The sequence below is a fragment of the Idiotropiscis lumnitzeri genome, chromosome 13 (assembly GCF_059441095.1).
Source record: "Idiotropiscis lumnitzeri isolate Australia: NSW breed Sydney's pygmy pipehorse chromosome 13, RoL_Ilum_1.0, whole genome shotgun sequence".
Taxonomy (NCBI): Eukaryota; Metazoa; Chordata; class Actinopteri; order Syngnathiformes; family Syngnathidae; genus Idiotropiscis; species Idiotropiscis lumnitzeri.
The window spans coordinates 4,952,763-5,164,288 of NC_142403.1; the positions used below are offsets into that span (position 1 = coordinate 4,952,763).

The following is a 211,526-nucleotide window of genomic DNA, read 5'->3' on the forward strand; positions in this document are numbered from 1 at the left end:
AAGGCTTACCTTAACTCGAATCAGGTATCACATTGTGGCCAAAGTTACACTTGTGCCTGCTTGTAATATGAGTATGTTGGGCAAGGTTCTTTAGATGTGTGCATTTTATTTCCCAAATGCCTGGCTGTGGAAGATATGATTAAAAAAAAAACACCTTCTCACATACAACAGCGGTTATGGGCACACAAATGTACACTCATTCATTGTGTTTTGCCACCAAGGCAACCCAGCTGAAAGATTTCTGCCTCCGCCCCGGACCACTTGGTCTATTTTGTAGACTTTTTATTACTGGACTATTTTTTTCCAAATGGTATGATAGCATGAGCACCGTAAGTGGGTCTGCTGATAACAATCGTGCTGAAATGTCATACAGACTATCACATTGCACCATCAATCGCACTGTAATGACCTGCCTGATGGACTGTCAACATTGACTTTTTCCCCTCATATGGTCCAAAATGTTGTAAAGCAGAGGCCATCCCATCTTTCTAAGCATGTAAACGCGCCAAACATCTGCTTGAGTGTGGGAGGGGGTCACTTTGCATCACCAAATTAGCCTTGCACCAAAGTAAAGGTCAGTGCTATCACAGTGTAATCACCTGCAACAGAAAGGGTTACCCTCATTTAATTTGATTGCCATTTGGAGGTGATATACTCTCTCAGAATGGCCAAAGTGGCAAGAAAGCGGAAACTGTGGGTGGCCATGTAAACATGTATGTGTGTGACTGGGATGGGCTAAGAAGCGGTCAGTGGGAGGTGCAGGGATACTCAGCGTTCTGCAACAGAAAAGGTGATGGGTATATAGTGAGGAGGACGGACAGAGCCGCATCCATAAGAGCGTAGATCCACACTCAGTTAACATCTCATTAAGAGCAACAGCAGTAGGTTTGAAAAACAAAAGTCAATTTAGGTAACCAGGATGCGTGCTCTTGTGGTCTTCCCTCTGCTGCTTTGTGTCATGGCGTGTGTGGGCAGGGCAAGAGCGGAGGTCAAAGCGGTGAAACTGTGCGGCCGTGAGTTCCTGAGAGCTGTCGTGTACACCTGCGGAGGATCCCGCTGGAGGAGGGCCCTGGCTGATTCAGATATGGATGGTGAGACAACTATTTATTTATTTGTTAGTTATTTGATCTGTACTAAAGTGTATTTTTTTTTTATTTTAGCTCAGCTCTTTTGAAGTCTGTCATTAATGAGTCCTGTTCATTGTATGTTTTTGCTGCATGTGTTTTGTCAGACAGTAAAGCAGTGTGCTCATACATATATACATATATATATATACATGTATATATATATATATATATATATATATATATATATATATATACACATATATATGTACATAATAATTTGCAGGGCAAATTGTTTAAGTGTTGAAATATGTTTATCTGATTTTCACAACAGCCGTCTGATGGAAACCCAACTGCAATGGGGCATGTGACAAAAATGAGTTTTACTGTACCACAGTGGTCGTTTGAAAATCCTTTTAAAATGTTAAAAATGCATTGACAAGATGCTTCATTTAAAAAAAAAAAAAAAAAAAAAAGGGGCCCTGATAATAACGGTAATGCTTTGTTCGAATGGACACGGCCCCTTTGTTGTAGAAATGCACTGAATCACCAAGAAAAACACTTAGGAATATTTTGCCTTGTAACAGTAAGTTAACCAAAATATTAAATTCCGCTCTCACTATGCAGTGCACTTCAACACAATTGCAAACATAACACAATAAAACAAAACATGGTTTACTTATTGACTGTACCCTTGCCCCATATTCCACCAATGCAGAATTTTCCATTCATGTGTGGGCAGACCAAGACATGATGTCTACATCATTAGGCCACAGGAGCACACATATCAAGATTACAAGCTCTCTCAGTGTGTTACACAAACACAAACTCAGTTAGTCTTATCAACTGGAATGATCATGAAGAGGAAAGGGAGACTGCACAAGACAAATTACGTCGCGGAAATAAGCATTGTCATTGGGGTCCTTTTTCATGGGAACATCAACGCAATTGAACAACCTGTTACATGCATGTATGTTAGGTAAAAAAAAAAAAGAGGGAAAAAAAAGACAAAATGCCACACAATGTACGTGCTAATTGTGATGCCAGAGAGATTCTTTCATTATCCTCGTGTATTGTCGATGCAGGTGTGTCCACAGGGGAGGAGAACAGTTTGCCAAGCATCAGAAATCGCCCAGGCTCAGACTTGATCAGGCGGGACATAAACAATATCCTGACTACGGTCTGCTGCCAGGTTGGCTGCAGGAAGAGCGACCTCACTTTCCTCTGCTGAGCACGGCCGTGTCTGGCGTCATCGTCGTCATCTCTTCTCCAAGTGACCATGAAATAATCATTCTTGCCTTAATAGAATTGAAATGTAAATTACAAAGCTTAAAGACAACGTGATTATCGTATGAATTACAATTGTCATTTCCCTCAAATCATTTTATAATTTATTTTCTCACGAGTTAAGTTTTATTTTTTTTAATTGCTATCACTTTGTTGGTCATATTTCTGAACACCTGAAATAAAATATTGGTGCACTCATACCAATATTTTAAATATACCCAACTCCTGATTGAGCTTAGTGAAGGTGAAGTGTTGCATGCCATAACACTGCGAAATCATACGGATGAGAAGCATCTATTTCGTCTCGTAAAAAGCACCCAATGACATGCAGGTTTGTAAATTATAATTAATTGGAGAGACTATGCTTTCATTTCCCTTTTGTGTCAAATAAATGTCCTTGCACAAGATTCATATTCTTTGATAAGTTAACATTTGCAAAAAAATAGTAAACAGTCAATGTGATAAGAGACCATTCAAAGTGTAAGCCGTCATTTGTCTTTATTTTATCTTTCATTTATTGTTCTGAGATTGAACAAGAATTCCTGAATAGTTTAAGGCTGGCATGATTATAAGTGCAAGAGAATAAAAGTCCATCGCTTAAAAGAACATGTATGGATTTGATTTAAGACCTCAAATACCTCAAAGGTATACAAATCTGAGCTATCAAGAAGAAGGCATCCAATGCAGAGTGACGTTAATGAAGAAAGATTGCAAGAATAAAACTCCCACATATAATAAAGAAAAACCTGAAGAATTTTAATGGGGTTAAAACTTTTATTGGTTTCGGAAGGAAGCAAACTAAGTTTCCATTTTAGCATTGAGCTTGCACGTGGTTTGATGTTAAAAGCATTCTTACTCACAGCACAAAAAACTGCTCTTGTCGACAGTAATACAGGTGAGTGAGTACACAGCACAAAACATCATTTTAGAATTAGCTGAAGGAAAGGTGGCCCTGCTGTTTCTGCATGCTTGACAAGCAATGATAAATTACTCAGGTCACATTCACGTCAGGTGAGCATTTGCACTGGGAAAAAAAAGGAAGATTGGATCATTGGATGAACTTTTAAACATTTAGGTAAACTGTGACATCTAGTATTTTTTAGCATTGTTTGATGTAATGAATTGATCTAGCGCAAAACTTTTATTATATATACTATTTCTCAAGGTGAACCAAAGCACTTATTTCAAGTGGACGCACAACCTACCAAATTTTGGGCAGAGGTGCTAACAAGTCAGCCACAGTCAAAACATGGCATTTTGAGATATTTTTAAAAAATATTATGTTAGTTGAATAAGACTTAAGCAGCAAAATCCACCCATTTTTAGCCATGTCAGTCGGCGGCCATTTTGTCACTTTTGTGGACTGAAAATGACATCGCCGTTGCTCAGGGCTCAGATAACAACCAATCATGGCTCAGCTTCAATAACCAGGTGAGCTGTGATTGGTTGTTACTAAAATACAAATTTTGACCCGCAAACTATGATTGCAAATCTGTTTAAACTTGCAACTTTATTATTATTATTATCTAAGGCAATTTAAAAAAAAGAAATATTCCAAGAATCAAAATAGTTTACATGAAGCTCCAGATTAAACTAAAAGGATTATTTGGGTTAAGCGAACAAGCCAATTCAACTATTTAAATTTTGGGACCCAAATGAAATAGCCTATTTATTTTTTTTTTGCTTCACCTTAAGAAATTAAATTAAAAAAAATAGTTTGCACTGAACCAATTAATTACAGTCAAAGATGAATTATTAGATGTGGCATATTACATTTATTTCAAGTCCATCCAATGATTTTTTTGTTTCAGCGTGGAGAAGATTGGTCCATGTTTATATTTAAATATTGGGGTCAGTGATAGTTGACTGGCAACTTGAGTCAATTTGAAACCAATGCATGATTTTACATTAAGGGCCATTGTAAATGTCGATGAGTCTGTTTTGATATTCACCAAAAACATTACAACTTTGTCAGCTCTACGCAAGACAGGAAATTAACTGTTTGTTTGTTCCCTGGCAATAAAAAAGACAAAAACAACAACAACAACAACATGGGAACACTGAAGTCAGGATAATTGCTTTGTTGCTCTAAACCCAGTTTATGATGGTTCTACAACATTTTACAAGACCATGTTTGGGAGTATTTAGCACAATATTGAAATACAAGACAGTATTGTGGGCTTTGGGCGACACCTCACACACACACTTCATGTTCAGAAAGCATTCGGGAAGATAGACATTATCGGCACAGTGCTTTCCCCCCGCAATAAACAATAAAATATTTTTCTGTTTTTAATCCGCATTAAAAATATTCCCCTTATTCTCATTCACAGAGGGTTGAAGGACAGAGTACACACACGCACACGCACACACACATACACAAAGCATTTTGGTCAACTTAACCTCCGTCTACAACCTCGTCATGTCATCTCACAGAGACCATTACAATTATGTAAAATAAAGCTATGGATTCAAGCGGGGCGTGAGGACCAGGCTGGTGCCTGAAATGCAATTCGGGAAGTCACATTTGAAGAGAGAGGTACAGTAAGAAGCATAGAGAAAGCTGTAGTGTTAAACAAGGGTCAAACTACAGGAAAAGTGAGAATGCAGATGAATGAACTTCCCTTTATTTGTGTACCGTACTTCGCTTTTTGACCAATAATATGTCTAACTCGATCGGATTTAAGTCATCAATATCTAATTGGAGAGGATCAGCTGGTGCAGACATAATGGATGCCATGGATCCATCATCCTCATCTAACCTTCAGCAGTAACGTGAATTTGCATTTCAATGAGAACCTTTCTTAAGTCTACATTAACACTGCTTTCACAAAGCAAAACACAGCATCCTGGATGATATTTATCGTTTTAAGTTACCTGACCCCACCCACCCATATATACATACAGTATACATATATAGCTCAAAATTTCTGTTGCACTTGAATTACAAAATTATATCTGAAACAAATTAAAAAATTATACGTTATACTGTACACGTTACTCAACTACACAGATAACAAAAAGAGTTGAAATATTTATACCTTTAAGGGTACTGAATTAGGTAATACCGTTCAAAATCTATTCATATACAGGATCACATTTTCTACAACAAATCATGTCATTAATGAAAAAAAAAAAGGATGCTGTCATGTAATTTAGAGTTAACATTGTTGTCCTGGGAACAACAGAAAGGCTATGTAACCATACAAGGAAAACACCAAACGCCCTTTAAGATATATTTTAAATAACACTTTGTACATTTAGTTCTTATGGAAAAACGCTTTTTTTTTAACGTCATGACCAGCAGGTTATCATTGCAGCTGCCTCCCAGCTGAAACATCTACACGATCGCAAATAAATAGAATAGGAGTTCGACTGATGGCTCGGTGCATCATTGTGATCCACAAGACGAGGACCAATGAATCGTAGTGGTGCTCCGATCATTCGGCTGATTTCTGTGAAATACTACATGATCGGCATGTTCATCAATGACTTTCAATGCCGATCACAAAAAACAATCACCCGCAGCTGCTACTTCGCAGACTGTAGCCAACTACAGACCAGCCTATATGCAGTGGAGCATCCCCTCCCCTATTCTTAACACTGCACATGTTATAGACCAAACCAATTACGGAAATCTAATTTATGCTTGTCAATTTGAATAACTACCCATTTTTTTTGTATAGTAAAGAGATGGAAATTTGGCTAGATTTTTTTAAATCTGATTCATCAATTCATCAAAGAGATAACTGATGAATCAATTATTAAAATCATTGCTAGTGAACAGCTCTAAAATTTAAAAATGTGCAGCAGATCTATGTCATCAGAATCGGCTGATTTCACTCATGGATGATTGGTTTATATAATCGGCATCATAAATTCCTGATTGAATATAGCTAATGAATATCCATCAAGTTTAAACTTCTACATGGTTTGTGTGGACAGAGATTCCCACACTGAAATTCATTTCATCATACCAAAAAGGTATAACATTGTTCTGTGCAAATAAATTACGGAGTCTTGTCCTTGATTTGAGTTAAAACCATTCAACCATGATTAAGACCACTTAAGAAGTTTTACTGTGACGTCATCTGGAGTCGAACCTGGCTGGTCAGGCAGCTGCAGTGAAACGTCACCACACTTTGACCAGAGGCACAGACTTCAAAAAGAAGGAAAGAGTCCAGGAGCGTAACATCAGCAATTCTTATGTAATGTAATAAATAAATAATAACACCATTATTACAAATGTCATTATTATGTGACCTAAAATGGTTCCACGATGCTAGATGTTTTACAATACTGCTGGGTAGGCTGTTGTCCTGGGCGGGTGATTGACAAATGTGGGTCTGTCCTCTGTGTCATCCTCCATCCGCTGGAGGTCATTTGTTCATCAGTGCAGATCTTGAGTTAATTGTCCGCCAGGTATTTTCCTAAAGGACAAAATAGTTTGACTAAGTCTGTGGTTTATAACGGCGGTCTCAAGTGGGTAAAAAGACACAAGTGGTATGCGCGGCTGTGTGAAGAAGCAAATGAGAGTCAAAGTAAGTATCTTAAGTTGAATTTAATTGGAGCAAAGTGCAATAAACACAGCCATCACAACAGTGCAACCCTGGTCTGAGCTCATATGTTGAATTGCCTAATGTGACAATAAGAGTCTGAGAAAGGTTCTGGACGTAGTAACTATAGCATTTGCTGTTGTTTGGGGGGTAAAAAGCATCTCCTGGCGTTTATGAAATAGATTATACCCCATTTAATAACATGAAGACCCGTGGCTATTTGTCCAAAGCGGCAAGTACAAATATGTTTTTATGGCTAAATGTATTGTGCCTTTTAATCAGGCGTGTTTTGCTGTCCGGAAATGGCGGTGAGTGGATGTGAATAGCAAATTAGCCGGCTAATGAGATTTAAATTATTTTGATGAATTCTGAAACTTCTGCTGTTTGCCTCTCATCATGCATGGACACTACATTTTATTGATTTTTTTCGATGGACTGTGGAAATGCAAGGACGGAAGTGCTTTAAAAGAATGCAGGATGGACGGGGACGCAGAACGATATTTTTATGAATAAGGACAGAGCAATGACAACGGAAGGGTGCCCAGTTTGTAGACGGAGGACGGATCGGCAAAATAGAGTAAAGTGCCCACCCCTGCTTTTCATAATGAAACAAGCAGTTTTTAACTCATTGTAATAGTTCTAATCATACAACAAGTTATTTTCTTTGCCTGATGAAGGCTAATATTGAGCCTTCTGAAACAGTATCGAATAATTCAGTACAGTTTGGGTTAAATATAAGACAGTGCAGCAGCTATAACTTTCTTTCCTAATTGAAACCGAGCAGAATGTCCAAAACAAGAATAATTATGACTAATTATTACGTGCAAAAGCCTGACAATTTCAAACTCACCAGCAGCGAACCGCTTTTTGATGAGTGAGAAGCGATACCCAGGCCCAGCCAGTTCAATATCACAACCTGACAGTGTACTGCCCTCACTGGTGAACTGCACAGCAAGTGGAGCTGGTTTACTTGGGCCTTCCGTGAGCTGGAAGCGGGCTAACAAAGATCCCACTCCTACAGAAAAAGCAGATGGACAGATGGCGGTCAAACATGATGGAAAATAATTGAGAATAAGGAGATGACTTCAGATGCTTTCGATATTCTTCCCTTATGAGTAGACTTCATCTTAAGGCAATTTAAAAATTAGTTTTTTCTCATTTCTTTTTATCACAGCAAAATTACCAGTACATCCGAGCAAAATTGCAATTGATAAAAGAGGAAAGTGTAAAAATGACATAAGGAGATATTTCCTGCAAATACTGTGCTCCAACCTCGTACAAAATGGGATTTATTTATCATGGCTTTCGATGTATTACAGTGCCAATTCCTCTGTCTGATTTTAGAAGCCCTCTGTATATACTAAAATAGCATTTGGCAAATCCCAAGTCCACCCATCCATTATCTGTTCCACTTCTCACAAGTGAGTCCTTCAATATATTAAAAGTCAGACATTTATCAATAATATTTAAAAATACAGACCTCCATTTTCTGATTTTTGTGAGATATCTGGAATCTTCCATAGAATTCTGTGCTGCTCTGCATTCCTGTAAAGGATAAGGTTGCATTAGTCCAGTAAAACACAACCCAAGGGTTTTTAGCATATGAAACGTTTATCAGTCTGTTCATTTCTTTGGTGCTGCATTGAGTTCAAAGCAATAACAAATAAAGTAATGATATCGTTACCATGCAGCTGGTGGTAACACAGCTTGCAGTTTGGAAACGCCTCCATCAACCGGGACTAGAAACTGGACATTGTTAAGTGCCATTGGCGTTGACATGGCCTCGCCGTTATATTTGTAGTCTATCCTCAGGTCTGTACTGGTTGGTTCACATCGCCAGCTAACGGCCAGGTTCATGGGAGTGGACACAGGACCCTTCACTGATACCTGGAAAAGGGAAATAAAATGTATACTTGGTTATTATTTTTCATTTTTATTCACACAACATCAAAACAAGCATTGCTTTTCATGTTGGTTTCGTGTCTTTTGTATTTTGCCAGCTCACCTGATATTTCAGCATGTCCACATTATAGTATGTTGCCTGTGGCTTCTGCTCAGATACCTTCTTTAGATGAGCTATCAGGTTTGGCATGTTCACCCAGAAGTCCTTGGCATCAGCCTTGCCTTGCGTGGCAGTGTCACTAGTGAAGAGGCACGTAGGAAAACAAAACACAACAAAATTCTCAAACTAATATCGAAAACAAGTTGCTCTGGCACTAGATTGAGTTAAAAAATGTACATGCAGAAAAGTAACCTATTAGGTTTCACATAATTATACATAATTTCTAAAAAGGGGAAAATATTTTATGCTGTTACAGGCCACATAGCAAGACTGATAAGACGGTGAAAAGAAATAATGTAAAGGAAATATTTTCAAGTGCATTGTGTTTTTGAAAAATAAATAGCTCAAAAATCAATCTCTGGCATTACATAAAATAACAAGCACAACAGAGACTTTTTGATTATAAAAGGCAAAACATGTCATGCTTTTTTTAATCTGCATGCTCATTAAGAAAATATATGTAATAGAAATTGTGAGGTACAACCACAAAACAAATGAATTAGGTATATTGTCAAGTTCACTGAGAGTTTAACACCAAGTAAGGCGATTAAGCGCCTATCTGCTGAGACTTTGCATTCAGAGAAGAAATTTAATTCCGGGGTGTACAAGAGGGTCATTACCAGCAGAGCAGCTGGGGGTTAGGCAGCACATGCTCCAGTCGATTGTAGTTGGTTATGCTGAAGGTTAGCACAGCGGGCGACGGGTTATTGGCAAAGTGCCGTGTGATTCCCGCTGGAAACGACAAAACCATCTCACCTATGATCTTCACAACACATCTGAGGGAGAGAGGAGGGAGAGTGAAAGTGAAACAGTGCACCAGAAAGTGACAGACAATGTAAAACTGGATTTAACTGTATGAGTTCAAATGCACCGCAAAAACTAGGCTTGGGAATCGCTGACATGAGGCTGAGTTGATACATATCTCGAGACACTGATTGCAATTCAATTAAAAAAACTGTATTTTTAAGAGTGGAATATTTCAATAAAATTTGGTTCAGTTTTGGAGTGATAAAAATTTGATACAGCATTGAAACTATCCGATAGTTCAAACAACTCATTCAGTGCCAGTGACAGCACCAGATGCCAAATATGTATTGAGAGCGGGAGGGTTGGCAGTGAAAGGGCATTTGTCAGGCACATTCGCAAACATTGTGGGGGGGGGGATTGCAGTACTCAAGCTAAAAAACGGCACCCATAGTCATCATTATTCATACTATTAAGAAAGAAAATAGTAGCATATTTAATATCTATTTTATTTCTGTTAACAACCAGCACAGTCAATAAATGGGTTGTAGATTTAAAATGGCAGATTTTTGTGGTGTAAAAAAAAATCTAGACTATTATAAACCATTCCAAAAAAAATTTCCCCCAACCTGTACAACTCAATTGAACAAAATGCGAGTGCAACTCAATACAAATTAATGAGATAACACAGCCCTTATTAATGGCGCAGTGGTTGGGCATCACATTCAAACGCAACATGCTAAGTGGGGGTCTGTAAGTGACTGTGATTAACCCCAAACAAATTAAGGCTGGAGCAAACATTCACATAAATGCTCCTCAAATACCAAAACACTTAAGGAGGTATTCATGACAGAGGGCCATTTTTTTTTAAAACAATAATTAAAAATAAAGGCGGCAGAAAATTTGCACAAAAGGCAGGTGCGTGAGTGCTGCTTGGGGTCGATGTGTAACCATAAAGAACCCAATTCTATAAAATGGCATTCTGAGGCTATTCTCAAACATTGCACACGCACTGCTAGCTGAGTGCTGACGGGCTGACCTGCGATGACTCGCTTAGCTGGCAATTGTGCAAGTTTCAGGACATACCTTTGTGTCCTTTTCATGGATGCCTTGAATGCTCGTTGAAGTTTCTTTTTTGGGGTCGCACAGTATCAACACCGCAATGTTTAAGTGGACTGTGAGGACTCAGTAGCCCGTGGGAATAGCAGAGATGTAAGATCGTCATGCCATTGTTTCCAGTTGCATGTTTAGACTCTGCTGCACACCTTTCACCGGAATAGTGGGCACGTAACGTGACATCGCATTTAATGTTTACAAATTCCTGAGGAAATGTAGCGTCTGTGAAGTTTACCCAACAAAGGGTTCAGACTATTTCCCTGAAATGATTTTCTTGGACTTTTTCCGCTGGTACAGTACAGTCACGTTATCACAACATACAATAATAAATTCCACACCCAAGCTTTGGAGAATTGTTATTTGTTACAATTGTCGCCTGCATTTTGTACATTTATACAGATTGTGTAACAGTGTAACCAAATATTGGAGCTTGCCACTTGACCCTTTTTTGCCAGTCAGTCCCCTGCCCCGTGGCCGCGAACTCAGTACCGTTCTGGCCTCAACCCTCCAACTTTATTCATAAAAATTGTCGGCCCCTGACTACCTGTCACTTGTCGCTATCTAGTTGCCTCATACTCTATATACAGCGCTACAGCAACACTCTTGAACTGAAAGTCGCTAGTTTTGGCGCTTCTTTAGAGAGATTAAATCCCTTCTTGGGTCTGAAGCGTCAGTAAATCGAGCAACATAGCCATAAGGAAACACTGGTCAGCATAAATGTTGGAAAGGAATATGCAGATTGGTTTGTTAGTAGAGTCACACGGGGCGCTGTGCTGCCTAGAAGCAGAGGTGACGCAGAAAGGCGCTACAGCCCAATGTTGCTCATTGAAGGCACCTGATAAAAGACAATCAAAACAATAATTTTCCAGGTTTTCTAGGATGCGGGGTCATTCTACCAACACTGCCGTTTTGGTTGTAAGCGCTTACACACGGAGCACAGCACAGGAGTGCTCACCCTTGTTTTAAGAATTGAAACTGTACAGCCTCACACACCCGATTCCTAGCCTCACGATAGCTGGTCCAAAATGACAATCAATGTATTTAAGATTCAATTACGGAGAACAAAACAGAACGATTATGTGGTTTGTATCAGCATACAATTCCCAACCCAAGAAACAATGCATCTTTTTCTTGGTTATACTTTTATAGCTGTATGTTGTGATCTCGTTTTAAATTGATACTAACGAGTCATTGCTAAAGCACATAAAGTAAAAAGCATTTGGTTGACCTACTTGCCGGGGTCGGCCCCTTTAAAGAAGGCATTGACTGTCTCGGTGAATGCAGCAGCCACAGGGAGCGTATCCTGAGCCCCCATGGTGAGAGGACTCGGCCCTCTGGAGCAGCCTAATATAATACACACACAAATGTATTAACACACAAAAAGATTTGTAATATTATTTAATTATCCATAGTGTAAATGCTACACATAAGCTTTGGAGGCAAATGAAAATTAATATACATTTACAAAAATGTTTTTTAAATCAAGCTTAAAAAAAACACAAAATGTGTGTAGAAAATAACGAACATAAGATGAAAGTGCAACTAAGGACAAAACATTAAAACAATATACAGTCGTGTGTAGCGTATGCACGGCATATTGACCAATTTCTCTCTGCCCTTTGACTGTGAGTGAAAGCATTTTAAACATTTTCGCATGTTGATGTTAAAAAAAGGAGGCTGTCTTAAATATGTGCAAGCTTTTTTTTTTTGGTTAAAGTTTGAAGTGTTCTAAGACAATCCAAAGACCAATAAGTGCAAAGATGACCCCAAAGACACACACAGCGAAAGGAAATGGTGGAAGACATTAGGTATAATGCACAGTGACTGATGATCGTTTGGAGAAAAAGGAAACAAAATGAGGATGAGAAATGACAGGAAGGCAAAATGGGAAATACGAGATCGCAGCATTAGTTGCTGCTCATGATGTGGCTCAGCCAAATGTTAGTTTCGTGCCAGCGGGAATGAGAGATGCAAGTACTTTTATTTAAGGAAGAGGAAAAGTAGAGGAGCAGGGAGTAGAGTAGGGGCAGGCCAGGAATCAAGCTTGCACAAATGAGCCTCAAAGAGTGTGTGTGAACACTACAATTAGCCCTGTTGCAGATAAAACTTACCTTCAAAGGTTAAATAAAACTTCCCTCTGTCAAACCATACAAGGGATGGCTGGTCATTCTCTGTGTGAGGTCAAAGGGTCGGGGGTTGAAGGACAGAAGTGGGGATGGGACGTTGGGTGGCAGAGGAGGGAGATGAACAGGAAGGAAGGAATTGAAGGAAGTGGGTGAGAGGGGAAGGAGAGAAGGAGAGTAGCGTGAGTCTCACATGGCAGGTCTGTCACGTCACGGTGAGGTGAAACATATAGGTGGAAGCCGGGTGTGGATGGGGGCGAGACATTAACGGCAAACCCAGACAGTCGTGATGGAACACAATGGGACAATGTGAGCAATGTTTTTTGCGGCGAATTTGCCCACTTGAGTGCTACCAGTAAAATACAGTGTCAAAACATCTATATTGCTACATTTAATAATCTCACCATTAATTTCTAATCGGAACAATTAGTATTAATATTAAGCATTACACTAATCAGGCAATAGTTTCCATTGTAAACAGAGTTGATCCACTCAAATGGATGGCATGCAATGTTCACATACGCCCTGCCGGAGGCAGCCATGAAACCTACATTGCATTGTGCAGGAAAAGCAGGGAATGGCGGGAGACAAATTTTGGAATCTTGACCAGAAAGCAAACTATTATGTAATGTGTTTACAAACGAGAGGGATAACACAAGGTGGACATGCTCATTTCACATTCAAATTGTGCAAGTTATCCTTACAATGGATATCTGGCACAAAACATGATAAACAATTCCCTGATTTTTTGTGATTATGATGCACACTGTTAAGTGATGACTGAAAATGAGAGCTGGACAGCAGGACCTCATGAAGATAGCAAAATGGCACGTGTTCAGATGGTGAGGGAGGGGAAATGGGGCCGTATTTTTCTGGAGTGACACGTTTGAAAGAAACGGGGGTCAGGGTTCAAGTGTAGGAGGAGAAGGCTGGCAATAAAACCAGTCCGGATTGGTTGATTTTGTCACGCTCCAAAAGTGATTCGGAGAGGATGGCATGAATACCAAACAGCGGCGGCCTTTCAAATTTGGTCTAATTCTCATGTGAGTGAATGAGTGAGCGAGTGAGTGAATGTTGGAGAGCAGCAAAAGCAAAAATAATGGATCTTAAAAGGCCCAACGATAAGGAGTTGTTCAGACAGTGGAACACAGGCAGCACACGTATGCACACACACACACACACAGTGGTGCAGACTCAGCAAAGGTGTCCTTGAGTGCCGGCACAGGACTAGGCGAACACAAAATACAATTGTGTTGGTGGAAAAAGAGACAGAAGGTTTCCATGGTGACATGGTGAGACAGCCAATAGTGCACAGTCATAAACCAGAGAGAAAAGTCTCAGAGGCAAGTGGATAAGGAAGCCACCCGAACTTGGGTGGATGGTATGCAAAATTGAAGATCAATGCACCATCATGCAGATGAAAAATGGTACATGTGGGCAAAAATGATTTCAATAGCATGTGACAATGATGGCAAAAGAATGCAGAATTGGTGAAGAAAAAGGGAGTGTGAAAATCAGAGGCTATCACAAAGACTAAGTGATCTGATTGAACTGTGGTGACAACAACATAACGATGAAGAACAATTATGTAAATGTAGGATGTTAGAAAAGCAGAAAATGTGCATCGTATTCCTGACACTTTTTAGCAAAACTGTAGGAAGTCTAGTCAAATATGAAGGCAATGATATTTAAGTTGATTTAAGTGAATTAAAATGTCTTTCAGGAGAAAAGAAGCACAAAAAAGAATGTGTAAAGATGTGGATAACAAAAAAAAACTGGTTGATATATACTGGGTCATCTACATTGGACTCAATTCGATATACTGCAAGTTTGTGTCACTTTCGGCTTCAACTAGGTGAATGCTGAGAGGCAGACAGCGCAACACAAATGGCTTAAAATCACATTCCACATTTTTTAAATCATGCTATTTGTTTGCCCTATGCAAGCGTAGCGTACTACTGCATCGGCTACATTATGGGTTTTAAAATTTTGAGATCAAATTACTCAAAAACTGATGCACACAGTGGACACATTTTATTGTGAAAGTTGATGAAACAGTGACATTATGTGTTATGTGTATATATGTAAATGTCTACAAATACGTTTAACTCTTATTTGCTAGTTATAACAATATTTGGGAAAGCCACACAAGTTGCAGCTCATTTAAATATAAGAAAATATTGCCGTTAGCAATGTGGGCATGGCCCTCAACAACTATTTCAGTTTCTCACGTGACCACTTTATAAAATGGATCTATTTATGAGGATACACGTACCGTAATTTCCGGACTACAAAACATATCTGATCAAAAGCTGCAAAAGTTAAATGTAGCTGTAAAAACAAATGTGTACATGTAATGACCACTTCATGTTATAACATCTGTCTTTCGTTGTCAGACGAAGCAAATCCGGTGACAAACAGTTCACCACGCAGCAGTGCAGCCTTTGGATAACAGTTTGTTACATGTTGGGGTCAACAGAGAGACGGATGTATTTATGGCACTCGTTCCCGATTCTCATTAAACTCAACCCAAGATTCTCCTTAAATAGCCGCGCACTGCTACGCGCGCGGACTTCCACGTCTCTCTCTTCAGGCAGCCCGTCCTACCCAAATGGCTGATAAATATTCAGAATGAGGGCAGACTCGGACAGTTTCATTGGTCCACTGTGACGTGTTGGCTAATTTCATTGGTCAGATGTGACAAGACAAGGGGTAATTCTATTGACAGCTTTAAGGTCGTCAGTAAAAATTCACAACTAAACCGTGTCACATTAAAAGCTGCAGCGTTCAAAATGCGGGGAAAAAGTAGCGGCTTATGGTCCGGAAATTACAATATATCTTGCCGTTTAAGCTTAGCAACAGCAACTCTGCACGGACATATACAAAATTTAAATTTGTAGTCACGTTAATGCATCGCTGATTACCAATAGGTCGTTTCAATTTCACAACCATTGAAAGAAAGTGCCAAGAATCTATGTCACTGTGTCATTACCTTCATATATTTGACTGACATTTAGAGACAAAGTAACCAACTGAATTGACTTGATCATGAACACTGTAGTGAAGAATATCAAACAAAGCGACCCACCCCCCTTACTCCCTGAGGATGTCTCTACTATACCTGCAAATGAATCAAAATGTCTCTCAAATGAAGGCAGCTTGTCTACATAAGCATCGTCTTCTGACAAGCCAAAGGACAAATAAAAACATGAGCAGCACAAAAGAGAGCAAATCAAACCAATGTGGCAACACACATGAAAAAACACTTAAAATGATAAATACAGAACGTAAAAATGGTAAAACACAAGAATACAAATCAAGTATTTTGACATTACTGGCTCGGTTTCATATTGTCTGGCCCACTGACATTTCAAATAAAATTGAAACTATATTTTAAAAGCCTCACTACTTTCCACTCTTGAGCTGAACTACGCTAATAACACTTGCATCTTTAATTCAAGTAATTACACACTTCAAATCAACAACTTTAACCCGCTTGTGTGTGTTCATATTAGGGATGTCCTGATCCAATCACGTGATCGGGAATTGGTGCAGATCAGGTGGCTTTCAGGTGATTGGTGATCTGATTGAGGATCGGGTCAAAAAGTTTCTTTTTTTCATATTCTGGAATTTTATACATCATAAAGAGACCAAATGATCCAAAGATATAAATATCTATAAAATATAACAGTAATAGCTTAATTTTATATGACTCAATGTTACATTTTGTTTTTTGGGGCAGGCAGCGGTCAGACTGGCAGTAATATCCACAAACACACATGCATGAAGGCATGCCTGTCTGTGAGCAGTGCTGTCCCTCCGTTCTGCAGGACAACGTAAATTGTTTGGCACAACAAGGAGACACAAATGATGTGGAAACAGGGGAAGCCCAAAGATGCTCCTAAACAAGCCAAAGTCTGCCTTGTCAGATATAAAGCCGCCTCACTAAACGGCATAAGAATTGAGTGAGTGACAGACAGGTGAGCAACTTGAAACACGAGTTTAACAAGTGTAAATTATTTGGTGACAAGCAAGCTTGCTCCCTACTGGTTGCATTTAATGAGGACATAAATCAATAGATTTGTTTTTAGATGAGATGTCACAGATACATACCGACTACATCAGTGTGTGGACTTGGATTTTAGTCCGCACACGCCAATAATTAACAATGTAAATGTATTTTTTGACCTTAGCTAATCAAATGCAATCAAAGAGAGCAATCCTCCATTCTATGTTCATGCTCATGCTGTCCCCAGGAAATAAAATGTAAAAATTTACTATACTAGTAGATGAGAACATTTTTTTTTATAATGCGTCCTGCACATTGATATGTATTGTGCTTAATGTTAGTATTCAATTAGTATAAATGTCATGACTATACTTCATGTATTTGCTAATTTGAATGTTAAACACCAATGATGAGTTTCAGTACAAAAATCAATGATGTCAAATAAAACATGTCTGAAATTGACCAAAACACATTTTGAGTTGTTCAATGTGTGTCATAAAATTTAAAAAAAGGAAAAGAAGAAAGAAATTGAGGTCATTTTGAGAGTGAAAGCAATTGGCACTGATTTTGTGGATTGGCCGATAAAATATAAATATGAACATAATGATTCAGAAAGAATAAAGCAAAATCATCACACAATATTTCAAAAACATATAAATAACATATAAACTCATTTTTGTACTGGCTACTTCATTAATTTAAAGTTATCTTTCTTTTTTTTTTTTTTAAATGTATTGCCAAGTTATTGGATTGGGACTCTGTATCATCAGATCCTTAAAACCAAAGACTTGGACTTGGACATCCCTGGTTTATATTAATAGTGGGTTAAACAGCAGTGATCAGGACACTTCTGATTTGAGTATTTCAATGATGTAATACAATGTCTAATTTACAACAAGGAAAAAAAAGCCAAGTTTTGATTTTTAAATATATAATACGTTCAGCTCTTAAATTTCAGGAACATGCGATGGTGTACAAACCTGACACAGAGAGGTCTTTACTGACTGTGGGAGTGGTGGCAGCACTCAAGGAGTTGGTAGAGGAGATGGAAGAGGTGCTCTCTGCCCGGGCCAAAGGAGCAATTGGAGGGGGGCTGGATGCATGAACTGGTGGACTAAATGGACGATTCTGAAACAATTGAAGAAAAAAAAAAGGTTGTTGAACAGTAAACCAAGGTGAGTTGATATGTCCGGAAAAGCCTTACTCAAAGGATTTCTACAGCTGTACTTATCCGAAAATATAGCAGTGAACTAGTGTATTTTTCAGATTATAAATCAGACTTTTTTCCCATAGTTTGGCAGGTCCTACGACTTATTATACACAGGTGCGACTAGTATACAGTGTAAAATTAGCGTGATACTCTAATAGCACTCTGAGAGTGTGTGTGTTTATAGAGGCAGAGCGTGCTCCCCAGGGGTGTAGCTAGGGTGACCCGACAGCTCACTGAAGGGTGGCTACGTACGCAAGCACAACATGAAGAATGACTTCCCCGCAATGCTGCTTGCTTATGGTGTGAAAGTAATGATTTTTGTGAACATTGACTAGTCCAGCATGCCCACGACCCTCGTGAGGAGAAGTGGTTGGATAATGAATGAATAGATTGACTTTAGAGTCTTTTAAAGTTTGCATTCAAATCAATAATATGTTTATTCTTTAAATATGCAACTCTAAATAAATGGTGTCAGTACAAAGAATACTGTATCCATGAGAAAATTGCAGATATGTCACATACGGTATCAAAATCTTCCCCTAGATGTGCAGCTCCGCCTCTGGTGCTCCCCTCCCATTAATTTCTGAGCGCAAGTTGTCTTATAAAGCAATTTGTGGCTTGTGCTTCAACTATTTCGCACAGGGCTCAAGCACTCCCCTTATTGGGCACTCTGAATAAACAAATGACACATTTGAACACCGCTCTAAGTTTACGAACGGCCGAAGTGAAGCAGTGCATGCTTGGAGTGCATTTCTGAATGCACCCATGATTAGGCAACAGGGACTTGGACTTCCGTTGCAGAGGGACTCATACGTGTCTTTTACTTTATCATAATGCATTTTTGACTGTTTGACTTAGAGTAAAAAAAAACAAACACCATATAAGGTAGTGGCACAAAAACACACATCACATTTTCTTGCAGATGATCGATGCCTAAATTTGCTCATAAAACTGCTTTCACCAAATTGACGTGGTAACATTCGTCGTGGTCTAAAACAACATTGAAATTTCCTTACGGTATCTCCTACACTTGGTTTTCCAGGTGGAAGTTTGGGTCGTGAAGGAGGGCGGGGTGGAGGTGGTGGAGCGGGGTTGACGGTTGAAGGAGTGGCTGGCCGTACTGGAGAGGAGGAACCTATAAAGGGTTTTGTGTTTGATGTAGGTTATAGACAACATTATTTTCAATTTACAGAGTCTAAGAAACATTGTAGCTACATTTTCTAATCCTGCTGCCTAGCAAACAGAATCTTCAATGCAAATTGTAGGGCGTAATCTTAGTCAACTCACCACTTTTCATACCAGCCGCCCCTGATGTTGGACCTGGTGATGATACTACTGTCCGATACGTTGGGGGAGGGGGTGGTGGAGGTGTAGTTCGGTTCGCCTGGCTTGAGTCTTTGGGTGAAGTGGCAATTTCACCTTCAACCTCTTTGAGTCGTGTTTCATCTGTATTCTCTGTTTGGATTGGTGGAATGGAGCTTGTTGCCGCTTGCTTTTCCGGTAAAGTCACTGATGGAGGCGTGCTTGCTGAAGGAGCTGTTGGGGTGCTGGCTGGTGAATCAACAGGTTGATGAGTTGAAGTCGGAATAGAGGCAAGCTCCTTGGGTGAAGGGAGTGACGAAGTAGTGGGCAAGAGCTGATTTCGGTCCTCGGGTGTAGAAGGCCCAGAGGGGACAGAGGGTGCAGAAGGCTCCTCTGATGGCGGTGGGGATCTTGCTGGAGGGGAAATCTGAACTTCTTTTGGAGAAGGAGGTTTAGGGACATGAGATGCTGTGTCTTCAACAGGAGGTGGTGATCCAGGTAAAGGTGGGGCTGGAGATTCTGGAGGAGGTGGGGAGGCTGGTAATGGAGGTTCTGCTTCCTCTGGAGGAGGTGGGGACAATGGAAGTGGAGGTGTGGGCTCCTTTGGTAGAGGTGGCCGGTCAGGAGCCTGCTCACTGAAACATACCCATGAGTCACCTGCATCCTCATTTGCAGGAGGAGCCTGCTCAGGGCCAAATAGGTTATCCAAGTCAGCTATGGACGTCTTTCTTGTTGAGTTCTCATCTTCTGTCGATAAACCTGAGACAGACCACCACTAATTAATTGATTACAGACTGTTTGGAGGGGTATTTTGTGTTTTGACACAGAAAACATAATCCTTGATTCACATGAAAGCAAGATGATAATGGAAAAAGATACACAGCACCCTCCATAATTACTGGCACTTCTGGTTAAGATGTTTTGTTAACTTCTGATAACTTCAGTTTTCAAATATAAGATGAAAAAATAAAATCGAATAAAATAAAAAGGAAATATTTATTCTGTCATTTCTTTTTTCATCAAATCATTTGCGCTCCAATTATTATTACATGCCACCAACGCATAGGCTAACTTCAAAATAAAAGCTCCTCAAATACTACAGGACACCAATACATTGCCTTAGTGAGCTTTTATTTTGAAGCTGACGCGGTGAGGTGAATGTGACGGCAAGCTTGACTTACCATGATGCAATACCAACATCAACAGAACGGCATCCTGAAATCATTTTCAATCGAAAACTTAGGAAGCAAGTTAATTTTGCCGTCATTTAATGATACGACACAAATATTCGGCTCGCGGATAGCAGCGAATGGGAGTGTAAACATTGACGTCTTGCGATGCACATGAGACGTGAGGTGCATTCAAATGCAGTCGGACATTTCAAAGTCTACAGAAATAATGTAAAAAAAAAAAAAAAAAAAAAAAAATTCATTATCATCCATTATCTGAGCCGTATGTCCTCACAAGGGTCGTATATTTCTGTATATTTCTTTAATTAATTCACTTAATGATTTGCTGTTACCTACCACCTAATTCACCTGGCAGCAGTCAAATAAGGAGAACACCAACATTTATTATTCCCACTTAACGCACCGAGTATGAGAATGCTTCTGCAAATGTAATACATTTTAAGGCTTTTAACACATCGCAACCTGGTGTCCCAATAATTAAGGAAGTCACTGTAACGTGGTAAATATAATTTATTCGATGACCACCAAATGTTTAAGGTTTCGGTCACAGCAGCCCTAAAATAACAGTGTTGGTAATCAAACCCCAAAATGTTTTTATTTTTCCATAATAGTTTGACCAATAGTACCCAGAAGGTCGTTAACTGAAATGACATATTTAATATTAAAGAGCAATTGCTACTGTTATCCAAGAATTTATTTAAAACATTATTTCTTTGATTAAAAAGTAAAATCACAAGTATCGATTTGCGCATGGAAATTTAGTTTTAGTTGTTAAATGTTATGATTAATATTTTCTGACTTCTCAAATTAGCCAGATTTGATATCAATTTAGGCAAATACAGGTGAATTCAGTTCAAATTTCACCGTTCCTGTTTTAAAAGTAAAACCTTAAGACTTCACTGAACAAATCAAAACAATCCGCATTCATCCACTCCCTGATATGCTTCCTGGGTAAGTTCTCCTTTTAATGGCATGATAAATACATTATTTAAACACTGTACACAGAGAATAATACAAGAGAGAAAAAAAATAATTTCTTGAAGTACTAGTGCAAATTAAACACTAAAATGTCTTACCAGTGTCATCCCTAGTGGGAGGGTCAGTTGTGAGAGGAGACGTTGGGACATTCTTGGGTGGAAGTGGTGGTGGAGCTGCAGATATTACCAGTTAAACAATTAGCACAAACGCCTAATGTCGAATCGAAAACGGTAATGTGATGATAATATATTTAAGTTTGAATGATGAGAAGATGTGATCTTAAAGATACCACGAAAAATAAAGAGTAAACGACACCCACAATGAATTAAGTAATGTCCTCTATATATATATATATATATACATATATATATATATATATATATATATTTTTTTTTTTTTTTTAAATGAATTCACCATTGCTGCATAAGTGCTTTTTCTGGAAATTACTTTTCTTCAGGCATTCATTGACTATTTGTAGGCTTCAGCTGGAATTGTAGCATTAGCATGCACTTGCTCGCCTCTGAATGAATTTTAATTTAAAAATGAAAATGAAATCAACATTTTTAATTAATACTACCCTTATACGTGTGGACATAACTTAAAGAACAAAGAAATGTACCAAGAAACATAACCCATGCAACATAGCACAGCCATTACCACACTAAATCAAAAGAAAGATGGGTCCTCAAACTTTCCATTGCACTGTATATGAAAGAAGAAACCCTCCACCAACAAACAATGAGTCTTTTTATAATCAAATGGAAAGGTTTACATCTAATGAGTGTTATAGCTATATACATTGTATTCTTGTTTTAGTAGATGAGGAGGGGGATTGTGAGATGACTTGACGGACATGTGTACAGTGACCAGGGAAATGAAGAGGCATGGCAAATTAGCAAGAAATTCTAAACTTACTTCCTGTGGGGAAGGGTCTTGTCAAAGAGGACTCAGGCTCTGACACAGGAGCCCCCCACACATCAGACTCAGACAAAACCACTTGGTTCAGGAGGAGACAGAAGACCAAATCATGAGAGTTAAAGACTCTCAGATAAAATATAAATTCATTTTGTGGACAAACAGTAGTAGAATTTTTTTAATTCTTTCACTTGTCAATGCAAAATAGTTCATCCATTGCACTGCTATAAATCATTCTTAATCCTCACTCAGAGATGGAACTGAATGAAGAAAGACATTACGCATCAGACGTGAGTAGCTGACACTGGCAGAGCATTGCCCCACACATAAGTCCAATTTATTTCCTGTATAAATAAATGAAATGTGGCAGTTATGCAACAGCAAAGCGCTCCCTTGCAGTCTGCATCAATAAATCCAACAGGATTGAATAGGAGCAGCTGAAAACAGACTCTGCATATAAACAAGCTACACAGTGCAAATAACAAGGCCCCTGAGTGCCACTTTGAATTGTGACCACAGCAAAGACACAGTGACCTAGGGTAGAAGGACGAATGACTATCAGTGTGAGTAAGGAGTCTCGCAGAGAGTTTAAGAGAACAGGATTTGGATGAGCGATACAAAATACTGCATGTAGTTTACACATGCACACACCTACTACCGGGATCAGTAAAAATTACATTGCTACACAAAAGTTAAAAAAAAGGAAAACAAGATGAAATTACCTTCTATTTTCTGTTCTCCAAATGCTGTTTCCAAAGGAGGCCCAAACAAATCTGGAGTTACTTCAGAGGCTGGTGTCTTCTGGCTGCTGCAGGGACAAAAAAGATACGACCATACACAATTTGTGTCATGATTCAGGACAGTATATTGGAATTGAAAATGATTTTGCTGTGCTTGCAGTATCAGCTGTGCTAGAATTAACATTGCATATTGTAAGAAAGTCCCTGCAAAATATCTTTCAAAGCTCGAACACAGTCGTGGTAACGGATAATATTTGCCTGTATTGCACAGAATAAAATATTGTATACAAGGCAGGGGGAGATGGGCCCTTGGGGAAAACGGGGGTTTTCCCGGTGGGCCGAGGCCGGTTCGGTGGTTCGATGGGCCAGCTGGGGCCACAGACCTCAAGACAAAAAAATAGAAGCATCAGAAAAAAATGAGAAAGTATAAACTCTGTTGGCCACTAAGAAGAGGAATAGGACACATTCTCCTCAGATCTATGAAGACCACTATCCGTACCCTCAATTTTAGCTACATAAAAGGACAAAAATCTCCAGTAAAACAGAGGACATTAAGTCTACAACTAGCGTGTTAGGTACACAAGACTGTTGGAATTTGTTCCCCGACAGAATTTTAACCACAGCTCTTCCTGAAGTCCTCCAATTCAATGAAGCAGACTAATCTTACAAACCCAACATAACTTGCATGTTTTATTAAACTTTTGTTAGGCGTGGAAGCCCTGGGAGCATGTAACTCCGGCTTTATGATGTCGTTAGTTCTCAATTCCGACTCTCAGTGGAATTTGAACACACTTTCACGGGAGGTACGAATCTCTCCACATGGCAAAAAAATTAGGCGTTTGTTCAACAAGAAAGAACAAATTTCTGTTCGTAAATTTTGTTTGTATTCAACCACACATTACTTTTTTACAGCGTGAGGCTTTCTCGGGGGAGCTCCTAAGGTACTGGTGTCCTTGCAATGCCAGTTTGTGTTCAGAAATAAGAAAAAAATAAATGCTGTCAAGTGATTACATTTTTTTAACTAATTAACCCCAAAGAAAATTCCATGATTAATTGCGATTAATCATATTTTTCAACTCGAACTTTTTTGTGAAGCTTGTAACAGATATTTAATTGAATATCTCGGAAGTAAGGCAAAATCACCAAATATGAATTAGATTTAATTCAAAGACTGTTCTTATAGCATTCTTTGATTCTTGAATCGATCTACAGAGTCATCTTTGCAGACATTTTTCTTTCTAACTTTGGATTTTTAGTTTGTAAGGCCCAGGGTGTTTTGTTCTGAGTTGATGTTCTAATGATGTACAGCTAATTTGGTACAATATTATGCACGTTATCTTTTAAGTAAATCAAACACTGAGTTAAAAAAAAAATATTTTATATATATATATATATAATATATATATATATATTATATATATAATATATATATATATATATATTATATATATAGTATATATATATATATATATATATATATATATATATATATATATATATATATATATATATATATATATAATATATAACAAACTGTGACATAGAATGTTCTGACACAGACATGACAGCAGCGTTGAACGTACTGAAGGAAACAAATTCATTAAACTGAACAAATAAATCTAAAAAGCTTTTCAAGAAAGTCTGTGGTGCAAACATGGTTGAGGGCAGCCACAGTCATGAACCCCTTGTGCGTGAACCAAGATGTGCATACCTGGGAGTTTGTGATGCAAGAACAGGTGCGGGGGCCACACTGGGAACAACACGTCTTGGTCTGACAATCTCTTCACCTTGGCATAACATTTGTACAATATGTATGTTAGTCTTACATAGCATTCTACAAGCATAAGCTAAACAGGTGGTTAAAAGAATCTGATACTTACTGGAGGTGTTCCTTTTCAACCCCTAAAACAACAAAAAATTTAAGTTTAAAAACCCAAATGCACAAAACCCTAAAATGTCATCAAATACATCAAAATAAAATGACTGAGTCGCTGAAATCTTCAAAGACTACTACTTTTGGATCATAAATATTAATTTATGCAAATGTCAATACAAAAATCCCAAATCAGACATCACTGCGTATAAAATATGAGTGTTAAAATTAAGTACTATACTATTTGCCTAAGCTATACAGATCCCTTAACCAATTATAGCACACAACCAGACAGTGTTAAGTAATACCACTTGCACATTGGACGGCTGAGAAGACAAGGTTTCAAATGACGGAAAAAGAAAAAGGAAATCTTCTGTTGGAGCGGCAACAGAGGAATATTATTGCAGCTGTGCTCTTAAACAGTCATGTCTTCATGTGCATGCATGTATGAAGTCCCCATGGGCAGACCAAGGGGGCAGAGAGGGCACACGAGGAGAAAGAGTGATATGGGAAAGCCTGGGAGCAGAGCAGAGGATGTGAGAACACACGATGGGCAGTGACTGAGGTAAAACATTAAAGAGTCCAGTTGTAGAAATGTAATTGTTTTTTTCCCAGTACTGGGAGCAAGCATGAAACTGTTCGTAATGAAAAACAAGAACACAAAAGTGACCTTGAGAATGTAAAAAAAATAATGAATCATTGTATAACTTATATCCATATGCATCACTTCAGCCACTCATCCCATCTATGAATATTCTCTCGTATTTAGGCAAGAGGAGTCATGTGACGTACTGTGCATATAGCTTGACCAAGGAGAGATGGAGGCAAAGGACACTTACCGGGCTACGTCTCTGTGACCAGCAAAAAGGAAGAGAGAAGAGATACCTGGTCAGAGAGTAACAAATCAGTAACACAGACATCACGTGAATCAGAGGAAGACAGCTGCAGAAATTTGGTGAGGCGGGTCAACGGGGGAATGAGGTTGACAGTGCAAGAAACAAGATCATAGCCGCAACTCTCCAAGATTTTTATTTTTTTTTTGCAAGGTCAGTGCAGCATTATGCGATCAGTCTAAAAAGGTTTGAGCTTCACTAATGGATGGATGCATAAAACACCTCAGTCAGTTCAAATAAATATATAAGTAGCTGAGTGTTGTTTTATCCACACGTTCTTAGATTTTGGAGTGCAATTATGGCCAACAAAACTCGAGAACCAGTAAAAATGGATGTTGGCGAAGTGAGAAATTAGTGACAGTCATTTACAAAGCTTTCTCCTCTGTATATTTGAACGTTCTTATCAAATAACTCGTTTTAAAGTCAACAGTATTCAAGCCATCTATTTTTTTCTTGAATTGCCTTCTTCAACTCCAATTTACATTGAAATTTCGCCCATCATCCTGCGTCACGCCATGCTCGCATTAACCATTTTTCCCTCCCGTCACCTCTCCCTCTTGTGTTTGTTCCACTTGTGCAGTGAGCCATGAGCGATTAGAGTGATGCAACAGGGGGCGGGGCATGATGGAAATGATTCATGCCATTGGATGCTGTGGAACTGGATACAGCCCAACTCTAATTCTCACAACCAATCATTGTCATTCTCACAATGAAAACAGGAAATGATGAAATGAACCTTTTCGCTTCTCTCACTGTCAGTAATCATTAGAAGTGTACAGCCCAGAAAATGTCACCGAAGTGTTTGTTTCAGTTGGCATCGAGAAATAATGTGTGATGTAATAGTAGAACTTGTGTCATTGAAGTGTCATTTAAAATGACACCAATGGCATGTTAGTTGTGTGTTAGTTTCATAAAATAAAAATCAAATATTAAAAATGTTCTAGAAAGGTGAGGGACTCATGCAGCATTTCATAATTCTGACATTGTTTATGTATAAAACTATAATGCAACAAATAATTTAATACATAAATATAAAAAAAAAAGTCTATACAGTATATATTAAGGATTGGTTCATTTCGAACGGGGTTTTCAAACTTATTTTTAATCCATAGCATTCGTACTCTGTGCACTGTTTGCAGCTTTGTTTTCTTTAAGGAATGGCACTGAGATCAAGAATTCAAATGCCATCATCCACTCCGTGAGCCGTCAACTTATCGTAGTTGTGAGGTATGAGTTTCCCAATGTTCCTAGGAGTTTAGTTGGCCCCTGGAAGGGTCACCCATGGCAAACAGGTGCTAGGTGAGGAATCAGACATAACATGCCTCAAAAGTGCCCTAGTCTGGAGATGGCGTGTGACCCCGTTACCATGGGACCATAGGGGTCAGTTGCAATACTTGGGGGTTCAATCCCTACCTCCAGATGCTGTTTCTAGGGACGTAAAACATCACCTCTTTGGCGGTGAAGGAGCCCGAGCTGGAGTGTGCTGTCATCCACTCTGGATTTGCCCATGCAGAGATGTGCTGAGCAGGTGTGGGCATACTTTGCCCCCGGCCTGTACATTGGGTTTTACCCCAGCGGACGGGAGGGTAGCCTCTATCCATCTTGCAGTTTAGAGTACCCAACTTTTTTGGAGTCCTTGGAATGAGTGTTGGAGAGAGCGCTACTGCTGGGAACGCCATCGTTTTGCAGAGGAACTTCGCTGCCCATGTGCGCAATGACAGTGAGAGTGAGTGTGATTGGTAGGAATGGCCCCCTGATCAGAACTCGAGAGGTGTTATGTTGTTGGACTTCTGTGCTCATCGCGGACTGTCCATAATGAACTGCCAGGCGGGAGGAGCTCTGGTTTTAGAAGAGTCAGAAGAGGTGGCTCTGGCATGCCTGCTGGACCCCTCCCTGAGGTGTTGTGGGCACATCCTGCTGGGAAGATGGCGCAGGAATGACTTACTGTAGGACACACTGAAGAGACTTTGTCTCCCGGTTAGCCTGGGAACACCTTTGGTGCGGAGAGGGAAGTCTGGGCTTCCCTGCTAAAGGTGCTGCCTCTCCAACTGACCGTAGATAAGTGGAAGAAAATGGACGGATGGCTGGGAATATTTCATGATGGCAAAATAATTAATGAAGAAGTGAAACACACAGCATGCAAGCTAAAGGCTTACCGGACTCTTCTATAAAGGATATTAGAGGCAACAAAAGAAGGGGAGACAGAAGAGAAATTAGGAAGCAAATGGAATTGTAAAGCATGAATTCCAGTATTCAGTATTAATATAGTCATAGTGTTTGTACACAAAAAAGACACTGCATAAAATATTGGCAATAACAAAAAAAAAGTGTAATACTGAACATGTTACTCATATATTATAAAAAATAATGCATACACAGCATTATGTATGGAAGTACATCTGAACGGCTGTTTGGTGCATAGGCACAAACATGGGGACCTGTCCCGCCCCATCCTAAGGCGGAGAGAGACTACCCTCTCGTCCACTGTGATAAGCCCCAACATATAATCTTGGCAATAATTTTGCTGCCACCAGCCTGGCGCTTCTCAACATGAAATAACTGTGAAAACTGAGGAATGGAGTCCCTCACAATGCTTCTTGAGAGGCTTTATACCAGGCATCACCAAATGGCGGACCGCGGTCCGCATCCGGACCGCGTGATGGTCCGGACCGGACCCATGACCAATCTATGATGATTTTTTTTCAGGGGGCATTCGCAAACGTTGGCGCTGCAATTCTAGTTAATACGGAAAAGGCGTCACTGATTTGAGCCAATCAAATCTTTTGTTTACGATCCACTGCCAATTGCGCAGCAGACTTGAAGAGAGTGCTGCTGACAGTATGCCTTGCTAAAAAGTTAGCAAGGTCGGTGCGTCTTGTTTTAAATGAACGGACGGAGAAATTTAGTTTCGTTCTGGCTGCTGCCGATTCAAAACCAATGTGCATCATATGCTCAGAAACCGTCGCAACATTGCGAAGCGCCACTACAAAACAAAGCACCGCCCTTTTTTGCAAAATTATCCGCTGAAGTTTGAGCTGAGCGCACGCAAAAACATCGAACTTCAAGTGCAGTATAACAGATTTTTACATTTTCGTTTACATCCCAGCGGCATGCAAAGAATGTTCACTAAAAGTATCATGGATTTTGGGGAAACATAAAAAAACCTTCAAGTGATGGGGAAGTTGTGAAGGAGTGCTTAAATGTGGTTGCACAAACATTATTTAAAGGAAAACACAAAGCCCAGACCTACCAAATCCCAATGGCCCTGACTTCGTTCCAACACAGATTTAAGTCACTGGCAGGGCAGTCACGAACTCATTTTTCTCATTAAGAGAAGTTCAAAAAATATTCAAAAGAAAAAGTGGTGTCAAAGCTCATTTTGAATTAGTTTTTCATGAGGACAGCCATTTTTATTGATTGTGTACTGAACATGTTGACCTGTTTTACTTGAATAATTAGGCTTTCCGGTTTTTTTAGGCTGATAACTCTTTCATTTAAAAAAAAAAAAGGTAAAAGATGTTAACTCAATGCTTAGCACTTGATATATTTCTGCAGGAGATATTTTACTGTTTTTTTTTCTGGAAGTGGCACCCTTAAGTTCCTGGAGCCACATTTTCTTGAATGTGAAATAAACGCCTTATATTTGTTTAACTGGCAAAGGTGTTCAATGGGAACATTGCTAAATATTTAGTATATGAGTGCGCTCTGTTGAAAATGACTAAATATTGAAACTATATAAAAATGTGAACATAGGCTAGACATTTCGGGAAGTTGGACTTTGGTTCGGACCTTTTAATTGGAAGAAATTTTAGTCGTGGACCTCTGTGACTTTTAATTGAATACCTCTGCTATATATCCAAGGCCCAATCTGTGTGTACAAGTGAGTCTGACTAGATTTAGTTAGAGCTTCTCAACCTCGCACACCAGCTCGGCTCCTTTCTGCTCAAGAAGTGACATTCAACATCCTTAGAGACAGCTTCAACGGCCGGCATTAAGTCGCTAACGCTCCCCTCTTCTGCCACCACTTAGCTGTCTGCACCCCGACCCCCTTAGCCATTCCCACAGGTGGTGAGCCCATGAGAAGGGGGAACCCTGTTGTCTCTTTGAGCTGTGCCCGACCAGGCCCAATAGGTGCAGGCCTGGTCACCAGGTACAGCCCCAATCCCATTTCTCCAGAGGGGGCCCCTGTGACCCGCGTCTGGGCGAAGGGATACAGTGTCCAATTATTTTTCTCATCATAAGAGGTCTTTGAGTGTTGCTTTGTCTGGTCCCTCACCTAGGATCTGTTTGCCAATGGTAACCCTGCCAGAGGCATAGATCCTCAGTCAACTGAGCTCCTACCATCATTGGGACACACAAAGCCCTTGACGGTCCTCCACAATAAGGTGGCGTCTCAGGGAGGGGCAGCCCCAACATTGAGCTTCAAATTCAACTGAGACATGTCTGGGTCACCAGGCCTGCCAGTTGAAATTCAAGCTGAATTTTTAATTTAATTTTGAATTTGTAGCCAAATGTTCAATTGGATGGTTTCATGGAATCAAATTTTGTGTTACGAATTGTGTCATGGTTGGCACAGTGGATGGCTGGTGACCACATCCACCTCACAGTTCAGAGGTGCAGGGTTTAATTCCGGCTCCGACCTTCCTGTGTGGAGCGTGCATGTTCTCCCCGTGGATGCGTGGGTTTCCTCCGGGTACTCCCGTTTACGCTCAAATTCCAAAAACATGCATAGTAGGTTGTTTGAACGCTCCAAATTGTCCCTAGGTGTGAGTTTGAGCGCTGATGGTTGTTTGTCTATGTGTGCCCTGCGATTGGCTAGCAACCAGTAGGCAATAAAAAAAAAGAACTTTTTTGGACATGAGAGTGATGAGTGTGCAAACTGTTGCAAGCACTAACACAAAATATTTCATAATAAAAATACACGCACATGCACAAAAGCTTATCACGGTCATCTTACGCGCGATCCGTGGTCAACCACTTGGCCACGATTGACGAGTTGGGCTCTCCTTCTCTATGTGCTTTGTGCATATTAATATGCTGCTTTAAAAGAAACATGTTGCAAAACCCGAGCCAAATGTACAGTACAACTCTCATATATCATAAGAGCAATAAATCATCTTATACATAAGTGTCTCCTGCACAATTGCGCACAACGACTGTGAGCATAATAAGTCTGTCACAAATGATCAGCTCAACATAGCTACAGTGACACTGGCTGAACCCAGAGGCCCACATTAATTATTGAGACTCTCAGAGCTCATGTGACTATTGGCAACACATAACAGCTGAATGACACACAGGTTCTGTGTGTCCACTTTCCAAACTGAATTATTCAGGATGGTTACCCAAGCTATCTGCCTTTACTGCTGAATAGTAGATATGACACTTGCGTCACAATTCGTACTCCTAATTTTGGTCCTCATTGACTAACCATTTTGCTCTGCGTTGTTTTGGCAGCGCGTCATCTCCAGATGGGTGTTGTTGTTGTTGTCCTAGATGCTACATAAATGGGAGAATGCTGAGATCACTGGGAACTCTACCAAACTTGTCCGAATGTCTAAACTAAATTAAGACCACAATATTTAGTTGGAAGGAAGTATTATTAAGTTATTTCACGGCTCAGGAGTTGCATTTTCATCTATAATTCAAACTATTAGTTCTTCATGCAGCGAGGCAAGAAAAGCAATACAGCATCTATTCACATTTCTGTTACAATTGTATTTCTAATCATAAGCAGGTTATACTTAAGCATAACTACGACATAACAAATTCATGTACCATTTACTGCATGCGGTACAGTATATACACACTTCCAAAGATGCCACCCAAATCAGAATAAAGGGCATTCTGATTCTGATTTTGATTCAAATGTTTTTTTAATGAACAGGGTTGTCTAAAAGTGACCCACTTGGCCAATATTATTTGCCTTTGTTAGTATTTACAAGTTCCATGGTTCATAAGTGGGTGTCTCTTATTTCCATGCTGAGTGGTTAATTGTGTGACTAAAGACATTTTTTCCCTTTTGGACTTAATATTTAATATTTTTAAGTGGCTGTCTTCCATTGTTTTTCTTGTGTGTGTGTTTTGATCATTTTAAGTGCAGAGAAATTTATTTCACCAGATGCACTACAAATTGGAGTACCTAAGCAGGAAAATCCAATCAAAGGAGGGTTTCCTGTCACATAAAGTTCATTTATGCTCATTTCATTATCTTTGCTACCAAATATTGGTTATATCAACATTCTGTCAGCAAATTTCAAATGCAACGGTGCTAGCTCAACTCAGAGAAATAATGTCTTGTCATTGGGTAATTTGCTCTCACTTACAGGAGTGCTTGCTGTGAGGGCGGAATGACCGCAGAAACAGTTTTGCGTTCATGTGTGGAAAGGGAGCTGCAATTTCATATTTCCAGCATGCATGAGCACCTGCGCACCACTTATGTGCACCTTAACTTATAATTTTCTATAAACATCCAGATTTATTTTGACCATTTCCTTTCAGTTTATGTTAGAGATGCCAACTTTAACATTGCACACACGTACGCAAACAGACAACGCTACCGTGTCCGATCAAACGGTTGACCTACTGATGCTACTCCCCAGCTTGCTCACCAGCTTGTCCATCTTTTCACCCACTTTCCACGATTCGATTATTACTGTTTGTAACTTGAATGGTTACAAGTTAGACCTGATTCACATGCTATTTCTCGACCAGCGTGCCACATTGAAAAAGTGTTTCCCCATGCCTAGCACAACAGAGCTGGAGTAAAGAGGATGAAACGGTGACAAAACCAAGAGTAACTTGCACATGTTCATTAAAAATGCATCATACTGTTTATGGTAATGAAAAATGTCAGGCAAGTTACTTACCATCGGCGAGGGGGATAGAGCAATGTTGCCTATGGAGGCTTTGAGCTCTTCAACTGAGGGCACTGCCACAACTTGATCAGCTGGGAGGGGCTTAATTTTAATTTTGAACTTTTTCCTGTGGTCTTCCTCTTCTTCCGACTCATCAGAAGAGAAGAAATGGGACTTGGGGCAATGTGGTGCACAGGTGTCAAGGAAAAGTGTTCAAATCTTCAAATACTTTAATTGTTCAATTTACAAAAACAGAAAATAAGTCATGTCTTTTTAAGTCAATGTATTTTTGGATGAAAAGTAAAGCAGTGTTATTAGTAGAAAACTGATCTATTTTTGGGCATACTTGACAATAAACACAATGAGTAAAATTATGTCAGTGCAGCATGCTCTCACCCTTGAAAAAAAGCAACAGACTCAATTGTTTTTGGAGAGAAATGCTAAATTTGGACGTGCATGAAACTCGTACAGGTATGGTGATGCTCAAGTGTGTAGAAAACATTACACTTTACTTTTGAATCATGTTAAGCCTTGAAAAACGAGTGACTACATCAAAGGAATCTTATAAAACAGGGTTCTTCAATCCTGTTCCTCGAGGGCCGGTGTCCTGCCCATTTTCCACCTCTCCCTGGTGCAACACACCTGAGCGATCGTTATCTAGCTTCTGCAGACCTTGCTGATTATCTGATCATTTGAATCAGCTGTGTTGCAGCAGAGAGAGATGGAAAACCTGCAGGACACCGGCCCTCGAGGAACAGGGTTGAGGACCCCTGTTATAAAACATGGTTGCATTTAAGTCAGTAAGGTGTTAAAGACAACTGCAAACTGTATGAACAAAATAGGACGATTACTATTGTTCATCCACAGTCAAATAAAATTCATCAAGCAATGTTTGAGGATATTAGCCTGTTCTGCCTCATCTTCAGGTCTGATGCTATAACCCTCTTCATCCACCTCTGGAGAATTCTGAAACGCAATGAATCAATGAAAAGCTCCATTCATGGGAGACATAAATTGTATGATTGACACTGAGCACTTTAAGTTAATCTGTCTATACATTAGGTGTGAAAATTGCTAAGTGGGTTCTTACATATCGTTCCCAGTCAATTTCTCCATAGAATCCATTTGGGGCTCCATTGGTCTTCCTCTGAGACTGAGAAGAGAAGATTGTGAATCACAGGCCTCATCCGGCAATGAAGTTACAAGCATGTAATCATTTCTCGCTGGTGATAATATTTGAGTGCTTACATTGCCCCAAGAATATTTGCTTATTTTGCATTGCTCGCATGACAATAAAACCAATGTGATTTGTCATTTTTGACTAACACCAACATCAGCAATAATAACAATGTGTATCATTTGCAGAGTCTTCTAATAAAGATGATACTGAAAAAACTAGAACCCGTATCTCACTAATCGGCAAAGATTTGAGAGTATTTTAACACATAGCGGATTTTGTTTTATTTCGTCAAGGTTCGCTCAAGGTTGCAAAGATGTTCGCCAGATATTCAAAACAGGTTTAACAGTCTTTGCAACCTTGAACCAAACCTAATGAAAAAACAACTTAGTATGTGCGCAAGCCTTCACTGCTCAGTGAGTTCCCACCTAAAAGAGCCATACAATACAGTACACTGCTCTACTCTACGGGCTAATCTACTTTGAGGACTAGAACGTCAGAGTATTCAGTACCGATTCAACCTCTTGGGGATCCTGGCAAGTAAAAAGGACAAAGAAAATTAAGTATATGTATTTTTAGTACAACAAGTAATTACTATATACCAACACTAAAATTCAGAAAGTTCGGCAAAACAAAACAAAAAAAGGTATAATTTTCCTAAATCAACCTTGATCCACAATTTCTAAATGAAATAATTCATAGATGTACTTTAATGTACTTACACTGCCCTCTCTGTCTGGGGACCCCCTGTATGAAATGAAAGATGAAAGGAGAAAGAAAAACTTAGCTCACATCAGTCCCAACCACTTCAAATGACAGGATCACACAAGTATAATCATGGAGCCTATTAAGAGAGACTTTTTCCTTTGAAATTTGAAAAAAAAAAAGCAAATCTATTTTGTAAGAACACAAACTGACATTGTAATTGGCCCGTCGTCTTTTTTGGACTAACCACAGTCAAACAAGATAGATACTGTAATATGGTCAGGAATCGTAAAGTACAAGCTGGAATGAAGAAGACAACTTACGTTGAGTCATTGTCTTTCTCTTTCTTCCGTATCCCAAAGGCCTTCCTGGTACGTTTTTTCAATCCTGAGAAGGAAGAAGAGGCATCAGTGAGATAATGAACTTGGATTATTAATAGATGAAAACACTGTAGAGGGCAAAGAGTGGCAATGTCTAGCAACTATCAAATATCCGATGTATGCTATGAATTTATGCACAGTGAGACTGACGTTTCATTATTGGTCTTATCGATAGTTTGCACTCCAGTGAAGGCAAACGTTTTCACAGAACTATTTATAGTGTGTGTTCATGGTCGATAAACCGAGCCTTGTGATGCTCAAGGTTGTTGTAATTAAAAAATCAATTAGTATGAGACGAATCTGTCGCGGTTCTACGAACCGTGTGGGAAGGAAGGAGGACCCGGAAGCGACAGGTGAGTGGGAAACAGGGTTTATTGAGGGCTGGAGTGGGGATGCGAGCTGGAGAGAGTTCACCACAAGGCAGGCGTCGTCCAGGACAACGTCGAAGGAAGCCGACGGGCAAGTGCCGGGTGGCGCGGACGAGGGTGCGGTCGAGCGAGACGCGTCGGGAGGCGAAGTCGGGCTGGCGTGGTAGCGCGAAGCACGGCGGAGCGGAGAGCGCTGGCGGGATGTTTGCCGGGCGGGATCTCGGAGGCGCTGGCGTGCGGAGCGGGACCAGACGGGTTCAGGTCGGCTAGAGGGGGGAGACGGCAGAGCAGGGGTCAAGCAAGCACGAGAGCAAGGCGAGTCAGGCGAACGGGAAACAAGACGAGACATGAGCCAGTACCACGTGAGGTGACAAGATAATCCGGCGTCGGACTCCTGGCGTGGCTGGTTCTTAAGCCGGCGCTGATTGCCGGCAACGAGCTGCAGGTGCGCCGGAGCCGACGCCCACTTTCTCCGGAGGAGAGCCTGGCTGGGTGGATCGTGAACCTGTAACAAACAGAACTGCCACGCCCTCCTCCCCGGCCCGAACCGTCACAGTACCCCCCCCCTAACGGACGCCTCCTGGCGTCCTACCCGGCTTGTCCGGGTGAAGTGCGTAAAACTCCCTGATGGGGGCGTCGGTCAAAAACAGTTTTCGGGAGATCCAGGAGCGCTCCTCCGGACCGTAACCCTCCCAGTCCACCAGGTACTGGTAGCCCCGGCCCCGGCGCCGAACGTCCAGGACTTTTGCCACCGTGTAAGCCGGGTGGTCGTCTATTATCATGGGGGGTGGGGGGGGTGCCGCCGGAGGGCTCAGAGGGCTGGAGGATACCGGTTTGAGGAGGGAGACATGGAATGTGGGGTGAATCTTCAGGGAGTCGGGAAGTTTGAGTCGAACAGAGCATGGGTTGATGATTCTTTCGACGGGAAAGGGACCGATAAAGCGAGGAGCCAGCTTACGAGACTCGACTTGTAGGGGAAGATCGCGTGAGGAGAGCCACACCATTTGGCCAGGCACGTAGTCCGGGGCTGGGGACCGACGGCGATCAGCCAGTCGCTTGGTCCTCTGGGCTGTTCGAATGAGGGCGGCCCTCGCTTCGGCCCACACCCCCCGGATCCGGCGGAGATGCTCCTCCACGGAAGGAATGGCCACGGTATGCTCCTGGTCCTTGAAGAGAGGTGGTTGGTAACCGAAACAGACCATGAAGGGAGACATACCTGTGGCCGTGGTGGAGAGGGAGTTATGGGCGTACTCGACCCAGGGTAGTGCGTCGCTCCAGGAGTCCGGGTTGCGGGCCACCACGCATCGGAGGGCGGCTTCCAGGTCCTGGTTGGCCCGCTCCGTCTGGCCGTTGGATTGGGGGTGGTAGCCCGAGGAGAGACTGGCGGTGGCCCCGACTGCCTTGCAGAATTCCTGCCAAACTTGTGAAGCGAACTGGGGGCCCCGGTCGGACACGATGTCCTCCGGGATGCCGTGGGGTCGGAAAACGTGTTGGGTGACGAGTTTGGCGGTCTCAAGCGCGGTGGGCAGCTTGGGCAGGGGGACGTAGTGGACGCTTTTGGAAAACCTGTCGACCAGGGTGAGGATGACTGTGTGTCCGTTGGACGGAGGGAGACCGGTAACAAAGTCCAGGGCGATGTGCGACCATGGACGGCTTGGAATCGGCAGGGGCTGGAGGAGGCCGGCGGGGACCGCGTGGGAGGCCTTTCCGCGGGCGCAGACGGAGCAGGCTCGCACGAATTCCCGGGTATCCTTAGCCATCCGGGGCCACCAGAAACGCTGCTGGAGGAAGCGGAGAGTGCGTGCCACCCCCGGGTGGCAGGTGAGTGTGGATGAGTGCCCCCATTGCAGTACCTGTGACCGCACGGTGTCGGGAACGAACAAGCGGTCGGAAGGGACTGGGCGCGGGTCTGGTTGCTGCTCCTGAGCGTTGCGGACGACCTGCTCGATGTCCCAGGTGGCCGCCCCCAGTAGACAGGCCGCGGGAAGAATGGGCTCCGGAGCGTCAGGGCTGGCAGGGGGCGAGAACTGACGTGAGAGGGCGTCCGCCTTCCCATTGTTCGAGCCGGGGCGGAAGGAGAGGGTAAAATTGAAACGGCTCAAGAACAAGTTCCAGCGTGCCTGGCGGGGGTTGAGTCTCTTGGCGGACTGCAGGTATGCCAGGTTTTTGTGGTCGGTCCAGACCAAAAAAGGGGTCGAGGTGCCCTCGAGCCAGTGCCGCCACTCCTGGAGAGCCCATACCACCGCGAGGAGTTCTCGATTGCCCACGTCGTAGTTTCGCTCGGCGGGGGATAGGCGCCTGGAAAAGAAGGCACACGGATGGACTACCTGGGTGCCGGGATCCCGCTGGGAGAGGACGGCCCCCGCCCCGGTGTCGGAGGCGTCCACCTCCACGATGAACTGGAGAGCGGGGTCTGGGTGCCGGAGTACGGGGGCGCTGGTGAAGGCCTTCTTCAGGTGGGTGAAGGCCTGGGCGGCCGCCGGGGTCCACTGGAATGTGGTGGCTGTGGACGTAAGCGCGGTGAGTGGACTGGCGACCTTACTGTAGTCCCGGATGAAACGGCGGTAGAAATTTGCGAATCCGAGAAAACGTTGCAGCTCCTTCCGGGTGGTGGGCTGGGGCCACTCCGCCACGGCCTGGATCTTGGCCGGGTCGGGGCGAAGTTGCCCCCTGGCGATGATGTAGCCAAGGAAGGGCACCGAAGGGACGTGGAACTCGCATTTCTCGGGCTTCACGTAGAGGCGGTTCTCCAGGAGGCGCTGGAGGACCAGTCGGACATGCCGGCGGTGATCTGCGAGAGAGCGGGAGAATATGAGGATGTCGTCGAGGTATATGAATACGAACCGGTTGAGCATGTCGCGGAAAACGTCCGTCATGAGGGTCTGGAAGACGGCGGGGGCGTTGGTAAGTCCGAAAGGCATCACCAGATACTCAAAGTGCCCCAATGGTGTGTTGAATGCCGTCTTCCACTCGTCCCCCTCCCTGATGCGGACCAGGTGGTACGCATTTCGTAAGTCCAACTTTGAGAAAATCTGGGCCTCACATAGGGGTTCGAACGACGGGTCGATGAGGGGGAGCGAAGACTTGTTTTTGACCGTTATTTGGTTTAATGGTTTGAAGTCAATGCAGGGGCGGAGCGAGGCGTCCTTCTTTTTTACGAAAAAGAAGCCCGCGCCCAGAGGAGAAGACGAGGGACGGATGAGACCGGTCGCAAGTGACTCCCGGATGTACGTCTCCATGGCCTCCTTCTCTGGCCTGGAGATGTTGTATAGCCGGGTGTTGGGCAGGGGGGCCCCCGGGAGGAGGTCGATGGCGCAGTCGTACGGACGATGGGGGGGGAGGGTACGGGCAAGGTCCTTGTTGAAGACCTGCGCCAGGTCGTGGTAGTCCGGGGGAACGGAGGAGACGTCAGGGGGAGGGGGGGGGGGGAAGCGTAGAGGAAGGGGGCGGATCCGCTGAACGCAGGCAGTGGGAGTGGCAGAACTCACTCCATCCTGTCAGCACGCACCTCCTCCAATCGATGGTGGGATTGTGGGTCTGGAGCCAGGGGAACCCTAAGACCAGGGGGACCTGGGGAGAGTGAATCAGAAAAAATCTGATGGACTCCCGGTGATTTCCAGAGACGATGAGGGTCAGGGGAGCGGTCTGTTGGGAGACCCGGGCGATGAGATGTCCGTCCAGCGCGACCACTCTTCGGGGAGACAGAATGGGTTCCATGGTGATGCCGAGCTGGCGGGCAAGGGTCAGGTCCAAGAAGCTGCCGTCGGCCCCCGAGTCGACCAGCGCGGTGACCGAGCGGGGGGTGTGTGGACCCAGCAGCCGGGCGGAGATGGACATCCGGGAAGAAGAGCCAGAAGCGGAGACCAGCAGGCTCGGCGTTGGGCTCTCCCTCAGCGACGAGCCTGCTCTTTTGGGTTACTGGGACAGTGGATCAAGAAGTGGCCGGAGAGGCCGCAATACAGGCAGAGCTGATGGGACCGACGGCGCTGGCGCTCCAGAGGGTCCAGAGTAGTTCTTCCTACCTGCATCGGTTCCTCCGCGCCGGTGGATAGCTGAACCGGCGATGGCGAGCGAACCTCGGGTCGGGGAATGGCTGCCCGGGCGGCGACTCTGGCGGGGCGTCGGAAACGATCAGCCTGCCGGTCCCGCAACCGATGGTCCACCTTGATGGCCAGGGCGATTAGTTCTTCGAGCGTCGTGGTTTCGTCTCGGATCGCCAGCTCGTCCTTGAGGGCGTCGGTCAACCCGTTGAGAAACGCCTCGCGGAGAGCCGGCTCGTTCCAACGGCTCTCGTGGGCCAGGATGCGGAATTCCACCGAGAAATCGGCCGCGGAGCGGGAACCCTGTCGGAGGGAGAGGAGCCGGCGGGACGCCTCGCGCCCCTGCACCGGGTGGTCGAAGACACGGCGTAACTCCTGGCTGAAATCCGCGTAAGTAGACATCGCAGGAGACGCCGCCTCCCACAATGCGGTTGCCCACTTGGCGGCGCGGCCGCGAAGCAAGTTGATGGTATAGGCGATCCTGGCCCGCTCGGTAGCGTAACTGTGGGGCTGGAGGTCGAAAACCAGGGAAGTGCTGAGTAAGAATTGGCTACACGAGCCCAAGTCCCCGGAGTAGGGTTCGGGAGTAGGAACGTGGGGCTCTCGACCGCCCGCATAATGCAATGCGGCGGCCGGGGGGGCCAGGGTCGCGTCCCTGGGGAGGTTGGAGGGGGGAGCGAGTGAACCCACCTGGTTAGAGAGGTGCGAGAGCTGGTGTTGGATGGCCTGGAGGGAGCCCGGAACTTCCTGCAGCATTCGATCATGGCGCTCGAGCACGCTGCCCTGGTGGGCAAGCGCTTCGCCCAGGGGGTCCGTGGTCGCGGGGTCCATTAACTTGGCCGGATTATTCTGTCGCGGTTCTACGAACCGTGTGGGAAGGAAGGAGGACCCGGAAGCGACAGGTGAGTGGGAAACAGGGTTTATTGAGGGCTGGAGTGGGGATGCGAGCTGGAGAGAGTTCACCACAAGGCAGGCGTCGTCCAGGACAACGTCGAAGGAAGCCGACGGGCAAGTGCCGGGTGGCGCGGACGAGGGTGCGGTCGAGCGAGACGCGTCGGGAGGCGAAGTCGGGCTGGCGTGGTAGCGCGAAGCACGGCGGAGCGGAGAGCGCTGGCGGGATGTTTGCCGGGCGGGATCTCGGAGGCGCTGGCGTGCGGAGCGGGACCAGACGGGTTCAGGTCGGCTAGAGGGGGGAGACGGCAGAGCAGGGGTCAAGCAAGCACGAGAGCAAGGCGAGTCAGGCGAACGGGAAACAAGACGAGACATGAGCCAGTACCACGTGAGGTGACAAGATAATCCGGCGTCGGACTCCTGGCGTGGCTGGTTCTTAAGCCGGCGCTGATTGCCGGCAACGAGCTGCAGGTGCGCCGGAGCCGACGCCCACTTTCTCCGGAGGAGAGCCTGGCTGGGTGGATCGTGAACCTGTAACAAACAGAACTGCCACGCCCTCCTCCCCGGCCCGAACCGTCACAGAATCAATGTAAACAGAGTTTTAGATGGCTGAATAACTCCAATTGGGCATTAAGGAATCTGAAAAAAATGTGAATACAATTACACAAAACCTCACTCTTTAAAAACATTTGTAAAGAGCGGGCTTCGTATTTTTACTCATTTTGCTAGCTTGCGAGTTTAATATTAGCGTAATGCGAGAGAGAATTAGCATCTTGACATGAGTCAAGAATCCATCATAGACGCATGTAACAGCGATAAGCACTTTTCAAAATAAAATATTTGTCAGTCTCGAATAATAAATAAACCGTAACTACAGCAATTTTGTAATTGTGGAGTGTATTAATTGTAATCGAATTTAAATTAATTCCAGAGCCCTATAATATCACCAATAAGATATGTTTATAACGATATATTTTGAGGGCTAAGAATTTGAACCACCTCTCCATTACATGGTTTAATACATTAAAAAAACACATTTTAAGCTGACAAAAACAACACACATATTGAAAGACTGAGGCTATTTAAAGAAGCTATCACAATTCACAAACACAATCCTACTTTAAAAGTGTTATTTCATCACATTATTTTTATGAATTTTCCTCCGTCCCATTTGATTCCCTCAAAATGAGTTGAATATAAAATAACAGTCACCTTTTTGAAACTTAAATTCCAATATATTTTGAGTTCATCCCCATTATCTTTAAGATGAATTGGCATCAATACCCAAGAGCCACTCTTACCCCAGATGAAAGCCCAATTGTCACCCTCCATCTCTTCTTTGCTACTATAACTGTCATTCTTCGTCGTCCTCAACTGACAATGACCGAACGCCGTCTAAGCAACCTATCCCATCTCATGCACTCTCTCAACTCCACGCTTGCACATACACCGTGAACTGCATGCAAGGAACCGATGCTACCTTATACCAATCAAGTACTGTAACACACACCCATACCCGCACACACACACACACACACACGCACTCACACAAGTAACACAATGCCAAAGTTAACCCGTGTATGTAACAAAGACTTGTCACATACTAGTAAAAATGCAATTTCCCATATTTGGACACATTTTTAATATAGCACACATAACTTTACAGCCCAGAGGGCTATATATATATATATATATATATATATATATATATATATATATATATATATATATATATATATATACATATATATATATATATATATAGCGTTTAACTAAAAAGTATCGGAGAGTAACAAAATCAATCAAACAATACTTTGCTTTTCATGAACAACAACTTAATCCAAACAGTAAGCATCATTAAGCATCTTAAATTCTCATCAAACAGAAATATTTAATATCTAATATAGCAGAATGAATGTAATTGTAAATTGTAAAACAGCTAAATCTCACTGCATAGAAGTTGATTTGAAATAACGTTTTGAATCATTGCGGCACAATATAAGAAAGAGATATGATGACGTAATTACTTCCGCTCAGAAGGATGCAGGCAAAAGTGCTAATGCAATTTAGCAGTTTCCTATTGAGAAGCAGTAATTTGATTGTCTAAAAAAAGATAAATTAAGGTAGACATTGAACCATACTTACAACCTTATATAGACATGTTATGATGTTACACTTAGGTAATCCCATCCTTTACATATTTTAGAGTACAAATTGACGCAAAAAGAGAAAAGAAGCCATAGAATTGACCCAACATAGAGACCAGTAGAATGTGATCATTAAAGCGATAATTGGCCAATACTTTAACCTACAGGAAGGGCTTGGCACACTTGTAAATAAAAAGAGCCGCCTTAAAACACTAAATGAACCTCATTCCCACAATTAAATTGGATACAGAGGCAAAAGGACAATGCAAATATCCACTCTAATTTTAAAGCACTTGGCTGTTGACAAAAAAAAAAATCACAAATTTAACAGCTATTCAAAAGTGCATGAGGTTTCACTTACAAAAAAAATACATATCCAATTTCAAGATAGCGAGACCCTGCCGGCCGCCACGTTATATTACAAATACAGTTTATACAGTATCCATATAGAGTGTTTTACAACAATACTTAACGAGCTATGATGTCATAAGTACCTGCGGGTGAAACAGTGCAGCATGCACACACTGTCACCAAAATGCACGCAAGCAATGGATTGTAATATCTGTTCATTGTTTGGTGTATGTGAGGGCCGCATCAGTTGAGTCGTGGGTGACGCCATTGAGAGGGGTCGAGCCAGGTTAAGGAAGATTGGCTCGGGAATTGAGTCTGAATGTGGAGAGTGTGGGCGTGAGTTGTGGCCTTCAGCAGCTCCTGTATAAAAGTGTTTTATTCGTTATTGTTTTTGGTTATTAAAACAGATTCCATCACCGACAAAGAGCATCCTTGACCACTGGGACGGCCATTACAGTACTTAACGTAGCGCGCCGGATACTGTCAGTGAATGGCGGCAAGACAGCCTCTTAAAATACTCACATCACTCTCCTTTTTTTTTCTTACTAGTTAAGTTAGATGGCTGCAAATGTGGCAAAGCACAGATCCAGATGTAGAATCAGCTATTTATTTTTTTGGGGGCTTTCTATTTTGTTCAAGCCATTCCTTGGACTAAGGCTTGCTGACCTGAAATGCATAAAACATGTACACACTGCAGTAAAATGGCTTGATTATTTGAAGAGGATAAAATGAAAAATATTTCCTAATAAAGGGAATAAAGGGAATATTAAAAGGCAGAACTTTTATTTCATTGTACTGATTGATGAAATGAAATGGAAACCCGACACAGTGCCCAGCTCTGATCACAACGCGTGGGTCCAAAGGAGGCAGAGCCTGCCCAACAAGACGCTCGAGGCATAGACTTCTAAAACAATACTTTTTATCACTGTGGTGCTCACGACTCAGTGTGGGACAACCACACTTGAAATTTTTGTGAGCAGAAAATCACGTAGGGCTGGGCAATATAACCTAAAATCAATATCGCGGTAAATCTGGCAATTTTACCTCGATAACGATAAATGCACGATAAATTCCCCCTGAGGACCAAAATCAAAATAAATGCAGGAAATGCATATTAACTGCTTTTTTTTATTGACCAACTGGTACACATTACTTTCAGTGAAAAATAAAAGTACAAAAAACATTTGTATAAACATTCCAAATAGCTTGCTTTGCATGATTTGAACAATGTCACAAGAACAGGAGAAAAAGGGTACCTCTCACAAAATCTTTTTCTGCAAATAGATTGCGCCGAGATGCTGTAATGCCATTTGCAAAAGCCTAGATTTGTGTAAAGGTATCTTGTAAACAATATAAATAATGCCATGTGCAAGGGAGCTAGTCACCTGTAAGCAAAATGCTAAATAGAATGAAAAAAATGTCAATGGAATGCCAGTGCCAAATAAACAAGTGTGCATGATCAGGAAAATGTGCCGTCTCGAGTACTCCGGTGCGCGGTCGCCACTTGTCGTCTATGTACTGCACATTCAGGCTCAAACAGGGATCCATGCTGCGACTCGACCACAAGTCGGATGTGGATGCAAAATGCTTGACATGTGGATGCAAAATGCTTGACGTGTCTCCGCTACCGTCCCGATCTCGTCCATATCGGGAAGTGCTGCTTGCGGCAAATATTTTCGTACCTCTTGTCGGCTTCTTTCATGAGGCGTTTAAATCCTGTGCGTTCCACTGTAACTAGAGGAGCTCTATCTTTAGAGCTATGTGCTAGGCTATCGCGTCCACCACTGAGACGTTCTCTCGTATGGTGTCGCCTCCGTAATGGGCTGTTGTCACTTGTCCAAACTTGCTCCTCACTTTGAACTTTTAGCACAAGATCCAAGTCAACAGCATGGTTGTGTTGTGGGTGGTGAAAAAGAAAAGGTTGGACGCGCTGTTTTGGTGCTTACGATGCACTTTGTAGTTCGTGTTCTTTCGCTTAAACATCGTCTTTATGGAACCCAAAACATTTCCAAACTACAGATGTCGAATTTCTTTTCGGGACAAGCGCGACAAGAACAATTGCAACTAATGTTACTTCGTCTTCAGCCGTGTCAGCCGCTTCTGAATTTGAATCGCCAGCCACGAACTCGACTTGTTTACATTCTTGTTCAGAAAGGTGGAGTCACGTGACGACACGCGCTGTCGCCGTCTTAAAGGGGCATGAACATCGCCGCAGACAGAAAAGATTTCTTTTTCTTTTTTTTTTTTAGACACCGAATTTACCGACATGGTCAAAATGATGTCGGTCATTGTTATACATTTCGGTCACGGTAAATTTTCGGTTTATCGCCCAGCCCTAAAATCACGCTTACTCTCACACAATAACAGGATGCATTTCGTTAGTCCTAACGTCATGTACAATCACCGTGTCACATGTCATCATCCACACTGCTTGTCCTGTGCAGGGTCGCGGGGGGGGGGGGTGCTGGAGCCTATCCCAGCTGACTACAGGCGAAAGGCGCACTACACCCTGAACAGGTCGCCGTCAGTCACAGGGCAGACATAGACACAGTCACCGAGTGGGAACCGAACCCACGCTGCCCACACACAAGTCATGCGGGTGTATTACGACACCATTAGTGACTCCTCACGGTCTCACATCAAAATAAAAAAGAAAAAAGCAGAACGCTTCTATACTTTTATAGGTTGAAGTGGACCAGAGTAGTAATGTGCATTTGCATTTGGTGGCGATCGGTCGCCATTTTAGACAACAAAACTGACAAACCACACGCTTTACCCAATCACAATGCAGATGGGCTGTTAGGAAAAATCCAGACATTTTCACAAAATTCCCGATGGCCACCAAGTCCCTGGTGCTTGGCAGTACAAATCCAATTTTTTTATTTTTAATTGATTGCACGACATAAAAATCTTGACATTTCGTCTTTGGCATCTTTCCAATACGAATAAGTCATGCTGCCAACGCAACCTAGCTTTTCAGGTGTTTTCAAAATTTATTTTTTTCTTTGGGTCCACGTAAAACGGACCGAGCTTCATTTCCCACCCTGGTCCGGACCGTTTATACAGATATGGATACACAAAAATGAATCCTGGTGTGGCTCCACCAACTGGACCAAGATTCACTTTTTACGGTGGACTCGTGGCGGTTCCAGGCCTACTCGGTCCGGTTCACTTCAGGAATGAATACAAATCACTGCCCATCCGCACTAACTACATGCGCCTTTTTGGTCTTGGCAAGCTACCGTGGCCAGACAGCATGGGAGGGAAAAAATAACCTGTCGTGAATGCTGTACCGAAGTCTATCCTTGATCCTCCATCTTCTGTTTAGCTACGCTGACGCCAGCGTGTTGTGGGTCAGGGAATGCAGAGCACACCTTCTCCTTCCGGGCTGTACGCATTCGCCTCTGTTCCAAAATTAGAAACAATGCGTCGCAAAACCTGCATTCAATAAGATGCTCTTGATGCTCACAATTATTTTGCAGCTCTAATAATAGCACACATATGCGGAGCAGGAATGCATTGCTCTGGACCGGACAAGTGCGCTAAAAGACTTTTCTGATGAGACACCATTTGACGGCATGCAGCACCTTTAAGTTTTGTATTTGAGTCCCCCTGCCTTTAAATTTTTGTGAGCAGAAAATCACGCTTACTCTCACACAATAACAGGATGCATTTCATTAGTCCTAATGTCATGTAACGTCATGAAGTGTACCGTCATGTTCTTGGCTTGGCTGGAAGAAACCAAGAATTTTTTTTTTTTCCAACACATTAAAGGGACACTTTAATGAGCGTAAGATTGGCACTTAAATAATAGGTTTGCATGTAAAAATGGCATCAGTACTAAAATGCCCCAAAAGACTCTGCAGTGATTTAATTTTTTTTTCTTTTTTTTGTGATGAGATTTATGACAAATTGGCACGCCCCCTTTTGGAGATTGGCTGGTTATTTTTTTCCAGTCTCAGCGTCTACGTCACAGCAGTGAGGCAAGCGTTGTAATATTGCTCGGTTTGTCAGTTCTGTTGTCTGAAGCGGCGACCAATCGACACCAAAATGCAAACTTACTTTACTACCGGTGTCCACATAAACCTTTGAAAGTAAAAAGCATTCTGCACTATCGGTTGGATTTATTGACATCAAACTTGAGCTCATGTGATCACATACACAAAATCAAAAATACCGTGGCGGTCGCTTCTCCACTTACACAAGCTGAAGCGGACAAGAGCAAGAATGTGCACACGAACGCCGACTGCTAATCTTTCGTTAAGTGTCAGGAGGCAACCGGCAGCCAGGCAAGGATGTGCACGAATACTAATTCCTACTTCAGTCTCTGTAAATATCCTGACTGGTGCTTTTATGCCATGCATCTGCACCGTGATAAGCAAAGAAGCAGTGTGCTAGTATGCGTGTCGTGCCAACCTACATATAAAGTATGGAGCGCTCCCGGTGAATCTGCTCACTTTCACATTTCCTCATTCTCATCTAAATCAGCCACGGAGAGGTTAATCCTTTTAAAATGTTGAAGGTGTCCACGTGAATTTTGGTGCCAATTTTTTGGGACATTATAAGTAAAGAAAGTGCAATGATTTTCAATGGAGAGTTTTAATTGGTACCTTCCGTGACTCCCAATAAAACATGGAGAGAGTGGAGGGGGGGCCTGGCCATAATCCTCATTAAAAGTAGGTGTTTTTCAAGTTGTCACTTATTTCCTAATGAATGGATAAAAAAAGAAAATGATAATTAATTTCAGTTTCCTGATCAAAAACTATATAAACTGAGCTTGTTGGTAAAAAAGGGTCCATCTTGGCTGGATAATTCCTTAAAGGCCCCTGCACAAGATACTAACCAGACAGCAACACGTTTGCCTCTATCAACTTGCAGTGTAAGAAGTGATGTCTGTGGTGAAGCAAAGACTAAGAAACTGTCCATTTGTGCTTTTTCCTGTGGATGCTAAAAATAGGACCTGAATGTACGAACCAGGTGGCTACACTGCAAGCTATCAACTTACAAGAACAATGCAGTTAGAGCAGACACAAAGAGGATGTAAAAATAAATAAATAAATAAAAGAAAGGTTCGCTTTAGAAGCCAGTTTGGTTGCAGATCTTGTTTTTTGGGGGGAAATAGAGCTGTTTCATTGCACATCATCATCCACTGTTACGGAAAGTAGGTCAGTGCCAGAAACCATATAACAGCATCACAACTGTTTTTGTGCAGATGATCAAGAAATATTTGGAAATGCCGCAACCTCATGATGCATCCATTCATGTGCACATGCTCTGTTTTACTGTGATACTTTTGTGAAACTGAACTAAAGAATGAAATCGTTTTTTGAAAATATGAAAGAATTATCAAGATGTACATATTATTTTATCGTTTTGTCTGAGGAAAATGATCAAGATATTTAGTATGTTGACTGAATGAGCCCAGTTATTCATCATTTAGGTTGTCATGTGGAGTGTGAAAAATGAAAATCATGCAAGCAGTTCTCCAACTTGTGAAGAAAAAGCAAGGAAGAAAAATGCTGGTCCAGCATATTTGCTGTTTTGTTTGTGCAACTGCATTGTGGCCAGTGACAATTTGTGCAATCAGCTGTAGATGACATCGAATTGGCTCGCTACTGCCAACAGTTAAGCCCGGATCGAACAAAAACACAAACCTAGCTCAATAATGTGTGGGGCACGAGGGACAACACAGATAACATGACTGTCGCAATTTCAATAAAGAAATCAAAAGACAAATAAAAATATACTTCCTAGAAACTAATCTGTACACACATCTCCAATTAAATGTAGTGGAATCCAATTCTAAGTGTACTTATTAACCAAAACAGAACTGTCTTGCATCCCGATATCGTTTGATTTCACGTGAATTGGTGCTCGGCAAAAAATACCCTCTTCATCTCCGGTAGTGGGCGTGGTATTTGTATAGCCATCGCCTCTGCTTTGGTGTTCTCAGCGACCCACCTGATCTATCGGATTTTCTTTGTGTTTTAATTTGTGTTCTAATAACCTGCTAATTTCAGGGCATATGGGAACCTCTTTAGGAGCAAATATGCTATTTGCATTAAATATGTATAGCATTTCTCACTGGAGTGATCTATTCAATGATTTATACTTTGGTCTCAAACAGTGGAGGTGTACAATGCAGTGTGATTCACAGCTGCAAGGGTGGCTAATACGCCTCAAAACTAAGATCTGTGTCATATCTTTTGTGCAGTGTTTGAAGAGGAGAAAAAAAAGGGTAGGTGGTGGTTGTATGATCTGTTGAGAAGATCCATCCATCCATCCATCCATCCATCATCTGTACCGCTTCTCCTCACTAGGGTCGCGGGGGGTGCTGGAGCCTATCCCAGCTATCTTCGGGCAGTAGGCGGTGTTGAGAAGAATATAGTCTAAATGCGATGGCAATCAAAAACAAATCAACCACAATTCGGAATACACTAAACTACAGAGTGGATTTCTATAGTAAATTTAAATGTAGGGCATCAACAATTAATCGGCAGACCGATTAATCGGTCGATTATGGTCCTTCATTGGCCAATATCATCAACCAAATGGCCGATGTTAGAAGATTGTTTTTACCTTTATTTACAGGCGGCGTTGTAGACTAGTAACACAGGTAAATAATAATTAAAATTACAATGACGTTCCATTCCTTTCCACAAGGATGCAGTGCCAGCCCTCTATTATATTGTTCAGAATGCTCTGTTTTTGTTGTATTGTATGTATTACACAAACAGTAAATCTATCCAATAACCATCCATCCATCTATTTACAACAATGCTTATGCTGTTCAAGGTTGCGGGCTGCTTGAGCCGAATGGCGGACTTCCCCCTGAACTGGTTGCCAGTTAGTTGCAGGCCACATACAATAAAACTTTATCCTTAAATATCTATGATGCAATTTGTTGATAAGGTAATTCATCCTATGGACCTGTCAGTCATCACAGTTTAAAAAGAAAAGAAAAAACACAGCGCAACAAAAATAAAACTAATGTGTTAAATATGACACATATTCAAGTACTGGCAACACATGCAAAGCCAAGCCTAGGATTAATGTTCTTTAAGTAAATGCACACAATGAATTCTGGGAACCAAAAAGGCCATTTTTTTAACATTAAATTTACAGTTGACCCCTATTTGTGGCGAATAGAGACCAGGCCAGCCCGCGAATACCAAAATTTGCATAGAATTGACACACATTAGTAGTACGCAATCCATTGAAATGAATTAGTAAGCAATTCATGGAAATGTAATTGTGATTTTTTTTTTTAATCTAATTTATATATTTATCTGAATTATTGTTGTATTGCACTGGAGAGGGGAGCTCTCTTAATCTCGTTGCACACTTGAGTACAATGACAATAAAGGGATTTCTGATTCTGATTCTGATTCTGATTTGGAGTTTGGCTTCTCACGATCATGAAAACATTATAGGGTGGTTCTAAGAATGGATGATCCAGCAAGACGGTCAAACTCTAACCCTCGTTTTGTCAACATTTTCTTTCCTTTATGATTAATCACAATATTTCATTGCTTACAACTTTGCAGACATACTGCAGAGGTAAAATAAACAATTTGATTGAGAGTTTACGTGTGTATGTATTTTGAGTGGTGAAAAATAGCCACCGCGGCCACTTTCTCTTTGTGACATGCAAACACATCCTTGTAATTAAATACCCTTAAAATGAACAGCATGTCAATCCAACGAAATACAATTTAACCGAGTCACTCGCTGTCCATAATTTCATCACGTCGCCAGAGAAAAATTACATTAGGTTTGTTTCCTCCTGTGTCCACAAGCTAACTCCGAAAATTTACTACTCTAATCACTGTATACATTCCACCAGCATGACGTTAGTAAGTGGAACCAAAATTTGAACAAGCTCCTAGTAAAAAACAATGCTAACATTTTTCAAAACCATTTTTTTTTCTATGATTACCAAGTAAGCTATGTGTCCAGTTTTATTGGTCACGCGCTTGAAATAAAATAAATCGATAAACAAATCCACGCTAATTGCACACATATTTCTTTAGAGTATTCTTGCGGGTGAGTCAACAGATGCTCCATTTTGCGAAGTGAACGGTGATCATTTGATGGTGTCCACCGTGCCACGAAATCTAGTACATTTTCTACACACAATTGGTTATATGTACCACTTTTCAATTTAATGTAGTTGTAAAAAGGTAGCGAAGCCATTCAACTGTAAAATATTCAAATTAATTTATTTTGTTTCGTTTTTTTTTTTTTTTTTGAGTGTGTGTGGTGCGTGAACTATCTTTATTTAATCAGAGCACACTGCACGGAGGTTTTGATTTAAAGCATATTTCATTTTAACCTGGTTTTGAACAAGTTGTACAAGTATAATTGTGCTCTCGTGTCACACTCCTGAGAACCGCCCTATAATCAAAGTGAAACGATTCATGTGCCTAACAGTGCAATGTGTGTTTGCGTTGTGGACACTTCTGGGATTCTCTGTGTCGCTTCCAGCTATCGTGTGACATGCATGTTATTCTGTAGTGATTACTAATTTTTCCATCATTGCCCAGCCTTTATGTATCCTGCACTTCTATGCCTCAACACATATCGCAGACATCCCATTAACAAGAACATTTTTAAGAATCACAAATTTGGACATACGAGCTTTTCCAAGGACAGCGACGATATGTAACCGGTCATAGCAAAAAGAGTCGGAACTCACTCAGGTAGATTCCGAGATAGGAGCAAAAAATGGTTCAGGGGGTCAAACTTTTACCTCATTCATAGATAAAAGTTTTATTTTCAAGAAATAAACCGTCTTTACATGGAGACTTTTTTTGTCATTTTGATTGAAACCATTCCAAATGAAGATCTCTCTCTCTCTCACCGGTTTACATGTGACGTGATCTTTTACGATCCGCCGTTTACATGCTCCACCCTGATCAGTTGTGTGATACGCAGAGATCGACGAGTTCGCAGTCGAATGTGAAGCGGTTGACATGAAAATAAACACCTCAGAGTCTGAGCCCATGGTCCTCAGTCAGAAGAGGATGGAGTGGCTTCTACAGGTAAAGGAAGAGATGCTGCACCAAAAGGAGGAGTTCAAGTACCTTGGGGTCATTTGCACAAGTGAGGGGAGGATGGAGTGGGAGATTGACAGATTGACAGTGTTTTGGATTCTGTATCTGGGTTTCTATGTTCCTCGATGCCTCCGCCAAACAACCTCATCAGAAACAGTGTTTTTCTCAGAAATTCCAGTTTTAGTTTTACCGTATTCAGGGTTCCACGAAACAGTACAATTTGGTTTGGTGCAGTGTGCAGCTGATGTCGGATATCAGCATAACAGCACCATTCACATGTTCTCAGTAAAGAAGAGTGGCACCATTGCAAGGGGACAACGTGGAAATCACCAGTGAATTCAAACCAAAAATCGTGTCTAAATGCTAAAATGAATAATGATGCTTGCATCGTCACCAAAAAACGAAATCAACTAATTACTTTTAGACAGTTCACAATGGACCATCTGTCCCTCTCGTTGAGAGTGAGCGTGCTGACAGCACTACAACTATGCAAATATGACAAGCGGCTGCATTTAAAGTACACTTGACAAAATAACCATCATAAAACTCCCAGTAGAAGCAAACCATGCTTTTTAGCCGGGTTCAATTTATACGTTTCCTCATCACCAATTTGCTGACATCCTGCCATAAAAATGGGTGCAAGGCAATGCAAAAGTAGATTCGTTGACAAGATTTATTTTTTTCCCAAATACACACAAAAGCATGTCGTTTCTGTCGCTCATTGAGCTTTTAGAGTGGGAATGGGGATTGTAGGAATGCGGCATGAGATTTGGTACCGTTTATACTTGATTTAACTCCCAAGTTTCCTTTTTTTTCTCCATTTCCTCACTGCTGATAAAATACATGGTTGCTGTTCCGCGGAGAAGCTGCTGTGTACAAATGACTTCAGATGAGTCAGTGAGTCACCCATTTGAGAGCTGTTGGGAGAATGAAACAGAAGACAGACCATCTCCCCTACAGACCAGTATGGACGATGATAGGTTATTTGCCATCAAAAAACATTTTAGCATTGGTTCATGCTTAATAGAGGTCATAATTACTTTGATATGGTTGAAGTTTGACATCTATGTGGTTTGTAGTTCACAAACAATAGGCATGAAAAACAAGTTGATTAGGGTGCAACGATTAATCGTCAACAAGTAAATGATTATAAAATTTGATTGAAATTAATCAATAATTATTTTTGTTCATTGGTGAATCATTTAAATACCTATTTTAAATTAAATGTGTCCAAATGCTAAGATTTTAGCTTCTCAACAATAAATTATAAAAAAAAAATATAAAAAAAAAAAGGAAAACAATGATCAACATTTTTGCTAATTTTCTGGCAAATTATAGACAAAACCACAAACTGAATCATAATTGATGTATTTTCCGAGCATTTTCCACACTGTTGATTTGAGATGCCATGAATAAAGTGATGGAAATGGCAAAGGTTCTCAACCACTGGTCTGCGACCCAGTAATGGTCCGCGGGGCACTTGATAGCACAGACACAAAAATATTTATTTAATTATGTCCTTCTCACATAGATGGGACTACCCGACTTGTATCAACTAAATACATATAATCTCTTCCTGTGGCTGTGTTTTTTCCAACACTGTGCCGGTGTATACTGTGCTGATTGAAACTGACATCTGTTTGCATTGGACCATCCTCTAAAGCCATACACTGTGAATACATAGCGTGGCTGGTCAAGCTCATCCCTTACAAGATGACAATGGAAAAGGACAGACGCAAGACATTTGGTACTATATTAGAGCAATATATATTAGTGTTGGCAGTCAGTGTCCCAATCTGATATTGATCTTGACCTGATATCTTATATCAGCCCCCCTTACCAAAAAACAAAACAAAACAAAAAAAAAACGTATCGGATTATATCGGTCTGCATCCCATATCTCTGACATTACTACTCATATAAAAGCAGGACATTACAGACTCAGGTCAGACCATATACTGAATGTAAAAAAATGCGGCCAACACATTTGTGACAAGGTAGAGAATAAATTGTCTTTAAGTGCAAAACACATCTGCCCAACATGATCACACAAATATCACCTCATTAAAAGTGGTGAAAACGAGTCAGTTGGGACTTCCTTACTTCTACGACTGCCTGCTAAACATGCTGCAGTTTAGCTCCTAACTCAGTAGTCAGATCCTCCATCATCGTCTCCATGGCACTTCTTCCAAGTTACAGGAGTCATGCAAATTGCTAAACTAACGTGCTGTTGTTGTGAAAGATCGGAATTAAATGTATATGGGTGACTGAGTACACTTCACAGCGGTCTTGCTGGAACCACGTCAAAGTGACGCATAACCAACTTTGTTCAAAATAGCAGGCAATTAAATGGCTGGAGATAAAACGAATAGGAAATAATGCTGCAAACATAGCTGAACAGGAAATGTTAAGGCTGTAAGGAGGAGTGGCCAAGAAGATTAAAAGTATATTAATATTGAGGATAAGCAAATCAGAAAATGTACGGCTATAATATCATGAATGCATATAATATTACAAATGTGATTTGTTTTTACAATACAATCTTCCATTTTGATTTTGACTTTTGAAATCTGCACAATAAAATAGAATTATTTATTTATTTTTTAATCAACTTCTGTCGGAAGAATTATTTTTCTATGCCTCTTATTTAGAAATGTACTTTTGTACAAAAATATGAAGGCTACTTTGCTGCTGTTTACGTTTGATAATATTATATAACAGCACGACTAGATGCTTTGATCATTTGATGCAGGTCTGATTAATGTCCGTTCAACTTAAAGTGAGAAAAAGTAAACAGCCATAGTGTGTTTATAGAATAACTGAAAATATCTTGGCCTATATCCTAAAATAATTTTTTTCTATATTGCCCAGCACTATTACCTACTTTTTGTCTTCGTTTGAATAGTATCACTTGATCAAGTCTCTTCTATTATCTCATACAAAAAAGCCCTTGCCTCAGGCGCCTGGAAAAAATGCACCTCAAAATTAGAAAGTTGCTCCTTCAATTACGTCACTGAGCAGCAAAACTGACACCCAAAAAAAGTAACTTCGAGCCATGCATTCTCTTGCCAAAATATTTTTAGCTACCAAATTCTGAATGCTTTCAAGTGGAAGTCAACCCACAAAAAATCTTTGTGATATATTCTATGCGTCTTCACTAGTTTAAACATTCTGACGAATACTGCGTTTGTGGAATACATGATAAGCAGCAAAATCCACCTGTTTTTAGCCATCTCAGGGGGCGGCCATTTTGTCACTTTCTGTCGACTGAAAATGACATCACAGTTGCTCAGGGCTCACGTAAAGACCAATCACGGCTCACCTATTTTCTGAGACTGGCAGCAATTGGCAAAATGGCCACCACTGATGTTCAAATGTACAAAAACGGGTGGCTTTTTACTGCTAAACTCAATATTCCACAAACGCAATATTAACGAGAATGCCGTGTTTTGACTAGTGGGGCTTCATCAAACATATTCTGGTAAGTCAATTCTTTGGGTTGACTTCCACTTTAAACTCTTACTCTTTGTGGATATGTCACCGAGGGAAGTAGTTTGATGTGGCATGAGAACAAACCTGCCACAGAATTACACAAGCATGTATGTTTATCTGGGCCTGAATCTTGCGCGTGATTATGTAAGTGTGTCAGTGAGACTGGGTGTGCCTGTTTTAAAAACAAAATGTCATTCAGGAAGCATGTACATGCCACTGAATAAATTCACAAAGAAGCACTAACAAAGTGCAAACCACAACTCTTTGGCATATTTCCACTTTGTTGTATACCTTCTTGCGCTCGTGTCCCTTCCTATTTTTTGTTTGCAGAAAGGTCATCAAGGGACCTCTGTCGACTTATTGTTAACCACAAAAACCTCAGTAGACTGTTGCAATTCCAACAATGGGCTTTCCTCATGTTCAATGACAGAAAAGGCCAATGATAACAATACTTGTTAGTTTTTCCAACAGTGGAACTGAGCAGACCTTTTGCATGTTTTGCTTTGACGTGACATGATGAGGAGAGTTTACGCAAGGGATAGAACTTGTTTGACCTGAGCCACCAGATTGGACAAGAAATGGTTAAATATTTTGATCCAGTGGAAACAAAGTTAGTATCAGCCTCTTGAAAGCTGACATGCTATCTCCTGAATGTTGATTCTGATGCACCGTCTCCGGTGAGTTACTGTTCAAAGTTCCTAATTTTCTTCTATGTGACCAAATGCAGGAAGTAGTTCAACAAAATTTTAAATAAAAACAAAAAAATAAGGCATACACAGTATGAACAACTAGCATTATGTACTCTACATCTCTGTTTCTTCTCAAACCCATTACCAAAACATTCATGAGTCAGCAACATGGCCGTTGCCAAGGAAACCAGATGATAGCTGCAGAGATGCTCTGAATTACTAAGGGTCAACTGAACATAGTAGACAAGAAACATTTAAAAAACTTGATTTTTTTTGGGACAGTGTGCAAATATAATAATGTAACAACACATTTGAAACCGACAGATATGAAATCTGAACATATTGATGTTAGTTTGAAGTAAAGACAGGTTAACCAGAATCAGCACTATTAAGTTGAGGCACTCATAATATACAGGATGACCGTCTTGAACTCTCTTCTGCAACAGTATTACGGGTTGATTCAAATTCACTGTAAAAAAATGAGGAGTGATATTTACTTGAAAAATCCTAGTAAAGTTTTTTTCACTCAGAAATTCTAAGAACACTCCACAGCTCCTTCAGTTATAGACTGTTACACCCTCGCTGTACCAAAGAGAGATTTCGCCGCTCCTTCCTGCCGACTGCTGTCAGACTTTTTAACAAGAACATTGGGTCAGGCCTACAAACGGGAGGGCATTAGTGCAATTGTGCAGTCCTTGGATGCAATATACACTACTACTGTACTTTCAGCCAATGGTGTACTTAAATATTGACCAATGATGTATTTTGTTTACCATTACAGTATTCTTATAACAGTACTTCTATCACTGCAGTATTTCTACCATTGCAGGACGTTCACTATTACAGTACTTTTATCATTGCAGTACTTTTATCATTGCAGTATATTTTATCATTGCAGTACTTTTACTATTACAGTACTTTTACCATTGCAGTATATTTTATCATTGCAGTACTTTTCTATCATTTCAGTACTCTTACCTTTACAGTACTTTTATCATTGCAATATTTTTATGATTGCAGTATTTTCAATCATTCAGTAGTTTTTATCATTACAGCGTTTGCCACTCTGTATAATGGACAGGCATTAGGAGTGTTTCCTTACACTTAGATAAGTTTATACTGTGTATATTTGCATGCTTTTTATGAATGTCTGCTGCTAATGTTATACATTAACGGCTACATTATGCCGCCGACTCTGTGTGATCTATATCTTTGCTGCTGTAACACCTCAAATTTCCCCATTGTGGGACTAATAAAGGACATCTTTATCTTTATCTTTAAACAAGAGGCGTTCTCGAGTACATTTTACAACTTCATTAAAAAGTCCCTCCAAGGTTGAACCCACTTTATGATTTTGTACACACATTTCACACAAAAAGGAGCTCAAAGTTAGAGGATCAAACTCATAACCTCAAACGGCCACTCTACACCTGAGCCATGCCACAGCCACGGCCCGTTAGTATATTATTGGTGTCAGGTGCAAACCTCGGAATCCTACCTCCAAAGCTACGTGGATTATTTTTTTTGGCCTCCTTTTCGTGATACCAGCAATATACTCACCCCAGAGCCATAACGCAGGTGTAGAGCAGCCATCTCCAAATCTGGAGGTTGACAGTTCAATCCTCAATCACATTGAATAACCTTGCGTATGAAATGTACTAGGTGAAAAAGTAAAAGCTAACTTCCCATGAGTGGCTGTTTTTAATTCAATAAACTAGTGAAATTTATTCAAAAACTCTTGTGTAAAATTTACTTAGAATGTCTGACTGAAAAAAAATTACTAGATTTTTTTTTTTTCAACTAAATATCACTCTCCATTTTTTTACAGCATTTAATGTTCAGTTGGACAAGTCGGTAGTGACAAGTATTGCAGCGGACCCGGCCCACAATTTTGCAATGTACATGAAAAATTAACATTATTGTGGACTATTCGTCACTGGTAGAAATGTTGATTCGGAAGGCATTTAAAACAACGCCCCTGTATTTACCAAATATTTTGTTGAGAACTTTCAGGCAACTTTCAACATCTATTGAATACTTGCCTCAGTGCCTTAAAACCAACATAAAGTCATCATTAAATGTCTTCAACCTCAAGTATTACCTATACAAGCCATGGCATGAAGCTTTAAAAAGCAAAGCTAACAGGGATTAGCTTCCAATTTTAACACTTGACTATAATCCTGCAATCACACAGGCCATGCTAAGCCTGAGCTAGCCATGCAAACGGAAGAAGCCTGGAGACTGTTTTTCTCTCCAAATGTCTCTGCCCAACACTTGGGAAATATTTCCTCAAAAATAGGAAAGGAGCAGGAGATGGGGAACACATTGCCTTATCAGACTTTGAATTTATGTCCATTGTGTTGTTATATTATTATCTATTGGAAAATATAATTTGATTGAAGTGCATGACAGTAGCAGCATGGAAAAATTGATTAGCACGTCTGCCTCAGAATTCTGAGGTTGTGGGTTTGAATCTTGTCTGCTGTCTTCCTAAATGGAGTTTCCAGGTTACCCTCACACTTGTGTGGGTTTTCTAGTTTTGGGTCATCTCGAGACCCGCCCAGTGGGTACTCCGTGCTCAAAAATGGATGGATGGATGGTGGACATGTTATAATGTAAAGGTTTCTGAGCCATCACATTCAAGTCTGAACAAATCAGCATGTCTGTCTGATTGTGTATTTTACAGATGGACTTTGTGGTTTCTGGGTCTCACTCTGACTCCCAGACAAGTGTGCTATCTGCTATGGGCAATGTGGAATGTCGACAAGGTGTGTCATTTATCACCCAGTGAAGTGGCTCTTCATTATGTTGAAAGTTGGTTGAATACAATGAGTACATGTGGCAACATAACACTTGGGAATGTCTGTGTGTAAGTGCATGTGTTGAGTCAGGATTTATAGTTTTCTTACAAAACACTCACTGGAATAGTCCATTTTTGTCAACAATTCATACTTCCTTTCCACTTTAGTAAAATGTGGTTTTAGTAAGCAAACAAAAACAATAATCTTCACAGAAACATGCAACATGCGTCAACCTAACAGACTCAGCACTAAGGAAGAGAAATTGTGGCTAGAAAATTAAACAGACGAAAAAAGGAATCAGTTCATAAAATACTGTGCGCAGTGCAAACACCAATATGATGGAAAGACGCACAACTAATATAGCTTCATAATCGCCACAGCCACGTTTTAATGAAATGTCTAATAGCTAAAACTGATACCAAAACGAACACATTCAACATCCACCCATCTTTGACGTCGCTTATCCTGTCTAGGGTCACGGAAGTACGGGAGTCTATCCCGTCTGACTTAAGGCGAGAGGCGATCGGGGCCTGTACTGGTCGACAGCCGACAGCCAATCACAGGGACATTAAATCAATGTTAATTATTCCAACTAAAACACAAAGAATAACTAATGTAACTGGAACAGATAACAAATGCAGGTACTTGAGTGCCTACTGCGGCCTTCCACCTAATGATGTCATCCAGGAATCATAAAGCTATCGTTATTTTCTTTTTGTTTTAATTGTCATCACTGTGCTTGAAATGACAACTATAGCTCGATCCAAACATGGACGGGAGCAAAGACATTAAGACTAAATACAGACAGAGATTTTAAACAAGAGAGCCAGCTGGGCACATAAGCCCCCCTGCACAATACCTCCAAATAAATCCTTTACGAAGTGGGAAAGGGGGCAGGGGGGCTGTTGTGTACAACAAAACAAAAGGTATATACGGTCCAATTAGTGACAATTCTGTGTTAGTGTCAATTCTACCTATTTGATGAAGAATCTGAGGCTTTTTTCCCGTTGGGAACAGCATTGAAGTAATTGGAATGTATGCACTTAAAATAGCATGACAGCTTATGACATTTGAACCTCCTCAACATTCACTTGCCAGCAGAAGCCGTGTAGTTACAAGGACATAAAGGGGGGATTACCCCGAATCGCATCAGGAACGAGCGCAGCATGTTAATAAAAAAATATTTAGACTTACCTTCCATCATGGTTGCAGATTTGCATTCCTCTACCTCCAAGGAGTCTGAATCGAAAGCGGGAGATGTGGGGAAGAGAAGAAGAAACCCCAGTTACTGGAAAGCTTCGTTCGTCCGAATTGATGGACAGCAGTGCGGCCGTGTGTGTGTGGCTAACGTAACGCCCTGGCTAACAGTGAGCCTATAACACCCGCCTGTCAACTAACCAGGGAGGGAGAGATACAAAGAGAGCGAAGAGGTGGGGGCCTGGTCGGGTTGGACTCGCTGCAGATAAGAGCAAGTGGATTTAATCCATGGATGCTGCTGCGGCGGCAATGGTGCGATGGTGGCGCCTGTCTTTGCTGCTACCTTGGCGCTAACCAACACATTCAGCAGAGGATGCTTAGAGGAGGGCAAAAACAGAGGAGGGCAAAAGCAGAGAAGAGAGGAAACGAGCGAGGGAGGAGAGGGTTTGTGTGTGCAATGTGCATGCCTGTTTGGAAGGGGAGGGGGCAGAGTTAGCTTGATGACGTCATATAGACGCAGCCAATCTCTGCGGCCCGGTGAAGAGTCACATGGCCCGCAGCCTGACTCATTAGAAAAGCTCTCTTCCTTGACGAATGCCGATTGACAAAAAAAAATACGAAATGCGGTGCAAGGCTAGCACGCGTAATGTAGCAAGAAAAGTGCATACACAAATGAAGGAATTGTGTACAAAGTAAACGCATGCATAAACCCCTTGCTGCATGCACGCCAGCCTACCTTGTTTTGTCAGTGTAGTGCGCTGTGCCTGCCCAGCGGAGAATGTCAATTATTTGCTCACAGACTGCTATTGGGATCTCAGTAACCACCCACATTTGGAGCGCGTGCGCACACACATGGCTGAGAAAACACAAGTGAACAAAATTGCTGTGTGCTCAAAATGCATGATGTCTTCTGTGTGCTTCTGTGCCCGCCCAGCTCGGAATATCATTGTTGTTTCATTGCCTTTATCTGTTCGTCATTTAATTCCCACGTAACTCTTTTGCTATCTATTCCTGTCTTTGTGTTTGACTCCTGCACCTGGATAAAGATTGATTGGCGTGAGCGTGACGTCATGGCATTCCAAGCAGCGCGTCTGCACTCCTGTGCATGTTTAGTGTGGCCGATTGTAATCTGACAAGAGAGTGCGAGGCTTAAATTAAGAAAATCATATTTTCGATCTCGTGATAGGTATTTGTTGGCCATAGGCGGTGACCCTGTCACAGCTCTATTGTCCTTCCATACATATATACATATATATATATTATAGATTTTAGTTATTACTCGTACATATGAATGCATAGGTTATTTATAACTATGCATCAACTTTTCGAAAAGCTTCTCTTTGAATAGTTCGAGTGACAAAATACTGATTTTTCTTCTAATTTCTCATGTTCATCCATTTCCATTGACGTCTAGGCACATATGCATTGTAACTGGGTGGGCTGGTCGTGAAAACGTATTCAATCAGATTGTGGCGGACATTAGGACCATGCCTCTCACCCAGCAGACATCCCGTTTGGGGGCGTATTCATGTGAATGTTTGTTGGCGCGAATTTGTGATTGTGCTTTATTCTGTTGTTGGCAGTCTTGGAATAAAGACGTGTTCACAGTCAGTCGTGTGTGCTCATTTCAACTGCCACATGATGTCACTATATTGCGATTCTTAAGTATAATAATGCCGGGAAAGTTTTATGCACAGAATTACACCTTGTGAGAAATATAAATATATTTGTGATATTTCAAGCGAGTTACTTGCTAGCTATATTTCCATGTCAACGAAAACATGATGTTCAAATACATATTTTTTGTAATGCGAAAGCGTTTATTTCAAGGCCTTGGATTCACACAATTTCACCCACGCTATAGCTAGCCAGGCGGCACATGACAGCCGAGCATCGCACATTAGCCAATATCCCCAGCAGGAAAAGCAAGAAGCATGGGTGTTCAACAAGGACACGCCATTAAAAGCCTGACTCACACCAGGGCTGGTTAAACCCGGTGCTGTCAGCACCACTCCACAGTCAAATGTGCTTGAAGCCATTTTTACACTTAGGCAGATGCGATGACATCATCAACAAGCATTATACCGATTGTTCATGCCAGTCCAAATTTATATCTTCGGCCAAATTCATACAGTCTGCCGAAAATACTCACATACTGCACATCCCTAAAAGAATATGTTGATTTGATTGGATTTATTTCTTTAATTTGTACTTGTCTGTTCAAGCCAGGGATTCTTGGGCATGTGGTGGCCTGCCACCGTGTGAAGTTGGCCCAATGTCGCACCTTCCTGTGTAACCCTGGTTATGTAAAGGTTTTCATTGAGAACCCTAATCAGTTCATATCCAACACGTCCCGATCTTAGTGCTAAGTTGAGGGCTAAAACCAACAAGTGTTCAGTCTTCTCGCCAGGATTAAAAATTGGTGCATATCAACGCTGAAATGAGACTTTGTCCCTTTCACCTGTATTACAACCAAACGCTACACATTAATTAACCATTTTTTTTCAGGTTGGCAATATTTTTTTTCCAATCACACACTCATTAAAGCCGAGAACGAAACAATGTATTGACTTCCGACATAGCGACCGTGGACATGTTCAGAGGTGTGTAATGTCATGGGAAACCTATTGGCCTTTTCATAAGATTTATAAACAATAAAGGCAAGGGTACATTTGGGTGACAGATCACAATTGGGGTTAAGTAGAGAGATATGCCACAAAAGATTAGTTTTTGGAGGGAGGGGATGACCGGAGGGGGTCTTAAATAAAACAAACTACATTTAAAAAAAAGAATCCAGCAGGACCTGTGAGTGAGAAGGACAAATCATGAATGTTGTAAATAGTTGAATGGATAAGACTGCTGCTTCATAGTAGTCACTTCTTAAGGAAATGGCTGGGAACCAAACTTCCAGTTTTGGGTATGTGGAAAGAGGTGCCTGACACAATAAATATTTTGTTTAGAGTCATTCAGCAAAGTATGGCTAGCCTACTCACTAACATCAGCTCTACAAGACAGCATCCATTTATTTCACCACAAAAAGAGAATGTCCAACATTAATCCCAGCAACGAGGGAAATTAATTATTTCATCAATAATCAGACAAACTATGTCTTTATTTCCATGTTATCTATTCTTAAATCAACTTGGAATATTTTGTCTCAAGATTAGGAAAGCATTTTGAAAATGTAAATGAAGGCTGTATTCACGTATAGAGCAAATGCATGTCCATTGTTGTCTTTAGGTCATTTAAATGAATATGATATTTTTTGCTTGTTCTATCAAGTAAACTTTATGCAGATAAATTCTTGAATTGCTTTTGTCCAAATATAATCTCCCTTACTGCCATTTTATGGTCAATATGGATAAATAGAACTGCGTAGATTAAATCACCAAGCCAATTTGATGAATGATTTTGGCGCCATCTCCTGATGGCTGTTGATACTACAAGACTAGTCGCTTTAAACCCAAAAATAAAAAAATAACCCTCTTCATATAGCTCTTAAATGGTATTAGATGAAAAATATATATATATAACCTTGTGTATGCTGTGTAACACGACACTTGGTTGCCATTCACCCAAAAACATATTTACAATGTATTCCCGCCTTTTATCTCTGGGTGGCAGTCAAGACCTTCCATCATCAGCAAAGCCATCAAGCAGCCGCATGGTGGTAGTGGCATTTCACAGTTTGCTTCTACGGTATGTCAGAAATGAGTTCATCACAGAGCACTGAAACATATAAAGTGGTCAGATTGTATCACGGTCTAACTTTACTGGTCCCTCAACATACAACCATGATAGTTCATACCACTATAAACAAAAGTGATTACACCCAGGGCTGCCTTTACTTACTCATAGGCCCATCAAATATAGGCCTCCACCCTAATCCTAATTTAGATGCTCAACTCATTTTCAATATTGACAATCAGATCAGTGTGCATATTGATGCTTTGCGTCAATTTAAACAAATAGAACAGCCAACAAACCAAAAGCTTCACACACTCTACAACATTTTATTAATTTATAAGTGTTGCACTGACATAACAAACAACACTTAACCAAATTAGCACATGTAGTGCACTCTTGAACCTAAAATACTTACCCAGATCCAAATAGTGCTTAAAAAGTCATAAATACAGTACAAGAATGTACAAAACACCAGAGAGGGGCTGGATTAAGCTAAACCGGAGTTGAATTTTAGTCCGGCCCCCGTGCTTGTAATGTGGTCACGTTTCTCAGCCCGAGCTTGTAAGCTTCCAAGCATTTATGCGATTGCAAGGACTCGCCAGTGTGGTGATCCGCATCTTTTGTACCATGATAGTTTTAAGACCTCTGAGACACACCAATCGACCGTCGAGGCCAACTGTCGCGTGCGCCAAGAAGTCGGCAGGTCGGACCGGAAAATGAGGGAAGTACATACTGCAAAACCCGACGGAGACACCAATGACCACGGACCTTCTGCGTAGGTGGGAAAAGTACAATACAATGCAATTTTATTTTTAGAACGCATTTCACAACAGGTGGAGCTGTAACAAAGTGCTTTCCATATGGAGTAATATAAATTGGCAGGTAATAAGAACACAAATGAAAACACATAAACACATTTACAATAGATACCAGAAGAACAGCAGAACAGTGACAGTCTCATGTTGAGTCGAAAGCGAGAGAATAAAAATGTGTCTTCAAACGGGTTTTAAAAGTGGACAGAGAGGGGTCTTGCCTAAAATTTAATGGAAGCTCATTCCATAGGTAAGGCGCAATCCCCCATAAGGCTCCGCTTAGTCCTCGGCACCTCCAGCAGCATTTGCTCCAAAGACCTGAGGTAGCGGGCAGGTGCGTAGGGGTGGAGGAGCTCAGAGAGATACGCTGGGGCGAGGCCATTTAAAGATTTGAAGACGAACAGAAGTATCTTAAAGAGAACTCTAAAGTGCACCGGGAGCCAGTGAAGAGAGGTTCAGATTGGGGTGATGTGATCCGTTTTCTGAGCCCCAGTTAAAAGGCGAGCGGCAGAATTTTGGACCAGTTGGAGGCGATTGAGTGTGGACTGGCTGACTCCAAAGTAAAGTGCATTATATTTATCTAGAATAGATGTAACGAATGCATGGATTACTGTTTCTAAGTGCTGTTGGGAAACAAAGGGCTTTACTTTTGCCAGCTGCCTAAAATGAAATAAAATGGATTAAACGACAGCACTGATCTGCTGATCTAATTCAAAATCACTGTCCAGTTTAAAACCCAAGTTTGAGATGGTTGGCTTTAGATAAGATGTCAGGGGGCCGAGATCAACAGGATTGAGAGTAGAAGGGCCACTGGGACCGAACACCATAACTTCTTTCTTCTTTTCATTGAAATTCAGGAAGTTAAGTGACATCCAGATTTTGATATCCTCTAAACAGGACAAAAGTGGTCTCAAGGAGAAAGTGTCTTTTTTGCTCAGCGGGAAATAGATCTGACTGTCATCTGCATAGCAATGGAAGTACCCCTCCATGCCATCGACAGCGGCATCGATACATTGACATTGTTTAAGATGTCTTTGTCATCTTAAACAATGTCAAAGTGACATAACTTACCAAATGACTCTTAAAGACATCTGTCATAAGGATTCATTCATGTTCATGACAGAAGTCATGTCATGATTATGACAGTTTTATGACTGTCTAATGAACCCACATTCAAATAAAGAGTTACCCATGGTTCTTTATGAACTTGAACAAAGGGACTGATGGAAAGTCCAACAAGTGACTGAATAATATGAAACTATCACGACTTTTAAGACACGATACCTCACTATGGAGGCGTCCAGTTGGATCAAAACAAGGCGCCTCATCTGGCTCCTCTCAAAGCTGGGGAGCAGCGGCTCGACTCTGAGCCCCTCCCGGATGACCGAGCTTCTCACCTTATCTTGAAGGGGGAACCCGGACACCCTGCGGAAGAAATGTTACTGGCCGCTCCACTGGCTGCTCCAACCGCCAGTTTAAATTATAGTTGTGTCAGTCATGCGTTTGATCCCAGCCAGATAGGAGCTACGCCCTTGATTTGCCCTCACTCGCAGCAGACCGCCCCGCCCCCTGATCGCTGTTGCGGGCTCCCATCGTGTGCACGTGCCAGTGCGGGCTCGTGACCGATTCTTCCACTCAAACATGATTAAAGAGAAAATATGAAGACTACTCCGTAAATAATTCAACATGCTTCAGGAAAGAAGAGGCGGAAGGCTGCATCATAACGTATGCTTTTTACATGCTAAAAAGTGCTGTGCTGATGTCATTTTCATTCATTATCTTCTCCTTACAAAAATCGCAAGCGATGCCAGGGGTCTTCAGGTAGTGTTGTGACTCGTCCACGGCAGGACTGTAGCTAACCTAACAAACATGCTAACCAGACGACTACCGTGCCTCCACATTTTCCGACTATGAAGAGAAAGTCCACAGACAGTCGCGGTTCGACCAACTGGTGAAATGATGCCAGCGTGGCCTTAAGCCAAAGTATTTAAACACACTTTTTATTTTGTCTTTACATGTTTCATTTGTCACGTCTTCTTTCTCAAGGACTTGTGCCATTTCCAAGAAAACCTCCAACCTGCTCCTCAACGCCCACCACCCCTTCCATTACATGCACTGATAAGGGATGATGATTGGGCAGTACCCACCCTCCGATTAGGCTGCAGTGAGTGCAGTCAAAGCAAAACAAAATTCCACTCAACAGCAGGGAAAGACATGTTGGGTGATAAGACAAGAGGATGGAAGCATGCCATTTCCAGTGCCTACGTGCCAACCAGCCACTCTCGATGCACCGTTCGTGCTGGCAGCCAGTCACACTAGTCTATCATCACCCCACTTATTGCCACTTATACATACACACCACAACAAACCCACCCACTAACTAATTATTTGATGATGCTGAGGAAGCTGATGCCTGATGCCTGATGCCACTGAAACTATTTTAGTTTCTCAAGTATTTGGACTGTAATTCTTTTTTTTTTTTTTTACGATTGAGCATCTACATGCCACAACCATGGATTTGAAATGAAACAAATAACATGTGACTGAAGTGTGGATTTGTTTTTTCGAAGAGACAAGGGACTTGGAGGAGAAGCATACAAATATTGCAAGACCCTGCAAAATAATGTGATAATTTAGATACTTTTTCAAACACACCACCACACATTTGGTAATTTATTGTTAATATCAAGAGAGATTGCCTATGACTTGAAGCAATGGGGAATGACGCAGTCAGTGTTGGTAAAATTCATTTTCTAGGCAAACTAGATCAAAGTTCAGGTCACCAATTTTAAAATGAACTAGTTCAGTTTGTATTTTCGAATGGAACATTTTTCATCAAGTTTGTCGTTCCAAAAATAAACTAATCAATAGTTCTTTTACTTTACATCCTGTAGTACAGGGTTTAAAGACCTGCGACGCCACAATGGAATTCTGTCATTATGAAAAATTAAGAAAAAAAAAATCCCCACATTCCATTGGAGCCTCGGGGCAGATCATCTTTCTCTGGTGTGCGCGCACATTTGGGCTGAAACGAAACCTCAAGTAACAGGTACCTCGATTACAAAAAATACTGGAGACACTTTTTTTTCTTCGGGGTCACGCTTATTTACTGTACATGTACACTGCCAAGAAGAAGACAAGCTATCCACAGTGACAATTGTAAATGGCATGTATGACAGTAACGCACCGTCAATGTGGTATGAAGGCCAACTTCAAAATACAGAGAGATATAAGAATATTTTCTATTTAAATCACAGATTATTGGATATTAACTTTCACAATCTTGGGCTTTGGTTTACCAAATAGATGACAAATGGTCATCAGTCCAACATACCATTTAACTCAAATCATACTTCACATTGAGCAGTACATATAAGAAACGGTGCATCCTACAAGGAACCACAGCAAGTTGGCTCTCCTTGGAACATGGCTGTGATGACAGAATGGAGCCAGGTGAGCTCAGAGGGATTTGTAAAATGAAGATTTTCCATGACATGAAACCTCCACCATCATCTAGGCTTTCCAACACCCACGAGTGCTGCTATAATACAGGTTACGTGTGAGTGTACATGCACTCCAGTAGGAGCCTGGCCGGGCCTCCCAGTGACGCATTTAATTCTGTGCCCATAATTCATGAAGCATCTTAAAATAGGAGTGTGGATTTTTTAGGATTTGCAGTAGGCTATCTGACGACACCTCAGAGTGCTTCACAGTGTGGCTGCGTACATGCAGTAGAGCAGGAAAGCAGATACAGAGGAATTATGGGGAAAACAAAGCTGTTTATTTCAATTGCAATTTTTAACAATTATCATAAATGATGTCAAATAAATGTCATATGGCCATGTTTGGTACAAGCCCCTCCAAAATGGAAGGGGAAGCGACAACTCAGTTGCTGTTTGTCTTTATGTGCCCTGTGATTCACTGGCATCCATTCCAGGTTGGACCCCTTCCAAAGTAACAGAGAAAGGACAAGCAGCAGAAAATTGCTGATTTATTCATTAATCTATTCATTGAACCTTAAAGACACTTGATGACGAAGCAGCTGCCGGCTGAAGAAACTTATTTTGGCCACTTGCATCTTGTTCTTTTGGTCTGTGCCAACATCTTGTGTCCAGAGGGCATGCTGGTAACATGGATTAATGACTAAATTGCCCTTTCAGATCGACTTCATTTTCACCACAACAAACGAGTCCGCATCAGTGCAGACCTGAGCTGGGCTTTGTCTGGTCCCTCACCTAGGACCCGTTTGTGTGCGTGTCATGAGCCAGCATTAGGATTCCGAAGGTCCTGCACAGATTACTTTGACATGGCCACTCAAAACCTGGAATCTGATTGGACAAAGATTCACAGTAAATTCATTCGACGGGCAGCAATGAAATGAATATAATAGACTGTTGAGAATGAACTAAAACAATTTCATCGAGGTTTTAAATGAAGGCTATTGTTTCTGATCGTGAATGGGACAGCAGATAAAGCCTTAAAGCCCTGATTGGTGTATACCAGCATTCAGTGACAAGGCCACTCTTAATCAGCACCACTGGCTATAAGTGATGGATGTGATTGGACAAACACAAAACACAGGTGCTGGTTCATGTGAATCATCACCTGGATTGACACCTGCTCCGTTTCAATGACAAGAATTTCTAAACAAGACCAAAAGCGATTGGTTGCCTGTGCAGGCTGGTACCTGATAGTCTTATTCAACCATCCCCAGGCATGCTGTTACGAAACACAATCAGCATAATTTATCAAACAGATGAATAATTTCTCAAGCAGGTGGTAATTATTTATTGATCTTGACTAATCAACTTGAATGAATACATAGTACACACCACGCCACAACAATTATACTTAGTTGTTTCAGGTGTTCGGACCTGTGTGGTTCTTTGTATCAGTATTTACACATGATTATTAATTTACTACACAAATTGGTTATTATTAACCCAACTTGTCACCCTGTCAGGCCCATGCAAGGGATTCATAGATTTGAAAATAAATCAATTTATTTATGGGAAGAGTCGGGCACATGAAGATTATAACACAGTAATAATAAGCAAATAAAGCAAGGAATATTTTTTACAATAGTCTTGTTGTGCCAGTGCAGATTCTGTTGATTATTCTGGCCTGGTTGTGTTGGTACTGTATCTGCTATTAGTCGATTTCTTCTATCATTCTGTTAATGAAAACCTGTGGAATGTTACCTCTGTAATCTATGAATGTGACTAGAAGTATATGTAAAAAATAAATAAATAAATAAATGATTGGCATGAGGTCTTTTTTCATTTGAAATTCAAAGTGCTTTTATTGGTGGAAATGTTTCTGCCGTTGATATGTTAAAGGGAGCAAAAATGCCTCCATGCTGTAGAAATGTTGCTTGCAAATGACGACGGTGATGTTATCCTACAGGGAAATGTCTGGAGAATGTGTCTCGGTATTCAACTTCGCCACAGTTGCTATGGCAACCTGACGGAGAGGACTTGGTCGTCCCTGTCAGTGTGTGAGAGAGGCCCTGCATAAATCCAACATGTATTACTTACCTGCATATGGGATTTCCAAAAAATACTTATCCTTGGATTTTTTTTTTTGTAATCAAAACAATGCTGTTGCTAGAATGCTCATTGGATGTATTCTGATTTGACACCCAGAGTAACCTGCTCTGTTTCAAAAGCCTTAAGTAAAAATAGCCTCAACTTGCAACATTTCCTCCTCAATTTTTATTCACTTTTTTGATAAAATAAGCCTCATTGCTTAGTTTTTCTGCCAGCATTTTTGTGCTTAGGGTCACCCAGTCTCAATGTTACAGCTACCATAAACACAAGTGTATTTTCAGACTCGAGATAACTTTGATTTTACTCCATACTTTTGTTCACAAACTTCACACTCAGTCTGTGTCTTGATGGGGTTTCTCCTTTTTCACACAGAACAAACAAGAAGCCAAAATTTCCAACTTATTTATAATAGGTCCATTTTGTAATCACTTTTTCTAAAATTGAAGTGGCACCTTGTATGTATGTGTCAACTTTATATTCAAGAAATGTTATGAATTTACAGTGACACGTTTGCAGCCCATAGACAGGATTTTTTACTGTCAAAAGAAAATAAAATGCTGTAGGAACAGTGCTAGTTAATTGCTGCTCCGAGCATCAACCACATTAGTTGACAATATAGTTCATGTGATTAATAAGATGCAAGTGATCTTCCCAAGTTGTAACGGTCAAACATCATTGTAAAAAAAGCTCTTACATGGAGGATACCGATTCCAATGAACCCTTACAGGTACAACAATGTTACTCAATATACTGCCAAATAATTATAAATAAATATAACGGGTATATTTTCTTGAATATATAGTCTCATTAATGTGGCAAACACGTACCGACTGTCTGCGGTCCTGTACAGTACACAGCCCATCAATGATGTTGCTCTGCATTCTCGGCCACTTCATCATCGCTCCCCTAATTGGCTCAGAGGGTATAAATAGCCACATCCATCACAAGTCTGATTTACTTGCTTCACTCACAAGGTTAATGCAGCTCCGAGGGACCCAAAGCGGGCCATTGGGTTATCTTTTGCTTTGAAGAGACACTGGTCAAACAGATACAGGAAGGAAAAGTGATTTTTGCTTTGAGCATAACATAAGCATTATTGTCATATTTCATAGATAGTTTGTCAGTAATACAAGCGGCAATAGTTAGTAATAACACATTTAACAATGCTCCTTGACGCAGGTTTTAATAATAAAAAAGTGTTCATACAGTTTGTCATAAATGTCTAGCTTATCTAAAGATAGTACGTGCTGTATTTGCGCCAACGCGCCCAGCAGGTAGCCACGCTGACGCAAAAACAAGGTTCACATAATTTAATCAAGAGCTTATTTTTAACCCTAGTAACTAATAGGTCAAAGGTTAGATAAGGTCAAATACACTAGTGATGAAATGATGTGTCTCCAAGTCGTTCCTTTATTGGAGTGCAATTGTGAAAGCGGGTTAAACACAACAGCATTACATCAACTCTTTTTCCTCTTTTTTTTCTTACTGTAGGGACTTTTCAGTCCTCAAATGTGATCACCATTTCCCAAGTTAACCATGACCTCAGACACAAAAGAATGGTGGGAAATTTTTAACTTGCTGTCCCTTCAGACGTCACTGTCTTTATAAAGAGTAACCGGGGAGGCTCCCTGTCCCATTTGTCCCGTCTTTCTTTATTCCTCATCGTCATACGCACGCAAAAGTGGTGCCATCGAATTATGTCAGAGCCAAGATGACTAGAGACCCGTATTATGGAAAATTGTGGGGAGCACAACACTATGGATCCTGATGATATAATTGGCCCGTGATTTGGAGTGCATACAAGGGCAGGCCACATCAGAGCTCTTAACGTGGATCACAAGGAAATTAGATAAGTGGCTTGGCTTGTTTTTTAATTTTTTTTTCAATGTATTGATTGCTTTGATTTATTCATATATGCAATGCTCCCCTCCCTGCACTGTGTGAACACTTTAGGGAAGAGGGCCGTTTTCTGTTCCAGCGTGACTGCATCCCAATTCACCAACCGCAGTCCGTAAAGCCATGCTTTGAGGAATCTGGAGTGGAAGAACTTGAGAGCTCTGACCTTAAACCACATCAAACACTGTTGTGATGAACTAGAAGAGCGCTTGTGAAAAAGGCTCTCTCTTAATTTTGGTGACCTATGACCTCACAAATATTCCCTAAGATGAATGGACAAACATTCAAACATCTTGGCGAAAGTCTCACAAGAGTGTAAACTGTAGCTGCACTTCAATGTAGTAATAGCGTACAAGTTGCGCGTATGAAATCCCGATGAGAAGGAGGGGGGAAAAAAACAAGAAGCAGATGAAATATAGTCATGCTTTACTTTTAATTGCTTCTTAGAAAAAGTATTTCAGATTTTTTGTTTAACACAATATACAATATAATGCCATACATTGTGTGAAACATTTATTAAACCCACCTGCAACAACCGGTGGACTTAAATGTATTATTAACAATAACAAAAATCACCTCTCATGCAGATAGTGCTAAACCAGGCTAACCATTTGCACAACTAGGACCAAAAAGCTTGAACATAGACAAATAATGTTAATACTGAACAAAATTGTTTTTCTCAAAACTGCTAACAAGTTTGGTCAGGAACAGTTTACACAGTTAGCACAGTTATATACTGTAAGAGCATTTTGCTGTTAACGCAGATCAACGGAGTGCCGTGCGTATTGTAGCATGCCACCAATAGTGTTGCAGTGACGTCTACTTTTACATGATGTGCAATAAGTGTAACAGGAGATCATTTATGGTCTGGTTTCTCAAACTTGTATCTTATAAATCAATCGTTGCCATTTAAAAATGTGAATTATAAGATTCAGTTTTAACAAGACGCTGAGATTAAAAAAAAAAAAAAAAGGCAATTTGTATATTTGGATAAGAAACGATGATCACGTGTCTGTTCTGCTTAGCTATGCATGTGTCCTATTTGCAAGCAAATGCAATTAACATGTCCTCTATGTTGCATCTGGGTCACCAAACCGCTGTCAGATGACAACCTTGTACCTTCAAAAATTATGGTCCTGGTTTCATTCAAGAAAAAGATGTGAAAATTAACAAGCAACTTAAAGATTACAAACTTTACAAAAAACCCCCCCAAAAAACCTGAAGTATTCTTTAAAAGAAATAAAGACGGACATTACAGCTCGGAAATCACTTCAGTTTGAAGTTAAAGCAGGGAAGTTTAATTTTTTGGTTTAAAAGAGTTAAATTCTAAAAAAATATGGAAAACTTTGGTAACTTAGTAATTTTGGAGTTACAAGGTTCTCATATGACAACATTCTTTTAGCTCCTGCTCTGATGAGCACTCGAAACAATGTGCAGTTATATACACAATGTTAAATTGTGTTGCGTGTAAATATATTCATATAACAATATAGAAAACAAAACAAGACTCTAATGCAGAGTCCTCTACACATTAGACACCACCACTTCCAGGTAATGCAAGTGCATATAAATTAGAAAATTGACTTTACACTCAACCAGTAATTCTTATTTACATGCTTAACGTATCGAATAAATATACACTGTTATAAACAGCCAAAAGACCAACTTGAGCTTCTAGCGACAAACAGTTATAGACAAAGGTGAGGCGTGACGGGGAGAAGTATAAGGCCAATGGCAAAGTCAACATATCTAATCGCACCACACACACGCGCGGACACATACAAAACCACACGTAACGCACATGCATACATCACACACGATTGCCAGTTAACTATCCTGGAGTGAAATCTGATGAAGTACCATTTTAATACATCAGTAAACCAGTACCCATACAAATGAGATCAGCAACGACTTTTGCTAAAAGATATGATGTGTGGTCGACAAACCCTTTTCAAACCATTATTCTAAAACAATGATCAGATTTTTTTTTCAGTTTGCTGTCAAAATAGAGTACCTAATTTATTTTATTTCCCCAAAGTATAGCTATCATTTATTTTGTATGAGTGTCAATTTGTAATAACCAAGCTGCCCTAGAAACGTGATTTTCATCGCACGGAAGAAATAGCTGGCCTGATTGTTCTGGGTTGTGTCCATGGTGCTGAGAGGGGTTTGTCAAGCATGTGAACAGTGGCACTGATGAGGCTCTGAGAGCGCCTTTCACTCTGGCAGCTGGAAGAGCACCTTAAATCATGTGGTCTGCAGGGCCTGATTGCATAGGGGCAGAAGGGCGTTGCATCAGATGGGCCTGGGGTCAGGAGTCAGGAGTCGTTCCAACTAACAGGATTATTAAGACTGCAGCATACCTGCCAGTTAAAAATAGAATCACTGCTGATGTGCATTTTGTCCTTGTCGGACTTCATCTTTGATTTGATTATGTGAAGTGTACTCTGAAGAGCAGAGCTCCACAATGGCAAATGTGAGTAAAATGCCGTTTGTCTCATTATGTGAGATTGGTCTGTCAGCAATATGCTACAGATTCTTCCATGACCCATGAGGTTCGCCCTCCAGTAAGTTAGGTGAAAGTGGCCCTGTAGGTTGCTTTCATGGCGTCGAACGAATGATGGTAAAAATATGAATTGCTCTGCAGAGGTACTTAGATATTATTATTAGTTTGTATTCTGTTTTTATTTTGTTGGCAGGACCGGTTTATTATGGTTAAAAAAAATCTAATTTGAAAGTCACACTCATATGGAGGATGATGAAAAAGGCAAAACAAAAGTTAATTACTCCAATTTTCCCTCCATCAGGAATACATTTTGCATGAAAATTTCAGTTTTGGTCAGAAAAGTTAGGAAGCCCACAATTTTCTCTCACGACTTAAAGACAAATGATGATGTATTAAAACACGTATGGGTTGCAGCCATACAACATGTAACAATGTCATCATAAAACATGAACCACAAACGTAGCTATGTTCAAACTATGTTGTGCTCAGACTAAGAAAGAATTCTCACCAAATGTGCGCATTCATATTTCCCTACTAAGATGATTTCATTTAAGGGTTGTTTGTCGACGTTATATTTCTCTATTGCCCAATACATGGAAGACTGTTCTCATTTCAACATACAAATATGATCTTACTCTCTCAGATAAGAAAAACATTTCACAGACATACTGTACTAGAGTGTTCAATAAATAATAATAATAATAATAATAAAAAAAAAACAATATAAAGACATTAGTAAAAAAGGCACACAAAAGTTCTTTGACAAATGGTACAGGAAAAAGTAAACACTTTCTCTTGCTATACAAATAGGTCTCCATCAGTAGATCTTATTCTATGCTACTTCTATATCATATCTGTAAAAAAAAGTCTTAAGTTACAAAATTTCTCTCAGTAGTGTCAATGTTCATTTGCTGTCAGTCCAGAAAAGAAAAGAATTTCCCAAACTGGCCTACATCCATCAATTTCTACTGTCATTCTTGCGTGACCATCAAGACTAGAATGTTTGCAGTAAATATTTCCTGAGAACTCTGAAGTCGCTTCTCCGAAACCTTCTGTCTGTGCCTGGCTTCAAACACCCAAGTGCAAGACGGCCTGAGCGGGCCAAAACTAAGCCTTCGCTTCTGCGGGCTTGTTAAAAAGCACAGCTGCACGAGGATCGCCCCTCTTTTTCCAAAACTCTTTCAAATCAGCACATGAGCCTGATGACGGAAGCCCTTATGTGTCTGTGGGTGAGGCCTCGTGCGTCACGATCTCGATCGTCGACGTGGGCTCCATCATTTCACCCTCGTCGTGCTCCTGATAGTCCAAAGGAGAACGACAATCTCCTAGGCTGTCCTCCTCGTCCTCGATTGCCTCCTCATCTTCTTCCTCCTCCTCCACCTCACCATCTTTCTCCATCCCGTCCAAGTCCTCCTCCTCCAGGGTCAGCTCAAACTGAAACTTGTCCCCGCCTCCCTGCCCTCCCGTTCCTCCCCCATGTCCATGAGAACCCTGATCATAGAAAGGTGGGGAGGGGCTCTGGGGGATCATGCTCTGGTACCAGTTCCTGTTGTCTTCCAGTGTGTCCAGAATATCCTGCGCATCGGGATGGACCAGATCGGCCCAAGTTTCCCACAGAGGGTGGACGATGTAGTCAATGAAACCCACCTAGAAGAAAAGAACACGTGCGGATTAGGTGTGCCCTTTCTTTTTTTAATTATTCAACAACGCTGCACGCATTTGATTTTTTTCCCACCTGGCTCTTTTCCACTGAAGCTGTATGTTTATCGCACATCGGACTGATCTCCATTCCTCGTTCCCTCTCTCGGTCTCCCTGGTGGAAGAATTCCTCCATGATCCGATCAGTCCACTGACGATAGAGCTCGAGGGACTTTGTGGGGTTACTCAGGTCTGCGCAGTGCACCATGTTTCGCAGCACCTTGGGAAAAGAAATACTTTCAATTTGACATGACAACTATATTACATGTTTCTGAAAATCTAAACGCAAAGACGGTGGACGACTTGTTTTATCCTTACCTGTATTCTGTCGGTGTAATTATCCAGCAGCAGCACTCCAGAGCTCGTCACCTTCTTGGTTTCCACCATGGTCTTCAGATCGGCCAAGAGACTCATATGTTTGGACATGTCAGTAGCTAAAACCTGGGCGACAGAAAAAAATGTTCCTAAGCATCAGGCAAATTTTTGACAGAGCCCATCAGAAAGGATGTCGACCAGGGATTGGGCAACATGTGGCTGGTGGGACTCATGTGGCCCAAGCCCACATTTTGAATGGACCATGATTATTTAGAAAAAAAATTAAATTAAAAATTAAACAATGTTTCCTCTACTCTAGTGGACCCCAGCAAACTTTTGATCCAGCTATTGTCAGATTTCTTTCTCTATTTGTGGGCCATTTTGTCCATATTTAAAACATTTTTGCTTTACATCTGTTTAGAGTGTGTGGTCCAATGTGGTCCCCCTCCCCCTCCCCAGTAGCGCTGATGAAAAATTGCTGCCCTCGCAATCATTTAAGTTGTCCATCACTGATTTAGCCGAACATTAACCAAGGTGTCGTACCATGTCAATGATCATCTTGCGTAGGGACTGTCGCTGCTTTTTGGTGAGGTTCTGGAAGATGTCACAGCCTTCTTCCTGCAGGAGTTTGAATCCCACAGCCAAGTGATGATTCTCCAGCACAGACTCATCGTTGTACATCAGCGCCAGCTCGGAGTCTGCTCACAGGTGAAAAAGAAAATGAGCGGCTCTCACCACCAGCGGCTACAAAACTTTCAAAGATATTTACTTAAAAAGCCTGTTCTAACAATTCACAAGACGTACTGGTATTGATGAGGAATTGGTTTGATACTCCAGGATGGTCAACATCATGGATGGCAGCGGCAAAGATGGCAGCGAGGATTTCAAGGTCAGTGAAGACAGCCTGGAGAAAACAAAAGCCAAGGTCAAAAAATTAAATCTGAAAGCACACAACACTATTGAAGGAGGGTGTCCCTTTATTTCGAAAGTCTCCTTTCCTGATCAGACTGTTTTTAGAAATGTCACACAAAGAAGTGGTGACAGTTCAGACAAAGGCAAAACTGTCAGCAAGGTAATTGATTTCTCTTTAATGGGAAAAATTAAGCATTTGTCTGAACAAAGGAAACCTAACACCCAAGAACAAATGATGTCCATTCATCTTTTGGCTGTGCAATACTAACTTACATCAAGGGCTGGAGTCGAGAGGAGGATGTGCGTGGACTGGGCGACGTCAGCTGCATGCAGGCTGTTGTGGTAGGCCACATCGGAATGGTAGTGATCTTCCAGTGTCATCATGTAGGCCACAAAAGTGTCCACTGGGATCTTAAATGTTTTTAATAGATCTCGCTCCTACGAAAAACAAGATTGTGATACACATAGTTAGAGGTGACTCACTTCAGCGGCGTCACACGCGGACGTTCCAAGGAAAGAAAAATCACACGGAGAGAAGCTGTAAACGCCCTACCTGAAAGATGGCGTACATGATGCAAGTAAGAGGTCGGCTGTTGGAGTACTCGGAAACTGTGAAGATATTCAGGCCCCATTTGTTCAGGTCCTCCAGTTCCTTGGACAGCAACTCCTCTTTATCCGTTTTGACACCGAAACGAGAGATGCTGCTGCTCGAAAGCGAAGATCCATGCGAGATCTTTTTGACACCGCTGATCTGAGTCATCAGCTGCTGCTTGTGCTGCTTCTTTTTCTCCCGTGTCTTGGGTGTCGGTGACGGTATCTCCACCTCATTCTGTTTGTCTGCAGAAAAGCAAAATAAAAACGGGGGGGTTGGTGCTCTAATTAGATGATAAAAAAGAATAGTGTGTGTATGAAGAAGAGGTCGATGAAGGGGGCACTGAACCTTCCATAGAAGGCCTTTGTTTCCTCACAATTGTTACCTGAGAACCAAGCTACTCGATAGAAACACCTGCAACCTAACAGCCGATCCCCGTGCATGACATCGTTCATTCATTGCCGGCGCTGAATCTATCTCACGCTGCCCACCTGCTGTCTCCCTCAACTCCTACTGTTCATTTATTTTCCTATTCATCATTCCTGAGAAGCCAGCCATCGGACCGCCTGCTAGCCCGCTCATTTCCGTGTGGATTCACAACACACGTAGTCCAGCCTGTGTTTTACACCTACACAGACAATTGAATACATACAGGAACGGATTTGAATGACGGGTGAAGGTTGAACAGGGTGTCTTTTCAGCACATTCAGCAGACACGCACCACAGCATCCGACAGCTGGGAGGGGGTCGACATTTTCTTTTCACGGTTTTGAAGACTCATTTTATCTACTTGGCAATTTTTGTATTCATTCAAATTTAGCAGACACAATTCTCTGGTGTGTAAAATGTATATATATTTTCACTTTAGAAGCACTTTAAGGGTTACCTTGTGCAAGTGATCGTGATTCGAATGTGATTATAAAGGCTACAGAAGCAACTTTAATGTGTGTTCAGGGTTTACATAATGGGGTACTTAGCTAATTTGAGCTCAATTACATTTTTTTAATCATGGCCTCCCAAAGATAAAAAAAGGAAGCAGAAAACACAACACCCATGCCACATGTTAGGGAATGCGACACAAAACATGACGCCCAATCCGTCATTTGTATTTATATCACTTGCGAGAATAGGCGAATGAAATCCTGCATTCAACGACTGCTGTCTTCTCTGTCGAGCTCCAACTCAGCTCACCGTCTTATCTGCCTATGGCGGGTTATTCAATTACCAGCTGTAATTCAAATAATTGCTCTCAGTCTCATGTCCCGCCGCCTTTCTCTTGCACCCTCCCTCCTTGTTTTATGTCTGTCTTCTTTTCTCCCCAGAGCTCCAGTCAGTTCACTCTAAGAAGAGCCAATTAAGCCCTCTTGGACACATGCAGTCTGCAAAACACGAAAAAGTGCAACATATAATGCTTGATCATCTCTACAAGTTTGACACAATTGCAACCCAGGAAAAACAATACAACAATGCAAAACCAGAGTCCACACCTTCCAAGACTCACAAAACACACACACACTGTCTCTTTCTCCTCAATCTCAAAGACCGCACTGATGAACTCATCCAGCTTAAGTCCTTTTCATTCACCCTCCTCCTCAGTTACTTCAGGTGTGCCCCAGGGCTCTGTCATGGGCCTGCTGCTTTTCATTATCTACCTCTTCCTCCTTGGAACCATTTTCCACAAAGTGAATATCATCTTTCATTCCATTGTGAATGCCACGCAGCTCCACCTCTGCTGCAAACCCAGCATTGCACATCCAAACTCATCCCGCTCCTCTTCTTGATAAGAAATCAACACCTGCTTCGCTTTGAACTTCATGAAGCTAAACTGTGACAAAACAGAGGTTCTTCTCGTTGGTACGAATGATAGATTACCCAAAGGTGGGATGGCATTGAGCTCTGCTCCCCAGCTCTGGAACTCCTCACCACCTGACCTCTTCAACTACATCACTCTTACCACTTTCAAATGTGAACTCAAAAAACACTTTCATTTAAGATCACCTACTCATTGTCAATCCACAGCATTACATTATTATTACTAATTGTTTTATTTTTTTCAGTTTTTAAGTGTTGTTTTGTTTTGTGCAGTGTCCTTAAGAAAGGCGTTTACCAATAAAATACTTTTTAATTCCACTTGAAATACAAATTTAAGTTCAACTTGCCAATTTCTCATCTTGTCCAAAGTTGCTCAAGTCCTTAAATGACGTGCATCGGCTCTTAAGAGTCCCAGTTAAAACCACATCACAATATTGCCAGTTCTGCTCTGTGATTGCGCGATGTTACCGCGAGTCATTCAGTTAATTCTTTTTTAAAATATGTTATATTTCATATAATTAAAATCTTGAAATCCTAGTTATCAAGTGTTAAAAAAATCAAGACCTTAGAAAGATTGATTTAAGACAGTTTAATTCAGTTTAAGGCCTCGTCTTTATAGTCATGGATTCAATCCCTTCGAAAAAAAAATATTTTTAAGGATCTGCAGGAACCTTGTATATGGATGGAAGATATTGGGCAGCTTTTTTCATTCTGTTTTTTATTATAGATATGTTCCAATGTGAATAAAGGAAATTATGATGTAATACTGAAAACATCGATCGTGACTGGCACACATTACTGCATGCTGTCTCTCAGGCTCGATGAAGACAGCGTCCAATATTTTCATTTATTCAGGCAATTATCCATATTCCATCACCAATGTTGTCCTGTTTTATTAAAAAATTAAAATATTGTGGTCTGGAAATAACCGTGCACCTCCACAAATCAGCATGAGTTTTCTGATAAATGACGCAAGGGATACTGAAATACGTCATCACTATGTTCTAGTAACATCGGCTAAAGTCATTTTCTTTCCTTTCGCCAGTGAATGAAGTTATTTAGTCATATTCTTTTAGGATGGGAGGAAGCTAGGGAGGGAAGGCGCCCCTGCTATGAAAATGCACTAAGCTCGAGATGACTCACCCAGTCTGGTAACTGCCAGCAAAGGGGGTTCCTCTGTACCTCTTGTTTTCTCCTTCACTGCAGTCACTTCCCTCCCACCCTCGCTGTCTCTACTCTCCTCCCACCATCGGTGATCCAGCAGTAGGGATATGCCATTTACACTTCACGGATCAGGATGCTGATCAATTGGAGGCACACAGTCTACAAATAGTCCCAACCACCTCGATTTGGAGTGGGATTACATTCTATCTTCATTATAGTACATTCTCTTTTTTAAATTCACGTGGTTGTGACTCAGATATCCTTGATCCTTTTATCGAAGCATGTTGATTGTCTACTGTTAAAATGAATTAATCGTGTTTGTTTGACTATGGAATTTAAATATATACATTATATTACATATTTGTGTATTTTCTGTTGAATGTCTAACCCATATTGGCTCTAATAACTGGTCTTTTAAACTTAATGTCTTTTTTTTCTCTTTTTTCAAAATTTACATTGTCTCACAAAAGCATTTTGAGGCTGGTGCAATAAACCTCGACATGAAGCTCAGTGGCGCAGTGTTTTATGGTACGCCCCCACAAAAGAGCATGCGTAGCAACTCATACAGCTTTGCTTCATAGTAAAAAAATAAACATTAATGAATAAACTTACATGATTTGGCTTTATTGGGTGTAAGTAATTATTCGTCTTAATTTTTAGATGCAAATTACTCTCTTGGTAAATTTGGATCATGAAAATCCAAATTTCTGATCGTGCTTTTGTGTGCACATGTATTTAGAGAACATATGTATGTATGCATGTATATGTTGTACTGTTAATTACCAAGGAAAGTGTTGGAGATGAATTCGGACACCTGATTGCCAGACCGACTCATCTCAGATAGGTGTGTCAACTCCCGATTCAACATTCTCTTAAACTGCAAGAGAGAAAGGGGAGGGGGAGAAACAATGGTGTCAGTTTCCAGGGAAAACCTAGCAGAAAATGGCGACTCCACGGATTCTATGGAAAATTCAGCAGTTTTATTCCACCAGATATTTCTATTGTGTAACAAGTGGAGGAATACCACCCCACCTGCACGTTCCCTTAAATAGTCATACGTGCGAAGGAAAATCTTTTAAAATCTCTAAATTCACCTCCAACAGTTTGATCACATTAACTCACATTGTTGACGCTCATTTGCCAGTTTTACATGCGTCAGTTTTTTTTTTTTTGTGCGCAAGAATTTCAAAATGTAAAGCAGACCATCTACACTTGCACTTTTAATCAATACATTTGGTCAATTTTCACCCGGTTTTCCAAATTCAAATTGAATCATTGAATGCACTAGAGAGTACAATGAGATCCAGTGCACTGCAGTAGCAGCTGTTGACAGACTGATGCATTCACGCGCACACCCACCGCACACATCAAACACATAGCTCTGCAGAGGGCTCAAGATGGAGGCTGAGCTACAAAACATCACACTGGCACATAAGGAATATCCTTTAAATGGTATCAAAGCTCCGAAATAACTATTAGATTTACAAAATATAGACGTCTAATTGGATACTTTGGCTTCACAACACAGCATGGTGAAGGAGTGCGTTATCCCGAAAAGCAACGTCGTTAAGAATCACACACCTTAATGTAACCCCAAGACACCGACAGCAGGTAATTGGCTTCAGGCATTTTGGATCCTGTTTTCTCGTCCCTAATCAAAGCCAGAACTGTAATCCAACAAGGAAAATATGAAGGTAGTCGAACAGGATTCTCTCAGCACCCCCTCCTCAAAAAAATCCCTTCTCTCCTTGGGTTCCTTTTTAACAGCTTAAAGAGCAGCTCGATGGTGGACCACACTCCCTCCTTGCCGCACAGAGAGGCCAGATCCAAGTCTCCATGCCTGTGGATGGATGGATGGGTGCCTGGATGCAAGAGGGAAACTGGATGCTGCTAGACGGGCTGGAGCAGCAGCAGCTGTGAGCCGTGAGCAGAGGGACTCACAGTGTACTAATGAATAATGGAGAAGAAATGACCATGGGAGGCGTGGGAGGACGGAGCGGGCGGGGGGATAGCGATGAAGACAGGATGGAGGGAGGGAGGCTGCGATGTTCATCTGACAAGATGGGGGGGTTCCTCTGCTGGGTTTGTTTCGGTTCGATGCTCTCACCGCTGTGGTGCTCCCCCCTTCCCCCATCCCAACCCTCCTCCGACTACCGTCTCTCTCGCTCTCTCTCGGTATGTTGCTCCCTCTCTTTCCCCCTGATGTAGTTTGCCAGCCCCAGCAACACGTTCCATGCAGAACACATGATTTGACAGAAAGTGCGGAAAAGAGGAGGCGAGGGGTGTGCTCCCGCCAGATTGGCAAGTATGTGGTTTGGATTGGCATGGGAGGCACCTTTTTATGGTAATGGTGACAATAGTTTATGGAGAGAAAAATAATCAGTTCAATTTAACAATCATTGGACCTACGGTATATTCTAGAGAATATCAAGTCCTTCCTTCATAAATATTCATTTAAATTCAGATGAATAGGTACATTCTGGGAGAAAAATATGTTTATCGAACCTTCGCAAACACTGCACGTTCCAGCAACATCTGACTTGATTACTGCACGTGTTATGAAGTCAGCCATTGTGAAGAAAGCATCCCTGAGCCCCCACAGTGAAACAATGAATGCTGCTCACATTTTAGGGAACGTGAATGTGCAGCCTCTTATCACGAGCTCTATGATCAGTTTCCCCGCGCCCTCCCTCTCTCTTACAGATTCTGTTGTCTGCTGATATACGGCAGCTAGCTTGGAGGATTCATAAGCCGCATCATTAACCGCATCCCATATTTGATGCTGTGCAGGGATATTTTTAACAGCCTGTACCAGGGAGGTGACTTGAGTGTGAAAAAGAGAAAGGAGATGGGAGATCATTGCATCCTTTCCCAATTTAGCTGACATCAACCCACTGATTTCTGTTTGTGCTCTGTGTGCGAGCGTGTGTCCCAAATACGAGAACACCCAAACACCATGGCAACAACATCAGACAGCCAGTACGCAGCTGCTTTCAGTGGAGAGGAAAGGAGGAGGGAGCATAGGCTTCCCCTTTTCCTTTGCAGGCAGACGTGTGGTATTGCTGCTGAGCTGTCACGAGGACACACCACACACATCGCCTCAGCTCACATCCAACCCATACAAACTGAAAAAAAAAAAACGCTCCCCCGCCCTCACCCAACCGCTCCTGCGCTTCCTCCCGCCACTTCGTCTCTCGCTCACTATCCGCCACTTACATGTCGATTTCTCTACTGGCTGCCACTTGCCAACATAGTCATCAATCTCTGTCTCGCTGCCTCACAGGCACGATCGATGGGCTGTCGTCGGCGCATGTGGACACTGCTGCATTGTACAAGGCTCGGGCCACCTGACTAGAATATACGGTTACATCAGGGCCACGAGCCAATTTTGATGCATGGTGCCGCTTTTGTGGTTGCAAGGTTTTACAGGGAAACCCGCCTGCTAAATAGCGTTGTATATTTGAGAGCACCAATCTATGGGAACCCACAAGTTCCCTTTTGGTTGCAGATGTGTTTATGGGCTTGTGTGCACACAAGCAATAAAAATGAGGGGGAGATCAAAGCTCACCCGGGAGGATTCCAGATTATCCTCCCACATAGGGAAAGAATCCAGAGAGAATGAACCAAGGGCTGGGAGATAGGATGCAAAAAATAAAAAGTGCAAGAGAGCAGGCGGTGCTTTATATAATACTGCACTGCATAATATATAAAGAAACCAGAAATAACAGTGGGTGATGTCTCGCTGCAGTGTGGTGAAGAACTGTGCTTCCCCACAGTCTGAAAGAAATTCCCAAGTGTACACGCGCACACACCCCCCCCCACACACACACACACACACAGACAGGCAGGCGCAGTCGTAGCCTACAGTGCCATTTTCTGCAGTCACTTCTGCATGCTGACATGTCGGATGCATGTTTAAACACATACAGCCATATGTTTTAACATGACGGGATATTTCCACTACATTTGATTTAATTGCTTATCCTGAGGGTGCAGGGAAGTCTGTTCATGCCTATTGGTCGCTCTACCTGTATCTGTTTTTAAACCAGTCACAATTTCTTTTTTTTGAATAGTGCATAAAATGTGATTTTACTAATTGTTTATAATATCTGCTATCCTTTTGGTGATTTTCTGCAGAATAAGCGAGGGGGAAAAAAACACTGTGCTCCTCCATTCAGATATGATCCTATTGGACAGCTCAAAGTGGAGGCCAGCCAGGGGCACAGTTGAGAGGCAGGTGTGGAGTCCCCCTCCCGTGAATATCCCCGTCTCTCTGTCTATCGATCTATCGAACCATGCACGCGCTCAACTCAAGTCCATCCATCCATCGTGTCTTTCAAACAAAACCATACAAAACAAGAGTTATAGCCAACGACCACTAGTGGGCGCTCTGTATTAAGGCTGCAGTTTGACAGGAGTCATTGACCTTCCTAACCTTGCATCCTTACACATCCCAATTTAGACTTCAATAAGTTGTATAGCTACTGAAAAGTGATGAAGGATGTTAGATTAAATTACAGTGCAGAGTAATTTTGAAATAATTAATTTCTCCTGCCATTCTATGAGTTTAGGTACACTTTATAGACAAACATTTAATGAGTTGAATTTCATTTTTTTTTTGGTTTTGTTTAAAGTTAAACTAAGAATACAGCCCATAGCGTATGAAGTTCATTCAGTTTAGTTGTTTTATTGCATCTCCTGACCACTAGAACAACTTAAAAAATGTCACTTGACACTTCAACCTACTAATACTGAAATTCTGTTCATTGACACCACAGCTTTTAGCTAATATTGTACATTGAGGTTTGAAAAGGCACTTTTGTTGCGACTGCTTATTTGGTAGGTAAAGTCCTCATTTATAAACGAAAAGTGGCTAATCGTAGCCAGCAGAGTTATTAGTTAAGAATCCTTTGACAGTAAAAAATCCGGGGGCTACTAGTGTTAAGCAAACATGCCTCAAGCAAGTAAAATCAGTTAAGACCGTTGTGACTGCTCATGACATAACTTTTGAAGTCATTTGTGTTCAAGTGTCGCTTGACCTTTTTTCTTAAGTATGGCTATGACATCTACAGACAAAAAAATAGAGGACAATTGAAATTTCTTACAAAGAATTACTCTGATCCTTTGTGCCTGTTAGGCCCAGCTGGATGCTGTATGGTCCACCATTTTTGGAGGTTGGAACATATTAGGACAATGTGACAGTTTCTTTGAAAGGCCAATGGCGACAAATATGAAACAGTACACTTGTAAAATGACAAAGAATTAAACCCATTCACAAATTAGACAACGGTTTGGACTGAGACTTTAGTTGAGACCAAAAAAGTACAACACCAGAGGTGTAACTACCAAATGGGCTCAAGCAGTGAATGGAACGGAACAATTTGTCCAAAGAAAATGACCTCTATCGAATTCATCAATACAGACATAAATGTAGAAATATTTTCCACATGGCTGGCTGTATATTTAAATGGCAACAGTGATTGTTCCAAGTGACCAAATATTAAGTCATCATCATTATCATGCATCACACATGTCAATATTGTCTGAAAAACAGAGCTATGAAAATAACAATTTCATGAACGAAGCGTATACTTAAGGTTGTCGCCAAACTAACTAAACTTAGACCTAACCACAGTATGCACAAGCATTAGAAATGGACCACTCAAACTCCACTTAAACCGGATTTATCAAAACACAAACAAAACAAAAATTGTCCAGAAAACTCACCTTTCTCCAGCCATTGAGCTTCCCCAATTTCCTCTCCTTCTTGTCATAATAGCAGGCTCCCATGTTTTTGCTGTTAAGTGTCGATCAGTCTATTGAAATGTCTCAGTCTGACTAGAGCACGAGTAAAAGGACCAAGCCTCGACTTTCTGACGCAGGGAAACGCCACAGCTCGAGTGACTCACTTGGTTGGGGCTGCGAGGTCTGACTTGGCTTTACCTCATTCTGCTTGTCTTTATGCGTGTGCGTGCGTGCACGAGAGAGCGAGACCTCTGCCCGAAAAACACTCCCTCAAGAGGATAGTCCCGCCTCATTACTGTTGTCCGCCCTACTTGCTGTTCAACCCTCCCGCAGTCAGCCCGCTCAGCTGCTGAATTGGACAGAACATTCTTATGGCAAAAACCATGTTGTTTTATTGACGATCCATGTTGAGTGCAGAAGTTTATTTCCTTTAGTAGTGTGATCTATGGTGACTATATTTACTCAGGACACCCCAAACAAGTTATAATTAACTGCTAACAACTTAACATTCTAGTAAGGCTGGAGAAAAAAAAAAGTCTGATTACTCGATTATTCGATGGAAGAGTTGTGAGGGTTATCAAGTTTTAATGATTTTATAATGACAGGCAGTCGCACTGAAGTGATGCAGCATAATGTCTTACACAGGAAGTTCTGTGCACCTCGCATGTGCTTAACCGATGCAGAAACCACATTCTACTCCATCGTTGACTTGCCGCAGGACTTGAAAGTAGACTGACATGCAAGCCAACAAATGTATGTAAACCATTACATTGAGATTTCCCAAAAGGCAGTCAAAACGTTCTGCTCATCCTGTGCAACAGGGATCTTCAATCCTGTTCCATGAGGCACGCTGACGTGCGTGTTTTCCAAGCGCTCCCTGCTTCATTCAACCCATTTGAATCAGATGTGTTGCAGCAGGGTGAGATGGGAAACAGGCGGTATAGCGGTACTCGCGGAACAGGATCGAAGACCCCTGCTGCACAGGGAGCTGGAGAGAATCAGAGTGAGACAGCCTGACTGTCAGTCGTCAGTTTCTCTTGGTAACAGCAAATTGTGTATACATCTCCAAAAAGTGAGTGTGAGCCAGTGAGGGTGAGTAATAACGTCCACCCTGCGCGAAGCCACCTGCGACTCGGATGGAAAGGAACGGCCATGGATATTTTTGCTCCCTTCTTCTCTTATTTCAAACTTTTCAGTTTTTCCATCCTAAAAACGAGAGGTCATGAGGGACAAGTGGGCTGGCTGGTTGTAATTAAACCAGGTCAAACAAAAGGAGCGTAGAAAATGTGTAATTTTTAGTGTTAAGTCGAAAACAAGAGAAGGGAGGAAATGCTTGGGTTTCAGAGGTTTTACCGTATTTCAATAAACAGACGTTTAATGTAAGGCTCCTTGTTTGAACCACATGAGGTTAGGTGCTGGGACGCAACACGGCTGCTAACATTAGGGACTGCAGTTAGAAAGCTAACATCAACAACCCATTTCATTGTAGTTGAAGAACGTGCATTGTTTATCGAACCCGAACAACTGTTCATAAAGACTGATGCAACAATGAATTTTACTTGGATCAACTCAGATTGAAAACGTGTAAAGAGAATGGACAATTATGAAAAATTTGTCTTCCTGTTTTAGGATTCAAGACAACAAGGTAGAGTTTACATAAAGTGTACAAAACGACACAGACGTCTAAACAGTTTGAACGATTATTATATGAGTTGTTTGTCTGCAAAGGCTTCTACAAATGTTTGCTCATTCAAATTTCAGGAGTTTATTAGGTTAATGTTTCACCTTGTGATTAAAAAATCATGATGTAATATACAGTATTAGATTAAAAAAGAGCATTAGTTCTAAATTATTTTTTTTCATCAGCAGCCAACGTGGATGGTGATTTTCCAATGTTACCAGTTTATGTATTTATTTTAACGTTAGCTCCGCTGTATCGACTGTACCTCTCTCACACAATCTCAGTCTGTTTCTCATGTTTGTTGTACTATAGACGAACGCCGGGAAAAGTACGGCCCGGGTGCTACGTCTGGCCCACCCACTGTCTCTGAAGGGCCCTCACAGAGACCAAGAAGTTAAAATAAAACCAAAAATATGCAGCGCTATTATTTTTATTTTATGTGTTGACACTAGTACAAGCGAGATTGCGAGCGAGATTGCTTGATTCTGCAGTGTTGCCAATTTAGCAACATTTTCACTATATTTACTAACGTTTCCGACCCCTCCAGCAGCTACTTGTCCTTAAAAAAATAGCAAAAATGACAACAGTGGTCCTAATGTTTGCAATTATTTCCTGCACAAAAGGAGTGAAGAGCGACTGATAATACTCTGACCAATTCTACAGTTTTATTTACTGTACACATGTACTTGGGTATATAATAGGTATCCATTGAATAATTACACCACTACAATAAAATTAAAACCCTCTAAAAGAATCTGTCGTGATTTAAGGGCTTTTGAGGATGAGATTTACGACAATGTACTGCTGTCTGGATATTTTATTGCAGTAGAATACCTTTATCGTTTGTTCAGTATCAGCTACTTGTGACAGGGTAATTGACATAACTTCCTTCTCGTTCCCAGCAGCGTCCGAGCGCTTTAAACAGCCGGACGTTTAGCAGCTTCTGCTTCAACGCAAAACTCGATGGTCAAAACAGGACTTTATCCCACCTATCGGACGGACAGCGTCTCGGATGGTCTACGGTGCAGTGGGAGTGGGACTAGATGATCTGTCCGAGCTTCCCCTTATTTGAATGACTAGTAGCCGCTACTGGTATAATGTACACACATATTGAAAGATTAATGAATCAGCTCCAGTGTTAAAGATGCAGAACCCCGCCTTCGCCACTTATCTGCTCATAATTAAAATGGGCGACGTTGCTCAGGCCACCTGCTCACCTATGATCAGAGTACGTATTGTATTTGTGGGTAACTCATGAAAGGAACGTTTCTATGTAATTAACTCATTCGCTACCAGCCAAGTAAAAAAAAAAAAATACATATAATAATTTTTGACGTCTTTAGCCGTCAATGGCAGTGAAGGAGTTAATGATGGCCTCCCATGTGGAGGTTAACAGTCAGTTCCTTGAAAAAGTGTTGAAAATGATGCAAACTATAAATAAGGGGTTGTTCTACCTTAGTGGACGCCATGTCGCTGACAGAGCGATAGGTCTGGATTGTCTCCAGTTGGTCCAGACACCAGTCCAACTCCTCCGTCGTCTCCATGGCCAGCTTCTGGTACGCCTCATCTGTCATCAAGCAAGCAGCACATAAAGACACGCGCAGTCAGAAGAGAGTGCACACTTGGAGACTGCGGATAATTCTGTAGACGCCAGGCCATGTGCACTCTTCCAGTCTCGCTTAGAGAGTGTGCTGCAGCTGCTTGCTAAGGAACGAGAATCACGAGGTGGCACCCAAGAGTGGCGCTCTATTGATGAGAAGGCTTAGCTATGGTGAGATGGTTGGATTCAGAGCCCTGGGCCAAAGAACCTGAACTGTCTAGTCAGCATTTTTCTTTGTTTGTTGCCGTGCCATTTGATGATTAGAAAATGAAAACAGGAGGAAAATAGAATCAAAACAAAAGTAGTGAGATTTTAAGGGCAATGCAGTGCCAGCCATTACACGGATATGATAGCGAGTTGCATTAACATGTTAGTTGATGGTTTGTGAGGGCAACACTAAAGTTCTGAATAAATATTTTTGCATGAAGATTTATTTATGAAAAACAATAAAATAGTCGGCTAACAAGTCAACACATTCTGTTAATATTTGTTAAAAGTTAGTAGGTCAAAACTTTCTGGGTTTTCTTGTCATACCAACATTTTATACAACACTATTTCTCAACCTTTACTGAGCCAAGGCACATATTTTACATTAAAAAAAAAAATCCTCACAGTACACCGCCAAACAAAAATGCCACAAAAAGTATACATACTGAAATAAAGATGATCTCGTTTGTATTCAGTCTGGGCCCCCTAAACTGAATGCTGTTATTTGATGTCTGAATGGGACCTCACGTATAAACACTTTCTGCCGTCTCGTGGAACAGCAGCTCCTTCTTATGCCTGACATTATACATTGCTGGCTTTGGCAGTGAAATAACAATTTCCCGTGGCACACCCGACGATATCTCAAGGTACATTATGGAATCAGTGTGACCTAGAAGGTACGGATAAAAGTAACAGCGCTATTTAATAGTTGCTGTTTAAGACAGCCAATGTGGTTAGTTATGTGTGAGTTTGCTGTAAAGTAGTAGTTTGACTCAGCGGGTGCAAGTGCACACACATAAACGCCCGCACAGGCGTGTCTGCTGCCCGTGTATTGTGTATACTCGGGGTATCCTAGCTGCAGAGCACAACACGGCGGCATCCACCGCGCCGACTTTAGCGTGGATGCGTAGAATGTGTCCCCTGCTCTGATCTTCTTGCCATCAAAGACGTGAGGTTGTTTGCTCTCTCAAACATGAGAGGCACCTGGCAGCCTGCCCACAGCCTTCCGCCGCTCTGCCGAAGGCAGCGAGAGACACAGAGGGAGGCTGTGCAACGAGTTGAACGCCACATGCCTCTGATGTTTGACTGGCTTCACTGAAAATGTTTTTTTTCCCGGGAATACCGGCGGCACGCTTGAGGTGGCTTGTGGTCATGAAGAACACTGAGAATCATTTTCTCTGGAATAGCTTCCCAATTTAGACAAATCTGCTAAGACAGCAACAGCTCTCGTCCGAGGAAAGTGTTGACATTTGGATAAAACCTTATTTTATAGTTACTTTTTACTTGGAATGACAAAGAAAAAAATTGTTCTGAAAGGACCACTTCTACATAACGACTGGAGTAAAACAGCATTAAAAATGTACAACGGATGCACAGGAAGTCAAGCTAAAAAACACTCTATTATTACTGATACAACAAAGTTGATTAGAAGACCCTTCTTAATGTTTTTCTCTTTTTTTCTTCCCCCCCAACTTGTTACTTTCCCTCCCAAAACCAATAACTAACATCTCTTATGTTTTTCATTCAGTCTCTTTATTTGTAACTGATACTACAAAGAACTATTTGACTGAAAACGCAAACACAAATGAATTGTAAAGGGGATTTCCACCACCTCGACAGGGACACAATAAAGTCTATTCAGCAAACAGGCAGACAGGAAACACAAAACTCCACATGTATGATACATTCACGGATGTGCTCGCACACATGAGCATGCACGCAGACACACACACGCACACACACAGTCACAAAAACACATTCGCACACACAGATATCCCTAAAAGCATTGTTGGATGGATTTGGCGTAAAGAACATAACGTCCCTGACCTCAACCCCACTGAGTACAAACTTGAACAGAAGTTGTGAGTTAAAATCAGTAATCTCTGGCCTCACAAATGATTTCTAGATGAATGAACAACATTTCCCAGAAAGTGGAAGCTGTTACAGCTCCATAGGGAAGATTTTTCTTTTCTTTTTTTTTTTGTTCAGTTTTTGAACAGTAAGTGTTACGGGTGGGAATCTTTTGCACCCTCATGATTTGATTCTACAAAAAAAAAAATTGATTTTCATTGCGGACATCATCATCCTGAGCAACAATGTTCGTGACAGAACACGAAGGCCTCGCCAGTTCAACCCTTTTCAATCCACTTTAAATTCATTTCAAAGTGAAATCTAATGCTTCTGAATTTGACAGAACACAAGGAAGAATATTAAAAAACATAAATATACAATAAAATGAGTCCTCCAAACCATGACATATCAAGTTATTTTCTCCCCTCTCAAATTCTGGGGGCATGCCAGTTGAATAAGATGAAAGCATATCCCGCACAACTCATTGCTAAGACCTGGAAAAATGAATACTACTCCATTTAGCATCTTTCATATGCATACACAAACTGTAACTATAAGTGTGACTATAAGTTGCAATTTCTTCCCCCCTGCTTTGAATTTTTGGCGGGAGGTATAGCTAGCTAGCTAGCTAGCTAACTACATGTCAAAGTGTAAATAAAAAAGGAGGGGCGATGCCAGACTTTCAAATGTGTCTTGTCTGTTTTTGTCATGCCCCCCCAAAAAAAACATCAGTTAAAACTGAAGTGAGGAAAAACACTTTGCTGCAATTGAGTTCTACGTAAGGTAGTTTTCAGAGAGCACACATATTTTCAGAAATGAGTACATCTCTGAATTGCATTAACAAGAGGGGTGATTTCTGGGGATGATGTTCAATTAAATGTCACAACTAGAACATGCACACAGCAGACTGCCGGGCTAAAAAAAGTTGTTTTGTTTTTTTTTGGTTTTTCAATGGCAATTGCTTTTTACGAGAAACAGAAAGCAGAATTATCGAAAACCATGCATGTGGTTACACAACACTTCCTAACAAAGGCCAAAGATGGTGATAGGTTGGAGTTCTCTTTTTTTTTTTACCCTTTACAAGACAAATCATGACTTCACTTGCACAGTGTTGCAAAATTTATGTATCATAAAAAAAACTGAGAGGAGCGCTCTCAGTGGAATTGGCATTTTAGCAGCCTGTGATGTGGCCATGCTTTCATTGATTTGGATGTCACTTCTGCAGTCTGGCTTCCGATTGAAATCACTCACGACATGCATTCACACAAAGGGAGACACATCCTGCATTATCACAAGTCACTATAGTGCAAATTTAAAACATTTCTTTGCTGCAATGGGGAATTCTAAAGATATTAGATGAATGGCGCATTCCAGTGTACCATTTACAGCAGTGGATCAAGCTGTCACACCAGGACCTGTATTTTCTTGTCACAAAGTCATGACCCACTTCACTTGAAATTAAGATCAATTAAAAACATGTATCTAAAATAGCCTTTGAAAACATGTATATAATTTTTCAATCTGGAAATGAAGGATGCAGACCGAAGCAACGCAAGTTTCCATAGTCTTTTGGTAATTTTATAGCATGAATAGGATTTTTTTTAATATGATTACAGTGCCACATTTTGTAGTGTTTCCATCCCAAGTAAAATAATGTTCCTTTCCAAATAAAAGGCAACTCAGACCTGAGATTCACATTAAATATTTGACTCATCCTACGTTGGCAACAGAACCCCAATTTGTGAACAGTTTGGAACATGCTGTGCTCAATTAACAATCTACGCTATTTCATTTTAGTCATAATTACAGTAAATATTTGTATGGAAAATAATTAAGAGGCAGAACTACAAAAAAATTAAGAAAACTAAATACATTGACAACAGCGCATGCTGTTTTCAATTTTTTTTTTACCTGTTAGTGACCCACCCAAAATGGCTCCACGACTCACTTTAGTGTCACGTAAGAATCACTGATTAACAAAAATCAGCCTATTATTATTACAGTTAATACTACACACATATCAATAACACAAGTAAGATGCCATATTATCAAAATGTAAAGATGTTAAGTTGTCAAATATATTTGACCCCTTCATGGTTTGACATGGGAAAACGTGATTTTGAGGAAGCTAATAATTTTTGTGAGGCATCGACTAACAATATACCAAAAGTCGGATGTGCTTTTACCTTGTTGTTTTCATTTTTCTTTAGTTTTTTTAACTCAAAATTGCAAGTGCATACAATACAAGTATTCATTTTCATATTTTCCAACAAATGTCCTCGTGATCACAGAGCGTTTGAAGCACACGTTCAGTAGATACATTACTTGTGCGAAATTTATGCAGATGACTCCTTGGATTAGTCTCACGTTCCCTTCTGTCAGGGTCACAACTTTTAAAAACCAAGAAACCTTTTCCCTAGTGTATGATAAAGTCAAATTGACGTATAAAATCTTTCACTTGCTGTAATCGCCCACTCATCGTCATGCTCTTCTTCCCACCCTGCTGGGATATAGTGTTCCCTCTCCTTATCATAACAGACGCATGTACACATTCCTGCTGGATTTACGATAGAACACGATGGGATTGCAATTCTGAAGCCTATAAATCTGAATATATACAACTCTCTTCAATGGACTAATAGAGACACTGGACAGTGTTGAAGAAATATTACCGCTTCAAGCGATCAACTAATTTCTTAATCAATTGTGCTTATTGAGGTCATGGATAACTGCAGCCTATCAAAGCTGAGGTGAGGTAAAAACCCTGAACCGGTCGCCAGTAATTCGGAGGGTACACTACATGAAAACACATTCACAACATGGGAAAAAAAATCAAGAGTGTTCAATGAACTTGTGTTTTGTTGTAGGATGTAGGATGTTGCCTTCTGTTAATGAAATAAAAACTCACAGTGCTCACAGAAATAACTTCAATCTGGCAAAAGTAAAAATGAAAATGTGATGACAATTAACAAATGAAAATCAGACATTGCTTTGAATGGCGTTTCAGCAGAATTATTTTAAAAAAGAAACTTGCGAAACAGGCCCGGGCAAAAATGATGGTACCCCTCGAAAAGACTGAAAATAATTTGGCCATGGGGACATGTTCCCTCAAGGTGCATCCTTCCTTCTTAATTACAATCACAACGGTCTTTAAACTTGTAATCAGTCAGTTGGCCTACTTAAAGGATGACAAGGAGTCACTGTGCTGTTTGGTGACATGGTTCTACGTGCCGCACTTAAATGTGAACCAGAGAAAGCGAATGATAGGGCTGTCTCAGAAAATTATAAAGAAAATTATACACAAGCACGTTAACGGTAAAGGCTAGACGATAGGGGCGGGGTCTTCGATCATGTTCTGCGATGGCCGGTGTCCTGCCTGTTTTCCATCTCTCGCTGCTGCAACACACCTGATGATCAAATGATCAGGATCGTTATCAAGTTTCTACAGACCTTGCTAATTATCAGCTCATTTGAATCAGGTGTGTTGCAGCAGGGAACAGGATTGAGGACCCCGGCTATTCCACAAGAGAGACTGGGTGGGTGGCATGGGACACTTAAGAAAATTGTATCTATTCGCACAATACGCACCCATAGACACAATTCCCTGACTGTGTGTTTTTCATTTCACACACAGATACACATGGGAATTTACGCATATGAGAGGAGGAAGAACAAAGTTACAGGACAAGCTGACCTCAGCTGGGTTTCTCCAAGGCCCGAAGGCATCCGTATCAGTCTTGCATCTGCTGTTATCGGAAAACGATGGTGTTTTCTTTGACTGTTTGACTCGTTTTGATAAGTTAGAAGACGTCAGTGAGGCTATTTGTGTGTCCTAGACGAGATTCTGCTTGAAGGACCAGTCAGTTTAACTCGGTCTTGTCCTTGAGTAGCCTCTCGATATCAGTTTTTAATCTTGCTACCGAAATTCTTAATTGATTTTTTTTATTTAGCTCATTAATTTTCCATAATTTCTGTGACTTGAACTGAAGTACGTTACATGGAGAGAAAAAAAAATGACCATCAGAAAGTACATCAAGGCAATCCTGTTACTTGCCGCTTGTTTTGTTGTAACAGGTGGAACCTCACTAAGTACGACTTTATTGCATCACTCGTGCTTCTTTTTTTTTTTTTTTTTTTATAATATGCTGTGTCAAATGGCAAATAAAAGGATTCATTATAGGTGCGAAGGTGTTTCGGAAAAATATATGATAATACTTGGCTTACATATTACCAAAAATTGTGCCGGGTACCAAAATGTGCGCATATTTTAGCACCCCACCTTTGCTGGAGAGCTATACCTAAAGCAGACCAAGGCAAAATATGGCCTGGGGGCCGCATCCGGCCGGTCCACCATCTCTAACCGGCCTTCACAGTGACCATGACATCAAAGCGGGACATAAAATATGTCGGGCTTTTATTTGATGTGCTTGTGTGTGGACGCTAGTATCAGCGCGTGTCTGCAGTGTTGCCAACTAGCAATGTTTTCACGTGATTAAGCAATTTTTCCCACCGTTCTTGCAATTATTTTTCCAAAAAAAGAATAGAAACATTTTTATTTCCTACATGGTGGAATATTTGGCCTGATAATACTGTTCAAATGACATACAGTTTCATATACTCTTTATATTGAGTGCGTTGTAAGTAACTGCTGCATCTTTATGCAACACGGTCAATAAGAACAGACTTAAAGCTTATCTATTTGGTCTTGACCAGGAATAGCAAAACAAAATGAATGTTAATAATTGTGTAAAACTGGAATTTTAAAGGCCGCTTGTAATGTTGTTTGAAATTTGTATTCTGTAATCATAACTGTATTCACACAAAGCAATTTATTGAAGACAATATGCTGTTTTCTAAATTCAATACAAATTGGAGGTTAGCATGTTGACTTGCCCCTTTTCAGCCGCTCCAGTTTGTCATCTGGACCCTTTGCACAATGAAGTGCTCACCTCTAAGCTAAAAGTAAATCTTTTGGACACACTAAAATTTGATGGTGGAGATATGACAGTAGCAAAAGCGGGCATTATGTTTTAATGAAACATGGACTTTAAACAATGTTTTAATTTACTGATGCATTGTTTTTAAGCGTTTAAACAATATTTTAATCTTCATGCCCCATACACACCAGTGATACAGGTACTAGGATAGTCATGCAATAATACCTTTTGGCAATTTGTCACCATCTTTATCTGGACAAACGTCATGTGACTAGCAATGGTTGGACAAATAAGAAACTAAACCAATGATCATCAGCATTGGCAAGCACAAGCTGATGTCTTCAGCATGAGGGAAACAACAAGATTTGACGTCAGTTTTGTACTCTGTGCAATTTACAAACAAGTATTGTGAAAGTGATATTTGCTTACGTTGTGACGCCATGCATGCTGTAAGTACAAGATTCTAATTTTGGCATCTCGGCGGTCTTACGCTGGTCAGCTGAGACTCGTGTTCCGCTCTCTACAAACAACTTCACCCAATAAAAAAAATATATTAATCCTAAATTTACTTGCGTACTATGTTTCTTATTTCCAACACTTTTTTTTTTGCTTTATATATAAAGTTGAGTTCTCATTGAAGAGAACACACAAACCACCAAAACATCACCAGCCCATTTTTTTTCTACTCTATTCTTCTGAATATCACCATAGCAACAACGCTGGGAATACTTCCTATGCAAAGATAGCTCAAATAAAAATTCCGGGTTAAGTTGCCAGAATCATCCTTGGTGACGAACTCATCATGGAGACACGTACTGTTGCTACCAGATATGTAAGACTCACTGACAAAAGGGAGGCCACAGCTGCTTCATGGCTTTACATCCTTTGATAACAATTAATAATACTTGACAGGTACGATTTATTTGTTTTTGAAAGAAGATATTTAGACAATTTCCAGCGGTAATTAAAGAAACATGACACTCATCGTTAATGTGCCTGTATGTGCGCAGGCCTTGATTTACGCATGTTTGGTCCAGGTGGGGACTGAGCCAGCTGAGTGTAGCGAGGCAAGGCACAGCCACTCAGTGATGAAGGGGTTTGCGTGCAAAGAACGATCAGAGTTTCCAGAAACATATGAAGAGCAGCTGAAGCAAACCTCAAGTGACCTCAAACAACAGGACTCCTTGACATGGGTACGCGTAGCAAAAGAGAGTCCATGTGGTGCTGCGTGTATGTTGTCCACCACATAAGAGCGCTCCATAATCAAATTGAACCAATAAAGATTTTTGGCACAGCAAAATGTGATTGTTTTTGCCAGTGACCGTTCCTGATTGAATCAAGATTAAAAATCCTTCTATAAACGCATATAAAATTGCAATGAGCACATGGCACCCATTGCCTCAAAAATGTCCACTGCCCCCCTGCTAAAAACAAACATTATTTTTTGATGAAGACAAGGTTAGGAAAAAAAAAATCTATATTAGATTCATTTTTGACTTCTCAGAGCACCTTGGATGGAATTAAAGTTTGTTTTCCACAATGAATAATGGTGATCTCTTTTTAAAGTGATGAGGAGGGGGGGGCAGAAATGGTTCCTAAATACCCAAACAAAAGGTCCTGTCTGTGTGGCAGAGCGTATTTCAATCCATTTGCGCTGAGCAGAACAGGCCTGCTGGCAAGGGAATACTTGAGGGGAAGGACAGCCGTCTATTTTATGACTGTGCTGACGTCAATGGCATAATTCAAATACTTGCAGAATACAGGCTTCCAGCTTACTGAGGCTGCTCTCACTCTCTTTGCGGGAGGGACGCAGATAAAACCTGAAATGGATTTCCCCGTTGCTGCTTTGTATATTTTTTGTGCATTGGCTTTAAAAGAATGAAAAATGGAAGAAACTTGGACTGTTTGACAAGAGGTCTATTCATGACAATCAAGTATAAATTGTCACAGAAGGATTAATATGAAGTCTTCATTTGAAGTTAGTACAAAAATAAGTTAAAAGTAAATTTCAGATCTTTCAGCGAAGCCCTGTGAGCCAAAGAAATTACCCTAACGGCATAAAAAGGAGAGCTCCATTTGAAATTTCTCATTCGTTTTCAAAATGGTAAAAGGTCAAGAGCGCTTTGAAAGCACTTAATGATGCTAGATAATTTCCTCTTGATTTTATGTCGGGTGATTTATTGGGATGCGTATCGGGCCCCGGCAATACATTGGTCCCAGGACTGAATTATTAAAAACCAGAGTATTGATAAAATCCATCCTTCATGGTTCTGTTAATGGTCTTGGACAAATGATTTACATTTGTTTTGGATTCATTTAGGTTATATGAACTTTATTTTCCATATTTTAACTTAGGGTATATATATATATATATATACCACTATATAAATAAAGTTATATTGTATTGTATTTATTTCTAAAGAATTGGCATTAATCTCAATTGCGCAACAGAGGTTGATGTTTGGTGGTCATGTTTTTTTCCCCGGGCCCACCGACCTCATGGATGAACTTAAAGACTTACAGCACACCTGGGCAAAGTTTATTGCAAATTTGTGTAGAGGCAAATATGAAATATAATTGTATAAACTTTTTTTTTTAGTTTTCATCTTTTATTTTTCCCAATTCCATCAACATAATCATACCAGGGCTACACAATGTCAGATTATTCAAACCTGATTGCAGTAAAGCTGACTGACTGAGCTGCAATATGCTTTGTGCGCAAAAGCGCAATGACAGACTTGAGCCGGAGCTCAATATTCAATTTCTAGTGCTCATGCGCACTGGTGCACCACTTATTTGTACAGGTCCTATATGGGTTATATATGGGCTAAGTGGGTATGGGTTGAAACTAGTCACCATTTATCAGTCTTGTCTGGGTTATGTGTGGGCTAAGTGCCCATTGATTAGAGCTTGTCAACCATATCTGGGTCCTGTCTAGGTTATGGATGGGATAAGTGGGCATGAGTTAGACTTGATAATCCATGTCTGTGTCTCATATAGGATACATATCGATTAAGTGGGCATAGTTTAGAACTGGCCACCCATGTCTGGGCCTCTATTCGGGAAAATAAGAAGCAGATTGCCAGACAGCATGTTTGTGGGCCACCATACACTCTCAAAACTGCTGAGTTAAAAACAGTGCAATTTGGTTCAAAAGTGGACCGACTTAAGGTTGTTTTGAACAAGACAATCCAAAGTTGGGTCAAATTGACCCAAAGTAATAGGTCAGTCCAATTTCCAACCCATTATTTTTCTTTTTAAGGGTGTAGCATTCTTCTGGCCTGGACAAAGCAGATGTGAACCTAAACCGACCCATGAGGTAAATGTTACATTTAGCACAAATATAACATATACAAAATGCAGCTCACCTATTTCAGGTACATGGCAGAGTAGACAATGGCTATTCTTGGTGATGTGGATGTCAGCCTAACGTGGCCGACATGTACCATACGTGGTTCAGCTTTGGGGACAGTTTTGGTTGTAATTTAGAAAGGTTAACAACAAGGTGATCCAGATGTAAGGCCAAGTAACTGAATAAAATCAAGCAGTCTAATGACCATATTTCCTCAATTATAAAACTCAGTTTTGTGCCAACAAATGTGTTCCACAGTGTAAGTATAATAACATGGTCTACAGTACTAGGCATTGTTCCCAAGGCCTCAGGGGTGCACCCATGCAGTTTTCATTACTTTTGCTTTGCTTCTCTTTTTCATAACTGCATCAGATTTATCTTATTATTTAACCAAACCACAGAAATGCTCAAGTTGCAATAAATATAGCAGCCTCTACCAAATCTAAAGAAATTGCTTGTGTATCCCTTTCCAGATTGATTTATGTTGTGTAATTCTTCTTCTTGATAGTTCCAGAAATTATTTGGATCGTGTCAATTTGATGCGGCTTTTTTAGATCATTTGGCCAAATTCAGTTTTATCTGGACCGATTCTGTTTAAGTGATTTCTTGATTGAACAAGTTTGTGTCATAATCTGTCTTTGTCGATTTAGTCTTATAAGATGAATTTAGTTGCATCATGTTTCCCTTGTGTCCCTTTATCTGTCTCTCTCATTAGGTTATCGGGTCAACCTGTGCTTGTCATCCCCGGTCCCTTGTCTTTTTCAATCAGCTTCCTCAACCAATTGTATCTTGTCCAGGTCTTTGTTTTAGTTCCCTGTTTCCTTCCGGTCCTAGTCGGTTTATTGTCTTCGTCACATCTTGTTTGTTGTCTCAGCCCTATTCAAGCCTAGCCAAGTCATGTTGTTTTCCTTGTGTTTGTTTGGTTACTTTGGGCCTCGTTTTTGGGCAGATTTGGTGTTTTTTGATTAATTCAATAACCATGTTTGCCTTTTAGTTCTGCAATTGGGTCCTCATCCATGCCTAACGGTCATTCTGTCAGTTTGGCAAAAATAAAAAAAATGTGTGCAATAATTGGGGTGAGTACAATGCATAAATTAAAAAAAAATCGTTTTGACTTTTACACGCTCGAGTCTTGTCCGCCATTTTAGGTTCACACTGCAGGCCTGCATCTGTATTGGATTTTTATGACGGTATGAACGGCTCAATTTAGATTTAAATTTAAAATCTAACCTGAGTTGCTTTCATATTTGGTCCTAGATCTGATACGTATCTGACGACTCGGTCGCATAATTCCGACATTGACGTGATCCGGAGTCCAAAATGCACTCTATATGAGCAGAGGGAGAGTGCGGGGAAATCAAATCTGCAAAGTTGTTTTGAGTAACAGTATTGACCTTTTATTTGACTTTAATTTAATTCCACTTTCAAACATGAAGCATAAAGTGGACATTTATGGTGATAGCAATAAATCAGTCACGTAGATGCATTTTTTACGCACGGAAATTGCGTGACGTAATCTTGAGTTACGTCTCCTTGAAATGAGATTTAAAAAAAAGCCTTGCCTCATCATTACCACTAAATGCTGTGTTTCTACGTCCCACCGAATCGCGCCACTTTCGAAATCCCAAGACATGTTGGACCATATTTACTTCTGTTGCGTCTTCTGCACATGCGGGTCACTTTGTGCTGCACACACCGAGGTTGCATTTATAATGTAATGCCCCGCCTCTAAGCAGTGTTGGTAAGTACAGTATCTTATTTATTTTATTTTATTTTATTAAACCAAAGTATAATACGTGTATTTGGATATTTATTTAGGGGGCAATAATTGGTTAATTCTGACTTATGCGGAAAATCAGGCTACGTCGCCAGAGTGAGAACGGGACTCATTCGTAACCCGAGGACCTTGAGTGTTATATATATATAATATGTTATATTATATGGACAAATAATCTGCAACTCTTGTAGGCTACCGATTTCACAAACTTAAAGCCATATTTATATACATATAGCCTAAAAGAGTTGCAGATTATTTGTCCAGCTGGAACCCACATAGGGACAATTCAGAAACCAGTTCAAGCAAATATAGGCAAATAAGACCCAGTCAGAAATCCTCGTAAGCTCATATCGGCTATAGCACATTTATAGATGGAACCCTGAATAGTTGAACATGAGTGTGGCCACCATGGGTCACGTATAGTTGGCCCAGCTGGAACAACCTGAAGGACCCAATTCAAGCCCATATTGGCAAATAGGTGCCTACATAAACTGGACCATTTGGAACCTACTTAAGACCCAGTGACAAACCTACAAAAACGCATATGGGCTAAGCATGTGCTGCCCTGGAGGAACACTGGAGCAAACCAAGATGGAACCCATGAACATATGCCCAAGGTAAAACACACATGGGACAAAAATGATGGTACCGCTCAAAAAGAATGAAAATAATTTGACCATAGGTACATACTCAAAGTAAAAGGTACTATTGTTTTGATGTCAATTAAATTTAGATTGATTATTGATATTATTTTCTTTCTTTATTATTAATTTTCTTTCACGAACAAAGGGGTGACAAATATTTTGTCCATGTGTGTATGCGCCACAATGCAACCCAACTTTATTTCAAATTAACATATTTAAGAACCATATTTTTTGGGTTTATAGTTTATTTATCTGTTATATATATTTTTTATCCACATAAGGTCCTTTCCTGAACTTGGATCCACTGGGTGTCAGCGAGAGCTTTATGGAGGGTTGATGTTTGGCATGGTGACTTGTTTATGACATTACAGACCTGCCTGTGAGCAGGGACCAGCCGGTTGTTGCCGGTCACATTTCTGGGATTGCCTCCCGTTAAACCATGAACTGTAAATACCTTTGACTGAAAGAGACACAAACATTACTGGTAAGTGTCACTTGGGAAATATAATTCTGGTTAATATCCAGCAACATGAAAATACACTCAATGCCCGTCAGTACGTGTGCTTTTAAACTCTCAGGTCAACAAGCTGACATTTGAGTGCTTGAGGGCAGGCGGCTGAAAGGAGACCAAATGCTGGACAAGACAACAACCAGCAGACATGATTAGATTTTGTTCTGAAGATGAAGCAACGATGAAAATGAAATGAAATGAAATTGAATGAATTGTTCATGCAGCATTTACAATATATAAAAAAAATCGAACACAAATGGTTTAAAAAATGGAAAGTATCAAAAAACAGCCGCACTTCCCAGGCTCACTTATAAAAGTATCCAGATTCACACAAACACACATTCTGCATGTACACGCATACATGGCTAATTGGATTAATTGTATCGCGTTGATTGGATTCCTGCTTTACTTAATATGAAAAACATCTTTGTTCTGATTATCAGTACGCTACTGTATCGCTATCATGGATTATATTTTTTCAAAGCCTATGTTGTCAAGATCTACTTTATCCAGTTTATCCCAAAATTTAATTCCTGTTAATTTTCAATGTCATCGACCCATTTTGGAGCAATCTGTAAATAATAGCACCTGGAGCGCCTGTTTTTCATCAGTAAAATGATACACGGTTCGGGCTTTCTACGACGGGGTTGCCTTGAAGCTCGCTGGTTTATTGGTGACGGTCACATCTCCTCCGACTTCCTTTGGTTTTTGGTTCTGCTGCTTCTGTGTTTTGCTAGTTGTCATCTTCTCCCCCAGTTTGAAGCATTATGGGGTTTACTGACATTCATGAGGTATTGCGCAGATTTTACAGTGTGGATCTCACTTCTACCTATCCTCTGGACATGGTGTTTAGCACTTTGGAGGCTTCTTACTGAGGGTTGTGTTTGGGATTCCTCAAGACTTTGCTAGTATAAGTCATGCCTTGCTGTTTGGCAGCACCTCTGGGTGTCAATAGGGATGAAATAGAAAGACAGTTACGTATGTAACTACAGTTTGATGAGGCCCGAATGACCGCCAGAACATCCAGTCACTCGGAATCCTTGTGTTCACTCGAAAAGATTCTGGGCTCTTGTACCCACCCTGGGTCACTGATGATGTTGTTGTTATGCATTCTCGAACTGTGCGTGTGCGAAGGGACATTCCGTGCTGTTAGGCATCGCCTATTGCAGTCAGTCGGGACTCATAGAATCAGAGTATACGGTCATTTAATTTATTACACGATACTTAGTAACCTTTTTTTTTTTCATTTTGCACACGATAAATACGCCATGTTTAAAAAAATGCAACTACAATTATTAAAACTAATAAAAATACAATTAATATTAAAACTAACAAAAAACAAAAAGAAGCATTTTTAATAAAAAAAAAACATTATTAAAATTATATATATATATATATATATATATATATATATATATATATATATATATATATATATATATACATATATATATATATATGCATATATATATATATATACATATATATATATATAATATACTTTATATTTATATTATATATATATTTATATTATATATATATATATATATTTATATATATATATATATTTATATTATATATATATATATATATATATATATATATATATATATATATATATATATATATATATATATATATATATATATAAGATTTCTTTCTGTTATTGACATGTTGTACTCACCATAACATTTTCCCATCTTGGTCTCCAAAACAAATCACAACATATATTAGCTCACAGATGGATGATATGGACTTAGTTGTGACTCGGTAAACTGTTACGCATTTTACACACAAGCGCATACTGCTGCCCGTATGATCAAGACGCTTTGGTAAAAAGAAAAGTAGTGATGATGTCACTTGGCTGCTAAGACTCAGAATATATCAACAACTTCTTAGATCTGTCCAGAGCCAGAGAGCAGGCGGTTTGAAGGAGGGATGAGATATTCCTCACATCCTCTCTGAGAACAAACACACAGCTACCCACATCTGTCACAAGTGTGCATGCATGCACACAAACACACAAATGGGAGGTGCTCACTTATTTACAGTCCAAACACAAGTAACCTCACAACTTCACCGAGTGATGCAAGGGACCGTTTGGGCAAACAGGGCTTCGTTAAACACGCACGCACACTTGAGGACGTGAATAAACAGAGAGACGTGCATTTCTCAAAGCAACCTGTTGTATACACAATACTTTTCATCGTAGCACGTCTGTGTTACCTGCAAGGAATAGCCAGGAGAGCGGTGAGAGACATGGGGCAGTTTGATTTAACACTGGGCCACAATTCCCCTGGACTTGAAAAGACAGCATGGCTGCCCAATGGTACCATAAATGACAACCAGCGCATCCAAGTCTCTCAACCTTTAATTTCTCATGCATGCGTCAACTACCAATGCAGCTGCTTGTCAATAAAAAATGATTGTGAACCGCTATATTGTGGTGTTGTTTGGGGATGTAATGATTGCCGTTGGTGATGTCCTGGAAATAAAGATAAAAATTTTTTTTGCGTGAAATGACGTCTCTTCTTTACCTCATGTTATTCAGCTTTTTTTTTTTGACAATATCGTGTTATTAACGGGTGAATTAGTCACTTCAGCACATCTGAAGGCCTAGGTTCGCCCACCACTGACTTCACACAACCAAAAGCTCTAAACGCATAAACAAAAAGAAGAACTGAAGACATTTGCAAAGCAAAGAGAAAAAAGGTAGCTTATTAAAAAAAAATACTAAAATAACGTACATTGGCAACATTTGAGCACATATAATAGCCAAAAGACATTTAAAAGTGAAGGACATAAATACAATGCATCTTTTTGAAATTGCCAAAAAAAAAACTGTAAAATTGAACTTTAGAAAATCATTGGCGTCGACTATATTAAAGCTGCCCAAAATAATCAAGATACATCAATAATTAAGTCACATGAACCAAAAGCAAATATTTGCCTAGAAATAAATACACAAGTGCCGTAATTAAATGGGATTATTTGCTGTTTTAACCAAGAAGGCAATTTAAAACAAAAAAAAAATTGTCAGTAAAAACATTGCCTGCCGTTCAACACGTACGCACATTCCTGTCCTTTCCATACTGACCTATGGCATTTAGTACAGGTGAAGTGTTGCCAACAGATAAGGAAGAGGTCACGTAAAGATGCTACACAACCCTAAAATGTAGCATTTTCAAATTCAACTCAATGTGTGTCACCAAGTAGTTCATAATTCATTAATTTTCCCCCTATGGCATATGAATAGGGCCGGCCTTATCATTTTGGTCGGCCTAAACGAGATTTTATACGCGGCCCAAAAACACTTCAAATCAGGGGTTGGCAGAGAAAGTTACATTGAACATTATCTCCCGTTGTACCGTTCACTCCCAGAGACGGTTCATTATTTACTAGAGCTAACTCAGTGATTACACTATTTCCTGCAACTGCAATGTAAGCATCGCTCCTTCAGCCACTGCGACACTTCCACCCAAATCATAGAAACTGCTCAAGTACCATTAAGACACCAACACAACAACAGTTAAAAAAAAATGCAAACAGTACGGGAATGTAATTGATCAACCCGTCAGAGGATTCTCATGAAAATACAACAAACAACCCCACAGTGTTGTTGGAGCACGTAACATGACCATTTTATATTTTCATCAAAAATAATTTTCAAGCAAGGGACTTTATGGTTCCCTTAATGGGCAAAAATAAAAACATTGCCATCATTATCACATCCTAACATTTGTGCGCCAGTTTATCCAACAGCCTGAACTGCTTAGATGAAGGGTAGGGAACTCCTGTTTCTCTTTCCCTACGCCAAACACACCTGATTCAAATAATCAGGAACGTTTCAGGCTTTTACAGAGCTTGTTGCTGTGCTGATTGTTTGAATCAGGTGTGTTTGGAGTAGGGAGAGAGCTAAAACTGATAGGATATGGCTCTCCAGGAATCAACGTTCCCTAGCCCTGACTTGGATTAAAGCAGGTTGGCAACCTGAGGAACTCTGCTATCAAGTAGCCTTCTCATCGTCTGCTGATGGCCACGCAAAAATCAACATAAAAATAAGGATTAGACAGAAGTCATCACTACACCTTTAATGACGTAAACAGCACTAAGAGTATATCATTATTAAGCCATAAAATATGCAAGAGTTGTCAACGTAACACGATCATTTTGGAACTATAAATTATTGTCTCGCCACTGCTGCGTCAATTGGACTATAATTAGACTTTACTATTTATTACTTGCCAACGCCCAACAGTAAGACTTTAAAATCTCCGTCTCCTTTTTTCCTGCTTATATTAGATGCAACTTTTCCTTGTGTCACTTTTAATGCTTTTTTTTTACTTTGCTGTTTGCACCTGTGTCTTTGGTGTAAAAGTGAATCATGTCATTTGTCTATCAACTTTCAAAACTCAAAATTGCTCACTTCAGGAGGCGGACTAACAATTAATTGTCAACTACAGGAAACATTTGAAACATTTGGATGCACGTGCAATTGGCTGACACTCTACTCATCATTGATATTACATCGCTGAATCAACTCATAACATAATGTATGCGTCGTCTTCCACAAAAGACAACAACTTGAGGAACTGTCAGCCTGGATAAGTTTTAGAGGGAGACAGAGAACATTGAGAGAGATTTTGACGAATTGATAATGATATTTCATTTCTAGATTACATTTCAGTCTTGAAATGTTATTGCAACTTGTCCATATCCAAAACATGCTGTACCGTGTTGAGCAAAGCAGCCCCAGAACATAACTGAGCCTCATCAGTTGCTCCTTAACCATGTTAAACAGACTTTGCTATTTTCTTTGGACGCTTCGTCTTTCATCAGCATGTGTACACATAGAAGTTATGTAACTTGCCAACGTGTTCCAGATGTCTTATCTAACCAAAGGACCTTCTCCCAGAAGCTTAATGGCCTGTGAATATGCATTTTGGCAAATTCCAGTCTTGTCATTCCAGTCATTCAAGTCAGACGCTTTCACACGAGCACCCTTGAGCTTGTTTTAATCAAACTGTTCACTTTGGCCAGTTTCAGTTGAACGGGTGAACCCAGCAAACAAACTGGTGATGACCAAATCAACAGAGAGAGAGTAATCGGAAAACTGAATTCAGCTTGGGACAAAGTACTGTGCACTACTAAGTACTCCTGTTTCTAGTCCATAGTTGTATCCACTGCTAATGAAACTAAATATAAATATTCGCGTACGTGTATGCATATTAATATCTCCCTGGGCTTGCGACAGTTTTCTACTTGTGCTCTTGCTTCCTCCCACAGTCCCAAACCATATACGGTATGTCTGTCCTGTCCACGGTGTACCTTACGTCTCAACTGAGGTCAGCTGTAATCTGCGCCAGCATCCATGTAACACTAAGCATAAAAAACACTTGCAGATGGATACACACAATTCTCCTTTATAGTGTACAAAAACAAGAAAACAAATTAACGAACAGCACAATCTTTTCGGAAACTGTGCTGCTAGGGAAAACGTGTTGGGAATTGTTGAGAGACACCCAATGTGCTTTGACAACATGTGCTGTGAAAAAGACTAAATGGAAAATGTTTGTTGTTCTCGTCAGCCAGTGCTTGATCTGTACAAGTGTGTAATGATGCTGAGCTGCACTTTGAATAAAAGTGTGAAACTAACCAATCATAAAGAGATCATCAAGTGGATCTACTCAAGAAGCCATGAGCAGCTTTGAGAAGCTTCACACACTTCCTGGAGGTTCATAAACTAGATAGTAAGTACAGTAGGAATAATATGAGGGTGACGGCAACCTAAGCTTATCTTTGACTGTTAAGAACACTCTCTGCTTTCAGCAAGGCTGAACACATGATGTGTTGACCATGGCTTCAAGTGTTTACACAGGTGGGAAAATTAGATTAACGCATGCGAGGTCAAAACTACACACATCTTTACTGGGGTGGAAGAGGAACTGACTTTCACAATATTTCCTGTTATGGTTACAGTATAATTTCCAAATTCAAAAGACATGAAGGTTGTTCAATTATGAATTTGAAAGTTTTCAGGAAAAAAAGATGCATGAATCACTGGACAAAAACCTAAAGGTCAAACCGTTTTTGTCTGACGTCACACCAGACCACACTGTACCTCAGGAGTTCAGTCAACAAACAATAACTTGAAGTGTTAAACAACCAAATCAATGTTTATGTTTTTTCAACAGTTTTCCTAAACAAGGTGTCACCAACCTGAAACACTCAAAGAGCCTTTCGGGCCGTCTCAAACAGAAAAAAATTCACCAGGAGCCCAAAATGTTTTTCTGAAAATCAAAAGTGGGGAAAAAATGCATATGGTTTTATTTTTCTTTCTTTTTAACTGTTTTTCTAAAAAGAAATAAATAAACAAATACACAAATAAATACATAATTAAATAAATAAATAAGGGTTAAATTCACAAAGAATAAATTGCAGCCACTGACAGCACTTCACTTGCACCGTCATTTTGCACCGTCTTAACGTCCTATTCTCAAAGGATTGCGCTCATGACACACCAGCGCAAACACGGCCACAACGTTTGACAGCTGAGTGCAGTTTGCCAATGATTTCTCCCTGGTTACAATAAGTCACACGTGGTAACGTATAAATGATGCCTTTGCAACAAGAACACCAAGCAATGGCAGTTAGGAAGAGAAAAATGAAACTTTCAGTACACAAGCTTGGTGTTCTGACTGAGGAGGTGTGACCGGGGTCATCACAAAACTGTTATTAATCGTCACCAAATTTCACATGCACATTTTTACTGTGTACATCAAGTTTGGTGACCAGTAGCCATAGTTTTCCGACATTAAGCGACACTTTTTCACTATAGTGATCGTTTATGTGGGGAAAAAAAGTCTTATCGCTTATCCCAATACGGTGGCAATTGTTTTTACCAGTTAGTGGCAAACAAAAGAACATGCAATCCTTCAGTGAATTTGCCCCAGTGTGTGTTGCATTTATGAATGAGCTGCGGCAGAGAACGTGCAGTTGTATCTGTGTTTCCAACATTTGGAACGACGCTTGGTACTTTCAAATAAAATAGTCAATATCTATTCGAGTCCCACTCCAATTTCAAAAACGAAAACTTAAGTGATCGAGCTGCAGCGAAGCCAAAAATGCCATCTGCATCTATGTTTCGCCATCGTTTCATAGCATATCCTCAGTGGCATGCAAAGGTGTGTTGTGGGCGGACTTTAACCAAATCAGAACCCAATCATCAAAGGGTGAGAGGTGCTAACAGAGAATGAATGCCCACCTGCTTTGTTTGCGTGACACCCAGTTGCCAGTTGAGTTCACATTCCCTCTACTGTATTAAATAAAATTTTTGGACAATATCAAATGTATTTTTGTTATCAAATATATACACCATACATATACAATAATGAGTACAATTATATATTAAATAGAGGTAAACTAATTTCTTGACACTTGCCACAAACTCTAATGGAGAATTCTGCACATAAAGTAAAGTATGAACACACTCAATGTGTGATTATGGTCAGGGCATTTGAAGAGCCGTTTACGTCACATAAATCCAGCACATCAGCATTTCACATCATGAGGATGACTTCATCAGGAAGTCAGGTCAAAGCTTTGAGAGGTTCTCACACAACAACACGCACATAAATGTTGAGGAGATGGGACATAATGTTTCCTGACCCTGTTACGACACCGCAAGACAACACGTCATTATTTCAGGCGACAGATGGACATGTAGACCTCCAAAACATGTTTGCGCTTTGAGCTTGAGCCTCTCAATAGAGTTTGGTTGAAACGCAGACTACACCCTGGACTGCTTGCCACTGAATTACAGAGCACATATGGAGCCGGACAAACATTCGCACTCACATTCACACCATCACTGAGTGGGAATTGGGCCCACACTTCCTGCACGAATGTCAGGCGGTGAACCATCAAACCATTATCAAATGCTTATGTCATGTTGATCATAATGAATTATAATCAGTTTATGTTCAATTGTCTGACACCACACAATATAAGTTGTCATGTGTAGCATTTTTGAAAACATCTCCAATGGTTTTTACCCATGCGAATGTGTAAAACATCAGCTCAACCAATGACCAACCATATTTGTGGAAGCATGTTGCCGGGGCCCTGTCAAGAACTGGTGACCAGTTTCTTGCTGGTGACCAGTTTCCAGCAGGACAATAAAAACACGAGTTATTGTACGAATTATTTTGAGATAATTGCAAATTTAAATTCCGACCTGAGAAATGTACCAAACACAACTGAGAAAGAGAAACGGTAATATTCCATGCAAATGAATGACAGCATAGGCAAGCGAGGCACCGGCATCACATTCTGAAGTTAGGCTAACTGTGACCAAAAATATTGTAGCATCACAGTATTTCAATCACTAATAAAAAATGTATCACTACAAAATATTGATAAATGGACAAAAAAAGTTTTCTAAATAAAATCAGAATACAGTGCAGTAAAAGGCACTTATTTTTCAGCAACTTCTCTGCTCTTCTCCATTTTATGATGTAACGTCTCTGCGGAAACAAACTGATGTTAGTCATTCTACTTTGATGACTGCCTGCCTCGTGATCATTGCCGTGAGTATGTTGAAGAGATGAGTGTTGCTCTTTTAAATTTATTCTACGGGAGGTATTGCCTCCTGTAGCAGCCGCTGTTTGTAGGCACAATTTACATTTTCGTCTTCTGCAAAGCCGCGGTATAAGAATCAGAATCAGAATGCCCTTTATTGTCATTGTACTTAGTGTACGAGATTGGAGAGCTTTTTAGAAAGATTCTTAAAAAAAAAACGATTTTTTTTTCAACATAGGGAAAATTTGTCGCGCTTGCACCAACAACAAGAGAATTAGGGGTTTATCCTATTGTCTTCCCTTACCAATAAAAAAACATTGAATAGCGTTGATAGAGATTTTTCACAGTTTTTAAATCATTATTTTTATAACTGTAGTATGACTTGAAACTGATAGACATCACAGGCCTAATGAACACGTGATTTTAATAGGTTGATGACGGAAAAGTAACGTCGCGGTAACAGGCTTATTTCCAACCCGAAGGATGAAAATTATGATACAATCAACCTCTGGGCAAAAGAGCATTTTTTTGCATAGAGGATACTGAAATGTCACGCAACAAGACGTGAATCTGCATTCACACATTGAAGTGAAGTGGATAGTATGCAGTGACAAGAAATGATGACAAACTAAATAAGTGCCTCTGACGCAAATAAGGTGAGTACAGAGCTGAACAATACCTAAGCATTGCTCAATACAAATAAAGAAGCCGGGTAGCCGTATTCCTGCAAAATGAGTCAAAGGGTGAATCAGCTTTGACACACACCATACAGTATAAGCTGCTACATTGTCTTTGTCATATTTTCTTTACCACAAGACCGTGTGACCACATCATCACGCAAAAGTACCAAGGTTGTGCTTTCGATTTTGGAGGAGTTAACGTAAAATTAGAAGAAACCCTCTGTATGCTTCCCATACTTGAATTTTATGACCAGTTTATGACCGCATCCTTCTGCTTCTGTATGTAGGAACAAGAATTAAAGCATGCGACCCAAGAGAGTTAGAATGAGATTCACCTGTGCACTTACGTATGATAACATTGTGTTGATGTGTGCATTGTGTGGGCAGACACAATGAACGTTTGTCTCACTGCATCCTATTTTTCTACTTAGGGCTGACGCACACATTCATAGGCACAAACACCACCATATAAGTACACGCACACGCACACAACTAATCTAGACACAGTTCCTCCTGGCTTCCGTCAAGTCCCCACAATTAATGACAACAAAACAGGAACAATCTGATCTTCTCTTCCTGCCTCACACTTCCTGCCCCCCACCTCCTCCTCTTTTGGCAGACGGACAGAGATATGGGTGATAAAAACAAAAAAGATTTTCGAAAAAGAGTAGAAAATGATGAAGGCAGACAACATTTGGATAGTTGGCAGTTGTCAAGGGTGAGCTTATATTGTTAAGCTGTTCTTTTTGTTCCCACCAGCTGCGTCAAACTGATTTTTACCAAGGGCCAAATCAGCATATTTGTTGCCCTCGAGGATATTAATGAATAAAAATGAAATCAAATGCTAAATAAATGTATTAGTTCAAGTTAAATGACTGTGAATGTATTACCTATTCAAGATAGATATCGCATATTGTTGTTGTGCTGTGAAAAACACGTATCCCCATTTCTGTCCTTTTTATTTTTTTCATTTTCATGTTAATGGGGTGCCCTGTTACGGGCATCTCATTAATGTAAAAATAATAATTAAAAAAAAGCCACAGGACAGCGATGATATACAAATGCATTTTAACGTAAAAAACAAAAAAAAAAAAAAACACTTATAATATCCATCCGTCCATTATTTAAACTGCTTCTCCTCACGAAGGTCTCCAGGGGTGCTGGAGTCTACCCCAGCTATCTTCGGGCAGTAGGCGGGGTACACCCTGAACTGAACACACAACCAATCACAGGGCACACAAAGACGAACAACCATCCGCGCTCACGCTCACACCTGGGGCCAATTTAGAGTGATCAATCAAATGAGGCAGCAAACTGGAGTAACCGGAGAATACCCACACATGCACGGGGAGAACATGCAGACTCCACACAGGAAGGCCGGAGCCGGAATGGAACCCCGCACCTCTGCATCGTGAGGCCATCGTGCTAACCAGTCCCCCACCGTGCCGTCCTACAATATTCATACAAATCTAATTTATTTTATCTTAAAATATTTTTTAATGAAGATGCAAATGTATAAATTAGAGTATGGTTTCCTTGTATAAAAAAATAGTGCATTGGGGTTTCCTTGCTATTAGGGGTGTCCCGATCCGATAATGTGTATCAGAATGGATGCCGATATCAGGCCAAAAACCAGGGCTACATCCAAAATCTGTTATTAAAACTCATAGACAAGCATGCCATTTGAGAATCTGTTCCTGTTCTTGTACCCAGAGCGTGCATAACCCAAGTGATCAATATATGTATAAATACATATATTATATACGTATTCACACACACACACAGACATGTATTCCTTGGCAATAGAGATGCCGTTAAAAATTTTTGAACAAGCAGCCTCTTTTGTCTTTACAGGAGGCCTAAACACACAAGCGTGAGTGTAGACACACACACACACACACACACACACACACAACACCTGACGAGCTGCGGTTCTGATGGAGGAAGTGAAAACTTGGTCCATCTGCTTTGACAGGAAGTCAACAGAAGCCACAGAAAGGCGCACTGACGTCAAGCAGAGCCACAGGAACACCTCCCCACACCACACAGACACACACACGCACACACCCCCCCACGCACGCATAAACACAAACACGCGCACACCCCCACAGTGTCATAATAAGCTCTCATTCAAGTCCCATCTCGTCAAACCACAATTGCGCAGATAAGAAAAGTTAAAAACAATCATAGCATCATTCTATGAAATACCAACTGCTCACACGCACACACATACACCGTCAAGCAACTACAGCACATTAAAGTTACAAGCAGAAACATTCACAGAAAGGAAATATGAGAATAAGGTGAATTGTTACAAAGGCAAAGAAAAATGGTCATGCAGATGTTTGTTTCCATGACCTGAAATATATCTGGAATAAATTATGTAAAATAATGTCAAATGTGACTTAAATGACAAATGGCCCTTATTGCCATTTTGACTAATTCTGACTTTATACTTGCATCTCCTGAATATAGCCTAAGTTGATAGTTCAGTTAAATGTAAAACACATTCACTTTAAAGTGCTGACAAGTACATCTTTGCATGTTCACACACGCTGAGATGTTTCACTGACGCACGTAAATACATGCACTGTGTAAAAATCACATGCTGAACGAGGGAGGTTTTTGTTATCGCACTGTCAGCTGCTTCGTTAGATCATGGTACGGTTCGTGTGTCTGAGCCACTTTTGGTGTGGTTCATGATGCAAATGACAACGATTCTCGTCTACAATGCAAATGGATATTCAGGGTGAAAGTCAGCAAATATGCGATCAAGTGAGGATCATAGACAAATAGATCAACAATAACTAAAGGCATGTCTGCAGTATATTAAAAAAATACACCACCTAAATAAAGATGAGTGCATGTTCCAATCCACATTGTCATCTGAGCTTCTTACCTGGGAGGCACACTTTGGTGACTGCAGGCTGATTGGCGGCTGCAGGAGACCTCCTGAAAAAAAAGGAAAGACGGTCAAGAACAAATTATTCACATGCAATGATTGGGGACATTTTGGATAACTGTTTAATGGAGAAAATTTACTAAATAGCAACACAGTACAGTAAAAAATGTTTTTTTATTATTACTGGTGGTAAAAATCTGATGCCAGGTTGAAAAACTTTAATGGCTCTCCCCACAGTTTTACACTTCAACACCTATACATTGTAATGTTAAATTAATTTAAACATTTGGGGGAAAAGAAAATACCTGCAAAAAAAGAAAAAAAATAATAATAATTTTTTTTTTTTAAATACAAATCTGTGAAAAAGTGTACAACATGAGATCTTGCGCTTAATGTTGTTCTGCTGTTTTTTGTGCAAGACTCCCTTTGCACTAAAAAAAAAAAATGTAGTAATTTTGTTGCTTGCTTCATACACTTTTCTGTTGGGTAAGGACAGCGAATCATTTATACATGCATTGAGATATGTATAATGAAAAATATAATCTATTAAGAACACACATTACGCACTTATTTTGGCCATAGTTAAAGTGGCTTTTTTTATGCTACATCTGGTTAGAAAATGTGTTTATTCAATAACGTAGAGAATTATGGTAAATGGATTTGAATAGGAAATTAACCAGCTAATGTGCTTTAAATGCTGTTTAATTATGAAACCTCTGCCGTTCGCGTCTCATCATGCACGGACACTTTATTAATTTATTTGGTTTTTGGGTGGGAGGGATTATGGTGGGGGGCGGACGAACTGGTGAAATGTAAGGACGGAAGCGCTGTAAAAGGACTCAGGATGGACGGGGATGCAGGATGATTATTGAGTGAATAAGTGCAGTGAAATTTAAAGGGTTAACTCTGGAGACTAATCTGAAAAAAAAATTCTCAATCAGCTCAGTTGTATTTACTTCAACAATAATGTGCATACTTTGCAAAGCCAAATTCAAATACTGTACCATATTCGCCGTACATTTTAGGTCTTGCAAACCAACATCTCTGGAGTGTGGTGCTTGTGGGCACAACTAAATGTAAATATACTTTTGGAGAATTGTGTCTTAGAAGAATGCCTGTAAAGATGACTCCGTTTAGATCGTATTCAAACTATTAATCTTTGAATTAAAACAGACTTCAAAATTGGTGATTTTACATCCATTCCAAGATATCGTTCAAGTAAATGTCTGTTACAATCTTCACAAAAAATAGCGATTGAATATTGATTAATTGCAATTAATTATGGATTTTTTTTGCAATTATTTAGTTACAAATTGGAATATATATATATATATATATATATACATACATACATACACAGAGTGAGAGAGAGAGAGAGAGAGAGAGAGAGATTACACACATAAGGTTGCCTTATTGTCAATGAATGTATGAATGTAGTTCGGCCACACTTGCAGAGAAGTCAGGTGAATGTTTGTATGGCTTGCAGCATTCTTCAAAAAAAGAAAAAAAAGGCATCATTGACCTACATACGTAAATTTATTCTTTCTGCACCATCATGAGGTGTAATACAGGCAACTTCTACCGTCACTTACGGTAACATTTTCTTGCAGTGTGAAGTGTGGCATTCATCAGAATCACTGACATCATCAAGGTGTGACAGCAAATGTCGTCTTGCTACAGCACTTTTAAATGTTAAGTAAAACCGCAGTAGTGCTAGGCAGAGATCAAGAAATATATGTATACAAACACCTATACACACATACTGCAGAGATATACATACATAAAGAACTAAGTATGTATACTGCACATTTATCAACTTTTTCTTTTACGTAAATCCTCTATGCTCTGTGTCATCAATGGCTTATTCAAGTCTCGATGCTTCCTGGTCACTATATTTAATGGACAATGTTTATCGTATAATGAAATTAAAATTGACAAAAGGACTTGATGTAGAAATTTTTTTTTTTTTTTTTTTGCTGAAATAATTAAGAATAATTGCAAAGACAGGCAAGTGACCACTTTCTATTTCATAATTAATGTTATGAGAAAATAGGTCTTCTATTAATGTGTGGCTGTATCTATTGTTATTCTACTAGGCTTTATTATTACAGGAAAAAGTCAATTACATAGATAGGTAACATCGATTGACGTTTGTGATAAGAAGCAGCTCAAATAATGGAGGGATATATATATATATATATATATATATATATATGTATATATAGTAGCTATTATAGTAATATACTGAGATGTTAATCAAACCCCACTTTTAGGCCTGTGCATGTGCACTGTTGGCACTGTTGTGTCTGCTTGATATGTGACGCTATGGATGTGAGTGTTAGAAAGCTGCAAGCTGCCCAAGAGAGACACCAACACAAGCCACACTTTATAAAGCTTGTTACTACCATCTTGTGGTAGCTTTACAAATCTACTGACTGTTAAAATGCTCAGGTTTTTGAGTTCGCGAGCGGTCCAAAGACAGCTTGGAGAGGCTTCAATGCGCCAGCAACATTAGTGAGGATAAGCATTTTGGAAAATAGATGGAAGGATGGATTTTTTTTTTCCCCGGAGGAAGTACTGTAGTTTCATGTACTCAATAATATTATTGTGTTTTGTTCAAATAAATCTAGACTATAGCAACCGTCAAAACAATAAAGTTAAATAATTTGAAAACATAATTTTGCATTCGACTTCTGTGGAGTTTAAAATTAACTCAAAACATTTCGTCTTGCGTTTTCAAATGTGCGAGTGTTGCCTTATAGGTGTCTTCAAAATAAAACACTTTAATTGAAGTAAAATCGTAAGCCAGCGAATTAATAACTTACTTGCTGGAGGCACATTGGACATTGGTCAATACTGTGAAGTTATTTCGCACACTTCGAAGGCTTGCCAGGACCTGGACACATAAAATAAAGATTTTCATTCATCATCATACATTTATTTAACTCTAGCTTTTGGTTAAATCACTGCTTAGTGGAACTATGTTGATGTCCATTGATTGATTCAGTACAGTTGTACAGTCCAATAATTAAAAGTGTACTTACAGTGTGTGAAATTTGGTATTTTTATGTCGGTAGATGAAATGTGATGCTAGCCCACAGCTTTTTAGAATAATAACACAATAATAACAATGATAATAAATACTGCATAGTGAAGAATGGTTTGCATGTATGCTTCACAGTTCTGTGTTTTTTGGTTGGCATCCAGGACTTCCAGTGTGGACTTTCCATGTTCGCTCACATTTCCAAAGTTTCCTACTTAGGTTATTTGTAGACAAGAAAAATGACACATGTGAATTAATATACCACAGTCGACCTCATTTCACACTTGCATGACAGTTATATAGGTATAAATAATGCAATAAAGTTGACTTCAGCCACCTTTACTCGAAAACTTCCCTTAGCGCTATGCGTCTATCAAGTGTCAAAGGGCGAGTACATATTTGTGGCTTTTTTTTCTTCAAGTTTTACAAAACCACAGTTGACTTTGTTGAACTTGTCTATAACAATCTGTAAAGTTAATCAGTGTAATTGAGCAGGTTTGACGCTGGAATGGCTTCAATGAATTTGAATTATTTCCTGTGTTTAGAAATCCAAACAAATCACAGGGCACCCACTAGTTTCCTGCAATGGAATGTTTGACCTTGAGAATTTGACAGTAACAAATTTCACAGAATTTTCAACAACAAATGGGGAAATATTTACCTGAGCAAAAGGCGTCACGATCAGGTCATCGCCATGTCTGGAAGGACATAGAAAAAGGTAGTAAGTAATGTGTTCAAATGCAGCATAAGCACCAAATTCTTTGCTCTTGCTAGCGTTTTAAAGACTACCACATTAGGCATGGACAGAAGCTAAGACGACCCAACAAGTCCCTTCACTGCAATAAATAGCGCAAGAAGGACTCCAAAGCGTCTGGGAGGGAGGTCATAATTGGGAGTCTTCAATTCTGGGGGGTATGTGACCTTGTAAGGCATTTTGTACAATGACTAATCTATTTATAAAAAACTGAGAAAGAGCAAGACACTTCAAATCATTGTCATGCTGTCTGGAGCCGCATAGTTATTACTGAGGGGATATTTACAGGCATGGCTGCTCAGTATCTATCAGTGGATCAACATCAGCGTGGGCGATCTACCAAAGAAAAGCTTGTCCAGTTATCCAATGAGTACATGACAGCAGTAGAACTTCAACTTCCATGATCAAAAATGCATTAAGAAATACAATGCATCCTTATTCTGACAGTATATCAAATAGCGATAGTGACAAAAAAAAATGCTTGTGATAGTTTTGGCTTTGGACAGAATTTCTTTCATGCGGAGTGTAGCAAAAAAAAAAACGCTTTCATTTTAATAAAGATAAAGATGGCCTTTATTAGTCCCACAATGGGGAAATTTGCAATAATAATAATGTGAAAGGAGGAAGAGCACAAACAATTAACCGGGTCAGTGTTGTTATAGACATCATTTAAACTCAGGATTATGTCAAAGATTAAGCAGTCAGTAAGGCTACATGAGATTAATTTGTGAAAATTTACAGAAAAAAACAGTGAAAAAAAACATCTGTGTCCACAATGTATTCTAATTCACAATTCGCTCCAATACAAAAATATATTCATTTAAGACAGTGATTACAACTGCAACCAGGTTTTCTAAATGAACTTTTTTGAACACCAGCCAATGTGGCTGCAGGGTGACGCTCTAAAGTTACCATTACATAACAACGTCTTTAACCTTATTCAATTACGCAGGTTTACACAAGCTGTGGCCAGGGAGTGGACATGACGTTAATAATTCTACTCACAGCTCAGAGGCAATGGAGGAGTTCCGTGACATGGACTTGGGGGACAGATCATAGTCGCTGTCAGAGCGATACAAAAAGGACTCTCTGCGCTGGTTGTGACCTGGGAAGTTGGTGTGGAGGACAAGCCCAGAGCCGGGGGACGCCTGAGGGTCCAGAGGACTGCAGCTCGCCGAAGGGCCATTCTCCACATCAAAACTGCAAACACAACGGCGCACTGATTCAGATAATTTTGTTTTCATCAACAATTTAGCAAATATAAACGACACAGACAATACTCTATTCAATGGGCTAGCAGCGCCCGAGAATTACATTAGTATTACAAATCAAATATACAAAATTACAGATTTAATTAAATAGACAAAATTAATTGACTTTGATATTCTTTGGTGTGTATTTTAAATATGAAGCACTCTGTGTTCTTGGATAGTTTCAATTTACTGGCTGAGGATGAAACAAGTGGAGCGCAGATTGATTGTGAACTATCAACATCCCTTTAAGAGATACACACACACACACATACGCACACGGTTGCGCTCCCAATTATACACATCCACACATGCTCGGGTAGACTTGACCTGGTAAGAGGCGCGCACTGACACGCTACAGTGCACCGTGCTCATTCACTGATGGACATCAGTGAGATTGAGGCTAGTATGTTCAGGAAAAGATTTTTCCTGTATCCATGCTGCTTTAACACATGCACCCCCCATCCCCCATTTACTGCAATGATGTCACCAATATGGGGTGCTTGAATAAATCTCAGCGGTTCTTTTTTTGCAAACTTGCTAAAATTGAACAGCAAAATCCCACACAGGTGTTTGTTCCATGACTTGACCAGTATATTTCTTGGTTCAATTGATATTTCAACATTCCTCTTCGCGATGCCTTGTACATTTTTAGAACACAAGACCAAGAGGACTCCTAACAACTGATCAGCAGTAAAATCAAACTGGGAGATCTCAAAGGTAAGAGGCCACTGGGCTTAAAGTGTGGCAAAGTGGCACCAGCGGGTTGCAAGGCAGATTGACTGGAAGAGTAACAGAAAAGCATACTTGGAAATGTTTGCGTCAATGCATGGCCTACTGTGACTTTTGCCGTTGAGTTCCTTACAAGTTGGGCAAAAAGCACAAAAAAAACACGGAATATATGGCAGTATAATCAGAGATTTAGATCAAATCAAATTAAGTTGCCTTTTTTTGCATTTTAGTTTGAAATTTTGTTTATACCGGACTGGTCATTACAGAGCAAGTACAAAAGAGCTACAGCCACTGCGTGTGCACTATACAGTACATGTTGACACATGCATGCCTGCACTTTGCACCAACTCCTAAATGCGTGACTGCCTGTGCCCTCAAGTCAATCTCCTGTTTTATGTCAGACAATCACATGCAGACTACACAGTTGAACATCAGTCACTCACTCATTCATTCACCCATGCATGTATGCATTCATGCATGACACACATGTCGATGCCGGCATGAACTTGACTGTATATGGGCCCCAAATAAGCTTGCTAAATTGAGAATGGAACCTTTGTAAATAATCAAAAGTTGTTTTAATAGGTCAGTGCTGGACACAAACATTTTGTCCTATGAAAGGGCACCAAAAAATTGTTACTGTAGTCATTGAGAGAACTTCCTTCAAAAACAGAATTAAGGCTGGCCCCCGAGAATTCTGATTCAGTTGTGAATCATGGCAGTTTTTTGGACTTTCGCAAGAAGCAATGATTAGTAAAGTCTAATCAGAAAATATGAAATTTACAAACAGGTTGACTATCAATGTTGATATTTTTGTCAGCTAAATTATCAGTCAAACAACCATCCAGTCATCAGCATTAGGACTCTTTCATCCACTTTGAGCACAAACTTGAATCCAAAAACAAAGTTATCGAATAGCTTGGCGGTTGTTCCGAAATTACCAAAAGGTAGGAAAATAATCATTGATCTTGTGGCTGTGTTTGGCCTGTAGTGTGCTCAACCAGACAAAAGAAGGATATCCAAGCATTTAGCCTTGCAATAACAGCACAAAGACAGCTCAGGGAACAAAGAGCCTTTTCTGTGTAATAGGGTGTATTTGTCTGGGAACTCATTCTTACTCATATTACTCTCGCATGCTTTCTCATTAAGTTCATCTATGGAAAAACACTGTCGAGTGTCGCACGCCGACTATAGCAATGCAATAACGTCTCTTTTTAATAGAGGGCCCGGGGTCTGTCTGTGTGCAGACAAACAGTATGAGAACTGTTTATCCAATCTGATGAGCGGTCAAGAAGTAAAAAAAAGTTTAATTCTCAAGGTTCAGTCATATTTTTCTTGGATATGTTTACTGATTACAGAAACCCAAGTCTCTTCTTGAAAAACTCAATTATAGATTTTTGATTGTTCACAATGGTGTTGTACGTTGGACGACTGGTTAGCACAATGGCCTCACAGTGCAGAGGCACGGGGTTCGATTCCGGCTCCTCCCTTCCTGTGTGGAGTTTGCATGTTCTTCCCATGCCTGCGTGGGTTTCCTCCGGGTACTCCGGTTTCCTCCCACATTCCAAAAACATTCATGGCAGGTTGATTGAACACTCTAAATCGTCCCAAGGCATGACTGTTAGAGTGCATGGTTGCTCGTCTTCGTGTGCCCTGCGATTGGCTGGCAACCAGTTCAGGGTGTTCAGGGATAATGTTCAATTTTGATTTCTACTACAATATACATAGATTTCACAATAAGATTATTATTATGTGTAGAACTCCCCTTTACGTTACTGAGAGCTACCACATATTTACAATAAATGAAGTAAACCAAACATTTCCCCGCACCGGATGATGCAGTGTAGCTCATCAACATCATCTTCATGTCTCCTTTTTTCACACATGGGATGGGTCGCTGTAATTTCTTAGTAACTGTCAACTGCCATTTTTCAATCCACACGTTACAACATCTCAGAGTCATTATTTAATCTCCAAGTTAGGAATAGATGCCAGGGATGAGCCCACCGCTTGTCTGCTAGCCGAGTGGAGGCCTGGAAGCCTGATAGTTTGCAAGCAAGCTGGTGGCTCTAGTGCCTCCTTGTTGTGGCACAGAAAGTCCCATGGCGACCAGATGGGACAAATTCCAGCCACTGGAGCTATCAAAATTATATATTTTCATGGCTCACGCATGAAGGGATGTGTAGTGTGTGTTCAGAGCTATAGTGAAGAAAATTTTAATTTCAGACGGACACGCTGAAATGATAACCTCAACCGCAAACACACAGCACACTATAAGTCACAACTTACCCTCGCTCCATAATACGATACTATAAAGCGCAAGCAAACAATACCGTCAAAAAATCTCCAAAACAGCTCTGCACTCCACCCCCCGGGGCCAACAAACACAAAGTCATGGAATGTAAGAAGAACTAACTTTACGTTAGTTATAGTGTTATGTTGTAAATTAAAACATGATCCCGTGACATGAGATGCCACTGCTCCCATATTTGTTCAGTTTAAATGTGGAATTTGTGCGAGTTTCTTTGACTCGCATTGGTTAGTTTTTGCTCGAAGCAAAATGTTACATGGCATGTGAATGTGTTGAAATAATTGTCCTACCATTGATTAGCAGACTTCTACCAGGTCCACACAAGCAACAGCTTTCCATGCAGCAATGAAAGTTATTACATATTGACAGGTGATGGCAAAATATTTTAGTAGCGGCCAAAATTCATCTGTGGCGGCCTTACGACAGGTAAATGTTTATTTGGGGAAACAATGCAGCCGCTCAATGATGTCAATGACATTACGATCGGTCCAAAAAAATTATATAAAATGCAAAATACTGGCAGATGTGATCCAGCCAATTATATCAGCAAAGTCTAGTAATTAAAAGCCAGTGCTCATGCATGTCACAATTGCACGATTGTAATAATCTGTCAAATGACAACAAAGTTGATACGATCGCCTTTGAGTTTAATGAAAAGCGCTATATAAGACACTTTTATTATTATTATCATTATTATTATAATTATTGCACTTAAATAATTCACTTCACACATTGATGCCAAGGTAAAGTAACGAAGACAGACAAAGTGGGGAAACACACAAAACATGTCAACATTAGATCAAAATGACAAAAAATTTATGCAATGAAATGGACTAGAAAATGTAGGTATTTAAAAAGATAATAATAATAATAAATTATTTTTTGTTTGCAGAGCATTGCTAAAATAAGCAATATATGAGGAGTCCAGACTGATCCACCAAAATGCTGATAAAGACAAAAAATAAGTCGCAAAAATGAGTTGTAAAAAGTTTTTAGAATACTCTGTACTATTTTGGTGTGGGCATCTACAATTATATCAAAAAGTAGCAGTATAGGTATTTTTGTTTTGGCCAAATCTCCAGCCAAAGTGTTATCCTTTCTTTTCCGACTACATGTTTCTCCATCTGAGACAAAATGCCCACCGTCCCCACGGGGACAGTCCTAGCCTACTTTTTCACATTTCATTTCGTCGATAACCTTTTATTCATGGAGAAACAAAAATTATATCGTGTCAATGCATTACATTATAAAGTTGAATGCACACACGTAGCAGTCAAAATAGCTACCGTGTCTTTCTTGCTAATTATACTCACCAACTTGCTGTAGTAAAATAAAGCATACACAGTACTTAAAGTTAAAAAAAAAAAAAAAAACTTAAGTAGGCAAGCGAAAACGTCACACATGTACATGCAGAAGACATTTTTACTTTACAGTATACGAGCAAATATCTTCCCCCGAGAACAGCCATTCCTGTTCTTTGAAGAGACAGCGAGACAACATGAATTCAGGTAAGATTTAAAACTAGTTACACAATAAAGCTCTATTCAAACGCAAAATAGGCCCCAAAATATATTGCTTAGGTGTATTCAAGATGTCGTATTCATATACTAACACAATTTAAAAAAAAAAAATTTTTAAATCAAGCTATAAAAATATGCACCATTTAGGATTTACCATCAGCAAATAACCTGCATTTTCATTTACGTGAGATAAAAATAAATATACACAGAATTTTTAATATTTGGCTGAAATCCTTTGTTCTGGAGAAGCTAGGTATCATATTATTATTATGACATCACTCCGGCTTTGCGCATGTGAGCTGTGCGCTCATCTTAATATCTGGATGAAAGTGGGACAAACGGATTCCTCTGACATCCACATGTTCCAGGGAAACAAAATTCAGGAGTGACAGCGACCTTGTGGGCCGTTGGGTTAACTTGAGGCCATTAGATATGGTGAAATTCAACAAATATTAGGGCACCTAAAAATTAAAACAGCATTTTAATCACAAATTTATTGATTTATGTCAAATGCATTCCCTTTTGTTCCACAAGGTTCAGTCATTGGGACTATTCTGTTCATGACCTACATCCTTTATTTTTCAAAAATGTTCAAGCAATTATTATTATGTGGATGACACCCAGCTTTGCCTGTACTGTCCACCCACCTCGGTCAAGCCACCCACTTCCCTCACTATAAACAGGAAATCAGATCAGTCAATTCCTCAGCTTCCTCCTTGATTGGTTTCGTGTCTGAGAGTCATTCTCAGTCGCACTATTTCATTTGAGTCACACATTCATTCCAACACATGGTTTCACCTCCGCAACATTTCCCGTCTTTATCCATCCTCTCACCTCACAATACTGCCGCACTTATTCAAGTACTGGTCACATCCTGTCTTGATTACTGTTGCACTAACTAGTTTACTGAAGAAATTTTTCCTTAAATTGCTGGTCCAAAACTATGCTGCTCATTTTTTTTTTCAAGATCACTACAAATCATATCACACCTTTTCTACAGCAACTTCCCTGGTTGACCACACTACAAAATATATTTTTTGGTTTATTTTTCACAGGGACGGCGGAGGATTATAAGAAATTGGAGTAGAGTCGCACTGTAAAAAATGGGGAGTGATATTTACTTGTGGAAAAAAAAATCTAGTAAAGTTTTTCACTTAGACACATCTAAGTACATTTTACGAGAAAGGTTTTTGAGTAGTTTATTGAATTAGAAATAGCCACTCACAGGAAGTTAGCTTTCATAAGTGATTGAAGATTGAACCGACAACCTCCAGATTTAGAGACGGCTGCTCTACACCTGAGATATGGCTCTGTGACTTGGGGTGAGCATGTTGCTGGTATCTACAAATGGAGGCAAAAAAAAAAACCCACGATGGCAGGATTCCGAGGTTTGCACCTGACATCAATAATGAACTCACAGACCGTGGCTGTGGAATGCTTCAGGTGTAGAGTGGCCACCTCCCAACATTTAAGTTATGGTTTCGATCTTCTACCTCAATGAGCTCCTTTGTGTATGAAATGAGCGTACAAAAACATAAAGTAGGTTCAACTTGGGAGTGACTTTTTAAATTTAATGAACTTGTAAAATATATTCAAAAACTCTTCTTGTAAAATTTACTAAGAATTTCTGAGTGGAAAAAAAAATTCCTAGGATTTTTCAAGTAAATATCAATCCCCATTTTGTTACAGTGTGGCTAACAAATAATTTGTATTAGTTTAAGAAAAAAAAAACAGAACAACAAATAACATAAAACAGCACAATATTTAAAAGTCTATAATTGTAAGAAATTGATGAAAACACAAAGCAATGGTGATGGCAGTTTGGAGCTGACTTTAACCAAAGCTTGATCTGAGATCATGCCGTTCACATTCAAAGCCATCAGTCTTCACCTTAACAAAGAACTGATCCAATATAAAACACTAATTAAAGAAAAATCAATTAATCCGACTTTGGGACAGTCACCCCCATCCACAGTCCGACCGCTTTCAAATGGTCACATAAACCACCCCTCTTTAAACAGACTGAGCATTTATAATTTGAATTGGCGGCCGTGCCTTTCAGGCGGTGGCCTTCACTAAGCAACTGTGAAGGTGACAAATAAATCCTTTACCACAAAGCCTAGCAGCTATAAGGGTTGCCCGACTTATCCTTACAATGTTTAGGTTTGAAAATGAATTTTCAGTTTTGCATCTCCGCTCACGGCTTCATGCAATAAATCCCACACAAGTCTGAACCAATCGGATGACGGAAAAGTGCCGACCTAACCCGGTAGTATTCTAGAAGGACTGAATCTGAAATCTGATTGTTTAAAAAAAAGTTAAATAAGTAAATCTCTCATGTTCTTTCAAATCAACAGGGCCTGCAATTCTGTATGAAGGCCTGAGGAGGTTTATATTGATGTAGCAACACAGAATCTGAAATCTGATTGGACAAAACAAATAACAATGACAACCCAGAAACAACTTCAAGATGCACTGCCAAGGCACACAAATGTTGTATGAAAAAAAAAAAGACGAAAGAAGAAAAAAAATACATGTGCATGAGGGGCGTATAACAAATGAGTGATTCAGAAAAGGCAGATTAAGCCAGAATTCATTACTCATTTGTCAGATTTGTAGTGTTTATTCATTACTACAGAAAACATTAATTTGGGCTACTTCCGAGATAACTTATAAATGAAGAGAGCACATGCTTAAAAAAAAACAAAAAAAAAACAATACTCAACAGTCGTACGTACAGGAAGCAAGCAAGCACAAATCTGAACAGCTGTCGGACATGTGTACATGGCAAGAACTGGTCTAAGCACAAACTGACTCCAGAACAAACACTTGAGACCAGAACAACACAACCACTGTAATTTTACATTTGAGACATAATAAGTGTGCATAGTGACGTTATTGCTGCTAACCTGTTAGTGCGGCCATGGTTGACGGCATGCAGTTTCCTGATGACTTCCTCGCTGAAGTCAAAATGAACCCTTCCTCTGGCACAAGGTGAACGCCGGTACATTGCCCCAACACACACATGCACACACTACCTGGCACACACATGGAACCACAAACACGGCAGCAGGAACACGCCAAGACTAGCAGATATTGCACACACACACACCGTCTTTAACTATTAATGTCACACACCTCTGCAAGCCATTAATGCATGCACACACTGGAACTGGACATACTGCCATTCAAGATGAAACTCCAGTCAAACCAATTAAACAATCCCACTCACCCAGTGTCTATGAAGCAGACATTCAAGCTACACACTACAGACACGGCTGTAAAAAGTTACCCAGCATATCCATCAGTCACTCTCCCCTCCTGGACCCAAATAAAGTAAAGAATCAAATATTCAAACATCACGCAAACACTTGTGCTAATTTCACACACACGCACACACACAGCTCAATCACATCATGCAATTCTTGTCTGCTCTGACTCTTTCTTTGTGGACTGTCTTTGGCAAAGCTGTAGTTCCTCCCCACGGTGTGTGCGCGTGAGGGTGGGGGTGCACGTGTGTGTGTGGCCCAACAATGTCACAAAAACAAGTACGTGTGTGTGTGTGTGTGAGCGTGTCTTCCCTTCAGTGCAGCCCAGCAGAGTAAAGCGGCACATTCAAGATCAGGAGTGGATTCAATGGACTCTGGAATCACTCATCACGACCAGCCTCATTATCATTAAGTGGATGTGTGTTTGAGGAGAACAAGAAGGAACGTCTGCCTACATGAGCGCTGAACACAACCTCAGTTGAGCTAAAAATAAATTTTTTTGATTTAAAACCAAACAGCAGATTTCAGTTCCGTCTTAAAGCGTCCACCTTGTCTTGCTTGCGACAGAAGTTGGTGGCATCTGGCACGCTTGCAGGGGGTCACTGTGCCTGGTGACATTTCACAGTACTGTAGTGTAGAACAAAGATCCTCATATAGTGTGATGTGTCTGTGTGCTTGACTGTAAACTCGGCAGGCTATAGGATTAGTTCTACCTGGACAAATCAATGTGCTCAAATGCAAGACGAAATCAAAACAAAGAGGATAATCCTCATTCATATTCATTTTACAATTTGGTTAATATTCTTCTGTGTCCAGATTGAAATTGTCATGGAGCACATTCAACTGATTGTAACTACTCAATGTAATGGTTTGTGAGTGTACAGTACATTCTAGTTCAACTGGATGAAATATGTATTCTGCCTTCTACTTTATATATTGTGGTCACACTTACGCCGGTGAACTGGAGTCTATCCCAACTGACTTTGGCTGATAAACGGGGTTCTCCCTTGCCTGGTCATCATCCAATCGTAGGACACATAAAGACAGACGTACATCCATTCAGACTCACTCTTCCACTTGTGGACATGCAATTTAGTTTAGAGTCTTCGGTGAGTCAAACACGCATGGTTTTGGACTGTGTGAGGACGTCAGAGGGAAAACATGCAAACTACACACAGGAAAGTCAAAGCCGAGATTCCTACACCTAAAGTCAGAATTAGGTGCTGCAATGTGTGAAGAACATATTATTTATTGACAAATTTATTGACTTTATTTATTGTGAAAATGTCACCCAACTTTTGATTAAATATCATTTTCACATGATGAATGAATTGTTCACATCAAAATGCGACAAAGAATCCATTACTTTCTTTAATCATGTATACCTTAATTTATTTTACCAAAAATTAAGATTAAAGTAGCATATTATTTTAGGGTTTTTTCTCTCACAATGAAACAAGTCTTGTAGAGAAGCAACGAATAAATTGACAATTAATTGATGAACAAATATATTTGGTACTCTATTAATCATTTCTAGACCTTTTTCAATTTAAAATTGTCCATAGAATTTCTAGCTCTCAACTGTAAATATGCAGCGATTTCGATAGTTCTGCAAGGAAGCACACTGTGTCTTTGCCTTGAATAAAAATAAGACATTCACTTTTATGATCGTGATTTACTACTGATTTGATTTACTGATAATGAAGAATTTTTGGTGCATTTTTTTCAATTTGAAATAAAGTCAGTTTTTTAATAAAGGGGTGAAAATTAAAACATGTTTTTTTTGTATTGATCGATTGATCACCAAAATCGATTTTTAAAATAACTAGTTGCAGCCGTGAAGTGTTGACGACCTTTGTCAGTGGTGATTTTTTTTTAAAAAAGCAAAGATCCATGCGATTATATAAATTGTGGACTTTTACATATACATCCACTTAATCGCAAATACTGTTATATCATATAATACAATATCTTAAATCGTATGTATAAGATAAGATAAGATAAGATGTCCTTTATTAGTCCCACAATGGGGAAATTTGAGGTGTTACAGCAGCAAAGATATAGATCACACAGAGTCGGCGGCGTAATGTAGCCGTTAATGTATAACATTAGCAGCAGACATTCAGAAAAAGCAGACATTCAGAAAAAGCATGCAAATATACACAGTATAAACGTATCTAAGTGTATACTTACTGTATATCAGATTAACATTGTAATCACGAGTAGGCATAGGAGGGACAATGCTTTGTATTAATCAAGTTTTGATATCAGAGAGATTAATTACAGAAAATTGTTCATCCATCCTCACTGGTGTCGCAGGTGTGCTGGAGCCTATCCCAGCTGTCACTGAGCGAGAGGCGGGATACACACTGGATTGGTCGCTAGTCAATTGCAAGGCACATAGAGGCCATCTTGACACTCACATTTACACGATTCTGAGTCATCAATTAACACGTGAGAGGAACCAGAATACCAGGGTAAAACCCACACAGCCACGGTGAGAAGATGCAAAAGCCACACAGGAAGGACGGAGCCCGGATTCAAACCCACGACCTCAGAATTGGGAGCTAGCGCTGATGCCAGTTCACTTTCAGGCAGGTTGTATCCTGGACGAGGCACGGGCACACATGGACAAAAAAAAATGTTGAGTTTCACTACCACGCTAATGGATATTTAGAAATTCATGCTATTGGATTTAGGAAGAAACTGGCTTGCCTGGGGAAATCTATCACAAGCAGAGGGAATGTTTTCCCTCCAAACTCCAAATATGAGGTCGACTCACTAAGCACTCACCAACCATGTTGCCCGTAACTGACCAAGGAGGTAACAAAAACATTCGAAACATCTATTAAACAACTTTGTATGAATATCAACACCAATCAAAACAATAACCATGTTGTTCAGTTCCAACCCTACAAAACTGAACATCAACGTGTACACGTGCTGCATTTTTGGTACAAAAATTATACTTCATTGTATGTCATTATTGAGCTGGTGTATGTCATACCCAGAGAGAAGCCCTGTAACTTCCTTCATATTTTTGAAACAATAGTTTCTGTAAAACATTATTCAAAGACGTGTTGCCTTAGGCCAGGGGTGTCAAACTCATTTTTGTGGACGGGCCACATCGTAGTTGTGGTTTCCCTCAGAGGGCCGGTATGACTGTGAACCCATATAAATTGATTGGAAAGCCAGTTTTGAAATCAGAAGCTAGTAAGTAATTGTTCAACAATTTTTACATTTATTTTAAAAGGGGAGGATTGGTAACAAATAAATGGCAATATCTCATATCTCAGTGTTGTTAAAAGTGAAGAAAATATAGTAGAAACAGGAAGTTGATGCAGATGATTTGCCCTTTGCGGGCCACATAAAATGAGGTTGCGGGCCAGATCTGGCCCCCGGGCCTTGAGTTTGACACATGTGCCTTAGGCAATAGCTCATCTTTGAATCATAGCTCATAGAACAGTGTGACTGACTACAAAGTCTGTTGAGCAAGAAAACAGCAGTCAGTAACCAAAGTATTCATCCAAAAACCACGAAGGTTGTAACAGGATAACATCAAGCAAGTACGGCACGACAACGCTGTACACATTAGATGGCGCCATGGCCGTTCTCTGCATTCTGTGGAGGAGGAATCTGCAGCCACAAGATGGCAGTGACTTACTGCATATGATTTCATCTAGTTCAGAGCTGGACAGGCCAGAGATTTCACGCTGAAAACAAGTGGCAACATGGGCCAACAGATGGGCCACACAATCAGGAAAAAACAGACTCAAATAAAACGACAACTATTATGGATCTGAGCACTTTATCTATTAGACGTGATAAAGTGGCGGTGTCCTGTGTCCTGGGGACGCAACCCTTGTTAGAATTTTAACCGACCTCTTAAAATGTTAAATGCACAAATGCCACTACAGTAGTGAGCATGATAAGTTCAGTTGAAGAATAGTGTAATATTGTCTGGTTTATGATGCCCTCAATGCCCTCAAAAACATTAGAATAATATCATATCATAAATCTAAACTATTGGTCAGTCCACATGCGTGGGTGTTACTTTAACACATTATTGAAAGTGCTGAAACTGGCCTGCTCGCTTCTATGATACAATGCTAATGGTTAAACTTTTTTGGGGTCTCCTGAAAAGTGACAATTTCGGAGGAACAAGGATTTGGCCGGATGCCAGCAGAATATATCAGAATTTTCTGGACTATAAGCCGCTACATTTTTCCTAGATTTTGAACCATGCGGCTAATACCAAGGTGCGGCTTTTCTGTGGATTTTTCTTTCACTGGTAGGGGCGCTCGATAGTTCAGAAAATATGCCGTTGATTTTTTTTTCTCTTGTGTCCGTTTTGTTTTAATTACCAAAGTTGTTGCTGTGTTAAAAGGCACTGTTTTAAGAATCTGTTTATGTACCTTTATGTGCATTCATGGTACAAAATTGTTGTGTACATGCAGTAAACAACTAATTTTTGTCAACATAGAAAACTGCAAGAGTTGCCGTGTTGTGCGCGTGTATGAGTGTGTGTGTGTGTGTAATTAGTTAGCCCCTGCATAACAGCAGAACATGAGTCTACTAAAGGATTTCACAGAATTAGTTTTGCAGAAAGCGTAGAAATAAGCTGAAACCCAATATGGATATGAAATATGGGCTTTTATTGTTGTTGTTGTTATTGAATTAAAACATCATTGAGTAATATTTTTCTTGAACCATTTAGGCACATATGCGTCAAAATGGAATCTATGTGATTTGAAAAGTATTTCAGAGCAGTGTGTTACGCGCTAAAGTCATGTCATTAGCCTTTAAGCACAAAGTCGTAACAAAGTGGATGCGTGAAGGGATAGCCGTGTGAGTGTGATAAGTGGGTGAATAAGACAGCGATGGCACCTTTGAAACTAACTGGTTTATTTTAGACGCTGCACTGATCTGCCTGTCAATCTTACACTCCATCCTGCCCTGTGTCATGATCCGTTTCCGTTATGTCTTGTTTTTGTTTACGTTTGTTCAACTGGCGTAGGGGGCACCCACCATCCACGCACCTGTTACTCATGGACGCCTTGATCACCTCGCTGCGGGAGAGACGCGCTCGTCAGCCACGCACCTGTCTCTCGTCAACCCACTAATTACGTCACTATTGAAGCCTCCTTCACTGACTACTTGTCGTCGGTGCATTACCCTTTTTGATGTCACTGTTGCCCTTTTTGCCCTATACTGGACTTCACTGTCGCTCTTTGTTCATGCGTCATGCTTCATGTCTCCTTGTCACGGTCGCTTATCCCCGGTTCCTGTCCCTGTGTCATAGTCCTGTTTAGTTCTGCCCAGCCGCGGTTTGTTAGTCTTTGTTATTTTGCACTTTGTCACGTTTGTATGTTCCAAGTACCTTGTTTGCCTTTCGGTTTGGTTTTGTTAATTAAATTCCCTTTAAGTTACCCTTGCCTTGGCTTCCCTGAATTTTGGGTCCCCCTCTTCCTCCACCTCGCCGACCCGCGAGCGTAACACCTTGTCTCGATGAATAAGACCCCGAGATACTTCCCAAGTCCTCCACTTGGGGCAGGATCTAATCCCCGACCTGGAGAGGGCACTCCACCCTTTTCCTCAAAGGAAAAAGGATGGAATGCAAAGCAAATAGCGCTTGTTAAGTTAGATGGCAGCGAACATGGCATCCACACTCGGATCTCTATTAATTGATTTATCTGAACACGAAAGATTTAACCAGACCCACATCACAAACAGGCATCCAGCTTCTGTGCGGTGGCTGATGAGCCACGCCACCAGCCTCGTCTGACACAGTCACGCTTTCCCACAGTGTTGTTGAAGCAATTGTATTTATTTTTTTAATGCCTCGGGACATCATCTTTAAGGGTTGTTAAGCTTGTTAAAGCCATTTAAGGGCTTAATTTTCACAAAATCCATTTATTGACTTTTTATGCTTTTTAATGACCCGCGGAAACCCTGAATACCTCAAAGCCATTTGGATAACAGCTAAACACAGCAACGAAAAAAAAGAAAAAAAAAAAGTAGATGTAGACAAATGAGGCACTGATAACTAGAGTGGGCTAACTAAATTAAACTTTTAAGTGCCTAAATAAAAGGAGAAAAGATTTATTTTCCCAATGTGTACAGGTCTAAATCAAAAGTTAGTCCCAGTTCATTAGCACACTTAGTCCATACTTTGATTTATCAGTGCAACAACTGGATTAATTTCCATTTCCAAGATGGCCGTGCCCATGAAGCTGGGAAATGAATTCTTAAATATTTCCCTGCAATGTGCTCACACAGCCCTGTTTGGCAAAGACGACACGAGCTTGCAGTGGCACGGCATTGGCAGTTTGATTCGGCTCGACTTCTACTTGCATAGTGACGGTAGAGAGTGACATTTTCATTGTTTATGATAATGTAAATGCATGTACTACCATCCCGTTACACCTTTAATTGTTTCACAAAGTAATCACATTCCACTAATAACCTCAACTCAATTTAAACATTTTACTCTCTAGTCGCAGAAAAATGTCATAACTTAATCAACTTAAGACAATGTGTCATTCATATATATAAAAAAGAGGGATAAAATAGTTTAGTTTGAACATGTATTTTCTTGTGATTGCCAGCTAAAGTCTTTTGAAATCATTTTGGAAGGCTTGTTTGTATGACTGCCAAAGTAAGCCAATTTTTCTTTCTAAGAATCATAACAATAGCATGGAAAAAGAAATTTACACAATGAAAACAGTCTAATTTGCATGTTTGATTTATTCTTATTAATCACTCAGGGGGCTGCGACTGGCTGGCGAGCAGTCCAGGGTGGACCCCGCCTGCTGCGTCAGTTTACTCCTCAACTCAAATGAGGACAAGCAAGAGAAAATGGACGGGTAAATAAATCCCCTGGCACTTAATGCAACTCATTTTAGCAGGTAAAAGAGACGAGACAGAAAACAAGTAGAACTGGGAGAAATGAGGCAGAAAAAAAAGCATGCTGAAAAGACTAGGAAGGAAAAAGTGATGATAAATCCTCCGACAATCTCAATACACGTAATTGCGCTCTCTGAAAAATGGGTTCTTTATCTAATCTGAGCTGGTGGAGTGCTGCTCCTTTCAGCATCACAACACACTCTATTATATTTGACGTCAAACTCAATCATGCTGTGACGACCAGACAGAACTTTCAATGGATTTATATAGATACACACACACATATATCTATATCTATATATATATATATATATATATATATATATATATACATATATAAATATATATATATATATATATATTTATATTATTTTTAAATGACTAAAAATGTGGTGTTTCATTCCAAATAATGTATTATTTGTTGTGTAAGTTGAGTACAAGTTACAATGAAGTAACTATCTGCAAATAAAATCTCTTGTCTTATATTAATATTTTGATGTTAAACCCAAATGTTTTCAGGAATTGACATCGCTCTACCAATACTTGGAGTAGGGGACTACATTGGCTGCTTTTGAAACCCTGTGAGTTTGTAAGAATCAGAAATTTGACCTTTTTTACTCACTGTTATAAAACAAAAAGAAGAGAAAATGCCTATATGTGGCTTGTAAGTATCTGTTCATCATCTCAGAATGCATTCGACATACTTTGCTGCGTATGACCTCACTCAGACATTAACATCACCGTTAAGCACAAATCCGTCCAAAAATTTCAATCTGAAATAAAGCAGGGATGGTTGTGAAAAGATATTTATGTTTGTGGTGCTTCAGCTTTCAAAAGTTAGTGATGTGTTCTATCATTTGGACGGGAAACCGTTTTATGGCTTCGAAAAACGTGATCTACGCAGTCGTCATTTGAGTCGACTGGTGAGATTTAAATGTATTGATTCTGACATGATGCAAGATGCTAGTGCACATCAGTGAACATTGCCCTCAAGGGCCTAGTTCTCTCTCATTCAACCACCAAACAGCACATTTCTACAAGGAACATAAACACTACTCAGGGCATAGAATCATCCATCCATCCATTATCTGAGCCGCTTCTCCGCACTAGGGTCACGGGGGTGCAGGAGCCTATCCCAGCAGTAGGCGGGGTACAGCCAGCCAATGGCAGAGCACACATAGACAAACAACCACCTGCGCTCACAATTACACTTAGGGGCAATTTAGAGTTTTTTTTTTTCCATCAACCAACCACACAGGGACGGTGAGAACATAAAAACTCCACACAGAAACGCCGGAGCCAGAATCGAACCCTGCACTTCTGCACTGTGAGGCAATCTTGCTAACGAGTCATCCACCACGCCATAGAATGAGTAAGAGCGCGATGCAATAAGCGTTCCAAAGCAATGAATGGGTTTGTCGATCAAGTACAATAAATGAGAGCCAGATCTGAACAATTTAACGGATAAAAAGCTCTTGATTTCTCTACTACAAAAAAATTACAATGAGCTTTGAAAATTGCGCGTGAATGCCAGCACCAAAACTAAATACGAAAGTAAAAAAATTAGATGGAAATGAATGTAAAGCAGAAAAAAATCGTAAATCAACCATAGCAAATGGGTAAAACATTTTATTCTTGATTTTGAAACCCCTGAAGAAAATTAGTAGCAAAGCACTCAATGGAATTAATGTCATTGCTTCCATCTTAATTCACACAAACGGGCCCTATTTTTGTGAACAATGCGCCGTTGGACTTCGCACAGGTAGAATTGGGCACAACGCTCCATTGGCACCAATGTGCGCCATTGTGGGATGGGACGTGCCTTTTCCCGGCCAACCTCATTTGTATTATCAGGGCAGTCGGAGTGCAGCACGCCCGGGTACACTTTGTTTGACATGACAGAAACAGAAATAGATTTGCTGGAGTCTATGCATGACATTGGAAGGTAAGCTGCAAGACCTCCCCTTGATGAATAAAAATACTATAAAAATACTTTTAAGATGATAATGATTATAATTTGTGTAATTAACTCATGTCTACAAAGACTCAAAGAGAATTTCATTGCTGGTATCATATTTATGAAAGAAAAACAACAAAAGGTTTACTCCAAGGATGACAACGTTAGCCAACTACATATTGCCACTCATATGTACTTTATAATAGTCAACATTTTAACAGGAATAACAATCACCAGGATGGCGACTCCACATCTTGTTTAGCTTCACATACCCAATCCAGGAGTGGCGTCGGAAGCAGAAAGGACTGACAGGAAGTTCCAGACTAGATGATGCCATCGTCATAGTCTTCATCGGCCTTGGAATCAAAAACGTACTTTGTTCCTTGTTTGTGTATTGCTCCCTGCAAGTCCGGACTCAATGACTTACTAGATTTGATTTATCACTTTTGAATGTGAAAAGGCAGTATTAATGAGCAGATCTTGTTCAGAAGTGGCACAGCCAGACAGGCGATGCAGCCTGGAGTCGCACGGTTGACCATCACAAGGTAATCTCATGAAGGCAGGCGGATAATCTCAAGGCTCCTCATGGTGCAACTTGTTTTGAGTTTGATAAAAAAAAAAAAAGATTTAAAAAAAGGGAGTGCAGGAGGGTTTTAAAAAGCACGATACAAAAATGTTTGGATAATTCTGAAACAATCATCTTTCAGTTCTAGAGAGATCTGCCAGCGTTCACAAAATTTTAAAAAGAATGCCTACTCATATGTACAATCACACAGTCCGGTATTGGTCAGAGAATCTTTCCCATTCCACTTGTCCTTTAAACGCCCAACAGCTTCTTGCGTTGTGTTGTACGTCTCTGCCTGTCCCTCTGAAATTGACACTCTTTCTGGTTCTTGTACTGGCCTCAGCTCAGGTTTGGTGAACCGCGTACAGGTCACATTTCAAAGCTGATCTCTGATCGTCCAGCCTCGCGTAACCAAAGAATTTTTTTTACGTTTGTCAACAAAACAAGCGCACCCAGGCTAACTTGTAGAATAAAGAAGTCGCAAACTCAACAGTCTGTTACATCATCTAAATAACAATATCAGGTCTAAGCCAAGTTTATTTGATGTACTCTCTATAGCAGGGGTGTCAAACTCATTTTTCTCAGTTTTGGTTTCGCTCGGTGGGCCATTATGACAGTGAACCCACATAAATCAGCATTATCATCATATTATTACATACACACAACAAGCTGATTTTTTTTAAAAATGAGAATCCAGGAAAATATTGTTTGTTTACCTACTATTTAATTCTTTTGAAAGTGTGATTGGTAATGAAGAAAAAAATGCTTGCAATATTTTAAAATTATACAAACATTTGCAATTTTGGTATTTTAGCCAGAAACATAAAGTCATGAATGATTTGCCTTCACGGGCCACATAAAATGATGTGTCGGGCCAGATCTGGCCCCCGGTTCTTGAGTTTGACACCTGTGGTCTATAGGGATGTAGCAATTCTTTCAAGCCCTGATTCGATTCGATTTTTGACTTTCAGTTCTCAATTTCGATGAGATTTTTTTCCAATATGAATGACTAATTTTACACCCAAAATGTGTTTTTATTCTAACATCTGCTTTGCCTACGTTGAAATGTGGTTCAATCGACAAGAACTACACTGTCTCCAAGGTAATCATTTATTATTAGTGTGGTATCATACTCGTAGTTTGCAGTTTACACATGTTGCTAAATACAGCATACTATTTCTGCTCCAACTTTTGTAATGAAACTCATTGTCACATTGAGTTAACTTGAACAACGATCGTGATCAAAACAACAACGGAAGTGAAATACACGTTTGGTTTGATTGCTGACAAACATAAAGAAGTGTCAGTGTGAGGTCAAACACTGCATGAACAAAGACAAAGTGTCACTCCTCAGATACACGTCACAGCCCACCAGCAGCGTGGTCATCGACCCGTGGACGCTACATCTTCATGGTTCCTCACAGGAAGCGGCATTGATCACACACCGTGTTCACTTTCACCGACTTTGAATGTTCCCTTGCAGGGGAAGAGAGCTCTCGACGCAGAGAGCTCCAACAACAAATCTATACACCATTTGCCTCTCAAAACAAATGTGACGACTTGCTTTCAGTGGCATACATGCAGAAGTCATCAAACGGGCTGAAATACATAATCTTACTTCAATTTATGTGCTCAAGGTGGCAATATTGATAAAAATTTAGGGAAATGTCTTCTGATGAATTTCAAATGGTCTCTATTGATATCTTACAATAAATGTAAGGAATCGTGATGTGATGCATGCTGTCTTTGTAGCATAAGCACACACTCAAGTATGTCACAACTGCAACAAAGGCCTCCAGTGACACCAGCACAATAATGTACCATGTAATTATCACAATGTTGTTTCATACTCATGTTAAGAGATTAAATGTGGGTTGTGTGTGTTTGTGCTCAAGGGCATGCGTGTTCTGACAATGTGTGTATACATCAGTGTGACACAAAAAAAAAACAGTTGGTTTGCTTCAAATGACTTCCTCTATCTCATTTGCATCTCCATTCTTCCGCTAATGATTTCATTTGCTTGGCTGCATGTAAGATGTCAGCCATTCTTCATTATTTTCTTTTACGTTTTATCCTCAATCACCCTTTCACCACACTTGTTTCCTTCCTGAATTTATTGAGTTAGTTTCAGTCTTCACTGAAACGAATACTCTGAGTTGGCATATTTTGTGTTGCTTCAGACCTGCAACAAGGATTGACGTCTTTGAGTATCACTCCAAGGTATTCACAAAATGTCTGGCACTGAGGAATACGAAATGACTAGAAACTGCATAGATTCATCTGTAATTTCTTATTTAACACATATACTCCCGATGGTTTAAGGCCTCCTAGTGGGCTGCGCCCTATTTCCAAGCTGTCAAATGCAGCATACAATTTCACAATTTGTGCAAGGTCAAGCTATGAAATAAATAAGATGAACATTTTATTTCAGTAATTTATCTAATAAAATCTCATTGGGAGTATCGTCTCACTATGAAGGCATGAACATTGATACACACACAAATTGATAGCGCAATAACCTTTTTTTAACTCATTGACTCTCAGCCCAAGTCAAATGAATGGACCTTTTGTCTTCGATACTCGTCAATGGCAATGAATGAGTTAATGTTACTCTTGTCATGTCAGCCTGCTATGGAGTCTGCGTTTGATGCCAGTGGAAGATAGAGGCCAAGGCAACCTCCAGGCCAGGCTCTCCTGGAGATCCCAGGTTATCCAGTTACATGATTAGAGTAGCGCAGTGACGTCAAAGTAGATCATTGTGTGTTTAGGTATACTTCCTGTGTGCATACAGGGGGCACTTCTCCCTTTCTAAGTGTTCTTTGTGCAGCTTGGCCCCATGGCTACAACAATGTGTGCCCTTGGACACACACAGAACACTGTTTGCAACCCGAGCACAGGAATCAGATTCCAACCTTTCTCATGCACTCGGAAGCCTCTCTCCATCAACACACACGCATACGAAAACAAACACGGACAAACGGAAGGGGTCTTCATCGAACAAAAGGCCTTAGATAGATTCAAAGGGAGACATATAATGCATATGACATCAGCACTGCATGTGAGAGGCCACAAGGAATGTACGTCATTTGAAAATCAACACACTCTCTTCTGCTCTCTTCTTTCCGTTTCTTCACTCTCATTCAGGATTCTTGTCACCTCGCTTCACGACCTCAGCCTGTCACTCAATTATTTCTTCAGACGTCTCACCTTATCCCGGAACTCTTATTTTCCATTGTTTTATTCATCTCAACTCAACTTTATTTAAATAGCACTTTCACAAAAACCACAGCTGGAACAAAATGCTGTACATCAAACATAAAGGGCAATACGGTAATTAAGTTTTTCTTTTGAGCAAGGAGGAAATATATCAATTTAGAAGCCAGTTAGGGAAAATTCAACATAGACATAAGCCACAAGTAAATTCGTGCAACTATTAAAATTGACTCATCGGTACATTTAGTCAATGCAACTCAGATGTTCCTGATGGGCTTTATCGTAAAAAAAAACAAAAAAAGAAAAACAAGATTGGATCTTTAGCTCCAAGGAATTATCTTTTTCTGGTGCAGACAAAAATAGCACTGTCATCTTCTCCTAAGAAAACGCCTTGCACCCTTTGAACAGGGTTGCTTGTGTGTTCCTGACAAAAGGGTCTCTGCCGTAAAAGAGAAATTGAGCTCAGAGGTGTAGTGGATTTATGTAAGCATTACAAGACTTTTTCAGTCCTTTTGTGATGCCCAACTCCAAAACGGCTGTGCAATAGCATCCCTATAGATTAGTGACAAAACACTGTCTGCATCAGCCTTGACGTACACTACAACAGCACAGAGAGGTGAGAGTGGATGCACAAAAGGAAAGGCAGGTTGTGATAAAGCAAAATGAAAAAGGACAAGGAATTGAGAGAAACCTCATATAGGGAAGGGGGGAAACCAAACCCCAGATCCAAGGAAAATGTACTAAACAAGGGTCTAAAATAAGCATATTAAAAAGAGAGAAAACAAAACAAAACAAACAGAGGGAGGAGCCAGTCTTCATGCAGCTGAGTCACTCACTGCAGAGCAGCCGCGGAGCCGAGCCACCACTGGTCCTGCCAACATTCACTTCACAGCACAGGCACTGATAAATGATCAGTCATAGCGGCCGCAGCAGCTGCTGCCTAACAAGACTAGACTGATAGGGTGGCATGATAATATGTCTGCATTCAAATGCCCCAGAGTTGAGGTGAAAAGCATTTTGTGCTCCATCTGCAGGCTTGTTCACATTCTGGTAAAATGATGAGCGTGTAAACTCTACCAAGAGTTAACCACCAACAATTATTGAAAGCTACCATGACGATGATTATCCATATACTGTATTAATACAGCTTTGAAACTTGATACTATTAGCTCTAACAACAGCAATCAGTGACATGCGGAGGTTGAAGGGCTTTGGGTGCTCTTGAACCTGCCTCATTTCCCCTTGATGACCAAAGTGCTTTCTTGTTCATGTGCTTGAGTGTGAAAGCATGTCTCTAAATGCATGTTGCCCTTTATGGGGAAGGTTAGGTAGAATCAGTTGAGATCAAGAGTGTTATATTGTTGAGACTAGTTTTATTATTGTACTATTGAATGTGCTTAAATGTCAAATGTCTGACTTTACTCTGTAGAATCAAATATGAGCCCAAAGTGATTGAGGGATGAGAAGCAATGCGATGTGAAGGTGTCTCACAACAAGATTTTCTTAATAGTGCGTTTCATCCATCCATCCATCCATGATCAAGGGTGCTGGAGTCTAGCCCAGCTGTCTTGGGGCAGTAGGTGGGGTAAACTCGTTGCCAGCCAATCGAAGGACACACATAGACGAACAACCATCCGCGCTCACACTCAAACCGAGGGGCAATTTAGAATGTTCATTCAACATACCATGCACGTCTTTGAAATGTGGGAGGAAACCAGAGTACCCCCCAAAAAAAAAAAAACACGCAGCCACGAAGAGACCATGCAAACTCCACACAGGAAGGTCCCACGACCTCTGCAATGTGAAGAGATCATGCTAACCAGTTGGCCACTGGGCCGCCTAGTGTGTTTCATTGAAAAGAAAAGAAAAAGGTGACTAGATCAACGAACACCTACAAAGCCCCACACATGAAATCATACAGGACGGACACAGACTTCAGTGCCTGGTGTCCTTAAAGGGGAAGTCAACGGCAAAATTCTGTCGACTGAAAATGACATCACAGTTGCTCAGGGCTCAGGTAACGACCAATGACAGCTCACCTGTTTGCTGTGCCATGATTGGTTGGGATCTGAGCCCTGAGCAACTGTGATGCCATTTTCAGTCGACAGAAGTGATAAAATGGCCGCCCCCTGAGTTGGATAAAAAAAGGGTGGATTTTACTGCTTAACTCATGTTCCACAAACACAATATTAATCAGAAGGTGCATGTTTCGACTAGTGGTTCTGCATAGAAAATAATTCTCGTAAAAAACATTTTGGGGTTGACTTTAAAAGCAAGTGTCTTTTAGTAGTTAGTTCTTGTCAATAGCCTCCAATGCTAGATTTTTTTCCAGAATCACCAGCCTAAAAGAAAATGAAATCTCACAACTGTATCTGTGTCTATTGTCTTTAATCCTGGTCTCTACCTCTACCTTATCATTTCCATAAAAGGAGCTCAGGATTTGCTTACCCACTTGTCCAGAAGGGAGGTATGAATTTGTATTGAATGGCCACAAATGAACACATTGTGGACACATTAATTAATAATGTTTCCACAATAAATATAACTCTGAAAAAACTCTATGTGTCCCCTTTTCAACTTTGAGCGCTTATGTTTTTGCCACGGTACAACCACAGTAGCAGTAAAAAATTTCACAGCATAATGAGTGAGAATTTATGTGTTCTTGCTGCTTCCAAAAGGCTACAATGCAGTGGATAGAAATTAATCCTCGGGCTTTTTTTGGGCATAATGCAGCACAATGCATTTCACAAAGAGCAACTGTGACCGAGCAAGTGTTCCATTCACTGGGTGATATGAAGTCAAAGCGATAACATAGCCCCTGGTTAATGCTTCTTACGGTGGAGACAGTTTAGCACATCTGACTCATAGTTCTGAGTTTGGGAGTAGGCTACGGCCTTAATGTGTGTAATTTGCATGTTCTCTCTGTGCTATGGTTGGACGATTACTGAAAAATAACAAAATAACAAACCAGCCCAGTTCTACTGCCCAAAGACAGCTGGAATAGCCTCCAGCACCCCACAACCCGCATAAGGTGAAGCGGATCAGATAATGGATGGATGGATATATCTATCAATCTATCGATTGATAGAAATAAAATTAATTTATTACACCATATGGAAAGTGCTTTGTTACAGCTCCAGCTGTAGTGAAATGCGCTATATAAATACAGCTGTACTGTATTGCATGTGATTGTATTTCCAAGAGTAGTCAAAACAGTTGTTGGACTGGATCACATTGAAGACACATCTGTCTGTAATTGTTTCCAAGGCCAGTAGGTGGTTTCGTGTGTGCATGAAGTATCAAAAAATGAACCACCAGCCGAACCACTTGAAATAGTTCCTCATGAGGCTTCATCTCATCATCACTAGACCTGACTGTGACTCTGACTATGAAAACTGAAACCCGCTGATGGGGACGGACAACAGACATGTGACAGTAGACAATGACCAGACAAGGACTGAAAGGAACCAGGGAACTAAATACAAAGAAATTGACAAGACAATGAAGAAGACCGGGACAAGACACAAAGGGGTGGAGGGAGATTATTGGCTAACACTAGGGAGTGGAACGACAACCACAGGTGGACACCGTAAGCTAACCGAGAGACGCACACGGAAAAGCATGAAACTAAATACTAAACCAAAAACAACACACGCACCATGACACAGTCACTACATGCTGTGAGATAGCCATATATTGCTTGCTGCATGGAAAAATGAGCCGCTATTGATCAAACAGTTTGTCTGTTAGTTGTCCGTGCAAAACCACAGAGGCAGCCTGGCAAGGAAAAATATCAAAGCAACCGGTATCCCTTACTGTTGCTTTAATACAGTGGCGGGCCGTGCATTTGACACCTAGGCCTTCAGTGAAGTCCTACTTAGCCTGACTTGAATCAATAAACCTCTTAATATGATCATTTATGATACCACGGCTGGATAAATAATAGACACACACTTACACACTACTGGGTGTTGGACGACATAAGATTCCCTTGAAAGGTCCATCCAGAAAATGCAAGTGTATCTGTATTAAATCCACACTTTTCCCCTCCTATAGTCATTGGGGTTTAAAAAAGCAAGAATATAGTTTATATAGTTTTTCGAACGGTGCCAGTTATGACTAGGTGTGTTGATTCCGCATAGCACTGCCCCTTCACGAGTGAGTACCCAATCACAAGACACGTTCGTCACCTTCAATGTTAGCACAGCAAGAAGGCCTTATTGTTGTCAACTCATCATCTGATTGGCTATCGCAACTGTCTATCAATTCTGAAAGCCGCCTTGAGAGACAGATCAGATTGTATCTGAAGGCCTCGGACAAATAGTGCACGCTAGAGAAGACCTTGATCGCCCACATTAAATAAATAAAATGGATAAAAAAATAAGGGCTATACTACCACAATCACCGTCATCTTGATGTTTGCCATCTTCACCGCTTAGCAGATTCTGTCACATATGTTCCCCATGTTGGAGCAAAAACATTTCTTCATTAAGCTCACAAGCCGGAGGCAAATTGATATTAAACTATTTAATCTGCTCCTGCGCCAAATGCAGGATCTGCTTGTTAAAGTGCTTTAAGATGGCACGCAAAATGACAGACCCGATCAGAGAAGCAGAGAGCCCATCTGGGACGTATTTAGGTGCTAAAAATGACATCAGTAAACAAGGCTTTAATTAAAAGTGTGTTGCGTTTGTGTCTCCCTTGTGAAACTGAATTGATTTCTCAGTCTCAATGATGTACCCTGAGAGCTGCAGCGATTCACACGCGCTCAGTGGAGGTCTTTGTGTTTCGTTACATCAGATGCTTCACTAAATTTGCTTCACTTCAGTTTTTAAAGTGATTAGCATCTGCCCTCATTTGGCATATGATATGCTATACTGATTCACAAGATGAATCTGAATTTCGTGAGAGGAGAATCTGATTTGACAGCTTTCAACTGTGGCAAAACACCATAATGCTATAACCTAATTGAGGCTGGCATCATCATCTTCACTACCACAACCCTGTTTGCTGACCTTGGAATAATTGCTGTCTTTGTCATCACGGAGCATCGTCATTCCAATTAAGGCTGCAGAGAGTCACTGGCATTTAGCACCCGCGTCTTCATCAGCCTAAACAGTCACTGCATGCTCATGAGCAAGAAGAGGTGTGAGAAGAGACTCTGTGAGGAATGTGTGTGATAGTGTGTGAGTCATTATGTGTGTACTCTGTGTTCCAGAGGGGTCTGTTGTTTTTGCAATGCGTCTGGAGTCCTTTCAAGAAGCAGTGCAAAGATGCTGGCAGATGGCAAGAGTTGGCAGGACGGCAAGTGAATGCCGTGTGAAGGCTGCCTGCAGGCGGAATGGCGTACGGCCACCATGGGGCTTGTCTGGTGCCGTAGGTCAACATTAAACATGCTAGGGGCACTTCTAGACACGCACACACACACGTCTGATGAACACTCTCCGACAGCAGGAGGCCATATTGGGAAGTGGACAACACCTCATTCCGTCATTCCGTTTGTAGGGCATGCCTGCTATGACTTAGACAAAGATAGCGGTTGAATTTCTAACTGCTAAAAGATAAAATGCTATTTAAAGATCCAAGAGTTTAGATTTTTTTATTAGGAAACTGAAATTAGTTATCATCTTTTTTATCTATTCATTTAGGAGAAATTAGGAAATAAGTGACAATTTGAAAAAACGGCTACTTTTAATGAGTTATATGGCCACGCCCCCCTACGTTCTCTCCATGGTACTGTACGAGTCACTAAAGGGACCGATTACAAATTCTCCATTGGAAATCACTGAACTGGCATTGCTTCTAACATCCAAAAACGGTGAAAAGGATTAGCCTCTCTGTGGCTAAATTATATGACAATGAGGAAACGTGGGAGTGAGCAGAGGTACATAGATAATGCTTTTAGGACGCAGCTCACTGCTTTTTTGCTGATCACGGTGAGAGCCCACGGCATAATAACACCAGCATATTTACAGAGACTGAAGTGGAAATGAGTAGACATGCACATTTATTTGTATCAGGATTTTTTTTTCGACTGTAGACGAAGTAAGTACAACACGCTGTTTTATTCTGTGGAACGTGACAGAACCAGGCTACGCATACGCCACTCAATGGAACGTTCCACACTCGGCTGTGGAGTTGGCCACCTTGCTGGAACTTTTTGTCGGCACAACATTGACGCTCCTGGAGCAGCCCCAACTAAAAACACATGCCGCTACACGATACGCACTGTTCAAGAAGACCACCTCCAGGGTTCATCGAGGAGGACTTTATTCGAAATCTACGCCGACTCGCAGCGTAACACTGACAGCTTTATGAATTGGTTGCAAGCGGTGGTGGATGCAAAAAAGCATGAGTGGCAATAGAAAAGTAATAAAAGTAATAAGTAATTTGTTACTCCATTTTGATGATCATATTGCTTGATTGTGAAAAAAATTGTAATCACTATTATTTTAATAATTGAAATCAAGGATTATTTATTTTTTGATACAAAACAAAAAAATGTAAATGGAAACAATATAAAGACAAATCAAATTTATTTTATGTATCGTAAAATGAAAAAAAAATGTGCAAATGCATAAATTCAAGTATAGTTTCCTTGCACAAATGGTGCATTGGAGTTTACTTGCAATACACTTCAATAGAACTGTTGTAACACCGAAATAAACAATTTCAATTTTCCGCCTAAATTTTGAACTCAAGTCGACTCTTTAGTATTAAACATTGAAAAATCAGTACTATTTTAACAATTTTTTACATGTAATAATATATACGGTATATATTATTATTATTTTTACAATTATGCAAATTTTGTAACCGTTTAGTGTAATAATCGTAATTGTAATTGAATTTCAATTAATTGAACAACCCAAATAGAAATTCATTACTTTCAAAAGCAACTAATTCATATGTAATATATTACATTTTGGAAGTAACTTGCCCAAAACAGCTATCTACAGACACAGGCACACAAACCCTCGACGACATGGTTCAAGCTGTTACCATAGTGACCGAGTGACAGCTGTCTCCGTTGACAGACTCAAACAAGAGCAGCTTTCACCAATGGCATTTCACGACTGTCACACACAGAGACAGTCATTCCACTCACCTTCACCCCATCACTCCCGAATGACTGGACACTTACATGGCACAAGAGAATGAGAAATGATGGAGATAAAGGGGGTGTGGGTGTGCCTCTGTGTGACTATTACAGGGAAAGTAGCCTGCAAATACAGTTTAATATTGAACCTCCCTCATACATTCATCTTATTGCAACAGCCCAGTCAATCTACCACTCTGTAGTCAACATGGGACACAATCACATCTGGTACAGAAGTAACTCCTTGAAAGTCTCTAATTTATGTATTGCAACACACAATCAGTTGATAAGAATAATAAAGCATCTCTTTTATGGCTAGCGTCAGGCGCAAACCTTGCGCGTTCCAAAATAGTCACTTTTCAGTTTTTCAAATTTTCCCATCATTCATCCCTCGCCAGCAAATTGAGAGTACAATTTACACACATCAAGAGAGCTTTTCTGTAACAACCAGATTAGCAATGCTCTCCTCCACACGAAGTGCAGTATTCAGATGGCAAGACCTCTTTAGATCCCCTCCAGCTCGCCTGAAAGATGTCACTTTATCGCCAATTATCTGGCTCGGACATGCCTGCGGCTTGCTGTCAGGACGCGAGCAGCTTGCAGAATCATTTGCTCAGTCTGCAGTGTCCAGCACACAAGTCTGAATGTCCTCACTGACTAAGACAGGTTCATCTATTTGACCTGTCATCCATGTGACGAATGATTCCACCAAATTACCACAGATGGAAGTTGTCATCAACATTGTGGATTCTCAACAATGGTACAGAATGTCAAATCAATACAATTATATGTATAGCGCACTGTTATATTTTTTTCCATATCATATTAATTAACCATCAGGCCATCCCGTAGATAACTTTCACGAAAAAAAGTCTAGCCTTCTTGTTTTAGTCACATTTTCAGTAACCAAAAATATTGGCTAATCATGAGCAGGATTACACACAAAAAAAAAGTCCCTGAATCACACCGGATACGTGACATACGTGAATGCAGAGCACACACTCCAACATTTTCGGTGCAAAGTGGAATAAAAATATAAATAAAGGAATTTATTTGATCTATTTTACACATGATTTGATCTTACACTCTGAGACACAACAAATAGGACTTGATGTGTTGCTTACAGCAAAGGATGATTCTTATTATTACATTTTGATAAGAAGCTTTATAGCAGGTATATAATTTGGGGCGATTAATTGTCATCCAAGCAAAGCCCTGACTGTAGGTTCCCTGGAATTGTAGCAGCTGCGATGACTCAGAGTGTAAGTGAATAACCGCCTCTCTGCCTCCATCCCATCTTTCCTGCCAGTCTGTCCCTGTACGCACAAGCCAAATACGTACAAAAAAATGGAGAGCAAACCAAGTGTATAAAAGATTAAAAGGAGGCTGGAGGCTTCATTTGGGAAATGTGAATTTTTGTTCAGGCACTGTGACAGAGACAAGTACTGTACAACAACAGTTGATAGAGGAACTCGAAAATCAAAAGCTCCCACCACCCAGTCCCTCCTGGCCACAATCAATTCTATAGCTCGGCAATGATTTCAATTAAGATAACTGTTATTAGGCAGAGTGAGCGACATCAAGTCGATTAAAGGGTTGAGGAAATGTAGTCCAGTGATAACTTGAAGACAGAAGGCGATGTAAAGAGGAGGTATCATTCTGTTGGTGAGATTGATTGGAAGCAAATAGGAGAGGAACCTTATCTTCTTAGCTACAAACGTAGGAGCAGTTAATCTGCCTGAGAGTGGAAAAAAAATGCCCTTCAATCTGCTTGCATTATATAACTTGAAATTTTACTTTAAATTCAAAACCACATTTTTAGGTACTGAAAGACCATTTACATTTATTAGACACTACAGGCCCTCTGAGATATTACCACATGTTGTCCGCCACTGATATTGAAATAAGTTTGGGTGGGAGAAAGTTCATTCACGTTATTGGAGATTTCTTTTTGTGCCCTGTAGGAATGTGCCAGCAATTAGAATAAGCTTTACAAATGCGATTGAATAATGGATGCATCTGAGGGTAAAATAGACGTCGATGCTTCAATTGAATCAGTGGAGCAGGCTCCATTTGTCATATGACAAATGAGAAGCAGAGGAATAAAAGAGTGGCGTGAAAGAAAAGACTGCCATGTTGATAAGAAAAGAGCGAAGAGGGGGAGTCACATCGTGAGCTATGGGTAGACGGAAAAGGAGAAAAAAGATTGACCAATCCCAAACAACCGAGACACGACAAGCACTTGTACATGCGCCAAAAAGGTCTAAATCATTGGCGAAGCGACATTCTATATGTAAAGCTCATGACCTGCCGGCTGCGTCGAAACTAATAACCGTTCGTACAATTGAGGCTTTCACTAAAGCGTCAATCAAGATCTCAATGCCTTTAATAGCCAAGCCCATCCATCTTTTTCCTTAAAGTTTGGGTGTAGTGAAACCTCTCCCAGCTGCCTTTGGGCGAGAGGTAGGGCACACCATAAGTTAACGTAGTTTATTTATACATTTTTACTGACAAGTTGAAGACGTCTATAGATTGACTCAAAGTCTAGTCACATCTGACCACATCTGAAACTGCCCTCATACTGACTGAATATTTGCGATTGGGGTTCATATGTGGAGGTCTATCTGCGTTACTGTACGCAAAAACAATCATCTTGAGTTGAGTCTAATTAGCATAGGGAACAATTGCTATAAATACAGCCATCTCTGCAGTGGAAAAAATTGTGGGATGCTAATGTGAAACTAGTTGCATTCTGCATTGTTTGGGGGGGGAGACAATACCATGGTTTTAGGTACATAACTTTTTAAAAATGTATCAGTGTGACCTCTTTCTTCGCAAATGATATGTAACATTACGTTATAATGTAGAGACACGAGGCTATGAAGCTGCCAATGTATGGACGAATTTATTTTTAGGGCTACATTTAGCTGTTTCTGTATCTGGCCCTCAAGGAAAAAACTGGGAAACCCCCGAACTACAACACTATAATTGAAACTTGTGAGGGGTGCAGATTCATCAGAGCTCAGCATGATTCTTATAATCAAAGACAAGGACACTAGAGGATGTGAACCAGAATAGCAATAATGCGGACAGCTCGGCACATAGCAAGTAACCTTCATTGCTCTTTTTTTGTCTAATCCACTGATTTGTTGCCAACACGAATGACAGATTTAGGGATTTGCGGGATTTTTCTTGGCGGACCAAGAGCAGAATACACAGTGTAAATCATACAGCCTTAGTGTGTTACTCAAGGTTAAGTAAAACTGACAAATAAGAAATCCTTTCCTATTAAAACGTCACACACCATGACGATCACAGCTCTTTCAAGACATTATGTTTTATCAATGTTTTGTTACACTTAGCACGTTCATCCGGTGGCTTGTTTTTTTTTTGTTTGTTTTTTTTGCGAGGTTAAATAGGAACGATCTGTAGCTGTCCATCCAGTCAAGCCGGGTTTAAATGGAGACATGGATTCCGATTAGAATCAGGTTATGATCGAAAACTTAATTAAATATAAAAAAAATAATTAACACCTCAATTGGAATAAACAGGCCAAATTCGAAATGTTGTGAGGCTGTGCTCTGTCTGCGCATGGTCTGTCCTGATGTAAATGCACAGTGACGTTGTCATTTACACACTTGAAGGCTTCCAAACAGAGCACAAAGAACTGGCCTGTAACAGAGAGCTTGTTTTGAATACAAACTCTCAACGGATAAAACATCATCAGACATTTAGAAAGTAGGAAAACAAGGAACATTGAACTATTAAAAAAAAATAATAATAATAAAGAAAAATTCAGTGAAGCTGGGAGAAATTATTTTGGGATGTGGTACGTTGCAGCAGTGGCGGAAATATGTGATGCCAGTACATATGAGCGGCATATGTGTCACCTTCATACAAAAGCAAATAGCAATGATAAATATTGACATGTTAATACTGCATATTGGAGTAAACGTGTAGTGTAGCAAGTGTGATCATCATTCTCTGAAAATAGAATACAAAGCTACATTAATATACATGTGGATAGTAACTTCCATAATAGATTATTTTAGTGGCTAAATGCATTCATCAGTTATATGAATGAAATTGTATCTGAAATGTCTCCATAAGATTAGTGTGTACATAATAACATTACAGTAGATGCAGACTACAATTAACTTGGTTTCCTGTGCACAGCAGTTGTAATTCTAAAGATCGTGAGAGCACCAAGGAAATGTAGACAAATAATGTCCTTGTGTGGTCATGCTAAAACATTTATGGGAACCGTACAGTGTGTGTTCTAATTTGGACAAATGTTATCCAACAGTTAGTGTAAATCACTTTGACATTAAATAAACAAGCACCGCTGGAAGGAAAGTTTAACGAGTGGAAAATGGAGCGACGACAAACTCAGATTTAATTGTAAGATTAACTTGATGGAAAATGGGAAGAGATTGGGGAAAAAACACAGATTAATAAAAAACACATTCACCTTCACATGAAAGAATGCAGATGTGGGTTAGACTTCATTTTAACTTCTGAGAGACATCATTTTTGTACGTTAAAACTCTTTAAGCTGTCATATTTCTTCTTAGCAGCAGCCTTTTCGCTTCCAAAATGTATTGGTAGGTTGAAACATGAAAATTACTTTAAACAGAGTTTCCCAGAACACAAGCACCTTTCTTTGAAGGAGAAAACTTTTAAAAGTGATAAGAGCCATGAGCTGCTACAGCACACCAACTGGTAGGAAAAATCTGGATAAGAAAGTGATGCCAATAATTGAGTGCCAACATCCCAGCATGGATAAACGCCAGCCACTTGCTACTGTGTGACACACGACTCGCATTTACAAAACACACAAGCACAGCTATGTACAATAGCAATTTTAAACCGTTTCTTTTCCAGACAGAATCAATACTTGAAATAACTGTTTTCGCCTCGCCGTTTGTAACATAAAAAAAAATTGTATTTTGCCCCTCAAGCGAACACATTGAAACAGAAAACTGCAAATGTTTATGTGGCAAAACGCAGAGCTGCCAAATGTTACAGAATCACTGAGCCAACGCTGACTTGTTATGCTTGTCACACATCGAGATTGTTCCCCAAAAAATTTGTAAAAAAAATCTCTCGCAAACACACATAGCAGAGACTTCAAATTCAATTTTACTCACTTCATCACACATGAACATGCACAAACGCTCACACACTGCATCTCACTAAGCATAAGAGTGTGTGGGTGGTGGTTCCCCAAAGGGCCACGGTGACAATGAGTCAAGGAGACAGGAAGTGCATGCTGAACCAATCATTGAAAGCATGCTGCACATGCATGCTTGTCACAAACAAAAACATACACTCAGGTGTAGGCAAAGTTATATGGAACAACGGCCAATCACAGTTGATTTTGGCCGAGTGATAAGGTACAGACTCACACTGCAGCCAGTCATATTTGTATTTTGCATTTTGGTACAGAGAGAATGTCTTTTCAAACACCCAACCCCACTGTGTCTATTATGAAGTTTAACAAAACAATTGAGAGCGATTCATCGTCTTTTCAAGCAGCTATTTGCAATGGAACAATTAATTCATGATGAAATTGTTCCATTTCAATGATGCCGTAATTTCTGTGAAAACAAAATGAAAAGTTAGAAATTCTACTTAACTTCTTTATTTACTCAAGCGTAGCGGAAACAATGGCTGAAGTTTCTGCTCCGGTGGTTTCAGTCTCGCCATGCAGTTCGTATACGTTCATTCCATCGGATAAGGATGAAGTGCAGAGCGTAGGTCTGCCTCACTTCTGCATTGCTGCACATTCGAACTCGCCTAGAGAATAAGGATGATGCTGCAGTTTCTTTCAGTCAATGTGACAGTACGCAATCAAGAGGAGAATTATTCTTTCGTTCTTTCCAAAGGGCAGTAGACGGGAATTATGGCAGAAAGAACAGTTATGACAGATGTGTCGCATTTCAAGAACGAAACATATGACGGCGTCCGGCGGAATCCTCCAAAATCATGACTTCACCCACAAAACGTCATGTTTGTTCAATCATTTCGATGCTTGTAATAGATAATGAGTAAAATCGTGGAATTAATGGAAATGTGTGAAATCAAAAGTACATTTTCATTCCAAGACTGTTCTAATAGCTTTCTTTGATCCTTGAATATAAATCTTCTCCTGTAAAATGCAACTGTTGAACAAAACGATCAAAACTGACTCAGCTTTACAGGCATAGTTCTTATATTTTTCTCAGAGAAACAAGTGGTGTAGCTGGGTTATATGCAGATAAACCGTGTATACCTACACATTTTTAACTTTGCATTGCGTATAAATTCTAAATCCCCCCCTGATGTGCACCGTTTAGGAATATTGTGAGGTAGATTGCCCATTTTTTCCTCAAGAAGGGTGAAGCCATGACCCACCCTCCTCTGCCCCTCATTGTCTGGTAGTTGCTCCCATCACTGATTATATTGGTTAACTTCAGGCATGAGGACTGATGAGCCTCTCAGAGCCAGAGTAGGGTCATGCCGAGGAAAACATAGCCAAGCCCTCAAGTGCCAGTCCCAGTCCAGTTGAATAACAGGTCACGCTACGTCTCCCTAAAAAAGATGGCCGATTGTTGAAAATGTGAGAAAGGCAGAAAATAATTTTTTGGAAGTGAGTGGCACGTATCCAGAGAATGTAAAAAGAACACTCTCCCTATTGATTGCACAAATACAAGAAGGGAACTGGGAAAGACATTTCAAATGTTGTGAATTGTTATGTGGATATTGTATATCGATTAATCTAGAAAATACACATTGAAGGCTGGAATGAGACAGGAACATCTGCATTTTCTGGAAAACCCAGGCTTCCCACTTTTCTGGATGCAGCACTAGTCCTCAATTACTGTGAGATTAGTCCCACCACTACCTTATGGACCAGGCTTGGGCAAACTACGGTCCGGGGGCCACATGCGGCCCGTTAAACGTTTTAATCGGCCCCGCCGAACATGAAAAAAATTAAATGAATAATACTGTGTTTTTTCAAACACATATACATTATTGGAATGCTTTTGTTCACTTTCATTTAAAATTAAATGTATTTTTTTTCTCTGATGAGGTGAGGTTACCAAAACACTCCATCCATCTGCTCCTGGTCCGGCCCCTCTGTCAAATTTTAGAACCCATTGTGGCCGAACAATCAAAAAGTTTGCCCACCTCTGTAATATAGACAATGGCCTCCGAATAACTTGGGCTATGAATGGTTTAAGTTTGGACTACTGGGCAAAATGATTTAAAAAGTGATTCTTCTGATCATCCATCCTTCGTTTGGGAGATTCCAGGTTCTATATATAGTACAAAGAAGAGCAGAGCACAAAAGGGGCAAGAGTGGAGTGAGGACCAATTCACTCGGTCCGTTAGATTGAGAGTGACAGCACTTTAAGTATATGGTACAGTATTTTCTATAGCGAAGCGTCAAGCCACCAACCACCTAAACACCACAAGGGAACAAACGCCTTCCCAATCGACCATTTCAAAGATGACTCTGTGTTGAACTTGTTTGGAATTGTGCTACTTTTCCAATCCACCACTCAAGAGAAATAATGGCAGAAATTAACATGATCAGTGTGCGAACGTAATGAGCCATGTTTGGCGTATTTCATTGACGTGTGAAACATGCTTGTCACAAGTGTTTTTCCCAATCGCTGCCAAGATAATCACATTGCAGACATAGGAATACACACACACACACACAGTCATCACGCTACCGCAGCCATCCCTAATAGTTAACTTTGTGCTTGGCTGATTCAGCACAGCAAGGCAGCAGATAGAAATGAAGGGTGCTGAACCAGGTCATGAGAGGAGATTGAAGAAGAAGCAGAGGAGGAAGATGAGGATGGTGATGGTGAAGGTAAAAGGTTTTATAAGCTTACTTGACATAAAGTAATGTGATGTGCGGCGGATTGAGCCAATATCTGTTTACCTTGTAAATGAGAGCAAGTCCACCGATCCAAATGTATTTTTTAGTAACAAGCTGAAATAATTAAAAAGAAGCCAAATTGTTGAACACCGACAATCCCCCACCCCACTCCCAACCTGGCTACATTTCTACTGTTGTATTCTGATAATACTACTATTAAGTGACTTGAGAAAACTTTGGATATGACACTGAAACTTTTGAATGTTGAATATCGTTTCAGTAATAGCAATAGCAACGTGTACATTTAATTTTAAAGTTATGTTTAGTGACAACACTCATCTCAAATCATGGTTCCTCAATGACATTAATAGAAATTCAATTGATAAGTTCCAGAAACCCATAAAACATTTTTTTTAGGAAAAAAATGAAATAAAAAAAATACGTAAGTGCACTCAAATTACCATTCATGAACATACGGTAGTAATTAAAAATAGCAGTGGGGCAGTTTAATACATGCATACACGGAGTAAACGGTCACAACTGCTCAGTTTGCTGCAGTAACATTCGTTCTTTTCACACACGTTCGTTTATTTACGTGGATGAGACTGGCGAGATACAACAAGGGAAGATGCTGGGTCACCGCAGCCAATCAGCTCACGGGATGAAGCCAATCGCGGTCTCATTGGTTGATCTTGCGCCGCGAAGAAATCATGCGCCTTGTATGAGAGTCTGTTGGCATGTGCAAAGCCTCAGAGTCAACTCATCTCTTTGAAACATGCACTTTATTATTGCCACATGGTCATTTCTTACTATCCTTTAGTTTCTTTCTCATGCCTTGACGTAGCATTTGTGTAAGTGGAAAACAGAGCAATTATACGCCTCAGCCAGCCGCCCATCAAACATTTACATCATGTTGTGCTTTGGATTACAAAAGTAGGAGAGAGGCAAACTGAGACAGCGAAAAGAAAGCCTACCAGCAGAAACAAAGACATGAGAAAACCCACGAAACGAAGGCAGTGTTGAGTGTGGAAGTTGCACAATGAACGCCTCACACAGCGAGCAAAAAACACTGAAGACGACACAGGCGGACAAAGAGAGCGTAAAAATGACGGAGACAGAGAAAGAGACAGGGGAACAGCTGACTAGCTCAAACAGAACACTCTTTGTCTGAGTGCCAGAGGGTCAGCAGTTCAACACGGACAAATAATACTAGCATGAGGAATAGCAAGGATAGAATTTCGAGCGGATTCTACAAAGTCTCGTCAGTTGACTGCTTGAAAATCTATGACGATAAAACAAGCGTAGGGCTTAAAGTTACAAGACGTGTTCCAATTTATTGTTGACTTAATGTTGATCATTTGTCATTGCAATATACGAGGAATAGATTTTCAAGTCTCAACGTCACAAATGAGGTCTGGCGCAACATGCTTTACAAATAACTAAACTAAAAATATTTTCATAAGAATTTTAAATTTTTTGGGGAGGATGTATATTATTTTATGTATGTAATTATTTATTTTTCAGCAAAACCAATGTCACCGCGATAAGCAGGTAATGAAGGAACAAATTTTGTCAATATGTTGCGGAGCGGTGTGCGGCTGATTATGGACATCATAAGAGCAAAAAGTATCATTTTGAGTTGAGAAAAGTATAGGGAACGACTATGTGTGCCAAAAGCCATCTCAGCAGTGCGACCCCCGTCTGCCTGTTGTTGGTTTGGCTACCGGAGATTCCAAGACCATCGCGGGCAACGGATGGCTAGCTATAGAAATATGAGGTGTGTACCCACACTGTTATTTTTTTTTTATTGCTACTTTTATTTTACACTCATGGTCATTTACATAAATGTTTTGGTTAATTAATTTTCTTCTACTTTCGCAGTATTTTAGTTTTTATGCTGCCACCACAATGCTTGTGGAGATGCTTGTGTCTCTTTGTTTGCAATCAAACAAAATAAGGTATTTGAAATAAAGCAATAATAATAATAAAAGCACAGAAAAAAATAATTTGCAAACAAAAATTAAGTAAATGTAATTAAACAAGCCCAATAAAAAACGAAAAATTTGTATTTTTAAATTATTATTTTTTATTATTAATTAATTTTATAACAAGAAAACGTTCTCATGAAACTAAAAATTTTGTTTGCGTATTAAAAATTTTGGATTGTGGTTAGTTTTGTTTGCAACTTTTGTCTTGTTGGTTGCAAATCTATTTCAGTCTTGTGGGCGGGTCCTTCACTCAACCAATGTTAGAAGCCTTTTCATTGGTCGTCTTGGAATGATGGTGTGATAACTTCCCTCATCACAGCAAAATATGAATCTGTGAACCCCAGCTACAGTCAACATCGGTCTAATTGCTGAGTTTATTCTTTAGAAACTGTCCGCGTTTCCAGCCCTGCTAAATTGTATGTGAAGAAAATGCGTTTTCTTCATGAGTAAAAAATACTGATAATAACGGTTATTTCAGTGAGCCGTTTATTTGTGCCATTTAGACTACCAACAACATTGAATACTAGTATCATGACAAACCCGATTTACAGCGTCTGACTGTCACAGCTAAAACCTGGCTTTTTAACTGAGGTATGTATACTACTTGTATCCCCGTTAGTTTACAAACATTTGTGGAACCCCTGATGACCTTGACCTTTTGACATTAAAATAAATAGCAGGTTAAATCTGTGCCACTGTTTCGTGTTCCCTCTTGGAATGTTATGAGAAGAGGTCGCGAGCAGTAAAATATTCTAAAATAGTGAGGAGTTATTAGAGCAAGAATTACATTTTAAGGAAAAATCAATTTTTTTAAAGTTGGGTTGCTTCTTGCATGTTAGTATATTTACCGGTAATAATACTTGATTAGGTGAAATGTGTTTGAGTGTGAGGACATATGCATGTTTATCAATACTTTTGAAATTGTACATATTGTGTATTTCATTTTAATTTTTTATTTATTTTTTCTCTGAAAAAACTTGCAGACCTGTATCAGTTAACATGTTGACGGTGTTGCTCCATCTCTGACTTAAGCTCATACATGCTGAACTTAAGAACCAATATAAAGGACACTGGTGGCACCTTTAAATGATTTAAACATTTTTCTCATGTTTTTTTCCATCGTACCCACCCATCCCCCGCAGATCCTGCTTTGCTGAGAAATAGGCTAAGCAAGAACAGATAAAGCGATATGAGTCCCCGGGAGGTGGTAAAGGAAGAGGTGAGACACACAGAAACAAGAGGATATCAAAGACCGAACAGTGTCACACCAATGGAAAGATTTGCACACACATGTAGCTGCATCTGGATACTCATATTAGGCGTAAACGACTCAATTGTCATATACTTTTTCCACAAAGAAAGACACACACAAACAGAGCGTGTTATCTCCTTTCCATCATACAAACAGTCCAGCCAGCAGATACAACATGTACGAACAGATTTATATCTCGACTCATTTCCTTTCTACACACAAACACAAACTCCCTCGCTCGCCTTGCAATGATAAACCCACTTTATCATATGCGGAATACAGCTTTGGTTCATCTTTCTAAATCCCATTGCAACTATATGACAATGTTAAGAACACAGAAGGGGCTGTGAAGTTTTGTTTTGTTTTTTTGCAAAGGAAAAGAGTCACCTTGAGGATCAAAAGTAGACAGCACCCCCCACTCCATTCCACTAATCCATACATTGCATAACACAGCAAACACTCCTTTCTCATTCACAGTGGTGGCAGCTAACTGCAGAAAAACCATGGCGGAGTGCATGGGGGTGGGGTGAAAATGCCAAAAATAGAAAAAGGCAAAGCCGTTCATTCAGAAAGTCAGGATGTGAGGATGTAAGAATTGAATGCCTAGTCAAATCCTGTGTCCCATATGTGGGCCAATAGGTCCAGATGTATTGTGTTGGTTTGCTAATTAGAGGTGGTGACCTAAAATGCACCAGATGACAAAAATGCAACCACCCAAAACTGATTTATGCACATGGGAATAAACTGCACCGAGGATAAGAGCAAATGTCGATTCAAATGGGGGACAGGGAAGCCTGTATGTGATTTCATTAGATTACATAATTTCTTAGCCCAGTTGCAACTCAGCAGTTGTCAAATTTTAGTTTGGCTTCACCTGTTTTATGACAGATAAAGCATTATTTACTACGTTTTTCTTTACTTCTTCAGTGTACGGCATTGCATTCGCGCCACTTCTTTCTCCCACTGTGACTCGCTGGTGCATCCCTCTTGATTGTTTTTCAACCCCTCTTATCTTTGTTTCTCCATCCACTCGCTGCAGGCTGTCTTTCTCAATTATATCCAATTTCCCCATCATTTTGTTGTCTCATCCGTCACAATAGTCATGTCCCATTCCTTGCACGTAACATGTTTTATCCACTCCCCCCAATTTCACATTCGGTTTATCCCAACCTTTTTTCTCCTTTCCCGTGCATCTCCCCGCCCAGCTCCCATCATCCTTACCAGGTGTGCGCCACAGTGAAGCGTCGGCGCTGTCTGATGCTCTTGTTGACCATCAGTTTGCGGAAGAGCCGCGGGGAGCTCCGTGGGGAAAGTTTAGGGGATGTGGCGCCCCGTTTCCCTCCCACCACACCAGGGACCTTGGGGGGCTCCAGTTCCAGATGCATATGCTCCTTGAATGTCCGAATGCAGGAGTCCATCTCAACACTCAGTTCATTTGAGGACATCGCTCTGTGGTCTGGATGACTTTGAAATTTCTGTCCAAAGTCAGCTGCTCATAGAAAACAGGTTTAGTCTTCCTCTTGACTAGATACAGTGAGGTAAGTCCGATAGCAGAAATGGCCAACACACCTTTTGCGTTGTTTGGGGTTGCTTTGCCTCCGTGCTGTTATTAAGGGGTTTAGGGATTAGCCAGACAGCAGTCATGCCCACTCCCTTTCTCTGCTGCACTGTGTTTTTCTGCTGGTCACCATTTCTTCTGAGGATCTCAAGAGGCATTTACACCCAGCAGGATTACGTCAAAATCCTTGGAGGAAATAAGAATTCACTGCTTCTCACCCTCCTGGTCAGGATGACTCATAAATTGGTTCTTGCTGTGTTTCTGTGTCACTCTAAAAAGGCATCCCAGGACCAACTCTTTCTCGCAGTCCATCCATGCAGTTTGATGCTGAAGCGCTCCCTTATGAAAGATTCAAAGGGGATTAAAATTGCCTCCTCCTGTCTCGCTCTGCTCTCTCCATCAACTCCTGCTTGACTGACCTCCTCAGTGGGAAAAGAGCCCAGACCTCCCCGAAGGCACTCCCGGTGAGGCACACAGTTACTCCAACTATGTAGAACCCAGAGTCAGATTGCTGGTCACTTTCACTTGCAGAGCAGCGAGCGGAGCAGGGAAATGCTTCACTTGCTCTTTCATTCAGGATACACACAGCTGAGGAACTGAGAGCAGGCATGCAGCGAGGGAAAGCCACGCCTCCGCTTGAAACGATTGGCTGCCTGCTGGAGTGACGACAAACTGGCATGCTCGGTAACAGGTTGTCTGACTTATTTATTATTTTTTCCTATAGAGGGGATTTGTGGTAATTCTGATGATGTTGTGACCTTTAGTGAGGCAGGGAAGCAGCAAGGCTAGGCCAAGAAAAAAAACATTTGCACAAGCGATTAGGACAAACAGCTTAATGGGTATCCGGAACTGAAACACACATGAATCTCAAGAGGTTAGCTGATTAGAATAAACACTTGCATGCAAATTAACATAAAGGTCCTTCAGAATAAGGAACAGATTAAAACACTGTACTCAACAACACTGTAGCATCACATCTCTCTCTCTCTCTCTCTCTATCTCTCTCTCTCACTCACACGCAATTTCATGCATAATAATTCCTTTTGCTCTGAATGGAAGCAGTTTAACCATTTCCACAAGAAGAAGGAACCTACTGTATTTATGATTGATAGAAAAAGGTCAATAGTACACGGAAGTGGCAACTGACAAGAGGCAGAAGAAATTCCAAAGGAATAACTGTATGACCGAGTATTAAAAATTTCCACACTTTGTCTGTGCAACTGAATGTGTATTATAAAACAAGTGTTTAAAGAATAAACCGGAGCGCTAATATGTGGTTCAGCACGTTCTCGGTGTCAAGCCAGCAACTCCTCAAGTAAAATGGAAGGCAGAGGCCCTCCTTTGGTTAACTGACAAAGGGAAAAATTATGGGTAGTTGTACAGTGGAGCCTCCACATTGAAATTACCCTGAAGTCTCTTTGTAATTTCCATAGTGGACGAGGTTAGGCTGGATAAAACGACAAAAACTAAAAAAGTAACTAAGACTAAGACTGTAGTTTATCATTTCAATTCCAGTAGTATCATAACCCTGATTCCATCTTGAGAATATCCCATGTCCATATCAATGTATTTTTTTTGTCTTGATGTGACATAAGCTGATAAAAAAAAAGTGTCCTTTCAAACACACAGTGCAAATCCAAACATACTGATTATTTTGGGGCTTTATTATATGTTGTAATGCCACTGTTGCCAAAAAGGAGAAATATGACAATCATAAAATCAGAAAAGGGACTTGTTGAGATGCAGTGTTAGAGGTGTGACACATTCTACACACTTCTTTGTCATGCGTGCTCTCTACTATACATATACATTGATAATAAAATAAAACAAAGAATGGAATGAAGCATACATGTAACCAGAAACACTCGGCCATGAGAACAGAATAGAAAGTGAACCGAATTTATGATAAAGAAATTATATTGGATGATAGCTAGGTGACTTAAAAGCCGCCTGCTTCAGCACATGCATTTTCTCAAAGGGCAAGTAGCCTACAGTTTGTTTTATTTTTGTTTTTTTATCTTATGATTAACAGTGGTTTCCTTTTTTTTTACTCTCATATATTGGACAAAAAATGTTTAAGTTGTCCCAATAGTATGTACCTAGGCTAAAGAAAACCTCTCACGTACACACACCTCTTGATATTGGTCTAATATTAGGACAAAACTACATTCAGTTAAAGTCAAGACTATAAATAGGACTTCAAGTGTGCTTTCCCAAATAAATGTTCTCTGCTTTCATGGGGTCTTGCAGAAGGTCAACCAGTGGCGATTGCGCCAAGACTGCAAGGGAAGCGCAGGTTCCCACTTCCACTTCTCCCCCATAAAATAGGAGAAATATCTAGTGCTGTGTGTACACTTTAATTGACTAAATATGCGGTAGAATACCTTCACGTATAGTCAGCTACTTACTACTGGTAACTGACACGACATCCTTCTTATTTAATCAGCGGCGCTAGGACGCTGAGTGTGTTTTTACAATGCGAGAAACTGGACGGTCATTGAAAAAATAGTAACAGTTAATAGGAACTAATTAAAATGTTTTAGTGTCTCAGGGGTTAAAACAGCGACAGACAACTACGAGTTTAATAGACTGGCAAATAAGTGTTGTGAATCTGACTGATTGAATGCCCAATGGACATTTGACGGACTGCTTAAGAACTACCAGATGGATAGACTGACAGACTGAGCAACTGACAATTGTAGGTTGGTTTAAAAATGACAAACTGACGGATACCTAAGTTTGATTGACGGACCGGTGAAACCCAACTCTGATGACTCAATGTTCTACCTGAGGTGCAATCCCGCTTTGATTGACAGTGAAGTAAGTGATCTCGTAGGATAAACTCCACTCACTGTAGCATTTTCATTCATTTCAAGTTTTTCATTCTGTTGTTCTGAACTGATCCAGAGACTTTACCAATTCCCAGCGACTTTGCCTTTGTTGAAAACCACTAGCATTGTTTTCGCCGACTCGCTTCCGACACTCTGCGCTTTCTTTCTTCAACGAGCAAGCAGCAGGTGCGGCCCGTATCAATATGAACAACATGTATACAAACATTTAGTTTTCATATGAACCTGGTCCAGAAGTATATTTTTACTATGGCCTAATTCCTTGTTTATAAATTATCTACCAGGGTCACTAGATAATTATTTAATAAGTAAGCTAAGGGGTAGGACTAGAGAAGTGTTGTACTTCTTCCTACTCCCTTTGAACATGTAAACCAAGTTGAACTATGACATCTACTGATGATTTTCCTTTCTTTTCTTTCTTTCATTCTTGTTTTTATCTTGTAATATTTTTATATGTTCAATAAATCGGTCAATCAAAAAAAATAAAAAATTGTCCCAGGTCATTCACAGTCAGTCACACTGTAGCCTTGTAACATAACTCCACCTGCTAGAATGGTAGATGATGACTTAAGAGGTTCAAAAACTGATAATATTCTGAGCAGGTTAAGTAAATGAAATTACACTTACTTACATACCACAAAATAACTGCTATATAAATCGCATCGGGCGGCACGGTGGTCAACTGGTTAGCACGATGGCCTCACAGTGCAGAGGTTGTGGATTCGATTCCGGCTCCGCCCTTCCTGTGTGGAGTTTGCATGTTCTCCCCGTACCTGCGTGGGTTTCCTCCGGGTACTCCGGTTTCCTTCCACATTCCAAAAACATGCATGGTAGGCCAATTGAGCACTCTATATTTCCCTAGGTATGAGTGTGAGCGCGGATGGTTGTTCGTCAATGTCTGCTCTGCGATTGGCTGGCAACCAGTTCAGGGTGTACCACGCCTACTGGCCGAAGACGGCTAGGATAGCCTCCAGCATGCCCGCGACCCTCATGAGGAAAAGCTGCTCATATAACGGATGGATGGATAAATAGTGAAACCTTTGCAACAATGAGAATATGCGTGGGACTTGTTTATGACGAGGGGGAGTGGATCTTGCATGTCTAACGGAGGGTCAGGTGTCGGTGATGGGGGTGGGGTGTCAATGTGTCAGGCTAATATCCTGAGATGAGAGACCTTAATGTAGTTCCTCCAGTTACATAAACTCCTCTCTTCATAGCACATCCCTCGTTTGTGCGGGCAAACAACAGTGCATTGTGGTCCGGATTAGAAGAAATAAATTGATACACAAAGGTTTGTGGGGTAAGAGAGTAATGCGGGAGAGTGGAAAAAAGCTCAGACAACAGAAGACTTTCAAGGAAGAATAAATAAAATGAAAAGAGGGAGCACAGAGACACATTTTAAAGGGGAAAATACAGCTGAAAGCTTCAAATAGCTTTTTTATTTCAATGTGCCGTTATTCTTTACGGGATTTTAGATGCACTTGCATTAATGGACTTGTTATCGTAAATCAGTGCTTCTCAATTATTTTGATATACAACTTGGTTGCCATGAATACTACAAACTAGACTGAGCTGCATGGAACTAAAGAAATTACAACATTGAGAACGTCATCAGATCATCAAAGAACCAGAGTCAATAAAAGCTCTGTAGGATGAGACAAGTTTGGGGGGCATTTTCAAATGCTTCTTTTCCTCGACTTGCTATTATTATATCTTCCTTACTCCAAACCCTCATAGGTTATAGAGTGTATATTTCCTCGTAAGTTAGGAGTCATAACCTAACAAGAAGAATACTCGTTTGTTTTTTTAGGAAGTGAAGATGACAATGACGACGTAAACCAAAAGAGTCCTAGGTTTTCACTGCTCTCTTGTGGAAGCAAGTGACACTGCAACTCCCAAAAACTCAGGAATAAAGCACGATTTTAACAATGAGGGTGTAATGTTAATTAGATTGGAGGCTGGAAACAAAAATTTCCTCCAAAAATAAAATCCCTCATAGCAGCATGTTTGTCAGAACAGGAGAACATTGCTCTGGTTGAAAGAAGACTTTTATTGAAGGAAACAAAGGACCCACAATGGGTGCTTGTCAAATACTTTACAGTCTCATGACAGACTTGTTGATTTTATCTGATTGGTGCATGATGGTTGTCACATACAGATGGTTCCTGCATTCACTTTTTAACATTTTATTGAATGTTCTAGGCTGAAATTGGGATTTTGAAACATCCTCTTAGTTGTGAAATATATATAAATAAAATTGTATTGTAAACATTGTACATGCATGAACCTCAAGATTGCATGTTGAGTTCCCCCTCTATGCCAAATGTTGTATATACAAAGCACTATGTGTCGTATGTACGCTCCACACAAGTTCCAGTAGGTAACCTTAAACTTCTAATTAGTGCATCTTCTAAGGCTGTACAGTCATATTTTGTCAACTACGATTCAAATTGCCATTCACCCGTTCCTGCAGATTAGCTAAAAGCCGACTTTTTCACCGTAGGTCCCTATTTTTAAGAGGTTTAAAAATGTAGTAATCCAAAGATATATAGATTATAAATATACACAGGAACTTTTACCTCGTCTATAGTTCTGTGGTTCTTAATAATAATGCTTTGGTTTTTAGGTTTTAGTTTCTGAATAAGATTATCTATCCATAAATATAGGACCTGTTCTTTCTTCTTTCGTTTTTTTTTTTTCATTCATAAAGCGTGCATTGAATAGTGAGTCTATACATCACGCTCATACATTTATATCAAATATCTACATGGAAAAGGATATCTCTCTCTCTCTCTCTCTCTCTCTCTCTATCGCTCTCTCGCTCTCAGAGAGAGAGAGAGAGAGCGAGAGAGAGAGAGAGAGAGAGAGAGAGAGAGACATTAAGAAATTAAATAGCATCTGGTAAATTGCTGATATTTTGGTATTCATATTCTATGAAGTAGTGTGGATGTTACCAGATGGTCAACTGTGTTATGGCTAACTTTGTATGGCATGAATAAGCGCACTGTTCATGGTGCTTTATTGTCTGTTTTTTTTCCCACGCACATAATTGTGTTCTGTCACAAAACATTGCTTATTTCAATTCTACAAAATGTACTCACCATTCAGGGTCCACCGGCGTGATGTTTATCTTGGGAGGGGCTCCAAAAGGCAACGATGTCGGGCGGGACATGAACTCATCGTCAGGTGTCCGAGCCCTCTCCCCCTGCCGCCATGACAAAGGTGGCAGCTGCAGGTTGCCAGATAAACGTCGGCGTCCTCGGCGCAGGTCGACACCCAACGTACATGTCGGGGATGTAAAAGACTCGCACAGGCAACAATCTGACAGCTCTTTCCCATCCTGAAAAGTGAGATGAAGCAATGAGGCCATTTGGGGATTGGAAATGTTGCATAAAGCTGATATAAGACTCATTAGAAAAAAAGATTAAATGGAGCAATATGGAACTTTCTCTGTGTTGATATCCTAAACAGTTTAATTCCTCAAGTGATTTTTTTCCATTGGTATATCATGCGTCTTTCCACTAAGGGGCACTACAGCCGTGTTTAAGAGTAGAGATGTACTTCAGAATTATTATTTTTTTGGTTGCGGTTGTAAAAAACATTGACCTGGAGTGTTTTTTCCACCCAACGTCTTTATGTTTTCTTTTTATGGCTGAGTGTGTTGTGGTGCACATCCGTTCTAGACTTCCATTATATATCATCATCTTTTAATGGTTTTATTTATTGAAAGTTTTCTTATTGATGACCAACTGCTGTTCAGTCTCTCATGCGCTTGTTAACCTGAAAAAACAAAGATGGACATAGGATACAAATCTCGTATACCTCATGTACTACCCAAAACAGCAAGCGCATCGATAATTACTTATTCCAAGGAAACCTTTGGAGTTAAGCTTTTTCAGAATGTTCTTCCAATAGGACTATTGTTGAATTACTGTATAATCATGACGGACATGGCTAAAATAACTATACAATTACTCACTCACCAATAATGGACATTCATATTGAGTAGAATTGGTATTTGGCAGCTGTTCAAACCTGAATCACATGTAGTCCAGTTTTTATTTTAAGACTGTAGTAAATATAGTATCTGGTCAGCCACCCTCTTTGCAGATTTCTTACCACCACAAACTCAAGACTACTAGAACTAATTACACACTGACAAGGATGGTGATGTAATAAATAGAACCCATTGTTTTGTTGATAGAACGTGATACAGTGGCATTGCTAACGCAAAAGCAGTCAAACACCAATTGCGCTTCCATTTCGGATCACAAATTCATATAATTTTTTACCCAGAGGGTTGAGCGCTCTCGGGACGAGAAAACCGCAGAATACCATGATTACTCAAAATCTATTCTTTTTTTTTTTTAGGAGGGCATTTTCAGTCCAAAAAGCTAACTGGCAAGATTTTTTTTTCAGGATTTTTGTGCTAGTGTTGCCTTTGGACGTTTAATGACTCACTACCTATGCTTTACAGCATTGCCTTTCACCTTAATGTCCTACGGCAATGAAAGCCAAGTCACAAATAACTGTTAGAAGAGATAAATATGGAGATGATAGTCTTCCTGTGAAATGTTAAGGGCTGAACTCCACACCACATGTGCCACTCTTCAAAGATTCACCTTGAGAAAGATGGCAGTCAAAAACCTTCTATGACCAGCTACTGTCATGACATTTATCTGTTCTCTCTGGTTGAAATGACCTGACAGGAAGCGAAATTGCCAAAGAAGGTGGCGACACATGCAGTGAATTTTACACAAATGTTTAACATTATAACGCTACATTGATCTGTTTTATATACTTATGGCACAAACAGGATATATGACTGAGTGAAAATCTATCTAGTGCAACAATTCCCAGCTAGGTTTCTATGGTACACGAGTGTGCCATAAAAAAAAACGTCAAAGGTGAGATCACTGCCACAAGTTATCCAGTTTTGCCCTTGTTTGGATTCATTAATTACAACTATCAATCAATTTAGATATATAAATATAGATAAAGCTCTACCAGCAATGTTTAAGGACTGGGAGGGCAATTACATGCTCTGGAATCCAATTTATTTCCCACTCTTCTTTGTAAAACGCGTCCTTGTAAGATCACAGGGCACCTATTGGCTCACCCACCCCCACCAAAGACCTAATCACTCTAAACACTTGCAATTTTGATGCCAAGGCAACATAGCCACAGGGAGGAAATGACGAGATGAGCTGAGAAAACAGCACCTGCTTTCCATCAAGGCGGAGGGATTGAGAGGGCGGCAAGAAAAAAAGATCGAGAGTGGGCTCTTGGTCAGGAAGATTGAGGGGGAAAGAAATAGAACAGCAGGATGAGCTGGAAGGGGAAGGACGTTCTGAGATGGAGTCGAGGAGAGTCACGAAAGGATGAGAAGGAATGAAAGAAACTGATGAGGACTATGTGAAATAAGCCGTTCATCACTGTGAAGAATTTATGCACAAATTTCTAAGGACTGTTCATAATCTGATTAGAAACATCCACATGTGCCGGCATCTGCACATACTGTACTTACATGAGCATCTCATGTAGCGCCAGGGTGTGTCCTCTGAGTCTGTTAGTTACTGGTGTCATTAAGCTCAGAGGGTTGGAAAATTGCTTCAGCAAACTGCTGTTTTTGCTGTGAGGCCCACTCAAATGAGATAGTCGAGAGTTACTGCACATCTTAAACTGTATGTGCAACCAAAGATTTCAGGTGCTTCTTTCTTATGAGCACTCACCCCACTAATGAAACTCATCCACCACCTGAAGAACAAATTGAAAACATTACTTGTTCTTCAGAACTTTCATGTTATTTATCATTAAAAAAAAAAAAAAACATTGTTTGAAAAATAAAAATGGAGTCAACCAATTTAGATTTTTTTTCATTTTAGGTCGATGCCGATTCCGGTATTTGGCAGGGAAAATAATTCCGACAAACGATTAATCGCTCGATTAATAAAACAATATATATAAAGTAGGGCTGTCAAAATTAAAGCGTTAACTCTTGAGATTAATCTAATCTAATCTAAAGCGTTAACTCTTGAGATTAATTAAATTTTCTTAACCCAGTTGCCAACTCAGTTAACTCAGTTAAAAATAATTTGCATACTTTGCAAATATTGTACCATATTAGCTTCATCGTCTTAGAACAAAACATTGCGCTCAAGTTACCACTGGCCTTTGCAAACCAACACTGCTGGAGTGTGGCGCTTGTGGGCAGTTTTGAAATGTATCTATGGAAAATGCCTGGAAAGATGACTCTGTTCGTATTTAAAAATCAAAGAAAGCTTTTAAATTAGTCTTTGAATTAAATATACATCATATTTGGTGATTTTGTATTAATTACAATATTTTATTCAAGAAATATCTGTTTCACGCTTCACAAGAAATAGTAGTTGAAAATTTTCATTTGAATGGAATTAATCATGGAATTTTTTGTTATGAATGAGTTAAAAAATTAATTATTTGACAGCACTAATATAAAGATATTAGAGGCATAACGTTTGACTGCTGTGCAATCATTTTTCCTACAAAAGGGAGAAAAATCAGCCATTTTTTTATTTTGTTGGGCTAGTTGACACTCTGAATTGAGATTTCAAACACAACTAATATTCTACATAATTAACTCAAAGTCACTAAACTAACCGACACCCAGTAGAACTAATTTTGGCCAGTAAATAGAGAGCTTCGCTCAGCGTCTTTTTCACCACAACAGACCGATGCAGGGTCCGCATCACCTCAGACGCTGCACCGATCCGCCTGTCGAGCTCACGCTTCGTCCTCCCCTCACCCGTGAACAAGAACTCAAGATACTTGAACTCCTCCACTTGGGCAAGGATCGCATCCCCAACCTGGAGAGGGCACTCCACTCTTTTCTGACTGAGGACCATGGTTTCAGAATTGGATGTGCTGATTTTCACCTCAACCGCTTCACACTCGGCTGCAAACAGCTCCAGTTGAAAGTGGAAGATCACGCCTTGAAGAAGCCAACAGTACCACATAATCTGCCAAAACCAGATTTATCAATCAAGTCTAATAAAAATTTAATGTAGCTGAGTGATTTGGTGTGCCACCATGTTGAATCACAATGCTGCTAAAAACAGTGACGTGTGGTGAGCTTCATGGCATTAGACATTAGAGTCAGAGTCACTAATTGTGTGCCATACAGACTGGTTCTTTTCTGAACTGATGATTCCAGCAAATCTTTAATAAACTATGTTGATGTTTTTTTGAGGCAAAATGCAACCAGGGTTGGCACGGTTACCTTCAAAATGTATTCCAATACAGGTATTGTTAAAAAAAAAAAAAGTATTTGATAATGTAATCCAAGTACCACGATATTAATGACACTTGATTAATAAGACAAATAGATAGATAGATAGATAGATAATTTCTATTCTCATGACCAATTTTTTATGCTGTGAAATAGCCAAATCGCCCTGCCTGTGACAAGAGAATAAATTGCCCACTTTTTCTGGAGAGCAGAACATGTGACGTTTGATAAATTTGGCTAGTCTGACGCTTGAACATAAAAGTACACTCAGTGAAATTGGCTGAAGGCAATTTATGTCATTTCATCTTTGTGTTTGGTGTACATGCACAATAGTTTAGTGGCGTGATAGTGCAGGGAGGTTTCACAAAAGGAACGAAACAGATGGAGATACAGATGACATATTTTCCACCATTCTCTCTAAGATATAATTCTATGTACCACCCACCCCCACACCCCCACACGCACACGCACACCCCCACACACATGAACACACACACATCTACTGTTTCCATGATATGTAAATAATGTTATATGTACCGTATTTACAGCCCAATCAACTAAAACGTTTTGCTGTATTGATATCGCCAAATGCACAATAACACTAGCTGATAAATTATGTCGGACCGTAGATAAAATGTAAATAAGCAACACACAGTAAAACGGTTGTAAGTAAAATGGAATGTCATTAAAGAAATGTGATTGGACACGTGTGCCATGTCCATACAAATACACACATTCCCTCCAAACATATGAATCCCCATTGGCTTTATTATATCGTCAATGCAGCAAATGATTCCCACTTGCCAATATGTCATGGACATCCATTTAGGTCTTACAGTGCATCTGTGGCATGCACTTGAAGCCTGCAAACACGCCAACGTAAAGCATCACATTCTCAAGAAGGAATTTGCGTATTTCCCAAAACCTTTTGTCGAAGGAGCACAAAGGAGATTATTCAATTTTGTGCAGATGGATGGAAAAAATATTATTATATAAACTAATAATCAGATGACAGTAAATGGTATTCTTTTTCTTCAATTATGCGGCTTTTCCATTGCGATCTACTTACCAATCTCAGAATCCTATACTTAAGCATAGTGATTGTTTACATTTTTTTTTCAAATTTGTATTTTGTTAAAATAAATCCACTTTTTGTATCGTAGTGCAGGGAATCTACAGAATCACACTGACAGCATGAAAATGTGGGTGCCCACAGAATGGCAAATATCTCCAAACAATGGCAGATGATACTTGCGAGAGGTCACAGTTTGTCTCGATTTAAAAGTGTTACTGTTGCTGTGGATACAACATCAACCACCCTGATTTATCAAGAGAGAAGGGGTTCAGGGAAGAATACTCTGCTCATTAGGACAGATAAATGCATATACAAGAGGGAGATAAGATGGATGCCAGGGTAAGGCTGACCCAATGAACAAATTGATACTTTCTGTAGAATGAACAGCTTTGCTCTGTGTAAATGGAAGCTCAATCGCCACAGTTGGAGGCTGAAAGTCAAGCAGAGGAGATCAAAAAGCTCAAATCAGTCGGACAACGATGAAAGGAAATGTTTCACTAAAAACATCAAGGATGTATGGAACTGCTAATGTTTTTGTATGTGGAGTATCCCACACAAATATGCCATGAGTGATTGAGTAAAATTTGAAAACAAAATGAACGAAAAAAAATATTTAGTTGATTTAACCAAAGTTCTGTTTAGTTTAAAGTCTTGTTTGGGTGATTAAGAGTGTGCATGTGTCAGGTTTTTAATGGAGGATTGAAGTGGAGGACCCAAACGCATGGAAGCGAGGCAAGGGTAAGTTAAATGGTATTTAATTAGAGATAAAAAGGCAAACAAGGGACAGTGGAAATCAAAAACAAAAAAATAACAGGGATTAAATAAAAAGGACTTGCTTAACGTGGGAAAACAATGACAATAGACCAACAAGAAAAGAAAGCTAACAAGGAACTCAAAGCAAACAAGGAACTAAATACAAAAAAGTAACGAGACAATGAGGAACACCTGGACAAGACACAGAGGGTTGGAGGGAGCAAATTGGTTCACACCAGGGAGTGAGACAACAAGCACAGGTGAACACAATCAGATTTAACACGAGACACACACCAAACAAGGAAAAACATGAAACTAACTACAAAACCAAAAACAAGAAACACAGTGTGTTGGAGCAAGTGAGTGTAGGTGTGTCCAAGAATAGAAAAGTGGAAGCCTGGAGCCTCATTTATCCAAGGATGCATGGAAAGTATTTTAAATTTGTATATACAACTGAAATCTAGAGAGTACATAAGTACAAAAAAAAAACAAAAAAAAAAAACAATATTCATCAAACATGTGTGCACTCGCCGTACGCACACCAAAAAGTAAAATCAAACTACCACGCTCGCGCACATTATCTTAATTCAAATTGAGAAACGCATCCTATTAACCAAATATGGTAGCAGCAATCCCTTTAAGAAATCCAAAATCATGGTTAAAGAGGGCCGAGAGAAATCAGAGACCAACAATGACGTAGTCGTCTGCAAATAGTGTTGTTTGGAACAATTAATACACGTCTTACCAATAAATACAAACAAATGGTTTGACATGAACTAATTACCAATGGCCCACCGACGAATTATCTATAATAATTAAGTGGAGTAGGACGTGCAAGTTATGTGGACTTGTGAAGTCACTACTGCATACATGCTGCCACCCCTCCTCAACTTCTTGTTGATGGCGCACATCCAAAGGGCTATTCTGGAGAATGAATAAACCGTTAATTCCTCCAACATCATGTGGATATCAGAAGCCACGCTTTATGAATGAGGCCCCGGGAGGGTTTTTTTTTTTTAACGTAGCTTTTCTTATAACTAAATTGGGGAAAACTTCCTCTCCTGTCATTTTGTCCTGCTCCTCAATAAGCATCCTGAGTTGTTTCCAGGCCAGACAGAAGACAAAGGGAGGTGTCCAGTGGACATCCTAACGAGATGCCTGAGCCACTTAATTTGAAAATCATTTCAGTCACTTGGAAGCGGGAATGTATAGCAACAGGTAAATTGAGAGCTTCGCCTTTACATTCAGCTCCTTCTCCAGCACAATAGGCCAATAAAGTGTCTGCATCACTGCAGATACAGAACCAACGTGGCTGCTGACCTCCACTCTATTCATCTTTAACTCATGAACAAGACCCCAAGAAAAATCTACTGGGGCAGGGTTTCCCTCTTGAGGATACTCGGTCCTTTTCCGACTGACAATCGTGGCCTCATATTTGGAGGCGTTGATTTTTATCCCAACAGCTTCACATCTCACGCAAGAGATGAAGATTGAAGCTTGATGGTGCCAACAGTTCCACAACAGCTGAAAAAAAACTGAGTGGGAATACAGAGGCCAACAAACCAGGCGACCTCGACACCTTGGCTGCACCTAGAAATTCTGTCTATAAAGGTTATGAACAGAATCTGTGACAAAGGGAACCATTGGCAGAGTCCATCCCCTACTCGAAACAAATCCAACCACACACACACACACACACACCCACACAACACTGAACACCACTAACTCCTGGTGCGTGAGGAGGTGGCGCCAAAGGCCCTTCTATTTAACAACCGACAATGCTCGTTTCGTGGGAAAATGCAGATTGTTTAATGCATTTAGTGAATGAAGACAAAGTCGTATCAGAAATGTGTCTCTCGAAATGTGAACATGAATGGAAAAAAAATATGAAATCCGTATGCATTGATACAGTGCAGTGAAAAAGTGTTTGCTCTCTTCTTAAAGTCTGACTTGTATGCATAGTTTTCCCACTTTAGTGTTTAAAATCATCAAAGAGATGTAAAAATCAATGATAACCCAAATGAACAGCAGTGATTTTTCACCTTGGATAATTTTTTTTTTTCCATGGATGTCATTTTTTTTTTCTAGTTTCTCCCTTCTTGTTGAGTCATGAACACTGATCATCACTGATGAGAGGGAGGCCTGCAGTTCTTTTGGACGTTACCCTGGGTTTCTTTGTGTCCTCCTGGGTGAGTCATTGTTGTGGTCTTGGGGTCATTTCTGTAGAGCAGCTATTCTCCACTATTTCACGTTTTCATGTATGAATAATAAAGATAAAGATGTCCTTTATTAGTCCCACAATGGGGAAATTTGAAGTGTTACAGCAGCAAAGATATAGAATGACTATCAGTGTGGTTCCTGCAGTACTTTAGCTATTCCGTAAGAATGGCTTATTAGCCCTTTCCAGACTGATAGACGTCAATGACTTCATTTGACGGACAGGTTCTATTGATATGATTTCTTGATTAAACATCTCTGGAGCTCGTCAGGCTTGGTTGTTGTCAGTAAAATGAATTCAGCTTTCCAAAAAAAAAAATATTTATATATATATATATGTATATATATATATATATATATAAAACAGGCTCGTGTAGCTTTCAAAAAACATTATTCCTTAATAAAATCATCATTAAAAAATTACGTTTCCTGTTCTTTTTTATATTTTTCATAAGATTTATTTTTATATAGTTTAGATTTTTTTTTTTTGTTTCATAATGTTTAGCATTTAAGGTGGGTAAAACTGCAAAAAAAAAATTGAGAGGTGTCTATACTGGCATTACTTTGCAAGTGGGCACTTGGTCCTGCAGCGCAATCCCAATCGCTAGAAAATGGACACAAATATACATTCCACTGTTAATATACATTTAAAATCCGAGAGTTGATGCACAACAAATGAACAAAGTAAGAGAAAGTGTTTCTCACGCACACAGAATGAAAAGCACATAATGTTCAAACTTGCATCAGGAGATAAAGTGAGTGACTGAGTAATGCACACCCACATTCTCTGCTATAAACTATTTGAGCAACATTATTAGACACCCACAACCACACAAGAGTGCAGGACAAAGTGTACAGGTGCTACTCACATCAAGCCACAAAGCTACTTGCACATCCTAAAAATACTGAAGCTCATTTTAAAAGAGGATCTACATTAAGAAGGAAACATGCTAATCTCTAACCAAGATGAGTCATTTAGAGCAATTTATACATTAGAGCTTTGTGGGAGGCAAGGTGATTTTACAGTTTACATTAGGGATGTAACAATTCACTCAAACCCCGATTTGATTTTTGATTTTCAGTACCCAAATTCCATTATTTATTTATTTTTTTAAATTGCTGGCATGCTTCGCTCGCTAGTGTGGTGCTGCACCTCTAATCTCGTTGCACACTTGAGTACAATGACAATAAATGGATTTCTGATTCTGATTCTGATTCTGATTCTGATATTGATGTTAGACGCAAGCGTGTAAATGTTTATTGCATTTTAAATGGGAGCAAAAACTATAAACTCTGCTGAGTTTCACTAATACTATGAAACTACCTATGAATACTAAAAGGAACACTTGTAAACATGTTTCACTTTTGTTGTTATTTAATGTTGAAGGGACTGAATTTATATGAGTAAAATTAGGGAGATGTACTGTGCTAAAGGAACCTGAAATAAAAATTGGGATTGCTTTGGATTTTTTAAAAATATTGTTAAACCTTTACAGAAAAGAATTTGTTGCGGTATGTACTTGATTTCTCTCGCCCTCTCTCGTTCTATGCGCACTTTGAAACAGCATAAACTTAAATTTGACGACTATGTATAGTAATTTAACAAGTCTGCACACTCCTCAATTGCCAGGTTTTTATAATTAAAACAATTAGACCGTGATAAAAAAAAAATTCACCCAAATTTCTACCAATAATGACCAGAATAAAATTTCCCTAACACATGAGAAATGTCTAATGGGCTGATGAATCCATGGCTGAACGTTTTGGCCATATTTCGTAAAGGTATGTGGGTAACAAACCTAACACACACACATACCCAAAGCATGGTGGTGACACATCATGCTTTGGGTCTGTTTTTCTTCTGCTGGGACTGGAACCAATTATAAACAAGGCTATATACCCAATTATAAGATTGCGCGTAAACTGCACACTTGTTCAAAGTCATTAATTTGTTTGTTTTTACTCCCCCTCTCAGAAAATTTTCCTTTTTTTCCAATTGAGTTGTAGAGATTATAGGTCACGTTAATAGCGGAGTAACTTTTGAAATGATTTTATAAAAATAGAAATAAAAAGTAAAAAAGGAATAAAAGCTTAACTAAAATTAAAAATCCAAAAATCATAACAACCTTGGCTAGTTTACAATGAAAGCTCTAAAATCCAACATGCATGATGCCATATAATTCTGAATTCAAATGTATTCATAGGAAAACTACATGTCCAGAGTTACACAAAACACCTGAGCTCAAACCATTACAATGTGTGATGTCACACAAAAACACATTGCAGTGAGAATGAAAGAATTAAATATGGGCTTGTAAAGTATTTGGGGAATTTGGCAGTAGTGGTAAGACTCTAGCATGACCATTTGTGCTGAAACATGAGGATTGCTATTTTAACAGTTTACTAGGACTGCCACTAACAAATACAACAATCATCGATTAAATGCTCATTTATTATTTTCCTTAATCGATAAATCGGGTAAAAAAATTCAAATTTTAATATGGATAACAGAACATATTCAAAATACTTTTTCTGACTTGACGTCCCCTTTAATTAATAGCATGCCTTTACAAGGACTTCATAATATAGTTGACTGAAAAAAATCTTTACTAATTCCATAATTGTCGATGGCAATCACAAATTATAGAGGTGCCTCTTTATTTTAGTGTGCTACCCTCCTTAGGAGCCAAAATAGATTATCTCTGGGAAACAAGGGCAAGTCATGCTACTAATAAGATAGAGTCGAAGCAGAAAGATCGGATCTTTGCGCTCACGTTACTATTCCACTAAATAACACAGATGAGATGAACGCACTCATGAAATTGGGAAGTGGCATTTAGAATGTTCCGATCAAGCTGAATTTCAAGGCAAAGTGAAACAATCAGCAGTAAATGAGATTTTGTTCGACAACCGTCTGTACAGTTTTGAAATGGTCATTCTTCCTGCCATTCTACTTTTGTTCGTTTTTAAGAACTCTGGGGCTGCTCCTCAGATTTTTTCTGATGGCTTCTTCTTGTCTACACCCACTGCTCTTAACTTGTCTCTTCCCGTCATTACATCTGTCAGAAAGTGGCAGATTTCAGCTATCAGTATGCTTGCATCATTATTCACCTTATTGATGCAGTGTTGGCCTTTACAATATGCTGTAAAGTCACTAGTCGTGCTTTAATCATGTCTCCACATCATTATTGGAATTTTGTGTCTTACTATTCGCATCTGTGACCATTTATAACCCCGATTCTATCCTTATTAATTCTTTTGTAATTGTATGTTTCATCTTGTGGAATAAATGGTGATAGGCTTGTAATAATGAGCGAGGTCCTTGAAGGGCCAAAACTTTTGACACACCCACCATAATTATTTTCAAACAGCAATCATCCCTTTGCACAGTGGCCCTTACCTTGATTTGAACTACTGTATTTTTTAATTAAATCCACATTTCAAATATGCATGCTCACTGAGGTCTTGTGATATTGCTGTTATGATGACTCAATGTCTTACATTGTGAGGAGACACTGTGAGGACACTTCGGCTCTTTCTCATCTTTCCTTGAGTAGGCTACTCCTCTGTCCACCAAGGCGGCCTCACATACACACCTGCAAGCCAAATACAAACACACACTTAAGAATACAGTGAAAATTCTGTTAAGCGCCACACATGGAATGTCAATAATACTTTCACAGGATTACAGAGCTTGTAAACTTCAGTACATGGAGTCAATTGGTGAGGTTACATTTTTTCCACAATATAATCTATAGCGCCTCTCCTCATTAGGGTCGCTAGTGGGCCAAAGCTTTTCCCAGCTGACTTCACGCAAGAGGCGCTGTTTATCCTGGACTAGACCAACAACCAATCGTAGCTATTGCCACAATATTCTCCTTTACTTCAGCCTCAATGATACGAGACGTAATTGGTAAAGAGAGAGAGAGAGAGAGACAGAGAGAGAGGGGACCATGGTTTTGAATATACTGTATATACTGTACAGTATCTGAAATAAGTTGTGATGATCAAGCTATTTAAATGCTCATCGAGTAAAATGCTATTTTTGGAAGACAGGCAACACGGTTGTGGGTACAAGGCAGTCTCTAATTGCCCTTGTCACATGGACGGCCGACTATATCTGCGTTGCATCCAACAACGATGCACGTTATGGCCAATTGTACCGTAAGCAAAGTATAGCCAAATACCAAAAGAAAGAAAACTCCACCTATGTGCAGAGTTAGTCTGTGCTTTGCGCTTGACTTGCGCTGGGAACAAAAATAAAAAAATAATTTCTAAATGTAATTTATAATATATTAATGTAATAATTTTTGTATTAATATTAATGAAATAAAATAAATAAAATAATTTTAAGAAAAAAATGAAAAAACTATTTTTGTAAACTATGTAAACATAAACAACATTGTAAACATTTCCACACCACTAAAACCAATGTTTACCTTCCCAGATCTGTGGCCTAAAACGTTGAAAATGAGGAGAGGGCACAATACCTGCATAGCTTCCACATTTCAACTAAATATTACTGCTACTCAGATTTTTTTTTATACTCCATGTCATAAAACAAATGGAAAATGACCTAATTTTGTTGCAAATGGCTCTAAAAAGAGTAAATACATGTGTGTTTGCTCACTCAAACGATATAATTTTGACTACGATATCTCCAATGACAGTTCTAATCACAGACAAATTAGTTCATGTTTTTTTTTTCTCCCTGTAATCTCTCCTCTGAACAACAAAATTAATCAGCAAGCTAATGAGACTTGAAGCAGCCTGAATGGATTTAGTCATTAAAAGACCTGTCTGTATATCTATGATTTTTTTCCTCAATGAATGAAGAACAGATATAATCAGTTTCAGCTGTGGTAACGAGAGATCTAAAACAATGGCGAGACATTGAAAAAAAATACTGAGGATAATATATTGGGAAGGCGGGGCAGTTAGGAATAATGTAATGTTGGGACAGGACATAGAAAGTGAAACAGACCATAGAACATATCCATCCGTTTCCATAGCTCTTGTCTTGATCAGTACGGGGAGTTGGAGGCAATCCCAGTTTACTTGGGTGAATGGCAGACTGCAGCTTGGACTGGTCAGCAGTCAATCATAAGGATTAATAGACAGAGAATGTTTTCACACTCAACATTCACACCATCGGTGAGTACGAATATAGTACGCTGCTTGCGTGGAAGGGAGGTGAGTAAACCACGTCAGTAACACAACATTTGCATATTTTTCTTTGGAAATGTATTCTTCAGAAAGAATAATGCATTCATGATAACTAAGTAATGACAGTACTTGTCCTTCATTTCAGTATTTACAGAGCACTGAAAAATAATTCAGACACCCTTGAGTTTTATCATATTTTGCCACCTTACAAATACAAACTTCATTTTTTTTTTCAGATTGAATACAAAGTAGCACATAATTGTAAAGTGGAATGGAAATGATACCTTGGGCTTCATAATCATGCTCATTACAATGCTGGTGCAAAGCGTGGCCTGGGCGGGCAACACTACTAAACGTTATTTTCACAGACACATCCAGTGGTGCCGTTGGAAACAGGCAGGTTGCACCGTTGTGGGCATGAACACTGCCGACTGGCATCACAGCCAGTGGAAGCGGCATGTGAGAGGCCTTGACATGGCAGAAGCAGGAACTGAATGGCTGGAGTCACTATACGATGTCGAAGTATGCAAAGTTTATAAAAAACTGCAAGCTGACCTTTACAGGCCTATGTTGTGAAGTTGGCCAGGGCGATTACAGATCATTGTTGCGCAAAAGGCACTTGGAGACTGCCTTCCACCCAAATGGTACCTGTCCGTGTGGATCACAAGACTTGAGTGCAGGGGTGCCCATACATTTCACAACCATGCACTTTTAAATATTCTCCATAATGGACGGGGCACCTCATAATGGCCTTATGGGTGCATCGAGTTCCAAAATCTGTAAATGTTGTTTGGAATTTTATGAATGCTCCTCTCGACTGACTGGGAGCATTTAACACACCGTTTAAACTCTGTAGAGGAAAGGCGGACGTGAACTACATGTGGACGTTAAACGGGGGAAGAGTGCGAAAGGCACTCCCCCTGTCGCTATCGCGGGTCGATAAGTTTCATTAATAACATTCGTGTTTGCAACACACACTTCATATCAGGAAGGTTTAACATAAAGTATACTATCAGGGAATGTACCAAACTTTTTCCGCCTGGAAAATTCTATGAGCTAGACTTAGTTGTGGCTGAAATTACTTTTAGTCATTATTTAACGGTTCTTTTTATATTCTACGGCTTGCTAACATTAACTGTATGCTTCAGTTGTGTCCAGGCGATAGCATATAAAATAGTCACAGGCTTCTAATGATTTATAAGCCCTCATTTTATCGTTGGTGTAAACACTCATTTTTTTTGTTTTTTTTTATTAGGTGGGTTTAGACATGACGGTGGGCACGCCAGTTAAATCATCCATCCATAAATATCGTCCCGTCAGTCAGTCAACATCTAACGGTAATATTTACGGTCATGGACAGTGAGTTTACTAACACACTCACTCAAATGACCGCTTTTCGCGTCTTACCTATGTAAGATAATTCTCATCTCCCTCGTTAGGTTTGGTTTTACATCGTTGTGTGAAAGTATCCTTATTTTAGTTTGCGCGAAATGTGCTGACACTCACCAGGGGGTCAACCACAAAGGGTTGCACATATAGCTCAAGTAGGGATGTCGTATCTACTCATTCTTAGTGTCTATGGTACTGAAGGGTTGAAGCACTTTGGCACCAGTATGTGAATTCTCAGAAAAATCAATATTGATTCATCACATTGAGCTCATGTGCACAACAACTCCAAATGACACGAGAGCTCAATCAAAATAATTAATGGATAGATGGATAATGAATGAATTAAAACAATACTGTTGTCTGACAATAAGATCACACGATAATATACACACACACACACACATACTGTATCGTTTGCATAAATTATAAGGCCACATAACTATCATGCCTGCCGTCACATTACGGTATGTAATTTGGACGGAGAGACCTGAAAGGAAGAAGCCATGGCACAGTGTATGAGGCATCCTGTCACATTTCAGCTCCACTCTGTGGTGCATGTCAAGGTCACATGCATCATTGGAGACTAAGTTGTGAATCAGTTTAATGGAGCGAAGATAACAAGCTCAGCCTACGCATCCTTTTGACTGACTGACTCAGTGGGACACCGGGCAGATTGTCGAGGTTTTGTTATCGACTTGGTTGTCAACTCTTTGACTTTGTGCATGTACTGTATTTGATTACTAAACAGCTCTTCTATACTTTCTTAATATCAATGTGTCCAGTTAAAAAGCAACGACAATTCTGAATCAATTCCACCAGCTATTATGCTAATGAAACATGGAATTGGTATAAAAGAGAGAAAATGTGCATGACTATCCTTAGTATAAAGACTTTTGCAGGTGATTGCCACAGAAAAGCTCCTTATCTTCCTCTCTGACAGACTTTTAGATTTTCCAAGAGCCCGGGCTGCTAGTGGTATAATGAGGCAAGATCTGCCGCAAAGCCAAAAAACCCATGGACCCTATTTTCACAAGTCTAGTGCAAAGCACATTCTAACTGTGCGCCTTGATGGAGTTTTCTTTCTTTTGATATTTTGATAGACTTTGCACAGGCAGAATTGGATGTAATTGGGCATATGTGCACCGTTGTGGGATGGAAGCAGTCTTTACCTCATCTGCATCAAAATCAGGGCAGTACAAGACGTAGTACCCCTGAGTATCCCATGCTTGACGTTATGGAAGCACTAATATCATATTTCTGATTGAAATCCAGTGACATCCGCAACACATAAATATAAATGATAAGCTTCTATCAAAACAGCATATTATCAAAAAAAAAAAAAAAAAGAAGAAATAAACAATGAGGAATAAAAATATGGTAGCATAATTCACATAAGAAGCACAGTAAATGTTACGGTTGCATTTGACTGACTGATATTTGAATGAAATACATTAGTACTTGTATTAAATTTCAGGTTCAATAAATTGTTTTCAAGGTGTCACAATTGACTTTCAACAGGGAATCTTAATAGCATATTCATTGTGTACTACTTGGGACTTTCGCATGAAATAATCCATAAATGAAAATGTCACTCGCCATACAGATAAGCCTTTCATGCATATGCTTACCCTTTGCTGTTTTGCTCTTCTTAGTCAAGAGATCTCTAGCCCATGGGGTACAATTTCAGGATACAACAGCTAATATGGGTGACATTTACAATATGAAGCTCATTCTCTGGCATGGAAAAAAAATATGTAAAACTAAAGATGACAACGAAAAATACAACTCACATGTGCAGTCATATATGGAATTATAGACACACATATTTTAATAGTAGCCTACATTTAAGGGAATGCTATGATCTGAATGAAACACAGATGTACTATTCTCCAATATTTTTACTTGGTTGAAATTTGAATATTCAGTGTTTTTCAATGGTTGCCTGAAACAGGTAAATTATCAGCCATTAAGCACACAATGCACCAAAGAGCATGAATAAAGCATTTAAATGAACTTCTCAACAGGATCAATGCTGACATGCAGATGGTATTTAACAAGGTCAAATTTAGATGTGGGTAATAATATATAAAAGGAGAGGACACACACTTGTACAACTAAACAATAACAAGTATGTTTACCCAATCGTCAGCAACACGCAACATAAATCGACCCTTCAAACTGTCTCCAACAAAAATGTATGACACATTGATAACACACACAGTGACTAATACCAACTATATAGGCAATCGTCAGCTTATAGCCTCTCCAAGCCGCCCACGTTGTAGAAGAGCAACAACAATATACATTGCTTTCTTTTCTGCTCGTCTCCCAACCTGACTATACTGAGAGGAAAAGGGTGACGACATCATCATTTGCACGCATCTATATATTTCACTCACCTCTGACCCACATTGTTTAGAATCAACGTGGAATGTTACGTGAAGATATTTTTAGAAAAGCTAACCTGAATGTTATTTATGTTATGAATAGCTGTACAATATCAGTGGACGACATTCTCTGCTTTTTCTCTCATACACTATCCAGTTGACAGTTTTAAGTAAGTCTCAGTCCAAGGGGATTATATAACGAAAATGGTTTTCTTTTAAATGTTAACAATTTGATCCTTACAGCAACGTTAAAAACATTGATTAGCCCAGCATGCCTTTTTTTCCATTCACCTGAAAGTATAAGTGGGGAAGGACGGTTCGATAAAAGACAGCACAACAGTTAAGCATGCACTTGAGAAAAGAATCATAGAACTGGTATAATAATAATGTAATAGGGATACCTTTGGTATCTTGGGCCACCCACTAGGTATTGGAATCTGATGACTAAATAAATCATTTATGAGCTGCGTATAAAGTCAATGTTCAGAATTTTTGGCGGTCACTGTTGGGCAACATTACATTATACTGTCAATACTGACAATGAGTTTCTCTGCCAATGACATGACACCTTGGAAAACTAAAAGGTAATCAGAGCTGTCGTGTTCGTCCGGACTACAGTTAGCAAATTATATTATTAGCAGGGAGATTCTTATCACTGGAACATACTCAAATGTTTAGTAGGACCCAAATAAGAATACGTGGTAGAGAAAATGGATGGATGGATTTGGCATGTCAATTTTTCTACGACTGTTATTGGATTGGTTTTCATTTATGCATTTTGTTAATTGTACAAATTTGACACATCTATATTGATTGAAACTCGTGTTTCCACGTGACAAACACACGCGCATACACACGCACAAACACACACACACACGCTGAGTGACATTTGACAAGGCAAAGCCTTGCACATTTGTTCATCCGTCAACATGAGCACCCTTTCCAAAGATAAGCACTTGAGCATGCCATTTTCACACGCAGCCTGCATAGTTAGTGACGGATTATGTGCATGTGATCAACCTACATTTGGAACAATCATCAGACTGCTGTTGCTTCTTAATCCAAGCCATTCAAATACGACTCAAAGGCTGGAGCTCTATTTACATACATACTCCTTCATAACGAGTGCCGCAAATTTACTTTAATATGCTCTCACAACCACAACAATAGGTACACAATTTAATTAAAAAATATATTTAAAAAAACTGCATGAAGCTAAGATTTATATATATATATATATATATATATATATATATATATATATATATATATATATACATTATTCTCTCTTTACTTGTCTAGGACCGGGATGCCCTGCCTTTTCCTGTCTCCAAGCACCTCCCTGAGTTCCAGAAGAGTTGTAAGACTGAGTCCTTTCCTGAAGACTCTTTCCAGTCGGGCATGCCCAACTCACCAGGAATGCATCCACGAGGCGTCACAAGATTCCCAAACTACCTAGCTCCTTTTGATGTGAACGCGAATCAGGTCTACTTTGAGCATCTCCTCTCCAAAGCTCAGCTCCACACTGCCAAATTACATCATTTTTAAAAAATTACATTTACCGCACAATGCACCGACAAAATCGGTAACCTATGACGACGGTGCGCATAGAAAAAGATGGTGGATATGATAAAACCTGTTGTAAACAAGTGTTTTATATTTCCCGATTCTTTGTTCTCATTTATCTGTTAAATATTATGTAGACTGTTCACCCCAAAGGGTTTTTCAAGTTTAGTATATTTAAAAAAATAACAAACATTTTCTACTTCTCCTGTGATGAAGTGTTGGTCACAATCTTCACCGTCTCTTAGAATATCAACTAACAGCTGGATCAAGCCACTTTTAGGCTGCAAAAGTTGCGCAGGTCAAATTCCGCACGTCTCATTTCTGTACATAACGTACATGGGTCAAGCTCAACCCGATCTTAAGGTATATTATTTTCGCCGCTTGTGTCGGTGACCTAATCCCATCAGTCACAACCCAAAGCTTGTAACATTAGGTGAGAGGAGACCGATTGATCAGCCAAGGCGGCATCGTCTGTCAGTTCATCAGCAAAGCATACTGATGCTGAACCATTCGATCTGTTTGCTGCTGTCACAAGTTCACAACACATCCTTGACACCAACCCACCTAATATGGCTTCAGGATGGAGCGTTAGCTTCAATAAAGTCCCAACAGTGGTCCTAATATGTGATTAACCTTGTTATCCTTGTGATTATAGAACAGTATATTCACAGTGTTTGACGAAGAATACCAAACGTGAACAGTCAATTTAGAATGTTTGGAGTTGATGTCAGTTCCGCCAAAGCTAATTGAATATCAATTTCAGGTGTTACATCATGCTGTATGGGAAGACAGCTATTGTATGCACCCGCATTAATGAACTGAGGACCATCTTTCTTACTGGGGATGTCATTAACATCTTTAGTCTTCTGTTATATGAATGCGCTGATACGTGTCGAGCGAGTCACAAAACACTGTCATGAGCACACCGATTTGCACTTAATTATTTCTGTTTTGAATCAGGAATAGCAATAAGGAAACACTCTGGAAGAAACATGCTAAACAAAAAAAATAGAAGGTAAAAGGAAAATTTACAACAACTCAACCAAGCTTGATCAAAAGGACAATGGGTCTTTAGGTTTTTCAGGGAATATAACTGGGAGAGATGGGAAATGCCCAGAGACATCAAAATAAAATCAAATAATAATCTAATGCATGGAAAAACAACACAAGTTCTAAAAAAACTCAACAAAAAGCATTTACATGAAAACTACATACAAACAGGGTTCTGGGAATTCTGCTGGAATGTGTCAGCATTGAATTCAAAATTATCAAGAGGTAAAACCGTCTAAGTTAACTAAAAATCTAAATAAAATGTCACAGTGTCACATTTTCTCGCTCTCTCTGTTTTGGCCGTTAGTATTTTTTCAATTGTTTATAGTTAAGAGATGTTGCATGCCATTCCCCTTTAAGTCCCAGTTTGGTGGTGCACTGTCCCTTTAAGAGAGTGTCAAAAGTCAGCGCGAGAACAAGCGCTTCCTGCTCACACAAAGTCTGTTATACACGAAGCCAAGTAGCAGTTAGGTTGTGTCTGATGCTTACGTCCATAAAACGGCATTCCCTGTAAGTGTTTTCCAAATATTTAACCATTGATTGATGCTAATTAGTAGAGTTTGTAAATCGCAAATTAGGATGTGAACTATTTGCATTGCCGACTGTGCCGCCATTTTATTTATTGTTGTGATGTATTTGTTACAGTTTCACACCTGCCATATAAAGAGAAGGTCTAAACCCATCCTGGCGTCAGTGACTGATTGTGTGGAGGTGTTTAACTAACTGGTTAGCAGAAAGGTTCTGTGAGGCCAGTACACACTCTCTCTCTCTCTCTCTATCTCTCTCTCACACTCTCTCACTCTCTCTCTCTCTCTCTCTCTCGCTCTCGCTCTCTCTCTCTCACACACACACCCACACACTTCACTACTTAAAAATAAATACCTACAATTTAGAAGGAACATCATGGATTAGTGGTCTATCAGATGCTGCAAATCATAATGAAATGTGACACACAGATAAAATGTAACTCCCCTTATAAAATAAAAAACAGAAGTCAGCCATTTACAATAAAATGTGCCCTGACTATCAGTGATGTGATTACATTAGTGACCACTCAGTCTGCATTCATTGCCTCAATTCTGTCAAAATATTAATTCATGTGCACACATCTGTCTGCATTAAATGTCAATTCCACTTAGCCTGCAGAACTTCAGGCATGACCAAGCAATTGTTTAATCGATTAGAAAAGTCAAAGTCCACTTAAAATGCCCGGTGACCACAGTGTCGTGACAGCTGGATGAATATGAAGGTGGACACTTGTTGCGTCTGAAATACACAAAATTCCTCAGTGTCATCCAAGTGATCACTTTATTCAATCATTGTTGAACACAAAATTTAATGATTTACAATGCAGTTCAATTAATAAAAAATAACTGAAAATTGACTAACTCAGGGTATCTACTTAAAATGAACATTTCTCTTTTCAGTTGTCAATTACTTATCAGTTAATTAACTTTTTTTAGGTTCTAGTATGACAAAGGCTCATGAATTTTTGATGAATTTCCGTTGCGACTGTGGGGACGTAATTCGGAAAGCACCATAATCGATCGCTAATTTATGAGAATGCAGGATTAAAGGATATAATATTTGCATGATAGACAATCTTTGAACACTTAATAAATAGTGCAACGATTATCTGCATCATCTGCACAACTGTCATAGTTTTGTACATACTGCACCACTGATCACTTTATCTCTGCTCTCATGACTCTTCAAATTGTATCACAGCTGTCATTGGCATGGTACGACCCTTATATTCCGGAAAGACTTTCTCTACTTATATGTCATGTCTATGTTTATCGTAGTTGCCTGTTACTATAATAATACTTTACTTTAGTAATACTAGTGTAGCTTATACTGCCAGACACAAATTTATTGTGCGTTTTACATTCTTGGCCAATAAAGATTAGAAACAATGTTTGGTTTGTTCATATTTTTTCACAAATTTATATTATTGGTATATTTTCTGTTATTTTTATGTAATAGTAACAAATTTAAAGCGGTGAAATTTGCTTGGGAAGAAATTTATTAACACTCATGAATGCTCCAAATGCCGCCTAAGCTTAAAAACTGGAAGTGTTTTAAGAAGGTTAGAGAAGGAGGTTAGATTCATTTGAGGAGGCTTGTTTTGCGAAAAATCGATTGCTGTAATGCTTCGCTGCAGTCTGCCTAAAACACCAAGTCAGTCAGAACATTGTTTGATCAATTTGATCAATAATGGCTGATCGACCTGTGAAAAAGTAAAAAAGTGATAATGTAATACGGGCATTTGCTTTTGTTAAGTATGAAGGGATTTTGTATGGTCGGGAGCTCATAGTGACCGCGGACTTTGATGTGCGCATCTGGTGCTGTATTTTGAAAATTACAGCGTAATACTTGTGTTTGAATATTAGAATATCAGTAGAACATAACCCCTCCATGAGCCCTCACCTTACCGTGATGGAGGGGTTTGTGTGTCCCATTCATCCTAGGAGCTAAGTTGTCTGGGGCTTCATGCCCCTGGCAGGATCGTCCATGGCAAACAGGTCCTAGGTGAGGGTCCAGACCAACCATGGCTGAAAGAACCCATTGATGAGAAATATAAATGGATCCAGGTCACCGGGGTCCCCCTCTGGAGCCAGGCCTGGAGGAGGGACTCGTTGTTGAGCGCTTGGTGGCCGTGCCTGCACCCATGGGGCCTGGTGGGGTTCACCCTGAAATGGCAATGTGGGTCCCACTTCCCATGGGCTCACTACCTGAGGAGTCAGGTGCCTGTGAGCCGGACGGCGGTAAGAGGCAGGGACCTTGACGCTCCGAGCTCCGGCTACAGAAACGAGCGCTTGGAATGTCATTTCTATGGCAGGGAAGCAGCCCGAGCTGGTGTGTGAGGCAGTCAGGCTCACCTCCACACTCAGTTTGGGCTCTTGTATCTGTCCTCTTGAGCGGGTTTAGATAATCTTCCATTCTGGCATTGCCCAACATGAGAGGCATCGAACGGATGTGGCCATACTTATTGCGCCCCTGCTTGGCGCCTGTACTTTGGGGTTTTCCCCCGTGGTAGGGGGACAGGTCTTGACTGTTGTTTGTGCTTATGCACCAATCAGCAGTTCAGAGTACCCACCCTTTTTGGAGTCTTTGGAGGGTGCGCTGGAGTGTGCGCCCCGTGGGGACTCCCTCGTTCTGCTGGGGAACTTCAATGCTCACGTGGACAATGACAGTGAGACCTGGAAGGGCGTAATTGGGAGGAACAGTCACCCCATAAAGAACACCATGTTCAAACACTAAGGTGTCCATATGCGCACTTGGCACCAGGACACCCTAGGCCGCAGTCCTATGATCGACTTTGTAGTCCTATCATTGCGGCCGCATGTTTTGGACACTGGTGAAGAGAAGGGCAGAGCTTTCACCTGCTCACCATCTGGTGGTGTGTTGGCTTCGATGGTGGGGAAAGATGCCGGTCCGACCCAGCAGACCCAAACTTATTGAGAGGGTCTGCTGGGAACGTCTGTCAGAGTCCCCTGTCAGAAAGAGTTTCAACTCCCACGTCCGACAGAACTTTGCTCACGTCCCAGGGGAGGCAGGTGACATTAAGTCAGAGTGGAGCAATTTTTGTTCTCCATTGTTGAGGCAGTCGATCAGACATGTGGCTGTAAGATGGTCAGTGCCTGTCGTGGCGGCAATCCCCAAATCTGCTGGAGGACACCAGTGGTAAGGGATGCTGTCAGTCAGAAGAAAGAATCCTATTGGGCCTTTTTGGCCTGTGGGACTCCGGGGGCAGCTGACAGGTACCGGCTAGCCAAGCGGAATGCAGCTTTGGCGGCTGCTGATGCAAAAACTCGGACGTGGGAGAAGTTCGGGGAGGCCATGGAAAACAACTTGCAGACAACTTTGAGGAAATTCTGGTCCACTATCCGGCATCTCAGGAGAGGGAAGCAGTGCACCATTAACACAGCTTATAGTAACGAGTAAGCTCCTAACCTTGACTCAAGACAAGGTGAGTCGGAGAGGAGAATACTTCGAAGACCTCCTCAATTACATGCCTTCCATTAAGGAAGTAGAGCCTGAAGACTTCGAGGTGGACTCGCCTATCTAAAAGTTGGGGAGTTTGGCAATATAAAAAAAAAAAAACATCTGGCGATGTTGTAGAAAAACTTAATAATATAAAAAACACACACACAAATAAAAGCTCATATTATTGGAAAAGAAGCACAATATTGTGTTTTTGTATATAATAACAGCAGTCACCAAAAAATATATATAATTTCATTTTCTTGCTTAAATTGCTCTTGTTTCCTTATTTTGGATGTAGTGGATATGAGATCATTTCTGACATTATTCTGGAGTTTGTCTGTTTTAAAACCATTCCCTCAAGGAAATCATTTGAGTAGAATTATACCATGGACAGCAATACACTGGGGATTGCAGTCGTCACTAGGAAGGGTCAGATGAGTTTGCAAGGAAAGACATAATTCATCAATGTAACAACAATTGAAACCAAAGAATCTTGTCTTCATCCTCTCATGCTCACTTCTGCTTCTTTCTGTCTTTGATGGGTGGCCTGGTTCCATCTGAGGGAATTTGATTTGCTAGGAAAGCATTTGCTTTGCTACACTCAAATGTCAAAATCCCACAACAGATTGAGCACCAGTGAGGTCTTGATGTCTGTAAAACATCTTTGGATGATGGTGACTTTTACTGGAATTCCTTTTGTTAATTCTATTTGTACATTTACAATATTTGCGGAAGCCAATAAAGGACGCCCTTTAAAGTAGAATGTGCACTAAAAGATAGAAGGTCATATAGAGCGGCTGTTCAAAATAAATAAATCACTTGGTTTCCATTTACTAATGCATTTTGATACTTGGTTGACCAACAAGAGCTGATGTATAATATGGACCTCAAACAATCAATAGCATCATTATACGCACACACAATGTGTGGGGTAAAACCATCCATAATCAAACTTTACAAGCCTTGAGATCTAAGAAAGGGTTTCCCGTGATATACAGTGAAACTGATCATGGTCAGATATGTGATTTTAAATTAGATCTCTATGAAAACATTGTGTGACTTCAGTGTCTCATTCAAACCACTTAAAATGATTTAAGATAAACATTGACCCAAAGGAGAGCCCAACCAGTTGGCAAAAATTGTCCCCAATCAAGCTGAACAGAATGTCTCCAGTAATTATTCAAGGCTCAAAATGAAGCACTACAATGATCCTATCAAGGCATCAAGATCTAGGAAAGGAAGCCCCCACTTCCCTTCACTTCCAAGTCTTTGATTGAGTTACCGGCCTACATCACATTAGGTCCCGCCTGATTTCCTCACTACAAGTGCTTGCCTCATCCCTAACGCTTCCTTTTTGGTGCTTCGGGAACAAGCCAGACCAATAAGAGCTGAACTGAGCCTTTGTGTAGCATGTTCTGATAATCCAAATTGCAATTAAAACGCGAGCATGGGGCAACTAACCCAAGGGTAGGTGTTGGACAGAAAACCTTTTGTAAAACATAACTTGAGATGGGAATAGAACCAAAACATGAATGGAACGAGTAAGGCCTACTGGGCATATTGAAGTTAGCAACGTGCCTCAAAAGAATTTGAATTTTTCCTAGTTCGTTCTTTGACTTATTTTAAGTATTGGGACTTGAAACGAATTGTTTTAGTTTTTCCTTTTGACTGCAACATGATTTGTGGAAGTGGAAGTGATCATTATTACTGTACACTTGAAACAACTTAGATACCAGAGGAATCTATCTATCTACCTAAATACCCACTCACCTACCTTACTATCTACCTACCTACCTACACCTACTTACTATGAATTTGCCCAAAAGTAGAGATTTGGACCGTACCATCCAAGCGTAATGTTTGATTAGTTCTCAGTGTGATAAAATTGTACGCCCGCATCACCTTGCTGTTCTTCGCTGCTCTTACTGGGGAATACTTGTTGCACGCTATTTTGAAGCCTTGTTGGATCCGGCACATTTATCCAATCACCCTCTTCTTCTTTACCCCCTGGTAAACTGGGAGTTTTTTGTGAGAAATGTGTTTTTTGCATTTATTTATTACAAAGCAATCCATTGATGAGATGGACTCCTAAAAGTGCGCTTGGAAATTCCTTCTGATGTACGTGCATTACTCTTGAGTGTCGGTGTGTTTGAAGACGTAGATTTTTCTGCTCCCATTAATATCCGAACGCAGCCAGCACCGGCGCACCGTGTCCCTAGTTGGAGCACCGGCATTCAGTTTTTGGTACACTCTAAATACCCAAATGACAAATTTGAGCAATGCGCTAAGTTTCTATACGTTTGGAGTGAACCAGTGGGCACTCAGAGATTGTTTCCAAACGTGCCACTAATGTGCAAGTAACTGAAAGACTCATGCCTGCCCTCACAAACACACACGGGTACTACTGCAGCACAAACACGGAAACGGGAATTGTAGTGCAACAGAATGGCTACATACGTATTTAAAAAAAAAAATTTCAATTATGTTGAACTTAATAAATAAACAAATGAATCAATAAATAAATTGCTGGGGGTGTGGAAAGGGGGAGAGAAAGATATCTGATGGCGCTCTACCACCGCCATGCTCCACGAATGTCACTGTTAGTGTTAAAATCCTTTAAATGAGATATTTGAAAACAAATGGTGCATCAACACATGTAGACAAACAATATAAATAATACTCACAGGCATATATTTTTTATCCTTTGCACAAATAAATTATAATACCTCTCCAGCTTATAGCGTAAGTTGTGAAACTTTTATTCTTGTGTGTAGTGTTATATTGAATGACCCAGGTGCACATGCCAGGAGAAGTCGGAGCACAATGCAAACTGAAGTGAAATTAAAAAATGTGGTAAAAGGTATTGTCATTCCTTTAAGCTTTTATACACTCCATTTTTTTCTTATTTTAAAAAAAAAACACATTGCAAAACTTTTTTGACTGAAGACTGGAACAGATTAATTGCATTTCAGTACAAAAAAAAAGATGATTTGGGATACAAGCAGTTTGACTTACGTGCATAGTCACGCAGCAACTTAAACTCGTATCTCAAGGCACCACTGTAAATGTAAAATCGCCTCATCATTTTACTTGTATGCAACAGAATGAAAGATAACTTATTTTGAAATGTCAAATAACTGTTGTTCAATATATTTTGCAAAATTGTTAAGTAACAAAAAGAAATGCTCGCACTCAATCTCAAATTTATTACGAAACAAGACAACGTGCAATTTTGGTCCAGATTTTAGCAAGAACAATGAAGCAGAGGAACTTTATTTACTTGAGTGGTCCGCAGGCCAAATATTGTACCTGGGCCTTGAGTTAGACACCATGGTATAGGACACATGTATCAAACTCAAGGCCCGGGGGCCAGATCTGGCCCGCAACCTCATTTTATGTGGCCCGCAAAGGTCAAATCATCTGCATCAACTTCCTGTTTCTAGCATATTTTCTTGACTTTTAACAACACCGAGATATGAGATATTGCCATTAATTTGTTACCAATCCTCCCCTTTTAAAATAAATTGAAAAATTGTTGAACAATAACTTAGCTTATTACTAGCTTCTGATTTCAAAACTGGCTTTCCAATCAATTCATATGGGTTCACAGTCTTACCGGCCCTCTGAGGGAAACCACAACTACGATGTGGCCCGTCCACAAAAATGAGTTTGACACCCCTGGTATAGGACATGATGCACTGCAGTAAATTGACTAGCTCTGTGCTGAGAACTTGAGAAATGAAGCCAGTGATTGCTCAGGTCATTTAATCAGAGCACATAGTCTACATTATTCCTCCTCTGAACACATAATCAAACTGGTGAGAGGACAGCAGAACATGTGAGCAACATTTTGGCACTGAAGTGGGGGCACTAGTTTCTTTTAGAAGCGTTGATTTTACAATTCATGCTATTGAGTAAAAACAATTTATAATAAGGCCGCAGGGTTGAGGGGATGGGTACAAAGATAGCGGCCGGAGGGCGGGGGACTGACCGCCAAAAAAGGGTCAAGCGTCCAGCTCTGCAAATTACATTGATCATCAAAAATGAAGCAGACATACTTTATTTGCTTTCATGGGCCCCTAACAATTATGTGATTCATAAGATACTTTATAATTTATTGACATTTTCAGGGTCAAAATGCCTACGTATGTTCTTAAACTATATATCACATTTAGCAGTTTGTTTATTTATCAACAGCCATTGAGCCCCGAACGCAGGTAGATTTACATGTAATAAATAGTCTTCATCAAAACAGACCATAATCAAATATTTCAACGTAGCATAATTAATGTCATGCAAAACGTTGTAGGCATCAACCAATACAAAGGATTATATTGCCAGAGTACCGTTTGACAGTAAAAACAGTACAAATTTACTATAACACGACAGCAGCAGCGCAGATCAACTTGCCCCCCCCCCACACACACACACAAAAAAAACAAAACAAATCCAGCGCCAATGTCTTCAGTTGTATTCCCGCGTAACTTTTTCTCCATCGATTGCATTTTGTAAGGTTGAACTCGTCAATTAGCAACGCCGTTTGTTTCACAACAAACGTGCATACAGTTCACTAAGCAGAAACAAAGCGAGTCTTGCTTACCTCAGTAGAGCCTCCTCCACACGTGGGGACAAAAGGAATCCCGGCGCTTCTGACGCGTTGTTTTGTGTGTTTACACGACGAGGAGCATCTTATTTAAGACAGCCTACATGACCTTTAGCGCTTTCTATTTTATATTATTCTGTCATCCTCTGATGGAATAAGTCAGTCTTTGTACTTAGCCTCTCACTACTTCATCTGGCTGAGGGTTGTGTTAAAATCCACTTCGTTGCCACTTAATTTGGTAATATTCCACAAATAAAAGCGAAAACGGCAAATTGCGATGTCTTCCCGGTTGAAAGTTGTCCTGTGCCAACGCGGAGCTCTATCAGCGCGAGTTCGTGGGTCGGCGTTCTCTTCGGTCCTGTATAACCTTCCCCTCCCTCTCCTGTCCTCTCCTCTCCTCCTCCGCTGTGTGGACCAATTGAGAGGCTTCAAGAGGGAAGAGAGAGCCACAGCATCTTGGGCTGGTGGGACAATGACATCTGTCAGTCAGTTGTAGTATGACGAGAACGGCAGGATAAAAGGGAATCGAGTAGGAAAAATGTCAGTTGTTAAATGCTTCATAGAAAGGGTACCACGAGAAAAAAAATGTGACGTCAGAAATTGTATACAAATACTGAGAAATGCTGGCATGAGCCAAAATGAAATGAAGAACGTAAAGGTAGATGGTAGCAATGACAACATTGGTGGAACCTCGGTGCATGAACTTTATTAGTTGAAATTAATGGATTTAGAATTAATCTGTATTGGCTGGCAACCAGTTCTGGGTGTCCCCCTCCTAATGCCCGGACACAGCTGGGATAGGCAACAGCACCCCCGCGACCCTTGTAAGGACAAGCGGTACAGATAATGGATGGATTAATCTGTGCCAATCCTACAGGACGAAGCTTTGTTTATATGTGGGTGTGGTTAAAAACGAATACAGTACAATAACTAAATAAAAGAAAAACAATTTTATGATAATTCATATAAACAGATTATATTTATTATCTGTTCAACTTCTGATGCAGTGATGTTCAAACTACATCCCAGGGAGCCATTTGCGGCCCGCCATCCATTTTTCAGTGACCCGTTGAGCTGTTGCTCCTTCAGGAGTTGGACCGGGCTCATTTTTCCAATCATTCACTTCCTCTATACTCCCACCACCCTAAAAACAGATGGGTTGAAAAGAGCACAATTATGGCTCAAAAATGTACTGTTCCACTAATTGGGGTAAATCGACACGCTCTTCTCAATCTGTTTGGATTGTTTTGTCCAAAACTATCCATTTTTGGTTTGTTCTCTGCAATAACAACCCAGAAAGCTGGGTCAAATTGAACCATGCAGGTGGTGGATTGGTCCTTTTATTATTTTTTCATTTATTTATTTTGTATTTTTTTTTACCCAAAATTTGTTATTTTTAACATAAGTGTTTTTAGAGTGCTGGGAGAGATGCATTGGAGAGCTACACCGTAAAAAGATGGGGTGCGATTTTCTTGAAAAAAAATTGTAAAGTCAATATTTGTATTTTTTTATTATTTTTTTTTTACATAGCACATTTTATACGAAAGGCAACTCAATTTGGTTGAGGAACAAACCCACAACCTCCAGATTAGGAGATGGCAACTATACGCCTGAGCTGTGGGTCTACTATTGTGGATGCCTCCAAAAGTAGAGCAAAAACTGCAGCGGTGGATTTCAAGGTTTCCACCAGACACCAGTAATACACTAACTTAGAAAAGCAGTAGCATGGCTCATGTGTGAAGTGGTCTTCTCCCAACCTGGAGGTTATTGGGCCAATCCCCCACCACACTGAGTTTCCTTGTGTTATAACTTACTAGGATTTTTCAAGTAAATATCACTCCCCATTTTTTACAGTGTGGACTGCATTCTAAATCACTCCAACTCAAGAAGTGTTGGGAAATTCACTCTGACACCCGTGCACTACTGAAGTGGGTGCACTTTGCTCTTATTCATTTCCAAACAAAGCCAGCACTAGCACATATCCCCAAGTCAGAGTGCTTTGTACCTAGCGACATTTTTTGTGCACTCTAAATAGAGGAGCGACAAAATTGGTTTGTTTCCGAACCACAGGTCAGCACGGTGACCTCACAGTTAGCACGTCCGCTTCACAGTTCTGATGTGCAGGGTTCCATTCCGGGCTCTGGCCTTCCTGTGTGGAGTTTGCCTGTTCTCCCCGTGCCTGTGTGGGTTTTCTCCGGGTACTCAGGTTTCCTCGAAATTGTCCCAATGGTGTGATTGTGAGCGTGGATGGTTTGTCTTTGTGTGCCCTGCGATTGGCTGGCATCCAGTCCTGGTTGTACCCCGCCTACTGCCTGAATTAGCTGGCATAGACTCTCGTACACCCGTGACCCTCGTGAGGGTAAGCAGCTTGGATAATGGATGGATGGAAGTTTCCGAAGCGTCGCAATGAACTGGTGCGCACATAGAGATTATTTCCCTCATGCGCAAGTAACTGAAAGGCTCACCCTGCCCCTCTCTGCCCTCACAAACACACAATTTAGTCTGCGCTATCCATGGCCTAATTCATCTATCATACATTTTTAGAGATTTCCCATCAATGGGATGAACACACACGAGGACATGCAAGTTTCTTTCTCACGCCCCGAGTCATAGCATGCTATGCACTTCAGAAGCAACTATCAACTCAGTAACTCAGCCAATTTGCATAATTTACAAGTTAAATCTGTCTCTTTCAACTAGACATGACTTAATAGATTCCCATGTTGCATAAAATACTCGACTGGGCTGCATAAATGAACAAAGTGAAGAATAATGTGGGAAAGGCCTAAACCCTTCTTTATATATTACACTCATGAATGTCTCAAGTCATTTTCACAACATCTCCCACTATAAATTAGTGCTATAGTGCACATGAGTGGTACTTACATTTACTGATCTTTGTAAACTAGAGAATTAGCAGGGGAATGTTTTAGGCATTTCTCACTGCAAACTGTTGTTAAAAAGTAAGTTCATTTTTTGTCCCTTTGACCCAACCAAAAAATCAAATAAACTGAAAGCAGCTTAGGCCTCTCACGTTCTACAGTAGACAAAATTTCTATGATAGGAGGATTTGGAAAAAGTCTGGTGGAACTAGAAGTCGCAAAACTGGTAAAAGTGTCCATGTTGAACACACATCACATGTTACACACATGTAGTACTACATGACCATGGTAATTAATAAGAAATTAATATTAAGAAAATCGGTTTTGATTTAGAAGATGCAAGTGCAACGAACTTTTTCCGGTTCCGGCGCCGCGCGAGTGGCTGCCTGTTTACAGCAGCGTGGCTCACTATTGAGCCTTTTTCGTGTGTTTTTTCCCTTTACCCTTTTTTATTTTATTTTTACCTCACCTCAGCAATGGACATCCAACTTGCGGTGGTTTTACTACTGTTGGGGGCTGTTTTTTGCGCGATCGTGTCCGGAGACGAAACTCGGAGCTACGGATCGATCGTGTACACAAGAGATCAGCTGTTAGCACTCCATGCTAACCCCGCGTGGGCTCCCGGAGCGAGACCCGATATTCCCCGCGAGCTGAGGAGGAAGAGACGGGGATGTCGTGCGGGGGCTAAACGCCAGGCAAGGAGGAGACGATATCACCCCGTCCTCCCGTCCGTTATTATGGGGAATGTTCGATCCCTCTCCAACAAAATGGACGAGCTAACAGCGCTAACCCGGCACGAGAGGATTGTCCGGGAGGCTAGCTTGCTGGTGTTCACGGAGTCGTGGCTAACAGAGCTAACGCCGGACGCCGTCGTGGAATTGGACGGCTTCCAAATACTACGCGCGGACAGGACACTGGAGAGCGGTAAGAGAAAAGGGGGAGGGCTGGTTGTGTTTGTTAATGATAGATGGTGTAACCCTGGGCATATAACTGTTAAGGATCAACTTTGCAGTCGGGACATTGAGATGATAGCTGTTAGCATGCGTCCGGTCTATTTACCGCGAGAGTTCAGTCATGTGATCGCGGTGGCGGCGTACGTGCCACCCTCTGCTAACGGTGAGACAGCCTGTGATGTACTGAATGCAGCTGTGAGCAGGCTACAAACACAGCACCCAAATGCCTTGTTCCTTATCTCTGGTGACTTCAATCATGCTTCTCCTTCCTCCTCTCTGCCTTCATTCACACAATATGTAACATGCCAAACCAGAGACAATAAAATATTGGACCTCTTCTATGCCAACACCAAGGAGGCGTACACGTCACTGCCCCTCCTCCCGCTGGGCAAAGCTGACCACAACTTGGTTGCTCTCCTGCCTGTGTACAAACCTCTCGTCCGCAGGCAGCCAGCTGTGACACGCACAGTTCAGCGATGGTCCGGAGAAGCCGAGGAGGCCTTGAAGGACTGTTTCAACACAACTGTGTGGGAGGTATTCAGCGAAGCTCACGGTGAGGACATTAATGGTCTAACAGACACAGTTACAGACTATATTAACTTCTGCATGGAGAACACCATTCCCACCAGGACTGTAAGATGTTTCTCCAACAACAAACCCTGGATCACACCGGACATTAAAGCTCTCCTGAAGGAGAAAAAGAGGGCTTTTGTTTCAGGCGACAAGGACGAGCTGAAGAGAGTGCAGCGTCAGCTGAGAAGGAGGATCCGAGAGGGGAAAAAGTCCTACAGGATGCGGATGGAAGAACAACTGCAGCGGAACAATGCCAGGGATGTCTGGAGGGGCCTGAAGACCATCTCAGGCCACGGACAAGCAGGTAAGACCCAGAAGGGGGGGGGGCTTCAGTGGGCAAATGAGTTGAACCTATTTTTCAATAGGTTTGATCAAATGTCTGACCCCGCTCAGGCTTCCCTGATGCAGCCCCCACCCACCCCTCCTGCCACTGCGAACAAGACCCTCTCTCCCCCTCTCTCGCCCCTCTCTCTCTCCACAGGCTCCAATTCCCAGCCTCATCAGACAACCACCACTTCCTCCTGCTCAGCCTTGTTCCTCACAACATCTCAGGTGAAGAATCAGCTGAGGAAGATGAAGGCGAGGAAGGCGGCAGGCCCAGATGGGATCAGCTCCCAGCTCCTCAAATCCTGCGCAGACCAGCTGTGTGGAATCGTCCAGCACATGTTCAACCTGAGCTTGAAGCTGGGCAGAGTCCCCCAGCTGTGGAAAACATCCTGCCTGGTTCCGGTTCCAAAGACACCCCATCCGAAGGAGCTCAACAACTTCAGACCAGTGGCGCTGACGTCTCATCTGATGAAGACCCTGGAGAGACTGGTCCTCGTCCATCTGCGCCCCCTGGTCAGCTCCTCAATGGACCCACTCCAGTTTGCATACCAGCCTGGCATCAGTGTGGATGATGCCATCATCTACCTGCTCCACACTTCACTCTTCCACCTGGAGAAGGCGGGGGGCACGGTGAGGATCATGTTCTTTGATTTCTCAAGTGCTTTCAACACCATCCAGCCCGCCTTATTGGGAGACAAGCTGGAGCAGGCGGGAGTGGCCCACCACCTCATCACATGGATTCACAACTACCTCACAAACCGGCCACAGTACGTGAGAACACAGGACTGTGTGTCTGACGTGCTCCTCTGCAGCACGGGAGCGCCGCAGGGAACTGTGCTGGCTCCCTTCCTGTTCACCCTCTACACCTCGGACTACAAATACAATTCCACAACCTGTCACCTGCAGAAGTTCTCTGATGACTCTGCGATTGTCGGCCTCATCACTGATGATGACGATCGGGAGTACAGAGGGGTTACGCAGGGGTTCGTGGACTGGTGTCAGCAGAACCGCCTCCAAATCAACGCTGGGAAATCCAAAGAGCTGGTGGTGGATTTCCGCAAGCGTCGGCACTCTCCACCTGCACCAGTGAATATCCAGGGAACAGACGTTGAGAGGGTCTCAACTTACAAGTACCTGGGTGTTCATCTGAACAATAAACTGGACTGGAGCGACAACACAGACGCTCTCTATAGGAAGGGTCAGAGCAGACTCTTCCTACTCAGGCGGCTGAGGTCCTTTGGCGTTCGGGGAACACTCCTCAGGAACTTCTATGACTCGGTGGTTTCATCAGTCATCTTCTATGGAGTGGTCTCCTGGGCAGGAGGCATCTCGGGCCGAGACAAAAAGAGACTGGACAAACTGGTGAGGAGGGCCAGCTCTGTCCTGGGCTGCTCCCTGGACTCTGTGGACTCAGTGGGGGGCAGAAGGATGACGGCAAAACTGTCATCAATGCTGGACAAACCAGCCCACCCATTCAATGACACTCTGAGAACACTTTACAGCTCCTTCAGTGACAGACTTTTACACCCTCGCTGTACCAAAGAGAGATTTCGCCGCTCCTTCCTGCCAACTGCTGTCAGACTTTTTAACAAGAACATTGGGTCAGGCCTACAAACGGGAGGGCATTAGTGCAATTGTGCAGTCCTAGGATGCAATATACACTACTACTGTACTTTCAGCCAAGGGTGTACTTAAACATCGACCAATGATGTATTTTGTTTACCATTACAGTATTCTTATTACAATACTTCTATCACTGTAGTATTTCTACCACTGCAGGATGTTCACTATTACAGTACTTTTATCATTGCAGTACTTTTATCATTGCAGTATTTTTCTATCATTGCGGTACTTTTACTATTACAGTACTTTTACCATTGCAGTACTTTTACCATTGCAGTACTTTCATCATTGCAGTATTTTTCTATCGTTGCAGTACTTTTACTATTACAGTACTTTTACCATTGCAGTATTTTCTATCATGCAGTACTTTCCTATCATTTCAGTACTCTTACCATTACAGTACTTTTATCATTGCAATATTTTTATGATTGCAGTATTTTCAATCATTCAGTAGTTTTTATCATTACAGCGTTTCCCCCTCCGCATAATGGACAAACATTAGGAGTGTTTCTGTCAGGAGTCGCCTTGCGGCGATGAGGAGGTGGACCCAAGAAGCGAGGAAGCAGGGGTAGGTGAAGCTTTAAGGAGATTTATTGTGGAGCTTGGTGGGGACGAACAACGGGGCGTGGGCAAAGAAACAACACAGGCAACTGAACGAGACTAACTGGACGATGACAAGGACCAAACACGAGACGGGAACGAGCCAGGCGGACAGGGAACGAAGACAAGTGCAACAACGGGAGCGAAGCGCAAGTCGTGAGAGTCCGAGGTGACGTGGCAACAGGAGGCAAACAGGGTAATGACCCGACCCTGCGTTGTCGGTCTGGAAGGTTTAAATAGTCCGGGTACTTAGGGGAGCAGATGGGAAGCAGGTGCGTGATGATGACTAGGAACAGGTGCGTGATGATGACTAGGAACAGGTGCGTAGCTGGTGAGAACGAAAACAATAACAAAGGCACATGGCAGGGAGGTGATGAAAACAATAACAAAAGGCACATGGCAGGAAGGAGGGAAGAAAATAACAACAAAAACACTGACGTGGCAGACACGGGTCATGACAGTACCCCCCCCTCAAGGGACGGCTTCCAGACGTCCCAAACGAAAACAGTCAAAAATGAAACCAAGTCCAAGAACGAGGGTGGGCGGAAGGGGGCCGGTAGGTGGGACCAAGGCCCGCGAACTAGGCCGGTCTGGCGGATGTCCAGGGGGCCAGACCAGCGAGCCCCGACGGGGCCATTCGGGCGGACGTCCGGGAGGCGGGACCAAGGCCCGCGAACTAGGCTGGTCTGGCGGATGTCCAGGGGGCCAGACCAGCGAGTCCCGACGGGGCCATTCGGGCGGACGTCCGGGAGGCGGGACCAAGGCCCGCGAACTAGGCCAGTCTGGCGGATGTCCAGGGGGCCAGACCAGCGAGTCCCGACGGGGCCATTCAGGCGGGCGTCCGGGAGGCCCGATCAACAAGTCCACCCGTGAACACTCAGGCGGACGTCCGGGCGCACCCGAGACCGGAACGTGGAGCGGCGGCTGGTCGTCCAGCCCCGCCGAGTCAGGAACGTGGAGCGGCGGCTGGTCGTCGAACCCCGCCGAGACAGGAACGTGGAGCGGCGGCAGGTCGTCGAGCCCCGCCGAAGCAGGAACGTGGAGCTGTGGCTGGTCGTCGAACGCCGGCGGGACGGGAACTTGGAGCGGCGGATGATCGTCGAGTGCCCGCGGGACAGGAACGTGGAGCGGCGGCTGGTCCTCGAACCCCGCCGAGACCGGAACGTGGCACGGCGGCTGGTCCTCCAACCCCGCTGAGACAGGAACGTGGAGTGGCGGCAGGTCATCGAACCCCGCCGGGACAGGAACGTGGAGCGGCGGCTGGTCCTCGAACCCCGCCGAGACAGGAACGTAGAGCGGCGGCTGGTCCTCGAACCCAGCCGAGACCGGAACGTGGCACGGCGGCTGGTCCTCCAACCCCGCTGAGACAGGAACGTGGAGCGGCGGCAGGTCATCGCACCCCGCCGGGACAGGAACGTGGAGCGGCGGCTGGTCCTCGAACCCCGCCGAGACAGGAACGTGGAGCGGCGGCTGGTCCTCGAACCCCGCCGAGACAGGAACGTGGAGCGGCGGCTGGTCCTCGAACCCCGCCGAGACCGGAACGTGGCACGGCGGCTGGTCCTCCAACCCCGCTGAGACAGGAACGTGGAGCGGCGGCGCTTCGTCGGGAGCCGCTGTGACAGAGACGAGAAGCGACGGCGGGTCGTCGTCCACCGCCCAGGCAGGAAACTGGAGCGCCGGCGAATCGTCGAGTTCCGCCGAAAAAGGAGCTTGGGGCGACGGCGGATCGTCGAGCACCGCCGAGGCAGTGACGGGAAGCAATGGCGTGTCCTCGGGCGCCGCCGGGACAGGGAATTGGGTTGGCGGCGGGCCGTCTGGCACCGCCGAAGCAGGGATTTGGAGCTGTGGCGGGCCGGGCGCAGCGGGGACCGGGACTGGTAGCGGACGCAGGGCGTGCCCCGCTGCAACAGGGACTTGTGACGGACGCAGGGCGTGCTCCGCCAGAACTGGGACTTGTGGCGGACGCGGGGCCTGCTCCGCTGGAACAGGGACTGGGGGCGGACGCAGAACGTGCTCCGCCGGGATAGAGACTTGTGGCGGACGCATGGCGTGCTCCGCCGGAACAGGGACTGGTGGCGGACGCAGGACGTGCTCCGCCAGAACAGGGACTGGTGGCGGAGGCATGGCGTGCTCCGCCGGAACAGGGACTTGGAGCGGACGCATGGAGTGCTCCGCCGGAACAGGGACTTGTGGCGGAGGCATGGCGTGCTCCGCCGGAACAGGGACTTGGGGCGGACGCATGGAGTGCTCCGCCGGAACAGGGACTGGTGGCGGACGCAGGGCGTGCTCCGCCAGAACAGGGACTTGTGGCGGACACAGAACGTGCTCCGCCAGAACAGGGACTGGTGGCGGACGCAGGGCGTGCTCCGCCGGAACAGGGACTGGTGGCGGACGCAGGGCGTGCTCCGCCGGAACAGGGACTGGTGGCGGACGCAGGGCTGGGTCCGCCGGACCAGGGATTTGAAACGCTGGCGAGGCGCCGGAGCGGGGGTCAGCAGCTCTCAGGAGGCCAGAACGGGCCCCCGCAGCTCGGGGTGAACCGGGACAGGGCGTATCAACTGGCGGGGAGCCGGAACGGGGTTCAGCAGCTGGCAGAGAGCCGGGACGGGGGTCGGCAGCTGGCGGGGAGCCGGGAAGGGGCTCGGCAGCTGGCGGGGAGCCGGGACGGGGCTCGGCAGCTGGCGGGGAGCCGGGATGGGACGCTGCGGCTGGAGAGGAGCCGGGGCAGGGCTCAGCAGCTGGCGGGGGGGCGACAGAGGGCCGGGCGCAGCAGTCGGACCGGGCACAGCCGAACCGGGGGCCCTGATCCCTATCAGCCTGCCGCCATAGGGAATCAGGGGAATGGGGAACACGAGGGACCGAGGTTACTGGGGCTGGTGAACGTGAGCTAGGGGGTGCCAGGGGAACGTGAGCAGGTGCTAAAACCGATGGTGAACGAGGTGTGCGACGTGACCGTGACTTCCGAGATTTTGGACGTGAAGCGCGCGAGGTGGAGTGGGAGGTGGTCTTGAAAGACTCGAACGAAAAGGGTGTCAGGAATGGTTCGGGGGGAAGAAGGTGACTGGTACTAACTGTGTCCGGGGTGCGCTGAGCGTCTAACAAGGCGTAAATGTAGTCGGCATCGTACTCGTGATCCGAGTCGACAAAAACGTGCGGGGCGTAGTGCTCAAAAACTTCTGCTAAATCATTATCAACTAAAGCGTGAGTGGGTGAATTGGCCTGGTGATCAAAATTGTCGTCGGAATCGGAATCAATGGTACAGTGGGGAGGAAGGTTGGGAGGGAAGTCGAGGGCGTTACCGTGAAACGAAGACGAGGTACGGGGCTGGTCGGCAGGCTGGTGAGGGGCAGGCACCGGAGGCTGCACGGTCGGTGCAGCTGACGTGAGGGCTGCATGGGTTGCTGCAGCTGACGTGGAGGCGACGTGGGTTGCTGCAGCTGGGGTGGAGGCGACGTGGGTTGCTGCAGCTGACGTGGAGGCGGGACCCCTTTCAGCCAGCTGTCGGTCGGCCAGCTGTGCCAGCCTCATGCTCTCCACCATCTTGACCTCCAGCTCCGCCATCTGAGCTGTCAGCTCCATGATAGCCTCCCGGGGTGGTACCGCGGCGGCGCCCTTCTCCGCGATCGAGGCCACCTGCTCCGCTATCTGGGCCAGTCGTGCCCCCAGCTCAGCGCGGCGGGAGTCCAAAAGGTAGGCGGTCTTTTCGAACAAGTCCTCGTAATCTGGGGAAGCGGGGAGCGTGGCAGACGTGGCGCTGAGCTGATCGGCGGGTTGGTGGGGGGGGTCCGTGCGGCGGTGTCCATGACGCTGCCGCGAGCCCCTCGCTGGGTCCTTCTTTCGAGGTCGGGTCATTCTGTCAGGAGTCGCCTTGCGGCGATGAGGAGGTGGACCCAAGAAGCGAGGAAGCAGGGGTAGGTGAAGCTTTAAGGAGATTTATTGTGGAGCTTGGTGGGGACGAACAACGGGGCGTGGGCAAAGAAACAACACAGGCAACTGAACGAGACTAACTGGACGATGACAAGGACCAAACACGAGACGGGAACGAGCCAGGCGGACAGGGAACGAAGACAAGTGCAACAACGGGAGCGAAGCGCAAGTCGTGAGAGTCCGAGGTGACGTGGCAACAGGAGGCAAACAGGGTAATGACCCGACCCTGCGTTGTCGGTCTGGAAGGTTTAAATAGTCCGGGTACTTAGGGGAGCAGATGGGAAGCAGGTGCGTGATGATGACTAGGAACAGGTGCGTGATGATGACTAGGAACAGGTGCGTAGCTGGTGAGAACGAAAACAATAACAAAGGCACATGGCAGGGAGGTGATGAAAACAATAACAAAAGGCACATGGCAGGAAGGAGGGAAGAAAATAACAACAAAAACACTGACGTGGCAGACACGGGTCATGACAGTTTCCTTACACTTAGATACGTTTATACTGTGTATATTTGCATGCTTTTTCTGAATGTCTGCTGCTAATGTTATACATCAACGGCTACATTACGCCGCCGACTCTGTGTGATCTATATCTTTGCTGCTGTAACACCTCAAATTTCCCCATTGTGGGACTAATAAAGGACATCTTATCTTATCTTATCTTATCTTATCTGAACCGAATAATTCCACTTTCATGTATACTGAGGTATCTATTTTATTGGAGCGATACTGTATCTTATATTTTGGAAAGAAATACCACATTTACATTCCTGACAAGTTCATTCTAGGTCTGACACTATTAGTCAACAAGTTGTGACGATGTGGACAATGAATTTAATCATTAACAGCATTCATTCATTTTGCCACATTGCTTTTTCATGACACTATCTGAGCTCCTGCTGTTCCTGCTCGCCGTCTGCCTGTCTGTGAAGCGGTAACCCGGGTCGCCCGTGCTGTAAACAGAGGCGTCGTGGCTAACCGTGGTTAGCAACAGAGTACGAAAAGTTCGGCCGAAATTCAAAGAACGTTATGCGATGCAAATATGCCTTTTATGGCAGCATGGCAGGCATGAAAAAGAATCTAAGAAGGAAGCACACCGTGGCTTATGCAAGATTCCATTCCTGACGTTGGGACAGAAGCTGGAAGCTAGCATTAGCACACAGTTTACTGCGTTTGATGTAACATTTTAACATGATGTCAAGTTTGGGTACGCTAACGTACTGTAGCGTCTACGAAAGATTGCAGAATCATTAGTTGTGAACTCATGTTTATTAATAACCAAAACACATCACAGAAAGAAAAAGAAAGAGAAATAAATTAATAAAAGAAAGAGTACACATTGTGAAGGAGTTACAATCTACTGTATTTACACACAGAAGGATTGTGTTCAATGAAAAGAGGAACAAAGCTGCACTAATGCTTTGATTCAAATCTTTTCATTTCCTGATGTGTCTCTGGAGATCGACCAAAGATCATATTTTATCATCCCTGAACTAATTATATCAGATATCAACGCTATATGCCGATATTGCTACCCAGATGAAGTTTTACCAAATTTGGGCAAGTCACCCTCTTGAAGGGCTTCCATTACAAAGCCAAAATGAGTTATCATCACAGAGGGAAATGCAGAACTTTCCCCACACTACATAAGATCAACTACTTTTTCTTTTGACTTGCACGATTTATGTTCTACTCCAAATGGAAACAGAATCGCTTGTCTAATGAGGTGATAAAGGTCTAAAAATGAAGAGTATAAATCGGGCGCTGAGAACAATAAGCTCTCCCACCATTGAATGATCTTCCAGCACTTTGTTAGTGCTGAAGACGATCCTGAAAATTCACCTGAAAGCCAAGCATCCTGAACTTTTTCTGAATAGTGCACGTTGTGGGACCTTGAGTTGATTCATTATGCACTGGCTTGTAATTTCTTCATATGTTCTTCGGATGCATCCTCTGTGTCCAAAGATGATTTATGTACATTTTTTGTATAGCTTCCATGCAGAGCTGAGCACTTGACGCTTTTTTGCCGGTCAGTCCCCCGCCCTTCGGCCGCTATCTGGGTACGGTTCCGGCCTCGACCCTGCGGCCTTATTCATAAAAATCAACCTTCGGCCTTTGTTTGTCACCCTTGCTGCCTGGCCCAAAGATGAAACGGACTGCCTAGCTCTGCTTCCATGGAAATAGGAACTTGGGCAATATCTTCCTTTTTCTAATGCTGGTGTAAATTAGGCAAAAGCCATGACATTTAAAGTTTTTTTTATGCTGTTGAACAGGGCAACAGGGGGGTTAATACTTAGGGTAAATAAATAAATAGGATCTTCAGAATTAGTGGCTGCACTGAAATGATGCACCAAAAAGTAAGGTGGTGAAACAGCATCGCCTCAAGCACCTTGTTTGTGACTTTCTGTATATCGGTTTAAGCAGGAGCAAACAGCTACCTGTCTAAGGTAACATCAAAAGGCTGCAATGACAAAAGCATTTATCTTTGTTTTCTTTCGGGGGAAAGGCTATTGCCATGGTGATGAGGAGGGAGATGAGCCAAAGCCCTGTAGTGGTGTCTGATTGCGCTATATTTGGAGAGAGGAGGAAGTCGGGTCAAATCAACAATCACATCGGATGGCAGGCACTCACTGTTTGATTGCATACATATCCTCTGCAATACAATGTTTTTCATTGTCAAATGAATGCTTGCGCTCGTTTTCTGCTGCTTGTAAACAGCTGAGATTATATATTATTAGGACAGAAGTGTTTTGTGGTGAGGGAGATGAGGAAGATTAAGATGTCCATCTGTTGCGAAGCAGTCAGCTCAGATGAGGATGTGAGGCCGGCAGCTGACACATCTCAGCGAGTATGCCAAAATATTTACCATTCACGCGTCTCAATGAGGAAGGATAAACTGTCAAATCAGAGCTTTGTATAAAAAGACCTCATTTCGTGTCATCAACGTGAAGGCGCCAAAAGAGTTCAGCAGCATTCGGGAGAAAGGAGCTGATTATAAATACTGACAATGAATACTCTATAGCTTGAGGGAAAGAGTCATGATGATGAGTTTAGATTTGCATCTTAAAATAAATTGTTTTAATTGGTCGGTCATTATGAATAAAGCCAATAGCTTTTCTAAGAAATTGAAAAAAGTAAGTCAGTACTTAAAATAGATAAATACATTTTTTTATTTTTTACGCAAACGTCCAAGATTCATAGTTAGACCCATAGCATCGGCCTAAAAACAAATATGCTTTTGTTTGTCAATCTCCAGTGTTCTTCGGGAATGACACCATTCACAGAATGACGAGGAACTGTTCAACTACCATTGTTGTTGCATTATTCGGCGAAATGCCTCAGCGCTTTGTGGTGATGAATTGTTTGCATCCTGGGAAGCATCTGTTTGAATGGCCACAACAAACAAAATAGCGCATGTAAATGGACCAATTTCTTTCTGGCAAAGAGAGCGAGTGTTTTTTGCCACAAGCACTTCAAATATCTCTGCTTTCTCAACGGTTTTGCTTACGATAAAGGGTTCACAAAAAGGTAGGTAGTAATTACATTTCATTTTGAAAAACGTGGTGCGTTGCGTGTATTGATACAACCTGTGCGTGACTGATGGCTGTGATCGCTGAATGAGGACTGTGTGTGCGCGTGCGTGTGTCTGCGTATATGTGTGGGGGTTGCCATGTGTGCGTAGCTGTGTATTAGAGAGAGTTTGAGTCGCCTGCTTTATAATTCCCAGGTCAAAAGTCATAAAATTTCTAGTTGAAAAAAGATTAAGGTATTTTTTCTACAGCTAAACATGGTAGTTGGGTCACTTTTGACCCGCAACACAATACAAGACCTTTTGTGCTCTGAATTATTCAAAGTCTGTCCATCATTCCATCGGCTTTCTGCACTGCATATCATCATCACGGTCGTGTATGGGCGTGCTGGATGTTCTCAAAGTTCAACTTTTCACCAAGGCATACGACTGGCGTGGTTGTGGAGCTCGCTATCCGTCAATGCCGCTCACGAAGCATCCCCTGCTAAAAGCACATGCAGCTCCAAAGATGCGGACCATTCAAGAAGACCACCTCAGGGGTTCGATGAGGCCTTTATCTGAAATCGACACCCACTCACTCGCACTGCGAAGCTGGCGGCTGCAAGCGGTGACGGACGTGAACGTACTCGACTGATTGAGAGGCAACAGCCATCTTTGAGTATTGATGTCATTTTTACATGCAAAACTATTGTATAAATGTCAATGTTCACGTCAATCAACTCTCCCTTTAACAGCATTGTGCTTGGTCCGAATGGAGCTGCTCATCTTCAGTCAGGGGCGAGATCCTCCAGTAAACTATATAGCACAAACCTTATTCATAATGCACAGTTACAATCTGATATGAATGCTAAGTATTTAGAATGAAACAAAGGCAAGAAAATAATTTAAATGTACAAAGGCAGCTAGCAAACAATAATATGTTCCAACTTGAACTTTTTTCCCGACCCAAATAGCATGTGAGCAATGAACAACTTACACTCTGAAGCCAAACGCGTCAGATGCACGTAAAACTTTATCTATTGCGGTTTAAGCACTAAAAAAGCAACCAGGGACAGATTTCAATAAATCCTGCCGACATGAAGCTACTCTCCGCGGATACGGTGAGCTCTGAACTGCTGCTAAGGGTACCAGATTTGATCGGGCTAAAAGATTGTATCCGTCTATTTCGGTGCCCTGCACGCCTGTTGATGACGTCACGCTTTTTTATTTTTGTAATACGTATTGTAATAATGTAATAACATTCTTGGAACATAAGAGGTGATTATCATAACCACCGGACGCCCATATTCTTAAAAGCCACCTAAATTTATAGGTTGTTGTAAATTTGCCCATTTGTTCAGCAGTCACAAGTTGAGAACCAACGTAATGAGTTGTCTCTGTATGAGTTGCTATAGAGAAAACAACCAACCACCAAAGAGTTTATGATAAATTCTGATAAAGAGCCACCTCTCATGGTCACTGTTAGTAGTGCAAGTATGCTGAGAAATGTGGCCCTGATTAAATAAATAACAGGAAACCTCAATTTAGCATTACAATTAAAGATTGTGGCTGCCCACAGTTAAGTGGACTGATCTCAAAGAATTCCTGTGTTTGTAATATCTCAAAGCTAACACAATCTGGTTGATTTGATTGATTCATTTCAGAACTGTGATTATATAACGGTACATATCCGTTAGGTTGAATATATATGTTATCCCATATTTTACTCTATTAGTATTGCAAAAGAATTATTCCACAGCGTGCCCTATGTTTGACCATATGGATGAGAAGACTTCAAGAGAAGCGGATGCCTAAAGACTGGATTCATTAGCTGCAACATCAAAGGAGGTGTGCCCGAGCCAAACCTCTGAAACAAAAGGACTGTGACTTTAGTGCAAGAGCAC

The 211,526-nt window shown here is 41.0% G+C and overlaps 3 protein-coding genes and 1 long non-coding RNA gene across 12 annotated transcripts; 1 reads left to right on the forward strand and 3 right to left on the reverse strand.

Moving 5' to 3' along the window:
* The first annotated feature begins 919 nt into the window (after positions 1-919).
* insl5a (insulin-like 5a) lies at positions 920-2,378 on the forward strand. Its single transcript, XM_088313728.1, has 2 exons — positions 920-1,091; positions 2,150-2,378. The coding sequence occupies exons 1-2, from the start codon at positions 920-922 to the stop codon at positions 2,293-2,295; spliced, it is 318 nt and encodes a 105-aa protein (XP_088169854.1). The 3' UTR covers positions 2,296-2,378.
* A 2,782-nt stretch (positions 2,379-5,160) lies between these two features.
* sgip1a (SH3GL interacting endocytic adaptor 1a) lies at positions 5,161-61,047 on the reverse strand. Of its 7 annotated transcripts, none has more exons than XM_088312431.1 (26): positions 60,950-61,047; positions 60,211-60,255; positions 35,125-35,188; positions 34,819-34,843; positions 34,609-34,629; positions 34,010-34,072; positions 33,822-33,885; positions 32,932-33,107; positions 26,009-26,020; positions 25,177-25,198; positions 25,008-25,083; positions 23,279-23,364; positions 22,557-22,637; positions 21,740-21,814; positions 19,459-20,232; positions 19,188-19,306; positions 17,942-18,089; positions 16,074-16,133; positions 12,941-13,000; positions 12,062-12,173; positions 9,590-9,745; positions 8,913-9,048; positions 8,592-8,794; positions 8,388-8,452; positions 7,758-7,922; positions 5,161-6,781 (listed from the first exon to the last, which is right to left on the reverse strand). In XM_088312431.1, the coding sequence occupies exons 2-26, from the start codon at positions 60,218-60,220 to the stop codon at positions 6,759-6,761; spliced, it is 2,796 nt and encodes a 931-aa protein (XP_088168557.1). In that variant the 5' UTR covers positions 60,221-60,255; positions 60,950-61,047; the 3' UTR covers positions 5,161-6,758. The 7 variants fall into 7 exon arrangements, with proteins under 7 accessions (XP_088168557.1, XP_088168558.1, XP_088168559.1 ...); XM_088312432.1 differs by lacking the exon at positions 60,950-61,047 and adding an exon at positions 60,415-60,675; XM_088312433.1 differs by lacking the exons at positions 34,609-34,629; positions 60,950-61,047 and having other exon boundaries at positions 60,211-60,675.
* On the reverse strand, positions 40,493-41,033 carry LOC148324096 (uncharacterized). The gene is made up of 2 exons (XR_015846362.1): positions 40,866-41,033; positions 40,493-40,772 (listed from the first exon to the last, which is right to left on the reverse strand). It is a non-coding gene; the product is annotated as an uncharacterized LOC148324096 (long non-coding RNA).
* An 11,524-nt stretch (positions 61,048-72,571) lies between the features above and the next one.
* On the reverse strand, positions 72,572-195,544 carry pde4ba (phosphodiesterase 4B, cAMP-specific a). Of its 3 annotated transcripts, XM_088312439.1 has the most exons (16): positions 195,226-195,544; positions 178,579-178,673; positions 166,867-167,105; positions 120,426-120,620; positions 119,328-119,364; positions 118,449-118,519; positions 115,621-115,673; positions 90,037-90,149; positions 81,940-82,033; positions 78,142-78,425; positions 77,862-78,026; positions 77,481-77,580; positions 77,220-77,374; positions 76,680-76,802; positions 76,399-76,581; positions 72,572-76,310 (listed from the first exon to the last, which is right to left on the reverse strand). In XM_088312439.1, the coding sequence occupies exons 2-16, from the start codon at positions 178,618-178,620 to the stop codon at positions 75,879-75,881; spliced, it is 2,286 nt and encodes a 761-aa protein (XP_088168565.1). In that variant the 5' UTR covers positions 178,621-178,673; positions 195,226-195,544; the 3' UTR covers positions 72,572-75,878. The 3 variants fall into 3 exon arrangements, with proteins under 3 accessions (XP_088168565.1, XP_088168566.1, XP_088168567.1); XM_088312440.1 differs by lacking the exons at positions 166,867-167,105; positions 178,579-178,673; positions 195,226-195,544 and adding exons at positions 160,580-160,847; positions 160,928-161,488; XM_088312441.1 differs by lacking the exons at positions 166,867-167,105; positions 178,579-178,673; positions 195,226-195,544 and adding an exon at positions 128,143-128,588.
* Positions 195,545-211,526: the final 15,982 nt, after the last annotated feature.

Bases quoted from the DNA above. Each gene is read 5' to 3' on its own strand.
- sgip1a (XM_088312431.1), bottom strand. The intron at 19,307-19,458 runs GTGAGTTGACTA...AACCCTTTATAG, and splicing joins GGCGGCTGGTATGAAAAGTG to GTTCCTCCTCTCCAGTACGG. The intron at 6,782-7,757 runs GTGAGTTTGAAA...TTTGTCCTTTAG, and splicing joins CAAAAAGCGGTTCGCTGCTG to GAAAATACCTGGCGGACAAT.
- insl5a (XM_088313728.1), top strand. From the start codon at position 920: ATGCGTGCTCTTGTGGTCTTCCCTCTGCTGCTTTGTGTCATGGCGTGT. The intron at 1,092-2,149 runs GTGAGACAACTA...TTGTCGATGCAG, and splicing joins GGCTGATTCAGATATGGATG to GTGTGTCCACAGGGGAGGAG.
- pde4ba (XM_088312439.1), bottom strand. From the start codon at position 178,620: ATGAGAAAGAGCCGAAGTGTCCTCACAGTGTCTCCTCACAAT. The intron at 78,027-78,141 runs GTAGGGCGTTTA...TGTTTTTCGTAG, and splicing joins TCATGTACGCCATCTTTCAG to GAGCGAGATCTATTAAAAAC. The intron at 76,582-76,679 runs GTAAGGATAAAA...TCTTTTCCCAAG, and splicing joins ATTACACCGACAGAATACAG to GTGCTGCGAAACATGGTGCA.